Consider the following 288,358-nt stretch of genomic DNA (forward strand, 5'->3'; position numbering starts at 1 on the left):
TTAGGGTCCCAGGCTCATTAAGTAAACCTGCTTTCCATAGCTCCTGTCCCTGTTGGCCCCATCAAACATATCCCCCAATATGGAGCCTGGCCACTAAGATCATATATTAGAATATAATGTGATTCCACTGTTTTATTTCCATGATAAATAATAATGTAGGCAATAAACTTGTTGTCTACTTCTCATTGGCAATGAAGTGTAATACAATGACCTGAGCCCCATATTATAAGTAGGACATGCAATAAAGATCAACGTATGCCTCATATTCTACTCATGGTGTGGATAATACCCCCTTAGCAATGAATTTCACTTGCATTGTAGGTCTACCTACAACACATGAACTGCAGCAGTTCGAGAAGACAGCTTACTAGCACCTTCACAAGGGCAACTAGAGGCAATAAGTACCAGCAGTATCCGTGTCCCATGAGAGCATTAAAGAAAGTTAACTTTGGAGATAACTCAATGATAATGTTCTTTTCATATCAGTACTCAGTAGTGCTTATTTTTGGTATATGTCCAAAGAAAAAATTCAGAATCCACAACATCTTTAAAACACTTGGTTAAGGTATTCCTCTCGTGATGTTCAGGATTATATTATTGTTCACTGGTTCTCTTGCAAATGTTTTGGAAGCAGGTGATTTCATGTTAGTTTACTCCCAATCTCATGGTAAGACACCCAGTCTATGGGTGGCAACAATGAATGCACATGAGCCTAACTTGAAGCAGATGTACTCTGTACAGCTCCGAAGAGCCCTAGTAATTATGCCTGAGTACTATGTAGATGTACTTTTTGCCATCACCCAATAAACATTTTGTTAATGAGGAACATTCTCATCTGTAAAGAGCGAACTCTGGTGTATCCTCCACCATGGATCAATGGACAGGCCATAGACAAAGGAGGATGGGTGGTAGTGAACTACCTCAAACACCCTCAACCACATACTGTCAGACATGCAGGTACTATGAGATGCCAGCCATGACGATCAGGATAAAAGCACAGGCCCCTGTCTGAACAAGGCCACAAGTATGGATCTGGAAGAAAGTGAGGACTGCAGATGCTGGAGATCAGAGCTGAAAAATGTATTGCTGAAAAAGCGCAGCAGGTCAGGTAGCATCCAAGGAGAAGGAGAGTTGACGTTTCGGGCATATGAAGGGCTTATGCCCGAAACATCGAATCTCCTGCTCCTTGGATGCTGCCTGACCTGCTGTGCTTTTCCAGCAACACATTTTTCAGCACAACTATGGATCAACTTCCCTTCAGGTTAGGAAGGAGAGACGTTAACAAGATTTCATGCTACTGATCATTATCCAATAGATCCCTACTGAAATCACACATCCTTCTAAAATGTGCAGTCTAAAAATGTGCAGGTTAGGTAAACTGGTCATGTTAAATTGCCCATAGTGTTAGGTGCATTAGTCAGGGGTAAATGTAGGGAATAGGTCTGGGTGGATTACTCTTCGGATGGTCTTGTTGGGCCAAAGGGCCTGTTCCCACACTGCAGGAAACCTAATCTAACCTTCTCTTTGGATCTTAAGTAATGCCAAGTACAAGATCTGACTCTGATACCCTCTGTCATTAAATATAATTCTGACCCTTAATATGTGGGTTTAGAAGTAAAGAACTGACACTGAAATGAGGTGATGAATCCTAAAGTTGCCTCTGATTCTATTCCCTGATAAGACTCAGGAGAAAGCGGGGGAGAACTTGTAGGGAGGGCAGCAGGGATTTCTGGCTGCAGGAAGGTGGAGGGGGAAAGAGAAGCTAATTCTACAGGTCGACATTATGAATACCTCACCTTGTCATTACCTATATCCTTGAGCAATTATTAATTTTTCCAAATTATCTTCAGCGAAACAACATGAACATTAAATTCACAAACTTACCCGACAGATATTTCACAATATTTTCTGATTTCAGTAACCATGATCTTGTAAATTGTAAGGTAAATTTGGAAACATATTTGCAGTTCAATTAAACAAGGACAAAAATATATCATACCACATCTATGAAGAAATTACTCATATTGTTACAATCCTTAAAATTACTTCGATGCTGCCGAAACTCAGAATTTAATCAAGAATAATTGACATCGATCGTAACATTTAAACTATACACTCAGCCTAAAGTGTAATTTTCATTTTTTATATTTTCTAATTAATATTTTTCAGAGATTTATGAGGTGTATCAAGCAAATTAAATTCTTGCTGAAGGGGATTGAATTTAATTGCATTTAGCCATCACAAGAAAATGGCCTAGTTTTTCCAGCACTGATAGCATTGTACAGCTTAGTCGAGAGTGGAAGTAGCCAGGCTGATGAGTTTAGACCTTAAATGTTGCTAAACTTGGGATGGCATGAAATATTAGGTGATCCTCATTCCTTTTCCCACTACCATGATGTGAGGCCCAAATTAATGGCACCTCGTAGCCGCTGAACCTCTGCCAGTATGTAGTTCAGGGTTATTTGAGGTACTGCATTCCAATTTGCAAAATAAGCAAATGAAATGTGAGAAAAAAAAAACACACATGCACTGGCCAGTTTGGTCTGGAATGCACTGCTTGAATGTGTAGTCGGGATGTATTCAATTGAACCAGGCAAGAGGACCTGAGATGATTACTTGAATTGAAATATAATGTAGGGTTATTTGGAAAGGACAGGGGAATCACATGGAGTTAAGATGCTCATTCAAACTGTTGGTACAAATATGATAGGCCATATGGCCTTCTGAACTGTAGCCAGTCTATGATTGGGTAATAACCACTTCACTGACTCCTAGCTGATGAGGTAAAGGCCATAGTGAGCAAGAGATGGAAATTGCTTTCTTCAGCATCATTCTGTGATGATAGCAGCTGGAGTGTACAGTCAAGGAAGACTTGAGCCCACCAAGAATGTTGACCAAAAATGTAACAAAAAATGTACTTGTGTAACAGCACTCAAAATAACCAGGAATAAGGCAACTGGATCCTCAGTTTCCTGACCCACAGGCCACAATCAGTGAAGATTGGGGACAATATTTCATCCTCACTAACACTCAACACTGGAGCCCCCCAGGGGTGCGTACTCAGCACCCTACTGTACTCACTATATACCCATGACTGCATCACTAAATACCAGACTAATGTCAGTTACAAGTTCGCTGATGACACCACCATAGTTTGTCGATCTCAGATGGTGACGAAACAGGCTACCGAAGGGAGGTGGAAGACCTGGAAAAATGATGTGCTGAGAACAACCTAGCTCTCAATGCCGGTAAAACCAAGGAACTCATTATTGACTTTTGCCGGGATGTTAGTCATGCCCTCCCCCTACACATTAACAGCACAGAGGTGGAACGAGTGGAGAGTGTCAAGCTCCTGGGAGTGGTCATTCACAACAAGCTTTCTTGGACTCTTCATGTGGATGCACTGGTTACAAAGGCCCAACAACATCTCTTCTTCCTCAGGCAACTGAGGAAATTTGGCATGACAGCAAATACCCTTGTCAACTTTTATAGGTGCGCCATTGAGAGCATTCTGTCTGGATGTATCACTACCTGGTCTGGCAACTGTACCATTCAAGATCAGAGATGGTTACAGTGAGTGGTGAACTTGGCCCAGATAATCACAAAGGCCAACCTCCCATCTATAGAATCCATTTACCAGGCCCACTGTCAAGGAAAGGCCGCCAGCATTCTCAGAGATCCATCCCACCTGGCAATGTTTCTCTACAACCTCTACCATTGGGGAGTAGGTACAGAAGTCTGAACACAAGCACCAGCCGGTTTCCAAACAGTTTCTACCCCAATGTTGTTAGAATACTGAATGGACTCACAAACTCCTAACGTTCGCCTGTACCCTTTTTTTGTTTTTGCCACTGTTTACCAGTTATTTACTTATCTCTGCTACTCCACTCTGTGATCTGCCTGCATTGCTTGCAAGACAAAGAATTTCACTGTGCCTCAGTACACATGACAATAAATTCAATTCAATTCAATACAAATTCACTCACAACAGTCACAAACTCAACCCTGGGGCAATCAATTGGAGAAAGGTCATTCCTGTCCCCCTCACCATATCATTTTTCAATTATTCTTTCTCTCTCCGTTACAGGGTTCTGTCAGTCACAGGTTCCCATTCTCCCATCCTTTCTGTACCTCAACAGACAGAAACTTTGACTAGAGGATCAGCAACTGCAGGAGTGAATTGGAGGAGTTAGTCTGAATGGTCCTGGGTCCATCTTGCAGTGCCTGGGTTTCTGCTGGGTGGGGAAGTGAGGCTGCCACATTTGAGTTAATAAAGGATCTGTAAACTTTTTAAAAAAGGAAAAAGCCTTCGATAGGCCTTTAATAATCATCCACATATGAAAAACCATTCCTATGCCTCCTGTGCTATAAATAATTCTGAGCTCAAATTTAACTTCAGTGAAGAATTCAAATTTCCTCATATACTTGGCTTAACAGCAAAAGACAAGGCTATTAATAGTCAAGTGGTAAAGTCAAAGCCTATTTATACCACTGTTAATTTCAATAGCATCAGCAGCCTGAAAGAAATTCCTGTTGAAATGGATGCTGTCCTCTTCAAGTTCCCAACCATGGGCACCTCCCAACACTGAATGACCATGAGGAATAAGAAACCTGACTGGTTTTCTTTCTGTTGCTGTAACAATATAAGCAAAATATTGAAAATGATGGAATTTAGAAACAAACAGGAAGTGCTGCAGAGACTCAGCAGACGGTCTGGCAGCATCCATAGAGAGGGGAACAAAGTGAACATATGAGTCCAATATGACACTTCTTCTGAATTACTAGAGCAGTTGAACAGACTCACTTTGGAAAAGCAGATGATTTTTGAGAAAGAAAATGATGGCAGAAAGCAGGGATTAGCAGGGAGACTAAGGATTTCTCAATATTAAACAACAGGCTTCATTCCATGTAAACAATGTAAATACTTCCTTGTGTAAACTTAAATTCCTTTCATGTTTATAATGACCTAATGCCAGTGGAATAAAGAATCCTGGCTTCGTAATCTTTGTGGCATGCATGTGTTGAAATGTTATGTCACACATATAGGATTTGCCAACAAAATGATTGAGAAAAGATGGAGGCGATGACTGGATGAATATTGGCGTTCTGTTATGGTGTTGGACTTTATATTGGCTTTTTGGTGCAGCAACTATTTACTGTCCATGAAGATTATTGTGAAATGTTGAAGAGACTGTGCACTACACATTGGGACTTACATGGGGAGAACAGCTTACTTCAAATGGTTTGTATCATACGAAATATATTAAAGACATCAAGTTGCAAACCAGATGGCCTGCCAATAGGTTAATAAACACTAATTTCTGATAAATAAAAGCTATCTGTTAAGCACATACTTAAGAGGAGCACAGCTGTACAGAGAGTCAGTACATTAACTTGCAATGATGCTCCTGCTTCTTTGTTTAGCTGATAAAGCTCCTCTGTGTATCTTTGCAATTAGGAATGACCTTTCACAATGCTCTCTTTTAAACTCAGTTGTGCAAGCAGTCTGTTGCTGGGGACATTGACAAATGAAGTCTTCAGGGAATTATTTGCCGTTTTCAATGTTATCTGAAACACTCAGTGCTACACTAAGATTCGACATGCTGCACTTTATTAGTGGCAGAAAGGAAAACAAAAAGCTTCAGAATAAAATTCTATAAAAGAGTCAGTCGCATTATTCGATTCAGAGCAATCAGAATGTTTCTGTTAACTTATCGAAATATAAGACAATTATATGTACTTGGCAAATTTCAACTTTATATTTAAATTCAATGCTAACACAGCTTGATATTTAGATGGCAGTTCTCAACCATTTGAGGAATTTAAATAGTTCTACTATCTGAAATAATTAGGATGATATGAGATAATTAGGACCAGTTTGTTGCAAATTATTTAACAAAACATTGACTTGCATATAAATAACATCTTTCACAAACATGGGAACACTCAAAGCATTTTATTGAGCATTTTTAAATAAAATATCCCAATATGCTATGGCAGAGACATGGGAGCACCACACCCTATAAGCTACACACACTGATCTGATTTGGAACTACACCGAAGTTCCTTCACTGACATTGGACCAACATCTTTGAACTCCCTCCCTAATGGTATTTTGGATCCCATAATGTGGACTGCAGTGGTTCAAGGTGGCAGTTCAGCATCACTTTCTCAAGGGAAACTAGAAACTGATGCCCACATCCCACTCATGAATAAAAACAAATCCATCTGCAGCTAATTCCAAAGAGTATTCTGTGTTTTATGCATTGCCAGACCAATAATTTGTTTCACTTTTTTCATCGTCGGTTAATGACCAATGCAAACTTAATACTGAATAATCCCTGTTTCCTTTCTGATTGGTTACAATGATAACCATGCGGCAATTGCATTTTTGTGGTTAACAGTCTACAAGCAATTCCAACAATCACAGTCCGAAAAAGACGTACAGACTATTCATTACACAACACTGAAAACTGAAGTAAGTGGAAGCGCTTAACATGTGTTACAGAATGTTGAGGTAAGGAAAATGAAATGTTAACATTGAAAAGGTTAAGTGCTAACATAAATCTGAACTCTCTCTTTACTGGCAGTTCAATTAGGCTGAAGGAATCAATGCATATTTTCAGTGCCTTGACTAAACTTAAATCAAGTTCATACCCAACAACTGATCCATTAACAATTGTATTTATATAGGCCTTTGCAATAATGTCTGCCTCTGATCCTACCCCATCTCTACAGTCACTGAAATGCTCAACCACATTTCCGCTACCTCCAGGCTAGAACTTGCCAACATCCTTAACGTTAAGGACTCCTAGATCCAATTTTTTGGCTTTCATCCAGAGTTTTACTCCTTAATGTCTAACTTGGAAAAGTTCTAGTTCTTGCCAAAACTTATGGCTGTCCAAGTCACCAATATATTGATTTCAGAAACCATTTGTCAACAATAGATCTTTCTCTCTCCATTCAGCTGTTACTGCACCCACTAGACCCATCTCCCAACTCGCATCCTCTTCCCTTGCCTTGGATGGTGCTGTATTATGTTGCCCCTTCCATTCCAAAATCAGAACTTAGTCTTCACCCAGCAGAGCCCTGCTGTCTGAAATCCTAAGTCACTGACATCCTGGTTCATCACTTTAAAACTATCTCACTGAACACATCTTTATTTTCCCATCTCATACCTCTTTTTAATTCTTGATTAGTAACTGAACTTCCTCCTTCTCTCTTCCCAAACTATCATGGGTCAGTTCAACAGGTCTCATTTTGGATTTTAATTTATATTCAGTCTCCTGAAAAAGCAACAAGTGTGGGCTATTCTGGCCTGTTCAATTCTACTTACTGATGCTTCATCTAAAGAACGCGTCAGAGACAATCTAACCATGTATGACTCATCCACCCTTTATCGTGATGTTGATGAATGTGTTTTCTGGTCATGAAGAAGGCAATCTATCTTGTCCCTCTGATTAAAGATGCAGTGAACCCTGAGTTTACCAGAGCTGTCCAATCCCTTTTAATTACCAACACTGTAACAGGAAACAGAGAGATAATACGAGCTATACACCTGCTGTGTTGAACATTTTTTATTTTGGGTTTTCGTCAAGGCGTTGCAGAGATTACATTCATTTCTAAGTGTGCAACAGATTTATTTGTAGCATTTACCTTAAAATACCTCTGCAATCACAAAATGTGTATGCCATGCTCATCCCAGCTCAGCTTCAACTTTCCAGTAACATCTCATTTCACATTAGCTCTGAGGCATCAACCAGACTTAAGTAATTGAGCACTGTGAGCATAGATAACTACTGAAAATGTGTTGCTGGTCAAAGCACAGCAGGCCAGGCAGCATCTCAGGAATAGGGAATTCGACGTTTCGAGCATAAGCCCTTTTCCTGATGAAGGGCTTATGCTCGAAACGTCGAATTCCCTATTCCTGAGATGCTGCCTGGCCTGCTGTGCTTTGACCAGCAACACATTTTCAGCATAGATAACTAAACAGGCTTAGAGAATTGAACACAGAAAAATTGAACACAATGAAATACCTTTCATGACCTCGAAGTCTCAAATGCTCTGAAGACAATTTAGTAGTTTTAAGTGTTGTCACAGTTTCAAAGTAAAGTAAGAGTTGCAACCAAATTGCATTGGCCAATAAGCAGAGAAACCCAAGGTTTGCATAAAGATTTGTAGCTCGGGTGCCAGTTACCATAGTTGTGGGTATGTTCGCCAGGCTGGGAGGTTGATTTGCAGACATTTCATCCCTTGTCTATGTGACATCTTCAGTGCTTTGGAGCCTCCGGTAAAGCACTACTGTACTGTGTCTTCTGGGATACCCGAGCAACAAATCTTCTCCCAAACTTTGAACACCTACGGGGGAGAGACGCTAAGACAAGCCAGGAAATGGGAATCCTGTGCCAACCGCCTAAGCACCACATTTATTTGGTTCTGTTCCTGCTGCTTCTAGTTGCCTGTTCCTATTGTTTGTTGTAGTGGTCGGTATATTGGATCCAGGACAACGTGCTTGTTGATAGAGTCTGTGGATGAGTGCTATGCTTCTGGAAATTATCTGGCAGTCCTCTGGCTTGTCCTATGATCGTTGTGTTGTCCCAGTTGAATTTGTGGTCCTTGTCATCTATGTGTAAGGCTACTAGGAACAGCTGGTCGTGGCGAGTTGGTGATCATGGGTATGGAATGCTAGTTGTCTGGCTGTTTGTCCTGTATAGTGTTGCATGCAGTCTCTGTATGGAATCTTATAAACTTCGTTTGTCTTGCATATGATGGGTATTGAGTCTTTTGTCCTGGTGAGGTGCTGTCTGAGCATGGCTGTTGGTTTATGGGCTGTCATGAATCCCAGTGGTCAGATAGATCTGGCTGTTAGTTCAGAGACTTTTTTTTGAAAGGTAGTGTGGCTAGTGAGTTAGGTTGTGGCATGTCCTCATCACGTTGTTTGTCTGCTTGGCATCTGCGGATGAAGACCACTACAATGAACCAACAGAACCAGCAACCGGAGGCAGCAATGGAGTGGTATGGAACCAAATAAATCCCAGAAGACACAGAAGAGCAGTGTTTCACAGGAAGCTCCAAAGTGTTGAAGATTCACCTCGACAGGGGACAAAATGTCTCCAATTAACTTCCCAGTTCAGTGAACATACCCAACTACGGCAAGCAGGGAAACTGTCACCCCAACGTGAGCTAATGCCAAAGGGAACAGGAACAAAGTTTAATCATCTTTTATTGTGACACACTGTAACACATTAATTTTAAAGTTCATGATCTCAAACACTAACCAATACAAATGAAAGTACATCTTGCTATCACTAATTGCTTGAATCACCCTGTGATCACCCTCCTTGGACTGTGGGAGGAAAGTGGAGTATCTGGCAGACACCCACACAAATACCTGGAGAACGTGCAAACTCCACACAATCACCCAAGGTTGGAATCAAACCCAGGTCCTTGGCACTGTGAGGCAGCACTGTGCCACCCCAGCAACCATCAACCATCTGTAGAGAAAGGAACATATATTCACAGATTGAATTCAATGTCCCCCAAAGGCACATTGGAAGCAAAGTACTTGTGATCAGGTGATCAGTTGTGAAGTGGAGATATAATGTATAATTTTGCCTTTTTCTGACTAAGTCCAGATCAGGAAGGCTTGAAGATAGCTTCCCCACAGACAGGTAGTTGAGCTTCTCAAGTGGCTACTTAAGTGTTGCATCCTACCACCAATGACATTCAATATCTTGTTGGATAGCGATAGGTGATTGTAAAGGTAGACCCTCCTTGTTGGTAGCTGTAAGTTCAATGAAGGTACCATTCAGTAGGAATAGAGGGACCTTGGAATAATACAGCCCTCTTCCCTTCCACTCAACACCTCACTTCCCAGCATTAGCGAATGTACCTCACACATTTGCCTTGGATCAGTATCGATCACTGCACGATGAGCCACACTGTAGTGCAGCAGTGGTCACTGCTCCCTCTGGCACTACCAATACTGAAGGGCAGCAGCTTCATATAATTCAGTTGCTCTCTGGTGTAGGAAAACCGCAGGAGAGCCAGAAAGACTGAAGAGAAGTAGCTGACTACTTGATTAGGACTTAATTCCATTGGGCCACTCTGAAAATGGCCATGGTGGAATTGCCATCTATTTTCCAGTGGGTAAATTGGTCCACTACTATTGCCAGAAATTCTATCCTTTATTTTGTTTCCGTGATCTTTCATTGACCTGAAATGTTAACTTTATTTTTCATACTACATATACTGCCAGAGGATTTCCAGCTTTCTCATTGCTATTTTGGAATCCCACATAGAATCATAGAGATGTACAGTTTGGAAACAGACCCTTCGGTCCAACCCATCCATGCCGACCAGATATTTTGCTTTTATGCAAGAGGAGAACTCTCCTGCCTTCCGAAGAACAGTGGGGAAACTTTTACACAAAGAGCAGTTTAGAATTCAGCAGAGTAGACAAAATGTTTGATCGAGGAGGAAGCAGAATATGAGAGGAAACTTGCAAGGAGCATAGAAACTGACTGTAAAAGCTTCTACAAATGTGTGAGCAGAAAAACATCAATGAAGACAAACCTTAGAGTCAGAAATGGAGGGAATGATAATAGAAACAAAGGAACGGCAGAAGAATTGAACACACATTTTGGTTCTATCATCACAAAAGGAGAGTACAAGTAATTTCTCAGAAAGTTTAGGCAGCCAAGAGTCCATTGAGGGAGAGGACGTGATGAAAGTCAGTACTAGTAAAAAAAAATGCACAAGAAATTAATAGGTTAAAGGCTGATAGGATCTGGTAAATTGAATCTCAGAGAACTAAAGGCAGAGGTTCTGGAAATCTTGGGTGCATTGGTCCTGTTCCAAAATTCTATAGACTGTGGAACAATTCCGCCAAATTGGAGTTTGTCAAATGTAGCCCCACCATTTAATAAAAAAGGAAGGAAAGAGTAAAAGAGAATATTTGATCAGTTAGCCCGTCATCATCATTGGGGAAAACACTAGAGACTATTATAAAAGATATGATAACAGAATACTCGGAAAACAGTTGTTGGATTATACAAATCCAGCATAGGTTCATAAAAGTTAAGTCATGCTTAACTAATCTGCTGGAGTACTTAAGGATGTAATTTGATAAGGAAGAATTCATGAATGTGATGGACTTGGACTTCAAGAAGGCTTTTGATAAGGTCACATGTTAGATGCTAGTGGGCAAAATTAAATCACATGGGAATTGGAGTAATATACTCAGTAGGAAACTAAGAGTTAGTTGACTGACCAGAAACAAAGAATGAGAATCTTGGTTCTTTTTCTGGATGAGAGATGGTGTCCAGTTGTGTGCTGTAGGGATCACTGTTTAGGCTCCAGTTATTTACGATATACATACATGACTTAGATGAGAGAACCAAATGCAATTTTTCCCAGTTTGCTGATGACACAAAACTAATTAGGATTGTGAGTTATGAGGAGGATGCGAGGGCACTTTAGCCTGACCTAGGCAAGTTGAGTGTGTGGGCAAACACATGGCAGACGCAATGTAATGTGGCGAAACGTGAAGAGAAAATGAAAGCTTGGTATTATTTCAATGGTGATACACTGGAAAGTGTGGATATTTAAACGGATTTGCTGTCCTTGCAGTTCAGTCAATGAAAGAAGACAGGCAGGTGCAGCAAGCAATTAGGAAGGCAAATGATATTTTGCTCCTCATTGCAAGAAGATTTGAGTTCTGAAGTTTGGATGTCTTTCTGTAATTAAACAGGACCTTAGTAGGACCATACCTGGAGTATTACCCACAGTTTTGGTCTCCCTATTTTAAAAAAAATAAGTATTTCCCATGGATGGAGTTAAGGTTCAATGGGTAAATTGCAGGTGTGGCAGGAATTTTGTGTGAGGAGAAGTCAGTTTGAATAGTGTTTAGTAGAGTGAGAGGGAATCAGATTGAACCATGTAAAATTCTGTAAGGGCTAGACAGACTAAATTCAGGCAGGATATTGCCTTGCTTCGGAGTTCTGGAACCAGAGATCACATTCTCAGGATATGGGGTAGATCACTTAGGACTGAGATGAGGGTTGTCAGCCTGTGGAATTTGCTACACTGAGGTTTGTGGAGGCTGGGTTATAGAACAGATATATTGCAGAGATTGATACCATTTTAGATAGAAGGAGCATCAAGGAATATATGGAGAAAGTGGAAATAAGGCATTGATTGAGGATCAACCATGATCATATTGTTTGGCAGAGCAGGCTGGGGGACTAACTGGCCTACTCCTGCTCTAGTTTCTGAATTTCTGTGTGTCAATCCCTGTCAGAGATTGATGTTTGAACTCCTCATCTGTAGGGTGGTACCTTCCTCAAATCACTTTGTATTGCATAGAGTCATAGTCATAGAGATGTACAGCATGGAAACAAACCCTTCAGTACAACTTGTCCATGCCGACCAGATATCCCAACCCAATCTGGTCCCATCTGCCAGCACCTGGTCCATATCCCTTCAAACCCTTCCTATTCATATATCCATCCAGATGCCTTTTAAATGTTGCAATTATACCAGCCTCCACCAGTTTCTCTGGCAGCTCATTCTGTAGACGTACCACCTTCTGCATGAAAAGGTTGCCCTTTAGGTCTCTTTTATATCTTTCCCCTCTCACCCTAAAGCTATGCCCTCTAGTTCTGCACTTCCCCCACCCCAGGGAAGAGACCTTGTCTATTTATCCTATCCATGCCCCTTATGATTTTATAACCTCTATGAGGTCACCCCTCAACCTCCGACGCTCCAGGGAAAATAGCTACAGCTGATTCAACCTCTCCTTATAGCTGAAATCCTCCAACCCTGGCAACATCCTTGTAAATCTTTTCTGAACCCTTTCAGGTTTCACAACATATTTCTGATAGGAAGGAGACCAGAATTGCACGCAATATTCCAAAAGTGGCCTAACCAACGTCCTGTACAGCTGCAACATGACCTCCCCACTCCTGTACTCAATACTCTGACCAATAAAGGAAAACATACCAAACGCCTTCTTCACGATCCTATCTGCTTGCAATTCCACTTTCAAGGAGCCATGAACCTGCACTCCAAAGTCTCTTTGTTCAGCAACACTTCCCTCGGACCTTACCATTAAATGTATAAATCCTGCTAAGATTTGCTTTCCCAAAATGCAGCACCTCACATTTATTTGAATTAATTTCCATCTGCAACTTCTCAGCCCATTGGCCCATCTGACCAGGATCCCATTGTAATCAGAGGTAACCTTCTTCGTTGTCCACTATACCTCCAATTTTGGTATCACTTCCAAACTTTGCAACTATACCTCCTCTGTGCACATCCAAATCATTTATATAAATGATGAAAAGTAGTGGACCCAGCATTGATCATTGTGGCACTCCACTGGTCACAGGCCTCCAGTCTGAAAAGCAACCCTCCACCATCACCCTCTGTCTTCTACCTTTGAGCCAGTTCTGTATCCAAATGGCTAGTTCTCCCTGTATTCCATGAGATCTAACCTTGCTAACCAGTCTCCCATGGGAACCTTGTTGAACGTCTTACCGAAGTCCATATAGATCACATCTACCTCTCTGCCATCATCAATCCTCTTTGTTACTTCAAAAACTGAATCAAGTTTGTGAGACATGATTTCCCACGCACATGTTGACTATCCCTAATCAGTCCTTGCCTTTCCAAATACATGTACTTCCTGTCCCTCAGGATTCCCTCCAATAACTTGAGCAGCACCGATGTCGGGCTCACTGGTCTATAGTTCCCTGGCTTGTCCTTACCATCCTTCTTAAATAGTGGCACCACGTTAGCCAACCTCCAGTCTTCCGGCACCTCACCTGTGACTATCGATGATGCATATATCTCAGCAAGAGGCCCAGCAATCACTTCCTTCGCTTCCCACAGATTTCTAGGGTACACCTGATCAGGTCCTGGAGATTTATTTATTTCTATGCGTTTCAAGACATCCAGCACTTCCTCCTCTGTAATATGGACATTTTTCAAGATATCACCATCTATTTCCCTACATTCTATATCTTCCATGTCCTTTTCCACAGTAAACACTGATGCAATATGCTCATTTAGTATCTCCCCAATCTCCTGTGGCTCCACACAAAGGTTGCCTTGCTGATTTTTGAGGGGCCCTATTCTCTCCCTAGTTACCCTTAATGTATTTGTAAAAACCCTTTGGATTCTCCTTAACTCTATTTGCTAAAGCTAGCTCACATCCCCGTTTTGCCCTCCTGATTTCCCTCTTAAATATACTCATACTGCCTTTGTACTCTTCTAATAATTCACTCGATCTATCCTATCCATACCTGACATATGCTTCCTTCTTTTTCTTCACCAAACTGTCATTATTTTTAGTCATCCAGCATTCCCTACACCTATCAGCCTTTCCTTTCACCCTAACAGGAATATATTTTCCCTGGATTCTCGTTATATAATTTCTGAAGTCTTCCTATTTTCCACTTGCGCCCAATCAGCTTTTGAAAGTTCTCACCTAATATTGCCAAAATTAGCCTTTCTTCAATTTAGAACTTCAACTTTTAGATCTGGTCTATCTTTTTCCATCACTATTTTAAAACTAATAGAATTATGGTCGCTGGCCCCAAAGTGCTCCCCCATTAACACCTCAGTCACCTGCCCTGCCTTATTTCCCAAGAGTAGGTCAAGTTTTGCATCTTCTCTAGTAGGTACATCCACATATTGAATCAGAAAATTTTATTGTGCACACTTAACAACTTCCTCTCCATCTAAACCCTTAACACTTTGGCCGTCCCAGTCTATGTTTGGAAAGTTAAAATCCCCTACCATAATCACCCTATCATTCTTACAGATAACTGAGATCTCCTCATGTTTCTTAATTTCCCTCTGACTATTCCCTCTGACTATTAGAGGGTCTATAATACAATCCCAATAAGGTGATCATCCCTTTCCTATTTCTCAGTTCCACCCAATAACCTGCCTGAATGTATTTCCGGGAATATCCTCTCTCAGTACAGCTGTAATGCTATCACTTGTAAAAAAAGGCCACTCCTCCTCCTCTCTTGCCTCCTTTTCTATCCTTCTAGCAATTGTATCCTGCGGCATTAAGCTGACAGTCCTGTCCATCCCTGAGCCAAGTTTCTGTAATTGCTATGATATCCCAGTCTCATGTTCCTAACCATGCCCTGAGTTCATCTGCCTTCCCTGTTAGGCCTCTTGCATTGAAATAAATGCAGTTTGATTTATCAGTCCTACCTTGCCCCTGCCTGCCCTGACTGTTTGACTCACTTCTGTTCTCAACTGTGCCAGTCTCAGATTGATCTTTTTCCTCTCTATCTCCCTGGGTCCCACACCCCCACCCTTACCAGTTTAAATCCTCCTGAGCAGCTTGAGCAAATCTCCCTGTCAGTATATGAAGCCACTTCCAACTCAGATGTAATCTGTCCTTCTTGTACAGGTCATGTTTACCCCAGAAGAGATTCCAATGATCCAAAAATGTGAATCCTTGTCCCATATACCGGCTCCTCTGCTCTATCCTTGTATTCCTACCCTCACTAGCTCACAGCACCAGGAGTAATCCAGATATTACTATTCTCGAAGACCTCCTTTTTAAATTGTGGCCTAACTCTCTATATTCTCCCTTTGGAATCTCATCTTTTTCCCTTCCTATGTCATTAGTTCCAGTGTGTACAATGACCTCCTGCTGGCCTCTCTTCCCCTTGAGAACATCCTGCGACATCCTCTCTGAGACATCCTTGATCCTGGCACCAAAGAGGCAAGACACTAGTCTGATTTTTTGCTGCTGGCCACAGAAACATCTGTCTGTCCCTTGGACTAGAAGGCCACTCACATAATTGATCTCTTGGAACCTTCAAATGCAAGTTGCTAAGGTGCTACATTTTGGGAAAGCAAAATCTTAGCAGGACTTATATACTTAATGATAAGGTCCCAGGGAGTGTTGCTGAACAAAGAGACTTTGGAGTGCAGGTTTATAGCTCCTTGAAAATGCAGTCGCAGGTAGATAGGATAGTGAAGAAGGCATTAGGTATGCTTTCCTTTATTGGTCAGAGTATTGAGTACAGGCGTTGGGAGGTCATGTTGCGGCTATACAGGACATTAGTTAGGCCGCTGTTGGAATATTGCGTGCGATTCTAGTCTCCTTCCTATTGGAAAGATGTTGTGAAACTTGAAAGGGTTAAGAAAAGATTTACAAGGATGTTGCCTGGGTTGGAGGATTTGAACTATAGGGAGAGATTGAACAGGCTCGGGCTGTTTTCCTTGGAGCGTCAGAGCTGAGGGGTGACCTTATGGAGATTTACAAAATTATGAGGGGCATGGATAAGGTAAATAGGCAAAGTCTTTTCCCTGGGGTTGGGGAGTCCAGAACTGGAGGGCATAGGTTAAGGATGAGAGGGAAAGATATAAAAGAGACCTAAGGGGCAACCTTTTCACGCAGAGGGTGGCACGTGTGTGGAATGAGCTGACAGAGGAAGTGGTGGAGGATAGTACAATTGCAACATTTAATAGGCATTTGGATGGGTATATGAATAGGAAGGGTTTGGAGGGATATGGGCTGGGTGCTGGCAGATGGGACTAGATTGGGTTGGGATATCTGCTCGGCATGGACAGGTTGGACTGAAGGGTCTGTTTCCATGCTGTACGTCTCTACAACTCTACAACTCTACAACTGACATACCCCTCACTGAGTTATAGCCAGTCCCGATACCAGAAACCTGGCTGTTCATGCTACATCCCCCTAAGAATCCATCACCCCATACAGTTTCAAAAACAGCATACTTGTTTGAAATGGGGATAGCCACAGAAGACTCCTGCACTACCTGCCTACCTCTCTTACCTTTCCTGCAGTTAACCCATCTATGCGACTGAATCTGCAACTTTTCTCTCTTCCTATAACTGCCATCCATCACATCCCTTTACTCTTGTAAATTCCTCATTGACTCTAACTGTCTATCCAACTGATCCATTCGATATGATAGGATTTGCAACCAACAGATTTGCAGATATAATCCTCAGTGAACTCTCCCTGAGCCCCCACAACTGACAAGAAGGGCCTATCACTCTACTAAAGACCATTTTTGCTTCTTTCAATCTACAGGCCCAAAAAATAGCACGGTCTTATTTCTCTACAAAATACTGCTCCTGGCTAACTATGGCTTATATTTTTAAATTCAATCAAGAGACATATCTCAATAAAGCATACAATCAAGAAAGAACCCACTCTACTCACTACTGTGCACTCATTGTAAGGCCTCACTTAAAATATTTACTTATCTGATTCTGTGCTGTGATCTCTCCTAAGTAGGTTTCTCTAAGATTCGTTGTGAATTTCACTGTTTATTAATTTTCCCAGACGCACTCCGATGTCCAACGATACATGAATTCAAACAGCAAAGGCAGTAACTGTGCAGGTTCACTGCTGTGTCAGGGAGCAGTGTAGGCTTCTTTCTTTCTCTCTCTCTCTCTCTCTCTCTCTCAGCACCTATTTGTAGCCATTGTGTGTGCCTGTTCCAAACCAAAACCAGCTTAAACAAGTTCACTTGGGTGCTTGAACTCCTTGTGCAAGCACCAGTCTCCCTTGTCTTGTAAAGGTATTACACTCTGGCAACAAGGTGGGAATGTAGATTACCTAGGTGAAAAAATTTAGTTGGAGAAGTTTCTAGCTGACCATCAGAGGAATCACAAGGTTATTTTTAAATTCGCTTATAACAATCTTAAAGATCCTGTCTTAAAGAAAAAACATTTGGACGCAACTGATAAAATACCTCGGAGTGTCCAGCCTAGTGATATCTAGGGCATCTAGGAGAGTGATTGAGAGTTTCTGGGAACATGGGTAGAGTGGCTGTGGACGTTTTTCACCTCAGATAATATCAGTGGCTGAAAGGGAAAGGCTGATACTTTTAACAGAATCAGGTCCAGAAGTTTATGGAATGCTCAAAAATGTGCTTGATCCCACTGAGCTAAACCATATGTATGTGTCAGGCATTTTGTGTAAATTTAGTTAGTTCTATAGCCCCGACACATTAGAGACTGCAAATAGTAGAAAGAATGTCAATTGCCTTTCAAGTTCAACTTGGCTTTTTCTTTGGTGGTTTATTGTAGCATACCTCATATTGCCAGTTGGACTCTTTCTCAGAAGAGAGTCTTGAATGAGGTTTTCATTGCTGAAGCCACATCTAGCACAGGCTGTAGAAGTGAAACAGTCAGCTGTAGATGATCCGTGATGCAGGTAGAGCAAAATAAAGCTGAAGTGAACGAGACGCTTGAATTGAAAAAAAAAACCATCATTGGTATTTGAAGTGGTTACCGGGCAGAATAGTGAAAATTATGTTGTTCTTGTGTATGGTTGGGTTAAGATGTTTGAAAATGGAAAGGTTAGATTTGTACAAATAGATTGTTTTACCTTCACAAAGGAGGAAATTGGGTGGCACGGTAACTCAGTGGTTAGCACTGCAGCCTCACAACGCCAGGGTCCCGAGTTTAATTCCAGCCTAGGGTGACTGTCTGTGTGGAGTTTGCACATTCTCCCCGTGTCTGCTTGGATTTTCTCTGGATGCTCCAGTTTCCTCCTACAGTCCAAAGATATGCAGGTTAGGTGAATTGGCTGTGTTAAATTGCCCATAGTGTTCAGGGATGTGTACATTAGGTGCCTTATTCAGGAGTAAATATATGGCTGGAAGAATGGGTCTGGGTGGGTTACTGTTCAGAGGCTTGATGTGAACCTGTTGGGCCAAAGGGCCTGTTCCGACTTTGTAGGGATTCTATGAACTTCCATGAAACAAATGAACTAGACGGACTGGATAGTTGGGACACAGATAGACTACATTGAATTCCTCCAAATTCAACATTAGGCTACTTCAGATTCAAGTCAGAATCAGACAGACATGTCAGAGGAAGTCAAAATTTCAACCGAAGCTCAAAGACAAAATCAATCTTTGTTGGAGGAAGGGACTTCTCAGATTCAAGTCGAGAGTGTGGAGCTGGAAAAGCACAGCAGATCAGGCAGCATTCGAGGAGCAGGAGAATCGACGTTTCGGGCATAAGCCCTTCATCAGAAATGGGGCTTTCGACTTTGCTCTCCAGCACCTGCAGACCTCACTTTCTCCTTCTCAGATAAAAGCCCAGATATGAAAGCTGACAATGTGTTGCTGGAAAAGCACAGCAGGTCAGGCAGCATCCAAGGAGCAGGAAAATCGACATTTCGGGCATGAGCCCTTCTTCAGGAAAGAAGCTTCAAGCCCAGATATGCCAAGGTTCTGAAAGTTTGACTCAAGACAACATTCTTTATAAACTGCTCACACACACACAGGTGGATTCTGCAATGGTAATGCTGTTTAAAGTCAAAAACAGACTGATTCTCTCTTATTGGAGATAGACATTGCTTGGCGATTGTGTGATACTGGACATTTATCAGCTCGCGTCACTTTTTTATTCATTCATCAGATGAGGGCATCGCTGGCTCACATTTATTGCCCATCCTAATTGCCCTGAGGGCAGTTACGAGTCAACTACATTGCTGCAGGTCTGGAGTCACATGTAGACCAAAACAGATGAAGATAACAGTTTCCTTCCATAAAGGACACTAGTGAACCAGATGAGCAATCAGCAATGCATTCATCATCATCAGACTCTTAATTCCAGATTTTGTTTCACCATTGACTTTGAAATCCACCATCTGCTGCAGCAAGTTTCAGTCCCAGGTCCCCAGAACTTTACCTGGGTCTCTGAATTACAATCCAGTGTTACCACTAGGCCAACGTCTGAATGTAGTTCAGGGTTTCCTACATTTGAATATAGAACATTGCCCTGAAGAACTCCTGAAGTGATGTCCAGATGCTGAGATAACTGACCTCGAACAATTACAAACATCTCCCTTTCTACTTGGTGTGACTCTAACTAATGAGGAGTTTTCCTCTGAATTCCATTGACTCTGATTTGTTTGGGCTCACTCTTGGTCAAATGTGGCCTTCTCAAATTACTACTGGAATTCAGCTCTTTCTTCTATGTTTAGGCCAGGCTATACTGAAGTCATTGGTTTCCTGATGCAGGGCTTAAGCCAGAAACAATGATTCTCCTATTTCTCGGATGCTGCCTGACCTGCTGTGCTTTTCCAGCACCACACTTTCAGGAGCTGTGTGTCACTGGCATAACCCAAAACTGACCATCATTGAGCTGGTTATTGCTGAGTGAGTTCCACTTAATTGCACCATTAATTACACTTTCCCTAACTTTTCCGATGATTGAGAGTAGAGATATGGAGCTGGAATTAGTCAGGTTGCATTTGTCCATTTTTGTGGACAATTTGTGCCTGGGCAATTTGCCACATTGCTGGGCAGATGCCAGGATTGTAACTGTCCCAGAACAGCTTGGCTACGGGTGTGGTTAGTTCTGAAGCACCAGTCTTCAGTACTACTCTTCAGTACTCTTGTCAGAGTATTGTCAGGGCCCATGAACATTGCAATATCTTGTGCTTGAAGTCATTTCTTGATATCAATCAATTGAATCTAGGCATGCAGGTCCACCAATCACTGAAGGTGGCAGTGCAGGTAGATAAGATAGTAAAAAAGGCCTATGGCATGCTTGCATTCATTGGAAGGGGCTTTGAATATAAGAATAGATAAGTTATACTGCAGCTTTATAGAACTTTAGTTAGGCAACACTTGGAACATGTCATATAGTTCTGATCACCACACTACCAGAAGGATATGGAGGCTTTGGGGAGAGTACAGTAAAGGTTTACCAGGTTGTTGCCTGGTATGGGGAATTTTAGCTATGAAGAAAGGTTGGATAGACTGGGTTTGTTTTCACTCGAACACAAAAGAACGAGGGGTGACCTGATAGAAGTTTATAAGATTGTGAATGGATAGAGTGGACAGTATGAGGTTTTTGCACAGGATGGCAGAGTCAATTACTAGGGGACACAGGTTCAAAGTAAGGGGCGGGAGGAGTTTAAAAAAGATGTGCGAGGCACATTTACCTTGTAAAGGGTGGTGAGTGCCTGGAATGCATTGCTAGAGGAGGTGGTTGTGCAGACACAATAGCAGCATTCAAGAAGCACTGGGATGAATACATGAACAAGAAGGGAATGGAGGGATATGGATCCTGTAAGTGAAGACAGTTTTAGTATGGAAAGGCAAAATGTGTCAGTACAGTCTTGCAGGGCCGAAGGGCCTGTGCCTGTGCAATATTGTTCTTTGGTCTTTGTCCTTGAAGCAAAATGTCCGAAGACTGGCACCTGTGATGCAGGAGAATCTTGGAGGCAACCAAAATGAATCAGCCACTCAGTTCACTTGATCTGAGATAGTTGCAAGTACTTCAGCATTGTCTTTTGCACTGGTGTACTGGGCCCTCTCATCATCAAGGACAGGGATATTTGTTGACCCTCCTCCTATTATTTATTTAATGTCTATGATCATTCATAACTGGAGGTGGCAAGAATGCAAAGCTGAGATCAGGCCTGTCGGTTGTGGGTTCATTTAGCTTTGTTAATTGCATGCTGCTTATGCTGTTTGGCAAACAAGCAATTCTGTGTTGAAGCTGCATCAAGCAGGGATGTACCTAGATCAACAAAATGGATTAAACTATTTTAGTTGGGGAACTGCATGTGCACTGACCCATCTCTTTCATCCTGCAAAGATAACATCGTCTCCTACCTCAACTTTACCTTCCCACACCATGCCATGCCTACTGATTAACTCAATACCCAAAAGTCTATTGATTTCTGTCATACGTTTACTCAACCATGGAATATTCACAGCTCTTTACGGCAGAGAATTCCAAAGATTGATAACCATTTCAAGTGAAAACATTTCTCATTTACCCAGTCTGGAATGGTCCATGCCCTAGTATTAAGCTATGATTCATCATTTTACACCTTGCCAGGGGAAAATGCTCACCTATCCTGTTACTGCACTGCACAGCAGTAAAATCAAGGACAGCAAAGAATTAATGCAGGGTTGGTTGATTTGCAATTTGGAAAATGCAAGTTTAAATGAAGCCATGAAGCAGAAGAGGCTTGAAGGGCCACATGGCCTATCCTTGCTCCTAGTTTCTATGTTTCACTCCTTGAGTCTGCTGCTAGTCACGGAAGCATTTCCTGTAAATTCAGAAAGTAGGTCACAGTTTAATCTCGAGAGACAGAAAGGTCAAGCTACAAGTGTAACAGCTATGCAACAGAATTAAGGGTGAGTGGTGATTACAGCTGGATGGCAGAGTGCTTCCCTAAGCTTTGTTAGAGTAATGCAAAAGCACTGCAGAGGACACATGATCTTTCTTGAAGCTTCGGCAGCAGAGTCTGGATGGTGCAATCACCATGTAAATGCCTGACTAAGGCTGCTGCTGGATTTGTATTCACAATCAGTACAACTTTTGTGTCTGATGTGCTACTGAGTGAAAGAAAGCAAACCTGATTGCTTACAGCCACCAGAATGTCACCAAGATTTGCTGCAGGCTCTCATGGTCTAAATTTGCAACTCTCTGCCTTCCCGAGCTCTGAGTCAGCAGAGAGACAGATGCTGAAACTGCCTTCCCGAACTCTGAGTCAGCAGAGAGACAGATGCAGAGCTGCGTCATTTGCTGCAAAGACACATACACCTACAATTTAATAGTTCACCAGCATAGCTAGGGATGGTACATGTCAGCCCCGACCTAAGATTAAGGGGCATTCCTATTCAAGTACAGTGCAAAGCTGAGTCAGGGAAATTGTGCCATAGGACTTCAGTAAATTAGTCGGAATATGTTTGAAATTGTTATATTTATGCATGTGCTTTGAAAACAATGAAAATCAAGGAATGGAGAGAAATCCTGATGATCACATCATGCATTTTTCACTTCAAATACCCCAGCCTTCAAACAGTGTTAAACCGTACTGTCACTTATTTGCAGATTTGCCAAAGATTCTCTTTTATTGCATTTTTGCTGCAACTTCTCGATCCCTGTCACTTAAGCTTTGACCAAAAGGCCAGGATGGCTTGAACTAAATTTAAAATATTTTGTTTGGACAGGGTTAAGGTGAACATTAAGTACGTTTCATCAAAGGGCAAAGGAGACGCGATCTGACTTTGTCACCATTGAAGACTCTTCTACTTATACACATGAAAGGATTTAGAAAGCTTGCAAGCGACACATCTTAGTCTAACCTGTTTTGTACACCTCAAAAATGGAACATCAATACAACCAGGTCATTCATTTCCATGTTTTACAGGCGTTGTATTGTTTCTTTACCTCGGTCCTACCAAAAAGTAGCAGTCAAATCTGTCATGAGAAAATGGGTCCAAGAAACTATTTTGCAAATACCTTCAGCAAACACGCTGGACTTGCATATGAAAATTAAATAAACCCCCCCCCCCAAGATATTTCAGAAGTGCTTTTGGGACCATGCAACCATTACCAAAGCAGATAACAAAGGTGTGGATGAAGAGATAAGTGCCAATATAGAAAGGTTTACGTTTGGTGGGTTTGAGCATTGTTTGTAGAATTCCTAAGTGCAGGAATTCAATAGGTATAGCTTCTGTCATTAAAAGTCAATCCAGGAAAGTGCAGACTCAGGATAAAGGGAATTAACCATGAAACCATTGTTGATTGTCAGAAAACCCCACCTGGTTTAGTAATCTCCTTTAGGGAAGGAGACTGCCATCCTTACCTGGTCTGGACTACATGCGACACTACACCTACCACAGTGAGGTTGCCTCTTAACTACCCTCTGACATGGGCAATAAATACTGGCCAAGCCAGCAACAGCCTGTGAATGAAGACAAGCAGAAAATTTGGAAAAATCAAAGCCTTGAGCTGGACTGTAGGGTTTAAGGATTCTACAGCTATAGGTTGAAGTGAGTCAGGATTAGAGTGGTGCTGGAAAAGCACAGCAGGTCAGGCAGCATCTGAGGAGCAGGAAAATTGACGTTTTGGACAAAAGCCCTTCAATAGGAATGGTGAAGGGCTCTAGCCCAAAATGTCAATTTTCCTGCTCCTTGGATGCTGCCTGACCTGCTGTACTTTTCCAGCACCACTCTAGTCTTGACTCTAATCTCCAGCATCTGCAGTACCCACTTCTGCCTACGTTGAAGTGAGGCAATGGAGGGTTTTGTTTTAAATCATGATAAAATACTCTAAAATCCTCATTCTGAAGAATGGAAACCCTTGGAGATTAGAAAGAATACTTATGATAAGTGATGATATCTTAGTATGTCATACAATGCAAGTGATGCAGTTTGGATGAACTGGAAGTATTATAATGTGATCTCACGAGTCTGGCAAGGAACGTATTGGAGGAATATGGAGCTACATTGGGGAGACCAGGCGCCTCCTAGCAGAGCGCTTTAGGGAACATCCGGGACACCCGCACCAATCAACCACACCGCCCCTTGGCCCAACATTTCAACTCCCCCTCCCACTCTGCCAAGGACATGGAGGTCCTGGTCCTCCTTCACCGCCGCTCCCTCACCACCAGACGCCTGGAGGAAGAATGCCTCATCTTCTGCCTCAGAACACTTCAACCCCAGGGCATCAATGTGGACTTCAACAGTTTCCTCATTTCCCCTTCCCCCACCTCACCCTAGTTCCAAACTTCCAGCTCAGCACTGTCCCCATGACTTGTCCGGACTTGTCCTACCTGCCTATCTCCTTTTCCACCTATCCACTCCACCCTCTCCTCCCTGACCTATCACCTTCATCCACTCCCCCACTCACCCATTGTACACTATGCTACTTTCTCCCCACCCCAACCTCCTCTAGCTTATCTCTCCACGCTTCAGGCTCACTGCTTTTATTCCTGATGAAGGGCTTTTGCCTGAAACGTCGATTTCGCTGCACTTTGGATGCTGCCTGAACTGCTGTGCTCTTCCAGCACCACTGATCCAGAATCCAGGAATATGGAACTGACAAAGATAGGGATGAGGGTTATGCAGTAATTAGGACACGGTTTGCTGGAGGCAGGCAGCAAAAAAATGGAAACAGAAAATATTCTAAATGCGCAGGTCTGTCAGCCCTCTAGAGAGAGAAGCAGTTAACATTTGACTGGGAGTGATCACCATATCTTTGCTTTACATTTTCTGCATGTGCCTGAGGTTGGCAACTATTATGTCTAGGAATCCTGAATGGACGCACAAAAATGAAATATGCAACCTCCCATTGGCTGTTTCCTAATTGATTGCTGTAAATTTGACCAAATATTTAAAGAAGTCCATGTCAATATTCCCTCCCACTCTGAATGTTTTGAGAACCTGACATAAGAATGTGTATGCAAAATTAACCAACACAACTCCACCTTTAGCTTCAACATCAGACCAAGTCAGATTTGGAAGACAAATTACAGTCTCTGTTTTGAATAAGCTACAGAAACAAGATACATTTTTTTCCAAGAGTTTGGCCTATGGCATATTTGGCAGGATGACAAAAGCTAAAGAGGCATCTCTTAAATAGTAACAAGAGAAAAGCGAACCAATTGTTCAAAATGGCACAACAGTAACATGAAGTTAATATCCTCTTTCTCCTTGAATATGTTTTTTTCTGTGTGCTGCCAAATTGGATGTTTTGCTATGGACAGAGACCCAAAGGAGCCGGGACCATTTTTTGGGACGGAGGCCAGGAATAGCACAGGTGCCAGCTGCGTGGAGGGAGGCTACGGAGCCAATTCCTTACACAGTAGCTTCCAATTGCTGAATAAATTTGCTGGTGATGGAGCTGTACTACTCAAGGCGCTGATTTCTTATTGCTGGAGGTTTCACTAACTCATCCATTCGAGTTTGAAACTCCTCTCTCCTCAGGGAGGAATCCTTTCAAGTTTTTTACATAACTATTACTCTTTTGTGCACACTGGTCTGACGTTTGTGTAGCTCAAGTGGGCAGATTGGAAGGTAAGGGGATGGAGAGGTGTGTGGATGGGATGAGGTCACTGGAAAACTGCTGGCTGGGATGTTGTTTCTGGATTTTGTTAGCAGCAGGAGGGCTTTAAGTAACAATGCGGCACTGCATGTGCAAGGAACTGTAAGTTGAATTTCTGAGCAGGTATTAGCATGGAGATTACTTGAATTTTATGACTTACTTATGATTCAGTCTGTGGTGCATAGAGATCATGCAATATCTGATCCTCACCTTGTCAAAGGTGGTAGCACCAAGCTGATATCTTGCCATATCATTGGGAAAGCAGCTATGGTGAGTGCAGGAGGAGTTCAAGAAGAAGGACAAGGGTATCCTGCTGTCATTGGCCAACTCATAGTAACAGGAAGATAAGGAGCAGGAGTACACCATTTGGCCCTTTGAACTGCTTTACCATTCCTTCACCTGGCACAGGTGATAGTCTACATTAGTGCCACGTTCCCACACTGTTCCCATGGATGGCTTCAATGATGGGTGCAGAGGAGGTGTTGCATTCACTGGCAAGAGTGGGCAAAGGGAGTAATAGCACATTGAAAGGAGAGTGGCAAAGGAAAGGTAACAGAAATAAGGTCCTTATTCAAACTTCAATGTACAGGAGGAGGCGACACCAATGGGCATGGAGCTCATACAGGCAGACTTTGTGCACAGCAGATGTTCAGAGAACGTCAGGCCCCAGTACCATCTGGCAAGTCAGTGAATCTCGATGTGGAAGTGATGCTCAGAAGGACATATCCACTATTGAAGATGTATCTGACTCAAAAACCTATAAAGGCCAGAAGCCCAGTGTCAACAATGTCTCTGGGGGTGTCATCTTTGCGTTATACGTCACGCTGTTCTGTGAGCTAAGAACCAGGGCTTCACTGGACATCCAATGGCCTTGCAGATTACTGTGACACTCTACTTTCATGCACTTGGATCTTTCCAGGGATGTCTTGGGACATTGATGGTGTCTTCCTATCTGGAAGTCAGCCCTTTACTGTAGCAAGAAGATGTACAATGGCTAATTTAGTAAAACTGTGGATTATATGCACTAACAAACTGACTCTGATGCTCAGACAGAGAGAACAATTGGCTTCAGAGCTAAGTCTGGATTTCCCCAGATGAGGTGTCATCAGTTGCACACTTATGGTTGTCAAGGCTACCACAGAGCATACATACAGTGACCTTCATCAACAGGATTTGGAGATTTCAGTGTTGGACTGGGGGGTATAAAGTTAAAAATCACACAACACCAGGTTATAGTCCAACAGGTTTAATTGGAAGCACTAGCTTTTGGAGCACTGCTCCTTCATCAGGTGGTTGTGGTCCAGCGCATCAAAAGCTAGTGCCTCCAAATAAACCTGTTGGATTATAACCTGGTGTTGTGTGATTTCTAACTTCATCAACAGGAAGGGATTCTAACCTAATCGTATTCAACTGATCTGTGAATGAGTCATTGTAGTTGTGAGATCTGAAGCCTCAGTCGGGCTGAGGAGTTGCTGTCTGGAATTAGAGTGCGCTGAAAGTCCCAAACTAGAGGACAGCCACTTCTCAGCCCTTTCCCTTGAAACCCCGGTTTCAAGCATGAGAACCTGATGGAGTCTTGCAACAGTTGTGCTGAACTCATGGACAAAGAGATGGTGTTCAGATTTTTATGTATTTATTGCAAACCTCTTGATTGAGAAAGCTATTTGCTCACCTACAGGGGACCTTTGACGGCACTCCTTGCCTGAATGGCCTTCTCACTGTATGTTTATGGCTGCATGTAGATCATGGTGATTGCGCTATATATTCCCTCCCATTTCACTAAGACCCCAACATCTTGGAGCTCCAAAATACCAAGTGAATTATGCCCTCCAGGAAATTTGTGCTCTGGGGGAGGCTTCACCAAAACCCAGCAACTTTCTGATATTAAAATTTAATAGTAATTTGAATAAATAAATGTGACCATGCGTGTTGTTATTTGATTCTGGGTTGTTCATAAAATGTGATACCCTTCAAATCAGGATACACGTTCAGTTGCAATCTTACCTCGCTACTGGAGAGATTGCACTCTTTAATAGGTCTTTTTAAATTAAGGCCATTGCTTGTGTCTCAAGAAAGCATTGCTGATGAATAGACCAATCTTTATACCTCACAGGAATCAGAGACCAGCCATTGCTATACTCGAATTTATTATAAATGGCTGGCTTGAGGCTATGTGGGGAGCACTTTTGAAAGAGAACTGCTTTTCTAAATCCAAACATATAGGCCAGCCTCACTCCTTCCAGCATAGCAGTGCTTTATAATGTTATAATTTATACCATAAAAACTTAGTATATATTTGGGCACCTGTAGTATCTCCCTCCACCGCGCCCCCCCAACCAGAAGAAAAAGATTCCGTAAGGTAAGGGTTTTTATTTTTTCTCTTTCTTTTCTTTCATATATTTAAATGCATTGTTTGGTTTTAGTTCATATAAAGCTAATGCTTACAATGGCAGGGGCCTCAGACCCGTGGCATGCGCCTCTTGCTCGATGTGGGAGCTCAGGCATGTGGCCGATGTTCCTGACTCTTACACTTGCAAGAAGTGTGTCCGGCTGCAGCTCTTGTTTGACCACATGACGGCTCTGGAGCTGCAGATGGACTCACTGTGGGACATCCGCGATGCTGAGGAGGTCATGGATAGCACGTTTAGTGAACTGGTCACACTGTAAGTTAGAATTGCTGAGGGAGACAGTGAATGGGTGACCAAAAGGCAGAAACAGAGTAGGAAGGTAGAGTAGGTATACCCTGTGGTCATCTCCCTCTGAAACAGGTATACTGTGTTGGATACTGGTGGGGGAGATGGCTCACCAGGGGAGGACAGCTGTTGTCAAGGTCATGGCACTGTGCGGGCACTGCTGTTCAGAAGGGTGAGAAAAAAACTCGTAGAGCATAGTCATAGAGGATTCTATTGTAAGGGGAGTAGATAGGTGGTTCTGTGGCCAAAAACAGGACTCCCGGATGGTATGTTGCCTCCCAGGTGCTCGGGTCAGGGATGTCACCGGTTGGCTGCAGAGCATTCTAAAAGGGGAGGGTGAACAGCCAGTTGTCTTGGTGCATATAGACACCAACTATATAAGTAAAAAATGAGATGAGGTCCTGAAAGCAGAATTCAGGGAACTAGGAGAGAAGTTAAAAAGGAGCACCTCAAAGGTAGTGATCTCAGGATTACTACCAGTGCCAGTGCTAGCCGGCATAGAAATGAAAAAATAGGCAGGATGAACACGTGGCTTGAAGGATAGTGTTGGAGGGAGGGGTCAAGATTTGTTAGACATCGGGACTTGTTCTGGAGACTATTACAAATTGGATGGTCAACACCTGAATCAGACTGGAACTAATGTCCTTTGGGGAGTTTTTGCTACTGCTCTTGGGGAGGTTTTAAACTAATGTGGCAGGGGATTGGGAACGAGAGGAAAGACAAGTAGAGACTAGTAGGAAAGTGGAGACTGTAAGGATCATGAAGTTAGCATTAATAAAGGAAAGAGCAGATGAATGCAAAAGAACTGGTGGCCTGAAGTGCATATACTTTAATGCAAGGAGTACAGTGGGTAAGGCAGATTAACTTAGGGGTTGGATTGGTGCCTGGGAGTGTGATGTTATTGCAATCACAGAGACTTGATTGAAGGAAGGGCATGATTGGCAATTAAATGTTCCAGGATTTAGACGTTTCAGACAGGACAGGGAATGAAGTAAAAGGGGGGCAGGAATTGCATTGCTGGTCAGGGATGATATCACAGCTGTGCTAATGGAGGCTTGAGTAGTGAGGCATTATGGGTGGAGCTGAGAATTGAGAAGAGTGCAGTTACATTGTTGGGGATGTATTACAGGCCTCCCAACTGTGAGCGTGAGGTAGAAGAACAAATAGGTAGACAGATTGTGGAAGTATGTAGAGGCAACAGGTTGGTGATGATGGGAGGTTTTAACTTCCCCAACATTGACTGGGATACACTTAATGTCAGAGGTCTGGATAGGGCAGAATTTGTAAGAAGTGTCCAGGAGAGTTTTCTAGAGCAGTATGTCAATAGTCCGACGAGGGAAGGGGTCATATTGGACCTGGTGTTGGGGAATGAGCCAGGTCAGGTGGTAGAAGTTGCGGTGGGGTATTTCTTTGGGAACAGTGATCACAATTCTGTAAGTTTTAGAAGATTTGTAGACAAAGATGAGAGTGGTCCTAAGGGAAGTGGTACTAAACTGGGCCAAGGCTAATTATATCAGGCAGAAGCTGGGAAATGTGGATTGGACATAGCTATTTGAAGGGAAGTCCACATTTGATATTCAAAGATAGGTTAAAGATAGTGCAGGATAGGCATGTCTCGTTGAAAGCAAAGGAGAGGAAAGGCAAGATTTGTGAACTGTGGATGACAGGAGGAATTGTACGATTAGCCAAGAGGAAAATGGAAATGTACATAAGGTCCAGGCAGTTCAGAACAGAACAGGCCCCGGATGAATATCGGGAGAGTAGGATCAGTTTTACATAAGGAATCAAGCGGGCTAAAAGGGGTCAAGAAATAGCTTTAGCGAACAGAATTAAGGAGCATCCCAAAGTCTTTTATTCTTATATAAGAAGCAAGTGGGTAACTAGAGAATGGACTTGTCCACAAAATGATAAGGAAGGAAGGCTGTGTGTTGAATCTGAGAAAATGGGTGAGATTCTGAATGATTACTTTGCATTAGTGTTCACTGAGGAGAAGGACATGATGAATTTTGAGATTAGAGATAGAAGTTTGATTAGTCTGGATCACATTCATATAAGTAGGGAAGATGTTTTGGGTAGGCTAGAGGTTATTAAGGCAGACAAATCCTCAGGACCGGATGGGATCTATCCCAGGTTGCTGAGGGAGGCAAGAGAGGAAATCGCTGGGGCCCTGACAGATACCTTTGTAGCATCTTTAAATATAGGTGAGGTGCTGGAGGACTGGAAGGTTGCTCATGTTGTCCCCTTGTACAAGAAGGGTAAAAGGGATATTCCAGGTAGCTACAGACCAATGAGTCTGACGTCAGTGGTGGGAAAGTTGCTGGAGAAGGTACTGAGAAATAAAATCTATTATTGCTTGGAAAAGAATCAGTGATGAGCAACATGGTTTTGTGCAGGGAGATCGTGCCTTACCAATTTAATAGAGTTCTTTGAGGAAGTGACCAAGTCGATAGATGAAGGAAAGGCTGTTGATGTCATATACATGGACTTTAGTAAAGCGTTTGATAAGATCCCCATGGTAAACTCATGGAGAAAGTGAAGTCACATGGTATGCAGGGTCTTCTAGCTAGGTGGCTAAAGAACTGGTTGAGCAACAGGAGATAGAGAGTAGTAGTTGAAGGGAGTTTCTCAAAATGGAGAAAGGTGACCAGTGGTGTTGCGCAGGGATTAGTGCCGGGGCCATTATTGTTTATGAGATACATAAATGACCTGGAAGAGGGCACTATTGGTATGATCAGCAAGTTTGCAGATGACACTCATTGGTGGAGTAGCAGAAAGCATAGGGGACTGTAAAAGAATACAGGAGAACATAGACTGGAGAGTTGGACATAGAAGTGGCAGATGAAATTAAATCCAGGCATATGTGAGGTGATGCATTTTGGGAAGTCTTATTCTGGAGAGAATTATACAATAAATGGAAGAACCTTGGGAAAGGTTGATGAGTAGAGTGATCTGGAAGTTCAGGTCCATTGTACCCTGAAAGTTGCTGCACAGGTGGATAAAGTGGTCAAGAAGGCATATGGTATGCTTGCCTTCATCAGATGGGGTATTGATTATAAGAGCTGACAGGTCATGTTAAAATTGTACAAGACATTGGTTTGGCTGCATTTAGAGTACTCTGTACAGTTCTGGTCGCCACATTACCAAAAGGATGTGGATGCTTTGGAGAGGGTGCAGAGAAGGTTTACGAGGATGTTGCCTGGTATGGAAGGTGCTCACAGTGAAGAGAGGTTGAGTAGGTTAGGATTTTTTTCATTGGAAAAAAGGGGATTGAGGGGGACCTGACTGAGGTCTACAAAATCATGAAGGGTATAGACAGGTTGATAGAGATAAGCTTTTTCCCAGAGTGAAGGATTCAATAACAAGAGGTCACGCTTTCAAGGTGAGAGGTGAAAAGTTTAAGGGGGATACATGCGGCAAGTACATTACACAGAGGGTGGTAGGTGTCTGTAACATGTTGCCAGCAGAGGTAGTAGAGGCAGGCACGGTAGATTCATTTACGATGCGTCTGGACAGATGCATGCATAGGTGGGGAGCAGAGGGATACAGATGCTTAGGAATTGGGCAACAGATTTAGGCAGTGGATTTGGATCGAATCAGGCTTGGAAGGCCGAAGGGCCTGTTCCTGGGCTGTAACCTTTCTTTGTTCTTTGTATTACAACTGTAAAAGAAATCCAAACCAAGTCACAAACTTGGCAGTAGCAGCAAATATCTTAGCCACTGTTAGAAAAGAGAAGATAGTACAACATCGGTGGAAACATCAATGTCATGTTGCTTTAAGAGTGATAACATTTTAAGTTGCTCAACATACAGATGAGCTGAAAATGTGTTGCTGGTTAAAGCACAGCAGGTTAGGCAGCATCCAAGGAACAGGAAATTTGACATTTCGGGCCAGAGCCCTTCATCAGGATGAGCCAAGTGCCAGGATGGGACCACATGAATAAAGAACAGAACCATGCTACATGAGAACACCCCTACTAAGGCAAAGGATTTGTCTGGAGATTACATTGCACTGTTTGTATTAATTTAAGTATATATGAACCCATCAGAAGTCATGACATAATGAGAATCCCACAAACCTCATTTGTGCTACAACTGGAACAAAACACATTTTGGTACTGGCTGGCTTGGAATCTGTTTATAGTCTTTTCATGATACGCACTCAGTGATATCTAGCTTCTAAAAATATCAGCCATCATACTACCTAACCACTTTGGCTGTTTAAGTTCACAAGTTGCTGTAATCCTAGGGGCATGACATGTATTTTCTGATGGCATTAATATTTATTGCTGGTCAGGACTTCTTCCTGAATTCGGATCTTCATTTATCTAAAGTGTTTTTGGTTTTAACGGTGGAAAATCTCTTCATCAGACAGGAATATCCAAGGTGATCTACTTTCTGCAGTAGTTTGAGATTTAAAAGTGCGGCATTACAAACACATTTTTGAAGAGAAAATCAGTTTTGTTTCCAAAATAAGAAACATGGTACATGGAGTTTAATTTCTGACAGGTTTCAAAGTTGAGAAGTTCAGACATACTTTTTTAGTGAGCATATAACGAGGGTGACTAAAAAAAATTCCCAAAATAGTGCGATCATCTCCATTCAATTATTCTTGGTTTGGAATGCTCCAGTAACTTCCTTATGTTGCTGTCAGTCAAAATCAAAGCATTTTATTTTTACCTTCCAGAGGAAGATGGCGACGCATAGAGTTTGGACTTATGCTTCTGCAGGCAAGTTTTCAGTATTTTTACAGAATTTTCCATTAATGCTTGAAATGATGCATCTATATATTAGAAAATACATATCAAAGTGAGTTTATTTTATCTGGCAACTAAACATTTCAATTTTTTTGAACTATTGATTCCATTTCTGAACAGAGTATGTAAGTCAATACTGTCGTTGCAATAAAATTTGAAATCAATCCAAAATTATAATACTCTTTATGAAGCATTTTCCTATCTTTTAACATAAAATTAAAGCTTATTTTAAGCAATTAGACTTTTGAGTAGATGACCAGGATGTGTTGGAGAAAAAAGGAGATAAGGAGGTGTTCTTTTCAAATATGTGCTAATATTAAATTGTTGCCATGGTTCCATTATGTTCAATGCATTTATAGTGAAATTTGACAAGGCAACTACAAGGAAGAAATAGTGCCTTGTTCCATGAGCACTAATGTCATGTAATGTTTTAAACTGCTGTATTAGTTGAAGCCCTGAACAAGATGTAACATTTACCAAAAGGACAGAACACGACTTAATTTGTAAATGAAACGGTTTAGTTTAAATGACCTAATCAAACTGATACCATACACTTTGAAAAATACTTATCCCTGTGTTGTGGTCATTTTAATTTTTGTATAGTTAACCTTTAGATCTCAATACTACCTGGGATAGATGATCTTTCTAAAAAACAAAAATAATTTGTGAGAGCTTTAAGTCTTGAATAGCGAGTGGTGAAGGGAGACATGTGGGAAAATTTGCTCTACAGCCTGTGTGTCAGTCTGGTGGTTACATTCCGCCCCTGAGCTATTTGCCCCAAGGCAGGATTGATGTCAACAGAGTTACCCATCGATAAAAGATACATACTCAATTAACTACAATTAAATTCATCTTAAGGTCCATTGTCAGAGGTTTACTGGAGAATTCTAGTCGCGCCAGGGGCACTGATCACCAGGCTAGTTGTTGAGAGTCAGTTTCTGGCAGGAGGCTGGGCAATCAGCAGTTCAAACAGGCTCCGAGGCGTTCTCAACCTGCCTTTATCCATGGTGCCCTCAGGTAGCCTGGTGAAAAGACTCTCCCTCCTCAATGGTAAACTACCATTGTTCCTGAAGACATTTTTAAAGATTTTTAAAATACGTTTGAGAGAGAGTGCCTTAAATTTGAAGCCAGCTATATGTTACTTAACTGAGATGTCAGGCTTCATCTCTTGCAATGCTGGAGGGCCTCATATTTGCTTCAAGAGTCCAGTGACTGTCATGAACTAGACTGCAGGCCTAATCTTTGACCCATAATTGACAAATTCAGGGAATGTCACTGCTGAGTGACTGTTACTCACACAATGCAGGTTTCAGCCCCCATATGACCCTAACATTGTGGTCCTGACCCATCAGGGATAGAAAACTAAGAAAAAAGTATTAAATTTGTACTTAGGTTAGATCAGGTAGAGATTTCTCAGCAGTTCTCTGAGCTTTGACAATAATTATTAGAGATCTGACTGCTATTGTAGCTACAATGCTTACATAGCTGCTCCAGGGTCATGGACTAATACTGTTATTCAGCATGGAAACAGACCCTTCGGTCCAACCAGTCCATTTCAAATATAATCACAAATGTTTCTAGTCAATCGTAACTCCTCGAACAACACCTGTAGAGAATTCAGTGATTGTAATACCATTTAATGTTAAGCAGAGATGGTTTGGTTCTCTCTTTATGAAGATGGTCATTTATTGGCACTTGTATGGTTCAAATGTTACTTGCCACTTTCCAGTCCCAGTTTGAATGTGGTCCAGAATTTGGTGCATATGGACATATACCACTTCAGGTGTGAGGAGCTGTGAATGTTGCCAAATATTGTGCAGTCATAAGTAAATATTCCCACTTCAGACTTTATTGTGGAAGGATAATCATTGACGAAGCAGGTGAAGCAGGTTGAGCCTAGGACTCTACCCTGAAGAACTAATTTATTGATGTCTCTGAACTGAGAGGTTCAACCTCAAATAGACGAATGATAAAGAATAAACTGTTAACTCAGAAGCTAACCTAGTTGGAACAGTCTTACTGTCTATGGGCAATTGATACATGGGCAATTTTCCATACTGGTAGGTGGGTGCCAGAGTTGTACCTACATTGAAACATCCTGGAAAGTGCCCAGTATGCTAAGGAGGACAAAAGTCACTGCCAGCAGCTCCCCCACATCCATGGGAATGGCCGGATAAACCTTAGACTCAGTTACTCTTCAACTATGCAAGTCCTTTCCTGGGCTCATTGTGCACACCCACTCAAAGTGGCTGGACATGTATAGAACACAGGGATGACAAGAGAAAAACTGGGCACATCTTTTGCAATACACAGACTTCAGGTCACAGATATCGGGCCATTGTTTACATAGCAGGGACTTTGGGCATCATATAAAGACAGCTCCATACCATCCATCATCCAATGGTCTGGCAGAAGGAGCAGTCCAATCTTTGATGGCAGGCTTGAAGAAACAGCCTACAGCTTGACTACATACCAAACGGTCCTGATGGCTACTTGATTCAAGGACCACCCCTCTTGCAATTACAGGGATAGCTCCAGCAGAATTGCGAACAGGGAGTAGACTCCATTCCAGGTTAAATCTAACCTTCCTGGACCTGGGGTGAGAGTGAAACAGCATCAGGAACACCAATGCCAAACACAACACTGCTAAATGAGAGAGACAGTTTACTTCAGGGGATGAAGTTTAGTGAAGGAATGGCCCTGAATGGGCAAGAGGTTGGGTCTAGTGATGTATAAAGTTCAGTCGGTGAATAAGCACGTGGACCACGTGAAAGCTGCAAACTTGCAGATGGTACAGGAGCAAAACGTGTCCAGCTCCTCGATTGCCATTCTGACTGTTCCAGAATCCATGGGTTCTCCCTCTCCATTAATCATTAAATGTAACCCCACCCCCACTCCCAGTTCCAGCCCCATAGCAGGTCCTAGCTCCTAGCCCTGCCGTGTTTTCAACATCCCTCCAGACCTCCCCCTCTCTGAGGATGAAAGATCAGGCCTCAGGAGAGGCCTCACTTTCATTCCCCTATGCCCTCAGATTAACAAGTTCAACATGCGGCGAGACATCGAACAATTCTTCCGCCGCCTTTGCCTCCGTGCCTACTTCTTCAACCAAGATTCTCGCCCACCCTCTGACGACCCCTTCTCCCACCTCCAACACAGCCCATCCACCTGGATGCCCCGTGCTGTCCTCTTACCTGCCCTCGATCTCTTCATAGCCAACTGCCGCCGTGACATTAACCGCCTCAACCTCTACACCCCTCTCACCCACTCCAACCTCTCACCCTTGGAACGTGCAGCCCTCCACTCCCTCCACTCCAACCCCAACCTCACCATCAAACCAGCAGACAAGGGAGGCGCGGTAGTAGTTTGGCGCACCGACCTTTACACCGCTGAGGCTACACCTTTACACCTTCCATCCCGACCTCAAATTTACCTGGACTGTCTCAGACTCCTCCCTCCCCTTCCTAGACCTTTCCATTTCTATCTCGGGCGACCAAATCAACACGGACATTTACTATAAACCGACTGACTCCCACAGCTACCTAGACTACACCTCCTCCCACCTTGCCCCCTGTAAAAACGCCATCCCATATTCCCAATTCCTTCGTCTCCGCTGCATCTGCTCCCAGGAGGACCAGTTCCAATACCGTACAGCCCAGATGGCCTCCTTCTTCAAGGACTGCAGTTTCCCCCCAGACGTGATCGACAATGCCCTCCACCGTATCTCCTCCACTTCCCGCTCCTCTGCCCTTGAGCCCCTCCCTCCAACCGCCACCAGGACAGTACCCCACTGGTTCTTACCTACCACCCCACCAACCTCCATATACAGCATATCATCCGCCGTCATTTCTGCCACCTCCAAATGGAGCTGACCACCAGGGATATATTTCCCTCCCCTCCCCTATCAGCGTTCCAAAAAGACCACTCCCTCCATGACTCCCTCGTCAGGTCCACACCCCCCACCAACCCAACCTCCACTCTCGGCACCTTCCCCTGCAATCGTAAAAAATGCAAAACTTGCGCCCACACCTCCTCCCTTACTTCTCTCCAAGGCCCCAAGGGATCCTTCCATATCCGCCACAAATTCACCTGCACCTCCACGCATATCATCTATTGCATCCGCTGCACCTGATGTGGCATCCTCTATATTGGGGAGACAGGCCGCCTACTTGCGGAACATTTCAGAGAACACCTCTGGGACACCCGGACCAACCAACCCAACCACCCCTTGGCTCAACACTTTAACTCCCCCTCCCACTCCACCAAGGACATGCAGGTCCTTGGACTCCTCCATCGCCAGACCATAACAACACGACGGCTAGAGAGGGAGCGCCTCATCTTCCGCCTAGGAACCCTCCAACCACAAGGGATGAACTCAGATTTCTCCAGTTTCCTCATTTCCCCTCCCCCCACCTTGTCTCAGTCAAATCCCTCGAACTCAGCACTGCCTTCCTAACCTGCAATCTTCTTCCTGACATCTCCGCCCCCACCCCACTCCGGCCTATCACCCTCATTTGACCTCCTTCCACCTATCGCATCTCCATCGCCCCTCCCCCAAGTCCCTCCTCCCTACCTTTTATCTTAGCCTGCTGGACACACTTTCCTCATTCTTGAAGAAGGGCTTATGCCCGAAACGTCGAATCTCCTGTTCCTTGGATGCTGCCTGACCTGCTGCGCATTTTCAGCTCTGATCTCCAGCATCTGCAGACTTCACTTTCTCCTCGAATCATTAAAGATACCTTGATATTTGAAATGGACACAGTGGATGTTGCCTACTCGATGCCTTTGCTGCCTGAAGAGGAGAATGAATTTCTTCCGAGATGCTGCAGGTGCAAGAGGCAATTTCTGTGTTATACACCATCTGTATCAGAGGCAGAGTTGGAGGAACCTGACATGGTGCTAAAATGCCCCGGGAGGAGCTACAAAATAAGAAGAGCTGACCTATGTCCTCAGACTGAGAGGGAGGGGGATGGAATGATTGTAACAAAGTTAGCCAGATGGACAATGTAGAATATGAGTTCCCTGATTGGATCAGATTAACAGCCCCAATCAGGGAGCCCTGCCTGACAGATATAAACAGGAGTGTCAGGGGTTCTGTTCACTCTGAGAGTTGACTCTGAGGGCACTGGCTCTGTGTCAAGGACTCTCCATGTGTAAATAAAGGTTGACTTTGTGATGGGATACTGTCCTCTGTGGAAGTCTCTATTTCACAAACTATTGAGCTCTCTCTGGCCTGTACCCATAATTGCAGAACGTGCCTCCTCAGAGCAGGCTATACAGTATAAATCGCAGAGTTTCCATCAGCTACTCACTCCTTGATGTGGGCAGTTCATCCTTTAAGAACATGACATACACTTTTAATGTTTGGATTCGATATGAGTTGCAACTTAGGACTCAATCCAGCTTGTGTGCATGAAAAAGCAACTCTTTCTTTATGTCTGCCATTAAACTCAAGCTGCAACACTACTTCAATAACCTCAAGTCCAAAGCTAAAGCATAATTTACATTTACCATTTATTAATGTTCATTTGTCAATGCAAATACATCCTAATTAAATCCAATTAAATGTGATTCATTTAGTTACACTGCAGGTGGTCTTGTTTCTCAGTTGGTCTTGTTCCTACTGCTTCTGAGCCAAAAGCTCTGAGTTCAAATCCCACTCCTGGACTTGTTGATGCTGGAAGAAAGGATCATTCATAATGTGGTTCAACAGGTAGAGAAGCAATCTACTAATCCTTGCAATGCTTCTTCTAAGAGGAAAAAATAAGTATGTGAACTAATCAACTGCATTAGTAGATCTATCAGACTCCAAGAATATTTTTCCCCTCTGCAATAATATCAACGCAAGTGTGACAAGTTTTGACATGAGAATTAACTGCATTTTCTGTGGTCAGGCTAATTCGCAATGGGAGGCGGAGGGGGTGGATTCAGGAAGTGACAGGGCTTGTGGTACCTGTTTACATCTTAATGGAGAAAGAAATGAAGAGATCAATGAGTATGACAGCCTTACTTTTTATTTTTTATCAAATACCCTTCATAAATTGCACCTACCTTTTTGCCCAAAGAAGCTTCCAGAATCTTTTTATACCTCTGGCAATGCTAAGTACCTGGTTACTGAAACCATAATTTACATATAGTGCTATTGGTATTTTTTGTTCATCACCATCTTGGCTACCATTTAATACCCAGCCCCAACTGTCCAGCAGAAAATTGCTATAAATCCAAAGTCACATGTCAACAAGACCATTTGATGATGACAGACCTCCTTTCCTGAAGGATATCTGTTCTTTTTTAGTGAATTAATAAATAATTAATACATTAATAAGCAACAGATTTAACAGCAAATGACAGTGATCATGCAGTTTATTCCAAGTTTCGTCTGGAGGCTCACTGGTGATGTTACCTAGTATGGTAGTGAAACATCTGAAAATGAACCTTCCAGCTCAGTGAACAAACCTACATCCATTCCAAATTTATGTTGAATTCAAATTTCATTATCTATCATTTGAACTTATGTCCCCAGAACATTAACCTGGGGTTCTGTCGAGTGGCATTATCAGTATGGCACTGCCTTTATGCCAGTACTAAAGCATTCATGCAGAAAGAATTGTGCATGAAGTCACTGCTGAGAGATGGCAAACCCATTTACACAGTGATGCCCATTTCAAATGTCATGGAAGATCATGACAGTGTGTGAGCTGAGCAAAGATTTGCCAGGATGTGTCTCTGCCCAGTTTCTTACTCTCAACAAACAGTATACCAGAGATGAAAATCTCCTTACAACTTAAATTTTTCAAATTATTATGATATGTTATCTAACATGGCACATAGTGCTTCATTTGTGGCTCTTCCTTCTTAGCAGTCAGAGGCTGATGGTGGAATAGAGATCACGTCACTGAAATAACAATCGTAAAGCCTAGGTTAATGCCCTTGATTAATATCCAGTGACGTCCATCACTGCAATTTGTGGAATTTAATTGCAAATTATAGATCTTTTTAAAGCTTGATTTGAAAACTCTAATGGTAACCATGATGATTGAATGGCAGAGTGGACTCGATGGGCCGAATGGCCTGAGTTCAACTCCTATGTCTTCTGGTCTTATAAAATCACCATTCACTGTCAAGAAAACTTATCCAGTCCATTAACGGAAATCTGCCATCCTGTCTCGATTTGGTAGATACGTGACTCCATATCCAGAGCAATGTGGCTCTGAATTGTCGTCGGAAATGGCATCAAAAAACGTCATTCAGTTCAAGGGGAAATAGAGAATGGCAGTAAATGCTGACTTTATCAGTGACACCAACATCCTGTGAGAGAAATGTCTTTATAGTAGACTCCTAATGAAAACAAAAGCATGACTCCAAAACAATTTCAGAAAAGTGTTTGAATTATGTTTGTTTGATTTGTTTGTTTTGCTTTGCAGTACTCCTCGCTACGGTATGTTCCATATTCGCCGATCAGACTGTGAATCCCATTGTAGGAGTTTTATTTCTCCATGTGTTAGAGAGGGGTCACTATCAAGAAGGATTTCGATCCTTCCAGGAAACATATGGTGAGCAAAGCAATTTTACTTAATGTTTCTTTGGTGTCATATTGATGCTCCAAGTTTACCATTGTTGTAGTAATTTCAACTGTGCAGTAATGATGAGCTGAGAGAGAGTGAGAGAGAGATACAGGACTCTAAAAAGAGGTGGTGCAATATTTTGGTTTATACCCAATATGGTATTAAAATTAGTTTGCAAAAAAAACTCTGAGGTCATTTACATATTTTGTAAACTAACCTAACCACAACATGAATGTTGTACTTTCTGCTCTCTCTGGGAAGATCGCTCTGATACTGCAGCCACACAGGCATGTCTGGAGCTCTGTCCCAAATAGGAAGGTTACATTTGAAGCCAGACAGAAAGCAAGCAAGGTAAACAAAGTTCTGCCTGGTTGGAAATGCCAGCCTGAAATTGGAAGCCGCAGTATAAATGCATCCTTTCGGTGTGGTAACTTAGACACACAGATACACAACAAACAGCACTGACAATAAGATTGGGTACAAACAACTGGAGCACAGTTGTTGCATTTGCGAAAATATTTTCAAAGTTTCAATGCTCAATTTTGAAAAAGAATTTTTATAGAGACTCTGTTCTGTAGTAAAAGGACAAGTGTTGTCTTCAGGTCTGAGTCAGTTCTCAATGGTTAAAGACTGACGCAGGTCACATCTGATCGTTCAAGTGTAAATAATGTGCAGTTGTCCAATGTAAGTAGATTTGTGTAACCATGCACAGCAGCAAATGTGAGTCTATTGGGTGGAGACAAGAAGAGATGGGAAATTTGGATAAAGTCAATTTAAATGGAAGAGGGTTATTATAATTCTAAGTCAAAAGATTTAGAAAGCCTTTGGAAAGCCTCAAGGTTATCTTTGCCACGGCTGAAAAAATAGAAGATTAAGATACAGCAGGCTAAGATGAAGACAAAGGGAATCTGAGATGCAAAGTTGAGTCTGAAGACATGTGATCAACTAGCCCAATACATTGTCCGTATTTAAAGGAATGTTGCAATGGTGTTGTTTTGTGGCAAATCCACAGTTTATATTCAGATGGGTCAAAGTTACCAAAACAGATTCAGTGAAGTTTCTGCCTGTAGGTAACTGTCACTTCACTGTTCCTGCCTGTAGTATTCCCATTCTGCTTGCTGACTGTAGACCCTGACACCTTAGGGGCACATGGAGCTCCACTTATTTTTTTAGCATAACTTTATATCATTTGAAGAAATTAGATTTAATTGCCACAAACCTAAGATAAAGGTTATAAGGTAATCATTAACAAATCCAAGTTGGCATTCAGGAGAAATTTCTTTCTTGGGTAGTAAGAAAGTAACATTTGTTCCCAGAAGGAGACACTGAGAAGAATAGCACAGATACGCTTCAGGTGAAATTAGATAAATACAGGAAAGAAACAAATTGAAGGATACGATGAGGTGGGTCGATGCAGAGATGGATGAAGGAGCTCATATGAATCATAAACAATGAATGAAACCATTTAGACTGAAATGTCTATTTCTGTGCTGTACATTCCACATTCTCTTGTACAACACACGATCCTTCTGGCAACAGTAATAGATAAGTATGAATTTAATGTTTTTAAATGATCATTTTTGTTACAGAAGAAGCATCCTTTTGTTAATATGGAGGTAATAGCCTTTCCATCAGTAAAATTGCTATTTACTTCTCAGTTCAATCTCAACTCTCTACTTTAGGTATAATTACCAATACTCCTATCACATTCAGTACGAATCTCGATGACCATCCTGATCGGCCACGGTGGCTTCGCTTTACACAACGGACGGCATACCATGATGGAATGCTCTACGGCACACCGACTTCGGAAGACATTGGACAGAGAATAATTGAAGTACTATATTTCTCTCTATGCACGAGAAACTACCTTAACATTTTTGTAATGTACATAAAATTATCAGTAAAATATTCACAGTCTAAATATGCTGGACTTATAAATAGGCACCCATTTAACATTCTAGGTAAAAACAAGGACTGCAGATGCTGGAAACCAGAGTCTAGATTAGAGTGGTGCTGGAAAAGCACAGCAGGACAGGCAGCATCCAGGGAGCAGGAAAATCAACATTTCGGGCAAAAGCCCTTCATCAGGAATAGAGGCAGGGTCTCTCCACTCTGCAGGCACCCTGCCTCTATTCCGGATGAAGGGCTTTTGCCCGAAACGTCGATTTTCCTGCTCCTCAGATGCTGTCTGACTTGCTGTGCTTTTCCAGCACCACTCTAATCTAGACCCATTTCACATTCTGGCTGTAACAACCAGCTGGGAGGGGGAGAGGTAAAAATCCTTTATTTAATCCCCTTTCAGTTGATCACAACAAACTTTTTCCTTTCTTTTTAGCATGCAGCTATCATACTTCAATTGAAACATAGTTTGTTAGAAAATGAAGGAAGCAATTTCCAAGGTTTACTTGAGTGAAAGAAAGGAGTTTATTACCTGCTGACATTGAGAATTTTTTTTCAAAAGCAATATCAAAAGCACACATATGCACACTTAGTATGTTTCAAAGGGAAATTACCTGGAACAGAGGAGGATAATTAGAGTCCTTGGAGTATTAGATTCTTAATATACAGCTACAGTTGTTTAATATTGACTTGTATTCGCAGGAGTAGCAGAACTTGTACATATTTGAGTTTTCAGTGTATGGTCTTTTCTGAATTTATCACTGGATTCTGCTTTCTGAGATAATGACAGAAATAGGGAGAGAGAGAGAGAAATAAAATATTCAGGCTTCTGCTTACAAATCCATGTTCTTTCTCTTTTGTTAAAAGGCAGGTGGGGCCTTTTAACTATTGACATGAAATTATCACGCACAGGCAAATATAACAGGAGTTGTGAATTTCTTGACATTGATTCCTGTTTTCAGATAAAAATGGTAATTTCAGTGCAGATAGCTAAATTTATTCCATGTAGCTCTCCCAAAGCTTGCCACAACCTGTGATCAGGTGATGACTGTTTAGGTCCATGTTGCATCCTTTTTAAAAACTATTTTAGTCTAGGAAAGGTTTTCAGTCTAAGAATCAGAGAATGGAATTTAAAATTCAATAGTTCACATTTATTACAATTGTAAAGTAGCTCATTTCTAGTGTGTTTTATAGCAAGGATGCAATTACCATAATACTTTAGTGAAATTAAGGATGTTAAACGTTTTTAATCTAAATTAGTTTTTCTATATGCTGTTTTTAAAATTCTATCTAATACATTCGGAATCTTTGTTCACATTGACAGTTTTCTCTTAACTGGTTAAATGTATTTAATATTTAATTATTAGCGACAAAGAAAACAAAATATCAAGCTGGAATTGTAGTTAAAAACAAATTCCTAATTTGTGCTGCATCTTTCATTATTTTAAAGACAAACAGCAATTGTATCAACTACAGAATGGGATCTTTGTCTTGGAAGATAAAGTCACAGAGCTGTATAGCATGGAAACAGGCCCTTTAGTCCAACTCATCCGCACTGACCAAATATCCTAAACTGATATAGTTCCATTTGCTAGCACTTGGCCTATATCCTTCTAAACCCTTCCTTTTCATGTACCATCCAGATGCCTTTCAAATGTTGTAATTAAACCAGCCTCCACCACCTCCTCTGACAGCTTGTTCCATACATGCACTGCCCTCTGTGTGACAAAGTTGCCCCTTCAGTCCCTTTTAAATCTTTTCCCTCTCACCTTAAACCTATGCCCTCTAGTTTTGGACCCTGGGAAAAAGACCTTGTTTGTTCACCTTATCCATGCCCCTCATGATTTTACCAACCTCTATGAGGTCATCCCTCTGCCTCCAATGCTCCAGGGAAAAAGCCCCAGCCTATTCAGCCTCTACCTATAGTTTAAACTCTCCAAATCCAGCAACAACTGTGTAAATCTTTTCTGAATCCTTTAATGGTTAACAACATCCTTCCTATAGCAGGAGGACCAGAATTGAAATTCACTGGAATCAGTCAATGGTGTTAAGGAAACAAATTCAGATTTTGTCTCTACTGTTGCTCAGTAACTAATTCAATTGTGATTTGGAGATGCCGATGTTGGACTGGCGTGTAGCCACTACCACCTGATGAAGGAGCGTCGCTCCGAAAGCTAGTGTGCTTCCAATTAAACCTGTTGGACTATAACCTGCTGTTGTGTGATTTTTAACTTAATTCGATCGTGATCAGGATACATTGAATCAAGGGAAGTTCCTCATTGGTCTAATTCACATTACAACATCTATCATGAGCACTCAACCACATCATGCAATCTGATCAAACTTAATTACTTGATTCATTGTGATGATGTTCACATTTCACTTTAAAAATTCAGATATTCTAGATAGAATCTTATTGGGGCCTGAACAATGTGGACTGTGGCAAAAAATGTAGTAGAATCGCTTGAGAAGTCCAACAGGTCTATGTCGACATCGAGAGCAACTCGCTGCATCTTTTAATTAAGTTGTGGGTGTCAAGGCAAGAATCTCTAAGCAGCAATGAGGTCCTTATTAAGGGGGTTAATTACTAGTTACTGACTTATTAAGTGCACTTCTCATCTCATTAATATCCAGCTTCCATTCTTACTATCCGCTGCGAGAAAAATAGATGCTGAGAATTCTTGACTTGGACATCAGAGCAAATAGCTGGTGAATTCATCACAGTTTGCTCTACAGGACCTGTCCATTGAGCACCAGGCACAAACATCACAGAGCATGCTCCAACAACACTGGTCATATGCACCCAATATCCATGGACACTGACAACCTACATGTGTCAGCTTCTGACAAAACATCTCCGATTCACTTACATTTCTGTACCTCAATGCTGTGATTTGAAGTACAATGGCAACTATCATTGCAATGCCGCAACAACAACATGTTATGTTCAGGAAGACACATCCAGTCAATGAACTGGACCAAGCTGCAAGTATGGCCTGTTCGCTGGCTCTCTCGGCACTCACTCATTTGGAACCTACCTAGAAGCTCGAAACATCCCTGCCTTGCTTTGGATTTTTGTGCTCTGCTGCTCAACCAGACACACCAGGTTCTCAGTACTGCTGTACAACATGCCACTTAGCACAGATCAAAGCCAGGAAACATGTCATAGTTGTCAGCAGTCCTCATTCAGTTCAAGGGAGATAGTCTTCAGTCTGGGGTTACTGGCATGGTAGGTCAAGGGCAGCCTCCGATACCAGTCCAGGGAGTGGGTCAGTCAACTGGTTGGAGCAGTCAGAGGCAGATGTCTCTTCTCAAAAGGGGTGAGGAGCTCAATGTTAGGTAGCCCATCAACTGTCGTGATTAGTTCTGCCCTAATATGATATATTTGCCCCTGGAATAAGACAGAAGCAGGTATTAAGGGTGATGAAAATTGGTGGCACAGTCATTATTTTTCGTGCAGTTGGGGCAGTGATCCAAAAGGTGTGTTTTGCATATACATCAGTGATTAAAAAGACACCTAAAACATGCTATATTAGCAGTCTATCTTAATTTTTCATACTACTACTAATGGGCATGTATTTATTAGGACCTTGTTCATTAGATTCAGCAACTCAAACAGACAAAACAGGCTGTGTTTTGGAAATGCAGGGGAGTTTAAGACACAACTACTGCTTGCATCAGATGTGAATCATGTTCCAAAATAGTGAGCACTGACATCTACAATGGTGGTTCATTTTTCTACTTAGTGCATAAATCAGTGTCAATTTTTGATGGGAATTTGGAGTTTTCAAAGATTGACTTAAAGGCTGACATCAAAAGTACATTGAAATATAAGGATCAGGCAAATCCATATTTCCGCAACAAGCATGAAAATACTGCATAATATACATAATTTCTGAGGTTAATTATTGTTTTGTTTTGATTAGGTAACTGCCTATAACAGAAAAACGTATGAGACAACAATCCAAAACATCATCATTAATGTTGAACAGACATTAGGTGAGAAACTACAACTTTAACCATTGGTTTGAAGTATGAAAGGTTTGATTGGTTTTGAGAAGCAAGTATTTCCTATTATGTGTACACAGTTCTTTTGAGATGTTAGGGGCAAATATTTGAAAATTAATGTTGCTATACAATTGTATATATAATGCATTTGAAATCATGTTGCTACTTTCATTTCTCATCAAAGTTGTGCAAGTGTCTGCCAGGTTTTGTTTGGACAATGAGAATAATCTTTTGAGTACATAGCAGTGTTGTCCTGATTTTCGATCAACTGATGAGTTTCATTACTGTCACCTGATCATAAGTTCAAATGAATGAATAGTATTTATTTACAGTGTTAATTTATTTAGAGGTCCATTTTATTTTGACTTTTAGACATTGTCTAGTATGATGAGCAAAGGAGAATTGCATTTTGAAAAGATAAACAGCCTATTTTTTCATGGAGAAAGTGAGGACTGCAAATGCTGGAGATCAGCATCAAAAAGTGTGGCACTGGAAAAGCACAGCAGGTCAGGCAGCATCTGAGGAGCAGGAGAATCGAAGGGCTTATGCCTGAAATTTCAACTCTTCTGCTTCTCGGATGCTGCTTGACCTGCTATGCTTTTCCTGTGCCATGCTTTTTGACTTTTATTATTTTCATGAACAAGTAAATATCAACCAGCAATACACCTCACTTTGCTTGCATGCCAGCAAGTTTGACATTATGTTTTCCTATCAAGATAGTCCCATCACTCAACATAGAATGATAGATTATATTTGAAGAAAATATAGTGTCATTGATAACATCATGATAGTGGACAACTAATTACCATCTGCAGTAAAAACAGGAAATGGCAGTACACTCTGGAAACAGTCAGATTTAGCAATAGTGACGAAAGTACATTATGGCCATGCCAATATAACACTGTGTTATGGACCAAACCAAACCTTCTCAAAGTATATTAAGCAAATAGTCTAAGCCCTACCATTATCTTATTTTAAAGGTAAGTGTAAGATGTTGTGCCCCAAGTGTAATTTGATTGGTCAAACTGCTCAATGATAAGCAAACCACACTTTATTTTTACAGTTAAAATACAGACAACTTAAAAAGAAAAAGAAAAGAATTGGCTTAACTGTAAGTCCATTGAAATGCTTAACAAAATAATATATAAATATATATTAACTACCACTAATTAACTGTTCCAATATAGTAACACCCTATCGACTCACCCTTTGAAAAGGCAACACAGATTGTCTCATAGGCAATTCTAGCAGCAGAACCCCCCCCCCCCCCAGCATTTAGCTGTCACAAAGAGAGCAAAAGGAGCTTCCACATCTAGTTTCAAGACCCCAGCAACTGCTACTGAAGACTAAAACTAAAAATCTTGGTTCTGTGGGAGGTTGACCCCACCCATTCAGGCTGCCTCAATTGTTCCAACTTCAAAAAATGACCCCAAGGTATCACAAGCTGTTTACTCTACTGGCTCAGCATCTCTCTCTCAACTTTTCTTCTTAAAAAACAATGAAAACAAAATACACCTCTTAAAGCCACAGTATCATCACAATGGCAAAATGCAGAGGTTACCCGGAGACCCTAACTTTACTCTATTTTTTGTGTCCTCCATTGTGATGACTGATACAAAATGTTGGTTCAATTATCTGTTAGTTCCCTATTCCCCAATCTCATCCTCCAAGGGTGACTTTAGCCGTTCTCTTTCTCTTTACATACCCATAGAAGTTCTTGCTGTTTCTATTTATATTACTTGGCCATTTGCTTTTAGAGTGGCCTTTCTCCCTTATCATCAGCATTTTAGTGAGTTTATGCTGCTTCCTAAAAAAATTCCCAATCCTCTGGCCTACCACTAATTTTCCCACTTTGTAAGCTGAAAGGATACTCTTTTTAAGCACCATTTACTCATGGGTGTTTCATCCTTCTCATCAAGTCCTTTTTGACGGGAATACATTTTTCCTGAGCTTTATGAAATATCTGCTTAAATACCTGTTGGCTAGGGGCAGCACAGTGGCTCAGTGGCTAGCACTGCTGCCTCACAGCGCCAGAGACCTGGGTTCAATTCCTTCCTTGGGCAAGTGTCTGTGTGGAGTTTGCACATTCTCTCCGTGTCTGCGTGGGTTTCCTCCGGGTACTCCGGTTTCCTCCCACAATCCAAAGATGTGCAGGTTAGGTGAATTGGCCATGCTAAATTGACTGTAGTGTTAGGTGCATTAGTCAGGGGTGAATGTAGGAGAATGGGTCTGGGTGGGTTGCTCTTCGGAGGGTTGGTGTGGACTTGTTGGGCTGAAGGGCCTGTTTCCACGCTGTAGAGAATCTAATCTAAAAAAAATCTAATCACTGAATCTTCCACTGAGTCAACCTTTTCCTCACATTTCTGTCATTGCCTTTGTTTGAGTCGAGGTCTTTGGTTTAAGACTCAAGTTGCTTTACCACAAACTGAATTTGAAATTCTACTTTGTTGTGATTGAAAACCCCGAGATGATCCTTAACTACGAGATCTCTTATTAATCCTACCTCATTAGATATTACCAGATCTATAATAGCCTGTTCCTGGGAAGGTCTGATCTCCGAGCATATGATACAACAGGATAGAATACAAACAAACCCAATGTTGGTTTTCATTTGTGAGCCTTATATGATGTGTAACATATAATGCAATTTTAAATACAAAATCTATTGATCTTCATTATCTGATTTGTAAGTAATAGACTAGAAATGTAAAGATGCATCGGACAGCTGTGTTTTATTTTGAGATTACTTATGGAAGACGAAGCTGGAAATAATTTCAAATTAAAACCCTAGGTTCCTGTTTTGCAGCTGTAAAATGAATGTCAGTGTTCCAATATAGGGGTTGGTGAAACCCAATAACACGAGCCAAAATTTTAGGGGGCCTGCTGTGCTTTGACCAATGGCTTGGAGTCCATGCCAATGGGCTAGGGCAGAGACTCATGCATTCTGTGGTACACATGTGCGCTTTGTGCCAGGAATGTATTGTCCAATGATATAGATATGAGGTGGCATCATGGTTCCACATGTTAGGATTATATTTTTGGCATGTACATACCCATTCCAGGCCAGCCCTAGACAGCGGTGTTTTGTTTTGAGATTACTTATGGAAGACAAAGCTGGAAAGAACTTCAAATTAAAACCCTAAGTTGCTGTTGGTCACCATTCAGCACCCTTCCACACTTGCTATTTCTTCCCACCACTGCTCTCCATAATTATCCAACTCCCTCCCTGTTTCTCACAAACCCTCGACTCACCCTGTTGTTGTTCCTACACCAGCTCCTTGAGTGTGGAGTCGCAGATAGATAGGACAGTGAAGAAAGCATTTGGTTTGCTTTCTTTTATTGGTCAGAGTATTGAGTACAAGAGTTGGGAGGTCATGTTGCGACTGTAGAGGACTTTGGTTAGGCCATTGTTAGAATATTGCGAGCAATTCTCATCTCCTTCCAATCAGAAGGATGTTGTGAAACTTGAAAGGGTTCAGAAAATATTTACAAGGATGTTATTAGGGTTGGAGGATTTGAGCTATAGAGAGTGGCTAAACAGGCTGGGGCTGTTTTCTCTGGAGCTTTGGAGGCTGAGGGGTGACCTTATAGAGGTTTACAAAATTGAGGCACATGGATAGGGGAAATAGACAGTCTTTTCCCTGGGGTCGGGGAGTCCAGAACTAGAGGGCATAGGTTTAAGGTGAGAGGGGAAAGATATAAAAAGGACCTAAGGGGCAACTTTTTAATGCAGAGGATGGTATGCGTATTGAATGAGCTGCCAGAGGAAGTGGTGCAGGCTGGTACAATTGCAACATTTAAAAGACATTTGGATGGGTATATGAATAGGAAGGGGTTTGGAGGGATATGGGCCGGGTGCTGGCAGGTTGGACTAGATTGGGTTGGGATATCTGGTCGGCATGGACGAGTTGGACCGATGTGTCTGTTTCCATACTATACATCTCTATGACTCTATGACTCTATGCATCGTGGTCAGTGGCCTGAAATACAATTGACATTATGAATGAACTCTCTGGGAATGCTCAGTAGACCACACCCTATTTCTGAATGTATACGGGATGTGAGATCCAATATCAAGTGGACCTTGAAGTCTTATGACCTTTCTTGAACAAACCAATTTCTCGGTCTTCTGGATTAGAGTCATCAGTGAAAGACTGCACATGTTTACCATGGTAACTGATCCCTTCATTCACACTCCTATACTATTTCTTAAGCATCATGAGAATACAATTTTTTCCCAACACTTGTACTGAAGAGAGACCTTTGGGAAAGGATCGGTTTGACATTGTTTCTGTCAGATGTAATACAACAGTTAATGCAGGCAGAACCTATTGCTCTTTGGAAAGCACACAGGGGAACTTTGTTCACATTCAGTAGTCATGTTAAATTGAAGTTTTTTCTTGTACAGGGTTGCAATTTCCATACCAAGTTGAATTCTTTGTGAAAAACAGAAATGTGGAGGAGGTGTTACCATTTGAGGTACAAAAACAATTCAAGGACAGAGTGCAGAGCATTTGGGAATCGAATCATTTGACCATAATCAACATCACTTCTGCATTAGACAGAGGAGGCCGAGTTCCATTGCCTATTGAAGGGAGGAAAGAAGGGTGAGATAATTTATATACATTTCAAAACTTTAATGGCTGAAGTTAATGCAATGTTTGTTCATATTTTCTCATGGATGAAAAGGTATCAAATAATTAATAGGAGCAAGCCTTCCAGCCAATATTGTCAAAATGTGTCCATTTCAAAAGCAACTTAAAAAAGAAACAGATTTTTTAAAAGTTGCATGTTCATTTCTATCGCTGTGCTATCGTGAGTTCTGCTGGAGCTTGCCAGTTATGGCTGTGCAGAGAACTAGTCACCTCATTTGCTGAATCAAGTGTCAGTCGATACCTGGGCATTCAGGTGGATGTTGTGATTGAAATGTTTAAGTTTGCACTAGGAAAGTTAATCCTGCTCCTACAGGCCCCACCAGAAAAGTGATGAAATATGACCTGGACCATTTTGTGAACAGTTGCCAGTGGAACCTTTTCATGCTGCTTTGTCCATTTGTATCTTAAGCTTTCAAACAGTGACCCCCATCCCGATTCATTCTAAGAGTTCAATGAGGGTCCTTCTTGATTCAGATATGTGCTTGTGTTGTCCTTCAAAAAGGAAGACTTGGTCACGTGGCAGTTTGTGTGATTAAAACAAGAATGGAGCATTAAGTGCACCACTCCAATTTTAAAACCCATTTTTAAAACTTCATGCTAAGAATGGTACCATGTAAGATATATCTTCCATCCACTGCCAATGGAAAGGCAGCTGCGAGTTTTTAAAAAACACCATGTAGAGACATAATACAACGCAACATCTTATTAATCATTTCCCTTAAACTAGCAGTCGTGCTCATGAAAGCCAAGGCTGAAGAAGGGCTTATGCCCAAAACGTCGATTCTCCTGCTCCTTTGATGCTGCCTGACCTGCTGCGTTTTTCCAGCAACACATTTTTCAGCTCTGATCTCCAACATCTGCAGTCCTCACTTTCTCCAAGGCTATTCATAGCCATGCAAACAATACGTATTAGTACAAGCACTGCCTCCATTTTAATTACATTTCAATTCTAAAAAAGCCATTGTACTGACTCTGCAACTTTGTTAGTTTCTTTTGTCTAATTTGTTCTAAGATGGAGTAGAAACTAACTTAGTAAGAATCAGGAAAAATCACTCAAATCAATTAACAGTGGAATGTACTACCCTTATAGAGATCTATCATGCAAACCTTCCACATTCTTTCTAGCTTATATTCACATAGCTCCTCAGCTTTTGTCCATATCAACTATTTCATTACCATATTTACAACTAGCTAATTTTTGATTACATCTTATTCTTAAAGACTGACATATAGAGAGCATTATACTGAAGGGCTGCTGTGTATTATTACTTAAGTTCTACATTAAACAAATACTATCCTCAGCAAATATGAACTCCATGTACAGACTTGATCCATCAAAGAATGACAAATTGTATCAAACAAAACTGACAATTCATGTAGCCATATATTATTTTAGATACTAATCCAAGAAATAACTGACTGCAAGCATATCACTTTATTCTCCTTTATCATTAAGAGCTCTGAGTATTTTAGTATTGCATTGAGACCAGCCTTAATTTGTTGTAATTAGAAAGCGTTCACAAGTGGAGAATAGAATCTGCCAGAGAACAGAACTTGCTATGGCAACCACAGCCTAAATGAAGTTGCTGCAGAGAGGAAACAAAAATTCTGTCCATTATGTTATGTTCTTCAAACATCATGCAAATTCATTCAGAATTACAATTGTGCATTGCATTGAGCAAGACCAATGCATACTCAACTGAAGGCTATTAGTGAACAATTTTATCTGCACTTCCACAATAGAGATTGCAGCGGAGAAGATTCCACATTGTATTACATTTCTGATGTGATTTTGTCTCCAGAAGAGTGTTTTACTTGATGCAGCAAAGGTCATGTTCATCTTTGTAACTTAAGAAACCAAGCATGGACAGCCTGGCTTTGAAGAATCCAACAGATACTTATTACAGTTATTTATGATATCAGACATTCTGAAACACTAAAGTCCCTGGATGAACATTAAGCTAATAGGTAGAACAGAAAACCAAGGCTCTGTGCTGTGTACCAAGCTTCTTGTGATCTGAAATAAGGTAGACTCAAGGATCATTATAGCCTTGGGTCACATGCTATGATACAGTGTTGGCATTATGGAGCCTATCTCCTCAAAGTACACTGACACACTGTGTCTTCTAAATGTATTTTGTTTTGAACAGGCCGGACCTTCTCAAAATGCTTCAAAAAGGTAGTATAGACCCTAACTTTTCTCATTGTTGTAAGCAGATGAAAAGTGCACATACCAGGAGTAATGCAGCTGGCCCAACCACTTGGTTTTAAACAAAACAAAATGTATTTATACGTGCACAAAAGAGTGTAGAATAACATAACTCATCTAAAAACCCAATTGACTCTATCACAACTTAATCATGCTGTTCCAAACACGTGCAACATCTCCATAAGCACCTCTTGGAAAAAAAATGGTAAAATCAAACACAGGTTCTTACAGGAGAGATGTCAGAGAGAGAGAGAGAGAGAGGGAGAGAGTGAGAGAGAATCAGCATGGAGCTGTTTCTGTGACTCCAGCAGTTTTTCTGGTTCCCAGCTAAGATTTCATCAGCGGCTGCAAAATAGCCAATGCTAAAACCAAAACAAACCAGAGAAAAGCTGAGCAGGGAGGATGGGCCACTCCCCTTGCATTGTGCAGGTTTTTAAAAAAAACTTGAAAACCTTTTTGTCTGAGGCAGATTCTGTTAGCTATAATCAAATTGGCCCTAAAACCCATCCAAACTAGACACATCAGAACCTCTGCATTTACGACCCCTCTCGAAAAAAAAAACAAGGACAGAATAACCTTGTTAAAGGAGCAGCATCATCATAATGTAGACAAACTGAGAGTAGGGTATATCACAACCAGTATGTCCTGTATGCTGTAAGGCTGCACAGCCACACTAAAGTTCCACCGTGGTTCCGTACACAGCACTTGACATGCCAATGCATTAGGTTCTGGTTTTTGACATTGCTAATGTGAACAGACCTTACAGGCGCATGCACCAAAAAAAAACTGAGATGGAGCATTGATCATTACACCCCATTTTTCCAAAGATAAAAACTTATCCCCAATAGATATATATGGTTGTACATAGGCACCAGTTGATAATTCAATAATTACACAAGTGGGTAAACAGAACTTCCAACTCATTGGGCATCACTGACAATCTCCTCTTTGGAAAAGGCACAACCGTGCCATTTGCTGAGGCACCCTTCCACCAGATTGGTCAATAGATCTTAGCATTGCTCTTGGTACAACGTGAGTTGGAGCCATTTAATCCTGAGGTTCAAGAGCTTTCCAGATCTTTTATGTACCTTTTTGATTGACTGTGGAAAGACCAGATGTGTTAATTTTGCAAAGCTCTGCATTGGCAAGAGCAAGCAAAAATTTTCTATTTCTTTTCTTGACATCATCAATCACTTGATATGTGAAATATTTGTTGTGGTATATGTGTGTCTGTGTGTTAGTTGAATGGTTGGTATTCCCATAAATGTTTCATTAGATGCTCGGTCCATAATTTGCTATCCATGAATTTGCCTTAAACGCCTTGGGCAGTTAAAATATTTTCTATATTCACTCATTTGTGGCACGTGGGCAACATTTATTGCCCATTCCTAGTTGCCCCTGGGAAGATAGTGGTGAGCTGCCTTCTTGAATCGCTGCACTGCGTCTGCTGTAGGTAGACCCACAGTGACTTTTGGGAGGGAATTCCAGGGTTTTAACACAGTGAGAGTGAAGCAACTGTAATATATTTCCAAGTCAGAATGGTGAGTAACTTGTAGAGGAACTTACAGGTGGTGGGGTTCCCATATATCTGCTGCCCTCATGCTTTTGGTTGGAAGTGCTTGTGGGTTTGAAAGGTGCTATTTAAGGATTGTTGGTGAATTTCTGCAGTGCATCTTGTAGTTAGTGCACACTGCTGCTACTGAATGTCAGTGATGGAGAGAATGAATGTTTGTGGGTATGCTGCCATTCAAATGGACAGTGTCAAGCTTCTTCAGTGTTGTTGGAGCTGCACCCATCCAGGTAAGTGGGGAGCTTCCCAAGGGCAACTTAGAATGGGTAATAAATCCTGCTGACATTCCACAAATTAGTGAATACAGAAAAAGTTTTTACTGTCCAAGGTTTTAAAGGCAAATTCATGGATATTAGATTATGGTCTGGGCATCTAATGAAACATTTACAGAATAACAACTGTTCAACTAACGCATGCACATGTGCAACAACAAATATTTCACAGATCAAGTGATAGATGATCCCGGGAAAAGAAATAGAAAAGTTTTGCTTGCCATTGCTATGATATTCCTAACTTGAACCTTGTAGGTGATGGATAGACTTTGGAGAATGAAGAGGTGAGCTACGTGTTGCGGTATTCCCAGCCTCTGACCTGTTCTTGCAGCCACTGTGTTTATGTGGCATGTCCAATGGTAAGCCCTCAGAACCTTGATAGTGGGGGATTCAGTGATGACATCGCCATTGAATGTAAAGTGCAGTAGTTAGATTGTATCTTAAAGGAAATAATCATTGCTTGGCATTTGTGTGGCACAAATGTTGCTTGCCATTTTTAAGTCCAAGCCTGGACATTTTCCAAAACTTGTTGCATTTGAACATGGACTGCTTCAGTATCTGAGGAGTCACAAATGGTGCTGAACATTGTACAATCATCAGCAAGCATCCCCACTTCTGACCATATGATAGAGGGAAGGTCATTGATGAAGGAGCTGACTTTGTATGGCCCACGGATACCATCCTGAGGAAATTCTTGTCAAGACATCCTGGTGCCGAGATGACTGACCTCGAACTACCACAAGCAACCTCTGTATCTCCAGCCAGCAGAGAGTTTTCTCCTTGATTCCTATTGATTCCAGTTTTGCTTGGACTCCTTGATGCCAAACTCAGTCAAATGTGACCTTGATGTCAAGGACTGTCACTCTCATGTCATTTTTTTGTCTGTGTTTGAACCAAGGCTATAATGAAGACAGGATCTGAGTTGCCCTGTCAGAACCCAAACTGGGTGTCAGTGAGTAGGTTATTGCTGAACAGCACTGTCGATGACATCTTCCATCACTTTATTGATGATTGAGAGTAGACTGATAGGCTGATAATTGTGATTGGATTTGTCCTGCTTTTTTTCGTGTGGAACATACTTAGGAACTTTTTCACATTCTCATGTAGATGCAAGTGTTGTAGCTGTACTGGAAGAACTAGGCTAGGAGCATGGCAAGTTCTGGAGCACAAGTATTCAATGCTAGTGTCAGAATGTAGTAGGGGTCTATGGCCTTTTCAGAATCCAGTGCCTCCAACATTTTCTTGATATGTTTTTCTTTACATATTTGAATGCACTTTTGCACTTTTCCAATGGGTAAAGTTAATAGTGATTGTCAGCAATTATACAATGCTAGTCAATGTAACAGTTAATTTAGATTTGCAGATCAGAGCACTATAATTAATAACTGCATTAAAAATGTATCTACATTACAGTACAATTGTGAAGATGGTAAAATACTTACCTGTTACAATGTTCATGACTTCTTAGTAGGTTTTTCCCAGTGTCATGACCTCGTAAACCGCACATGTATATTTTAGTGATTCCAAAATTCACACAAGCATGCAAAATTAGTAGGATGACGGAAATTCAAACTTTCTGTGGTCCTCATAATGGTAACACTGGCTTCAGAAGAGCTGTGTGCATGAGTCACACTCGAGGACCCATCGAGTGGGAAGGCACTGCAGGTTGGAAGTTGCAGCCAGAAATTCTAATCTGTTTTAATTCTCCTGACCTCAGTGCTGCCTCCAACAGGACTCAAACATATGGTCATTTCATTCCAAACAACTTGCTTTTTTAAGATAGTATTATATTATCCCTACAGAGTGGAAGCTGACCATTCCGCCCACACCGACCCTCCAAAGAGCATCCCACCCAGACTCTGTAACCCTGCATTTCCCATGGCTAACCCACCTTGCCCACATATCTTTGGACTGTGGGAGGAAACCAGAGCACCTAGAGGAAGTCCACACAGACATGGGGAGAATGTGCAAAGTCCACACAGACAATCGCTCAGAGGATGGGAACAAACCTGGGTCCCTGGCACTGCAAGGCAGCAATGCTAACCACTGATCCACCGTGACCTCGTCTATTGTAAATGCATTTACAGTGAGGTCTTAATGAGTGGTATTTAATTACTACAAGTTTACAAATGGTAGCTAATTGCCACAAAATTTCATGACCAGTACTGGACAACTTACTGCCGTCAGTAAGAAATTTCTATGGTTATCCATATAACTGAGAGAACACTGCAAATGTTTTTCCTTTGAAGAAAAAGTCACTTTTACTACCAGTAGGTGGCATACATGTAAAGGTACTGTAAATGTATTACACCTTATTAGTGTCGAATTTTATTTTTTTTGAAATACCAATCCAATAAGGCTGCCCAATGAAAAGATCACTCGAGCAACAGAATGAACTGAATTCCTGACCTATTAACCGTAATTGCCCACAACAATGTGGTTTACTCTTAAATACGCTTTGGGTATTTAGAAAGGGTCAATAAATGTTGGCCTTGGATTTATTGAGTGAATTTTTTTTAAAAGTGCTTAAAATGCTCTCAAAGGCACACCCGTACTACTGTAAATTTCTGGTTCTGGGATTCCATGTCAGTTTTGGCGTTGTAGAATCTTAAAATCGGAGGGATCTGATTAACGAGCCAACGAATTGAAACTGATTTTTATCGTCTGATCTGAAAAGGAAACGTTCAAATTTTTAATTTGGCACTCCCATAACATGTCTGCTGGTGGCTGATTGAAGTGTATGGTCGTAAACTCCAAACTCCAAAACTGTTAGTTTTATGCTTGCAGTGCACAAAGGCTAAGTTAGAATTTAAAAAGACGCTGATGTTGCCAGGCTCAACTGAGACAAGCTGAAATTAGAACATTTTGAGCCTGAAGACTGTTGAAAGCTTAAGTGGTTTCACAGCAGGAAAAAACTTGGTGAAAGAAATTTTTGACATTCTGTTTAGTCAGCCTTTTCCTTGCTTCTGGCTGATTGCAACAGTGAAAGATTTTGACACCTCAGTCTCTGCTCTGCTACCGCAATGTGGCTTTCTCAAAAGGTATAGTATTCCTTATCAGCATACTTTTGTGTGACATTAAGATTGTGCAGCCAACCTGAATCCAATGAGGATATTTATGAGGAGATGTAAATTAAAATTGACTGCTGCACTAAAGAGGTAATAATCGACTCTGCTGCATGAAAAGAAATTACAGCCATGTTCTCCTGCCAGATAACTCTGTGCCAGCTATGAAGGGTAGAGGCAGCTGTATGAAGACAATTCATATCTAATATTTTTTGGGCACTTAAAGTTGAAGGATTGTGGAGATGTCTCAATTATTATGCTTAGAGTCAATGTGAAGACAAGTTGGATTTTTTTTTAATGGGGGAGGCAGTGGCCTAGTTGTATTCATAGAACCCCCACAGTGTGGAAACAGGCCATTTGACCCAACAAGTCCACACCGACTCTCCGATGAGTAAAGCACCCAGACCCATCCCCCTACATTTCCCCTGACTAATGCACCAGACCCACGTATCCCTGAACACTAATGGGCAAATTAGCATGGCCAACTCATCTAACTTGCACATCTTTGGACTCTGGGAGGTGACCGGAGCACCTGGAAGAAACCCACGAAGACACGGGGAGAATGTGCAAACTCCACACAAACAGTCACCCTAGGCTGGGATCAAACATGGGTCCTTGGCACTGTGAGGCAACAATGCTAACCACTGAGCCACTATGCCACTCCCATATTATTGACCAGACTGTTAATCCATAGTCTCAGGAAACGTTCTGGGCCCAGATTCAATTCCTGCCACGGAACCTGTTGGAATTTTCATTCCTTTCTTTATTGAATTTAGAGTCTAACGATGACCATTGTCAATAGTTGGAAAAACCCATCTGGTTCACAAATGCCCTTTCGGAAAGAAAACTGCTTTCCTTTCCTGGTCTGGCCTACATGTGACTCCAGACCCGCAACAATGTGGTTGACCCTTGAATATCCTCTGGAAAATTAAGAAGGGGAAATGAATACCGGCCTAGGCAGTGGTGCCTACATCCTATGATTGAACTTTTAAAAATCAGGTACAGCTTAGAAATATACAATTCCAGACAATTGCTAGTTTTGGTTTCATAAACACACTTTGATGAAAGGACCTGATTGTTTTACCACTGTGTTTATGGCTACTCTGCTTGGTCAGAGTTTGCAGTCTTGGAGTTTGGCTTGGATCTTCATTTGGAGAAATCCCCTGCTCAATTTGTTCTTCTGTTTCTGATTGTTCTTTTGAAAGTGCGACTGAAAGAATTGGTCAATGTTGAATTTCTTCAGAAAATTGCACTTTTGGCCAAGACCCCAGAGATAAAGGATGCATGATTGATGATAGCCACGCCTACTGGAACACAGATTGACAGGTCTTAGAGCATCCTATGCCCGACCTTTTTTATTCTTAAAGTATTACAACTATTGGCCAGATAGTCCTTTTCACAAAAAAGTCAGTCTCTGCACAAGAAAGTCATTTCTTTTATTCCTTTATTCCTTTACCTGAAACAAGAGTATGAGTATGTGTGATACATATGTTTGTGTGTATGTTCTGGGTTAGTTAGAGAGGTAAACGCATATAAATAGTATATGTTGACCAATTCTGCAGCTTCATTGATTGGGTTTCATTTTATCATAACCCAATGACTCCTGTGTTTATGTAAGAAATCTGATTGATGTATCTTTTTTATTCTAAGTCTACTATGGAGAAAGCAGCCAGTTGGCCATATTGGGACTTGGGTAAAAGAAAAGCTTTATGTTATGCAGTGACCCTTGGAATAGTGGGACTAAAATGACAGTGCTCCTCTCAGCTTAGTCACTACACCACATTATGCCTTCATGGCACTCACTAATTTCAGGGAGGCACGAGCCATGTTGCAATATCAACAATGAAAACAAATATTTGTCAGGTGACCATTGTATTTTACATGAAAACCGATTCATTCACCAGCTTTTGCATCACAGTGATGGAAGAGCAACATGAAACCATTCATTATCACAGGGTTGGCCTCAGATGCTGCCTGACCTGCTGTGCTTTTCCAGCACCACTCTAATCTTGTCATGACATGAGACCACCAGAATGGCCATTCAAATACCGGCATGGTTTTAAAGTGTTGTGATCTCAGCTGATGGTAATACTGGACAAGTCAAATCTCAAAGTGAAACCTGACTTGAGAGATGTTAAGTTTTATTTTTGCAGTTTGTTAATACATTAAAATAATACATTATATTCCTTCTCACAAAAGTAACACTTTTGCTGGAGGTTATGTCGTCAATGTAGTTTCAATGAACGAATACCGAAGTTTATTATTTACAAAAGGGGAAGACATTACTCTGCAAGATACAACAGCTGACATTAGATTATGACTAATATCTGATATACAGACTCAATCCTTTTTCCCTCAACAACGACCTCGCTGATACTCAAACCTGAGTAAAGAGTCACTTTGTTTCTATTTTCAAATTCCTTGTCAGTCAGTATGGCTGTAATTCAATTCTTTTTAGTAAATTTGTGTTCCTAAAATCCTTAAATAATCTGCTAACACAGCTCACTTACTTCTCATTATGATGTCCTTAAACTCCTTTTCCACTGCTTTCTGTTTCTGGAGACGTTATCTTCCTGAATGAAAGCCACTCAAGACTTATTTTGTTCTGTCTGGTCTTTACTGGAGACAACTAAGTGTATTTGCTAATATTACAAATGTTTTACCTTAGAATGATCTGCCTTTTCCTCTGAAGGAAATCTGCATTAACCTTTTGGATGGTTCTGTGTTTCTGAAATAATCTGTTTCTGTCTTTGACTCCCTGTGTCACATGACACCTTGCTGCTAGGCATTACTTTCTCTCTTCTACCCCTGTTTTCTAAACTGCTGCTCTATTCATCTTGTTAAAAGGTGACATTCAAGTGCGTAAAAACGTGTTTCCAGACAACCCAGTGCTACTCAGCAAGCTAAAGGTGAAATTGAAACTATGCCCTTTCTTTCTTGATATTACCTTCCCTTCTTAATACACAAATTATAGAAATGCAAATTAAACTTTAAGCCATACACTGTTCTGTCCACCTTGGAAACAACTTTTAAAGTAACAATAATACATTATGTACCTTCTCACGAAAGAAACACTTTTGCTCCAGGTTATGAATTTTGCAACATCTCAACCTGTTGCTTTGTGCTTGAATTGAAACATTTCTAGGGAGGTGGATTGATAGTCATTGAAAGGACATAATATGTCGAAGTGCCGTAGACAAGAAAGTTAGTGGTTGGACTTTTGGATTAAATTGAAATACTTAAAATATCTTTACTGTACAAACTTTGATTAAATAAAAACAAGCAATAATGATGAACTGGTTCAATCAACAAGTAAGACCATGGCCTAGAATTTTCTATTGAAAGATAGTCTTTGAAGCAGCATACATAAGAGTTTCACATTAGGGCCATGCAGAAGTAATGACATAGCCAATTCTACAGGCACTACAAGGAAGTTAAAAGTTAAATGGGAAATTCTGGAATCCTCTGAAATAAGCCCCTACTCTGACTTGGAGTCAGAGACTTTAGGTGGTTCTGACTCACTCACGTGAATAGTTAACCAAGAAAAGTGAAAGGAATTAAAACCTGCTTTAACTTTTATCTCCCCCATGGAAATTGAACTCGACCCACCTCACAAACAGCCCTTAACTCCCCCATGGATACAATATTCTCCAACTCTACTGCAATCCTCCAAAAAAATCTGATAACACATACCCAAACAAAATCCCAATTTCAAATGGACTGTCAGATCCAGCCTCTCTCAAAGTTAACCTCAATCTCTCTTGGACCTGACTCACCATGTCAATTCCCAAATACAATGACTCTCCCCCTCCAATATTCCCCAGAGGCAACATTGTGGAAGTGGACCAAGTGCCCTTTGTTACTTGTTACAGTATTGAAACAGCAATAGTTTCCATTAATACCTGCACTGAAGAAAATACCTCAAATGTTCTTATAAATGGAAGTTGTAGACTTTAATCATACTTATCACTTATTGCACAACCTTAGTGACTGACCGCAGAATTTGTAGGTATCATTTTAGTTGACTTCAAAGTTCCCCAGATCCAAAGCTTTTGACAACCTCCATAGAAGATCCTCAATGATTTTCCATTTCACATGCTGTGGGAATACTTAATACCATGTTCTCATTGACATAGTTTAATGTTGCTGGCATGAGAGTATCTGAGTCAGAATATTGGGTTCAAAAAGTAACTGATGGAAGGGTGTTGAATCGTGGGATCGTGGTAGAGGAATATGGACAAGAGCTCATGGAAAACTTTATTCAAATGACTGCTTCATTTTTTACATTACTCAGCCTCCATTTCAACTTTTCACACTGTTGCTGAAGTAGATTTCCAGGACAAAAAAGGCTGCAAACTACAAAATAGGTAGTTAAAAATCACACAACACCAGGTTAATGTCCAACAGGCTTATTTGGAAGAACTAACTTTTGGAGCTTTGCTCCTTCATCAGGTGGTTATGGAGTACATGATCGTAATACACAGAATTTACAACAAATGCTTACAGTGTGATATAACTGAAATTATACACTGAAAAGTACCTTGATTGCTTATTAATTTCTAACAGATGAGAGACTTAACAAATAATCAAGGTATTTTTCAATGCAAAGTTTTAGTTACATCACACTGTAAACACTTGCAATAAATTTTGTGTCTTACACTTGTGTCCTCCATAACCACCTGATGAAGGAGCAGAGCTCCGAAAGTTAGTTCTTCCAAATAAACCTGGTGGACTATAACCTGGTGTTGTGTGATTTTTAACTTTGTACACCCCAGTCCAACACCGGCACCTCCAAATCATGACAAAGTAGGTAAGTGTCACTCCATTCATTAGAATTAACGAGATAGTGATAGAAGCTTATGGCTATCTGATGTCTCACAGGGATACATTGTTAACTTTGCAAATGTATGGCCACCAAACTGGCATGAGCACTGTGCCAACTACACCTCAGACCACTCCACAGCTGTCCAAAGAGTCCCAGAGATGCATAAGTTTCATGCAGATGATTTAATACAAACATTTCTAGCTATATCCAAATACAGTCTCTGAATTTGCTGGACTCTTTTGTTGCTACAGAACTCACTGCAAGGAGAATATATGGATCCTTCCCTATAATAACAAAAATGCCCACAATAATCAAAATGTATTAATATCTTTAAAAATGTTATTTGTTGAAAAGCCGAAAAATCCAACATTGAATTTAATGTTTTGCTAAGAAATATTTCCAGCAGATTTATAATTTCACAATCTCATTGGCATCATGCCGTTTAAAAAAAATATACCGTACTGAAAATTGAGAATAACATGACAACCTTTTTTTATAGTGTGTATGTAAAGGTTGGCTCCAGGATTCCCTTTCCCTCTTGCCTGGAAGAAGAAGCAAGTCCTGATGAACAGTGTGATGATCAACAGGAACCCATCAGCTGTGAAGATGCATTTAGTCCTCATTTTATTATTGACTGGTGTAATATTTTACTGGTAAGTAGGTCTGATTGGTCAAATTGAAAATACATCACAAAACATCTTCCAAAATTCATTGCAGCATTGAAATAAAACTTTCTTCCTTTTAAGTAAAAATTAAAAAGCATTTTAAATCAAAGGATCTACTTTTAATTCAGAAAACCACCGAAAGGAAAACAAAAATAAATATTTCAGCATATCTAGAAGGCCCAGAGTTTGCTGTGAGCAAATGATTGAACTTGTACTTGCCTATGGACATTCCAGAGTGCTGCTGGCAGGACATGGAAATAACACAATAGCCTGGAAAGGGCATCGGGGGCTTATGTAAACAGTCCAAGCAACTGTGGATTTCCTGAACCAAACAGTTTGAAATGTCACAATTGGAATTGTAAATGTAAACAAAACTGAAGGAATATAACCCCATGCATACAAATATTAATTTTCTGTGCCAGAGAGGTTAATTCTCAAAAGTTAAGATATGTCACTCTCTTAAAAGGGTATTCAGTTTGCTAAGGCTGAGGGCTGAACTTAACCTGTATCTATAATAGGGAACTTTATTTATAAATAGGGAACTAATTGGTGAGGTGCTGTTTTTATGCTGTTTACTGAGGAATGATGCAAGTTAGAAAGTAATTTAAATGTCTAACTGTGTATGCACTCACTGGAATTTGCTATGTGGTTTTCCCATGACCGTAAGCGCTGTTATCTTCACTATCCTTTCTACAGGAAAATTGGAATTGGAGATTTTCCTCTCAAGAGCTTTTATTTAGTACCAAGTTTATAAATCCATGATATTTTGTGGTCTCGTTAAATAACTCACGGAAGTCCCACATTGTTCCCCACAGTAAATTGAAGAATGAATATTATTTTATAATGATAGGATTGAAAACATTCAGATTAATTGTACAACAGGAAAATCATCATTTTGGTTCCTGCCATAAATGCCCCTTTCTTGCCGTTCAGCTGTAATAAGTGGCCAAGGGCAGATTATACCATATTGCCTTTAAAGCAATACTTCCTCTGTTGCCATTGTAAATCAATGACATTTAGTTTCATATCAAAGCCTCTTTGATCTACACCGCTGAATTGTTTCAGATGGGTTCTTCATTCAAACTCAGGCTAGACTTCTGGACTAATTTTAAACAGTATGTATTAACTGTCTGTACATGACGACGTTACAGACGAGCCTGCTCTGGGTTGTACAAGTTCTAACCTCCAAGGAGAATACTCTCAAATGACTATTGAGGTCAAAGTCTCATTACAGCTGACCTCAGAGGCTCACCAGCATATTCATTAAACCGTTGCTCTACAATGTCCTATATCTCCAGAATTTTAGACCCCTCTATCAAATGAGACTGTATTCAAGAATGTTAGAGTAAAAGCATAGATGAGTGACAGCTGAAAATGTGTTGCTGGTCAAAGCACAGCAGGCCAGGCAGCATCTCAGGAATAGAGAATTCGACGTTTCGAGCATAAGCCCTCATTCCTGATAAATGTAGGAAATTCAAAAAGCTGACAGCTTGCAGAATCATGTACAGAAGTAAAGTCAGTTTTTTTTTGGTAAATGAATCAATGTGGAATTTCTTTTTTAACTGAGTAGGAGAGGCTGTCCACAGGGAAGGAACATCTGGCAAGTGAGAGGCTTTCAAAAGCATTAGTAGGGAACACTGGATGACGAGAGAAATTGAAACTCTCAAGAGAAAAAAGAAAGCACGTGTCAGGTATAGGGAGCTAGGATCAAGTGAATCCCTTGAGGAGAACAGGGGATGTAGGAGTACACTTATGAGGGAAATCAGGAGGGCAGAAAGGGATATGAGATGGCTTTGGCAGATAACGTGCCAGAGAATCCAAAGAGATTCAACAAGTATATGAAAGGCAAAAGAGTAACTAGGGAGAGATTAACACTCCTTAAAGATTAATGAGGTCATCTATGTGTGGAGCCACAAGAGATGGGTGACATTTGTACATTAAAAAATATTTAGCCGGGTACATGGGGAGGAAATATTTCGAGGGTTATGAATGAAACACAGGTGAATGAGACTAGTACAGTTTAGGAAACCTGGTCAGCATGAGTGAGTTGGGCTGAGGGGTCTGCCTCCATACTGCATATCTTTATGATTCTATGACTGACATATTCAGAACATTAGCTATGAAAAATATGGGGTAAAGATTTTATCCAAAACTAGTGAACAATTTCATATTTAACTAAGGTTATCCAGTTTGAATTAGACTGAAAGTCTTCACTGTACTGCTGGTCAGTGGAATTACACCGTTCAAAGGCTAATTGTAACTCTTTCTATCCAATGTAAATAAGAATAGCAGTAACTTGAAAACTGTACCACTTGCACATTCACCTAAACTCTTGATTCAGGTAGGGTGTGATTTGTAATATGTGATTAAATTCACGGTACAAACAGCTGGAGCATCTGCCATGCAATCTCCACTTGTTATGGGCTAACCAGTAAGGATAATGCTGGTGACCACTTGTAAAAGTGGGTGAGTTATTTCTCCATCTGCAGAGAATTGCAACATGTTACCAGACCTTTCGAAGTATCCACCTGGCCACTTCCTTCTCAAAATACAACACTGCTGATGTGAACTGTCAGCAGCCTGTTCCTGTTGGCTCTTAGTTTAAAGTCTTGTTTTACGCTCCTGACGCTGCAATTCTTCCCTTTGAAATGCAGCTGCATGCCCTTCAATCTTGGCAGCGGTGCCCAGTTTCCTGTCTTGAGACATTCAAGCTGCCTACTGCTTTTCAACAATAATCTGAGTCTGACCAAAACTTGGTTCACTGACAGAGCTAATATATTTCTCTCTTCCCGAAGCCACCAAACACAAATCTCCAATGAGGCACTTCTTACTTGGGACCCTCTCCATAGCACCAATAGGTTATAATTAGACAGCGAAAAAGATTGAAAGGTTACATAAGAGTGTTCTTAAATATAGTACAACACTGAGCCATATAATATGGAATTACAAAAAAATAAAATGACCAAGAGATTGGTCAAAGAGATTCCAGGAAAACAAATTGAGAAAATGGGACAGGGAGATTTAGGGAGGGAACTCAGATTCTTTGTGCTTTTTTTTACTTAAGACAAGCCCTTGATGGAACAGTTAAAATAGAGGATTCTAGACAGCCCAGAATTGGAGAACTGCAGATAGAATACTTAAAACAATCTAGGAATGGAAAAGATTACAGAGTTTTTTAAATTTGAGAATTTTAAAATTGATTAACCAATAATTAACGTGGGCCAGTGTGCACAGTGGTAATCAGTAAATAAAATTTGATGTGACTAAGGATAGAGGAGTGTTGGCTTATCTCAAGTCCATAGAAGGTGCAAGATGGAATGTTGGCTAAGAATACATTGGAATGGTTGACTTTAAAAGCAACAAAGGCATGGAAGATGGTTTCAGCAATAGATAAGCTGAAACCAAGGTAGAGTCAAGTGATGTTACAGAGGAGAAAAATCAGCAGTCTTTGTGATGACAAGGATATGTAGCCCAAAATTCAAGTTGAGTCAAATATGATATGAAGATTTGAACAGATTGGTTCAGCGTCAAGCTTTTACCAAATATTGGAGTTACGTTGATGGCTAAGGTTTAAATTTGTGTCAGGGACTGATGTCAATGGCTTTTGTTCTTCCGAATTTTTAGTTGGAGATAATTCCTGCTCCTCTGTTACTAAATGTTGAATGAGGAGCCTGATAATATAGGGTCTGCAGGGAGGTTGAAAGAAATGTAAGATGGAGCTATTTTGGGGGGCATTTAAGAAAGATGTTGTCAGTTATCTGGAAAATTAATGCTGCATTTCCCATGATGTCAGCAAGGGGTAGCTTGGAAATGAGAATTAGGAGGGACTTAGAATAGATCCTTGGGGAACTCTCAAAGTGATCATTTAAGTCTAAGAAAAAGACTCTACTGAAGGTGATTGTCCGACTATCATTGGTTGGATAAGAATGGAAACAGACAAGCTTAGTTTTGGAAAATTAAACATTCAGTCTCAAAATTCATTTGTCTTTGGTCTTTCCCTTAAGTGGCTCCTGTGCCTTTGTAGCAATGATAAAGGAAAGACCAGTCCAGAACTCTCAGTAAACCTCGATCCCTCCTAATCTATCCTTCATTGATTTAGCCTGCTTTTCCTTACACTTTCGGGTCATGTCAATGCTAGTTTTTCCACATTAAACGCACCACATAAATAAAAGATGATATGCACTGAACTTAATCCAATGCATGTTATTAAAAGGTGCATGAACACATGATATTTCTCTTTCAAATTATATACAACCACTATTTTACAGTGTTCACATCATTTTTCTTCTTTAATCTTTCTCGGAATGTGGGTACTGCTGGCAAAGCCAACATTAGTTGCCCTTGGTAAAAACAATGACTGCAGATGCTGGAAATCAGATTCTGGATCAGTGGTGCTGGAAGAGCACAGCAGTTCGAACTGCTGTGCTCTTCCAGCACCACTGATCCAGAATCTGGTTTCCAGCATCTGCAGTCATTGTTTTTACCTCATTAGTTGCCCTTGCCAATTATCCCTGAATTAAGCAGCTTGTCCAGCTATTTTGGGGGGCATTTAAGAATGATGCACATTGCTGTGGGACTAAAGTTAAGGACACCAGATTTCTTTATCTGAAGGACAATAGTGAACCAGAGGTTCACTGAAGAGGTGAGATTTATAAGTTATACATGATAGGATGAAAGAATTGCACAGTATCAGTATCCCATCAATAAGTCACCCTTTATTTACATGTGCACAGTAAATAAACTCTGACCAGAGTTGAAAAGTGTGGTGCTGGAAAAGCACAGCAGGTCTGGCAGCACCCAAGGAGCAGGAGAGTTGACTTTTTGGGCATTCCTGATGAAGGGCTTATGCCCGAAATGTCAAGTCTCCTGTTCCTTGGATGCTGCCTGACCTGCTGTGCTTTTTCAGTGCCACACTTTTCGACTCTAACTCTCCAGCAGCTGCAGTCCCCACTTTCTCCTGTGGACTCTGACCAGCCAGGCCTAATAGAATGAGGGGATTATAGAGATGGAATTGCAGTGAGGAACCTCCAGGAATGGGTCTCTTGATCAACCAGACAGGGTGCAGATTAAGCTACAGCTGGAATTCAGGCCAGTATGGTGGTAAAATTTCCAGAGTGAAGGCCAATTTCCAGAACATGCAAGAGACATGGAGGAGTTTGGAGAATAAAGTGGTAAACCTACTCTCAGGGAGTAAAAGGCAGCATGCTCCGTATTGATGGTAAAAGAGGGCAGGTTGCAAACTGAAAACAGCAGGGGAGTGCGTATGGTGGGGGACATTTTTAAAATAAACATTTTAAAATATATTTGTGTAATATATTTGTGCAATATATTTAAGGAGAGTAGCATCACACCTATGAACAAAAATCAAATAGTGAGAGCAAAGTTAAAAAATAAAATAACAGGCCCACAGACAATGCTGGCAGCCAAGATCTGGTTTACACATTGACAAAACTTTTGGAAAGTAGAGTTGCTCATAGTACAAGGTAGGCCCTTTTGGAAATGCAAACTGATCTGTTACAGCATAACCTCTGTTGGAAGAATGTAATTGCATAGTGAAAACTTTACACTGGTGATTGTCATACAATGTGGTCATAGGAATTAGTGATGAGAAATATTGACAGGAAGTGTATATAGATGGAAGAGTTTCATTCAGTATATCTCGCATTATGCACACAATATGTATTGAATTGTAAACACAGGCTTCAGTAACCCTTCATATTTTTATTTTGCAGGTGGATAAATCCAAACCTGATATCACTGATGCTGATTTGGTTCCTGGTGATGGTGTCCTTACTGATGGTGGAGAATATAGCCCACCTTCAAATTCCCTTGAAGACAGGGACTACTACTTAGACTATGTGGTGACAATCACTGTTCCTTTAGTGATTGCTCTGATTCTATGCCTCATCCTTACTTATATAATGTGTTGCCGTCGAGAGGGCATGTAAGTTTCATTTCAACAATTTAAGTTTGATATCTCTTGGATTTTTCAGTGATTAGTAGGAAGTTTATTAGTTCATTACATTCTGAAATTTAAGGTTAAACTGCAAGAATTTCCATTTATGTTTGACCTTGCAAGTTCTTGAGATGTGACAAAGCGCTTCACAGGCAATTGCAAATATTTGTTACAATCTTCTTTGCATGTAATCCCTTGGGATCGATTATTATGTGTTGTGAGGTGACTAAGTAGTTCACAAACTCTAACACATGTGGAACAGGGTGGTGTTTCCTGAAGGGAGAGGGTTTTTGGGTGCTCTTTCCACTGTTTGCACTTCTTCTCTGTCTGAGAATGTTGGAAATGCATGAAACAGTTAGCTGCTTCGTGACTGTTTCTTTTCCAAATTGGGCAGGCTTGGGCTAAAGATTTCAAGTCAGTAGGAGGGGGAATTGCATTTGAGGATTGGAAAATATCCTTAAAGTGTTTCCTCTGCCCTGCTGATAACTGCTTGCTGTGACAAAGCTGGGAGTAGATAATGTGTTTTGGAAGACTTGTGTCAGGCTTGTGGACAATGTAGCCCATCCAATACAGCGGATTGACCATAATCAGTACTGGGTGTATTGGTCCAAGAGTGAACACTGACGTTGGAGTGCATCTTCTGCCGGTGGATTTGCAGGATTTTGTGAAGGCACGTCAGGTGATATTTCTCAAGGGATTTGTGGTGACTGCTGTACACTGTCTGGTCTCCAGTACATTTAGTAGGGTTGGTAACACTGCAGCCCTATAGACCATGAGACTGGTGCTGGGTTGAGATCTTTGTTATCAAATGCTTGGTTCTTCAGGTGATCAAAGACTACACTGGCACACTGGAGGCAATGTTGAATTCCACTGTCAATGTCTGCTTTCTCTGAGAGGACCTTCAATTCCAAAGGAATCAATGCACATTGTCCAGTGGCTCACCTTGTATTTTGATGATTGGAAGGAAATGGGGTGTGGCAAAAGCAGGCTGGTAGAACACCTTTGCCTTTTGTCTGCTCACCCTAAGGCCCATTCTCTCATATCCCTTGGTGAATGGATCACTGAGTATTTGGAAGCTGGATTCTGACAGAGCAAACACCACGTGCTGTCTGCATACTGTAGCTCGATGAAAGAGGTTGATCTTGGTTCTGGACTCAAGACCACACAGGTTGAACAATTTCCCACTCATTGTGTAGATTAGCTCCACACCATAGGGAAGCTACATGGATTTGGGGTGGAATGTTGTGGCAGAGAAGATGGAGAAAAGCATTGCTATGATGGTACTGCCTTGTTTGAGCCAGTTTGGATGGTTAATGTATCTAATGATGATCACAGCTCGCATGCATTGTGCAGAAGTAGGCGACAATGATGCATTTCTGCGGGCGATCGAATTTGAGGAGAACATGCCACTGTCCCTTCCAGCTGATAGAGTCACAGTTCTTTGTGAGGTCATAAAAAGACCATGTCTAGAAATTGCTGAATATCTTTGTACTTTTCTTGAATTTGTCTTGCCATGAATATCAGGTCAGTTGTTCCACCTGATGGAAGGATTTCTTGCTGCAACTCTGGAAGGAACTCTTTAGGCACTGGGAGGATTGAGCTGAAATTTTGTAATGACCTTCCCCAATGATACCCTTCTCACATTAGGCTCAAAACATCAACTTTGTTCATTTCTCCACAGATGCTGCCTGACCTGCTGAGTTTCTCTAGCATTTTCTGTTTTCTTTTCCAACCTCATGTCAGGCTATAGAAACGTAAAGGGAAGCAGCTAACTTATGTGCAACATGGTCCCGCAATTAACAACAAGATAACTGAGCAAATCATGGGAAAAATGTTCAATCTGTGGAGGCTGAGGGGTGACCTTATAGAGGTTTACAAAATTATGAGGGGCATGGATAGGGTAAATAGGCAAAGTCTTTTCCCTGGGGTTGGGGAGTCCAGAACTAGAGGGCATAGGTTTAGGGTGAGAGAGGAAAGATATAAAAGAGACCTAAGGGGCAACTTTTTCACACAGAGGGTGGAACGTGTATGGAATGAGCTGCCAGAGGAAGTGGTGGAGGATGGTACAATTGCAACATTTAAGAGGTATTTCGATGGGTATATGAATAGAAAAAGTTTGGAGGGATATGGGCCGGGTGCTGGCAGGTGGGACTAGATTTGGTTGGAATATCTGGTTGGCATGGACGGGTTGGACCGAAGGGTCTGTTTCCATGCTGTACATCTCTATGACTCTATGAGTCTATGTTGCTTGGATGTAAAATAATGTAAGTGTGGCGCTGGAAAGCACAGCCGGTCAGGCGACATCTGAGGAGGAAGACAGTCGATGTTTCGAGCTTAGGCTCTTTCTCAGGAATCTGAAACATCGACTCTCCTGCTCCTCAAATGCTACCTGACTGGCTGTGCTTTTCCAGCTTCGCACTTTTTGACTCTGATCTCCAGCATCTGCAGTCCTCATTTTCTCCTCTCTGTAAAACATTGTAAAACAACCTGACCTTAATTTCCAATGGTGTATGTCAATGTCCTTTATTGATCAGAGCATCGAGTATAGGAGTTGAGAGGTCATGTTGTGGCTGTACAGTACATTGATTAGGCCACTTTTGAAATATAGTGTGCAATTCTGGTCTCCTTCCTATCAGAAGGATGTTACGAAACTTGTAAGTGTTGAGAAAAGATTTACAAGGATGTTGCCAGGGTTGGACAGTTTGAACTATAGGGAGAGGCTGAATAGGCCTGGACTGTTTTCCCTGGAGCATTGGAGGATGAGGGGTGACCTTATAGAGGTTTATAAAATCATGAGGGGCAAGGATAGGGTGAATAGGCAATGTCTTTTCACTGGGAGTAGAGGAGTCCAGAACTAGAGGGCGTAAGGTGAGAGGGAAAGATTTAAATGGAACTCAAGCTGCAATTTTTTCATGGAGAGGGTGGTAAATGTATGCAATGAGCTGCCAGAGGAAGTGGTGGAGGTTGGTACAATTACAACATTTAAGAGGCAACTAGATGGGTATATGAATAGGAAGGGTTTAGAGCGATGTCAACTTTTATAGGTGCGCCATCGAGAGTATTCTGTTTGGATGTGTCACTACCTGAGAAGGCAACTGTTTAAGATTGGAGATGGTTACAGAGAGTGGTAAACTCATCCCGGACAATCACAAAGGCCAACCTCCCATCTATAGAATCCATCTACCAGGTCCTCTGTCAAGGAAAGGCCGCCAAAATTCTCAAAGATCCATCCCACCCTGGCAATGTTTTTCTGCAACCTCTACCATTGGGAGAAGATACAGAAGCCTGAACACACGCACCAGCTGGTTTTGACACAGTTTCACCCTATTGTTGTTAGAATACTGAATGGACTCACAAACTCTTACTTAACATTCGCCTCTACATGTGATTTTGTTTTTGTCGCTGTTTACCTACTATTTACTTATCTATGCAACTTAACTCTGTAATCTGCCTGTATTGCTCACAAGACAAAGCATTTCATTGTGCCTCAGTGCACGTGACCATAAATTCAATTCAACTTCAAATTCAATTCAATTCAAATTCAAATTCAAATTCAGAGAAATGGGCCAAGTGCTGACAAATGGGACTAGATTAGGTTAGGAAAACTGCTTGGCATGGGCGAGTTGAACAAAAGGGTCTCTTTCCATGTTTTTCATCTCTGTGAATCGATGACACCATAGAAGGGTGGCATGTTGAAAGTCGACACTAATCTGTTTAATTTTTGTGTTGAAGTATTGGTGTTGCCCTGTAGATCAAGAGTCAATAGACTATGGTGTAATGCAAAAATTCCAGGGCTTTTTTTTAAAAGTGCTATGGGGTCTGTTAATTGGGTTGGCAGAAGAAGCTTCAGTTTAATTATTTATCTGAAAGTCAATACCATCCATCATTTCAAAGTTTGTGAGAAGATTTGTGGCTCGGGTGCTGAACAGACACATCGACCTAGATAGGACTATCTAGGATATCACCACTATCATAGGACAAGCCAGACAGAGAACAGCCAGAGAATTCCTAGAAGCATGGCATTCATCCCCAAACTCCATCAACAGACACATCGACCTGGACCCCATATACAAACCACTACAGCTGAAACTGACACCCGGAAGCGGCAAGAACAAACCACTATAAATACCGGAAGAAACATCAAAGCAGCGCTTCACACAAGGCTCCAACAGCACTGATGATGTTCCCTAGCCAGGGAACGAAACGTTTGCAGCAAAAACTTCCAGCTCGGCGAGCAGAACCACAACGACCTAGACCCTATATACCGGCCACTGCAGCGGACAGCTACTGACAACCGGAAGCGGCAGATTCAAACCAGTATAAATGCCGGAGGAATCAGCACAGAAGCGCTTCACAGGAGGCTCCCAAGCACTGAAGATGTCACCTAGAAAGGGGACAAAACGTTTGCAAGAAAAACTCCCAGCTCGGCGAACAGAACCACAACACCATCCATCATTCTTACACTTATTGGCACTGAGGTCCCTAACATTATGATCAGTGGTTTAATAGCAAGTTTAAATTACTGGCAATAGTAAGTTATGAGACAGAAAAGTTAATGTTAATTTAAAAATCTCAAGAAACCTCTTCACCTATGGTCATGTTTACAGTTGTAAAATAATAGAGAATTGCATCTTTCTGGAGTTCATTAAGAGATCATAGAAACTGTTACCATTAAAGCAATCACAACAAAATCGAGATACATTATTCAATGATATCTGTGATGCTGTGGATACCAAAAGAAGATCATTTTCAACAAGCAAGATAACTAAAAGAGCTAATAAAGTTTCCACTTGCACCAAGTACCAGAGGATTATCAACAATTATCAAGTAATGTATTAATAATAAAAAGAAACTGGATTTCAAGACCCATTGGTCAAGTAAGATGTTGTAATACTAGAGAAAAGTTTAACATTGTTGTACAACAAGATTATCAAGATAGTCCAAACTCATCCAGATGGCAAATTAGGGTATCCCTGAGTCTTTGTTGGCAGGTTATAAGTAACTACTAAAATGGGAAAGATCTTCAACTGAATTTTATCAGACTACAAAGACTCTCTACTGCCTCGAATACACAAGGAATATATTAATACAATAGTTCATTGCTTCACTATTCATAAGGTTTTACACCTCCTGCAAGATGGTACTTTCTGCTATCGCACTTTCAACTTGGCAGCAAGCTTGCCGATACCGTTGTTTCTATTTTCACTGATTGGTTATTGGCTTCTTCCAAAATTCATTATAGAGCTTGTTACAACTTCATTCATGGCTACTGATGGGGCTGCAAGCATGGAATCCACCTGCAGGAATTATTCCCGAGCAGTGAAATGGAATGATCCTGGAAAGAGAATCCACAATCTGCTTTCCGTTGCCTTGGAGGAATTTTGTTGGAGCCACCTCAATCCTTTAGAAGGTTCAGCACTCAGCGATGAAAAGATACATCAGTTACAAGAAGCCCTTTTTAATAAACTCACTGTGGGGGATACTTAAGAAGAAAGAACAATATTCCTGACAAGGCATTAGCTGGGAATATGCAGACAGTTTTCTTCCAGAAAGTTATGTATTTAAGTGAGGTGATGTTGACTGCAGTTAAAGAACATGAGTTGTTAAGGTCAGGAGTCATGGGCAAGATGTTTGAAGGTAAAGGGACAGCTGGAAAATGGGAATATTGAAAATGAAAAATGGGATAGCGCAAGTCCAGAAGCAGTATACTCCTTATAGCTGAAAGGAAAGGATGGTAGGTGTAAGGAATGCTGGATGACTAGAGAAATTGAGGTTTTGGTTAAGAAAGAGAAGGAAGCATTTGTCAGGTATAAACAGGAGAGATTGAAAGAATCCTTAGGAGAGTATAAAAGCATTAGGAGTATACTTATGAGGGAAATCAGGAGGGCAAAAAGGGGACATGAGATCGCTTTGGAAAGGAGGGTTAAGAAGAATCCAAAGGGATTTTATTAATGCATTAAGGACAAAAATGTAATAAGGGAGAGAATAGGTTCGCTCCAAGATCAGCAAGGCAGCCAATGTGTGGAGCTGCATGAAATGGGGGAGATACTAAATGAGTATTTTTCATCAGTGTTTACTGTGGAGAAGGATATGGAAGATATAGAATGTGGGGAAATAGATGGTGACATCTTGAAAAATGTCCATATTACAGAGGAGGAGGTGCTTCATGTCTTGAAATGCATAAAACTAGATAAATCCTCAGGACCTGATCAGGTGTACCCTAGAACTCTGTGGGAAGCTAGAAAAGTGATTGCTGGACCCCATGCTGAGATATTTGTATCATCGATAGTCACAGGTGAGGTGCTGGAAGACTGGAGGTTGGCTAACATGGTGCCACTGTTTAAGAAAGGTGGTAAGGACAAGCCAGGGAACTATGGACCAATGAGCCTGACATCGGTGCTGGGCAAGTTGTTGGAGGAAATCCTGAGGGACAGAATTTACATGTATTTGAAAAGATAAGGACTGATTAGGGATAGTCAGCAAGACTTTGTGCTTGGGAAATCATGTCTCACGAACTTAATTGAGTTTTTGAAGAAATAACAAAGAGGATTGTTGAGGGCAGAGTGGTAGATATAATCCATATGGACTTCAGTCAGACATTTGACAAGTTTCCTCTTGGGAGACTGGTTGGCAAGGTTAGATCACATGGAATACAGGGAGAACTAGCCATTTGGATACAGACTGGCTTGAAGGTAGAAAACAGAGTGTGGTGATGGAGGGTTCTTTTTCAGACTGGAGGCCTGTGACCAGTGGAGTGCTACAAGGATCGTTGCTGGGTCCGCTGATTTTCATCATCTATATAAATGATTTGGATGTGAACATAGGAGGTATAGATAGTAAGTTTGGGAATGAATCCAAAATTGGAGGTGCAGTGGACAGCAAAGAAAATTACCTCAGAGTACAATGGGATCTTGATCAAATGGGCCAATGGGCTGAGGAGTGGCAGATGGAGTCTAATTTAGATAAATGCAAGGTGCTGCATTTTGGAAAGGCAAATCAGAGCAGGACTTATACACTTAATGTTAGGGTCCTGGTAAGTGTTGCTGAACAAAGAGACCTTGGAGTACAGGTTAATAGTTCCTTTAAAGTGGAGTCGCAGGTAGATAGGATAGTGGAGAAGGTGTCTGGTATGCTTTCCGTTATTGGTCAGAGTATTGAGTATAGGAGTTGGGAGATCATGTTGTGGCTGTACAGGACATTGGTTAGGCCACTTTTGGAATATTGTGTGCAATTCTGGTCTCCTTCCTATCAGAAGGATATTGTGAAATTTGAAAGGATTCAGAAAAGATTTACAAGGATATTGCCAGGGTTGGAGGATTTGAGCTATAGGGAAAAACGGAAGAGGTTAGGTCTGTTTTTCATGGAGTGTTGAAGGCTGAGGAGTGACCTTATAGAGGTTTATAAAATCATGAGGGGCATAGATAGGATAAATAGACAAGATATTTTCTCTGGGATGGGGGAGTCCAGAGCTAATGAGCATAGGTTTAAGGTGAGAGGGAAAAGATGTAAAAGGGACCTAAGGGACGACGTTTTCACACAGAGGGTGGTGCATGTATGGAATGAACTGCCAGAGGAAGTGGTGGAAGCTGGTACAATTACAGTATTTAAAAGGCATCTGGATGGATGTATGAATAGGAAGGGTTTAGAGGGATGTGGGCCAGGTGCTGGCAAATGGAGCTATATTAGGTTCAGAAAACTGATAGGCATGGACGAGTTGGATCGAAGGGTCTGTTTCCATGATGTATATCTCTATGACTCTAAATACATTCTGATTCCAGCTGCACCACTCACATCCTCATTACTAATAGCACTCACAACACGACCCTCCATTTATGACTTTGCATTTCATTTATGTTTCTTGTGCTCTTGCTTGCAGTCATCACTATTACAGCCCTTTATTTGTCACATAGCATGTGCAGATTGTCAGCTGGCAGCTCCAAATATCTCACTATATGTCACTTTCTTGTAGAATGTTGCACACTGTAGAAGGCAATAGGTCTTTACCAGAGGAAGGAGAGCCATTCTACACATTCTCCCCTCTTAAAGAGAGATTCCTGGCCAAATGGGAGTGGCCAGATGATGTGGCTACTGCGAACACTAGAAGACACATTTTACAGGATTTCTTTATACCTAATCCCCTGTGCCTTCTGACTTCTCTCACAAAGTTTGTGTGATAAGGGGCAGCTGCTTCCAACCTCAATCTGCTTCTATCTGTTGTCCCTTGACATGACATATTAATTTATGTATCTCTCTTGCATTTCAATGCTGGGACTGTTGATGGCTCTTAGCCCACAGAGAAAGAAAAGGGCAGCGTTTCCGAAGTTGACCTGACTCTTGCAAGCACCAGCCAGATATTGAAACCTCATGATATCTTGAGGCTAGATTAGAGGACATGGTGTAAGCAGTGATTTAATGGGGCCTGTGTTCACAAGACCTAAGACAAAGGACTAGGACACCACAAACACAGGATGGTGACATTGCAAATTGGTTATGCTGAGAAGCAAACTTTTGAGGTCCAAGGCAAATGAAGAATATTGGTGAACATCCACCAAGAAACGTGGAGTGCACTGTTCAACCTGCCAGATAACTTATAAACCTGCCAGATAACTTACAAACAATATCAGCATGAAAAAGTCCATCTCCAATTGCAATTGTGCTCTCGTTCAAAGCTTGATCTGCAGCCACTCTATCTATACTCATTGAGAGTATTGCATTGTAATACTCACAGAGTTTATGGAAGCTCAGGGGAAAAACCCAGGTCAAATTCCTGAAATTTATACTCAGCCTTCCCTAATCGAGGAATTCCCTGGCTGATAGTTGTATGGAGAGATAATAGATTTTAATGGAGAGACAAACAGGAATAAGTGGTGCCAATGGAAGGAGCAAATCAAGAGGGTCCTCTGGAACAGTGGTAGTATCCCTATCCCTGGACCAAGAGACCTGAGTTCAATTTCCAACTGCTTCAGATGTGTATAATAATATCTCTGAACAGGTTGATTAGGAAAATATGTCAAAAAAAAAGGAAACAAAGATAAAGGAACTATTGCAGTGGCACATGAACATTTCATGTAGCACTGGAAAGAAAATAAACCCTATTAACAGAGCTTCAATCTACTTCTGTACTCAACCAAATACTCAACTGAATGTTATCTTCAAGGTGAATGGATGAATCTCTTTTGAAGTTAAATAAAACCATTTGATTTAAGAGTCTAATGATGATCATGAAGCCATTGTCGATTGTCAGAAAAACCCACTAATGTCCTTAAGGGAAGGAAACTGCCAGCCTTAACTGGTCTGGCCAACACGTGACTCCATATCCACAACAATGTTGTTGACTCTTTACTGCCCTCTGGGAGTTAAGGATGAGCAATAAATGCTGATGTAGGTAGCAACGCCTACATCCTATAAATGAATGTAAAAAAATCAACAAATTAGTCCGTATTCGACCTAGGTGTTATTTGATCAGAATGTTGGTAATTAGCAATGGCTTCTGTTTCAGAATTTTTACATTTATGAATGAACCTTCGACAATTTCCTCTTCCCTTACTGAACAATATTGACTTCCTTTTGTTCATTTGCAGAGCAAAAAGAGACGCAAAGACTTCAGAGTAAGTTGTTTTTTTTATTATAAGTAAATCAGTTCATTAAGTGAAATATGTTGAATGCAGAATAACTGTCTTCATATGCATTAAATAATACAACGTTCTGAAAAATGTGCATCACTATTTCAGTGGTAAGCAGATAGTAAGTAACTAATTTACAGGAGTGTCTCTGAACTGGAATAAAGAAAAAAAAAGGAGTATTTGCCCTGGCAAATTTCATCTCAGCTGTGTGAGAAAACCAGACATCACCTTGTTACAAAGATTGTGCCAGATGTAAGTGAAGGCAAAGTTGGTGAAGAATTCTGACATCAATATTTAAGGGTTTTAGGCAACAGCCAATGCAATCTCTGGGACATCAGGATGATATTTGCTACATGGAGCTGGTGGCTATGGGCAAGGGTATCACTGCATTCAACGTTTCTGCCTCAATCCAGATTATGCAGTAATATTAAAATTAACTTAGTGAGCACTTATAGCTCCATTTCCTCCAATTTATACAAGGAATGTGGCATGATATTCCAATGTCAATGCCATACTGTATTTGAGAAAGCACAGGTGTCAATGATACAGTTTTATGGCCATTTAAGCAACAAGCTACTCTTTTGTTATGTAGGCCATGCTGTCACCTAGTACTAATGGCTCAAGGCTATCTGCTGCACCTTTTAGAATTTATGTTGTTGCATTACTGTTTGCAGACATTAACAAGAAAAATATAAAAAGCTGTGTGCTGATAATCTTGAGTCAGCCATACATTTTGCACTTTCAGGCCGGCAGTAATAAAGTTGCACCATGTGTTCAGATTGCTAACTTGCAAGACATATCGTCAGTTTCTGTATTTGCAAAATCCCTTTGGCTTTCCCTTTAGTATACAGGATGTCCCCCGGAACCATCTCCAAGGAAGGAAAAGCTTGGGGAGAAATTTTCTTCGTATCAGAGAGGGTTCAAATATCTTAAATGGACTGAATTTAGTGTTAAAAGATGTATAGAGTGAGACGTTATAGGAAAGTTGGAACTCCACCAATTCCCTATGAATTCTGTGCGGTGTTGTTAGAACAGACAAGCAGGAGGATCCAGCTGTTGCATTCGGGTGGCAGCCCAGATAGGTTGCCTGCCACAAGTGAGCAGAGGTGACCACCCAGATGAATGCCTGAAGCATAGCAACTCGTGCTTGGTTGCAGTGCCGGAAAGAGTTTAATGATTCAACCAGAGCCATTAAGATAGCACCTCCTTAGCTCCGCATCTCCCACAGGCCCAGCGCTCAAACCTTCCTTCCCCACATTCTTATCAGTCTTCTCTGATCCAAGCGGTGTACCTCTCCAAAGCTTCTGCTGCTTTCTCATGCACGCTCTTTATCAGTTTCAAACCTAGTGCCCATATTATCTGTTGTATCTTCCAATGTGTATTAAAGACATGACTGATTTACTGGTCGGAATACCAGCACTTCCATCTCCCTTCCCACAAAATGTTATTGTACTGGTGTCTGAAATTGTTGATGAGAGATGCTGCTTGCTAAGGGCTGTAATACTGGTCGACTAGCAGCATTATCAGCCTACATGTACCGACCTATAAAGACACCAAGAAGCATGTGATGGAATGCTGGCTCTCAGACAACCTTTTAAACAGGGATTACTTTGCATGCAAAATGTGTTGTATTTGTGTGGCCACGTTGTGTGGTCACATTGTGTGGTCACATTAATCCTATACATTCCAACAAAGGCATTAATGACAAAAAATGAATTGGTATTAGTCCTGAGCTTTGCAGAGATCCCGGATTTCACTTTCTTTTTGTTCATCCACACTGAGTTATAAACAAGAAAACTGAAAGGAACCTTCTCAGTGAGAATCAAGTGTTGTAATCTTGGACCAGAGTTTATTTTGACTCCAGTTCCTTGTTGAATGTACCATCTTGTGATGCCAAGAGCAAAATATTTTACAGATGATGCAAGTAAAATGCCTAGCACGGTGATGACGTGCCTGAATGCAACAGCTGATCATACATAATGCATACAGTTTGTGGGTGTTGCAAAGCTGCATATGTTAATAAGCCAACAGTTTCAGTTGTAAGCTACAACTTGACTAGGTGCTCTGCTGGAGTATCAGTCGACACATAAAGCAATATAAGAGCTGTACAGTCCACTTGTCAAGAATGGAGCACTAGCAGAATTATAGTCAACGCATTGCCAGCTTGAGTTATTTTTCTGGTAAATATGATGTATTTTTCTTGGGAGCTTATTTACTTTGAGCCATATAATTTGTTCCCAACTCCTGTATATGGTACTAGCATTGGCTGTCACCTCCTTTTCTGGGGAGGGCACTCTGGAATGGTAAAAACTTTGTGTGGCTGACGAATTGCTCTGGAAGATAGGAAAAGACATGGTTAATTTGCAAATGGCAATGACCATCAATTAAATCAATAACCTGTTCAATCTGTTCTTACAAATGTTGGTGGAGGGCAAAATGTTGCACAATACTGTGGATAAACTCTCCTGATTTTCACTGAATCTTTTACATCCAGCTGAGCAAGGCCTTCAGGCCCCAGTTTAACAGAGAGGGGGTCAGTTTCAATGCCCTAAATAATATATGCCAGTCTTGCCAACCTTACAGGAACACTAATATCCAGCACTACATTATATATTTTCCACCTCACTCCCCTATGTCCCTATGGAAAGCACTGGGAAGCAGCATTACTGACAGGACTGTGTGCTTGATCAATTTCTCCAACCTTAATTCTTGAACATGCTCTTAGCCCTCGAGAAAATTGGGATCCCTACTTTGCCAGTTACAAGAAGTGCAAATATTCAGTGTTAAATCATTCTGAATGAACTATGAGTTCAAATTTTTATTTTAAAATATGCTTCCTACCTTTTACTCTTTTAGCATTCAACTTGTTCATCACCATTCAATTCAAGACAATGCCTGTGAACTTAGAGATTTGGCTAAAAGCAGGGATGGCATCCGGCCTCTCTCCACTCTCCCTATGTTTAATGCAAGAACGGGGGAAAGAGCACCACCACGTCTGCCTTTCAACTATGACACTTCCCGTGTACCTCTTGTATTAGACCAACAGTAAGTTCAACTCTCCCTTTTGCAAAATTATCATAGTATAAGAAAGAATTGATCAATGAATTGTGAATACTCAGGGACTGTCAACTTTCTGGTGAATGTATTGGACATCTACTGCTTATTTTTGTTTTTATGTTTAGGATGCTATATTTAATGCTTGCTAATTGAATGCTACAACTTCAATTTTGCATCCAAATCAAAAAATGTTTTATCAAATAAACTTTTTTGTTGTAGCTCATTACTCACCTGCAATGCAACTTGGTCTCATGGTAAACAAAGTTGTTAAGATTGTTGCAAGCATGTGCCTGTTTTCCCTATGGCTAGCCATTGTTCAGAGATAGTTACAACAATATTGTTATTCTACAGGGATTTAATTTTTTTTAAATTTCCAGAATGTGTGACATGTAAAAAAATGGGATTGGTATCAGACTGAAATTGCAGAGACCCATAACACCAACAGCAATACTTTGCATTTATATAGCAGCTGTAACACAATAAAATGTCCCAATAAGCTTCAAGGGAACTGACAAAGAGTTAAGTTTTAAGAACTGTTGTAAAGCAGGAAAGAAAGGTAAAGATGGAAAGATTTTGTGAGGAAACTTTGTAGTTTGAAGTATTTGTATCTGAAAGCAGTCACTAATGGTGAACAGATTCAGCGCAACAGAAGAGCCAGAACTGGAAGAAAATGGAGATATAAACTTAAATTGGTCCATGATCACCAAATAAAGATAAATTTTATTTCTTCCAATTTGCACTTAAAAGACAGTTATAAAATGTGATTGCAGCGATGTGAAATAGTCTTGTGTGCATTAAATGTATGTCTACATAGCTCTCAAATTACCCGGGTGATTTTCAGTGCTAAAGACTAAGAATTAACACAGAACATTTAAAGCAAATTATTTTACTAAACTGCATGTCATATTACAATAGTCAAAGAGCTGATGTTTCAGGCAGAAGACTTTATTAAGCAGTAAAAGAAATCCTGTGGCACAATTTTAAAGAGGTTGTGTTGTTCCCATCAATAACTAATTCCCATTTTAGCATCATATTCTGTAATTGGCACTCAAGTATTCATTAAACAGTATACTATCTCTTTGTAGGGCAAGTACCGAATAAAATTGTTTAAAATGTTGAATAATTAAATTCACTTAATTCTGCAGAGAAACTGAAGGGACTGTTTTTCTCTCCTCAATATGACATGAACGTCTTGCACCAGACTGAACTGAAAGTACTAAAATCGTTTGGTCACTTATAACTTGAGTATTACTTATAAAAAAATGTGCTAGTGATTTGTTAGACTTTACATCTCAGTACCTAACAGATAGTATCAAACACTTCGGTTGACAGAGGCTGCGAACTGACTATAACCAACCAGCTTGTGCTTGCAAAACTCAAAATCTAGTGTCCAAAATTCGATGCAATGGTTAGATTAAACAACACTTGCCAAACAACAGAAATTGCTGGAAAAGCTGAACAGGTCTGGTAGCATTTGTGAAAGGTCACCAGACCTGAATTGTTAACTCTGATTACTCTTCACAGATGCTGCCACACCTGCTGAACTTTTCTAGCAATTTCTGTTTTCATTTCTGATTGACAGTACCTGCAATTCTTTTGACTTTTACTTGCCAAGCAATCCCAATTGAGTTTAGAATTGCATGCACAATCAAGTTAAGCTTATCAGTTGGATTCACAGTGTGGATAAATCACACATGGTAGAAGCTATGCATGCATATGCAGGATCCTGTCCTTTGCAAGTGGAAAAAACAATGTCCAGGGATTGCGCCTTTTTCAATTAATCAAAGTTTGGGGGACAGTCATTTCCTGGTGCATTCCTCATGGCTCTGTTTTGATGAATCAAAGTTGATTTGCCTGTTTTGAATTTACTTGGTAGTAACTGTTCCTTATCATGTTTTGCATGGCAAAAACACTACCAATCGATACCCTCTTCTCATGCAGTACAGATGGTTGAGATTTGCTATTCTTGCAATTTTGTCCTGATGAGGACAAGATAAAAAGCTTTTACAGTACAGTCTGTCTTTTTTTAAAAAATTATTATATTGTTTTGGTTATAAACTTATTTGCCATTTTTCTTTAAGTTCTTTCACCCTATTAAACTGACACTTATCTGTTACGCGATGTAAGCCGGAAGGGCTGACTTTATGAATGTAAAATCTGGCAGGTGAGATACACTGACAAAGCTGTGTTTCTAAGACAGACTCCATAACACAGGTTCTAAATTTTATTTATTCTGGAATTTATGCTTTATAGCATATACATTCATGACAACATTATGATAAATTCAAAGTTCATATTTACAAGATTTACAAGTAAAAATATCAATGCAAATGAAAAGATAAAGATAATTATTTTAAAATTCAAGCTACAATTATAGATGTGCTTCAATTATAGTGAATCCTTGAATACCTGTCACATTAACCTTCTCAGCAAAAAGTATAAATTTATTTCTTTCATAACATGAGATCAATAAAAAAGCAACATTTTATACATTATAATCAAATTGTAAAAGGATATGTTAATAAATCTTGCAACATAAATACTTAAAAGAACATTTCCACAGTCCATTTTTGCCAGGTTTTCCTGAGCAGCCATAAGAATGAGTGACTCAACAATTTCAACAATCTTTGAAAATGATCTGAATATAGTTGCAGAACTCCCACATATTTAAAGCCAAACTCACTTCAGGCAGCTGACAGGGACACCCAATGAATTTGTGAACCAATTTGGCCTCCATCTGTTTTTGAGAGGACTTCCCACATAGGATATCCCTTTACAAAACTGGTCAATGGAACAGTGACTTCATGGTCAAAACATAATGAAATGAAAAGGAAATTCTAACCTAGGTTAGCCTGAAGGGTAGCCATAAGTGTTGGATTAAAATAATTTTTCACTATCAGTTATTTGTTGCATACAGGTATTTGCCTAGTTTATTTATCACTAGATTTAGCAGATAAGTATGTATTAATTTGTTAAATTATGCACATTTTAGTTATTTTTCATTTATTCATGTTTGAAAATGTTTTATTTTTCCATAGGGAGCCTCACAGTGACCCCTCTCCAAGGTGAGTTTGCCATCAAGTTGTAAATTAACAAACTCTATGAAATGATATTAAAAGGGTTTAAACATTATTGAACTAGCTAGTAGTTTAAATACAAATTGATTCAGATTTGACCATCTCACGAACATAATAGTAAACTGCTTCTAGCAGATCATTCATACCACCTACAGTTCAATGCATGATACTGCGACAGTAAGTAACTCATCGAACAGCCGTAATGCTTCCTTTATGGAATTTGTCTTTTGCAGAAACCAGCCAAAAACACAACAGCAAAAAACTGGTAAGTGTTTCAGTATCATAAGAATATAATGGTATATAACTTTAAAAAAACAGAAAGATTGCGATATCATTGAAATATTTTATTAATATGGGCATTGGGAATATGGGAACAGAAATAAGCCATTCAGTTGCTTCAGTCTGTGGTACCATTCAATTAAATCATTGCTGTTCTGATTTTAACTAACTTTTTGCATATTCCTTGGTTCCTGATCTGTTAACACCATTACCTAACTAAAGAAAAATTAATCTTCATTTTGACATTTTCCATTGATATATCCTCAACTGCAACTTAAGGAGAGGTCTAGACTTCCCTTACCAGTTTTGTGAGTAGAAGTGCTTTCAGACATGTCCCTGAACTACCTAGTGCTAATTATTGATGTTATGTACAGGTATATGAGAGATGTTCTTTGGGGAGGGAACCTGCAATTGGATCAGACTGCTCTCCACCAACATTGTCAGTGCAGTCTCAATCAATGGGTAGGAATCAGATAGCTTCCCAGTCAGATCTGGAGTCAGGCAGGGCTGCCCTCTCTCTCCTGCCTTGTTTGTGTGCTGCATAGAGCCATTTGCCAAGTCCATCAGGAAGGATGCGAGCCTGAGAGGGGTGACTATTCCTGGCAGCGGAGGCCTGCAGGTCAAGGCCTCCCTGTACATGGATGACATCGCCGGTTTCTGCTCGGATCCGCTGTCTGTGCGCAGACTCATGTGCATATGTGATCAGTTTGAACGGGCCTCGGGGTCCAAGGTAAACTGAGGCAAGAGCGAGGCCATGCTCTTCGGGAACTGGGCTGACCAATCCTCGATCCCCTTCACTGTCAGGACTGACCACCTGAAGGTGCTGAGTATTTGGTTCACGGAGGCTGGGGCGAGTGACAAGTCTTGGGAGGAGCGTATAAGCAAAGTGAGGCAGAAATTGGGTAGATGGAAACTACGGTCACTCTCCATCGCGGGAAAAAAACCTGGTCATCAGGTGTGAGGCACTGTCATTGCTGTTATACGTGGCACAGGTCTGGCCTACTCCCAGAACCTGTGCCGCTGCAGTCACCTGAGCCATCTGCCAATTTATATGGAGGTCAAAGATGAACTGTGTCCGAAGGGACTCGCTGTCCAAAGATCTGGGCAACAGGGGAAAAAAATACACCCAATGCCACCCTCACCCTGATGGCCACCTTTGTGTGTGGCTGCATCAAGCTGTGCATGGATCCCCGGTACACAAACACCAAGTGTCACTACGTACTGAGGTTCTACTTGTCCCCGGTGTTGCGAAGGATGGATGGGCCTGGCCTCGCTGCCACGGAACGCTCCGAGCAGTTGGACCGTTCCGTATTACCTGTCCTTCGTGGAGAAGTTTATGAATAAAAACACCTTTGACCACAAGTCCATCAGGAAGTGGTCAGCACGTAGTGTCCTTGAGACCCTTCGGGAAAAGGAGAGGGCGGATCCTGTCGTGCGTTTCCCTGAGCAGACTGTCAAAGCCATTTGGCAGAATGCCTCATCGCCAGAACTTTCCAACAAGCACCAAGACATGGCTTGGCTGGTGGTGAGAAGGGCTCTGCCTGTGGGATCCTTTATGCATGCCCGGACTCTCAGCCACACCGCACGCTGCCCCAAAGCAGCTGCAGAGGGGTTGAGACTGTCACACACCTCCTTCTGGAATGTGCCTATGCAGAAGAAGTCTGGAGAGGAATGCAATGGTGTTTGTCGAGGTTCATCCCGAGCAGTGCCATGATGCGGGACTCCATGCTCTACGGTCTGTTCCCTGGGATGCACACCGAGATGAACATCAACTGTGCCTGGAGGATCATCAACTCAGTGAAGGACGCTCTCTGGGCGGTCCGAAACCTGTTGATCTTCCAGCTGAAGGAGTTGACCCCAACTGGCACATTCCAAGGTCCAAGACTGCGTGGTGAGGGACGCGCTGAAGCTTGGGACAGCTGGCGCCAAGGCGCAGTGGGGAAAGACCACCGTGTATCATCTGCCTGCCTAAGAAGAACGGGGGCCCACGCAGTCATTTGGGCTCTGCTGACGCCTCAGCTAAATATATGGACATATGATTGATAAACGTACTGACCTATATATAAAAATGATAAATTCTGATCTCTGTATGTAAATGTTTACATATGTATGGCATGACCAACCGTACAGCCCATCAAATTATTTTATGAATAAAATATATTTTTGAAATAAAAAAAAGTTATGTCTCTTGTTCTGACCTACCCAGCTAGATGAAGTAGCTTCCTTGGATAGCACAGTGGCTCAGTGGTTAGTACTGCAGCCTCAAAGCATCAGGGACCTGGGTTTGATTCTTGCCTCAGGACACTGTCTGTGTAGAGTTTGAACATCCTCCCATGTCTGCGTGGGTTTCCTCCAGGTGCTCTGGTTTCCTTCCACAGTCCAAAGATGTGTAGATCAGGTGAATTGGCCATGTTAAATTGCCCATTGTGTTAAGTGCATTAGTCAGGGATAAGTATAGGGTAGGGGAATGGGTCTACATGGATTACTCTTTGGAGGGTCAGTATGGACTTGTTGGGTCAAAGCTCCTGTTTGCATATTGTAGGGAATCTATACTAATCTTTCTATCTTCCCTATGAAATCACATTACCATCTTAAACACTTCAATTCAATCTCCCTGTTAATCTCCTATACTGATCCGGGTATGTTGACAGTGTTCCATTACACTCCTGCTGATGGTGGACAGGTGTTGGGAAATCAGAAGGTGAGTTACTTGGCACAGACTTCCTGGTCTCAGTCTGGTTCTTGTAGCCACAATATTTATGTGGCTAATCTAGTCACTGGTATCCTCCAGGATATTGATGGTAGAGGATTCAGCAATGGTACTGTTGTTAAATGTAAATTACAGAAAAGTCAATTTTATATACACGATGAAGTAAAGGGATGTACCAAATAAAGAGATACAGTAAGGGAAATGATGCCAGAGGGTTATCTCTTGCCTAAATCATTTCATGATTTTCAATTTGGACTATATTTATCTATAAGAGCTTAAGGAACAGTTTTCAGAATTAGATCATTGAATGAATTGTTTGATTTAACAAATACATCTTTATATGGACTTATGTATGTAAGTATCTTTATATGAATGCTGCTTATGCATAAGTGTTGCTTAAACAGAAATGTTACAATAAGCTTAGGTGTATTGAAAGTCAACATACACAGTACTTCTATCTTTCACTAAAGCTTAACTATAATTTAAATCTTCGAAAAATCTCAGTGTCATTATACTTTCACTGTCTGCATTACATAGGTAGGTCCTCATAATGGTCTAGAACAATGTTTCTCAACGGGGGGTGAAGTGCCCCCTGAGGGGTGTTTGCCTTCCTTCGGTGGGCATTGAAGTCAAAGGGGGCAGCGAGGGGGCACTGAATGACTTTGTAGAGAGCTTACCAATCGCTTGGAAGACTGCCATGTCCTTGAATGACTTGCTGTGTGCAGATGGATAACACGAGTCACATAACACGAGTCTGTTATTTTCCCTGCACCCATGGAGGTGGCGCTCTGATTGGTTGTTGCGCTATTATTGATAGTCTTCTCTGTCTTCCCATTTGAATTTGTTTGCAGTTGGCACTGATTCTACTGCCGAGATCAATATCAGCTAACTCGTGTCTCTTCTAGGAAGACGAAACGCAGCTTTTCAACTGTTCTACCGGGTGGCACAATGAATGCACATTACAGCTAATTAGCCAATCAAATTTTGCCACTTATCTGAGCATCTTAAAATTATCGTGATAAAGTAATATTCATGATTCCATCAGGGTATGCGAGCGACAGTGTAAAAATGGCCTCATCGAGTAAGAAAAAGTGCAGGCAGTATGGCATGGACTATTTGCAATATGGCTTTATTCAATCTCCATCTAATAAGTAGTTACCACTGTGCTTGCTCTGTGAACAAAGTTTTTCTAACAAGGCCATGAAGCCTTCCCATCTTATTAAACATTTGGAAAAGAAACACAGTGGCAAAAAGGACAAAGATTTGGCATATTTTCAAACATTAAAGAATGAATTCAATCAGCGACCAACGATTTCCACTGCCCTTTCAAAAATGGGAGCCACAAATGTGGATGGCCTTGTGGCATCATACAACATAGCGAAGCTAATTGCTAAATGTGGTAAATCACATTCCATGGGTGAATCATTGGTGCTTCCAACTATTGCCAAAGTATTATCAACCGGGCTACATCAGGAACCATCAATGACTATCAAGTGTATTTCTCTTAGCAATGATTCCGTGAGAAGATGCGTTAATGAAATGGCCTCAAATGTTGAGGATAAATTATGTCTCCCTTTGATATCAAAAGAAATCGCCTTACAAATTGATGAAAGTACTATATGTGGAAATCAACCTTTACTGTTGGGGGGTGTTGCATGATTTCAAGGATAAGAAGGGGGCGTTGAATGCAGAAAGGTTGACAAACACTGGTCTAGAATATCAAAAGAGATTTTAGGATGGGCATCAGACATGCTCATGCTATTTGAAAAAAAATAGGTTGTTCAGCAAAATTATAGCACATTACAGGAGGTAGTGTATTGATTAAAGATTGTTTAACAGATAGAAAACTGAAAGTAGGAATTCTGGTCTTCCTGCTATAGGAAGGATATTGTGAAACTTGGAAGTGTTCAGAAAAGATTTACAAGGATGTTGCCAGGGTGGAGGGTTTGAGCTAGAGGGAGAGGCTGTATAGGCTGTAGTTATTTTTCTGGAGCATCGGAGGCTGAGGGGTGACCTATGGAAGTTTATGAAATCACGAGGGGCATGGATAGGATAAATAGACAAGGTATTTTCCCTGGGGTGGGGGAGTCAAAAACTAGAGGGCAAAGGTTTAAGATGTGAGAGGATAGATTTAAAAGAGATCTCAGGGGCAACTTCTCCATACAGAGAGTGGTACACGTATGGAAGGAGCTGCCAGAGGAAATGGTGGAGGCTGGTACAATTACAATATTTCAAAGGTATCTGGATGGATACGTGAACAGGAAGAGTCTAGAAGAATTTTGGCCAAATACTGGCAAATGGGACTAGATTTATTTAGGATATTTGGTCTGCATGGACAAGTTGGACTGAAGGGTCTGTTTCTGTGCTGTACATTTCTATGGCACTATGACTCTACATGGGTCATTTTTACATTGGCAGACTGTGGTGAGTGGGTCCCACAAAGATCAGTACTTGGCTCTCAGCTGTTCACAATCTAAATCAATTGTTTAGCTATGGAGACCAAGTATAATATTTACAAAGCTAAGCAGGAAAGTGTGTTGTGAAGAAGATTTAAAACATTTTCAGGAGGATTTTGTCAGGTTTACTGATTGAACAAGAACGTGGCCAATTTTAAAGAGTGAGTACTGAATATTTGGAATTACGTACCCCAGAGGATTGTGGAAGCTCAGCCTTTACTAATATCTAAAGTAGATATTGATATATTTTTGATAATAAATGGCATTAATGGTTATTCGAATAGTGTGCATTAAAGAAATTGATGTGTTTGTTCAGCCATGATCAGATTAAATGGCCAGGCAGGCTCAATGGGCTAAAAAATGGTCTATTCCTGTCACTATGCTCCTACGTAGTAGATATATTTATTATAGGTGCTACTCAATGTCTGCCACATATCTTTATTATTATTATTGAAATATCCCATGATTAAGGATTGAAAAAATATTGATATTATTTTCAACTCTAACAGTAACATTGTCCATATTTTTTTCAAAGACCACACAGATGTTGAAACTTAATGGTGTGTTTCTTTTTAATTAGGTAAATAAAAGGGTAAAGGAAAGGCTGTGGACTGGATCCGTATCACTCCAATGCAAAACATTATGCTTTCCATAATGAAAATGAGAAGGAAGCCATGATGGAAATGCATGTGCACTTAGATTCATGCTATTAATTTCTAATGATCATATATTGTGTGTTCTGTAATGACTGCTGACATTTGCAGTGCTTCATTCTATGTGAGTTCAGTAACTAAATTAAAACAAAGTCACTATTGTTATAAAGAAATTGCAATGCGCAATTTCAGCAAATTAAAATGTTATGAGCATATACCAAAGTATTTATAAGTGGTTTATTTGTATGGAAATATCAGTCCGTATGCTTTTAGCATGATGTTTGAAAGATTATATAATTGTCAAATTACACAATAGCCTGAATAAAGTGATCTACTTACAAGGCAATGTTGCACCAAAATAAAAAGCAAAGATTTATCGGTTTATAGATAGGATCTGAATCTTTATACGGAATGTAATCTAAATATCTTAATCTAAACATTATTTTGTGCAATGTTGGCTCACAGGCTCTTTACGTATTTCATTTCTTTTCTCTAGTTCTTTCCATGCAGAATACATTTTGTGGATTGGGTAGTGGAGCACAATTATCTCCACTGATACAGTGGAACCAAATATCAGATGCCCATGGAGCCCTAGCAGCCAGTCCAATACAACCCATTTTGCACCACTGCGCAAAACAAATGTCACACTAGTATGTCTACAGATAGTCACCTTGTGCTAAGATTACTAGTAGTTTCAAGGATGAAAGATGCAGTGGATGACCCAGTGTAAAATGATTTTCAACAGATTACTGTGAAACAGAAAATAAATTGCAAAATATATTTGTATTTTACATTTGAGATGACGGTCTTAATTTTTATTTTGTATTTTAATTGAATACATAGAAGACTAATTACTTTTTACAATAAGTTGTAATGCATAAGTAGCGCAGATACATCACTGTCAAATATAACAACTTTCTATTATTTGAATTAATTGTTTACACATTTGCTTCAAAAAAATTACTTTCTTAGCCTTGTTCCATGATATATGATGCCACAGCGATATCAGTTCAGCTCTGCATTCTAAGTCAATGAAAAGAGAATACAAATTAAAGATGCATATTTGCCAGTTATTTCAGTGTTCTCCTCATTATTGAGAATAAGTGCTCTGTCTGTTGTTACACTGTATTAAGAATCAGCCTTCATAGAAGACTGTCAATGAAGGACCAGCCTTCTATGAACAATGACTCCTGAATTATCAGGGATGAAGTTCGGTGCCAAAGCCTATAACACATGCAGTGGAGCATTAGCAATTTGAGATGTAACAAATAATGCAAATTATGCAACCTGACCACTGCTCAGTAAAATAGATGCTTTAGAATTTTAGTTTTTCTCCCTTTGTCCAGTCTCTTAACACTCTAAAATTTAGGTGGTCTGATGCATTACGTCAGTTCCACAATTTCCAATTTCTTGACACCAGCCACATCATCTCCCATGAATGTGAATATCCTCTATACCTCCATTCCACATCAGTCCATCCTAAAGATTTTTCATACCTTCCTTGGAAGGAGTCCTTAACAGTTCCCATCCACTACCATCCTCCTTTGCCTAGTTGAGCTCGTTCCAACTTTGAACAATTTCTCCTCTAACTTGCCTCACTTTCTCCATGTAAAGAAGGTATGGCTATTAACACCTGCATGGGTTACATAGAATCCCCACAGTGTGGAAACAGGCTCTTCAGCCCAACAAGTCCTCACCGACTCTCCTAAGAGAAACCCACCCAGACACATTCCCCCTACTCTATATTTACCCCTGACTAATGCATCTAACCTACATATCCCTGAACATTATGGGTAATTTAGCACAGTCAATTCATCTGAACTACACATCTTTGAACTGCGGGAGGAATTCCATGCAGATATTGGGGAGAATGTCTATGTGGAGTTTGCACAGTCACCTGAAGCTGGAATCAAACCCAGCTCTCTAGCATTGTGAGGCAGCAGTGCTGACCACTGAGCCACCACTGAGCCACCCCAACAGTTATGCCTGCCTTGTTGTGGGAAAAGCAGAACATGTTTCAGTCCTACTTGGGCTTCCTCCCTCAAATCTTTCTCCCAACATATCGATTAGTATCAATGCTATTTCCTGTTCTTGCCTGGATTTGGAAAAAATGAATAAATTTTGGTTCCAGCTTAAACCCTTCTTTCATGTTCAACTGGTCGTCCCCAATTCTTTCCTTCACTTTTTTGAAGTCACTGCTTCCATTTCTAGGGTTAGACTGTCCACTAATTGAAGGTATAACACTTGCTCTTTTGTATTCTCCCCCTCATTGTGTAAGGTACCAAACACACCTTCCAGGTAAAATAGTTGTCCTTCTTTCAATCTAGTCTCCTGTATTTGTCACTCACAATGCGGGTTCCTCATCAAACATAGGCTGGGCGATCACTTACTCAGTGTCTCTCCTTTGTTTTCAAAAATAACCTCAATTTTTGGATCACTTACAATTTCTATGTGCCATCTTGCTCTCATGATTACATTTATGTCTCAGGCCTGCTGCAGTGTTCCAGCAAGGTCCAACAGAAGTTGGAGGAACAGTGATTTATTTTCCACTTAAGCAGTTCACAGTCTCAGAACTCAGCATTGAGTTCAACAAATTCAGACCATGAACTCTATCCTCCATGTGTCATGTCTGCATGTGCTTGTTCCCAGCAGAGCTGACCTAATTTCTGCTACTAACATTACCATTAACACAAAGTCTTCAAATATATCATTACTCTGTTACTATTAGTATGCCCTTTGCATTTTGTTCTGGTCAATTTTACCAACTGTTCCACTTGCTCTTCCCCATCTTTCTCAACAGCATAAAATATATCACATTTCCAGCCCCTTTCAGTTCCACAGGAGAGTCATATTAGACTTGGATTTAAAATATGAACTCTGTTTGTCTCTCCATAGACGTTGCCAGACCTATTGAGTTTCTCCATCACTTTGTTTTTCTTTCAGATCTCCAGCACCCCGAGTAGCTTGCTTTAGCTATGTTTACTAGTTGCCCTAGTTTTGTTTTTGTGGTCACCTGTCAATTTTTACAAACGGACACAAATCTTTTGCTGCCCAGAGTCCAAGAAAAATTATTTGCAATGAACAAAAAGCTGATTGGAATATTTTTGTCCCAACTAATGTAGTATTAGCAAATTCTCTGTGTGTTGCAGGGCTAAGTTATGGAAATGAGTTAAATTTGAATCACTAGACAAGGTCAGGTGATGTCTCTGAAGTAGCAGACTTATTTTGTAATTAGCCCAGGCTCATAGGGAACACTCTAACCTCAGATTGTGATTTTAAGTATCACTCCCGGATCTGAAGTACATCTACCTGGATTTTGGTCCTGTCTAAAACTGAGTGAGTGCTGCTATGTCGGAAGTACTTCAAAATAAGGTCCCATCTTCCCTGTCTGGTGATTGCAAATGGTCCCGTGGCAAAATTTTGAAGGACTGCAGAGGAATTGTCCCCATGCATTGGTCAATATTCATTCCTCAGTCAACATCACAAAAAAATGTACCTGCTTAGTATCAATTTTCTCTATTGTGGTAGTTTATAGTGTGCACATTGTCATTCCAAGTCATTACTCTTCAAAAGACATTTAATTGATTGCAAAGCATGTTAGAAGTTGCTGAAGTAACAGAAGTCACTCTAAAAATGCAAGATTTTCTGCTCCTACCTATGAAAATATGAGAGTTCTGAAATTTGTTTCACACAAAGCAGAGTTAGAGTCGTAATGGAACGGTACATCAGCTGCTGCCTGTAATGGTTGGCTGAGCTAATATCGGCTATTTTAATGACACAAGTTTCTACTCTGGAGTTGTGTGTGATGACCTCCTCAGTGAATAAATGTCTCGAATTGTTTGCATGCAAATAAACTGAAAAATTGCACAAATTGAAATAATCACCAGGATGTTAAGTGGTTTTCACCTTTCAATACAGGAAATCCTGCTGTAATACTGTATAACATTTATGTAACGTTTTGCATTTTGAAGTTATACTTGCATATTATCACTGATGTGAGAATTTCATTTTAGACTGGAGGCCTGTGACCAGTGGTGTGCCACAAGGATCACAGATTGATCCACTACTTTTCACCATTTATATAAATGATTTGGATGTAAACACAGGAGGTATACAGAGGACACCAAAATTGGCGGTGTAGTGGACAGCGAAGAAGGTTACCTCAGATTACCACAGGATCTGATCAAATGGGCCAATAGGCTGCAGAGGGGCAGTTGGAGTTTACTTTAGATAAATGTGAGCTGCTGCGTTTTGGAAAAGCAAACTAGAGCAGGACTTATAAACTAAATGGTAAGGTCCTGAACAAAGAGACCTGAGAGTGCAGGTTCCAATATATTTACATACTAATGCACTGAAAGCTGTGTCCCCATTCTAGGTGATTAAAGAATCAACAGCAATCTAGGTTTGTTTAATACATTGCATCATTTGTATGACACTTTGATCTTTTATTATAAATTCTGTGTCCTATGATCCAGCCCCACTAGCGACCTGATGAAGGAGCACCACTCTGAAAGTTTGCACTTCCAAGTAAACCTGTTGGACAATAAACTGCTGTTGTGAGAGTTTTAACCTTGGACCAGTGAGGTTAAGTTGTAGTTTAAAAGAGTCCATTACATTACAGATCAGTGGTTTCAGATCCTTCCCCCTCAAATAGATGCAAAGCAGCCAATCAGCGGTCACCAGCGAGTAACTAATCACTCGACTGCATGGTTCAGGGCCAATCAGGAAACAGCACTGCGACCTCGTGGTCTATATAATGGATGGTCCGCAGCTCCCGCTCTCCATTCGGCCCCTTGTCTCCGGGTGGACTAAACTTTTGGTGCCCGTTACAGTCAACGGGAGGTCACGGTGCACCGGCGGAGTTGCTCCCTGTCAATCTTCCCAAAGTTAAAAAAATCACACGACACCAGGTTATTGTCCAACAAGTTTAACTGGAAGATTCTGGATTGGTTGTCACAACCACCTAATGAAGGAGCAGCGCTCAAAAGCTAGTGCTTCCAATTAAGCCTGTTGGAGTGTAACTCGGAGTCGCGTGATTTTTAATTCTGTGCACCCCAGTCCAACACTGGCATCTCCTAAACCAATCTTAGGGCGTTTTAGCTATGACTGTGCTTCACTCCCAACAGGGCATTCACGTTTAAAGTAAACTGCGTTTGCCTTCGGCTCCCGTCAACGACTCACTGAAGTAAAACTGACAATAGCTTCGCAGTTGGCGCAGCGCCCGTTTCAAGACCAATTTCTTCAACTCACTGACTTTGCTACTTTTAATTTCACACAGTGGCTGAAACCTCCCTCACCCTTCCCTACATTTTATCACCATGGTCTGCTTCAATTGAAAGTTCAGCCTGAGCCCCATTCCAGAATAGTTGGCAATCCTGCTTCCCTGCACCCACCTGTTTTGCTCAAGATTTGATTTTTTTTCCCCCTGTCCTTGCAGCCACCGTAAAAGTTTACCCTGCACCCTGCCAATCCCCATTCTGTTCATGTCGGGAAACATTCATCAGCCTGAAGAAGGTTTTTGTTGTTTCTGTGCGTTTACGGTAATAGACTGGCCCCTAATTTCAATGTAAATCTACAATTGCCTTAAATAGCTGACAATGACATAGTCCGGAACAAAACCACCACAATAACGTCGAAAATAGAAACCAGATTCTATTGTGCATTGGCATTAAGCACATTCACCAAATTTTCCAATTTTCTTAATTCCGAATTCACAGAATTTCATTTCAGAACTGTATGAAGTTTAGAAATGTAATTAAGTCACAAAGTCTGATGGACTCATCCCAAGCTGCGCTTCGTTTCTTTAAACAGTTTAAAAAATAAACAACAAGCACCCTACCCAACAAACTCGCTCTCGTTCTTAATTAGGAAATGACCGCACCGATTAGTTTAAATGTTCAAACTACCTCAGGGTTTGATTTCCTTCGCTCATGCACAAGGAAGTGAAACAATGTACATTTCCAAAAGCGGTTTTCAAACTAAAATTGGATTGAAAATGCGAGAGGAAAAAGGTGTCCCATGACAAAATCAAATCAAATCCGGATTGCGCCGCTAACGATCACGGCGCAGAGATACGGAAATGCTTAACATCGAGAAACTAAACCAATCCGATTCAAATTAGGCGAAGTTTGTGTTCTCCCGAGGCTCCTCTCCAAGTTCAGATCCTGCTGCAGGAGAAATGCAAGTGTCGAATAGGGTCACTGTGAAAAACAGCACGCGGTTCTAAAGCCGTTCGCAACTTTTTTTTTGTAAATTTATACAGAACGGCCCGTGGGCAGTCTTTGCAAATCACAGTGACGTAGCAGATGTGTGACCAGAATTGCTACACTTCTGACTTTTCACAAACTTTCCTCACCCTGAAATCAGCGAAGTTTCACAAAACTAAGGCTTCGGCTGTTTGTCGCAGTGAATTTGAGAAACGGGCAATGTTGAATTCGCTGCCGCGTTAAAGAGGTCAAAAGTCACTCGACATCAGGTTATAGTCCAACAGGTTTATTTGAAATCGTTTCTTCCAAATAAACCTGTTGGACTCGAACCTAGTGTCGTGTGACTTTTGACCTTGTCCACCCCTGTGCAATAGCTGCATCGCCACATCTTGGCTTTGAGGAGAAGCCGGAGTTGTGTTCATAGCGAAGTTAGTGTTTGTTCAGTTCTTCAACACTGTTGTAAAGAACGGGTTTTGCAGAAACCCGCGAGCGAACCCACTCAATATTTAAAAACAAAAAACCCCTCTAAAACTAGAGAAAAAAAAACCCACAAGGACTACCGGAAATCCGAAACAAACAAAAAACCCACAAATTGCTGGAAAAGTTCGACAGCATCTGTGGAGAGAAATCAAAGTGAACGTTTCGGGTCCAGCCGAAAATTATTTTCTATTTAAAAGAATGGCGGAGTGGACTTGATGGGCCGAATGGCCTTACTTCTACTCCTATGTCTTATGGTCTAAACTAAAAATCCTTCTTGCGAAGTTAACGGTACCTCCAAAAGTAAAAGCGCCAAGGTATAAATGGAAAACGTAACTCCTCCGATTCGCATTTGTCCAAACTCACCAATTTTGTTTTAAGCTGCTCTCCCCTCCTGGCGTTAGGACGGCTCTGAGCCACGGCGAAACGCAGAAGGTCACAGGTCCATTAGTGGGAGGCAGCTCATTTGAAGGTTCAGCTCGGACATCCTCCTAGCGTTGTTCCCTCGCCTCCTCTAAATGTCACAAACATTTATTCAACTCTAGAATTCATTCGCATCCATCGCTCTGTTTCGAGGTCTGTTCCACGCTTTGGTTTTCACTTGTGCGAGCAAACATTTCCTGACAGCACCGTTTTGAAGTTTGAATGTGCCCCCCGGTTCTCTGCACGCACCCTTAAAAAAAAGCCTGCTTCTTAAAAAAAATACCCTGAGCAATTTTATTCTTTCAGATCCCGGCTGGAGTTTCTGAAGCCCCTTTCTCATATTTCCCAGCTCCTCGTTGCAATGTTTTCAGCTCTGAAACGTTTTTTTTGTTTGTTATCTGGTGGCCCCAATGTTAACGTTTGACGATAGAATTGAATTATTCCCTGCTCGATTGTAAGGTCCACTGTTTAATTATCCAACCCCTCACTACACAAGCATTTCCTGTTAGTAAACATAGTCAAAAGGATAAAAGTACTGAGTAAACGTAATTGATCAAATGCCATATCGTTGAACACTGCTGATTTCAACGCTCATACTTACTTGTTGAAATAAGCCGTCAACTTCTGTCCTGATCATTTTAAAGAATTTAACATCCAAGCTATTGTCATGCGGACGACTTAAAATTAACATTCTTTGCAAGTTAGCAAAAAGAGAAATGTTTTCAGTCATAAATATAGGGTTTGCTACCGTTTTAGTTTTGCCTTGCCATCATTTCCATAAATGAACACTTATGGCTGTACGTTATCCTGTAAAATGTCAAAGTTGCCATAGTCCAATAAGCGGCACTCTCACTAGAGGCACAGCTGACAGTGAATTTAACCTAAGGGTCACTGTACCTCAGGCAAGGGGGAAAAGGCATGACCTCAGCTGCTATGGGGATTGAACTCAGACCAAAGGCACCTCTCTTTGTCGCAAATCAATGGCCCAGCCCACTGAGCTCGTTTGCTTCCTCCCTATTTGCTATTTACAAGTAGGAGGGGTCTAGAAAGAAAGGTCTTAGCTTTAACGTACGAAATGGCAGATTTAAATCAGAAATGAGAAGAAATTCATCCTCCCCAATGGTCGTGAATGTGTAGAATTCACTAGCTCCGAATGTGGTGGATGCTGGGACATTGTAAATTTAAGGAGGATATGGGCAGGTTTTGAATTCATTATGGGTTGATGAATGATGGAGAGCGGGCAGAGAAGTGGAGTTGAGGCTGAGGTGAGATCGGTCATGGTCGTATCGAATGGACGGAGTTGCTCGAGGCGCTGGATTGCCTACTCCTGCTCCATGGACTTACCCATCGTTATCTCACAAACTTTCCTCACCATGAAAATCAGTGGCACATGAAACAGTGAACCACGTGCATAAACGTTGATTTTCTCAGGCAAATTTTATGACTGTTTTGATTGTCACTTCAGGCTGAGTCCTATTTCCCCGTTTTTTTTTCTTTCGATTTCCTCTCTTTTCATGAGAACATGATACAGAAGCTGAACTAGGCAATTTAGCCTTTCTAAGCGGAAATGTGTTGCTGGAAAAGCGCAGCAGGTCAGGCAGCATCCAAGGAATAGGAGATTCGACGTTTCGGGCATAAGCCCTTCTTCAGGAATATGTCAAGCCCTGAACAAAGGCTTATGCCCGAAACGTCGAATCTCCTGTTCCTTGGATGCTGCCTGACCTGCTGCGCTTTTCCAGCAACACATTTTCAGCTCTGATCTCCAGCATCTGCAGACCTCACTTTCTCTTCGAAGAATTTAGCCTTTCAAACCTGTCTCACCACTTAATGAACATTTGATCTTCTACTGCAATTCCATTTACTTTCATTATCCATACCATCAACCTTTATATTAAATAATAAGCATTTACATTCTACATCCTCCACTTCACCAAGACTGCATGCATCACATCATTCTAGAGTCATTTGGACACAAATAGCCATTCAGCCCATGGATTCTGTGCTGGTTCTAGCAGAATAGTCCAGTCATGCCTGCCCTTCTCCAGTGCACTTAAGTGTCCCACTAATATCTCTTTGAAATCAATCATCTCTTGATAATACCCACTTGTTGCATAAAATTCTTCCTCAAATCCCCTTTCATCTCTTGCCAAAACCTTAAAACTGTGTCTTCATGTTCTTGAGCCATCCATTTAATGGGAGCAATTCTTCCTTGTCTTTCTTAACTGACCTTGACATAACTCTTTATACATTTACTAACTCCACCTTCAATCTCCTTTTTATTCATAGAGAGCAACTCAACTTCTCCAATCCACCCTTCAAGCTAAAACCATTTTGGCCTTGAATTATTCTAGTAAATCTGCTCTTTAGCATGTTCTGGCCTCTGACATCCTTCCCAAAGTGTAGTAACCAGAACTGCATACAACCCTCTAACTTTAGACTAACCAGAATTATAGAAAGATTCAGTATATTTTCCATGATTTTGGATTCAAGGCCTTTATTTGTGAAGCTCAAGATCTTGTGTTTTGCTAACCACTCTCTCAATATAAGTTACCACCTTGCAAGATCCATGTGAATAAACCTCCAAGTCTCAGTCCTTGAATAGTCTTTAAATCTGTGCTATTTTGTCTATTGAGCCACTCCATATTCATCCTGTGAAATGCATCATTGTATTCTCTGTGTAAATTCTATCTGCCACTCTGCTGATCTGTTTATGTCTTGTTGTGTTCAGTTTGCATTGTCCCCATTGTCTGTCTACCCCCTCACAAGTTTTTTATTAATGCATTTTGAAATTTTACTCTGTATCTTTATGTCCAAGTCATTTATATATATCACAAAGAAACAGCATACAAGCATTAACTCATTCACCACCCTAGCCTGCCTTCCTCCAGTGTAAAAAAAATTATCATCACTCTAGCTTATATCTCTAAGCCACATTTTATCCAAGCTACTACTCACCTTTCTATTTCATGTATTTTAGTTTTAAACATCTTCAGTTCCTTTATCAATGAGCTCAGAAGTGGGAAGTTCACTGATCATTGCACAGTTTTCAATTCCATTTGCTTCTTTTCAGAAACTGATGCAATAGCTGCTTATATACTTCAAGCTGTGGATATCATTCAGGCTTGTTTCAATTATTTGTTCATTGGATGTGGGCATCAATCACTGGGACAGATTTTATTTCCTATTCCTAATTGCCTAGAGGACAGTTAAGACTCAGCCAGATTACTGTGGATCTTGAGTCACGTATAGACCAGACCAGGTAAGAATGGCTGATTTCCTTCATTAGTGAACCTAATGGGTTATCAAGACAGTTAATAATAGTTACACAGTTGCCATTTGCTTCACATTCACACCAAAGTAGTGTTAGGCAATTATTATCTTCAGCAAGAGAGTCTAACCATCTACCTTTGACATCTCAAGGGATTACCATTGTTAAAGCCTTCCTAATTGAACCCTGGAAATTACCCTTGACCAGGAACTGATCCCAGCTGGCCATATGAATACTGTGGATACTAGAGTGTACCAAAGGTAGAGAATTCTGTTTGCAAGTAACTCACCTCCAATCTCCCAAATGTCTAGGCACCATGTGTAAGGCTCGGGCCAGGAAAGTGATGGAATATTTTCCACTTGCCTGTATGAGTGCAGTTCCAACAACTCTCAATAATTTTAACACCATCTGGGTCAAAGCAGTCCAATCATTTGGCACACCATCCACCATTCACTTCTGCCACCACTGGGGCACAGTGCACTGTGCGTAAGATGCACTACTATTTGATAGCATTCTTTGAAAGCACATTTTAAACACATGACCTTCACCATAGAAGGACATGGGCTTGGGAACATCACCACCCACAAGTATCCTCCAATGCACACACCATCCTGATTTCACAGAGTCCCTTCCATGTGGAAGCAGGCCATTCAGCCCATTGAATCCACATCAATCCTCCATAGACAACTCCACCCAGACACACCCCCATCCCTGTAACCCTGCATTTCCCATGGCTAATCCTCCTAGCATGCACATTCCTGAACACTGGGCAATTTAGCATTGCCAATCCACCTAACATACACATCTTTGGATTGTGAGAGAAAACTGGAGCACCCGGAGGAAAAGCATACAAACATAGGGAGAATGTGCAAAGTCCACATAGAAGTCACCCGACAGTGGAATCGAACCCAGGTGCCACTGTGAGGCAGCAATGCTAACCACTGAGCCAACATGCCACCCCATTTGAAATTTTCAATTGATGGTTGAAAATCCTGGAACAGCTCCCAAACAGTATTGTCAATTGATCTACGACACTCAAACTCTCTCAGTTTAAGGCAATAGTTCACCACCAATTCTTAAGGGTAATTAGGGATGGGTGACAGGTTCTGACCTAACAGTGTGCTCACATTGCATGAATGAAAGTTAAAGAATTCTGACAGCCATGACTTCAGTGCCTAGACCTTTAGCTCTGGATAACCCTCTCTGTTTCTTTCTATTTTCGTGTCTTCCATTAACAGCCCACTTAAAAACCTAACCCTCTGACTAGGTTTTGGCCACCTCCGAATGTCACCAAGATCTGTTTTTTGCTTTATGGTGAATTGGAGAAGCCGTTGAAGATCTTTTATTACATTGAAGATAGTATAAAAATATAAATGGTCGTGACAGCTTGCTTAGTGGTTGACTTATCAGCAAATCTGGCTGGACCACATAATGTGCTGAGGGATCCTCTATACTTTGGCAAAATTTTCACCAGTCGAAAACCACCCTGTCATGCAAAGGTTCTCTTCTCCACTAAGCACCTTCTTAAAATCATTGCCCTGGTATTTTTACCTTCAGTAAAGCCTGACATACCTTCTGTTTCTCATGTAGCACTGTCCATCAGTGACATTATCTGAAAATATGTTGGGTTGCGCACACACTCTATACTGATCATGTTAAGCTGTACCTCACCAATACTTCTCCTAACTCCTTTACAGCCTCTATTGATGTGCCACTTATTCAACATCCAGAATTGGATGAACTGAAAATTGAATTTTCTTCAATTACAATTTGCAAGCCAAAGGCATTGTCTTTGGTTCCCACTACAAATTGCATTCCCTTGCAGTTATTCCGCCACTTCCTCTCACCACTGAGACTGAACAGATCATTTGCAATTTTGGCATTCAGTTTTACCTTAAATTAAGTTTGACATTTAATCCCCTTCAATAGAAGACTACCTCAAAGTTTGTGAGAAGATTTGTAGCTCGGGTGCTCATTGTTGTGGTTCTGTTCGCCGAGCTGGGAGTTTTTGTTGCAAATGTCTCATCCCCTTTCTATCTATCAACAGACACATCGAACTAGACTCTATATACCGACCACTGCAGCGGACAGCAACTGACAACCGGAAGCGGCAGATTCAAACCAGTATAAATGCTGGAGGAATCAGCACAGAAGTGCTTCACAGGAGGCTCCCAAGCACTGAAGATGTCACCTAGAAAGGGGACAAAACGTTTGCAACAAAAACTCCCAGCTCGGCGAACAGAACCACAACAACAAGACTACCTCCATAACATCACCTCCTTCCTCCTTTGCTTCAGCTTATCTGCTTCTGGAACCATCAGTCATGCTTTTGCTATTTTCATACTTGGCTATTGCAGTGTTATCTTTCTTCATCATGCCATCTCTGTGAGCTTACCAAAAGCTGCCTGCAACCTAATTCAGACTAAATTCCCCACACATCTCCTCCATGTTTGGTGATTTGCTTTGGCATCTATTCGGACAGTGCCTCAATGTTAAAATTCTAAACAGTTTAATCAAATTATTCCTCAGTTATGTGGTTCCCCATTTCCCTAACATTCCCCAGTTTTACAGCACTCTGGGATATCTTTATTGATCTAATTCTGGTCTGCACTTCCATGTTTATATTCACTTTACCAGTTTTGCCTTTAGTTGTTGTATAATTCTCTTTCAGAACTCTTCCATTCTTCTATATGGCCTCCTTTAACATTTTCCTTAAAACATTTGCTCGCTTACTCCAGAACAGGCATGATGTCAAATACTGTTTGCTAATTGACTGTATGAAACATCCTAAGGATGTTTAAGTCTATTCAAGGTAGAAGCTGGGTTAAAATGGTTAATGGCATCAGTATGACTACTTCAAGCATGACAATAACCATTACCTCAGAAGCAAAATACTACAGATCCAAATTGAATATAGAAAGTGTTGGAAGTACTCAACAGCTGAGGCTGCATCTGTGGAGAGATACAGAATTAACATTTCAGTTCAAAAAGCTTTCATCAGAAAGATTCTGAGGAAAGTAAACATAATGGTAAGTCAAAAAGCTCAACCCAGAGTCAACAGGTATCCTGATAATGACACTCCATCTTTAACAGCATCATTACCAGTTTATGATTTCTTTAATTTACCGGACTAATGTTTCAAAGTATATTGAGTTGTAGTATTTACAGGAGATCACGGCTCATCAACCATAATAGACGCTTATGGCTTATAAGTAATAGATGGTGGGAACAAGGGTTAATAAAAATGATCAATCCACAGTAAAACAATTGGAATAAAGATGGCAGCAAATACATATTGTATTAATGAAAATGTGAGTTTGTGCAAAGATTTGAAAAAATTGATTCCTATTTTTTGGTAGTGCCACTTATTCACTTGCTCAAAGAATTGCAAACATTTACATGACTACTTATCTATTAATAAAAGTAATCTCAGTCTGTGAGAACTATGTTAGATTCAGGACCTAAATCAATCAGATACAATATGGTCTGCAGAAGAAATGGGTGACTACTTCTAAAGAAATAAGTTGTCCATTGGCTTATGGGTTAAAGATTTCATTTATCACTCGAACTGCTTTGTCTGGTGGAAATCTACAGACTAAAGACCAGTTTAAAGGAAACTGAAGTGCTATATCAGCTAGCACCCCAAGAAGAATATAGACCACCAAGCTTCATCATTAATGGAACCAAGTTGATCTGGACCAATTTATCTATTTGTGGAATGCCATCTCATTTGATGTCACTGTGGACAAAGAAGTAGACAATTGACTTTCTAAAGCATTCAACACATTTGTGAGACTTTACAAGAAGTTTGGAGCAACCACAGCCTTAGATCACAAGCTAAACTCAATGTACAAAGCCATAGTTACCTCACTACACTTCTGTAAGGGTGCTGAGACATGAGTCTTGTACAGATGCCATGTAAGCCATCTCGAACACTTCCGAGACTCATCTTCGCAGCATCCTCAAGATCCACTAGAAAGATCATATCACAAACATTGAAGTTCTAGAAATTCCAGTATCAACAGCATTGAGGCCATCCTCTTGCAAAAGCAACTGTTTTTTGAGGATTACTTGCCTGAATGGATGACTGTTATTTGTCCAACACTATGTTGCATGGAGAGCTGACTACTGGCAAATAGAACAGAGGAGTACCAAACAAAAGTTTCAAGGACGTTCTGTAAACATCCTTGTCTGTGCGTCACATCAACTATTGCCAGTGGGAAGCATAGAAATGTCTTGTGACACTACCTCAGGAGAGCTGTACCATTGATACTGAGCAAACAGCCAGCATGATTAAAAAAAAGTATAGATCCAATTGCCCCCAGCATCAACTGTACCTGCACTTGCATCCATTGTGGAAGCATCTGCTGATCACTGATAGGCCTGACTAGCTACTTGCAACCCTTCATAAAATCTTTGTCCATAAGAAATATCAAGAGAGATCAGAATCAAGTAGGAGATGTAACAGAAGTGTCAATGTCTGCAACCATGAAGGAGGTAATAATAGGAGAGGCAGCTGCTCCACTGTGAAACTAGAAGTGAAGATCAGAATGAGTAGGAAACTCTGATGTGAGCAATCAACATGTGTGTTTCAAGTAATCTTTCCACAATTTAAAAGTATCGTATTTTGAATATAAGGCAGCAAACTAGTGTTAAAGCAGGAGGGCTAACGCTTGATTTTCTAAAACAACTTTAGTACAATCAATGGCGAGTTCTCAAAGGACAATATTCGATGGATTTGGATGGTAAAATAGAAAGGTATTAGCCAGTTAACAGTGAACCAGCCTTGCCTCAGTTAAAACATTAAATGGCTGAGTGATGTGAGAGACAGACAAGGCAAAGAGGATTTTACAGTTTAGGATTGTTGGCAATAAAAGCCCACTACATTGTTATGTGAGGATATAATTCTGTGTTTCTCGTGGATATGGGTGCTGTAAGCCCCCAAGTTAACAGAAATTTATAATGTTTGCTCTGGGGAAGCATGGAATTGCAGTCATAATTCCAGCACCTTTTACATGCAAATCAATGCCAACCATTGGTACAAGTTTTACAGTCTCTTTTCTAAACCTGTGGGAACAAAGAGCAAGATTGTTTACAAAATGGGGAGGTGGTACCTCGACAAAAAGAAAGGTATTTAACCTTTCTTTTATTTATCCATTCCCACCACATTGCTGACTCTTGTGAATGGTCATCTGGACCTGTCAAGAATCTGAGTTCTCCCAAATATAGGATTTGGCAATTTAACTTGGTGTCATTCTTGGAGTGTGGCTTTCTAAAAGTTTCTACTTTTAATGTTCTTTAAAGTGCTGACATTTTCAATGTTATTTGTCATTCATTTAACATCAGTGAGGCAGAAAGATGCCTCATCTAAATGAAACGAGTGACTCATTTAAAAATAGTAATCAGAGTTAAGTGAATCAACTATTGAGTGAAGAATACATATTTACGAATATTTCTTGGATCATTTAACATGCTTTATTTCAGCATTCAAAATAATTAAAAACATCTCAAATTATTATACATATACAAAATAGGTACATATCCATGTACTTGCCCCAGAAACTTCTGCCTCTTTTTTTCCCTCTAAAGTAGAAAAAAAAGGTGTATTGCCAAAAAGAAAAGCACAAAAAGGGCATTGAGATGATGAAACAGGAATGGCAAGGGAGAAAGGGATCCACATGCTTAACTTTGAAAAAAGACAGGTAGTTTGTGATGTTTCATTTGCACATAAAAGATTTAACCTACTGTATAGACAGACACTTCTAAATAGCACCGCATTTGGAAGAGAAATTCACTGTATTCCTAGAAAGGGAGTAATGTTTCTTAGCACCAGTCAAAGGTTCTTCAAGTTTATTGTGCTGTGCTGCACCACTTTAAGAGCCTAAGCATAAATAGCACCTTTCTTCTTATATATATTTTTTCTTATAGCTGTGTAACCTATCCCGGCACTTTGATTCACTGTGGCTTGTTAATACATTAGGTAACATTTTGTGTGAGGTAGCCCTATAAGTTTTGAACTGGAAGATGTGAGGATTTTTATCTTCTGCACTACAAAATAGCAAAGAACAGATGCTTTCTCACCACATGTAGAAGGACAATAACAAGCTTTTGACATTTTTTCAAATTTATTTTGCCACCTGAAAATGGTACATACAATCTTTCAGTTTTTTCTCTGCAGTGGTATATGGCAAAATGTCACCTGCAGTGATCTCTTAACTCCAGGGGAAGGTTTACACCTGACAAGTACTTTTTTCCTGTTGCCATAGAAACAGAGAACATAAAAAAGTGTCCTTGTAGTTGTCCCACCCGTCTTCAGGCCCGAAGTTTAAGCAAGTGGACCGTGGCTGTCGAATGAATTAGAATTCAATGCATAGAAAGTTTAGAGATGACTGCAAGTAAATTTCAAGTCCGTTTTACAAGAAGCAGACTGGGCCAATGTCAACACCAAATTCTTGATCAGCGCCACCAACATCCATAGGTGCAATGTCAATAATAGGCAGTCGTGATGTTTTCATCGTTTTGTATTCGAAGACTGTCCTGCCCCATTCGCCAGTATGTCTCTGTTGGTTAAAAAAACAAGAGTCATTACTAACTTGTGATAATGGGTGGAGTATCTAAGTCCTAATGTATCAAGTCCAATTATTTTCATTTTTATCACCTGTACAGACTGTTTATAATCCTTTCAATTTTGCTCAATGAAGTATCTTGACTCATTTTGTTTGCACGTCTCTAAGCATTAAAAATTCCAAACGCTGAGTGCACAAGTTGCTTGGTAAGGTGCATTAGATCTTACTAATTCTATTGGCTGTCTATTGTTAATGAACAAGATCAAAATGTGCTCAGAGATCCTGTATTTCCATTTTCTAAATGATAACGAAAAGACCTATTGCATTTCAAACTTACCGTGCAACCATCCTCAGAAACGGTGTATGTGAATCGACTGTTGCCTTCTGCTCTGATTTCAATTTCGTTGGAACCTTGGAGCAATACAGCCTTCTTCAGGTTACCAGCTTCCTCGTCCATGTAGGCAATGCTATTCTTACAGTGGTATGTGATGTTCTGGGTTGCCTCAGAGGACATCAAGCGCAGGAAGGTAATTTGGATTGCAACATCTCCAGCAAGGACACCATCATCACCACCATAGCCAAACTATAAAGAAAACAAATATAAGGTCAGGTTATTCTTAAAAGTTATTAATTGAAGATGGTTGACATGCAGTTTTGAAGCACTCTTCTGCTTTATTTATGCTGCCAATTGCATCATAAATAAAACATAATTAGACACAATAAATTTTAGCAGATAATCATTTGTGTTTTCTTTTGCGAATATACCTGGAAGCCACCATCCATGTTCTCGCCGAACCAGACATGCTTCTTCTCCTTTGGATTCTTGGTTGTGTACCAGTTCTTTTGTGGGATTGTCTGTGGGCTTGAGTAGACACAGGTCTCACCAGTTTCCATGTTACAGTATACACGGATAGCATCCAGAGTGCAGCCTTGGTTAGGATCAATCCAATAATCGCCTATGGAATAAATGGTAAAGATCATCAGTGTTCCATTCTTGCTTCATCAAGTTTGGCTTCAGTCAATTTGTATCGCATTTCATAATCTTTTTAGTGACATAATTCTGAACTTTTTATACTGGTATGTTTTGCTTTCATGAAACTTGTGTATGGCTATGATAGTCCCGACATGCAATGTTTTGTCTGGTTAATTTCAGCATTGGTTCTGTACAATATGGATATTTATTTTAAGTATTTAAACTCACCGCTCTTCCAATCTGGGTGGCACATCTTCAGGTCACGGCAGGTACGGGCTGGGTTCTTTCTGGTGCCTTCAGGGCTGCGGATGTTCTCAATCTGCTGGGTCAGGGATTTCAGAGTGGTGTCAATTTGAATGTCACGGTCTGCGACAGCCCCGGCATCATCAGCTCTGAAATAACGGAGTGGATCTGGGCCTTTGTCGGGTTGTGGTGCAGCGAATTGGAAGTCGAATCCTCCAGAAGATGGACCAGGTGGGCCAGGGATACCAGGAGGTCCAGGTGGGCCCTGGAAGGTGAACACAATTGTAGTTAAGTAAGGCTACATAGAAGCAGGTGAAGTTCATTCTAATTTGCAAACACAACAGCATCAGGAGAGACGTTACTTACAGCAGGACCCATGTCACCGTTACGACCACGAGGACCAGGTGGACCAATAGGACCAGGGAGACCACTAATACCATCTTTGCCAGGAGAACCAGAGGGACCAGCAGGACCCTGGTGGGAAGGAAAACACATTAACAAATGGTGCCAATGTAGTTTTATTAAAATATTCATGCAATTTGCCTAAAATTAAACGAAAGTTTAATCACTTAATTAAAGTGATTAGAAATCATGCTACACATTCCAAGTCATTCCTGTTTTCTTTAGAAATTGTTTCTTCTATTAAAACAATGTTTAAAGACTATATTATATATTAAAATACTGATGGACTTGAAAAGTGACATTGCTTTTATACAAATGAAGAATATACTTACACGTGGGCCAGCAGCACCTGAAGGACCAGCAGGACCTTGCTCACCAGGAGGACCCTGTGGGATTGCAGAAAATATTTCAATATGGGAAATACATAACAGGAAAGAACAATTTTAGACAGGGAATGGAGCTAAAGTTCTGAGATAAAAATGGATTACTTACAGGAGGACCAGGCAGACCTTGAATACCAGGGAAACCTCTGTGGCCTTTGATACCTCTTGAACCAGACTCACCAGCTTCACCTCTATCACCACGGGCACCAACTGCACCCTGAAGTGAAGTGAAAAGGAACTTATTTTAGTTGCTCATATTTTGTGTTTCACTCTTTACAATGTTGGAAAGCTACCAAATGTTCACTTTACTATTGCTAAAATTTCCTCTCTCAAGTTAACTAACACCATCTCTTGCAATTACATTTACACAGTTTGGTTTAGCGAATTTATTTTGGTGTTTTTGTTGATCAGTAATGAAGAAACCAAAATAGCTTAACTATTGATTATATCTAAATTGTATATCACCCAATTCATGTAAATATGCCAGTGTTTGCTGAGAATTTGTCAACAACTCTGAAAAGATGAGTGGTTATCTATTCAGCAAGCATAATTTTAAATAGCAGAGTTTACTTACCACAGGACCACGGGGACCCATTGGACCAGCAGGACCAGCAGGACCAGCAGCACCCTGAAGGTTAGAAAGAAACCCAGAGGTAAATATAATTTTCAAATTAATACATTAAAACTACATCATTGAAATCAGTATGTCTTAAATAATTCAAATTTTCAGTTTTGACTCTTTCAGAGACAAAATACTTTTACTCCATTAGCTACATTCATTCGGAATTAACAATGGAACGTGAACAAATGACTACATGCAATCTGCAGTTGTTCACTTTGGAAGCTAGGTTTTAACCTGACATTAAATGATAATTAACTGCATGATCTTTTAATCTGAATAAATATCTAATGTTGCAGGGCTGTACATTTAAAGAATTTGTCCAGAGTGCAAAATGCTGATAATTTTATGTATCCGTATGAAAATATTTTGAAAAAAGCATAATTACTGGTTCACCACGATCACCATTCTTGCCAGCAGGGCCAACTGGGCCAGGGGCACCAGGGGCACCAGGAGCACCGGGAGGACCAGATGGACCGGACTCACCACGATCACCCTACACAGGAATAACAGATTTGTTATAACACAATCAGCACAATCCAAAAGAAAGGTACTCAAACAATTAAATAATACTGGTGAACTTGAAATAGAGAAAAACTAACCTTAGGACCAGGAGCACCATCACGACCAGGAGCACCTTCAGCACCAGGGGCACCCTGAAAACAAGTACAATATAAATCTCAATATTTGATATTAAAATGCATCGGTTTCATTCTTTTCACCAACAATGTATTTGCACACAAATACAGATGTTGGTGCAAGAGATTTTACTTCACACACATTTTGAAGTTATTATTGACCCAAGCATACATAATGAGCTTGGACACAACTGGAGAAGGAAAACAGGATAAACTTCCTCTTAAGAAATCTTATGGCAACAGAAGAGAGCTTGACTTTTACTATTCAGTTGGCATGATTCATTTGATGTGACTGTGAAACAAAAATCACCTAACACCAATACTAAACTTGTAGAGATATCGCAGCAACCAGCAACTATTCAGTCTGGGCTTTACACCATGTGTTCAGAAGAATTTATCCCACCACATGCATGTAGACTGATGGAAACACAGCCTCAAAATGTACTTTAAGTCGTTCAGGGAGTTGGATTTGTGGAAGTATCAGAATAATTGACTTCAGGGTGAATTATTGCAAAGATGAAAATTTGGAATTTGCTAATTTATGCATCAATATAGTTAATTTTCATTGGACAGTTATTACCTGAAAGGTAAATGGGTAAATACATGGTAAATGAACGAAGGATCTGCATATACAAGTACACCAGTTAGAGTTAATTGCAGGTTAGCAAGGCCATAAAAAGCAGACTATTTCTTGAGGCATAGAAATAAGCAGGAGAGGTGTTATCTAAATCTGTATCAAACCATAGTTTAGAGTCGTAAAAAAGGATAGAGGCACAGGAGATGGTGCAGAGAAGATGTTCAAGGGTGATGCCAGAAATATCTGGCAAAAATATCAGGAAAGATTAAAGTGGAGCATGGATCCATGTTTTTGACATTTGTAAAGGTTTTGATAAAATGGATCCAGAAAGAATGTTTCCTTTTAGATGATATGTGGAAAAGGCATCAGTTAACACAGTCACCAAGAAGTCTAGAAGGAATATAGAACTTGTAAGCATAGGCAGTGATTGAAGCAAAGAGTATAGATTCATTTATGACAAGGAAAACAAGAATAGCAGATACAAGAAAGAAAGAAAAGAAAGCTATGATAATAAAGGAAGAAGACTGGGGAGAGGCTTGACAGAAGCCTATATGCTTTTATGGACTATTTGGATCAAATGAATTGTGTCCAGTGTATTTTCTTTGGTTCAGAAGAATTATGTGCTCAATTCTATTGATAAATGTGGTATGTCATCCTATTTGTGTTATGTGCTCTGATTGAAATGCTTTGCTCTGTTTCAGCTGGTGAAAGAAAGGTGATAAATTTTGAACAGAAGAGCTAATGTGTTTATATAATAATGCTTGGGGACAACAATGAGAAATCAATTGAAAAATCAAAACTTGAAGAAATGAAATTATTAACATCCTTACTTCACGACCAGATTCACCAGGTGGGCCAGCGATACCAGGAGGACCCATTGGGCCTGGGGGACCACGGTCACCAGGTGCACCAACTGGACCTTGTTTTCCAGGCTCACCCTAAACGACAGAGAAATAGTTTTTGCTTTGTGAGCATACGGACTTTGACCAAGAAACGATCGAACTTCATGGTTATAATGATAACACGACAAATCAAAGAGAATAAATGTGTTTTTTTTTATCAGAAGAACATCTTGATCTAGAGTCTGTTCATAAGCATTTATAAAGACAGCTAATTATCTTTAAATAAAACAAGTGCATTCTGTTAATTCCATGATAGAGTTTTCTGATAGCTCAGAAGCTTAGAAAAGATGTGGAATGTTGTATTCTGGTTGTATACTGCACATGAAGCATTGAAGAAAACCGATATTGTTCTGCAACTTACAGGTTTGCCTGGGAGACCCATGTTACCACGATCTCCTCTTTGTCCAGTCAAACCAACTACACCACGGGTTCCAGTAAGACCTTGAGGTCCAGGGATACCGGCTGGACCCTATGAGAAAAAGATGTACATAAAAGTTATAAAAGAACAGAAACAAATTGGTTTTATTTGTTCTAATAGACAGTTTGTCAAAACTATTCCTATTTAAAATCAGTCACTATTGGTTCATAAGGTAAGCATCTGAAACACTGAAGCCCCATTTCATGTTTTATTCAATAATATACAAAGATTAAGTACACTAGCTTTGGAAAATTTTTCCTGCCAAATTGGCAACAGTAGAGTGGAACAGCTTACAGTGGTTGACCCTTAGACTTCAATTGTTTGTCAGGAGGAGAAATGTGTCTTTGGAAGTGGGGCAAAATGTATGGTCACCCGTTATGCATGCCATCTGATAGTATGCATCACCATACAAATGAAAAACATGAATTTCACCATTACATATTTTGGTATGTTGCAGGTGTGGCTTAATATGTTTATTTACAAATCATCGTGTAAAAACAAGTAATTGAACTTCATCCTTATTGCAAGAGTAAAGTTCTCAATGTCTTTTGAAAATTGCACATTAGTTCATTGCTAAAAATGATTTTCTTAATTTCAAGTCTGTGTGTTTTAAGCCAAGCAAACTTACAGGTGGACCATCAGAGCCAGGAGAACCTTTCTCGCCAGGGGGACCAGGAAGACCAATAGCACCAGGTTCACCAGGGCGACCAACAGGACCAGTTTCACCACGAACACCTTTGGCACCTTCTTTTCCAGCTGGGCCAGATGGGCCAGGAGGACCAGCATTTCCCTACAAATGAATGCAGCAGTTAAAATGTGTATGTTCAAAAGCAATAATGATAGTAAAGAAACAGTTCAGAAAATGTCCTTACATTACCAACCAATATTGCTTATATTTTGCAATGATGTTAAAAGTTTGTCCAATATTGCATTCATATGTAAACAGCAAAGTCTGTATCCTACTGTCTCATGATTTTGAATATATTAACAAATAAACTGAATAAAACATTTTAAAATATTTTTAAAATGGTACTTACGCTTGGGCCAGGTGGACCAACTCTACCAGCAGCACCAGGGAAACCAGTGGCACCCTAAAACAAGATAGCAAATAGTTATAAGAATTAATTTTTTGCCTAAATTAATCAGGTTTGGATAGACATTTTCAGAATTATACGAAAATTCTTCTAGTAATTAATGATATGGAAGAAACAGCAATGAGTTTAAATAGCTCACCTATAAAATGGCTTTTGGCATATGTAAAATTCACTGTCTGCCATGTTTTGGCTCTGAGCTGACACCTCTGAATCAAGCTCAGTTGTCCCATTGCCACAGTCACAAACCCATGAAAGATATGAGTCTGTGGCCCAGAATTTCTGGTCAGCAGTTAAGCAAAGGTACTTGCCACTGACCTCGAGGAAAAATGTTCACAAAGATCCACCAATCTTTGTAGCATATCTTTTCCCTTTCCAGTCAGCAGTTTAAGTCCGATGCCATGTCGGAGGAATGCATGGGCCTACAACATGGACATCACCACGTAGGTAAGCTTCAACCTCATTGTTGCATTCACAGGTGGTAAAACAGGATGTTAAAAGCAATCTTCCTAGAACAACATTTATTTAAGGAAATGTGGAATTTCTATTATCACAGATAAATTTAATTTCCATCAATATTACTTCAGTTGTTCAGAGTTAGGGTGCCTGGATACAACTGTAAAGTTAGTATGCCAATAAAAACCCAGATAAGGTGTAACCTTTTGAAGGTTTTTACAGTAAGGCCAACAAAAGAATACAAATTCTCGTCAATTGCTGTGTGTGTGAATGGGTGTGTGTGGGTGGGGGGTGGGGTGGGGTGAAGTAAAATACTCAATAGTGCATCCTCTGGGGATGTGTGCAATGAATGTTTGGAATTCTGTTAACCTATTCATGTGGCAATTCCAAATGTTACAGTCAGTTTTTTCAATGGACTAATGACAATGAACACATCACTGCTGTTTAATCAAGGGAAATATATCACAATGGATAGGATAAAGAAACTGAATTTTGTGATCCCTGGATTCCAAAATGAACAAAGTACCAAATTTCAACACAGTAGCCTAAAAGAGGATTTCAGTCATTAGTCTGAAATAATTCAAAACATGAACTTACAGGTGGACCAGCAGGACCACGAGCACCTTTAGCACCAGGGGCACCAGTAGGACCCTGCGGAATTAGAAAAAAAAAGAAGTGGCTTTATATTAGGCGCTGACTTACATTAAAATGTGTCAGAAAATACAGTTCACTTTATAAGGTAAAAATCCAATTTTAGCTGAGAAAATCTTTGGTGCTTTTTTAATGGTTACTTACAGGAGGACCAGCAATTCCAACTGCACCAACAGGACCAGCAGGACCAGGATCACCCTTTGCTCCAGTATCACCAGGTTCACCTTTAGCACCAGGTTGACCATCTGCACCCTATTAAGAAAAGAAAGACTTAAATATTTTCAGCTAGGCAACACTGATGCTGTGCAAATTCCAATGTATATTGTCACCATGCTCTATGGGCAAGAAACAATATTATTAACAACAGTTGCTACAATCATTATGAGGTAGGGTAACAAAATTAATTTTACATGCCGAGCAAATGCTTAAATACCCAACATTAATTTTTCAAATTTACATGAAGGCCATTTGTACATGAATTTTCTGATAAACTCTATCAGCGAGCCTTATTTATTAATAAGTCATGATTTTTAATATGAAAAACATTCACAATACTTACAGGAGGACCAGCGAAACCAGCAGGACCAGGAGAACCAGGTTCACCACGTTCGCCCTAAACAGCAGAATAAAAGATCAGAGGCATCCATTACCGTCAATGAAAAATCCTTAGTTTTTGAGAAATGTCAAAAATATTGAATACTGTAAGAATTGAAAGATACAAAAGTGCTTTATGATGGATCTGACAGGCAGCTGGCAGTGGCTGTGATGCCATGCTTCCAGTTTTGCAGCTCACACCAGTTGCATGTTAGACCGACCAATAGCACAGGAGTCTTCACAAATGCATTTAATGTCCTGTATGGTTTCTTAAAATATTAATTACTCACAGTAGCACCGCGAGCACCAGCAGGACCTGAAGGACCAGGAGGACCAGCTTCACCCTACAAACAATATATATATAAAATATTATTACAACAAACAAAAACATAACATGAAAGTTTGGAATTAATATAATGCATTTAAAACTGTGATTTGGCTGTCCTTCATGAAAAGTTGTTTTGTTTTGTAAGTTATTGATTTTGAGAAAGGAATATGAGTTCTCAGGTGTTTACTGATGTTATTTCATGCATTGATTTTGCATGTACTTCACAGGTTATGCTATGTTGAGGATGCATGGTGCGTTTGATTCAGTTTATAGATCTGTTCAAAGCATTTTATCAAGGAAGTAACAAGAACCAGTGAAAACCATACCTTCTCACCAGGAGCTCCAGCATGTCCAGGTGGGCCAATTGCGCCAGTCATGCCCTAAGAAAATGATTGCATCTTGCAATTAGAACATAGAACGATACAGCACAGAACAGGCCCTTGGGCCCTCAATGTTGCGCTGACCTGTGAACTACTCTCAACTCGTCCCCCTACACTATCCCAAAATCATCCATGTGCTTATCTAAGGATTGTTTAAATCTCCCTAGTATCACAAAAACTGGTATTGTACTGAAACATAGAAGGATATGTTAATATGACCAATGTAAAATCTAACCATTTAAAAATAGAAGACATTAATTGAACTTGTGCTTCCAGTAGGAAAATATTTTCAATAGGAGTACAGGTAGGAGACAGGGCTGTCATATGACAGAATCAGTTCTCCAGCCTGAAATTCCATTGATCACAGTATCCTGCTAAGAGCGCTGGTCCAGGAATTTACCCAAAGCTTTCGAACTTACAGCAATGACCATGATCAGAACATTTAGAAAACAATTTGACTACTTACTCTCATTCCATCTTTGCCAGGAGCACCATCACTTCCCTTTGGACCTGCCTCACCCTTTGAAGAGAAAGAGAAGTCAAGGAAAGTTATTTTTCATCGCCTAAGTAAAAATGGCTAATAACAACTAACATCTTCAGAATATACAGTCGTTCAACACTTCAGTCAAAGCTAAAAGAATATTGCAAGATAACTGTGCAGTGTATACTCACTCTTCCACCCTTGGGACCAGGAAGACCACTAACACCAACAGCACCAGGCATACCCTGCAGACCAGGAGGACCCTGACCACCAGGAGCACCAACAGGACCAGCATCACCCTGAAAGGAATAAACAAGAGCTAATATTATGAGGTTATATGTGGCAAAAAGACTGTCTAAAGCCAAATGAATACTTCCAGAGTTACAATGAATGTCTTTTATATTTACTGAAACATTGTTACAATAATGTCTGGTGCACATGTTAAAGCAATGAGCAGCTCTGGAGGCTTCTCAACAGGTCATCTGAATGAGAAGTCTATGCCTCAATATATTGCTTACTTTTAAAAGGGCAATGGAATTTGAAAATATAAAGGTGTTATTCCACACACTCTCTTGTCTCTTGGGCAGCTCTCCTTGTGCTACTTCCATTTTACATGTGTGTCACGCTCAGGTATGAAGTTTAAGCTGATGAGGTTTATATGCCATTATGTTGGGTGGCTCAGTGGTTAGCATTGCTGCTCCACAGCACCAGGGACCCAGGCCCACCCAAAACTTGGGTGACTGTCTGTGTGGAGTTTGCACGTTCTTCCTATATCTGCGTGGCTTTCTGTGGGGTTCTCCGGTTTCCTCCCACAGACCAAAGATGTGCAAGTTTGGTGGGCTGGCCAAACTAAATCCCGTTGTCGTGTGCAGGCTAAGTTAATTAACCAATTGTAAATGCGGAGTTATGGTTACAGGGTGGGTCTGGGTAGGATGCTCTTCAGAGGGTTAGTGCAGACTCAATAGGCCAAAATGGCCTCTTCCTGCAGAAATTGTAGGGATTCTGTTGACAAAGCTATGCATCATAGTGCCATCCACTTCATATGTGCATGTACCCTCGTGTAATTAACTCCAATTCTTGCTGCATCCCTGTCCAGGCTAGAATACCAAATATATCCTAAAGTTCCAACTGCATCTCTGCTTGATCTCTGTATTGTCCATCCACAACCCAAGAATACAGACCTAATCCCAACCTTATAGCCAAGAACTGATGTATGCTTCACCCATCAGTTTAAAAGTCATGTGTACTTATTTCTAACTTCCTAAGTGTCTATCTCCATTCCATATATTTTCCAAAGAGCTTGCTACCTGAGAATTGCATTTGAATCCCATACCCCTCGTATACGTGCATACACAGCATTCACCTAGCCTAACCTCGGCAAGTGATCTTCTGTATGATGACGCATCTAGCACTATATTCCACTTCAAAACAAATTTGTAGAGGCAAACTAAGGCTGGTTTGAGATGAAGAAGCATCTGCAAGAGTAAACTTCATTTCTGGAATTGCAAGTATCATAAATTAATGTTTTTGATGTAGAAACCCCTTATTTAATGCCTTTAGTAAGTATGAAATCATTTTAGTCCTGATTCAAGGTCATTTCCTGTATGTTTTTGTGTGAAGATTTACCTTAGGGCCATCATTACCAGGAGCGCCAGGAGAACCACGAACACCTGGAGGGCCAGCGGCACCAGGAGGACCACGTTCACCATGGAAACCTTTTTCACCCTAAAGAAAATCACATTGTACCATTAGAAAATCAGACTGCACCAATTGAAAATTGCACAGAGTCAAATTCTGGGGCTGGATTTTTTTTTGGGTTTGCTTTTAATCAAAATTTCAATTATAAACTTACTCTTGAGCCAGGAGCACCGGGAGCACCAACATCACCAGGCAAGCCCTATTGTACAAAAATAAACAGTATTTAAAATCCGCAAAGGTCTCAGACAAGCCTTCACTACAGAACTTTCATAGTACTGCTTTTCCCTTCTCTTTTAAAATTGTCACATCATTTCTCCTTTATTGCCATCCAACCAAACAAATAATGTTCCATGACAAGACTGTCTACAAGACTTTCACTATGTGTATTTTTAATGACTAATTTAATCTACTCTAGAAAAACCTTCTCCTATTTAGAGTTTCCACAAATACAATGCCTTGTTTTCCTCTAATTAACTTTAATTTGCTATTCAGCAATCTAAGAAGCAAAATTAGAGAATCAGTCATTGGAGTGGGTAGTAATGCCACCTTCACAAAGATTTAGGACATTCAGTATTACATTCACATTAAACTAATACAATTCCTGTTTATAATCAAAGAGTGACTAAATCAGATAATGCTAAATATCTGGGAGTCATGGTAATCGATAATGCTGAATCAACTTCATAACTTATCAAAGATTATTTATTTGTCCATCTGTGGATGTACTTATTTCAAATAACATTGAAATCCTATTATGCTTGCAATCTTGCAATCTATGGTTGGGTCCTGATATATACACACCTGTTCGCCAGGTTTGCCAGCTTCACCAGCAGCACCGGGAGGACCTGGGAGACCCTGTGAAGGCACAATTGTGATAATGCGTATTAATAAAGTAGTAATGAAAGACCAAATCAGTGGTGCATTTTATGTTGGAAAGTTCTGAAGAGTATTGATGTTTTTATACCTGGAAGCCAGGAGGACCTGCGGGTCCCTGTTCACCTCTATCACCAGATGGACCCTGTTTGAAGAAAATAAATAAAGATTTAAGTCTTGATTTTGAATACTACATATTTCTTTCATTTTTACAATATATACTAACTATGGATTAACACGACTGATATCCAGTCCATCATGCATCCAATTCCTCATGTTATATACAAACATTAAAAATATTAATATAAAAAGTCACTGTACAACATATTTGTTAATATCTGGTTTTGTATAAATTTACAAAAGACAAAAGAGAATGGACACAATATTTTTATTTGCAGTGCTCACTTTAGCCAATCAATCTACAATGTAATGTTGGGGTTGCTTCATTTATTTTCCCTTATTGACTAGATTGTTACTTACAGCAGGACCAGCAGGACCAGGAGCACCAACTTCACCATCTTTGCCAGCAGGACCCTACAGGAGAACATAATTAAATGACACCCATTAGTGATAATCATCCAATTCAAATGCTACTCATTGAGTTTGCAATTCAGATTATTAAACATTATTAAAGGCTATGTTGAATCTGTAATATTATGAGATTGAGCAATTTGTATTACAACTTGTATTAAATTAATGAATGATAAGAATCATTAAAATATCAGTACAAGTATAATGGGAGTTAAGAGTAAGCAACATACTTACCACTGCGCCAACAGGACCAGCAATTCCTCTCTCACCAGATTTGCCAGGCTCACCCTATAGAATGCAATATATGAGTAATTACGGGCTCATGTGATTCATGTAAACTGGAGACCTTTTTAAGATAACATCTTGATAAACTGGATCTTATTAATTCATAAGGTTACATGTTGTTTGTTTCTAAAAAAAGCTTTGAACTAGGACTTTAATGTAGTAACAAAATTATCAAAACAAATCAATCCAGAAATACTGTATGTGATATCAGCCAGCTAAAAGCACCTAGATCTCATACAAAGAGCTCTATCCGCTAACAAAGGAGCTGAACTATTAAAACCTCTGCGGCCTTAAGTTGCAAAGTTAGCATTATGTCATTTACTACTGCACCTACCCATTCATTTCTAACTCTAAGCTGAAACTGAGATTAGTGTGATTACATTAAGGCATATATTAGTATGTTTTACAAAAACATATTTACTAAACAGAAGTTCATTTTTGTCCAAATTCTCACACTTTGGGCACTCGATGCTATCACACACTTTAATGGATGCTGGCTCTCATTATAATACATGCTTTGTGGTGTTTGATTTTGTTACTTACAGCAGCACCCTTAGGACCAGGGAAACCCATCACACCAGGCTGACCTCTTACACCAGCAGGACCAGGTGGACCAGGACGACCATCTTGACCAGCAGGACCCTGTTAGATTAATGTAGACTATCAAATATGGATAATTTGTAGGGTTGCCATAAACCTACACTTAAGAGGCTTTTACAGATTTTTTTGCTACGTTTGTTTAATACACAAGTAGTACAGTGCAAATTAAAATACAGAGCCATGCTTTCTTTAAGAGTTTCAAATCTGTTCACTCTTTATAATGACAGCCTGGTACATATCTGGTGAACAACTTTCAGCAAATATTCTAAAATATTTTCCTCAAGGAAATAAATACTTACAGGAGGACCAGGCTTTCCATCAGCACCTGGGCTGCCAGGGCTACCAGTCAGACCCTAAAATAATTTAAAAAAAGAATTAATATAGTGTGTAACAAATTCTTCAGAAATATTCTAATAATTTTTGCAGAATGAATTGCAGTTAGATAAGCAGTTAGATTGCACGCTATACTGCACTACAAGAAATCATAAAGGAAAATTACAGTGTTATTTGTATGTAAGCTGAGAAGAGCATTTTTCATGACATCAATAATGGAAGCCTGAACAAATAGCCAATAAAGAATACCGTCTCTATATATGAATAATCACAAAAGTTCTGTTAGAATGTATTTAGTAAAAACACTCTCAGAATCGCTTCATACTTTCCAAACTAAAGGAGACAATTGCTTTGTGATGTTTTACACTGAATTATATCAGGGATCAATCAGTGTCTTTATCACGTTTGATTTTCTGTGTTTGAATCAAGTATTTCATATAATTTAAAGATAAGTTAAATTTTGCCTCTTCTTTCAGCCTATTTTAAAAATTATACAAGATGTCTTAAGTTACTGTAAGAAAAGATATATTGTCTTCTGAGACAAGATATAGAACCAGATTTTCTTCAATTTGCTCATTTTAGCATAAGCTTAAAACAGGTAACAAATCAAAGGTAAAGTTTTGCATCTGGGTTTTAGTTATGAGTAATGAGGAAAGGAACTGTGTCCCTTTTTGAAGTATGGACATACCATCTTGCCATAAGCACTGCATAATGTATATGTCTTGTGAATATGTTGTTTGCATTTTTGGAATAATAGCTTTTGTAGTTCTCTATTGTGACAGATTTTTTAAAAATGTTGCTGAAGTGTTGGTCTGCTACCCTATCCTTGTCAAATACTCACTCTTGCACCGGGGAGACCAGCCTCACCAGGTCGGCCAGGTTCACCAGTGGCACCCTTGGGACCAAGAGGTCCTGGAGAACCACGCTCTCCTTGAATGCCCTGCAACAGGAAAGAAACAGAAACTGAGCAACTTGGAAGAATTTACAGATGATATAGTTCCTATAACAATGAACAGAATAGAAGAGCTTCAAAAGAATTTCCATACCTTGGGACCGATTGGACCATCTGAACCAGGGAAACCACGCAATCCAGGGCCACCCTGCAATGGAGAGAAAGTTAAGGGAACAAGATTATGCATCACCGCTGCTGCCTTAGAGTTTTTTGACATATTGGCTTACCAATTTAATATTACTCATAAAAATAGCATTTCTAACTTACACGTTCACCAGTGCTGCCAGGAAGACCCTGAATGCCAGGCTCACCACGGGCACCTCTCTTTCCTTCCTCACCAGCAGGGCCAGGGGGACCTTGGGGACCAGCAACACCCTAGAAAATATCAAAGTTACAATCAGTGACCATTCAATGGGGCAATTCACTCTTGTTGCATAGAGTGGTATTGGACAGTTGATCATATTTCCTATTACATTAAAACAAGTGAAACTGCTGAGTTCAAGTAATTGCTTAAAGTTTACGACAAATACTTACAGGTTCACCTTTTGCACCAGGTTCACCCTTGGAACCAGGGGCGCCAGCTTCACCCTAAAGGGACAAACAAATGCTATTAAACATCAGAAGTCAATTATGAATCAAGCTTCTTTTACAAAAAGTGATTTGGATCTTTCTGAAATCTTAGTGCTGAAATTTTACAGAGGCTTCATTGGTGTTCTGCTGTATGTCCAGTGGGACATCACCAGAGCCATTAAGAGAACAGTGAAAATTGCTGTTGGTATAATCTCCACAGATGTTTTACAGCTTTGATGTGAGAAGTACAGTGGGAGATCAATTGAATTCCATGGAAGGTCAGCTGTTTGATATTGTTTAATGTGGAGAGACCAGCTAGACTGCAGATAAAGTAAGAGCTAGGTTTCATTTTTTTAGTTAAAATATCTGCTTTTATGTACATACATGTGTTCGTATTGATGAATAGACTATGGCCAGTATTATTTTAAAATATTATATCAATGCAGCACAGCCATTTAGTTTTCTATGACTTGGATTGTACATCTTGGCTTTCATGTTAAGCTTTAGCACAACCCAGTTTTGGGCTGCTGAAGAAAATTTTCATCAGGCGCTTGTTTTCAAAATGAACACTTTATGTTTTGAGTGACAAGACCATAGTCTGAGTGACAAGTTCATGGTCTAATGTCCGAGAGCTCATGTGAATTGTAAAACACCCATTAAATCCAATCTCCCGCCTAATAGTGGGTCCATTTTACAGAAAACTGACTCAACTTTGGAAAAGAGGTCAAATCCTCAACAGGTAGGACAAACAGTAAGATAAAAGCTCACAGAAGAGAAATAAGAAATATTATGAAAGTTAATAGGGTAGAATGGAATAGGGATAAAGATGAAATACAAACCAAGTCACTGAAACTTTTCCTTTTATTTCAAACTGCTTTACTGACTTGGGGATATATCATTCTATGACTAATTATACAACTAACTTGAAGTCTGGAGAAAATACAAGTACATTCAAAGCTTCATTTGGTAGCATTTGTCACTTAAGATCTTGATGTAATGGCTGGTTCATGAATAGTCTAGACCCACTAACATTTGAAAGACTATTCTAATCTCCCTCTCAATGCAGTGGATGATGAGAAACAAGAAGATCCTGTGAATCTAGCAGCCACTTACCGTGTTACCCTTAGGACCAGTAGGTCCGACAGCACCTTGTGGGCCACTTGGTCCTCGTGGACCAGGGAAGCCAGGAGCACCAGAAATACCAGGAGCACCCTAGAACATAAACGGTCATAATATCACTCAGTGCAATCAGCATTTACCAGAAAATCCTAGTTCATCAAAGTAAGTCAGGAAGTGAATTGAATTATTTACTCACAGCTGCACCTTTGGCTCCAGGTTGACCATCAGTACCAGCAAGGCCCTAATGATGAATAAAAGAAAATATTAATGACATCAGTGTTTGAGAAAGCCAAGGCACATGTCAACATGAGTGACAGTCGTTTGAATTTTCAAACAGGTAGAATTAACTTATGTAGTCCAATTCAAGACAAGCAACACATGCCTGACTTGCCAGAAATGTTAACATCCCATTGAAGAATACCCCTAACCCCAACCTGATTTCCATCCTCCCAGCCACAAATACTTACAGGAGCGCCAGTTGGGCCAGCAGGTCCAGGGTTGCCAGGTTCACCACGAGCACCAGCAGGACCATCAGCACCACGACCACCAGCAGGACCAGCTTCACCCTAAAGGAAAATCAATCGATGAATTCTAACTGAACAAATTGCTTCATTTGTCTTTTGTGCTAGAATTCTAATGCAGCACAGAGAATGTCAGGTAGAAGTGACTAGGGCCTTTTCAAAGGACTGGCATTCCATCATTTCACTGGATTTAATTGAGTGGATGCCACGAGCATTTTGTTTGAGTCAGTAAAGCATATCATGATACGTCCCAGAAGTGAAGCATGTCTGACAACTTGAGTGTTGCAAAGTTAAATAATTCAGATCTGGGATTACAATCTGGGTGAAGACTGATGTTTTTCCAGACAGTGTTTGGTGTTCCCTTGAGGCTTTTCAGTTTGAACTAGATGAAGTGGCATCCTAGCATGTGCCCATCAAGCTGGCATCTCACCACACACTGATGACCAACTGTAATATCCATAATGGACAGAAATGCTTAAAATAGGAAAACATTGGATACTTAATAAGTTAAATCATTGAAAATAAATAATGGAACAATTATTCTTCAATTTCTACACTGTAAACTAAAATGGTATTTCACTCTAATTGGGCTAGGCCACAGAACACCAAAGGGGCTAAATGACCTATTGCCATGTTCCTAACTGCCATGTAATTCTCATAATCTTTATGTTATAAAAGTTTTAAAATTAATGCTTTGCAATATGCATGTGAACCTCATTTCAAGTTATTGCTCTTTTGTTTACTTCCTCTTGGTATCAGATATTAATCTATGAATACTCCAGGGGAAATCTTACACACTGTTCCCACCCTCGCCTTGACTGCCTCCATTTTGAAACTCAGACTGTAGTTCTCTTCAGAGGTACACCTTTGTTCTGATTCAGAATGAAAATGTTCAGGACTTAATGTCTGCCTTGGCATGAATAAAAGTCACTCCGTTCTCCTTAAGAGAATAGTTGAGAAGAGTTCACGAATATGTGTACTGTCAATGCACCACTAAGTGCAACTGAGAAACAGTCAACAGTATTCTTCTCACAGAAAAATTCCTTGGGGAAAAAAGTTAGGTATGTCTTTTCAATCCTAACTAGCAGCACAATGAGGAAGAATGTTGCCTGCAACCTTTATTCTCTAGGGACAGTTAGTGGAGTCATAGATAACTGTGTTCTCACACTAGAGAGATACACTGAAATCACCTGGATTAGGTACTGCAGCAATATTTTAAGGCATGAACAATTTGCACTGTATGTATGAGCCAAGTTGAAGCTAAAATTGTACTACAGAAGGAGCTTCCTCATTCATTTCTCTCCATTCAGAGTTATGCTTGCTCAGGTGACATCATGAAGAACATTACTTGTATTAGGGCACAGCTATAATTTTAATTGACAAAACTGTAGCATATAAATCATACCTTGGCACCAGGAGCACCAGGGAATCCAGGGGGACCAGCTGGACCAACAGGGCCCTGAAAGATAAGTATTTAGAACATGTTACATTCGGAAAAAGGGAAAACATAATCTGTAAATCTCATATAGAGTAATCAGTTGACACAAAGTACTTACAGGTGGGCCAGCAGCACCAGCAGCACCATCGTTACCACGAGCACCCTGCAATTGTTAAAGGAAGAGTTCATTGTTACCCAGTGGCAAAATGAGTCAAACAATAAATATCCAAGTAAACATCAAATAAGTTCTTAAAGCAGCAAATCGGATAGGTTTTCTAATTAGTTTATAAATATAATTTTGTACTTACAGCAGGACCAGGGGCACCAGGTCGACCTCGTTCACCAGGTTGACCACGAAGACCCTGTTCAAAGTAAAACATGTTACTTCTATTCATCATTATAACTGTAAAACCATATGGCATCATAGTTTTGCTTGCCAATGCTTGTGTGTAAACATATTGTACTATCTATCTACAAAAGGTAACAAATTTTGTTTAAAAGGTAGGCCCACCAATTTATAGGTGATTCCCTCTACCTTGGGCCTTATTGTCAACAGATCAGAGCAATGCCTAACAAAATGTATCTGTATGTGTATTTCCAGTTATTTAAGGTTTTCAATTAAGAATCTGCAGAAATATCAGTTGTAGGTTTTCCCATTTTTTTTTAGATTAGATTACTTACAGTGTGGAAACAGGCCCTTCAGCCCAACAAGTCCACACCAACCCGCCGAAGCGCAACCCACCCATACCCCTACATTTACCCCCTTTTACCTAACACTACGGGCAATTTATCCTGGCCAATTCACCTGACCCGCATATCTTTGGACTGTGGGAGGAAACCAGAGCACCCGGAGGAAACCCACGCAGACACAGGGAGAACATGCAAACTCCACACAGTTAGTCGCCTGAGTCGGGAATTGAACCCGGGTCTCCAGGCGCTGTGAGGCAGCAGTGCTAACCACTGTACCACCGTGCCGCCCATGAAGTGGTGTTCTCTGTTTTATCTTGATATCTACATTTTTCACATAATTCATGAACTGAAGAATGTGTAGATAGTAACAGCAAACTGTTTTCCTAAGCAATATTAATATCAGTGTCATTTAGGCCTAGTGTGTTTTGTTCTTACAGCTGAGTTATGGTTATCAAACAAATGGACTGTGTATGATAAATTTACTTCTCCTGTATAGTAAGTTCTCACTGAACTATTTTTTTCAGGTTAATTTGCTTACCATTGCACCGGGGCTGCCATTTTCACCAGGAGCACCAGCTTCACCCTTTTAAAAGTAAAATGGAAGTCACAGTTAGAACACTGAGCTATTATTGCTCATATAATTATTGTGCACAACAGAAGAGAAAGTATTATTACAAAATTTGTCAATGGAACATGGAGGCATTACCTTAGGGCCAGCAGGTCCAGGATCACCCTTAGCACCATCCATACCATTGTAACCCTGTACAAAAAGGGAAAAGTTATGAGAAATAAGGCTCTACTAAACCAAACAAAAATTCAAAACAAAAAACATCTCTTTGAATTTAAATTACTGTACAAACTCAATCAGTGTTATTCACAGAAACTATCATTGTTGGCATACTAACGTATCATATTTGACTAAACTACAACTCACTCTGTGTCCTTTGATTCCTGGCAGTCCGGGAGTTCCAGGGAAACCACGAGCACCCTAAAATATAACAAACGATTGGTTAAAATATGGGAAATAGCTGAAAAGCTGTTTTGCACTTGCAAAGAATTATGTAAGGTGGATTCATTCATGCATTTTTGAAATTGAGGCAATGTATTTGAATGTTGACAATTTCAGAATGCACCCTTCCTCTTGGGCTGTAATCTGTGGCTTTTGTTTAGTAACTAACCACATGACAGAGAAGAAACTGACATACTAGGTGTCAGGCATGTTGCAATATCCTTATCAAGAAGTGTTGGTAGAAAATCCTTTACCTGAGGACCAGGGGCACCACGGTCACCAGGGCGACCAGGCTTGCCACTTTCACCCTATGGAAGAAAAGACAAAGGTCAGCCATTTGTAAACGGTCAATTATCTTGAATAAGGCACAAATATGCTCCTGAAATGCACATTTATGAATTTAGTTCTAATCAGTATGTTTCAAGGACTGGTTTTAAAATGTTATGCTATTAATTATCATACACTTTCAATATAAATTCAGTTTGGCAGAATTGATTGGACTCAATGGTTAAAAACAGATTCGTGAAATTAAAGCTGAATGTAACAAGCAATTCTGTCCAAAAACAGAAAGCAAGTAGCCAACTGTTGCATATTATTGTACTAAGTGAAGTTATAGACCATTTGATGCTACTTACATCATCACCATTCTTTCCAGGAGGGCCAGGAGGACCACGTGGACCCATTGGACCCTAAAATGTTTAAAATGCAAGGTCATAATATTAAGACATGGTAAACACAAGGAACTGGTATCTTGCAGTTCACTATTCTAAATAGCTAAGTTTCAATCTGTTAGTGAAACTGTGAGCGGGTATCACAATGCTTTCATACCCAGCATTTGTAAACTATCTTCACAAAGTGTCAATGGTTTTAAAAATGTCCCACCTTGTGGGAAATTATTTTGAAAATTGGAAATCATAAGTTTCTAAAACAAATTTAACATGAATCAACATGATGATCTGAACTGCAGTGACTTTTATTTTACTGAATACTTACAGGTGCACCTGGTTCACCAGGTTCTCCTTGGTGTCCCTGGAATCCTTGAGGACCCTAAAGATTAAAAAAACATAGCGCACATTTTAACCATCATGGTCTTTCCATGTATTCGGAATCTATATTACATTCCAATTAAAGTTCTGCACTCCTTCTTCACAACTGAAAATGATTAACATTTTATATTTTAAATATGTATTAATTCCATTGATATTTAGCTTTTTTTATTCAGTAGTCAATGATCAACTGGTATTTTAGGAAAAGGCATTTGCATACTTACGGGTGTACCAGGTGGGCCGGGAGCTCCTCTGGGACCCATTGGACCCTAGGATACAAACATGGTTCATTAGTAAAAAGGCACAGTCTTATGGATCTTTGCAACTTGTTTTTTAACCTTACATTGGAAATAAAAGTATGATGATATGTCAAAATTCATTACATCAAAAACTAAATTCTAATCTGTATCCTCAAGCCAATGACTCTACTCTTTCCTGATCTTACGTTAACAGTTTTATTGCTCTAAACCATTCATTGTTACAGACTTTCTTCCTGCTAGGTCAAAGTTAATTGTACATTACGCCACTCTCAGGTGGTCACATGTAACTTACTTAATTTGGGAGTGTCAAACTGACATAAAACATTATAACTTTCACAGGGCCATTGTTGCATCTTCTATGTATTGTAAGGAAAAGGGAAAGATGGGCTCATACCATAGGTCCGGGCATTGGAATACCACCAGATGTTTTCTCACTAAAGCCACTCATCTGAGGGAGGAAGTTCTGGAAGAAAACAAAGTGATTTTAGATGCCTGTGGCCTGTGAGATGTATTGAAAATTATTAGACCCATTGCACTTTGTATTTCATTAGGTAAGTATTGAAGGCCACTTACTCCGCCAAGGCCAGATGTTCCAGGTGGACCAGGTGGACCAGGGGGGCCATCACGACCTGGAGATCCTGGGATTCCATCTCTTCCTGGTAAACCTGGAAGTCCCTAAAAATGCAAAAAAATGTTCAGTGTTACAGATGAAAATATTGTGTATATCACTTCACTTTAGTTGCAATCATAGCCCCAGCAACATTTTTAGCTATTATCATCTCTTCAGTTGTCACTTCCTGTTTACCATCATTTCCTGTCTCTAAAGCCTCTCCATCATTGGCAAAGGATTCCAATTCATTTTAATACAACCCCATAAGAATAATACCAGCAATTAATTGTGAATGATTATAATACATTTAACTTCAAGCCCTCTGTATTTTAATAGTTATTTTTACATATAGTGTCTATGAATAGTTGCTCTTTTGTCTTTCAGTTATCCTTTTGGACATTTTGTAGCTTTTTAAAAAGTTATGTCATAATTAAGGACCTTACAACTTGGAGGCAATAATGGCACATTTGTTTCAATAAGATAGTAACAATCAACTTACTCTATCACCTTTAGGACCAGGTTCTCCCTTGGGGCCTTGAGGTCCCTGAAAAAAAGGTATTGTATTATAATTAGATTTGCAAAAAAAAGTAAAGTTAATAAATTTATTGTAAATTTAAGGTTTTTTTGACCTGTAAATAAAAAAAATTCCTATTTACCTGAATACCAGGGCCAGAGGAATACTGGAAAAAAAAGACAATTAATTGAGTTAGTATTTGGATATATGTTACAAGTAGCTGTGCAAATATGTCATTGTCATATTCGTGAAGTAAAACATGATGTACTTACTGTTTCTCCGCCATCTGCTGTAAGAGAATTAAAAAAAATTAATCCACATACACATTTTTCTCAAATAACATAGCATTGTAATTATTGTTCAGAAATGGCAGATAATTTATTTACTGTGCATATGTTTTGAGGGAGGAGAGAATGACAGAAAATAACTTTTAAGATTCCTTCCTGTTTTAGCTCTACTTGAGGCTGTGACATGTTCATTGAATCGTTCAATGATGTCATAGTTAAAATTTATTTTTTTTTAAAAAGGAAACCCAAAGTGCTTAAACAAAACTTTTTTTTCAGATCAAACGATTCAGAAAACGACAACAATATGGGGGTTGCTTTATCAAAGGCACTCACTTAAAATTAAAAGTGGCTTATTTATATTTATTCTGACTGTGTTTATTGTAATTTTCTCCTTACATAACCCGATAATCTCCACTGTCACTTTCACCATAAAATGACAAATCGTTTCTTAACAAACTATAAATGTTGACTCACTAGTATGTAACCATTACTGTTTTGAATTGAATTCATCCAAACTCTCAAAGGCAATGTGCATTTTGGCACTAGTTACAATCACGTTGAGAATTGTCCATTTGGATGGATACTTCCTCCCAATTCCAATTGCTGCCTAGTGCCTACTATTGCTACCTTTTCCTCAGCTGCTTTGCTGTTGATAATTGAATTTGGTAGCGTTGCGCGAGAATCTAACATAAATCGCTGGACGTGGGCTCAAGGACGACCTTTAGCCCCTTGAAATAATTGACCTAGGCGCTTGCAAGAGGGACCAGAGCAAACACTTACGTTCTTGGCTGGGGCAGACGGGGCAGCATTCTCCAGGGCGGATTTCAGCATCGGGGCAGTCGCTAGTTTCCTCGCAGATTATGTCGTCACAAAGGACCCGGCCACTGTCACAGACGCAAATCTGACAGGGCTGGGGTTTCCAGATGTCCTTGTCTTCGTACTGATTTCCATCCTTGTAGCAGCTCGATCCGCTATCTGAGAATTAATTGGGATATAATATAAAACCAGGTGATACCGAGCGCCCTCTAATGCGCAGAAAGGCAAAAAGGTGACAAATGCCCCAAATTCAAAGGGACTAGAAAATTCATGCAGATTCATGTTTATCTATTTATTTTGTGCCACAAACAGCAAAAGGCGGAACTGATAACGCTATTCCTCTATATTTAAAGCAAAACATGCATTTTGATATTTGTGACATTAAACACAAGACTTGCCTAGTTTCAAAAATGCACCCTTTATTTAGCTCTTTATTTTCAAGGGACTTCCTTTACTTTACACTGATATTATTTAACGGAACACGTTGCTTTGAGTGTTAAAAGCTTTCAAGCCAAGAATATCAGGTGAAAGATTCAACAGATGGCGTTCAAGCTCCACCTCAGATTTTCTGACCAGTGTCAAATTGGCACTGCAGGCAGGAGGCTGGAAGAACACAGCAAGTCAGTCAGCATCAGGAGGTGCAGAAGTCGCTGTTTCGGGTATAACCGTTTTTTTCACTGCAGCCAGCAGTGAACTGCACAAAAATGCACCCGACTCAAACAAGGTATTTTAGTCAATTGTGCTGTAATTTTATTTAAAACACGTTAGTGCAGAATTGTTATGTGGTGCTGGAGTAAATCAGAGCTAAAGTGGATTTCTGAAGTAGAATCATATTGGACTCGAAACTTTAACTCTGTCTCTCTCTCCACAAATGCTACCAGACTAGCTGAGTTTTGTTTTGCCAGCACTGAGTTTTTGTAAAATTAGAACATGATTGTCTTGGAAAAAAATGCTTTTTCAATAGCTACAATTTTACATGTTGTCTAGAGATGGCGCTATTGAGCCATAGCACTGGACTGCTCGCAACTTGTCTGGGTTTCAATATGATATCCCAACATCTGGATTGTCTCTACTCCGAACACTAACTTTGTTTTTCTGAAACAACTTAATTTCTTGGCTTAAACTGTAAATACGCAAATTTTCAGAATTGGAACGATTTCGATTTTCTTTAAAGCTATCTTATGCCAGTAATTCAATTGTACCTGCAAACTAAATTTCTAACTAGGTAAAATCACTAAAAATCAAATCTAGATTTTACCCCTTAATGTATTTTACTCGCTTTAATGATGTTCTAAGTGTATTTTAATTCACGCTGCTGTCTGTTCTCCTTCTCCTTGACACTATTTTCCATTTGGAACCAATTCATTCGAAATTCGCCACAAAGGATCTGTTCCAAAGTGACACACCCACTACCAAATGCAGCTGCTTTCAACCAGTTATCTGGAAAATACTCCTTCACTTCCAACTAAAATGGTCTTTGTTCTGAATGCCTTTCTTAAACAGGGTGGATACAACAATTCTGCAGGTTGGCGTAGAAGTTAGACAGTCCGACAGCCAAGTAATACACAAATGTGGTTTCTTTTAATGCACCCCATCCCCTAGGGATCGAAAAAGCTATTCCATAAAAGGAAATTCGTTGCAGTAAACTATTTCAAATCGTTTACATAGTTCAAAACAAAACTCAACAAGCGTTCGGAAAACTCCAAACATTACCATCTGAAACTAACAACATCAGGGGAATATTGCCTGACTTTTTTTTGAATCTGCAATCCTGCAAGTCAATTTCACCTTACAGCTTTCTGTGGGCAAACTTTCAATGCAATTCAAAGTTGTGCATCCCTCTCCTGTTAATTGTCGATCGTCGCGTTCGCCTCTTTAGCGGGCGGTAGACGGGAGACTTTTCAAACCGTTTCTTCAGCGTGAAACAAGGAAAACGAGAAAGCAACACTTACTGTCATCGTCCGCTTGACATCTTCCCACCACTAACGTTGCTGCTAGTAACAGCAAAGTCCGCGTATCCACAAAGCTGAACATGTCTAAATATTAGACATGTAGACTCTTTGGGGTAAAAAGGGGAAACTTTCTTTAGCGTCCGGACATACAATGGTTCTGGTGTGTAATTCCAAGCTTCAGCACCGTGCCCCAGCAGAAACTTCCTACTGTTCCGTTTGCCGATCGCCTGTCCTTTTATGTGTGCCATGGCTTTGGAGGTGTGAACCGTTGCCGCCCATCTCCAGGCAGACAACACCCCCCACTCCCCACCACCACCCCACCCCAACCCAGTCTCCTCCTCCGGTTGGAAACCAGCGAAGTCCCCGCCTGCGGGAGGATCCAATTGTCCTTGACCATCCACCACCATGTACATAGATACCTTCCTCCAATCGGGATGGAACGAGGGAATTCTGGACGGCTGGTCTGAGCCGCCATGTGGCTGTTGGACTCACACTTGCACTCCACCCCCACCCCCTCACCCCCCCCCCCCCCAACCCCGATGCAAGACCCATTTAATTTGATGAACCATAATTTTTTTTTCGAAAACATATTCTTCTTCAGGCAAAGGCACATCATTTCTCAAAGGCATTTTTTTTTAAGTTGGCTACATTTCAGAGGCTGTTCGGAGTAGAGAGACACGTTGAAGCATGACTCGGTCAAAGAGGGGCTGGAAAACTCTCAAGCAAAGGAACGGCTTCGCTCTCCCTAACCCAGCATACACGTAATCACTTTTATTGATACGCCAACTCATCAGTTTTTTTCCAACAAAAAAAGTTGTGAAGCAACACAATTTGACTGAAGAAACCTCCAAGAAACCAGAGTTTTTTTTATAAAAAAGACCCAAATCCAAACGTTTAGATGGGAACTGATTTAAATACAGAAATAAGTCAAATTGTCAATGTTTTCTGCATCTTAGTCCCCGTTACAGAATCACCCGTCGCCTGATGTGAACCTAACAGGGAGATTACTCTGTATTCATGGGAATGCACGGGCATTTTTGATCAGCAGCATTAGAATCGAAATATATAAACCCCAAAGCTCATCAACCTGAAGGGTTTTGACAACGGCATTATTCCCTGATCGGAACTCGATTGGTTTGAACTTGAAACATTCGCGCCTTGTTAGGATTGCATGTGTTTTTGTTTTGTTTGCAACAATTTGATTGTTACTGTATAAACAGCACCTGTGAGGATGATGGATTTTGTTTTCTCTTGCTAGCCTCAGTACTCTCATCTCCATAAGGATGTCTTGGTGTGGGGGTTGGGGAAGTGATATGTGGCACAGAGACTGGGAAATAACATCGAAATCAACGTGTCGCCGAATCATCCTGCTCCGAGTATTTAATGATTTGGGATGTGGCGCTTGATCGAAATCTGTCGTGTATTGTAATCCCTTTGAGAAGCAGCAATGAATGTTTCAGTCAGTCGTTCAAACTCTAACAATTCAGCTTCCTATTCTTAGCCGTTTAAAGAATAATTCCATAAAGTAACCACCAATTCGTTTCAGAACAAACTAACGGCTAAAGGGAACTCCCAGAGCTGAACATGCTAAATTCTTCCCCAGTCAGGATAACCCTTTTCTCATAACGTGGCGGGTATTATAGAACCTAAAGTTCAGGTCACGGGCGGTGTATTAATGTGTTTTGTTCAGCTCACTTTCTGATCGTTTGGTGAATTGACGATGCGCCTGAAAACGGTTTTGCAAAGCCCGCAGTGGACGTGGTAACGACGCTAGTCTGCAGTTAAGATCACCAAGAGGCAACAGTTGAGCAAAGTTCCCTATCGGCTGCATGTTTTCCAGCGCTAAACCATGAACGGAGCACTCCAAGACGGGGTAGGGGTTGGGGGAGAAGAGGTTTGGCAGGATTTAGAGGGTGCATTGCTTCAGATGTAATAATAGCTGAGAATAATTGGGATTTCACGTTAAAAAAAATCACAGCTGCTGTGTTCACCTTCCACTTCGTTTTAATACATTGCGCATTTTAACACGTTTTGAGAGTTGGGTCCATCTTGGCTGATGATTGGGCTTCAATTTAGCGATTGGTGCAAAACGCAAGGATACTGGTCCCGAAGTGGTCTCTCTCTCTCGCTCTGCCTGAACTGACAGTTCCCCCAAGCACAACTATTGCCTGATGCCTCTGAGCTCGACCTCAGGAGACTCCTATCAGCTTCCCCTTACGTAACAGTGGAAGAATTGTTGGTGGCGCGGAACTGTTTTGTTTTACTTGGAGACCTCTGAGGGAGAAGGTTCTACAGGTGGTGTTGGTGTGGGCGGGGGGTCAAACTCCCGTTTGCATAAATCGCAGGTGAAGACCTAATACAGTTGAGGAGGGCTCGGTGCACTCATACAAACCAGGCGGAATCAAAAAAGAAACACCAGTCAGCGTCGGTCATCTAAACCAAATCAAAAAGATGAGCTATATATATATATATATACACATACATACACACATACATGCATATATATATATATATGTGTGTGTGTGTTTCCCTGTTGAAGCTGTAGTATTGACTCAAACTATCCCAAAAAATAATGTTCTCCCAAACTGCACAATGATTTCTCTCTCTGATACCGAGTAGACAGTTCAACATCTGGGATGCGTTAAACTCGCTTACATCAACACTATTCCAGTTACAGATGGGATGTATTAGTTAACATGTTTTTTGGATCCGAAAGAAGAGGGCAATAATGTCAGTTGCAATGGCGTTATGATATTCACTATAATAATGTGCGCACAAAATAGTTAAAGATTCCGATTACAATCATTGTACTGTTTTGGCAAAATTAAAATCAACGTTGTTTCTTAAATTGTTTTGGTGCAAGTACCAATTTCCCATCGAACGAGCTCACAAACCCGATCGGTGCCTGCAGTGTCTACGTGGTGCTCTTTAGAGAAGTAGGTGCGGTGTGGGGGAGGCTAGCTTTCTTGTAGAGGAATCACACTCATTACATTTCCCCTTCCCAGACCCTCGTTTCACAATGCATAAGTCAAAGCGAAAATTACACCAAACGCTGCTGTAAAACATCAACTTGCTTGTATTTCTCAACTTTAAAAGAAAGCAGAAATACTCTCAGCATTTATGAGCCGAGCCACCAATCTGCTTCTTCCATCTTAGCACAAATGTTAGAGATTTGCCATTTCGGTAGTGACCCTAACTCTAAGCCAGGGACAGCCAGGTTCAGACCTGCACCAGACGTGTGTCTTATCATCTCTGAGCAACTTGATTACAAAATATCTTGGAGTGGATTCTGTGATTTAGACCAGTCAGGTTAACTTCGGTGGTGGGGGTGTGGGGGAAGGGGGAGGGGGGATGGAATTCCACAAACAATCGTTTGGCATCAACATGGAACAAAACAGTGGATTGTTTAACAAGTGTCAGCACAGACTTACTCAGAAAAATCGAATTGAACAAGCTGGAGATTTATGAAGAGGTAACGGGGCAGTATTACAGTGGACTACTTGGGCTTCTAAAGAGCATTGGATACAATGCACACAACAATCTTGTGAGGAAAGTTATAGGTCATGGGATAAAAGGAACAGTAGCATTATTACCTGAGAGATAGGAGAGAGGGAATAATTGTGGGTATTTTTCAGGCTGGAAAAAAATTTGTAGTGGAGTTCCTCGGGGGTCAGAACTGGGACCTTTGCTTTTCCTGATATCCAAAGGATCTAGATTTTACGTCCAGGGGACAATTTCAATGTTTGCTGATGATACAAAGTTTGGGAGAATTGTAAACTGTGAGGAGGACAGTGTAGCACTCCAAAGGAACATTGATATATTGGAGGAGATGAGCTCACAAACCCTGTGGTGCCTGCAGTGTCTACGTGGTGCTCTTGGATAAATAGGTGCAGTGTAAGGGAGGCCAGCTTTCTTATAGAGGAATCACACTCATTACATTTTCCCCTCCCGTATCCTCATTTCACAATGCATTAGTCAAACTGGAAGGTGGTCGATGAAGTTCAATGTGTAGAAGTGTGAAGTGATACACTCTGGTACAAACAGCACAGAAGAAAATGAAGGGAACTATTCTCAATGGTGTGCAGGACCATAAAGATTTGGATATATATGTACTTCAGTTATTAAAGATGACAGAGTAGGGTCAGATTAAGCATATAGTACTATCAGTTTCATAAATAGAGAACTGAGTGGCATGTATGGATGGACAATAATGAACTTACAAGGGATGCTGGCTAGCCATCAGCTAGAATATTGTGTACATTTCTGGGCTACACACCGTAGGAAGGATGTGAATGCTTTGGAGACATTGCAGGAGATGTTCATGAAAATAACTCCATGGATACACCAAGAGGAATGCATGGAGAAGGTGGGATTATTTCCCTTGGAGAGAAGGCTAAGAGGAGATTGGATAGAAATTTTCAAAATCATGAGGTTTCCAGACAGAGTGAGTCAGGAGAAATTGTTTCCCACATGTAAATAGATCAAAAACCAAAGGATGCAGTTTTAAAGTGTTTGCAAGAAAAACAAATATGAGGTGAGAAAACCCTTCTCACATGGTGAGTGATTAGAATGTGGAATGTACTACCTGAGAGTGCGGGGAAGACTGCAGAAACTGGGGATCGAGATTGTGGTGCTGGAAAAGCACAGTAGGTCAGGCAACATCCGAGGAGCGGAAGAATTGATGTTTCAGGCATAAGCCCTTCATCAGAAATGATTCCTGATGAAGGGCTTATGTCCAAAATGCCGATTTTTCTGCTCCTCAGATGCTGTCTAACCTGCTGTGCTTTTCCAGCACCACACTCGTGACTCTGGTGGAGGTAGGTTCAATTGAGGCATTCAGGGGAACATTCTTTCCAATTAAATAACCATCCAATGTGCTGGGCAATGGCACAAAGAAAAAAAATGCACAGAGGATTGTGCAGACATGATGACTGAATGGCTTCCTTCTGCACTGAAACAACTCTGTGATTCAATGGAACATATCTTTGACCATGACTTTACATTTAAAGGTTCGTCCTCTCCAAGTACCATTAGCAAGTTGGATTTGATTGACAAATCATTATCTTAACTAATAGGAAGTGAAGTGTCATAACTCTCAATTGGGTCTGGAATTCTTCCTGAGTTCTCTGTCCAAGAGCAGGTCTGACCCATTATGTTACAATCTTCACCAGGAGTAAGGCAGGGAGGAGGGTCCTAAATCCAGAGTCGCTGTGGCAACATTAATTTTTGGTTTGTTGGGAAATGTTAGTAAAAACTCCAATACCTTTCCTTCATATGACTGACAAAGAATTTCTCTTGCTTTTCCAGCCTGCTGTTTGTGTATGCAGAATGCAACCTTTTTGATTGTGTTATGAGTGCTTCAAATCCTGCAGTGAGACTTGGATCCAGGGCTTTTGGTTCAGAAGTAAGGTACATCTACATTAAAAGCTGGAGGTTGGTGCATACTATTGAAATACAACAGAGCACTCAGCCTTCAGCACCTTTCTACCATTCAATTACATTGCGGCTAATCTGTTCCTCAACTCTATTCAAGAACATAAATAGAAAGCGCAGGAATATTTTGTGTGTGTTTTATTTCCGCAATGCATTGGGGAAGGATTATACAGAAGCCAGTTTTTGTCATTCTTTTTCTAGTCACTGAGTATGAAACTATAGGCATATATTCTTGAAGTGAGTCCTGAAGAAGGGGTCATGCCCGAAATGTCGATTCTCCTGCTCCTTGGATGCTGCCTGACCTGCTGTGCTTTTCCAGCAACACATTTTCAGCTCTGATCTCCAACATCTGCAGTCCTCACTTTCTCCTATAAGCATATATTGCCTAGTTCAACCACATGACTGATTATTTATTGATATCTCTTTATATGCATTTAAATGAACTTCCATTGAATATTATCCCCATACACATAATTAAATACAAGTGATATACAATTAATAGTGTGAACCATCAAACCTGCTCTGCTGTTGAGTAAGATCATTGTTGAGCTTGTTCATCAAGTGCACATTTCAGCCCTATCTTCACACCCTTTGATTTTCTTAATGCCCTAAAGCCTATTAATCTCTGTCTTGTAAATACTTATTGATGATCATCTATGGTTGTGAATTTTAAAGATGTTAAACCTCCTCAGTGCTGATCTTTCTGCTTATCTCAATTCGAAATGACTACTTATCCTGAGACTATTATCCCCAGTTCCGCTCCCTACAAGTTCTCAATGTCTGTATTATTAAGCTTTCTATGAGCTTCATATGTTTTAAAGAGATCATCTTTCATTATTGTAAACTCAAGACTGCAGAGGCCCACTTGGTACAATCCCTCCTCATTGGATAGCCACCTCATTCTAAAAATCAATTGAGTTATCGTTGGTTTCACTTCCCTCTAAGGCAAGTTTATCAAAAGCTAACATTATACATCATATTCCAGGTCTGGTCACAGTGATGCATTGTAATTACAGAGGTGAAAAATGTGTTGATGGAAAAGCGCAGCAGGTCAGGCAGCATCAAAGGAGCAGGAGAATTGACGTTTCGGGCATAAGCCCTTCTTCAGGAATGAGGAAGGTGTGCCAAGCAGGCTAAGATAAAAGGTAGGAAGGAGGGACTTGGGGGAGGGGCATTGGGAATGCGATAAGTGGAAGGAGGTTAAGGTGAGGGTGATAGGCCGGAGTGGGAGTGGGGGCGGAGAAGTCGGGAAGAAGATTGCAGGTCAAGAAGGCGGTGCTGAGTCTGAGACTTGGGACTGAGATAAAGTGGCGGGAGGAGAAATGAGGAAGCTGGAGAAATCTGCATTCATCCCTTGTGGTTGGAGGGTTCCTAGGCGGAAGATGAGGCGCTCTTCCTCCAGGCGTCGCATTGCCATGGTCTAGCGATGGAGGAGGCCAAGGACCTGCATGTCCTTGGCAGAGTGGGAGGGGGAGTTAAAGTATTCCGCCACGGGGCGGTTGGGTTGGTTGGTGTGGATGTCCCAGAGATGTTCTCTGAAATGTTACATCCTTCGTCATTTCCATCACCTCCAAACAGACCCCATCACCAAGGATATATTTCCCTTCCCTCCCCTATCAGCGTTCCGGAAAGACCACTCCCTCCGCGACTCCCTTTTCAGATCCACACCTCCCACCAACTCAACCTCCACTCCCGGCACCTTCCCCTGCAACCGCAAGAAATGCAAAACTTGCGCCCACACCTCCCCCCCCCCCACTTCCCTCCAAGGCCCCAAGGGATCCTTCCATATCCGTCACAAATTCATCTGCACCTCCACACACATCATTTACTGCATCCGCTGCACCCGATGTGGCCTCCTCTACATTGAGGAGACCGACCGCCTACTTGCGGAACATTTCAGAGAACACCTCTGGGACACCTGCACCAACAACCCAACCACGCCGTGGCTCAACACTTTAACGTCCCCTCCCACTCCGCCAAGGACATGCAGGTCCTTGGCCTCCTCCATCGCCGGACCATGGCAACATGACACCTGGAGGAAGAGGGCCTCATCTTCCGCCTAGGAACCCTTCAACTACATGGGATGAATGCAGATTTCTCCAGCTTTCTCATTTCCCCTCCTCCCACCTTATCTCAGTCCCAACCCTCAGACTCAGCACCGCCTTCTTGACCTGCAATCTTCTTCCCGACCTCTCCGCCCCCACTCCCTCTCCGGCCTATCACCCTCACCTTGACCTCCTTCCACCTATAGCATTCCCAACACCCCTCCCCCAAGTCCCTCCTCCCTACCTTTTATCTTAGCCTGCTTGGCACACCTTCCTCATTCCTGAAGTAGGGCTTATGCCCGAAACGTCGATTCTCCTGCTCCTTGGATGCTGCCTGACCTGCTGCGCTTTTCCAGCAGCACATTTTTCACCTCTGATCTCCAGCATCTACAGTCCTCACTTTCTCCTGTAATTACAGAGGGACTTCCAACTCTTACATTTCTACTTCATTATAAAAAAGATGAAAATCATTTGTCTAACTGTTTGCAATACCTACATAAGAGCTAACCATGATTCATATACAAGGATTCCTAAATCCCCGAGTGCCTCCTATCATCTCACTGATCAAAATAATTCCGTTTTCCATGTTTCCAACCAAAGCTGAATAACTTCACACTTCCTTACAACTCCATTTCTGCTCTTTGGTCCAATTATTTCACTAATCCTATTCCTTTGCATTCTCTTTACAGCATCTTCACTGCCCAGCTTTGTATTAGCAGTGAACCTGGATATATTACACTTGGTCCCTCTATCTAAGTTATTGATATTGATTGTAAATAACTGAGGTTCAAACACTAACCATTGTTGCTTTTCACTTGTTTCACCCTGTGAACTTAAAAATTACCCATTTATTCTAACACTTGTTTCTGTTTGTTAGTTAATCTTGAAGCCATGCTAACATATTACCCACAAGGAAATCTTGTAGAACACCCTCTCTGTGTCACTTCGTCAAATGTATCTTGAGAATTCGAAGATGTTATTTGCAATGATTCCTCATCATTTAGGTACACCCTTGAATAATTATCAAACACAAGTTCTCTTTCATAAAATGTTGTTGAGACTGCCTAATCATATTACAATTTCTGATATGCCTAATGATCATATCCTTAGTAAGAGATTTCAGTGTTACACTATAATGTCAGGCAATTATTGCCTGCTCTGTTCTATACTGGGAGAGATGGGAGTGCTAGAGGATTGTCTAAAGGTTTTACTGATGTTGGAAAATTCTTTTTTGCACAAAAGGTAGCAGAAGTTTGAAACACTCTCCCCAAATGACAATTAATCCAGGATTAATTCTCAAAATTCTTAAATTTGAGTTTGGGATTTTTGTTAACTGAAGGTATTCAGTGACATGGGCAAATTTGGGCTTATGAAGTTAGATCATAGATCTCATTGCATGCTGGAGTAGGCTTGAAGGATTTGTCCCTAACATGAAATATTTCTTTAAATTCTTACCATTGATTATAGAACCTGTTTTGAGGAAAGATCACTGGGCCTGAAATGTTAACTCTGATTTCTCTGCACAGTTGCTGCCAGACATGCCGAATCTTTCCAGCAATTTCTGTTTTTGTACCATTGATAACTTACTGTCATATTTTTTCAACTACCATGTCAAACTATCTCAGCTAACTTATCACTCTCAAATTTACGTTACGATCCACATTTCAAAATTGACCAAATCATGCTCAAATCTAAAATGAAATTCTTGCATGTTATCTATACAGTTCCACATTTACTATTATTTACTAATTCATATTAGATTTAAAATAATGTGTTTCCTTGTTGGTTTCTAGACAATTATTTCGAGAGAACTGTCTTGAATGTATTCAATTCACCCATCCCCCAAGGTCTCTTTGCCAGTTTAGGTTACCATGTCTATTGAAAGATCAACGCCTGCCATTATTATGATATTGTTACCTTCTTACATGATTCTTTAATCTCCTGATTTATACTCTGTTCATTGCTATTAATCTGATGAGGAGGCCTGCAAGCAACTTCCATAAGTGTTTCCTGCTTCTGATTAGTTTGTGGCTGTCACTATTTATTCTCTATCCTGGTCTTTCAGGCTAAGATCCTTCAAACCAACTGCTTTTATCTCATAATTACATAAGAACAAAAGAAATAGGAATAGGAGTAGGCCGTTGGGTCCCTCACCATTGTGCCTCACCATTCATCAAGATCTTGTTTGCTCTGCTCCAGGTCTAAACTCTTCTTTCATGCCTACTCATCATAGCCCTCAACTCCTCGATACTACAAAAGTGTATTGCATTTAAACACTTCAGTGATTTAGATTCCACAACTCTCTCTGGTGTGGAGAATTCCAGACATTTCACTTCATTTCTGGGAGAAATTCATTTACATCTCAGTTTTCCATGTGTGTTCCCCTCCTCTGTAATTACGTCCCCTAGTTTGAGATCCTCCCACTTGTAGAAATATCTTCTCAACATGTTGCGCCGTAACCCCACTGCCCTGCCAGGATCTTAGATATTTGAAAAAGGTTGTTCTTCATTCTTCTAAGAATTAATGATAAAGGCTCTTCATCCCAGGAATCAGCCTAATGAATCCGTTTTGAACTGTCTCCCATGCTAATACACTCATTCACAAATATTGGGAGCAAAACTGTACATGTGACTCCAGTTTCAGTTTTACCAACACCGTGTACAAGTCTTCTCTGTTTTTAAACACCAACCCTCTGCAACACAATCCAATATTTCATCTGTTGTCTTAATTACTTGCTGCATCCACATGCTTCTGTTTGTGTTTTCATCCAGAAGAACATCCAAATCCCTCTGTGCTGCATTTTTTGGAATCTTTTTCCATTTAGATAATAGTCTGCCTTTTGATTTTTTCTATCTAGGTGCATGACCTTCCACTTGTCTACAATAAATTCCACCTGCTAAGCTTTTCCCCATTCACTCAAGCTATTGTTATCACCATGTGGACTCCTCGTGTCCCCAGTACAACTTACCTTCTGAAATACTTTTGTATCAGTGGAAAATTTTGATATTTTACTCTCTACCCCCTTGTCCAAGTCACTAATGTAGATAATAAATAACTGTGGCTCTGGGACTGATCCTCATGGCTCTTCACTAGTTAAGTCTTCCAGTCTGAAGAAGATACATTATTCCCAACACTCCGTCTTCTATGCACTAACCAACCCTCAATCAATACTCACACATTACATCGAATACTGTGAGCTCATGTCTTGTGCATTAAGCTTTTATGAAGCTCCTTATTGAATGTCCTCTGGAAATCTAAATATACCACATCTCCGGTCTAATTTCTGCTGCACTCTTCCACATATTTTTTCTACACATGGTAGTCACACTTTGATTATTATTGAAGTACTTTAATGTAAGGCTACAGCACCTGGTTTTCGGCTTTGCCTACATTTTACAAAGATCAGGTAACTTGGAGCATTTCATTCTCAACCTTGTCAACTTGCAACCATGTTTCATTGATGACTGTGAAAGCAAACCTTGTAACTTTTATTTGTGCTATTTGTTTCTTTATTTATTGTGAGAAGTTTACACATTCAGGTTGTCTTCAATTGTAAGTTATTCAGGTTTTCATTGATATGTCCAGAGTTTCTAGATTACCATTTTTAAACGATTTGTTCCTTCCTAACACAATGACTTGGAGGTGCTGGTGTTGGACAAAGTTAAAAATCACACAACACTAGGTTATAGTCCAAAAGGTCTATTTGGAAGCATTAGTTTTGGAAGCTTTAAAAGCTAGTGCTTCCAAATAAACTTGTGGGACTATAACCTGGTGTTGTGTGATTTTTAACTTCCTAACACAAGTTGCTGAATTTTACCCAAATTACTATATTCTACAGCTTTGACTTTTCAGACATTACTTTTATTCAATCTTTCCTTCCCTTTGTATTACTTTGAAAGAATGTCACTTCCCGAGTTACATAATTCAGGACAACATTTGTCCCATCTCAATTTAAGAAGAGTCCATCCTGTTAAAACAGATCCCTCTTCAGCTCCTGTAGTGTTGCGAATGCCCCATGAGTTAAATACACAAAACACCTTATTCCAATCATTTTTTGACACAACTATTTAAATCCTGAATCTGTTTGCTTTACTTCACTCAGACTATCGCCCAGAGATTGTTAATTTTACAGTGCTTCTTTAAACATGCACCTCACACTTTAAAGTTCCTCAGTAAAAATCTATTGAGCTCTACATTCCTTGATACATTTTCCTGACAAAAATCAATCAATGTTGATCTTAAAAGCTTTCATTCTCTTAACATTTGGGGCATAGGATTCCAAATAACTGCTACTCTGATGTGAAAATGTCTCCTGATTTCACTTCTAAATGATCTGGCTCCAATGTTAAGTTAATGTCTCCTCGTTCTGGTTTTCTCTTTAAGGAGAAATAGCTTCTATGCTTCTATCCATTTGAATATTGTGATGTGGTCACCCTGAAATCCTTTATTTTTGAGGTAGGTAGGGAAATTGCTGTGAACTAAAATTTGTAAATGGCTGGTGTCTTGTTTTGCAACAAAGACAACTCAAGATATTTTCTGAAGAATGACTTATGCCCGAAACGTCGAATCTCCTGTTCCTTGGATGCTGCCTGACCTGCTGCGCTTTTCCAGCAACGCATTTTCAGCTCAAGATATTTTCCCCAATTAACGTTAGGAGTGTCTACTAATTGGTTCTTTCACTTTAGTTAACAATCAAATTTATCATTGCATTTTCTTACAGCTCACGGTTTAGTGTTACAACTCAGTTAGTGGACTAAACTTTCCTGTGCTATTATTTTGTTTTTCTTTACCTTTCCTTTACTTTAGTTAAAGATAAAGAATTATTGTGATGAAATGATGGCTTTAAGAGGTGTATTTTATCTTTTATTTAATGAAGAAGGTTGAGACAGAGGCACTGAATGGAACTTAGGTTGGGACAATAGAAGCAGCCTGAATGGATGGGGTCAAGCTCCCACAGAATCAGGATTTTTAGTTTAGCTTTCAGCAGTTGCTGGGGTTTGAAGCTGGATATGGAAGCTCCTATTCCTCACTCTGTTATAGCCAAAAGCTGGGGTTCTCTTCTTGCTGTAAGAATTGCATGTGAGACCATCTACTTTACTAATTTTACCTTTGTCAAGGTTGTGTTCAAATGATGTCGCTATGTTGGAACATTTCATTAATGGGAGCTAAATATATTATTTTGTTATACTTTTTGATAAAGTTACAGTTAAGCCAATTATTTTAGTTTTATTTTGTCTGTATTTTAATTGTAGTGTCAAAATAAAATGTATTTTGCTTAACATTGAGTAGTTTGACGAATCAAATTGCATCTGGAACACGATGCCTTACGCTTATTTTTAAAATTAAAAAGTGGGGGTTTAGGCTAGCTTCTTAGTATATTTAGAGGGGGTTTGGTTTGGCCCTTACACATTATTTTATTGCAAACAAAATATATTCAAATAAAGACTATCATCAAAATGTTTATTACGTAAATATATCCAACTGTCCTCATTTAAACAAACACGCCTACAAATTTACCAAATCCAAACTGGGAAAAAAACAACTCTCTAGAGTGTTATATTAAGTAAGATTTGGCCAAGTTACAATTAGTTCAGGGTAACAGACTTATTCACTCATTGTCCTAAATGCCTGTTTTCGTCTGAAGTCACTTTCCACACAAGCAGTGGTCTCATCCTGGATCAGTAATGGCTGCTGAATTCTCCTTTTCTAGAGACTGTGACATAGGTTCAAACATCTCCTTTAAGAATCTTCCACTTGCAGTGATGAAGCCTTCAGCTGAGTATTGAACCGACAAACTTTGCTGGAAACGGTCTCAGAGAAAGAAAAGACAAAACATGTTGACATCCAAGCAGTTTGTTCATTATTAATACAATTACATTGCAAAATGGTCTCACATAAAGTTAAAAAATACATATACTTGTATTCATTCAATTATATTATAAACTAATATTTTACATAACACATCTGCATAACAATAGGAAACCCTATCAGTGAAAATAATTTTGCCAATGGGAAATGTATAAATTGTCAACTGAGTCTCACTAACTCCATGTATTCTTGGTTTCTCAAGTGGCAATAACTAGTTTAGAATATGTGAGAGTTTTATTAGATGACATAGTGTAAATCAAACACAGACCCTCATGTGTTCTTGAATTTGGATGTTTTAGCACCTTTGTTTTAAATGGAAGTACTGCTGAATGCACAGAGTTTCAATTAATATGATGAAGAATGTACACCAATTAAATCAGATGATAATAGAACAGGACTAATGCAATGCATAATGAGAAATGCATTCACAAGATCTGCAGCAGGGTGTTAACTAAAGCATTGTTATATTTCATGAAGAGAGTCTCATACGTTTTCTTCCTTCCATCTTTGCATGGGGAACAGTTGTCGAACTCAATAATTTGCCGATTATAAATGTGCTGAAAATGTGTTGCTGGAAAAGCGCAGCAGGTCAGGCAGCATCCTGTTCCTTGGATGCTGCCTGATCTGCTGCGCTTTTCCAGCAACAAATTTTCAGCTCTGATCTCCAGCATCTACAGTCCTCACTTTCTCCTCGATGATTATAAATGTGCCAAAGTATCTGATGGATCCTAAAGCTTAACCAGCACTTCCATCTCATTTCTGCTGGTCTGGATTCTGGTTACTTCCCTCTTTCAGCACGTATCTTTTGTCACTTGTTGAGTCCAAATCACCCAATGCCACGTCCACAAAATCATTACTCTAATTATTTCAGTATCTTAAAATGTAGCCCTTATATTCATTAGTAATAGTAGTTCGAAAAAAGTGTTGGTTTTCTGCAGGCTTTTTGTCAAACTGACAAACTGATCTTTGAATGATATTTACAATGATATTCAGAAGAGATTTTTGTTCGAGAAATTTACACTGCCTTGAAGTGTGTATATGGTGTGTCTTCAATTCAGTCTTTGCCTGTGAATTATTCTGCAAATAAAGTATGGCAATTGTGTGTTTTATTTGATGGTTGCTATGTCAATATAACTTTAAGAGCTATGCCCATGATATTATCATTATATTTGACATGAGAATATATGGATTCATACTCCATCTTACTTCGGATCACTCTACTGGAAGCACGCTCTACTGCATGAAGCCTATGTAGTGTACCTGAGGACTGTAATGTTTTTACAAAAATGCTATTTGCAACAAATGTTTGTTGAATTCTTCAATACCAGGTTACCCACACCATTCTCTTTTGTTACTGGAAATAACATAAATATTGCTACATCAGGTAAAAAAAAAGACTGTTGGAGGCTAACTCACACAGGTCACAAAATCATGAGATTTGAGAATGCTTCCCCCTTCAGCATCCTTTAAGACCTCAGCCAAACATCGCCAAAGTAGCTCAGCGGTTAACAGTGCTGCCACACTGTACTAGGGACCCAGTTCCACCTTTGGGTGATTGGCTGTGTGGAGTTTATACATTCTCCTTGTGTCTGTGTGTGTTTCCTCTGGGTGCTCGAATTTCCTCCACAGTCCAAAGATGTGCAGGTTAGGTGGATTGCCAATGCTAATTTGCCCAAAGTGTCGAGGAATATGCAGTCTATGTGGATTAGCCATGGGAAATGCAGAGTTATAGGGGTAGTGTAGGGGGTGTAGGTCTGCATGGGATGCTCTTCAGAGGATCATTGTGGACTCAATGGACTGAATGGTCTGTTTGCATACTGTAGAGATTCCGTGATTCAAAAATGGCATTGAGTTTAACTGCCCAGCCTAGCACAACTTGGATAGAGGACATGATTTGGAGGTGTCCATGTTGGACTGGGGTGGATAAAGGTAAAAGTCACACAACACCAGGTTATAGTCCAACAGGAAGCATCAGCTTTCGAAGCACTGCCCCTTCATCTATCTGATGATTTTTAACTTGGAATGGAGGAGATATGTTAACAAAAAGGATGTCACTTATCTATTCTGATCGTGTTACTTTTCTGCCACATGTTCGCCTGAATATGGGCAAATGAGCACAACATTCACAGGAAGCAAGTGGGCATTTATTGCATATGTGTAGATGCATCCAAGGGAGCAATCTGTAATTCCCATTGAAGGCCTTGAGGGAAAGCAGTGTTGGCTTTCCTGACAGGTTAACAGGTCAGCCATCAGATTGAGGGCCTGAAGAGAGTTAAAATTTCTTTGTGGGAAAGGGAGGTGAGGTGCTAAAGGTAGCCTTGGGTCTTCCTTCCTCAGAGCACTTCCTCACAATAGTAGGCTATGAGCCATCCTTTCCCAGTCAAGATCAGATGCAATCATCTATTGTAGCCAGTGTCTTCTTCAAATTGAGACCAGCGCCTCCCCACTCTACTGATAACGGTAGATTCTATCTTTCGTCAGCAGACATGACCCGAACATGATCCCTGGATTCAGTACCTTCGCACCTCCTACTGCATCTTCCTGCTACTCGAGTCCAATTCCTGCCAGCTGCCCAGGTCATCAAACTGGCTGAATGTTAGACCAAATTCTGGAATATTTATTCAGTGAAGTCTTGCCATTATAGTCTCCGCTTCTTTGACCTTTTCTGTTCTGTCACCACCTTGACCTCCACCGAACCAAGAGTGATGTTGTTCAAGGAGCACAAACAAAGATCAAATCTAAAGAGAATGTTAACTCTGAGCAGGGGGTATCAGAAAATTTCTTGAGGAGAATATGGAAGGATAGTTTAAACAGAACTCTGTAAATGCAAGCAAGTCTGTAGTAAAAGAGTTTGATGGAATCATTTTCAAGCATGATTGAGAGCCATGAAAGTTAATGTTTTATTGCAGATGTCAAGGTTTGGAAAGTGACTAAGTAGATGGAGAAGATTATTGATGTGGGAAAACAACAACACAAGTCAATGTAGAAAGGAAATCCTATAAAAGGAACATCAGGAACCAGGTGGAAAGGTTTAGTTACAGTTAATTTGAGGGCATGAATATCAGCATTCATTCTTATTCCTGTTGCTGAGAGTTGTTTGAGAGCTCTTCACTGTCTAAAGCATTTGGCAAGAAGTATCCCCTTAGGGTCAAAGTTGTTAATTTTTCGATTGGAAGGGAAACAGAGCAGCTAACAAACTCAAAATCTGCAAAGGAGATCAAAGGAGAGCTACTGGTATCCGACAATAAAAATACTAAGGAGTAAATAGGAAGGACAATATTAATATAAATCAGAAAATAGCAATGTAGTGCGGAGGCAGTTTATTTGAGAAACATGTCAGTGACAGGCAAGACAGTAAAAACAACTTGATTACCTTAGAAAACCTACTGGACTAAAATCACAGAATTGTAAAGATAGGAAAGGAAGCAATTTGGCCCATCATGCCACAACCAGCTCTCTGAGCATTTTGGCTTGTACCAAACCAATGCTTTTTCTCCTGTACTCAGTACCTATTTAAATAATCATCCAATGATCTTTTCAATGCCTCAATTGAACCTGCCTCCACCACATTTCCAGGCAGTGCATTTCAAAGCTAGACCACTTGCAGTGTGAAAAAGTATTTTTTCCTGACCTTGCATTTGCTTCTTTTGCAAAACACTTTAAATCTGTAGCCTGTGGTTTGTGATCCATTTGCAAGCAGGAACAGATGTCTCTCTGCTCAAGTATATCATGATTTTGTAAACTTCTATCAAATCATCCTTCAGCCTTTGCTTCTGCAAGGAAAACAATCCCAACTTCTTAAATCTATTGTGGAATCGTTCTCAGAAACCTCTTCTGCTCTCTTTCCAACACATTCACATCTTCCTGAAGTGTGGTGCACTAAACTGGACACAATACACCAGCTGAGCTCTTAATGCTGCCCTATAGAGATTTAGCATCATCTTCCTGTTCTTGTGCTCCATGCCACGATTAATGAAGCCTAGAATTCTATTTGCTTTATTAAATGCTCTCCCTACCTGTCCTGACACCTTTAATAACTTATATACCCACACACCTAGGTCTCTGTGCTCCTGCTCATCTCTATGTTACTTTGCTTCTCCATTTTCTGAAGATTACCACTTCATATTTCTCAGTATTAGACGTCACCTGCCATCTATCCAGCCACTCCAGAAACTTGCAAATGCCATTGTCCTCCACAATTTATAATTCTCCCAAATTTTGTGTGATTGCAAACTTTGAAATTTACACATTAAGAACTAGATTGTTTATATGTAGCAAGAAAATCAAAGGTCCCAATACCAATCCTGAAAAACAGTCATTATTAATCACCCTCTATGTTCTATCACTCAACCAATTTATATATTATTACATATTATTACAATCGCTTTTATTCCAAAACCTATCACTTTCCTTATAAGGTAGTTGTGTCGTGCTGTATCAATCCTCTAGCTGTCCATGTACATCACATCAATCACATTGCCTTTGTTAACCCTCTCCACTACATTTTCAAGATACTGCAGAATGTTACTTGAACCCCTAAATTTCCCTTAATAAATCTATGCTGATCTTTCTGAATTAAACAACATTTTTCCATGTGACTGTTAATTCTATCCCAAATAATTGTGTCTAGGTACCAAACTGTCAGGCATCAGCCCTTTCAGGAAGTGAAGATTGATCTTCAGGATTCTGATGTTTTCAACTCTGGAGAGAAATAAATCTGGAGGTTAAAATACATGTTTTATAACATTTGCTTTTCCCCTTTGAACATTTTTCTTTCCCAAATATTAAAATATTGAGTTGGGGGGTGGGGGGGTGGGGGGTGGGAATATATGCTGTGTGGCAGCAGCAAAGCTTTATCCAATTGAATAATCAATCTTTTAGCATTTCAAATGCCATAGGAAAACACAAGGAAGGGATATATTGACCGACTAGTGGTTGGAACACGGGGGCAAGTCATGGAATGAAATGTTTCAAGACTACATTTATTCACAGCCCTGTTCTGGACAAAGGTTGTTGAAACATCTGGCACAAAAAAGAAGGAAAAGGGTGAAACATCATGCAGTTCACCATCACCACTTTAAAGACAATTAGGGGTTGGCAAAAAAAACGCTTGCTCAGACAGCTAAGCCCACATCCTGTAAATACATTCTTTTTCAAAGAAAGATAATAACAAAATAACTGGTAAAAGAAATTAAAAAAAAACGTGCAAGGAATAGGAAATGGCAGGAAAATAAAATTCATTAATACAATTCTTTATCAAGATGAAGATAGTCATACTTCTAAGGACTAAGAAGTAGAGGAGTTACTAAATCATTATGCTGTGACTGTGTGAAATGGGGATGGATGTCTGAGTGAAGGGTACGGTCTCAGAGAAAGAGCAAGCTGCAATTCTTGTGATATAATCTTGGGCATTGGAGAATGGTGTGAGAAGCCAAAGGGTCAATGATGATTTCATCCCATCAAATGAGTGCAGAAGAATTCAATTAGCAGTGTTTGTCCAACTTTAGTGTATTTATAGCAAAAGCTCAATGAATTGGAAGGTTGCAAATGCCTGTTTTTTTTAAAAAAGGGGCATGATGTGATCCTTCAAAGTGATATTCTCTGAGCCTTATCTTGATAGTTAGGAGATAGTTGAAAATGTTGATGATGGATAATAAGAAAGATCTGGAAGTTAAGCTTCCATGAATGAGAGAGTATGAATTTGACCAATTTACTGAATTCTTTTCCAAATGTTACAGATCTTGCAAAGAAGTATGAGACAGTGGATAATGGCCATCTGAATTTTAGGGAGAAATTTAGGAAGACACTGTGTTTTTAAGCAAGGTTTGTCGCAAGGTGCAGGTTCATGGGACAGATGGCAAATTGTTAGGCTGTCTCCATGCATGGCTGGAACATGTCAGAATTGAAAACCGAGGAGAATTACTGGGGCTGTTGCGATTACAAACGACCCAAAGTATTTAGTTTTGTAGATGACACTAAACTGGATGAATCTTATATAACTGGGTGAAATGTGATGGCTATCAAACAATAAGTGATAATATGCTGTGTGTTAATGGCTGTGGTCTGGGAGATGGAATTCAGACAAGTACGTAGACTTTGCAGTGACAATAGTTTAAATAGGATATGAATGAGGTGACAGCAAGAAGGGATCTAACCCCACAACTGGGTATTGCATTCAATTTTGATCTCCAAGCTACAGAAGAAATGTAGACTTACCTGAGAGCCCAAGAGGATACTTTGGAGACTACATACAAAAGATTGATTATCAAGGAACAATGGTCTAACCTTGGATTTTTTTTTCTCTGGAAAGGAGTGGAAAAGGTTTTTCATGGAGCTTCATTTTACAAATTTTTAACCAGCAGGTTAACCCAGATGACAACATACTGCATGCAATTTTCTCCGTCTCACTCATGATACATCAGTATTTACTCTATAAATTCTCTTTAGGACTTGAAGATTTCTAAAAAAACAAATGTCCCCTTAAATATCTCTGCATAAAAAAAAGAAATCCCAACTTCTTTGGTCCATGTATGGAACTAAAGTCTCTATCCCTGTTACCATTCAGATAAATCCTCTTTGCAAACTCTGCAAGATCTTGTCATTCTTCATAAACTCACTTGAACCCCATATAGGATTTACTTGAGACTATGAAAGGGAGTAGATACTTCATGTTTTTCAAATTTATTTCTTCTCAGGATAGTGTGTGACATTGGAATTTATTGCTGAAAGGCTCTGGAGGGAAGGGACAGTCAATTGCATTGATGTATGATTGCTTCTGTAGTTTGAGGCATGAATTTAAAGTCCTGACTCCCCAGATAGATCAGCACTCCTTCCTGACTTATTCATGAAAATGCTTCCTAATTTTTAAAAGGCCTATTAAATCTCCTTTCCTGGTGGAGGTCTTGTTTCAGAGAAGCATTACTGCCTCTATATTGGAAGCTTAGGCTCAATTCTCACTCCAGGACTCAATGACCAATGAGGGGTTCTCATAATCTGGTCAAACAGATTGAAAACTGACCTGCAGCATCCTTCCAACACGTGCTGATGTCAAGAATAAGGGAATTTCTGGTCAGTCACATGATGGAAAAAAAAATTGGAGCCCTAACCATCACTATTCATTGGGTCTAGATTATAAGGTGCATGTTGCCACTGCAATCTGAGGTCAGTTGACTGGGTATTTGCCATTGTTCAGATTTGTGCCAACAGTAGTTTTTAAATCCTCGTTCCTGTCAAGCCTGTCTCCCTGCCCTACCTCTGGTGAAAGTCATGGCACTGTGTGTTGGAAGGTCTATGGGCAGAGACGTGGAAAAGATCATTGTTTTTTACAGTAAGCACATGTTGGCCAAGTCAGTTTAGATCAGCAGATTTCCTTCCCTAAAGAGTATTACTGAATTAGTTATTTTAAAAGTATGGTTCAACAACTTCATAGCTACCTTCACTGATTTCATTTAGTTCGAGGTTGTGGAAGTTGATTCCAAACTCTCAAGCTGCAGTTTGAACTTCCATTCTTTGGATAATGAAACCAAGCATCTGGATCATTAGTCTAAACACAAGATGCTGATAAACTGAATAATCTGTGAGTCCAGATTGATCATTTCATGATAGTGTGAATGGAACTAAATAAAGTTCCAGAATGACTAACAGTATTGTAAAGATAGTAACAAAAACAGGATTTCTGCCATCCTCTCTAGGTAGTAGCAAGAAGGTTTGAAAAGACTGAAAAAAAAATCAGATTCTTGACCTTGAGCAAAAAATGCAAGATTTTTACCCACGTATTTTAAGGGTTTAGGGCTTAGCAATCTTATTAATGAACGATGACTACCTTATTTCAGTGCATTCACATCTCATTATTTGCTAACCTAGCCTCATTTCTATATGGGTCCAAATTCTACTTCCATTCCCTGAGAAACCAGATGGTTCCTGACATGAAACTCAGAGTGGCTACTTGGTGACTTTGGCTCCCCAGATCTTCAGACAACTCAACCACTACGTCCCCATAAGCTCTATGGACACCATCCCTCTCCATCCTTTGTTGATGCAAATGAGCTTCAGTAAGTCACCTGCCTCACTGTATCATCATGGCTGCTATCAGGCCAACTCATATACATCACTGAGGCCCTTCAGGACTTCACTTTAGCGGTCAGAGCCACTTATTCCTTGCATGATTCTGCAGAGCATTTTGACTGCAGGGGCACACATTAATCTCACGTGTCTACACAAGATGTATCTTATGGGTCTCAGTTTACCTTCTTAGTGCTTACTCACTTTGGCTTACTTGCTGCAAGCCTCTTTGATAGAGATAAAATGGTGGCACTAATCCTTGTGGATTGCATAAGATTCTTAAATGCATTCCACTATGATAGCCCAGATGGTCTGCATTTGGTGGTGTGGCTTCCTTTGTTGATCAGGAGGAGAAAGATCTGGCCTCTTTATCACAAACCCACTGCCCAACTCCTCAAGGTCTTTGTACACAAAAACAGAAACCTAACTTGTATTTCTGAGCCATTTCCTCAGAGATAATGCTAGAATGCCAGAGTGTGTGAAGCATGCCCTGGCATGCAGTGTTAAGTATGGTGGTATATTGTTAAAGTGTGCAGTATAGCACCAGGAGCATGAACGTCCCAGCAGTGGCAAACACTTCTACAATTTCTGCTGTATGATTCAATGCAATGAGCACCAAGGGGCTCTAATTATGCACTAATGAGATGATTGGAGAAGGTTGTGCGAGCAAGGTCAGTGTATGCCATGGCAGACCAATCGCAATGTATTTCACTTGAAAATACAAGTTGCTAACAAATGGGAAAATTCAGCCCTTAGAGGTCAAGAGTAAAGAATTAATATTGAATGTGTACAAAACATTGGTTTAGCTAGGTTTATGAAAGTTTGTAGCTCAGGTTGAGGTTTAGGGTGTAGGTTTGCTCGCTGAGCTGTAGGTTTGATATCCAGACATTTCATTACCTGGTTAGGTAACATCATCAGTGGCAACTTCCAAGTGAGGTGAAGCTGTTACCTCCTGCTTTCTATTTACATCTTTCTCCTGGATGGGGTTCCTGGGGTTTGTGGTGACTGGTTTAGTTAGAGTTAGTGAACTTTTGGTTGCCACATTATAGACAATGAAAATCATGAGTGTATTAAGCAAAGACTCTCCATAATAATGTCAGAGCTGGGAAACTGCATGAAGACTTGAGATATTGAGACCAGTTTCATTACCATAAAAGAACTATAAGTAGGTTTAATATGTTTTTAAATGATGAAGTATTTTGATAGAATAACTGTGGAGTCAGTATCGCCAAAATAGCTCCTGAAACATTGAACCAATCTCTGTCCTATCATGTCCATGGTCAATAAAATACTAGACTTATTCTAAACTTCAAAAGCCCTTACTTCCCAAACTCTTAAGAGGAGGATTATGAAATATTGATTGGGTCTATGCAATTCTAATGCATTCACATTTTTTTGAAAAATTTGTCAGACTGTGAGCATGAATTTAATAATATTTCAAAGTTAAAAATTGCACAACACCAGGTTATAGTCCAACAGCTTTTGGGCAGCATGGTGGCACAGTGGTTAGCGCGACTACCTCACAGCGCCAGAGACCTGGGTTCAAATCCCGCCTCACGTGACTGACATTGTGGCGTTTGCATATTCTCCCCGTGTCTGCGTGGGTTTCGTCCGGGTGCTCCGTTTTCCTCCCACAGTCCAAAAATGTGCAGGTTAGGTGAATTGGCCATGCTAAATTGCCCGTAGTGTTAGGTGAAGGGGTAAATATATGGGTGGGTTGTGCTTCGGCGGGTTGGTGTGGACTTGTTGGTCTGAAGGGCCTGTTTCCACACTGTAAGTAATCTAATCTAGCTTTACTTGGAAGCACTAGCGCTCTGAAAGCTAGTGCTTCTAAGTAAACCTGTTGGACTATAACCTGGTGTTGTGTGACTTTTAACTTTGTACACCCCAGTCCAACACTAGCACCTCCAAATCAATAATATTTCATGCTTTGCTAACCCTGTTTAAGTGAATATATAATAAAATATTATTTTTGTTCCTAAAAATTCCAATGATGATTAATTTGCATTTAATTTTGTGTTTGCATAAAAAGAACCTGATCACCAGTTCTTGTGAAGCTATGAAACAATTTGTCTACATGTTCCAGCAAAATCTTTGTAGGATAGGGTTAACTTACAGTTGGATTTTGCTCTGCAGTCTCTTTGCACATTCCTGAAACTTGACATCTACGTGGCACTCCATAAATAAAAACCATATGGAGCTAGCTCGGTTCACTGGATCCTTTAGCATTCACTTAAAAAATTCAACTGTAAGCATGAGCAACTCCAAAATAATTAAATAAATCACACAACAGTCCCATTCTGGAAGCGGTTAATGCATGATATGTGGCAAAGATGATACCATAATCTAAAAGTACGGCTGCCCTTTTGTGAACCACTAAATAATCATTTGCTGGCATGGCACACACACTCAGTAAAGATCAAGCAATGAATGCATAGGGGCAGTCTAATATTGCAGTGGGGACCTGAACAATTTGGTTATTTCGGCATGCAAGGGATTTAGCCCCTTTTTTGTGCCTCAACTAGAGGGTTAGATAGCTTTGAAAATATTGGCTCCACTAGCTCAGAGGAGCAAGCCAGATCTCCACAGCCAAATAGGAGGTCTTGCTAAGCAGACCCTGCTAAGGCACTACCTGCAAGCTAATTTGTAAAAATGTCTGGAGAAGGAGGATAGTCCATCTGGACCTCCCATTCAAATAAAGCAATCTGCTCTGTCCCTATTCATATCATCTCTTTCTTTTAGGCATGTGGAAGTGATGGTCCTTCTTGCAAATAGGAATCTAGTCATTAGGAATGAGGAACTCTTAGTATTGATGTACGTGGTGCAGATTTGACCTATAACCCACTCCTGCTCGTTGGCAGTCACTAGAGTTCTCTTCTGCCTTATCACGAAACCAAAAATGGACTGTTACACCAGAAATATGATGAGCAAAGTCCTGGATAAGGGAAAGAAATAGACCCAATATCATCCTCATCCCTGATGGTCATCTTTGAGTAACGGCATCAAGCTGTGCATACACCCTTGACATGCAAACTTTAAGTGTCGCTCTGTGCTGTGATTCTATCTCAAATAGAGGCCTGGCTTTCTTGCTATAGGAATGCTGCATTCAGTCAAGCCATGCACCATCTGTCCAAGTTGGAACATTTGAACGATTGTGCCAAATATCTACTTTTTGACAACAAGTGCTTCAGACAATGGATCATGCATAACATCATCGATGCCCTGCAGGAAAAAGAAATGGTGGATGCTGTCAGAAACCTTGCTGAGACTGTCAAATGCAGCACACATCATTTTCTTTCATGCATCAATGTTCTAACTCTCAAAAAGGCTTGCCTGGTGGTGAGAAAGGTTAACACAACAGATTCTCACATCTCTATAAACTGCCTTTGAGTTGGCAGTGACAGGAAAGAGACTGTCATTCTTCTAGTTCTGGACTGTGGCCTTTTATAGAAGAGTTCTGGAAAGAGATGCATAAGTTTTTTCTTAACATTCATCCTAATCAGCTCTATGGCACAGGACTCTGTGCTCTGCGAGGCATTCACAAGAGGTGCAGACTGTGACAGTTACCAACAGTTGCTGGAGGACCACTTGCTTGGCAAAAGATCTTCTTTAGTTTGTCCACAAATTGTTGGCTGTCCTATGCAAAGAGACAGTGATGATTTGAATTTTGCAGCCTAGGCCTAGGCCTAGGGTGGCAGGAAGATTGTGCTAGCATCGCAAACGAGAAAAGGACATTGACTAAAGCCTTAACATACCATGGTATACCAACAACCTTTTATTCAGCACCAAATAATCATCTCATATTCCAGTATTACTGGCAGGACTCACACTCTCATTAAAAATAAAGATCAATTTGTCGAACCCCTTGGCTGTATGCACCAATGTTTGACTTAGTGAATATAGTCTTAAATGGTGGGTGAGGTAGCTCATGTACTTTTCTGAAAGGAGTTGATCTTTACTGCATTTTACATAATGTCAAATTTGTAATGTTATGAATAATGTATAGTTTTGAAAGAAACATATCCTCTGCACCCATAATGCCACAGTTACCTTTTTCTGGCTAATTATCACTGTAATGAATCAATGGCCTAATTCACCCATCAGCTGGTGTCTGTTTTATGACTTGTTAGAAATGGGGTCCCAAGTCATTCAAATGCAGGAGTCATTTGCTGCAGCCTCATAAGTGGACGGTTTGAATTTCTAGATGCTAATGTACAGTAAAATCTGACTAAATGGGCTACCTAAGAGTTGACTTTCAGTATATTAGAAACTACTATTGTAGTGAAATGTAGCACTTTGGAAAGGTTGACTACAATTATAACATGTTTACCCATCGCCCGCTTCCTGGAAACTACAGTTGGCATTTATCATTGCTTGTGTGAACCAGATTCATAATACCTACTTCATAAATTGTTGGATGATTAGTTCAAGTGTGCAACAGAAGTATGCATGATATATATTTTGAAATGGCACCTCAAAATAGTGAGTTAATAATGTTTCAATCAGAAACTCTGATTCTATTTCAGAAACGGAAACAGAAAATGTTGAAAATACTCGTCTAGATGACGAGCATCTGCATCAGTATCTGTGATCCTTCATCAGAATGGTTGACTATATTCCATTTGACTAATGCAGTGGTATACATATATACTTATATTTCATATTTTATTATTCAATGGGCCTGTGATCTTGATTCCTTACTATGTTCTCAGTCATAGTGGGCCTTGGGGAATGACACTTGAAGAATTTGCAAAGCAATGTCTCCTTTACATTGTGTAGCAGCCACATATCGATCAATATGCAGTGACTGTTATTAAAGTCAAGGAGTAATCATTTGTATTGGAAAACCTGATTCTACTCTAAAATAAAATGTCTCTTTTATTATGGGCCAAAAGAATTAAATATAGGATTGTTTGCATTGCTACTGTAGTTAATGTACGTTTGAAACACTGATAGAATGGCAAAATGCTGCAACAAATAAACCACTAAAGTTTTTTACCTACTCCTGAGTTTCTGCTGAGCTAGCTGATTTCAGGTGGAGCCGTGATACGGAGCTAATAATTGGTCCTTGTATCCCAGGGTGGGAAACAGAGAAACAAATTAATAATGTGGTTTTCCAAGTTGAGATTGCCATTTTGTGACTATTGCTGGAAATATCCAGTGTACAGCAATCAAGGGAAAAGAGAATTACTTGTCTTTGCTGTGATTTTTCCAACAAAATAGTGCTCTGCTAACATGCATATGGAGGCTCGCAGATGAACAATGATTCAGATTTTGTAGTTGTATCAACCACAAAAATATGTGACATTATTGCTCTGTGAAACCGATGTCTGGTCTCTGAGTATGTGAAAATGAACATGAAGAATTGGGATTGTCTGAACCTCAACAGAGCTTTTCTAAGTTGAAAATCTTGGAAATCAGTTGAGATAAATGTTCATTTTTCTCACTCTGTGGACTCACGCATCGTGGAATAAGATGTACCTTAGCAATGCACTGACCTATAATTATCGATCGCATTCTTTCTGACACTGAAATTTTTATTAGTGGGATATGAAATTTTTCATGATGATTAAAAAATATATAGGTTCTTATTTTATCCAAATCTATGATCTTATAATATTTTAGCTCTTATCCAATTGCTTTACTATGCCCCAATCTATGTTTTATTTTCTGTAAGGTAATTAAAAAGTGAGGGTTGATTCATGCCCCTTACATCCTAGTTTGTCGTCTGAGAGAATTCTTCAGTGTGGTCGGTTACTTAGCTGACTTGATGACATCACTGTAACTAGAGGTCAGGGATCTCCTGGAGCTGACACAAGAATTGAAATTAATATAAGGAATTTAAATTCCATGCTAGATAGATCACAAAGTGTTTGTGAGCAGGTCCTTTGTGGTTAGCAATAGTGTCATCATTTTGTTGTTAATGGCAAAGTCCAGGTCATGGACTCTTGATTAAGTCACAAGACAGATCAGATCATTTACATAAATATACTTGCGGATAAAGTAAGCATTTTCAGAGAAAAGTTTTAAATGTCTTTAAAGAGATCATTGTATTTAAGAGCAATGGATATCAAATGGGTATATTTATCTTCTGACATATAAAACAGCATGGAGGAACTGACAGTCAGTTTCAATTCTCCCCTACCATGAAAACCACAACCATTGCTCATTCCATGTACAATAGTGGGAATACTACAACTTATTTTCATTAGTCATTGAACATCAACATTTTAAGCATAAATCAATTCAGCTGTAGACTAAACACTCCACTGCATCAGTTTGAGCTCTTTTTTGTGTGGAAAGAAAATGAGAAGTAAAAACAGAGTAGAAGAAGAGACCAACAGTTAACATCAAAGGGAATACAAATGACTCCCATAAGCATATAAAGAACAAAGAGCTAGGAAGAGTGAGCCCAGTTAAGGATCTACACAAGGAGGCTCCAAGTTTGATTCTGATATTGAACGAATATTTTTCATCTGAACTTACCAAGGAAGAAAATGCTGCCAAAGTCAGAGTGGCTCAGTGGTTAGCACTGCTGCCTCACAGTGCCTGGGTTCGATTCCAGCCTCGGGCGACTGTCTGTGTAAAATTTGCTCTAGGTGCTCTGGTTTATTTCCACAAACCAAAGATGTACAGGTTCATTGAATTGGCCATGTTAAACTGCCCATAGCGTTCAGGGATGTGTAGGTAAGGTGCATTAGTCAGGGGTAAATGTAGAGTAATAGGTAAATAGGTCTGGGTGGGATACTCTTTGGAGGGTTGGTATGGACTTGCTGGGCCGAAGGGACTGTTTCCATACTGTAGGGATTTTATGAAAGTGCAGGTCATGGAGATGATGCATGTTTCTTTTACAGAGTGAGTATTTAGGGTATGGAATGCACAGTTTGGAAATGCGATGGAGGCAGGTTCAACTGTGGCATTTAACACTGGAATTGGATGGATTTTTGGATAGTAATGGTGCACTGAGGGGAAAAAAAACAGGAGACTAGTATGAGATAATAGAGCTGCTGCAGGCACAATGGACTGTTTGGCTTGCTTCGACATCATAATAATTTGATGATTCTGTAATGGAATCATTGGACACAAAAACTAACATTTTCCCATGTTGCAAGTAAATGGATGGCTTTCTGGATCAAAGTGAATCCATGAAGGCCTGACAGATTCACTTGAGACTACCTTGACTCAACAAGTCACTGGATCAGTGAAGTTACAAGGGAGAGACAGGACTGATTTCCTCTGTTTGAATAATTCTATCAGCTGCAGGGGATAACTTCCTTTCATCCCCCAGTATTTGCCTGATTTCATCTTTCAGAGCCAGAAAAATGCTCCCTGATGAAAATGTTAATACTGCTACCTGCTTAGTTAACATCAACCAGGCATGAGATGAAACATACTGTGTCTGTTCATCATCAGTGAACATAGTCTGGTCTTACAGCATACCATCATATCATCAGATGTCTAACTCAACTAATAGTGCCTTATTCCAGCCTGGGCTTTCTTCCTTCAAACTGTCATGAAAACAAGATTCTTTCAGGCTGATTTTCTCCTGAAACTTGAAGTATAGTCAATTGCCTTTGGCAGGAGGATCTAGAAATCTTTCCTCATGCTCTGACTAAGAGTAACAGAATATTTTGAATAGGTGGATGGGCAATGTTTATTGAGTGACACTGTGATAGATAGATATGATATTATAGTATGATAGGATTTTGTGTTTGTGGAATTGCTCAGATGAGATGAAAAGAGGTAATATGGGATATGGATACCTGCAAGTTCATTTCCTACAAGGGATAATGATGTGGGAAGACAGAACAGAGGGATTTTGTAGTTGGCCAACTGTTTATGTACTTGGGTGCATGATTAAACTCACCTTTCCTGACCAGATTAGATCATTGACCGTCTTCTGATGCTATCCTGTAGCATGGCCCCATGGTCTTGCTAACCTTTTCTGAAATCACTGGACATGGTTCTTGTACTCTAAGACATCCTTCTTCCTCTTATTAGCAGTGAAAAAAATCTGTCCATGGGCCCTTACAGAGGGCAGCATCTTCTCTAATGAGGCACTAGTAAAAACATGGTACAAAACATATTGGGCAGAATGATGTGAGCAGTACGGTGAGACCTATATTTTGCTGAGTTTCCTGCATCAGCGAGTTACCAATTAAGGGGCAATTCTGTTATGACCATTTCTACTCTATTGTGGACAGATTTCCTCATGGTTAATAGAGAGGCTGGTATTAAGGCAGATGAAAGTGGAAGGCACAGCTGTTATCTTTGATGCGGGTGGGGAGATGTCCTGAGTGAGGCAGTGTGGAAACTGACAGGGTACTGAAGTGGGTGTCAGTGAATGAGTGAAGGAAGATGTTGCAGGCAATAGTAACATTGGTAGCTTTGGATTAAGATAAGAACTTACGCTGGTGGAGTGGAGAACGATATTGATCTTCTTTCTACACTGTTGACAGATCTGAGTGACAACTTCTGTCCAGGCTGGCACAACCTGGTATTGGACCTCCACTGCCAGACATTGGGATTTGGGGAACAGGACATCTTAACTCTGTGCTACCTTAATCAGAATGCAAAATGCTCCACTGTCTGCCATGTCTGCAGCAAATGTCAGGAACAGCGCAGAAGGCAGCCTCAGACTGACAGTGTTTTTCTGGATGCACAGTGGGTTTTTAAAATGGTGCAGGGGTGCAAGGGATACCAGTCTTTTCGTAAATATCAGCTAAGTAGTGAATTGTTCCAGGAACAGTGGGCTTTAAGATAGGGATAGAATCAAATGTAAGGAGCATCCGAAGGTGGGGCAGGTATTAATGAAGCTTGTTTTGGGAAGATACAGTGAGAAAACCCACTGAGCCTCAACACAACAATCCTTTCAAAAAACCTGTTGCAACTCACATTTAGCAAACGAAACATAAGATTCAGCCTTATGAGTCCTTTGTTGCGGTTTCGGGCTCTGTCAGTACCAAATCCTTCAACTTTTATCCTAACAGATTTCTTTCAACAGAAATAGATGAATGGGAACCACCATCCACTCACCCCAGTTGGTTAGGACATCCGGAGGTCTTATGTAACTGCAACAACAGGGTTAAAAAACTACAAAGGTGAAAACTTTCTGTTTCTGCAAACCTAAGAGCTCCCTGTGCCAATAAGTCAAGCAGTTATAAAGCAGCCAGCCCACTAATAGAGTGATGTGATTTTTGGTGAGTGCCTGCTTTGTTGTCTTCCCCTTAGATTATAATGTCCTGAAGCTTGCAGCTTGTTTAGTCCTCTGATTTTATATGCTATTCTACACAGAATGTGGGCACTGCATGAAAGGTTTCTTACATCAAGTTGGATGTTTATTCATAAAAATGTATTGCTGTTATGCTGATTATTTATGCAGCTTTTTCACCTTCTGTACTTGTCTTGTTAGAAGTTCAATGCACTAAGTCATGCTCTTCAATCATGAACTACAACAGCTGATCTCCTAGCAATGCTGAATGGATATGTCAAAGGGGAGTTCAATGAAAATGATGTCCTGGGAAAAGGCAGAGAAAATGTGGGCAGCACGGTGGCACAGTGGTTAGCACTGCTGCCTCACAGCTCCAGAGACCCAGGTTCAATTCCCGCCTCAGGCGACTGACTGTGTGGAGTTTGCACATTCTCCCCGTGTCTGCGTGGGTTTCCTCCGGGTGCTCCGGTTTCCTCCCACAGTCCAAAGATGTGCGGGTCAGGTGAATTGGCCATGCTAAATTGCCCGTAGGTAAGGGGTAAATGTAGGGGTATGGGTGGGTTGCGCTTCGGCGGGTCGGTGTGGACTTGTTGGGCCGAAGGGCCTGTTTCCACACTGTAAGTAATCTAATCTAAAAGACATCTAGCATGATCTGAAATATGTTGCTTGATTGAGTGGTGTATACATCTTTCATGATAACTTTCAAAAAGAAATGGGTAAATATATGAAGAGGGAAAATAAATGTAGGGCCGTGGGGAAATGGAGAATGAATGGCATTGCTTTCTCAAAGAGCCAGCACAGATATGATTGATCTTCTGTGCTGTAAATCGCTTAATTGAATGGACTGAATATCAAAATAACACACCTGCCAGTTAAAGGAGACTTCTTCTAATGCTACTGGAGCCCACTACATGATGAAAGCACCTGAAGATTTCTGGAATCGCAATCGTCAACTACTTAATTGCAATAAATTAGTAATTATTTGAACAATCTGCTTAGAGCAGTAACAGGGAACAGTCATGGTCTATGAATAGGTTGCCACTTCTGGACCCAGTCTGCAGCCCAATTTCTTAGTCACTTAGACAACCTTCTATTTCCTGTAACCATATACCTGCCTATAAATGATTACTGAAATCATGAAGCTTTCGACAAGTAAAAACCATCCTTGTCAATGTTTGCATCTAATTTTATGTGAAAGGGTGCATATTTTGGATGTATTTTTGATTTGCATGAAAAAAGGTAAAAAAGAATAGTTTACACAGTGCACTTCTGAAAATTGTGTTGCTGTAATTAGAGTTATTATCAAGAAAAGTGGCTATATGAAAATAGACTGGCCAGCTCTTTGTCGGGGTGTTGTTTAGTTAACTTCATGAAATGGTAGACTTCTATTTAACGTGTAATTTTGCACAGCAATGATACTATACATTTAAGAGGCAATTTAGACTGTAGCTTCATATAGTATGATGATACACTAAAACCTACACTCAATCTAGACAAACATTTCCCTACAATATCCTTCACCATTTATTTTCCATTGTTTCTGCCTGATCAAAAGTATATCAGAAAACTTTAGGCTGTTTAGATATAGGAAATTTGGAATTATGTTTGTCATAATGGAAAAGCAAAAGTGAAAAAAAGACAAAAGCAGCAGTTAATCTGACATTGACAGTTGGAACTCAAAGCAACTCTGAATGGCTGCAAGTGGACTCTATAGCCATGCACCAGTCTCTACTCAAGAAATATATCAGGTCCTGTTGCACAATAAACAAATGCGTGATCACATAGTTCACAGGCCTCTGGCTTGCATGTCCAGTTTCTATAATTAAAAGTGAACTATTAGATCCAAGCAAATAGTAAATGTTGAATCTTGATAATTATGTTAAGAGTTTTCTACACCTTTGTCACGAATCTTAAATCATCAACTTATTCTATTACTTAAAAACAACTATTATAGTCAGGAACATGAAGTTATGCCTTCTGGAGTGTCTCACAACTATTAAAAAATCTAGCAAAGTTGTATGCTAATTGTAAGTTTATTAAGCAAAGCTATTCCTTTTAACAATACTGGTTATTGCAGGGAGGTTGTCATCTCAATCTGAAGCCTGAATGAACAGGCAATGGCAACAAGATAAAGCTCCAGCACCTAGAATTCAAATAATCCAAATGATTGTTTTCCTCGTATCACCCCGCATCTGGACAATTTTCCATGACAAATTACTTTTTACTGTAAAATGAAGATGTGCATTTCATTTTACATTCCTTTTGAAGTGGAACAAGAATTCAATTAAACTGCTTCTTGTTTGTTCAGTAACTTTCTTAAGTAAAGGCAAATACTGTTTGCTTCTATTGTCAGGAGTTAAACACTTACTGGAGCAATTCACAAGTTGGGCAGAGGTGGTTTGAATCCTTTTATTTAAATGATAGAGCAATATGTGTATCATTTCAGTGTGTTTGACAGAAGAGTTTAAACAGTTTTTCAGTCAGTTTTATTGAAGGCACATCAAATCTGTGTGTGAGTTTATTTGCAACAGTGTGGTTCATAAGTCTGCAACACACTGTTCAGTCCATTACTTTTATTATAATTCTAAAATATTCTGGGTGATAGTTTACACTTAAACCTCTGTAATCATGATAGAGATTCCAAAGATATTTCACAAATGTGTGCACATCCCTTGATCTTAATCCATAACTTCAATTCTAGTAAACTGAAAATTAGAATTGACTCTCAGTGTTGAACCCTGGATCAGCACTGTGTTACACGTAGGCAAGTCTGCAGTCATAACTTATCTGGCACTTTAGCTGGAAAGAATGTAATAGATCTTAAAGTCGCAATAACAGGGTCCTGTGAGGGTTAAATTAAAAAAAAAGGCGAGGAATTGAACCTGCCTTGGATGTGCCAATTTATGCTTTCAACAGAGGTGGAATTGAATGGCAGATGACCAAACTCATCTGAAATAGTTTAATAAATAGAATACTATCATTATTAAGCTGCCTTTTCCCTATTTTTCCTTACCTATGACTGACTGCTGTCTGCCTCAAGGAGGTTTCTGCAAACTCTTTTACTGACATTATTGTAGATGATACTGTTCTCTGTAAGTATATCTGTCATTGGGTCAGACTATTCCTTCCTTCTTTCACAGCCCCTTGCATAAGACTGCTAATGTTACTGCTACACCGTGATATTCATTGCCATTGACTCTCATGTCCATTCTCATGGTATTATAACTTTGACAGAGTTTCTATTTTTAACTGCAGGAAGCTGGGTTTCCCTGGCTTCAGGAAAGAGGTGGTAGGAACATCCCTTTTATGTGGTAAATGTCTTTACATCTCTACTTCTGACCTCAGAGGAACAGGAGGGCTTTGTCCAGGCTATGCTGTTTCCTGTGATCTGGCTACTCCCTGTCTTTATCATTGGATCATCAGTGGATTCTTTATTCCAGAATTTTGTTTTAATGGAATTCATAACTGACTGTCTAAGAAGGCAGGATTTGAACCCAGCTCCTCAGGACATTAGCTGTGATTCTGAATTATTGAGGAATAATACCACTAGACCATCTTTGAATCTGTGCACTTTGGTTCTTGCTCTCCTGATGAATGGGAACAGTTCCACCCAGGTCTGTTTGTCCACGTCCCTCATGATGTTGAAATTTTCAATCATATCTCCTCTTAGTCTTCTCCTTTCCAAGGAAAACAGCGCCAGCTTCTCCAGTCTATCTTTATAACTGAAGCATCTCATCCTTGGAACCATTCTGACCAAAGTAAACCTCTTCTGCTCAAGAATGTACTGTGAAACTATTTAAGTAAAATACAAGCTACATAGATATATCTATGCATGTTTAAAGAAAAACTTGGGATGACATAAAATGAATTCCATTATACCATATATATCTCAAATTCTGTGCTACGGTTATATTTGCTTTCTTTTTTACAATATTATGCTAGTTTGGTCATAAACCACATGTTTATACATATAATGACAAATTAACCTCCATGAGTATCAAAGACAGATCAACTGGAATCTTATAGGCGTTGTAAACAGCTTCGCTCCCTTTGGTCATTTATTTCTAATCCTGTTGTGTTAGTTGCTGCAAACTATTGTATTTTTTAATATAGAGCAACTTCAAAATTATTCAGATTAAAATTATTGAATGAATACATTTACCTTCAACTCACCAACTAGTGTCCATCATTTTAATCCAGAGACTAATTCTTTTATTGTAACTGAATCAAGTCTGCACTAAAAAAATCAACAAAGGATATCATTCAAAGTTATGATCTATTCACTTGCTAACAGTATCTACAACAATTTCAAGTTTAGTGACACCTCTAATAATTAATAACAAAAATGCTCAACTGATTAAGAGCCCTGAAGGCGCAAGTAATTGAAACAATTTAGTACAGTGTAATAAAATGTGGAAAAACTCTTTGAATTTCTAATTACCAGTATAATTTGTTTCCGAAGTACTGTCACTTTGTATTAATAACCCTTCTGTCAATGAACATACCCATTTCTGAATAAGTATGAACAATAACAAACCACTTTTAGATAATGTAGGATTGACAGATTTAAGTTTCCAGATACTTCAAAGCCAGCCCAATACTTAGTAGCCTCTCAATAAAGGCTGTGCTATACTCATATTAGGAAGCAGAGTTAAATGGCAATAATAACATTGGGAAATTAGTTTGTGAAGTCCTCATTTAGCATGGCGATATTTCAAATGGCTCTTATTTAGGAGACTATATCTTAGACATAGGTTTTTAACTCTTGTCTTCAGTAACTGCATATTAGATACAGTGTTACATATAGACAATAGTCAATAGACAATAGGTGCAGGAGTAGGCCATTCAGCTCTTCAAGCCTGCACCGCCATTCAATATGATCATGGCTGATCATTCCTAATTAGTAACCTCTTCCTGCCTTATCTCCATAATCCTTGATTCCACTAACTTTGAGAGCTCTATCCAACTCTTTCTTAAATGAATCCAGAGACTGGGCCTCCACTGCCCTCTGGGGCAGAGCATTCCACACAGCCACCACTCTCTAGGTGAAGAAGTTTCTCCTCATCTCTGTCCTAAATGGTCTACCCCGTATTTTTAAGCCGTGTCCTCTGGTTCAACACTCACTCATCAGCGGAAACATGTTTCCTGCTGCCAGAGTGTCCAATCCTTTCATAATCTTATATGTCTCAATCAGATCCCCTCTCAGTCTTCTAAACTCAAGGGTATACAAGCCCAGTCGCTTCAGTCTTTCAGTGTAAGGTAGTCCCGCCATTCCAGGAATTGACCTCGTGAACCTACGCTGCACTCCTTCAATAGCCAGAATGTCTTTCCTCAAATTTGGAGACCAGAACTGCACACAGTACTCCAGGTGTGGTCTCACCAGGGCCCTGTACAGCTGCAGAAGCACCTCTTTGCTTCTATATTCAATTCCTCTTGTTATGAAGGCCAGCATGCTATTAGCACCTTATAAATATATAAAGCACCTTCTAAATACTAAAAGACCTCTTACCATCTTTTAGTATATTTAGAGATGGTCGCTTCACAGGATGGTGTGGGCCATTTCACCAAGTGGAACAGTCACAGGTTGGGACAGCCTTCATGTCCCATAGCTGATTGACATCTTTAAGTGGACAATCGATGCTGATTAAGGGCCTCATCCCACTAATGCTAGTCTTCATTCTGCAAAAGCAAACTGTTTTGAGGTTGTTTGGAGATTTCCAAGAGGAAATAGGGCCCGAGTTCAAAAGCAAACAGCTCAGGAATTTTCAAGCTGTAGGAGCATCTGGAGATGATTTGGGGCGATATCATGGTGGGTTTTGAAAAGAAAGATAAGAATTTCATGATGGGAAGATGCTTCAAAATGACTCAGTACCTGACTGTGGGTCTCAGAATTAGGAATGGAGTTGGGGGCTATGGGGGATATGTATAGAGAGACAGCTCAAGTGTTTACTGCCAATAAACCCTCAGTCTGCCTTGTATGATCCACTCCCAGTCACCTTCCTGATGCCAGCAGTCACCTGGGATTGGAGTTATTTGGCAATCCTGGTCTGTTGACAGGCTCATTATGATTGGACCTTTCCTTCCCTGCTGCCAAGTGCATCTTCCATTCTCTGATTGGCCAGTAACTCTTGGGCAGGCGGGTGGGGATTGTGGGGTAGGGAGGGGGTGATGGGGATGGGGTGCTTGCAGTTTGGCAGGGTGCTGTGGTGGGGGGTGCCTGTATTTCTGCTTTGGGGTGATCCTTGATCGTATGAAAGACCTGAGACTACCCAGTTCAGAGCCTGATTGACAGACAGGGGCAACCAAGAGGTCACTATCCAGTTGGTGTACACAGCCTTCAACCCCCACATTCATTTCTAATCGATGACTCCAGTCTTTCCAATATTTAACAGGAGGAAATCTTTGCTCATTCAGTACCAAATTTCACACAAACTTTTGGACAGTTTAGAGACAGAAGAGAGATTTAGAGAAGTAGTGCTGAACTATAACTGGATGCCATCAATGTACATGTGGAAGTTGAAGCCATATTTTTGGAAGACATAGTTGAGTGGCAAGATGTAGTTGAGAAGTTGGAGGTGTTCAAGGATAGGTCCTTCGGGATAACAGAGGTAACAGTGTGGGAGGAGGAAGATAAGCTGCTGCAGGTGACCCTCTGGCTCCAATTGGATAAATAAGAATGGAACAGGTGCTGTGATCTTATCTAGCTGAACCATACTGGAGAAGTATTAGGGAAGGATGATGTGGTTAACCGGGTTAAATGCTTCTCACAAATTCAGAAGGATGGGGCACAATAGTTTACCATGTTTGAAGTTACATGGAGTGTCAATGTGACTTTGAATTAACCCATCTTAGTGTGGTGTCAAGTACAGAAACTTGATAAGAGGGATTCAATACTCAACTGAGGGAAAGGTGGGCAGTGTTCACATTGTTCTAACCATGCGTCAGAACTTATGGTACTGTGGACATATTTTGCACATAATTCTAAAATTCGAAAGAGGGCCATTATAACCAAAAATGGCTTCAGATGTAAATGAACTGGCTGTCTAGAGGGAAAGAGAGAAAGAGAGAGCACGGGAGAGACCGATGAAATGTAAAGTCTAAAGTCAAAGAAATGTCAACTTTGATTCCGTGTGATGACCATAATAATGAGGGGCAGAGGTTTCTGTGTTCAGTAGCAAGCCATATCTTGCAGATTATGTCCCAAACTGTTGATGCATTTTATGTTTCTTACCTTTACACAACGATTGAGGTTAAAAAGTCACTTTCAACTCTGCTGTAGTGGACTAGTGGGACTGAAAACATTTATTGGTACTAGACAAAGTTTGAGGATTAGCATGCTGTGATGGTAACAGTAGAAGAAGATCCTCTGTTTGTCTTTGTGTTGTTTCTCTCATTTCTGTTCTACAAAGAGAAGGAATCAGGAGAAAGGAACTTCAATCAGCCTACCACTCCAATACTTCCAAAAATCAACTGGCCAACTATCAATGTCGATGTCACCAGTAACCACAACATTCAGCATTTGTTTTTTCTGAGCAAGGGGTGGATGGTGGCTCAGCGGTTAGCACTGCCTCACAGCACCAGGGACAAGTTTGATTCAGCCTTCAGTGACGTCCATGTGGAGTTTACACATTCTCCCTGTCTGCATAGATTGCTTCCAGGTGCTCTGGTTTTCTCCCACAGTCCAAAAATGTCCAGGTTAGATGGAGTGTTTGTGATAAATTCTCCATAGTGTCCAGGGATGTGCAGGCTAGGTGATTTAGCCATAGGAAAATGCAAGGTTCCAAGGACAGGGTCGGGGTTGAATCTGGGGTGGGATGCACTCTGGAGGGTCAAAATGGGCTGAATGGCCTGCTTCGACACAGCAAGCTTCCATAATTCTATGAGTGATTCGGAGAAGAATCCATATATCTTGTATTAATTTTTGTTTTTACCCATCCCTTGAGAGGAATTTTATTCCTTGAGAGGAGTCTGAGAGATATGAGCTGTAGTGAGATTTATGACAGAATCAGGTGAGATGCCCATAGCTTCCATCGTTTATGCTTTAGCTGAGCACTGTAGTGAGTTCTCACTAGGCTATGACAAATTAGCAATTAAGGCAAGGTGTGGGTTGTAACTTACTAAATGCCTTATTGACACTGTAACTCAAATTTTCAGCTTCCAGAGAATCCTCAACATTGAAGTCAGAGCAGGGACCTCATGGCTTCAGCTCACTAGCCCAATCCCAAGTACATCAATGTTGGATACCAGGTACCAATATCTTAGGGCAGACTCCGTGAGCATTGGCTACACAAACCCACATTCACAGATGTTGGAATCCAAAATGCCAGCCTCTAAGAGCTTCAAGGCACATCTCTGATTCACTTGCAGAATACTTCAGCACTTCAACACTACACCTTGGGATACACCAGCAGCTCCCATTGTAAACATCATGCAAAGATACTGTGCACACAGGGATACACATCCGGCTCATGGACTGGTCCAAACTGCGTCTCTGGACTGAAATAAAACAAAGAACTGCAGATGCTGGAAAACCGAAACAAAAACAGAAATTGCTTTGAGAAGCTCAGTTCTGAAGAGGGATCACTGGGACCAAAACATTAAGTCTGTTTTCTTTGTACAGATGCTGCCAGACCTACTGAAATTCTCCAGTAATTTCAGTTTTTGCATCTCTGGAATCTTCACTTGCAGTTTTCGTGCTCATTCACCTACCTGGATACTCAAATCATCTCCGCCAGGAATTGCATGGCCTTGCCATTTTGCACTTTGCCCCCTCAGTTAGACATACTTATTTCACTTCTGCCTTGCCTCACCATTCAGCACAGGTGTAAAGTCAGGAAGCTTGACATAGTCAGCAGTCTTCTGTCAGGTCAAGGGGGATAGCTTATACACAGGGGGTTCTGATGTAGGTCAAGTGCAACCTCCCATACTAGTCCAGGGGTTGGACACAGTCAAATGTCAGGGAGGAGTAAGTGAAGACTGCAGATGCTGGAAATCAAAGTGAAAAAGTGTCATGCTGGAAAGGAACAACTGGTCAGGCAGCAACAGAGGAGCAGGAGAGTCGACATTTCAAGCATAAGCTGATGAAGAACTTACGCTTGAATTGTCAACTCTCCTGCTCCTCAGATGCTTCCTGACTGATTGTGCTTTTCGTATCACACTTTTTGACAGTCAAATATCAGGTACTCATCCTGACATTGTTTGCTTTACTGTGGGCTGTTTTCCTCCTAGGATGGGAGATAAGCAAGTATTAAGGGAGATAAAGTTGATGGCACAGCTGTTATAGTTGGTGCAGATAGGGAGTGTGTCCTGAGTGAGTGATTATGCAACCCAGAGGGCATTCAGGGTTGGTACTGTTGAGAAGTGAGTGGGGTGAGCAGCGGTGTGTGAGAATGAGTGAGGGATAACATTGCAGGAAATAATGAGAATGCTCCCAAATTATCCTTGGCTGGAGATAGGCACAATAGGAGAGAGAGTGAGGTATCAGAGAGAAGATGATGGCACTTATGTAGCAGAGTAGCGAAGGTCATTGACCTTCTCCTTAGAGTGCTGTGCGTTCTTCTAGAAGTGAGATTGCACTGACCCATGCATAATCTCAGAACAGGCTGGGCATGGCGTCCATTACTGGTCTCAGAGGAAGACAACATCCCATGTCTGCATCACCCCATCCAGCAGGATCTCTAATCACTTGCCCTCACAAGGGGTATCATGCTTTCCCTGTCTGCCATTTCTGGAACAAATGCCAGTAACTGTGCAAGGCAGCTCTACACTGGTACTCACCTGAGTGTATAATGGCTTTTAACAATGGTGTAAGCGCAACACACGCCCGGCCTTCCTGCTGATATTGTTGTGGGATTGGTGCATGGTAAGATGGGGATGGATTTGGATGTGAAAGATGAGGTAGGTACTTAATAAGGCTTGTTTGTTAAGGTGGGGCGAGTAATCTCGCTTGGCCTTGAGGTGAGAATCTCTCCAAAACTCTCAGTGCAGCAAGCATTTAGCCAAAAGTACATAAGATTTAGCCCATAATTTCTAATCTGTGTGCATATATGTGGTGCTATTAATTCTCCTTATCTTTAATGATTAATGAACATACTCCTTTTTTAACTGAAGAAAACCTGGTTAAACTTGTCATTTTAAATCACAAGTTAATTTGGGTTTGGGAGAAAATTGTCCCCAAATGAATGGATCATGTTGATTTTGTTGCACTTTACAAAGAGAGTGAGTAATTAAAGAAGAGGTGTTAAGATTTGAAAGAGCAAGAGACAGAACGTAAAGCCAAAAAAATATTAACAATATCAGCTAACCTTGGATAAGGAAAGGAAACTGGATTGTCAACAACTAGTGGCCATGGGAGAGAGGGAACAAGTCAGGGCCTAGAAATCAAGATGAACTTGGAAAGAAAATGAGGAGAGATAGCAAACTAGAGATGAATATGCATTTGGATCTAGTGTGGGGGTTTCCTTAGAGGAACTTTAACTCGATGGGTTCAGGGAAGGGTATGAAACAATAGACACAGCCAGAGCCGCAATATCTTGTATTTATATAGTGCCTTCAACTTAGTAAAACAGCCTAAGGCACTTGACGAGAGTGTTATAAAACTGAAGTTGGCACTGAGCCAGGTAAGAGGTGGGATTTTAAGGAATACTGTAAAGGAGAAAAGAAAAAGACAGAGGCAGACTGATTAGGGAGGTGAACAGTCAAGCATGCACCCGGGACAGGCATTTTGTGGCTGTGGAACAGAAACTGTGGCAGAGAGTAAAGGCAGTGTATTTTCAGTCTTTGCAATATTTTGTATGAGACAGGATCTTTTCATCCAGACTGGATGCCAATTTAGACACAATATAGGTGTCATTGTTGGTGAGGTAGAGCTTGGGTGTCATCAACATATTTGTGGAAACTGAGGCTCCTATCAGCAATGTCACCAAGGAATAGGGTGTAGATAAGAAATTGGAAGGGCCCAGGAGTGGGTTGAATTACAATTACAATTGTGTAAATGTAAAGTTGAAACCATTTTTCATTAACATAACCTGGATTATAAACTGAACACAGGATATCCAAAGCATATTAAATATAATATTAAAAATTAATGCTCATTATGACATTATATTCACAGGAATCCATTTAGATATTTGAGGGCTGTACCTGACAAACCCGTCATCGCAAATATGATATTTTAATCACCTCTGAACTTTGTGATTGATAAAACTTCTGTCTCAAGATTAATCAAAACCTTTTGCCCAGCTAGTATTTTTAAATATGTGATTGTTGAAAGCGGAATTGGTGCCCAGTAGTCAAAGAGTTAATTGAATTCTTGCACATGTGAAATAACAGTTTTTATTAATTCAGTATGCAGTGACTTCCAAGTCAGTCCACCCAGTCAGTCTTTTGTACTGCCCAGTTTTTTTTGGATAAAATGAATGCAGATTAAATGGTTTGCAATGCTTTTAGGTTCTCTGCTTAAGTTTGGGAAGAAAAGTTCATTCTGGACATAATTATGTTAATTTAATCAAGTTAGATGCAAATTAATGAAGAAGTTGACAATGCTACATCTTGGTCAAAAATGACCTTACTGACTGGTGAAAGCCAACATTCATTATCATTTTTAAGTTGTTTTATTTTTCATGGTTAAACGGGGAAAAACTAACTAGCAGAATTTAAGAGTGTTACTGAATAAATCACAAGGCATTTTTAGAAGATTTTGCAAAGCCTTATGCAAAACGTTGTACCTCTGTCTGATTCTGCATATGCTGGCATTGTGCATTCTCTGAGCTTCGCAGTGATCGATCTGCATCCAGCTGTAACATATCACTCGACTATGATCTGCCAAGACTTTTTCTAATTTAGCCATCCTTTTTTTGTCCAGAAGTATTTTGTTCCTCCTGCACATATGTGATTAATCTGTTCTTCATTAAGCAGTGAAAAAAATGAAATGAACTCATCCTAAAGACTAGCACAAGATTTCTGCATATACTGTAAGAATTATGAATAGTATTAATCTTATTCTTTCTTGGGTGCTTCTGCAGAGAAAATCACCAATTGTTCTATTTAAGTTCAACAAGTAATTTCGTGGCACTGTAAGGATGGTCCATATGTTACTTCAACAATTTTGTGGCTAAGTTTTAAGAAGGCAATGATCTGTAAGCTAAATTGTATAGTTCTCATAGGGGTGTTGGCTAACTTAATAGTAGTGACTGGGATCATGTTCAGCCTTGTGTCTGGCATTTCTTTAGCACATAAATCAAATAGATCACAAGTTCCTGTAGATGAGGTCCAGCATGGAGTAACTGTTTTAGCAGACTCAACTTTTAATTGCACTTCTTTTTTAAAAAGGAAGAGATTAAGAATTCAGCAGCAGGATAGTGTACACCTTCGGATTTCAAAACTGCCTTTGCTCTAACTGTTCATATTTATCTTGGTTTGATGACAATATTAAAGGATTTAAAGCAAATTATAAAATCATTTACTTTAGCCTTCAGCTACGTATGGGGCTAGTTGGAGTCCTATGGTATGTTTTTTAAAGCGTATTGGTGCACACTGAATGCCTGAAGGATTTCAGGCAGAGCGTAATCACAGAGAAGATATTGACGATTATAACATGTGGCAAAGTCTCTGTTCAACCTCTTTCAGTGGATAAACTGTCTGCATATTGAGTTTTTGTTACAATTCTGAATGATTTGAAGAGCAGCATCAGCATAAATCATTAAAAATTTGGAAGTGTGTCATTTTTCACCAATTAGTTAGAATGTCTGTGGTCAGAAATGTACAAAATGCATTTTAAAATAACCTAATGTGTTTTGGAGTGGATTCTTTTGGGAGAAATTCATACCCATTTCTTCAGAATTCTTCACAAGTCAAATAGGGAGAACGTAGAAATTTCAATTTTATGCCTTCTCCATCGGCTGTGTGTACGAATTGAGGATGCTTTGTTTCTAATCAGGTTCAGTGTGTTCTGAGATGGCTGATAAGGCCAGTGTGCAATGCAAACTCTGCCACAGGAAGGGCAGGTGATGCTTGAAGCATTGGTAGATGGAGTTGTTTGGGGGTTTGTGCCATCCCTCCAACGGCTTAACCTTGGCTCTGTGTGTTCCCAAAGAGACCTCTTGGTTTGTTTGGTGCCTTCCCAGATGAACCTTTTCCATTTTTGTTAGTCTACACCCAGGGATGTCTCTGAGCTGGCATGAGAAGTTTTATTTCCTCAGGTGTGCTTTGAGGACATCCTTAAAGCATATCTACTGTCCTTCTGGGAGTTTCCTGTTGCAACTGACTGTAAAACTCCGAGTTTGAGGTGGATTGGCTTCACATCAGCTGAGGCTTGATCCCACTGCTCAAGGGGCCCTCTTTTAGCTAGGCTGGGCAGATGCTTAAAAAAGTAGTTTAGAAAAATATTTTCATTACAACAGCCTGAGGAGCCAGGAAATACAGGGAATGTTCATCCAAATTCATTGGAATCATAATTCCCGCCCCCTCCCCACACTCACTGCAATCCAGCCTTTATTTTTTTCTGTCTGAATTCAGCTTAGTTAACTCAGAACAGTGTGAGGACTGAACCTGAGACCTTCTTGGTCGGCTCACTATTTTGTCATTCCTTAAAAACATTGAACCAGTACAGGAGCTGTTTGAAAATTAGCACAGAGATCTGAATTTCATCTGTCCTTCAAGCAGAAACATCAGCATCAATGGAAATCTTGTGAAAAAAAATCAAATAATCTCACAATATTTTAAGGAATATTTGAAGGATATTGCATTCATATCATTAGTTGCATAACAATCCCTCTAAACGTATCCCTTCAATAATGTAAATGCCACAGACTTATATTTAGCAGCAAAACTTTAAAGAGGAATTAATTTGACCCACTTTCTCTTGGGTTGCTCATAATCTGGCTGCCTCTCCTCATTACACCTTCATCTTCATCCAAAATTACATGAGAATATTTTCCATGGCTATTATTACTGTTGCTTTGCTACTTTCAGACAGAAGAACATAGGATCATAGGAACAGGAGTCGGCCATTCAGCCTGTTACACCGTTCAATGAGATTATGGTGGATATGTGGCCTAACTTTGGCCTATGTCCCTCAATTTGTTTGTTTAAAAAACGTATCTATCTCCGATATAAAATTAACAACTGACCTGGCATCTGCTGCCATTTGTGGAGTGGAGGAGAGTCATGAAAATCTGCCACCCACAATGTGTAGACTTCCTAACATTTCTCCTGTACAGTCTGGCTCTCAATCTCAGACTGTGACCCATAGTTCTAGAATCTACGGTCAATAGAAATAATTTATCTTTACCTACCCTGCCTTTTCCTGTCAATATTTCCTACAATTAGATCACCCCTTAACCTCTTTAATCCATGTAAGTATGATGTGCTGCACTTTAGGAGATTGAATGTTAAGGAAAAGTATACAGTTAATGGCAGGACCCTGAACAGCATTGATGCATAGAGGAATCTTGGGGCTCAAGTCCACTGCTCTCTGAAAGTGGCCATGTTATAGATAAGGTGGTAAAGAAAGTGTATGAAATGCTTGTCTTTATTGCTTGGTGAATTGAGTACAAGAGTCAGGATGAAAGCTTTATAAGACTTCAGTTAGGCCACACTTAGAATATTGTGTTCCAGTCTGGTTACCATATTACAGGAAGGATGTGGAGGTTTTGGAGAGGGTACAGAAGAGGTTTACCAGGATGCTGCCTGGATTAGAGGGCATGAGCTATAAGGAGAGGCTAGAAAAACTCAGGTTGTTTTCTCTGGAGCAGCAGGAGCTGAAGGGAGACTTGATAGAAGTTGATGAAATTATGAGATGCACAGATAGGGTTGGTGTTCAGAATCATTTTCTGAGAGATGAAATATCTAAAACTACGGTGCTTGCATTTTTGGTGAGAGGTGGAAAGTTCAAAGGAGATATGAAGGGCAAGGTTTTTACACAGAATGGTCGGAGTTTGGAATGTACTGCCAGGGTGGTGGTGGTGGAAGCAGGTATGATTGGCTCATTTATGACACTTTAGATAAGCACATTAATATGCCAGGAATGGAGGGATCTAGACCAAGGGCAGGCAGAAGGGATTACTTTAATTTGCCACAACATTGTAGGCTGAAGGGCCTGTTCCTGTGCTATAGAGTTCCATCTTCTACGTTCTGAACAACTCCAGATTGTCTGTGATGAGATAAGGAAACATTTCTTCACCCAGAGTGTTGTGAACTTGTGGAATTCTCTACAATAGAAGGTGGTTGAGCTCAAAACAGTGAATGTTTTCAAGAAGAAGTTAGATATAGCTCTTAGAGCTAAGATAATCAAAGACAATGCGGAGAAATCAGGAATAGGCTGCGTTAGAATCATAGAAACCCTGCGGTGCGGAAACAGGCCATTTGGCCCTGCATGTTCACACTGACCCTCCTAGGAGTAACCCACCCAGACCCAGTCCCTTACTCTATTTCTCAACATTTACCCCTAACTAATGAACCTAACCTACACATCCTTGAATACTATGAGCAATTGTAGCGTGGCCAAATCACCTAACCTGAACATCATTAGATTGTGGGAGGAAACCCACACAGACATAGACGGAATGTGCAAGCTTCACACAGTCACCTGAGGCTGGAATCGAACCCGCATCCCTGGCACTGTATGGCAACTGTGCTAACCACTGATCTGCTGTGCCACCCCTGTTTGATCATGTGATTGTATTGAGTGGCAGAGCAGGCTTGATTATTTATATATTTTATATATTGTGTTTTTTTCTTTAAAATTCATTCATGGGATGAGGGCATCACTGGCCAAACAGCATTCATTGCTCATTCCAAATTGCCCAGAGGGCAGTTAAGAATCTACCACATTGCTGTGGGTCAGGAGTCATGCTGAGACCAGATCAGCAGTTTCCGTCCCTAAAGCACATTAGTGAACCAGATGGGTTTTCCCCACAACAACAGTGGATTCACCATCATAATTAGATTTTTAATTCCAGATTTTACTGAGTTCAAGTTTAAATTCAATCATCCCAGGGAAGAATTTGAACCTGGGTCCCAACAACATTACCAAGGCTCTGCATTAACAATCCTGCAATAATACCACTAGGCCATTGGCTCCCTATTGTCACTGTTGTGGGATTTAACTCTCTGCGCACACCCAAATCTGCCTCACCTTGACAGGAAAAAAAACACAGCCAATGTTTTTTCTGAAGGAAATCTGGAATCAATTGTTCTCCTGTATTATTGGGGCCACTGAGATGAAATCTTCACATGGCCAGTTCAAACACCTTATGGACTAAAACTTGGATCTTCCTGATTCCTGGAACTCACTTCCTTATTGGACACTGTATTTAGTTCTCATGTAAATCAACAACAATCATAAGCATTTGCCAATTGCAAGTAGAACAAATAAGGAAGCAGAGGGGCAGATAGGTGAGTAGACTTTCACTGAGGTTAGAGGTCTTCTTATAAAGTTTCATATTCTCCACTTGGATTCAGTAATTACCCTACCCTGACCTACAGTATCTCTCACATGTGACTTCAACCCTATCTAACCATGTACCATTCCTGGAACAACTCGTCACTTAGCAGATATCCCAGAATTTACTGGCATTCCTTGGGCATGTGCCATCTTTAAAAGGCTGTTGTAGACTGAACAAGCTCTTTCAGTCAGTCTGGACCTGTCCCACATGGATATCAACATTTCCCTGGATATCTATGGGGAGATGCCCAGGTGGGACTGCCTCCGCCCTCTGTCCCAGCAGTGGGGAACACAACAGCAGAGCAGATCAGCCTGGTCCAAGATTGTCATTCTGGTAAAAAAAAACCTGCTAGTTGGAGGAATGCCCAAGGAAAACTGTCAATGTCCATCTCCACGCTGCTAACGTATGCACCATCATCTTCTCTCCAATACCACTCGCTCACTCTATCTCCACTACTGCACTCACCTCTCACCAAGACTCATTGTCTACCAATCTCCTGATTGTCTAAAATATCTTCTCTCATCAATCTAAATTCCAACACCACTAACATGGCCAGGACCGGCATCAGATACAGCCCTTAACTTTCTGAGCCAGCATCACCTGAGCAGAAGCAATAACCCTTGACTTGACTGAGCTCACTGGTAATCATGACTAATCACCCAGCTTTGTGCCAATCTTTGTCACAATGACATGGCAAGGCAGCAGTACTATGAGTCTGATGTGTCTGGCTGAGTGGACAAGGTGCAAAAAGGCAAAGCAATACAAGTCAGTGATGCTGTGAGCATTGAGACAGGCTCAGAGTGAGTGAGCATTAAAACGGTGAGTCTGGTTCAATCCATTACCTGAGTTCACATACCAGAATGCATAGTATCCTCACCGTAACATTACAATGGCAGTTGTCAGTGCAGTGTTGCATTGCTGAAGGATCCTGTAATTGGATCAGAAATGTGCCAAGAGGGGCTGTGGAAGCTGTCACATGTCAGATGACAATGCCGTAGATGTGGGTGAGTGTGGCCAGTGCCCATGGAAGGCTCCCACAGATTCTGGTGCCTAGTTTCTAAGATGGGCATTGCTTGGAGAAAGTGAAGAGCTGAATTTGCCTTGCATTCATATTGGTTTCCATGAAGCATTTTCCTGACATCTCATTTATTCCTGATGAAGGGCTTTTGCCCGAAACATCGACTTTGCTGCTCGTTGGATGCTGCCTGAACTGCTGTGCTCTTCCAGCACCACTGATCCAGAATCTCATTTATTGGACAAGTTTGGTGACATGGGAGGCTGAATACTAATGTGTCAAGTTGAGCTGTTAACAAGGTGTTTAAAACATGTGAATCTCAGTCTATTGGCATCTTGCCTCTGCCCAGTGAGAATCTCTGCACATTGCTTGTGAAAACAATAAAGATGGTGTGGGTTGCTCCAAGATATCAATTTGGCTCTCAATATCCTTGTCGCCCAATTCTACCGCACATTTGGCTACAGCCCATGTTGCTCAGCCTCCTGGGAGGTTCTGCCCAGAGTCCATATTTCAAGTCTTTTGTCATCTTAAACTCAAGTTACTGGGCTGAATCTTACAGATTTTTCTGCAAAGTGCAGTTGCATGGAGTTTTTTGGGACTTTTCTCACTATCAAACGAAATTAAATTCTCATAATTTCCTCCCAAACTTGACAACTTACTCACCACATTGGCACCCCTTTATCTATTCTAGCCCTATCTTACTATACACCATTCTTAGAACAACTCGTCACTCAGTGGATATCTGCTGAAAGATCAGCATCCCTGGTATTTTTGCCATCTTTACAAGGTCTCTGGGCACGTGGACAAGCACTGGCATTTGAAAGCTCCCTGCTCAGTAACAGATACACTGAAAGATGTCAGAGAAGAGGGAGATGGCACTGCAATTTGTCACTGCCTTTAAATTTGGGTTCATGGAGCATGGAGTTTTCCCATCTCTGTACACCTGACTCCTGCTCCTCGGATGCTGCCTGACCTGCTGTGCTTTTCCAGCACCACTTTAATTTAGGCTCTGGTTTCCAGCATCTGCAGTCCTTGTTTTTACCTTAAGAATGAAAATCCAAGCTGAAGAACAATTGATAACCTCCCAATGTTAATGTCAATGATAAGAGATTCCAAATATTTAGTTCATCTGAATCTCAGAAAATGGTCAACTGCTTGACTGAAATCAAAATATCAATAGTTTTCAATCACAAATGATAAATAAAAATAACAACCAACGTGGGAATCTAGACTTGGCTTTCAGAAATTGCTTATTCTTTCCTTTAAAAAAATAGCTTTGTGTATTGTCAGATCATACCAAGAGGCTATTTCAGATTATGTTAACAGAACTGCCAAAATACTCTGTGAAATAACATTTCATGGATAGCTTTGTAGTAGTTTACAAATGACTAACAGGAGTGAAAACTTTAGATCAAATGATTGTTTTCTTTTATAAATTAATTTTCAAAAGGTTCTTAGTTTGAAATCTGGGAAAATCTCTATCAATTATGTTAGTAATAGTTGGCCATTTTCCTGGGTGTGGCTGCGAGTAGCTGAAAATTACAATCTTTCCAAGGAATACTGGTTGATATATAATGCACACAAGGAAATTGATTTCTGTCAAAGATATTTCTTGTTAGAAGACAGTTAGCTTGTTTTATTTGCTCTGCTTCATTCACTTACTGAATTCTTCCCAGATCTGAATTTGCTTTCCCACAGCCCTGAGAGAGTGCACCCATGCTGAAAATGTGTTGCTGGTTAAAGCACAGCAGGTTAGGCAGCATCCAAGGAATAGGAAATTCAACATTTCGGGCATAAGCCCTTCATTCCTGATGAAGGGCTTATGCCCGAAACGTCGAATTCCCTATTCCTTGGATGCTGCCTAACCTGCTGTGCTTGAACCAGCAACACATTTTCAGCTGTGATCTCCAGCATCTGCAGACCTCATTTTTTACCCGAAGAGTGCACCCATGCCAAACCTTATGATTACTGGTTAATTTTCACCACATCATCAAGGACTATCTTATCCATTTGTTGCATCTTTGTCTCACAAAGCAAGGTTTTGGCTCTTTGCATGAGTCTATCAATGTGGTATCAAGGCTACTGGTATTGAAAGCCTTTTCCATATTCTGTTTTATTCCTGAGGATATCACATCTCCTTTAATTTTTCAATGTTCATGTGGGTGAGGTATGTAAACTTTAAATTACCCACACAGACCTTCCCCCATTCCACTATTAAGACAAAAAGTGGGTGGCTCAGGATTGGGCTTCAGATTTTAAACCTGTTAATTTCCCACCTGATTTAAACCCTTCTGTGTTTTGGGGCTAAAATTACCCTCCTCTACTACTGTCATGGATCATCTATTTTAAACCAGATGTCTCTTTATCATCTGAAGGTGGGAGAGTATAGGATGTATGTTGGCTTGGATGCTGGCCAAGTTAAAGAATATAAACATCATCCCTTTCCCAAATATGGAAAATCTCATCTCTCTACATAGAAAGCCAGATTCTGTTCTGCTGTTAAAAAATATTACTAGGCTCACCTTTGTAAAATAATAAAAAGAAGATTGAGACTCGGAATTGGGATCTCGTGGTTACAACTGAGCATCTATTTGAACCTGCAGAAGTCAGTTTCAATTATTTTATACCAAGAGCTTCAGTCTTGTAACTCAGTGGTTAGCACCACTGCCTCACAGCACTTTAGGAATGGGCCTGGGTGGGTTTCTCTTCAGAGGGTCGGTGTGGACTTGTTGGACCGAAGGGCCTGTTTCCTTACTGTAGGAATGTAATCTAATCTTCAAATTAAATACTTGCCCAGAAAGAAACAAATACTTTGCTTTTCCAACTTTTCATCATAACACTATTTAATGTTTACATAAAGGACTTTATTTTAATATGCTATAGAATAAATCTGAAATTTTCCACATGCAGCCTACTGCTTTACTTTTTCCTTTAGTGTGGTTGGGAGGAGGGTAGGAAGAATTAACAGGTCCAGACTTGTTTTGCATCTCTAAGCTAATGCAGATGTTCAGTCACAAAAGAAGACAAGGAAGCTGTAATGATAACTCACAGCATGTTTTGTTAAAAGGCCACCTTTCAGGTGTAATGCAAAGCTGTCATTATATTATTCTTGAACAATCTATGTTGCCTAATGCATATGTTGTCTTAAAAGAAAGGAAAGCTGTGGAAATAATTTCTGAAATTTTCTGACTTTTAATTGTCTATTATGAAGAAAGGTATAAAAACAGGTTCTTCTACCCACTTGTAACAGACTACAAAATAAAATCCAAAATCAATATGGCTAAATCAAATAAACCTTGGTGTAGAAGTGAAATACGCAAATGTTGGAAATTCTCAGCGGGTCATTTATGAAGTGAATTGTATAGAATCCTGGGGAGGCAAATGTGTCTCAGCTACTGGCTGGAGAGCTGGTGAGAACCTCATGGTGCCTTTTTTTGGGAATGCTGCCACATCTTGTGCCATTTAAAAATGTAGCAAAAGCGATCTTCTCTTACGATCCAGGAGCCCTGAGGTTGAAGTTCTGTTCACCATCAGCTACTGGTCTAACAGCATTTCTGTACTCAGCTATGTCACCAGCCAAGTGGTCCTCCTGTTCACACCCAGCCAAGACTTCAGACTGAGGAAGGACCTAGACTGTGGGAAAAGGAGGTTAGCTGCTAGGGTGGAAGTTGGGTGTGTATTTATCTGTTGGTGTCATGGTTCTCAATCAAAACCCCATTCCCAATACTGCATCTATCAATGAGGCATTGAGTGCCTTTGAAGAAAGGACCACACTCAGGATCCCACAAGTAAACTCATCAGTGCTTGTTTGTTATGGTCCTTTCATGGTGAGACTTCCCTTGCCACTGGGTGAACATCAGCAATGATAGGATGAGGACTTTAAGTGGCCATTAATTCCTTAAGAGTGACCTCAGACTCACTTAAGAGTCTTATTTGTGCTGGAAGACAGTCCATGTACCTTCCTGACATAAACTTAAATGGACATGAGGCTGGAAAGTGATGAAGTCTTCTTCAATCACTGTCCAGCTGGTTAAGTGCACCCTGACCAACAAACTCACAATGGGGGAGGGCACAAGGTTCTCTTTTAGATTGTGATGATGTTTCAACAGAAGTGAGTTTAGTATTATGCTGCAGAATCCTCATGTGTTGATCCCTAGCTCCCAGCAGTGCGACTACACAATGTATTAACGGCTCTGTTGAAATAGTAAAAGAGGGATTTTGGATCAAGAAGCTAACTGTGCATGCTAGTATCCTATATCAGGAACCTCGTACATATTCATTTCAGTCCAACTCCTGCAATTTGGTTTGTAGACCTTGTCGTAGAATGCTATCTGCCATGGTGTTCCCTCCTGGCAAACAAGACCAAAACTAACTGGCAAATATACAGAATAAAATAAAACAAATGCAAACTTACCTGTAAGCTGGTACTTGAAGGGATGAATATAAGCAATAATCCAGTTAATGTAATATATAGTGCAAGCAAATACAGATCGCTAGAGAACACTTCCCTTAAACAACAAGTAGTATATTACAAGACCAATGAGGGATCTAAAAATGAAGAGGGGAGTTTTGAATTCAATTTACTGATGTGCAAGCAATCAACTTGATAAGGAAACAACTGGTTTGTACATTTGTTGCATTCATATACTAAATCGATAAGCAAATGACTGAGGTTAATTGATTATTAATGGACTGGGTAGAAATAAAGGTGCAACAAGAGGTTCTTATGGGACAGTGATAGTGTCCCCTCTCTGAGTCAGAAAAACCAGGTTCAAAGGTCACCTGATTTGGAAGTGGGTTACAAAATGTCTGAACCATTTAATTAAAAATATCTAAAGATGGAATAGGTTGGACTGTTGTGTGGAAGAAGTTGAAAAGTGTGGTACTGGAAAGGCACAGCAGCTCAGGCAGCACCCAAGGAGCAGGAGATTCAACGTTTCAGGCAAAACCCATCATCTTTCCTGATGATGGGCTTATGTCTGAAATGTCGACTCTCCTGCTCCTTGGATGCTGCCTGAGCTGCTGAGCTTTTCCAGCACCACACTTTTCCATGCTGATCTCCAGCATCTGCAGTCCTCACTTCATCCTAGTGTGAAAGGAGATGTAAGACTGGGTAGTTAATAAACTATTCACAGAGAAAGGTGACTTGATTTCTGTCACACTGACTAGCTAAGATCCAAATTGATACATTGGACTTGCCATAGGACATAATTCATAGATTTCTGTAGTAACTGAAGGTTTTTGTAGAATACTTGTCAGTGAGGAGAGCATTTAAAAAATCAATTCTCAAAGCAATGAAGATAGAGATGAAAATTTAAGCAGCCAATGTTATGAGATAAATTGGAAGTAAAAATTGCTCCATGTTTCCAGGGATGGCATTAGTTGTCTAATTGTGAATGAAAAATAAAACACATTATGCATCATCCAATTAGCATCAGTGGGTAATGAGGGGAGATTCGAATAGTCTAGCTTCAGCTTTCTGATTTTAATCTGACCCATTCAGGACTGAATGTTTCAAGATATTTTAAGGGGGTAATCTCAATTAGCACACCCTCAGTGTGGTTCAGTCACCATCCACTGGGAGAAGTGTGAAGAGTCTCCAGGGCTGTTTCCATTGCCTTCGTTTATTTGTTCTAAGGAAGTATCTCTTCTCTGCACAGCATCCCTTTGATGATACAAGTTGAATCAAAAATGCAGAATATTGAAAACGTGTCAATTTCATACTGTATTGTAGCATGGCATTTCGATGTAAAAGTACACTGCATCAGCCCAACACCTCATTATCATTTCTGGGCATACCTTCTTTTGTTTATAAAACTGGCTGATTGCTCATGCTATTGCTCAAGGAATTAGTAACTGTGCTGTTACTGTGTGCTTGAGTGTGCTACTTAGGTAGGAAGTGTACATTCAAAACAAAGGATCGGGGTAAAAGGTTAAGAGATTGCCCCAAAAACTATGAAACATGCATCAAAATAACTTAGCAGTATTTTATTTATTTAGGTACATTGATATACCACTCCTCCATTACATAATAAATAACTCTGCAAGTATTCCGAGACAGAGAGCTCCGTACATTTACTGAACATTTGTTTAGAGTGTGGGATTTTATATAAAACTTTTAAAAGGTGCACTAATTTGCATCTATTCTTCTTCCCACATAACCAGCTATATCAGACATTTGCAAAACTGATATTTATTAGTAACAATTTTTGATATTTAGCAAAAATAATACATTATTTTTAATATTAGCAAAAATAATATCTATTAATTTAATTTAATATATCTAAAGGAATTTGCTCAAATAAGCTAGTTTAAGCAGAACTTTATTTTAAAGTGAACAATGTCTGCGTTCCAAAACTTGCTGCTTTTTGATTGAATATTTGGTTTGAGTTATGAAATAAGAAATGTGCAGCTGCTATAACCATTTAAAATGCAAATAGAAATTTAAAGGAACTCTTTTGAGTTGTTCTCCACACAGCCAGCCTCTCCTCTGGCTGCTCTCCAATGTAACTCTTATTGCAGAAGATCTCTTCAGGAGCACTTAAATTTTCTCTGAATGATCTTAAAGATACCCCAGAGAAAGCTGATCAACTTCTCTTTCACTTTTGAAATGTTGATACTTCTGTTAAAAATGATTTCCCATGTGAGTTTTTATCTGTAACTAAGTTTCAGGCATTTTGTGTATTTTATTTTCAAATGCTAAAATTTAAGATTCCAATTAATTTTATGTTGTGAAACATGTATTCCTATTACTCTCTTTTTAAGAAAATCTTTATCTTTCATAAGTAACAAGGGTACTTAAGCTTTGATATCCCCTTTTCCAATCAGTTTATGCCATGGTACTATCAAGGTTACTATGTTATTTGCTGAGACTACGGTACATAATTTCAGTGTCTTCTTCATTTCCAGGTGGTGGCTAAATTATTCAAAGGAGCTTCTTTTGCCAGCTCAGTTTCAGACAGTTCTAGCTGCAAAATGTGTGCTTTTAGAGTCTCAGTTGTTATAGTTCTGTCAAACCGGTGTTACCTAATTTTAGATTGACATTCTTTTTAAAAAGAATGAATTAAATAATAGAAGGACAATTGAATGTCACAGATATTTACCTTTTAGATGTGCGTTTCAAATGCTTTTGATGGGAATAATCTAATTGACGTTTCAAAATTGAGCACTAACTTGATGATCTGCCTCAAAAGGCAGGTTGGACTTTGTCACAGACTTCACAACAAAACATGCAACCAAATGAGAAATCCAAGCTTGACTGTGACAGATCAAGGTCTACACAACATTCTTTCAGGGCATGACCTCCTAGTGAGAATGATGGGTGGGCACTTGATGTTGCTGACTCAGACTGAGAGCTGGCAGTTTCAGAGGGCAGTTGCAGTGAGAGAGGTGGACATAGACTCATACAGTCAGAGAGATGTACAGCACAGAAACAGACCCTTATGTCATAGGTTTAGAGTGAGAAGGGCAAGATTTAAAAGGGACCTAAAGGGCAATCTTTTCATGCAAAGGGTGCGTATGGAATGAGCTGCCAGAGGAAGTGGTGGAGTCTGGTACAATTACAGCATTTAAAAGACATCTGGATGGGTATATGAATAGGAAGAACTTGAAAGGATATGGATCATTAGCTGGCAGATGGGACTAGATTAAGTTAGGACAACTGGTCAGCATGGGCGAGTTGGACTTAATGCAGGGTAACAGCGATGAGGGCACTCAAAATGGTGGCACTGTCACTTGGTCATACAGCAGCAGACAAATAACTAAAATATTGGGGGTGGTAGGCTCCAAAGAGTTTCATAAAAAAGAAAATACTTCACTTTTATTGATGTGTACTGATTGTTGTATTTTTTTTATTTTTTCGTGGAATGTGAACATTACCCGCAAGACCTGATAGCACTTTAACTGGGATTAGGTATGATTTAATCAGATTGCTTTTGGTCTGAAGTCTCATGGAGTTCAGACTAGGTAAGAATGGCAGATTCAAGATTAGAGTGGTGCTGGAAAAGCACAGCAGGTCAAGCAGCATCCAAGGGCCAGGAAGATCTCCGGGACACCCGAACCAATCAACCCCACTGCCCCGTGGCTGAACATTTCAATTCCCCTCCTTACCCCCCCCCCCAACTCTGCCGAGGACATGCAGGTCCTGGACCTCCTCCACCACCACTCCCTCACCACCCGACCCCTGGAGGAAGAATGCTTATCTTCCACCTTGGAACACTTCAAACCCAAGGTGTCAACGTGGACTTCACCAGCTTCCTCATTTCCCCTCCCCCCGCCTTACCCCAGTTCCAAGCTTCCAACTCAACACCATCCAGATGACCTGTCCCACCTGTCAATCTTCCTTCCCATCTGTCCGTTCCACCCTCCTCTCTGACCTATCACCTTTACCCCTTCCTCCATCCACCTATTGCACTTTCAACTATCTCCTCCCCAGCCCACCCCATTCCATTTGTCTCCCCAACCCCAAGGCTTCTGATGAAGAGCTCCTGTCACAAACATTGATTTTCCTGCTTATGCTGCCTAACTTGCTGTGCTTTTCCAGCACCACTCTAATCTTGACTCAAATCTCCAGCATTAGCAGTCCTCACTTTCGCCAGGAATGACAGGTTACTGAAACTAGCTTTCAATTCCAGATTTATTCATTGAACATAAATTCCATCACAGAAGAAGAACCTCTTGGCTGGATTGAGCAGAGCTACATTTGTGGTTTTCATACCTACATTTTGTTTAGAGAATGTGTTGCTCCCAGCTCTGATAACCCTCCTGGTTGCTGGCTGCAGGGTGACCTCTGTTGAAGTGAAAATCTCCAGAGATGGTGAGGGAATAATCTTGTCTGACTGACAGAATGCCTATGAGGTTGTAAAATTACTCCTGATGGCAGCTTTCAGAAGGATAATTGTCTGCTCATCTCTGTGGAGTGGGACGGTGATCTAATTTCCACAGCACTGTGGGGAAAGCTCCATGGTGGCATGAATGCATTGCCATGATGGACTGGCATGGCTCCATTTTCTCATCCTACCTCTGTCTGCTGTCTTTAACTGTACCATCACCATGCCAGGAAAGTTCATCTCACTGAGGGATCGAGGCAATGGACACACCAGATCAATTCTATGGATACCTCTCAGATGAAATTGAGGGAGGGACATGCAATGAGCTCTGGACCAAATTCATAAAAGATCTCTTCATTATATCACTGCTTGGTTGCAAGACATAATTTATTATCCACCCTGCCATATCAATTTGATGAGAATCCATGGACGGACATTTAAAAAATCTTTCTCAAGTAATGGGTTAAGATTCCATACACATCCACTTAAACTTTCATCATGGCTTTGGTGAAAGATCAAAAGAAATTCTATAGAAATGACAAAAACACAAGATTCGGAAGATTTCAAGGGAAGTTCAATGCCTACATTTCCTACACAACAATGTATTCAGTTCAGGTAGAATTTGGTGCTATTTTGTGTTGGATCATAATGAAAATCAATGCAGAGGCCAAGCAGGTAACAATTTTGGCAGCAACTTTTAATGAATTGTGCATTTGCAGCCAAATAATAAAGTATTTTCAGATGTGTGGCTCATGACGTTTTATTATTTTTGGAGCTAGTAATATCTCATTGTTGTATCTGATTCGATTCTTTGATTTTTTTTGTCATTTTAATAACGATTCCTTTTTCACTGTCCCTGTGCTCTGTGGGATGGGAAGGGATGTCAAAAAGATCAGTGAAATCCTGTCAAATGCTTTTGGTTTTGAGCTGAAGAGGATTCTGCTTTTCAAGACCACACTTAGCTGAATTCATGCCAATTGCATAATCTTCTGTTTGGTTTCCTAGGCCAATAAAAATTTCAGTCAGTGCCAAGGTTGACTCAATGGCTCCAGTTTGCCCACCTCAGTTTTGGTAGCTACATAACAGCTGTTGAAACTGAATTTATTTTTTCCCTCTGACTTTCCTCAGCTTGTTCTAGCCTCTCTGTTGAGGCCACCTTTCTCTGGAAGAGATTGCAGGAAACCTGGGACCAGATTTTTGCCAGCTGCATGCCCAATTAAGCTGCTAAGAAAACTGGCATAATTTCCATTCAGACTTGGGAGCTCCCTGTAGGACTGGCATGAGGAGGGCACGTGTATAACAAATGAGTCTTACTGCTGAAGATGGTGGGTGATGAAAACTAATTTATTAGATTTCCTGCATCCACATGCCTGTTACCTTTGCTAAAATGATTTAAAAAAACACAGGAAAATTGTCTTCGTTTTAATTTTATCCCTTTGGGAAATGAACTGGCATGTATTCAGCTCCTCCATGGCATAGTCTGGTTAAAATTAGACACTTTCTGCCTAGAACTGCAAGCACAATATCATAGCCTAGCCTACATATGCTCCACTGGCTCATCAGCTGTGTTATTTGTTTGCAATGTCACTAGGTTTAAAATCATATCCACACACTGCAGAAGATGCAGCATTACAAAAATTCACCACTAGTCAATTGGTATCTTAAAAGAGAATTGATGGTTTAAGGCTTCAGTCATTCACCAGGATTGTTTTGATCAAGTGGCCACTTGGGAATTTCTGTCCTGTATCGCTGATGGAAATGTGACCCACTGGAACTGGCATAACCGACAGTCAACTGCCACAGACTCTGAAACCTTACCAGAGTTGGGCTAGGATTCATCTATCCTGAATACACCAGATCATACAGTCATAGAATCATAGAGATGTACAGCACAGAAACAGACCCTTCTGTCCAATTCCTCCATGCCGACCAGATATTCCAACTCAATCTAATCCCGCCTGCCAGCACCTGGCCCATATCCCTCCAAATCTTTCCTATGCATATACCCATCCAGATGCCTTTTAAATGTTGCAATTGTACTATCCATACATGAACCTTGTTACCTGTGGCCTTCCTGTGGATTCTGCTCCAAGGTACTTCTCTATCTGCCATGAAGGACTATACAATCAGACTGGATGAGTCATTGGGAAACAATGGAGTCTGGAATCTTGTGTGTACCCAGATCCGTGGATGGTAAATCAATGAATAACGAAGGAGGAGATTATCCCTAACATAATTCCCACTTGCACTTGGAGGGTTAATCAGCCTCACAGTTGGGTTGATGGTGGGTTGAGGAATGCTTGGGGGCAGTAGTTGTAATTATTAGAATTGCCTTCTGCTCCAGGAAGTGACAGAAAATGAAAATGAAGTAACCTGATTTCTTGCCTGTATCTGCCATTACTATCAGTAAAATAGCAGGTAAAAGCCAAGGCAATTTGTGCCTGTAACATTAATACATCCTTCGCTTGATTAATACCGTCTGATATGATGTGCACTTCTGCTTCCATTTTCATTTGTGAACATTTTTTATTTTATTTCTACATTACGTACAATTGTTGTTGGAGTTAAGTACTAGTCCCGATAATTGATATACAGGTAATGAATGTTTTGACTTAAGTTGCTGCTTGAAAATTATTAGGATTCCAAACCAGTCATTGGTCTAAAATTGTGTATCTGGAAACAACTTCCAGCTCCTTTACATTTGTTGCAATTCATCTTGTCAATAAGGTCTTCATAATCGCAAGAAAGATTTCCATTTATATTGTGCCTTTTGTCAGGGCAGAGAGTCTCAAAGTGCTTCACAACCAACGAAGTATTTTTGAGGCATGGATCTTTCTTCCAACTCAGACAGAACAGTTGCCAATTAATGTTCAGCAAGCTTCACAAGCAACAATGTCTTAATGATCAAAGAGAATCTAGTCTTTAATATTGCTGAGTGAGGGATGCATTTTGGCCAGGGAAATGTCCCTTACTCTTCTTCAAATCAATGCCATGGAATCTCTTGGATCCACTCAAGAGTGCAGATGTTTCTTCAGTTTAATATCTCAGGTATGTAATAGACAGTGGAGGGTCTTCCTGGTGGCAAGGACCCTGAGCATGGAGGTGCCAAGGTACTGGTGGTTGCTGCTGGTACCACAACCATCTGAATCCTCTGGATTCTGGGCTACTACCCAAATGTGAAAAACAGTAAAGAGGTGGTAATATTTGAAAAAAGTCACAAGTCAGAGCAGTATGTGCCATTTGCAAGTTTTACTGGTTCTGAGGGTAAGTGATGGAAGGAGATGAGTGTTTTGAGTCAAAAGCTTTGGCAGTAAGGGCATTGCGTGTTAAGGATGGAATGACCTTCCATAGGACCCCTCTTCCTGATGACTCGATTAGGCACTGATTGCTTTTAGACGGGTTACTTCACTCCCCAAACCTTCCATGCACGGAATTCCTTCTTGTGCCCTCATATGGGGAGCCCCCTTCTGCTAAGGTGATGGTGAGATGAGTATGCACCAATTTCCCACTTAAGAATCTCAGTTGGGGTTGGATGGGAAGAATGGTTATGGGTCTTCTTGCCACTGGCTGAAGCAGGGTGGAGGCTGGAAGGTGGCACAGTTTCAACTGAAAAAAATACTCCATCTTCAACATGATATCCTGCCCCTGGTGTGGGACTTGACCCTACAAGAATACTAGGCGAAAGTGAGGACTGTGTATGCTGGAGATCAGAGTCAAGATTAGAGTGGTGCTGGAAAAGCACAGCAGGTCAGGCAGTATCCGAGGAGCAGGAAAAGCGGGGAAGGACGTTTGCCCAAAACATCAGCACTCCTACAAGAATACTACTCACTGAGCCACAAACTGACTAAACAAATTAATAAATGGAACAATTATTTATTTTACATAATTTATATTTTGTATGATCAAAGATGGAAACATTATTTAGGTAGGCTTAACAATGAATACTTATTCACAATTTGAAGATTTGAAGAGCTGGTGACCTCCTGGGAATGTCACCGAATGGATAATTCAGAGGGACATGGATTGAAATCCAACAATGGTGGATGGTAGAATTTGAGTTCAGTTTGAATTTGCTGCAGATTAGGTTCAATGTCTGAGTCAGCACCTGTCACAAAAAGTATTGAAATGGTCACTTAACAAAGTCACCAAGAAACCACCCAAGGAGCTGAGGAAGACTCAGACACAGAACGATTTGACCTATGTGTCCGGATGCTGATGCACGTCTATGCTTCCACCTCAGTTCTGTCCGAGGCCATGAATGTCATGAACCCCTTTGTCATCGACATCTTTGAGTGCATCAAGGCTTCTCCCGGATTCAATACGACAAGAGTCAGACCATCTCGGCCAGAGCACTGTTTGCTTTATGCTGCCAGGAGATCTGGACAAACATGCCGTCTATGAAGGTATGAAAGCAGTCATCAAATTCACCAGCTCTGCTTAGGTCAACCGAGATAAAAAAAAATTAGATCAAGGTTTGGAAGCTAGCCTAAAGAATGATGAACCAATCTTCAATTATTGTAGAATCCCATCTGGTTCATTAATGCACTTTAGGGAAGGGAACTGCCATCCTTACCTGGAGAGGTCTACATGTGACTCCAAGATCTACAGCAATGTGGTTGACTCTTAACTTCCCCTTGAAACGGCCTAGAAAACAACACAGGTCAAAGGCAACTAAGGATGGGCAACAAATGCTGCTCTTGCAAGTGATGCATGGCTGAAGAAAGAATAAAAGGAAACAAAATGGTTCTGATCAAAATGAAAAATAAATTAAACAATGCAGCTACTAAATTGTGTTGAAGGAGAGAATACAGTGGAACTTTTAAATATCCGTATGGTTCTGCACAAATCCATAATTTCCAGGCTTTGTCTTCAGTTGAAGGCTGCTATTAAATTGTAAAAATTACCCTTAAACTTAGCACTAAGCAGGTCTGATTGTGTCATGGATAGTTATTATAAAATTAGGAACACGTAAACAATTCTGTAACGCTCCATCCCTATTCTCCCTCTTTATGCTGATTTAATGGTTAGTTATCATGCATAGACAGGAATAATTTCACTATAATTTTTTTAACCTCACTGTCTCTCTTTAGTTTCACTGACATTTTCTCAAAATATACTATAACCCTATAATCTATTTAAACATATAACATTTAGTTAAGGTCTTTTTTTTAAAATCCTTACGATGTATTTTAAACATTATAGTGTTGAACTCAAAATTCTTTTGTATTCGCATAGACATGGCCATTTGCACAAACATAGCAGCTATTATTGAAATTTTGGTTGATTAAGGTCTCAATTTTGCTAAATTCGTATGTGGCATTGCAGGTCGTTCTGTTATAATGCACGTTTTGTCAAGGCAAATTCACTGTAACCGGAATGATGAATTGTGGATGCAGTTTCTAAAGTGTGAACTTTTAAAATGTGTGTTGGCTGTAATGCGATTGCAGTGTCAACATTGTTTCAAAAGTGTGATTTTTCTATAACATGGGATTGCAGAAGAATGCAACTTTGTGTTGTTGAAGAACCTAATTTATTTTGCTATTATTGCGATTTTATTTTGTGATTTTACCAGGGAGTGGAAAGAAGCTAAATGGTGACAATCCCGGACGTGGAAGTCAGACCGGGTATCTGGCAGTACCAGCTCATCACTTGCTCCTCTGGATCTGAAGCTTAGCCAATATTCCCCAACACCTAGGGCATTGATAGTGATCACCTGAAAGCCTCACCCTCATTCACACACATTGGCATTGAATATGCACCAACCTCATAATGAACTATCACTGACTCATTTGTAATACAGTTTACCGCTTCAATACTGCATATTGGAGCACACTGATACCTTTCATTGCAAGCCAAGAACAGGTAGCACTCCCATGCAACAATTTAGTGTGCGTCTCAGGGAACTTACTCACTTAGCGCTAACTTGCAAGGTAGATTGAATCTCTACTTTGTCTTGCCTTTTGCACTTTGCTGCCTCAATCAGAATTTACAGGCTTACAGTATTTCTGTCTTGCCTTGCCTTGCCTTTTAGTGCAGTCACAGATCAAGGCAGCTTGTCATGGTTGCCAGCAGTTATCCATCCAAGGAGTGGACATGTTGCTGCATGGCATCTTGCTATGTCAATCTTACACTTCTAACATGTGCCAGCAGCGTGTACAGCAAACACACTGCATATCCTTCAACCAAATGGCCATATCTCAAAAGGGACTTGTCTTGGTAAAGTCAAGGGAGATAGGAGTCAGTCAGGGTGTCTTGCCACGCTCAAACAAGGGCATAATCTGATCTCAGTCCAATGAGTTTGGATGTAGTCAGTTGGCCTCTTGCTGCTGTCAAGATGAGGGTTTCTGATATTGTCACGGTCTGTGGTTTGAGTGTCTGGTTACTCATCAGTCAGGGCTATTGTTCCAAGATTTCAAGAGAGTGGGCCATGATCAGTCTTGAATGTCTATTCATGAAAGTCAAGGAGGGATTATCAAGAGCTACTGTTGTTATGGGAAAGTTGGGGATTGCAGGGACCATGCTAAGATGCAGAGAAGACAGTCATTGTGATAGAGGGTAAGTCAACATATAAGGATGAGCGATGATAATACGTTGGAGGGCATGGATAACTGTGGGAGGTAGGAATCATTAATGGTCAGTGCAAGCCGATCTTCAGCACAGGTCAGTGTATCATGATGGTTGTCATAACAAACTTGGGACTTAGGGTAATGTTGGGGATGAAGGCTCAAATGAAAGAGCTCCATTGTTATTTGTTCATGCGATGTGGCCATCGCTGGCTAGGCCAGCATTTATTGCCCATTCCTACTTGCCCTTGAGAAGGTGGTGGTGAGCTGCTTTCTTGAACCATTGCAGTCTAAGGAGTGTAGGTAAACCCACAATGCCCTTAAGGAGGTAGTTTCAGGATTTTAACCCAATTACAGTGAAGGAACAGCAATATCTTTCCTAGCCAGGCTGGTGAGTGACTTGGAGGGGAACTTGCAGGGGATGGTGTTCCCAAACATCTGTTGCCCTTGTCCTTTTAGATGGAAGTGGCCTAGGTCTAGAAGGTGCTTTCTAAGTAACCTTGGTGAATTTCTGCAGTTCACCTTGTAAATTGTATATTCTACGACCATTAAGCACTGCTGGTCATGGGAGTGAATGTTTGCGGATGTGTTGCCAATCAAGTCGGCTACTTTGCCCTGGATGGTGTCAAGCTCCTTGATTGTTGATGGAGCTGCACCCATCCTGACAAGGGGTAGGGGTGGTGGTGAAATTTGGTATTCAATTGCATTCCTGACTTGTGCTTTTTTGATGTATTGAATGTTAAGAGATGATGGTTAGATTCTCTCTTGTTCGAGATAGTCATTGCTTGGCATTTGTGTGGTGTAAATGTTACTTGCCAATTTGAGCCCAAGCCTGGATATTCCAAATCTTGTTGCCTTTGACCATGGACTGTTGCATTATCTGAGGAGTCATGAATGGTGCTGAAAATTGTGCACTCATCAACGAACACCCCCATTTCTGATGCTATGATGGAGGGAACATCATTGATGAAGCAGCTGTAGATGACCACACCTAGAACACTACTGTGAAGAACTCCTGCAGAGATTTCCTGGAACTGAGATGACTAGCCTCCAACACTTACAAGCATTTTTCTTTATGCCAGGAATGATTCTAACCGGTGGATAGATTTCTCCTGATTGTCATTGACTCTGGTATTGCTGGAGCTTCTTATTGCCACATTTGGACTGGAGTTGCATGGGAGTATGCAGAAGAATGTGGCAACAGAACTGATGTGTTGCCAGGGAGTGAGAGGGTTCAGAAAAGATTTACAAGGATGTTGCTAGGTTTCAAGGATTTGAGCTATAGGGAGAGGCTGAACAGGATGGAGCTGTTTTCCCTGGAGTGTCGGAGGCTGAGGAGTGACCTTATAGAGGTTTACAAAATTATGAGGGGCATAGATAGGATAAATAGACAAAGTCTTTTCCCTGGGATCGGGGAGTCCAGAACTAGAGGGCATAGGTTTAGGGTGAGAGGGGAAAGATATAAGAGACCTAAGGGGCAATTTTTTCACGCAGAGGGTGGTACTTGTATGGAATTAGCTGCCAGAGGATGTGGTGGAGGCTGGTACAATTGCAATATTTAAGAGGCATTTGGATGGGTATATGAATAGGAAGGGTTTGGAGGGATATGGGCCAGGTGCAGCCAGGTGGGACTAGATTGGGTTGGGATATCTGGTCGGCGTGGACAGGTTGGACCTAAGTGTCTGTTTTTGTGCTGTACATCTCTGTGACTCTCTGACGCTAAATATGAAGGTTTGAGGAAGCATCACCTAAATTAACAGACTGCAAGGGCAATATGCATTGTCTTTCATTTTAAACCAAATTTAAAATGTGTTATTGGAATGGAAAATCACTGCCACCACTCCCAGAGTGGGTGGAGTGAGTGGTTTTGTCTGTCTGAGGACATGGGTTCTACTTCTGAGTGATGTGAGTCCCTTCAAATGGCAATTGCTATAATCAGGCAATTACGCAGTACAGTTTAAGGTATCTGTCATCAATGATTTCGGCACGTGAAACACATGCATTGATCAACTGTGTGGGTTACAAATTGATGATTGCAAATTGACTATAGACATCTCTGTGAAGCAAATGTAATCATGGATGATCTTAAAAGTGTCACAATTCACAAAAACAATTCAAGATCTCATGGGTTGCAAAATAATGTAGGGCTGATTTACTCTCAACTTGAGCTGTAACTATTTGTGAATATATGCTTAAATGCAATGGTGCCCTTTTTAGGTGACATAGGAGGCTTGTGGGTGCTGGTGAGGACAATGTTTCAGTAATCACATCACATTTATAATCTCCCACTGTACATGAGCAGCATGGCTGTGCAGTATTCATTGGAATAAAGTCCAATGTTATGTCAAGCGTTCATGTACAGGCACTTCATGGCTCTCTTTGTCAGAGTGCTCCACGTCATTCTGTATTGAGGACAATCTAACACCATAATTTCTATGTGATGCCAACGCTGAATGTTCACATAATTAGGGACATGTCTGTTTCTCATATTCCACACAGAGGTTTATTGGAACCATGGCCAATTGATCCAGCCACAATAGGGATTCTCGAAACAAGGGCCAGAGTGCAATGCAGGCACAGAAGAATTGAGGAGTACTTGAAGTTCCAATGAAACCAGAAAGAGCAGCAGCATCCAGTAGATGTCAAACAGCCTCCACATGAAGAAATCATAGCTAAAGGTCCCTTAAAGATCTGTAGAAGTCACTGGAAGTTCAGAGTATCGTGTTCTTAATGCCATTTTTTTTCCAGATGAATGAGGCACAATGCTACTGCAGATGGAGGATGTTCTGGGACACAATGTCAGAACTGTCTCATCTGCTGAAGCTGGAGCTGCAGGCTGAAGGGGTGGCTGGCCATCCTAACCTGGTGGACATCAAAGTGATAGCTGCACTACATCTTCTTGCAAATGTCAAGGATCTAATCGGGGACTAATGTGAGATCTCTCAATCCTGAACCCACAAATGTATCAAGATTTTTAGTGGTGCACTTTTCTCTAGATCAGCCCATCCCATCCTGTTTCCTTGTGACATGTGCTGCACCTTGGGCAGGAGAGTTTGCCAACATAGCTGGCATCCCCCAATTGTTATTGATTGTATGCATACAGGGCACCATTTTGTAATGTAGCAGACTTCATCAATAGAAGAGGAGTTCAATGAATCTGCCATCAGCTGCAACACATTTTAGAGGTTTACACAAATATCCTGGAAGCTACCATGACACCTATTTTCTGGAAAACTCTCAACTTACTGCTTCATTTGAAGGGCTATGTGTTTTGCAAAGATGATTACTGGAGGCTCCAAGGACTACCCTCTGCGACCAAGTTTGATTGAGGCTAATGGATACCGTGCGGGCAATTCTTCAACTGGGACCAACATGGAGCAGATGGAAAGCTTCCTGAAGGTGAGGTTCTAATGTTTGGATTGATCTGGCAGGGAGGGAGTGGCCTTGCAGTACACTACAGATACAGGATACCAGAGTGTAATCCGAGCATGTTGTGCTATGTACAACTGGAGCAGAAAACAGTAGATATGATGAATATGGAAGAGCTGGGAAAGTAGCTGCATTCTGAACAAGATGGTGTTGAGCAGGAGGAACACCACCTTCAGCATGCTAAAGTGGTGCAACATTGGATGTAACAAGCCAGACAGAACATAGAGTGACACCTTGCAATAAATATGTGATCATCATTCATTGACTGTAGTTTTATTTTCCCCATGACAAGCAGCCCCTGTTTGGTCTCAGAAGCAAATGCAGCCTTTTCATTTTTTTGTTCTTAACTTTTATTGAACAAAGGAAAAGTGAATAATATCAACAGTTTTAAGGCTTTTTAACATGTGATGCTCCCTCAATGAACAATGTTAATCTTAGTGCTTTACTGAATGATAGAGAAAGAGTAGCACTTTGGTAGTTAGGGTTTTAACATGGTATCGCACTAAGGATATGTATCCTCTGCAGCTTCATTCTTGTACCTATGACATATTAGTTAATATGACATTTGATCAGCCAAGTGATAATGTAAAGAGGCCATACATTTACAAACATAATCTTTGCTATGAGCTGTTATCTGTGCTACCGATCTGACCTCAAATTTTGTTGTTGTTATCCTCCACTACAGATACTGTGAGAGGCTACTCCTGGCTGGCATTGTTTGGCCTGTTGAACATGTTGGGCTTTAGATATTGTGCCAGTGTCACAAATTGTGAATGGTGCTAGCTAGCACATACGTCTGCCTTTGGGGAGTGCACGATGGTGTGACCGTGATGCCATGATACATGTGTAACGAGGTGAGCTGAAGTGAATTGTGTGAAATAGCTTGCTAGAGCTCTCTGACAGAAACACTGCATGAAACTTCCCCAAACTGACGCTCAGCTCTATGGGCAAATTAAGCCTGAAGGACCAAATTTCTTCTTCGTGAGCTTTGGGATTTTTTCGTGAGATAAAGCACAACCATGTTGCAAATGAGGAGCTTGTCAGTGGGATACAGAAAAAGTTGAAATATACCATCAGCACCAGATGTAGAGGTCAAGATCATTGATAATAACTGGTGAATTAATTGGCTGCAGTTTACCACAAACAGAAAATAACAAATCTCAGGATAACTGATGTAGTCTTATTTAGTTACCACCCTAAATATGGCATGTTCCCTCTCTTCCAGAGCACAGTATTTGAAAACTAAGCCTAAACATTGTGCAATGTGTATATTACTTAAAAACAGGCTAACCTACACATGGCACCAACAACCTGGATTTACATGAAAACTTTTGGCATCATAAAATTTCCATTAGGTTCCTTACTTCTTTGCTTTCAAATGAAATGTGATGTGTCACATAAGGAGATATTATGACAGGTCTTGAAGGAGAGAGGTGGTGAGGAACTTCCTGAAGGAGGGGCAAGAATTCAGAAGACACAGAGGAGTCAATTTAGATTTTTTTTTCCCTCATTGTAGAACTGAATGAAGAACCTCACAATGCTTCCATGCAAGGAATTGGCTGTCACTGAACAGGATTATGTTTTCTTCAAAGGTCAAATACAGATCTGAAAGAATATCTGCCCTCACTCACACATTGAGTGAACAATGTTAACTTCCTAACATTTAACATCGCTAATGACATTTTGGTTGCCCCTTGCATCTGTTCTGCTCAGTTGTACGTGAGGCATAAAGTGGTTGCTGTGCTTACCAAACCATCACTTATTTACCCATTGCAACATGATATCTCCCAGAGCTGTGCAGAAGAGAAAATGAAATAACATGTTCATGCACAGGCGTCAGATAATTTTGAACGAAAGACAGGAAGTTTAGACAGATTTGAGGAAAAGCTATTCCACCCAGAGGGTGATGTAGGTCTGGAATGCTCTCCTGGGAGGGTAGTTGAGGACAGAAACCTCAGAACCTTGAAAAACTACTTGCATGAGCATGTGAAGTGTCATGACATTCAAGGCTCTGGGCTTGGTGTGGGAAAGTGGGACAAGTATATTTTTGACATTACAGACTCAATGGGCTGAAGTATCTTTTTCTGTACTTTATGATTCTATGATTCTATATTGTATTTACAAATAATTTCACATCTGGTGTTACACCAGCATCAAACTTGAGAAAAAGTTGGGCTGTTGTCAATTAAGTTTTGAGTAAGTTTTGATGCTTTCTTAAATGGGTTGCCCATGTCGTATTTCTGCACATTATGTTGCTGAGTACTTTGTTAAAATAGATGTTGACCAGAAATATCATTAGCTTAATTTACCAGCTTGATGTGATCTGAAATAAACTTTTTTTTCCATAATAGGAATTTTTTAAAACCCTTTTCTATAAAGGTCCTTTTGAAGTTGCTGGAACATCTGTTGCTAGGTAGATACCGCTTCTTAATTAAATCATGCAGCCTTATAATAATTACACATTAAAGTCACAACATGTAGTTTACAAACATCTGCAACACAGAAACTGAAGCGATAGTAAATGGCCACTGTGTATTTTTTTTACAGCCTAATTTAACAAGGTGTATTGTACCTGAGTTGCGATTTTTTCTGCCTTTGAACTAGCATTGAAGGTTTGTATGCTTTTAGTCTAACAAGAAAGTTTCCAAAAATATAACCCTACTGTACAGGGCTGGCAATCAGCATGTTGCAAATATTATCATAAAAAGGCCATCTGTGATACATAAGGCCTGGTTTCAACACCAAAGAATGCAGCCAGTGGGAAACAAAGAAAAAAGTGAGGGAGACAAGCTGTAGCTAGTCTGTGGGGCAACCATAACCCGGTTTGAAGTGAACAAATACAATTAGTACTATACAAGAAAAAAAACTTCAGATGTAACTCAGTGTTAGATAACACTGCTTTATCAGTAACACAAGAATAAGTTTGAAAGCTTAAAGATAAGTTGACATATATTCCTATTGAAACAAAAACAGAAGTTGCTGGAGAAATGCAGCAGGTCTGTCAGAATCTGTTTTGAAGAAGAGTCACAGGACTCAAAACGTTAACTCTGCTTTCTGTCCACAGATGCTGCCAAACTGCTGCATTTCTCCAGCAAGTTCTGCTTTCATTTCAGATCTCCAGCATCTGCAGCTATGTATTACTTCCCGTTCTGTCCCCTACAAACTTGGGAGATGGTCACATTTGCTGAGAGATGCTGGCAATCAGATAACATAGAACATAGAACATTACAGTGCAGTACAGGTCCTCCTGCCCTCGATGTTGCACTTACCTGTGATACCAATCTGAAGCCCATCTAACCTACGCTATTCCATATGCTTGTCAAATGATGATTTAAATGTACTTAAAGTTGGTGAACCTACTACTGTTGCAGGCAAAGCATTCCATACCCTTACTACTCTCTGAGTAAAGAAACTACCTCTGACATCTGTCCTATATCTATCACCCCTCAATTTAAAGCTATGCCCCTCATGCTCACCGTCACTATACTTGGAAAAAGGCTCTCCCTGTCCACCCTATCTAACCCTCTGATTATCTTATGTGTCTCTATTAAGTCACCTCTCAACCTTCTTCTCTCTAACGAAAACAGCCTCAAGTCCCTCAGCCTTTCCTTGTAAGACCTTCCCTCTATACCAGGCAACATCCTAGTAAATCTCCTCTGCACCCTTTCCAAAGCTTCCACAAATTCTTATACTGCAGTGACCAGAACTGTACACAATACTCCAAATGCGGCCGCACCAGAGTTTTGTACAGCTGTAGCATAACCTCATGGTTCTGGAACTCGATCCCTCTATTAATAAAAGCTAAAACGCTGTATGTCTCCTTAACAACCCTGTCAACCTGGGTGGCAACTTTCAAGAATTTGAGTACCTGGACACCGAGATCTCTCTGCTCATCTACACTACCAAGAATCGTACCATTAGCCCAGTACTTTGCATCCCGGTTACTCCAACCAAAGTGAATCACCTCACACTTGTCCACATTAAACTCCATTTGCCACCTCCCAGCCCAGCTCTGCAGCTTACCTATGTCTCTCCGTAACCTACAACATCCTTCGTCACTATCCACAACTTCACCAACATTAGTGTCGTCTGCAAATTTACTAACCCACCCTTCTACACCCTCATCCAGGTCGTTTATAAAAATGACGAACAACAGTGGACCCAACACCGACCCTTGCGGTACACCACTAGTAACTGGACTCCAGGGTGAACATTTCCCATCAACCACCAACCTCTATCTTCTTTCAGCAAGCCAATTACTCATCCAAACTGCTATATCTCCCACAATCCCATTCCTCCGCATTTTGTACAATAGCCTACTGTGGGGAACCTTATCGAACGCCTTGCTGAAATCCATATACATCACATCAACCGGTTTACTCTCATCTACCTGTTTGGTCACCTTCTCAAAGAACTCAATAAGGTTTGTGAGGCACAGCCTACCTTCACAAAACCATGCTGACTATCACTAATCAAATTATTTTTTTCTAGACGATAATAAATCCTATCTCTTATAACCTTTTCCAACACTTTACCAACAACTGAAGTAAGGCTCACTAGTCTATAATTATCAGCGTTGACTCTACTCCCCTTTTGAACAGGGGAACCACATTTGCTATCCTCTAGTCTTCTGGCACTATTCCTGTAGACAATGACGATTTAAAGATCAATGTCAAAGGCTCGGCAATCTCCTCCCTGGCTTCCCAGAGGATCCTAGGATAAATCCCATCCAGCCCTGGGAACTTATCTATTTTCACACTCTGCAGGATTTCTAATACCTCTTCCTTGTGAACTTCAATCACACCTAGTCTAGTAGCCTGTATCTCAGTATTCTCCCCGACAACATGCAGCGTGTCACTTAAAAAGAACAGGCCTCAAGCAGACTTTCATCCAGAAAGTTGTGGCTTAATATGGTGGCAGGGATTACTTGATTATTGGAGAAGCCGCACATCAATTTAGCAATGGGAAAACCTCTTGCAATTAACTTGGAAGCAGGAAGTGGCAAAGGCAAGAAATGTGCTCGCTCATGGTGCGATGTCAATTGTGTTGATGAATGAGTCAATGGACATCAATTATCCATGTATTCATTGGAATTTAGTGCTGAATTCAGGATTAAATGGGAGTTGCATGGCTTTTCAGTGTTCCTTCAAGATCTACTTTTGGATTTGCCAGCAGTCTGCTGGGAATGGGGAGGGCAGAATTGTCCTTCAATACCTCAATGCTGGGTGATGGCCTTGAACGCAAGACATTGGAGGACTGTGGCACTGAAGACCATTGCTCTGTTCTTACTTCCATTCCACCAACATACCCATCCATGATGCCACTCCTTCATTCCCCATCCAACCCTTACATCCTATGCCCATGGATCCATCAACAATCCCTGATAAGGTACTTCAAGCATCACTGAGTTCCTCACACTCACCACATCTAGTGGCACTGCCAGCAATGGAGAGCTATCTACAGCTCTGGAAGTGCAGGATATCTGCCCCAGGATCCTAAGTACCAGAGGATGTAACCAAAGCTGGTTAGTTAAGTGCTGGGGCCCTTGAGGGATTGACTTGAGGTTGTCAGTATTTCTTCAACCTGTGGGAAAGAGCTGGCTTCACCTTGTTAAATCCAATCTCCCATGTCTCATTCTGTTGAAAAAAGAGGATGTTTGATCTTCTAATGAAATGCACTAAAGTGCTATTGATAACCAAGTGTTGCAAATTAGAACATTCAAAGATCCAGGGTTATATGAGAAATGCACTAAAACTTGGGACGGTAACTGAAAAGGTCAGATGCAGAATAACCACTGCCTGATAGTACACTGAAACACTGTAAGCACCATAGAATATTTGACATGAAACATAAATGAGCATTGTAAGTATAACCTGCATTGACAAATGCAATGCTAGTTCGTATATGTTGTATTAAAATAAACTGATCCGTGTTGTATTTTATGCAATGTCATTTTGAAATATTACCTAACGTACTTATACAGATGGTATGCATAAAGTACATTTTTGAAAAATGAGTAGTGACGGAACAACCAAATGGAAATTTGCATCTCACTTAAAGTTTGAAATAAAGAAACTTGGTTCAATCTTTGCAAAATAATTTTATTCATTTCCATTTTTTAAAGTTTTTAATGTAGTTCATATTTTCCTTTTACTTATGAAATATAAAACTGACAGAACTAGATACTAGACTTTTCTTTTCTATTCATTGCATTTTCCAAGCTTTATAATAAAGGAACTTTTCTGGTGGATAAGACAGAATTTCTTGCATGCTAACACAAACTTAAAAAAACCCCTCAACCTCAGAGCCCCTTCAGTTTGTTAAGTGATATTCAGTAAATATGGAAAGCTCCAACTCATAGTCAATTCTGAATCAAGCAAAATACATGATGGGCCAGAAAAATTGTTTTACCTTGTTTTGTTTTGCATGCAGGAGCCACAATTCACAACCAGTCCATGTTTGTTGACATGGAAGAAACACAGAGAAACATAGAAGGTCTAGTAGCATATGTGGAGACAGAAAAACAGAAGTTCGAGTCTAGTCTGACCCTTCTTTTACAGAATTTCAGTTTCTCCAGCATTCTCTGTGTTTTATTTCAGATTTCCAGAATCTGCAGCATTTTGCCCTTGTTGACACGGAGGTTGTCTTGAGTTGGCACCTTATTCTCGTGATGATTACATGGGATCGAGCTCCTGTCTTGGAACTGGTTGCCCACCTGGCTGGATCATAAGTGGGTCCTAACATTACATGATGAAAGCATGATTCCAGCTGGATATTCAGCTTTGAAAGATAGACATTCCCTCTTGAAGGGAAGTTGCACAATTGAACTGAAAGCTAACAACCTTTAATTTAAAGCTTTAATTCAATAACCTAAAACTCATGGTCAAGATCAGTGAGTGGATTTTGCATCATCCCTCAGGGCCTACTGGTGTCCAGAGGGAAGGCCTTGACTGATGGTCAAGGTTACATGCTGGATTTTCAAGTGTAAACTTAGTCATTGGAACAGTAGTCCATTAAATGTGGAGCTGGAAAGTACAGCAGGTCAGGCAGCATCAGAGGAGCAGGAGCGCGATGTTTTGGGTTGGGACCCTTCACCAGGACCATCATGATGAAGAGTCCTGACCTGAAACATTGACTTTCCTGCTCCTTCGATGCTGCCTGACCTGTTGTGCATTTCCAGCTCCACGTTTTTATCAACTCTGACTTTCAGCATCTGTAGTCCTTACCATCTCCAAGTTGTTGGAACAGGAGTCAGTGTGTGCAATTTCATGGTGGTGGTGGGGGACGGTGGCTGGGGGTGGTGATGCGAGAAGGGGGAAGAAGCATATTGAGCAAAATCTCCATGACCATGTTCCCTGTCTCTAACTTTCCTTATATGGTCCAACTCCACTTCCCTGCAAGCAAGGAGCTGGAGAGCACTTTGCTGCTTTTCACTGAGGCACTGAACTGCCAAGGCAAAACTTGCTTCCACCATATTTAAACTGGCAGACTAGCATTAATCAGGACTGGCATAGATTCTGAATAATTCATGGATGTGGCCATTGTTTGTGTGGAAATAGACAAAAGTTTATAATGTCATGGAACTCATGTTGAGATTGGCTATTCTATTCCAGAAAACCAATTGGTGAAGGAGAGAACTGGAGCCAATCTTTTCAGACTTCTCTATCTATTTACCATAGGTGTCAATGTTTGAACTGATGTTCAAAGCCTCAAAAGTAGACATCAAGTCATTGCTACATATAAAGGTGGATCACTGGCATGTTTGTGGCTGGTCACCATCATTGCCATGTGTGGGCATTTCAAAAACTCCTGTACACCATGGCAACACAGCCTTATATCACCTTCTTGATTCCTTGTGTCCACTCATGAGGTATCATTAAATAAACTATCCACTTATGGAGGCAAAATTTGAGGTTGGCTACTAATATGAATATGGCTGAAAGTGGAGAACTGAAGTCTACACCAACAATATGTAAAAACACGATGCCTGTGTCCAAAAAACTGGAGTTGCCTTAGCTGCAATTTACAAGAGTTACGCTCTACACCAGATACAGCCCAACTGAACAATTACAGTTTTAATTTGCACCTATTTGTAGAAGCTCAAGTAAATCCCCAGTTAATGCCCACCATCTCTTTACATGCAATCAAACTTAATGAATATATAGATATCACGGACTCTTCGTATTTCTCTTGAGTCATACATAAGGCATCTTTGAATTCTGGTAGACCTGCTGCAGAATAGCCTTGTAGATCAATAGCCCCCTAGGTTCAGCAACCACACCCAGGCTAATACAACTTGAATATTGTGCACTCTCTGACAGAGACTCACCCTGCCCTCCCTGCTGCCCCATCTCAATTTCCTGCTCCTGCCATACGTGTTATGTGGGACAGCATGTGAAAATCCAACTACCTGTTTACAGGCCCCAAAAAGGTATGCACATGAGTTAGTGGGATGTGTGTAAGTGCTGTAAGCTGCAGGGCTATTGGCTGTGTGCAGGAAGATGGATTTAGAAAGAGCATCCAGGTGTCTTTGGGTCAGCATGAACAAACTGAAATGAATGGCATTTTCTGTGCTGTAACATTTCTATAGTATGGTCCTGGATATAACTAAGCTAATGATGGAGTTTCCTCAGTCATTTGATTAGTCTTCCTCTTCCTTTTACATCAGTTCCCGAGTGACACAATCAGGACCTATGGGAGATGCAAGGCATGAATTAAATCTGACAAGTTGCAAGGTTTCATCATTAACATTATGCACAGAGTCAAGTTTCAGTATTTGTTGACACTTGTCAATATGAATGAGTGTTGTGTGCCATGTAGCTGTGTGATATTTGATGCTGTCACCCGTTGATTGTCACCTATTGGCCAATCTCCACATGACTGCATTTGAGACTCCGCTGATGCACAGAATCCTGTCCTTCTCAGTGGTTAGGTTTATTGTAATGGGTGCACCATTCTGTACCTCTTCTTGGTGTTCTGCAAATTCTTGTATTGCAAGAAGAGAAGGAAAGTTTTGAAATGTTTAGGGGATGGAAGGACATAATATGTGAAGAGTGACTGGGATGTAAGATGGCAATAAGGTTAGCTTGAGTGTTAGTTTGGATACGGAGATGAGAAGCTGTCTCAACAGTTGAATAGATGGAGCTGAGAAATATGTTACTCTTGGGAGGGCTTTGCAAAAAAAGCTTGGCAAAATCAAATGTTGGCATAAGAATAATGATAGCTTTGTGCTTTCCCTGCACTGATGAGGTCCTTGGAACTTTTGTGGCACCGACTTCATAAACAGTGCACTACCTACTTGCTACTCTCCTTTAGAGCCACTTCCAGTCAGCATTGCTTCACTTACATGGCAGGCTCCTTCCTCCTGGCAGCTGGAAACAAGATTTCCCTGCAGGTATTTATAGCCGTCACAACTTATTCGATATCTGGACTGGCAGTCATCTTTCACTGCTTCACTGGAGTTGCTATCTCTCTCTCTTGCCATTACAGATTGGCAGCACTTTGTTCCTTGCCAAGACCCTTTTAAAAACATTAAGAGTCACATACTGGTCATAGTCGCACCGACCCACTTCAATGGTTTCCAATATCTGGAAAAGAGATGCTCATGACTGCCTCACTTAGAGCCAGAGAATAATCTACTCTTTCAACTTGTGGGTTCACAATACATTGTTGGCTTCCTATGCTTGAAAGGTCCAAATACTAACATTCAGCCTGTATAAGCTTTTATATATTAATAGGAATGTTATATTTAGGAAAGAACTGAAGCAGCGTGCGCAGTGTGCACTGCATTCTCCAACATTATCCAACCTTTGTACTTGTCTAGCAGTTTTGTCGAACTTTCATATAATTATAGCTTCATATAATTATTAAATTACTCTTTTAATTATTCTCATAAATCTTATTCTCATAACCTATCTTTAAAATAAAAACTTTTTATTACTTGATGGTCCATGTTGTATATTAAATTGCATGTTGTGCCACCTCTATTTCTGGCTTCGATTTGCAAAGTTTTCGGTTTGTGCACAGTGTTTATTTTAGTGCTCACATCCATTGTATATAGAGAAGTGTTATGTTAATGGATAATGAAGTAGATTTTGACTTGTTGCCATAGGGAAACATACATCATCGTGTCTAAGCAGCTCTTCTTACTTCTTTTATTGTCAATGCCTTCAAAATGGCCTCAGTAGTATTATTACCGTTCTGTTAATCCAGAAACCCAGGCAATATTCTAAGGATCTGGTTTGAATCATACCATTGCAAATGGTGGTATTTGAATTCAATACAAAATTTCTGGAATTAAGAGTCCATATGATGACCATGAACCAATTGTCAGGAAGAATCCAACTGTTCACTATTGCCCTTTAGGGAAGGAAAATGCCATCTACATGTGACTGCAGATTCACAGCAATGTGGTTCACTCTTAAGTGTCATCTGAACAATTAGGGGTCAGCAATAAATGCTGGCCTAACCAGTGATGACCTCATCCCATGAATGAAAAAGAATCTCCATGCAAGTATATAAAATATTCATGTGCAGTTAGGAGAAATTCATTCCACATAATAACCAAACTCAATAACATTCTGATGATTTCTGAGCTTAGGTTAATTCCTGTGTCTGCTTGTGTAATGATTTCACAGAATCCCTTACAGTGTGGAAACAGGCCCTTCGGCCGAACAAGAGAAAGTGAGGACTGCAGATGCTGGAGATCAAAGTCGAAAGTGGAAAAGCACAGCTGGTCAGGCAGCATCCAAATTGACGTTTTGGGCATAAGCCCTTCATCAAGAACACCAATTCTCCTGCTCCTCTTTTCCAGCACCACACTCTCGACTTTGACCCCACAAGTCCACACCGGCCCATTGAAGAGTAATCCACCCAGACCCATTTCCCTACATTTACCCCTGACTATTGTACCTAACCTACACATCCTGAGCACTATGGGCAATTTAACACAGCCAATTCACCTAATCTGCACATCTTTGGACTGTGGGAGGAAGCTGACGCAGACACAGGGAGAATGTGCAAACTCCACACAGACAGTCACCCAAGGCTGGTTTCAAACCCAGATCCTTAGCACTGTGAGGCAGCAGTGCTAACCACTGAGCCACCATTCCACCTCAAATAATTTTGCTTTTAAGTCAAGTAATAAGTAGAAATGAGTTCAAATATGGAGTTTGAATAATAGTAACCAATCCATGAGAAAGATTTCAAGATTTAAATTTATATTCAACTCCATAATTTCTACTTGTATGTTCATCTTTTTGGATTCCCTTGAAATATTGTAGCATTGTTGAGCCTGACTCGAAGCACTGTACAGTGGGTAACTTTCAAGCTGTCATCGTCCCTGTAGCAGCCAAGGTGCAAGTGATACAATAAACAGCCGAAAGCAAAACCGTGGCTGCTGTCAAAAGAGAACAAGTGTAATCCTTGTTGGAATGTCTGGATCTGTCACACATTAAGGTGACTGGTCAGCTTAATCATGCTCAAATTGTTAGCCCCTTTCTCAGGCATTCTCTGCAAAAATCGGAGAAGAGTATAAACACCTTGATCACAGGGGCAGATTCATCAGCGAATCATGTTAAACATAACAAGCTACCACATTTTGCAGTATCTAGGAAAGGCTCCTCACTTAAAAGAATCTAATAATATAAAGACAAACCAAAGGATGAAAAGCGTTCACTCATTATGTGGCAAAGTTGTCCTCCTTACTGAGGTAGTTGTTGATTTTCTGATAGCTTTATCAGGTTGTTTATTCTGTTGTATGCTGCAATGGTTCTCAATGGGTCAATATTCATATTATACTGGCTCCATCCATTCTCCTGATGTCACACAGCGTGTGGGTGGAGATAAGGAGATCTATTGCAGCATTTGAAAGGGGGAACTTTCCGTACCAGCTCCCTAAGGTCCAGCAATTATGTCAGACCAAATGTACTTCTATGTATTCTGTCAATCAGTAAATTTCCTGTTTCTAAGAATAGATGATAAAGGTGAATGCACTATTTCCAAGTTGGTGAATGACACATAAGTAAGGGCAAATGGTGAGGATCTGACAAGGTGTCTATGGAGGGATATAGACAAGTGACTTTGGAGGCAAAAACTTGGCAGATGGAATATGATGTGGGAAAATGTGGGGTTATGCACTTTGGCAGGAATAATAGAAGATTAGAATATTATTTTAATGGGAAAGAAAACTGCAGAAAGCTGCAACTCAGAGGGTTTCAGGGGTCTTTGTGCATAAATCAGAGAAAGTTAGCATATAAGTTCATTGGGTAATAGAGAAGGTAAATGGAATGTTGGCCTTTATCTCATAGGGAATCGAATATAAAATAGGGAATGAAAATCGAAAGAACTGTAATTCAGAAACAAAAGCAGAAATTGCTGGAGAAGCTCAGCCATCCTGGCAGCATCTGTAAAAAGAAATCAGAGTTAATGATTCCAGTCTGGTGACACTTCCTCAGAACAGTTCTGAGGAAAGGTCCCCAGACCAGAAACATTAACTTTGGCTTCTCTTCACAGATGCTGCCAGGTTTGCTGAGCTTTTCCAGCAATTTCTGCTTTTGTTGTTGATAAAAACATTTAGCATCATAGCATCATGTGTCTGAAATCCATGCACTGTGCACACGCGTGGGGTGCAAGTGCTAGTCACAGGCAGCTTGCCCACTAATTTGGTTTTCTTTCTCATGGACATTTGAGGCCAACTTGTAGCCTTGACTTCCAAAACCGCAAGTCAATGCTGTAAATGGTGCCAGTATGCAGATTGCTGTGTGTCGACCCTCAGCGTGGATACATGCACGCACAGCCACGTAGCTTACAGGGAACATTGGTCTCAAGTAATGTTTATATTGTCATTGGTCCTTGCAGATTGGAACTAGATGCCTTTGTGAAACTGATTTAATCACAAATAAAAGGGGCAGCTCGAGGTCACATCGACAGAGGTAATGCAGGATATCCTGGGTACACAAGAGTACAGAACCAACTCCAACGATTGACTAGCTGAGTTTCCGAAATGGTGGTGAGAAGAAACGTAGACCACAGTGAGTAGAAATCAGGCTAGTATTGGATGAAAGCGGTGACATAGGATGTGGTGTGCAGTTAATGAGGCGAGTTTGGGAGGGTCATGCAAAGAAACATCCTAATCCTCAGGGAAGGAAACCTTCTGACAAAAAGAACACTTTGTCAAAATATAAGACTATCCAGTCTCTGGCCCCCAACTCCATTGCTTTCTGTGCCAGAGAGTTCCAAAGTCACACAACGCTCTGAGAGAAAGAAAAATCTCTATTACAGAAATCACTCATTTTAAAACTCATCCACAAGAGGAACAATCTATTCTAAGTTGTTAACACATTTCAGGATCAGTCCCCATTCACTTTTCCAAACTTCAATGGGAACAAGCCTTGCCTGACCTAAGACAACCTGCTCATTTAAAGTATCAGTTCAATAAATGTCATCCAAACTGCTTCCAATGAATTTAAACCTTCCTTAAATAAAGAGACCAAAACGGAACACAGAAATTTAGTCTTATTAATGCCCTGTATTACTAAAGAATAAACTTTTACTTTTATGTTCAATTCCTCTCATAATAAAGGATTCCATTCGCCTTCTGGCTGTGCCTGCATTGTAACCTTTCATGACTCATGCAGTACTTATCCATCTACACTTTGGAATTCTGCAATTTTCCATTCAAGTAATATTCTGTTGTTTAATGCTTCTTGCTAATGTGAACAACTTCATATTTTCCCACATTCAGTTCATTTGCCATCTTTTCAGACAACTTATTTATATTTGTCTGCAAAAATCTTTCTGTCTACTTCGCAACATATTTTCCCATCTGCTTTTGTGCAATTTTCAAATGCCTTTGCTGCTCTTATCACTGAGAAGATGACAATTTAACTTGTCTTTGCCCTCATTTAGATTTTAGTTAGAGAGACTTCTCCAGGAGCCAGTCTCCAATCAAGACTTTTCTTTCTTTTAGATTCTAGGAACAGATTTTCTGCAATTTTTGCTTTTTGATCAGATTTCCAGTTGTTTCAGTTTATCTCTTTTATAATGCAATCACATTAGACTCACAGAAACCCTTTTTGTGCATTTGAGAAAATAAGGAGGAGAGTAGACTGTCTTTACTTTGATAGTGTCATATCTTGTAAGGAAAACAATCCTGTTGACCATAAACTAAACAGTTACTTTTATTTTCTCACCATGCTGTATGGAAATCTAGATGACTACATACTGCACGTAAGGTTGAGCTGTGTATTTTAACAAACTATGTGTATACAACAGAGACATGACGTGAGATGCTACATCTGGCCCAAAAGTACAAGTCACACAAATTCAAGTTTCTTGATGAACTTAATGTCTAGGCCGAGTCTTCCTTCCATTTCTTAATTCAGTTCTATGACCTGGACATGATACATTTCAAAGATTTTTCTCATCTCAGTGCATTTAATTCAAAGTGCCAGCGTGTGCATTCCTCCACTATTATATCAATAGCAGCTTCAGACTGGGAGGGCAGTATTATCTGAATAGGAGGTGGAGCAGAACTTGCAAATACTGCAAAGCAGCTGTAATAACTGACTTTTGTAGATGGCTCACAACATGAAATGTTACTAATGCACAATGACGTTGGGGTCCTACTGCCTTGTCCTCACCTATCCTATTCCTAATGGAAATGGTTGACCCCTCCTACACTCACAAACCTGATTGGTCAATCATTAGCAATTGCCTGCTTTTTTTCTCTCTTAAGTAGATTAGATGCAGAGCTTGTCCATTAGCAGCTTATTGACTGACTAAACAGCAAAAAAGAACAACACATAGTCAAGTTCATTTCTTTCTCTTTAACACATCAATTGAACTTGTCTGAGTTTACAGTGGATAGTAGGTTGACTGGTGGAATCTTTTCAGAGTAACTTCCAAGGCTAACAGCAACTCCGTGATAATACCAGAATAACATTACCTTTCCATATTGTGCAGTAAAAAATTAACCATAATTATTGTTCAACAGTTAGATGGAAATGCAGACAGTTTATAAGTGGATAGATGGAGGTTATTGTATGAAGTGGATATATGTTGAAAAGTGTGGTGCTAGAAAAGCACAGCAGGCCAGGCAGCATCCGAGGAGCAGGAGAATCGACGTTTCGGGCATAAGCCCTTCTTCAGAAGGGCTTCCTGAAGAAGGGCTTATGCCCGAAACGTCGATTCTCCTGCTCCTGGGATGCTGCCTGGCCTGCTGTGCTTTTCTAGCACCACACTTTTCAACTCTGGTCTCCAGCATCTGCAATCCTCACTTTTTCCTGAAATGGATATACGTCTGCTGCTGGTGACAATGAACATTTTAAGAATTATAGTAGTATTTTTTTCTGGAAATTTTAAAATAACTGTGAATGTGTAGCAGTATCTGCCATTGAGTGTGTTATTAATAATAGGTAGCTCTACTTAAATGTGGATATATACACACTGCTTTGGATATTTTGACAAAGGGAGATCCCTTAAAATAACTGATGAAGTTTAATTGAAGCAACAACAGTTACCACTCCAGATCTGTTAAATTATAAAAATATACAGAGTAGGAAATATATAGCTGTGGTTCTGATTCCAACCAGACAGACCATGTTTAGACTCCTTGGCTCCTGCCTGGCTGGAACTGGAAGAAGGCATGCCAGAGCCTTATATTTCTTAATGTCCTGCCTGAACCTTGGAGGGAGATTGCCAGAGCTCACAGAGAAACAAGAAGAGGAAAGCAGGAAACCCTGCGGAATATTCCACGCTGCAAAGAGAACAGGAGAGAGTTTTCACCCATTAAACATTTAAAATAACATCAAAGAGATTTGCAAAATATTCAGGCTTAATACAAAACTTCAGGCCACGCTGGGTGGGAATGTTGTCAATGTCAGTAAGTTGTCAAAGTCAGAACAGGGAATCAACAAGTTGAATTGACCCCTTAGCCCACATTCTTTGTGCCATTATTACCTACAACAAATTAGTCCCATGCCTGTTCTTTCCTCACAGTCTGAGGTCTTGTTCCCTTATGAAAGTTACTATTGAATCTGCTCCCACTCATCTCTTACCAGTGCACTGACAGTCAGAGAGCTGTACAACACGAAAACAGACTCTTGGGTCCAATTCATCCATACTGACCAGATATCCTATATAAATCTGGCCCCATTTGCCAACATTTGGCTCACATCCCTCCAAACCCTTCCTATTCATATACCCATCCAGACGTCATTTAAGTGTTGTAACTGTACCCACCTCCACCACTTCGATATGCACACTACTCTCTACATGAAAATGATGCCCCTTAGATCCATTTTAAATATTTCCCCTCTCACCATAAACCAAAGTCCTTTAGTTTTGGACTTCCCCTGTTCTGAGGAAAAAACCTCAGCTATTTATCCTATTTATGCCCCTCATGATTTTATAAACGTCTATAACCTCAGCCCTCATCTTCCGATGCTCCAGGGAAAATAGCCCCAGCCTGTTTGAGCTCCCCCTAGAGCTAGAACCCTCCAACCCTGGCAACATCCTTGTAAATCTTTTCTGAATTTTTTTCTGTAGCTGGAAAATGAGAATTGAATACAGTATTCCAATAATGGCCGAAACAATGTCCTCTACAGTCGCAACATGACCTCCCAACACTTATGTTCAATTCACTGACCAAAATGGGCAAGTGTATCAAAGGCCTTCTTCTCTATCCTGTTCGGCTGTGACTCCAATTTCAAGAAACTATGAACCTCCACTCCAAGGCCTCTTTGTTCAACAACACTCCGCAGGACCTTACCATTAAGTGTATAAGTCCTGCCCTGATTTGCCTTTCCAAAATGCAGCACCTCGCATTTATCTAAATTAAACTTCATCTGGAACTCCTCACCCCATTGGCCCATCTGATCAAGGTCCCATTGCATTCTGAGGTAACCTTCTTCACTGTCCACTATGCCTCCAATTTTGGTGTTATCTTTTTTAATTATCGTATCTTGCTGAGTAAAGCATTGTCACCTCATCTCTTCAGATTTTTTTTAATCAATTATTTTAAAGCTGTGTCCAAGACTATAGAGAGATCCAAAGTTTGAAATCTCTTGTGGCTAACGATAGGTTGCACATTGCATCTGTTTTCTGCAGCAATTGGTTGTCGGTTTGAACAGGCTGCTGACTTGAGCATCTGCCTCATTCTCTTCCAGGGTGATATTGAGAATGGCTCTTGCAAGGCAATGTTAAGAAGTGTGCATTTCATGCATGTATCCCTAAAACCCTAAAACCTAACAGCTGTATGTGCATAAGGTCACAACAGCTTTTTTTCAGGAATGGCTTTCCAAATTTGGAAGCATCCAGACTCTTCCAGACTAATATTCACCCAAAACCCAAAACACCTCACTCCGGCATTCAACTGCAAGTATGGTATTATCTCAATTTCAACATTGATATTGACACATGTAGGAGTCCTAATACCATTTTAGATTGAGATGCTTGGGATTCTGGCAATAAAACTGCCTTGATCAATATGGTGGCATATATAGCTTAGATGTGTAATGAGCAAAAATGAGTGTCTTGGTACTGTTTATTTCTGTTCACTTTTAACAATTACACCACCGATTTTCAGCCTGTACATTTGAAAGTTGCATTAACTGGTGTTGGTTGGGTTCTGTTATGCTTGCATTCTGGCAGGGTACTGGAAGTTTGGCTTCAACTTTGGCTGGAAAAGGATATATTGCAAACATGTACATTTTAATCAGAGTATTAAGTTCACCAACTATGATTTCTGATCTCAAATTGCTAAAAAATGGCTATTACATATTATTTTGATCTGGATGCTTGACCAGTCTGTGGACAGGGACATGACTCACCCTAATGACACATGAAGAGGAGGTGAATAAATTGATAGGAACTGCGCATGGGCAATAAGTAGTGGTTCTAAAAAAATGGATTAAGAATCCACACAGGCTTAATGGGTCAAAAGACCTGTTCCTGTGCTGTATTGAATTGTACTGTATTGTATAATGTTTTTGAAACAGTACTCAGGATTATGGAAATTTTACACTCAATGTAACTTATGCTTAAAATTCCTTGATCTCTTTGACCAATTTCTGACAAATAGCAGAACCTCTCGGTCAATGTTTCAATTCTGGTTTTCCAGCAATGAAACCGTTGCTGATTGTATTAAAGTCATTCTTCTCTATAACAAACAGAAGGCCAAGACTTAAGCAAAGTCTTTTGTACACACAGTTGGTCACTTAACATAACCCCATGGGTTAAAGCTTGTTTTGACCAGTATAAGAATGAGTCCTCCACATCCGGATCATCATTGTCGCCTTTCTGTTTGTTCTGTTTGAGTCCTCAGATTCAGTCTTTGCTGGTAGCAGTATTCCAACAGAATAGAGACAGTTCCTTTGAGTTTGCCCCAGGTTTGCAGGGGTGGCCAAAGCAAACAAGTGATTTCTTTTTTCTCCTCAGGTAGCCAGCAATCCTCAAAGAGAAAGGTGACCACTCAACCTATTAATCCCAAGACTCACTTATCATTTCAATTAAGGCCTTTTCATAGTTTGTTAGACTGAAGCAACAAGTTACAGATTATCACTGAGGAGAATTCTGATTGGATTTGGCCTTCTCCTTTCACAAATGTTAGAAGTTTAGTTGAGGCGGTTGAGATCTTATGCTGAGAGTGTGGTACTCGAAAAACACAGCAATTCAGGCAGTACCCGAGGAGCAGGAGAGTCAACATTTCAGGCATAAGCCCTTCATCAAGAATTATGTCCGAAAGGTCAATTCTCCTGCTCCTCGTATGCTGCCTGACCTGCTGTGCTTTTCAAGCACCACAGTCTCAACAGTGATCTCCAGCCTCTGCAGTCCTCACTTTCCCCTGAGAGCTTCTGCTGCAGAACAATAAGGATGTACAGGATCCCCAAGATCACCTGGATTTCTTCCCACTGCTGAACATTTAGAGTATAACATTTCAAAATATCAAAAGGATGGGTATTAAAATATGTCATTTGCTGCCATTGGGATTGTTGAACTTAAGTTCAGACAATCAATGTTCAGAAGATCACAACTGGGTCTACTTTGACACCAAAACCCTTGTGGTTTCTTATTTTTAACGCAAAACAGAGTAAACATTTTTAGACAGATTACATTTTTTTGCTGTAATTTTCTTAATTGTGCAAATTTGAAATGAGCCCGATTTTATTTCATACACTGTTGGCTACATTGTTCACATCTTCTCCCATGATGAAAAGTAAATCTTAACAAAATTAGCATCTAGGGGTGCAGAATGGAGAGAAACAGCATTCTAAGCACATCATGGCCACATCCTGTCAAGTATGTAAACATAATATCTGCAGCATTAGATTCAGAGGAATAACTTTTTTCTTTACGCATGTAACAGAATTATAGGATGGATAATCTTGGCGTGACATCTGTGAGCCTGTTAATTCTCTGTAACAAATAACACCAGCCGCCTGGATTTTAACTTGGAAATCAATTATATACAGTGAAGCGGAGATGCTGATCTGAAGCTGGGAACCTAGTTTCCTGAGTATGATGCAGAACCTAAATACAGTACTGCAGGATTAAAATTAAAAAAAAAACCTTCTCTGTGTGATTCCCACCCACAGGTAACCAGTTGAGAGCTTGTTTCACAGGACCAAAGCCATGGTGAGATTTTATGATGATCAGCAGCATCCTTTTCTCAAAGAGTTGATAGGGAATGAGCACATGGTGATTGGGTCTGGCGGTGGGTCAGTGTTTGAACAGCAATCAGACAAATGACATGGCAACATTTAGTGGGGGCATGTTGGTCACTGGCAAATTGTTGGACATGGGAGAAACATTTATGCTTCCCCTGACCCACCCATGTTCGTCCTTGCTCATAGACAGTTTTGTGCAGGAACTTATGCAAAATCTTTAAATATTTGGCTCACTTAACCTGTGAAATTTCCAGAGGCATGGGCAATTTAAATGCCTATGCTTCAAAATAGAATAACTGTTGAAATCAAGGCAGAGAGTCCAATTACAATATCTCATTTAATATTAAAATCTCCGACCTGCTATGTCCAAGTGGATTGTTTGCCTGTTCTCCCTCCCAGCACAAGAAAGAGTTGGCTTGAAGAGGGTCTTGATTGCTGTTTTAGGTTTTCATAGGGTTAGTCCAACTTGGAAACCCTTTAAAGTGGCAGTAGGACTGGATTCCTAGATTCTCATCTCCATTCCCATTTCCAGCAATTTTAGCCAGGCTGTGAAACCAGTTCCATTGTGGTGATAGATGTTTTTATTCTTTTCCCCAAAAATTTGAATGGGGTCGGGTCCCTCCTATAACTAGCCATGTTTAACGTTCTGTTAGAGAAGCCTGGGCCATAGAGGAAACCAAGTATCAGATATGGAACGCAAAAAGAAAAACAATTGTCAGCTGGAATTCTTCCATTGACAGGCTTTAAAATTGACAAGAGGAGAAGAAGAATGGCAAGGGGTAATGATGCTCATTTGCAGAGCCAGTGTGTGCACGATGAACTGAATGGTCTCATTCTATACCATAACCACTCTGTGATTCTGTAAAATACAAAATAAAAACTGCTATTTTAGTTTACATTGTTAGTTGCTCTTTTGTAAGTTACGTGGATTTTTGATGAGATGATTAGTTATAGAGCTCTGACCTGAACAGGTAAGTTAGCCAATACTTTCATTAGCATTGCTAAAATGTTGTGATGTTTTGCAGATCTTTCTCTACACCAGAAGTGCTCCAAAACATATGAAAATATTAATTGCAATATTTACTGTAGTGATTTAAGTGATGTAAATACCCAGACTACTTCTAAATTGAAAACAAACAGCAAGGAGCTTCCCTAAATATACTACCTACCTCTTCCATGATAATCCAGCCCTTCCCATGTGAAATGACTCAAACTCATCTTACGTTGTGAGTTAGCAATCAGGACAGTATATACAGATTGGGATTGAAAGCTCGTTCAAATGCCATACCTCACTGGATTTTTTTAAACACTCGACTAAGGAACTAAGAAACATTCTGAACCAAAGTGGACTTGCTCTAAATCGTGCTCATTATTTATAAAACATTAAAGGGAATTCAACATTTGCAACATTTCAAACTGGTTCCAGTTTTTTGCATCAAATTACAAGGCTGCTGAAGATAAACATGGAAAATAGGCCTCTCCACCAGAATGAGCATGAGCTCACTGGTTGCTCTGTTGACTGGGAGTGAACACATTGTGGTTTTAAGGCCTGACCCTACTCTTGGAGTTTATAATTTAAATTATGAATTGACCACAGCACTGGGAGAATGTTACTCCATGCTGTTTTGCATCTACAGCCTCTGCTGTCCTCCTTTGTTCTTATATATGTTGATATGGTTTTCTTTAAAGAGGAACTGGGGAATGCACACTGTTCTGACTCCAAATAGTCATGACTTTTATCTTGTCATTTATCATCTCTACTTTTATGGGATCATGCCATGCATTGATTGTTAGCCAAATTTCCTAACGTTTCAAATGTACATCACTGGCTTTAAAGTACTTTAGTTGGAGCAAGAGAAATTGGTCACCTCTGTGCATGTACCAAGTTCAGTATTTTAATGTCTTCTGCAAATTCACCAGCAGTCCTTAAATCTCTGATATTGGCCTACAGATTACACATTATCTAATTTTCCTGATAAATCAATTGCTCCGGGGTATGTACATGATAACAAAGTTGAGATATTGCCCTCATCTGCTCCATATTTTAGAGGTGGGGTATTTTATATATTACTGCAATATTAAAAATACCTTGATTGTTTGTTAAGTCTCTCAAGGTATTTTTCAATGTATAATTTCAGTTATGTCACACTGTAAACTTTTCCTATAAATTCTGTGTCTTACAACTGTGTACTCCACAACCACCTGATGAAGGAGCAGCGCTCCAAAAGCTGTGCTTCCAACTAAACCTGTTGGACTATAACCTGGTGTTGTGTGATTTTTAACTTTGTACACCCCAGTCCAACACTGGCATCTCCAAATCAGGATAAAACAGACAGCTTGATTGGTACCACATCCACAAATATTTAGTCCCTCTCCAAACAATACTTGGTAGCAACAGTGGGTAACATGTACAGGATGCATTGCAGAAGTTCACCAAGTCTCATTGGCCATCATCTCTTCCAAAACCATGACCACTACCACCTGGAAGGACAGGGCAGCAGATACATGGGAACCCCACCATCTGAAGTTCCCCTGCAAGATACTCATCATCCAGACTTGGAAATACATTGCTATTCCTTCAGTGATACTGAGTCAAAATACTGGAACTCTCTCCCTAATGGAGGGTTTTCCCAAACCAAATAGATTGCTGTGACTCAATTAGGCAGCTCAGCAAAACCATCTCCAGGGCAATTAGAGCTGGGTAATAAACATTGACCCAGCCAGTGATTCCCACCCCCCCTAAATGAACAAATATTGAAAATCATAAAGTTGTGGGTTCAAGGCCTATACCAGGGACTTGAAACCCACAAATCTCAGTTGACAGACCAGTGATGAGAGAGGGCTATGTTGTTCAAGGTGCGATCGTACAAGTGCGATATTAACCTGAGGTTCTGTTTGCTTTTAAGGTGGACATAACAGATCCCTTGGCACTATCTCAGAGAAGAGAACAGGAGTTATTCTCGGTGCTCCAGCCGATATTTATTGCTCAGTCAGCATCACAAAAAACTGACCATTCACAAAACTGTTGTTTGTGAGAATGTACTGTGTATAAATTGGTTGCACTATTGTGCCACAAGACCCCCTGTATTTGGGGTAAGAAATATTAAAGTGAGGCGTCAACTTTAAAATTGGCTTCACATCAATGATTCTGTCAGTGAACTCTTGCTCAAATTTAAAGTCTGACTTGCAGCAGTTAATATGAGTTTGGTTTGTGCCTTTAAGGTTATTGCTCAGGTAGTGCATATGAAAACTGACCCGTACACACTATTCCTGAGTCCAAGATTATGTTATTGGATGTTTTGGCTCAGGCCTGGTTGTAGTTCAGGGAAGAAGATACTGGTCGGGGATCAGTTAATATTATAGATCACAATTAACCTTCATACCTTTGACACCTTCAAATACTAGAGAAATAAATAAGATACAACTTTGAAAAATATTTTGGTGAACCTTCCAGGATGTTGCTCATGACTACAAGAGGAATATCATTGGTTAAGCCACTGTTGGAATATTGCATGCAATTCTGGTCTCCTTCCTGTCGGAAGGATGTTTTGAAACTTGAAAGGGTTCCGAAAAGATTTACAAGGGTGTTGCCAGAGTTGGAGGATTTGAGCTATAGGGTGAGGCTGAATAGGTTAGGGTGTTTTCCCTGGAGAATCGGAGGCTGAGGGGTGACCTTATAGATTTTTATAAAGTCATGAGGGGCATGGATAGGGTAAAGAGACAAGGTCTTTTCCCTGTGCTGGGGGAGGCCAGAACTAGAGGGCATAGGTTTAGGTTGAGACGGAAATGATGCAAAAGAGACCTAAGGGGCAACATTTTCACACAGAGGGTGGAGCACGTGTGGAATGGGATGCCAGAGGCAGTGGTGGAGGCTAGTACAATTGCAACATTTAAAAGGCATCTGGATGGGTATTTGAATAGGAAGGGTTTGGAGGGATACGTGCCGGGTGCTGGCAGGTGGGACGATATTGGGTTGGGATATCTGGTTGGCGTGGAAGGGTTGGACCAAAAGGTCTGTTTCCGTGCTGTATATCTCTATGATTCTATTGAGGCTCAGTTTTCACGCAGTGATCCAAAACTGACTCACTGACACAAAAGATCGGGGAGATTTCTGCACAAATTCCATTTCGCCTCTATCAAGTTTGATAGTTGATGTATCACACAAGAAGCTGAGCACATAAATCATAGAGGCAAAGACTGAAAAACCCGAGGTTGAATTAATCATCACTGAGAATTCTTGCTAGTTGTATTTCTAAGCCTTTGAGTATTTCCAACATTTAAATCTACTATTTTTAATGATATGAACATTGTTAGATATGTTCCAAAAGCTTTTAAATGGAACTTTTTCGGTCACTAACTGATGGTCTTCTGTGACATGCTTCTGAACTTTGAAAACATCATTTTCAGTAATTTCAAATCAAGGTTGTCACAGGTGGCAGATTAACATGAATTTGAAAAGTTTTTTATTGGTAATACCCATTTTAGTTGCATTATTCAAACTGTAACAAGTTATAACTTTTAAATATGTCAAGGAATACCAACTAAAGTAAAGTTTTGAAAAAAATATCACATTAACAAGCCCAGTTGCACAGATTTATAATGGATTCTGTGTTTGTTGATACACAAATGGCCTGGAGTAGAAATACAGGGAAAATAAACTCTTCAAAACTAGCTCTGTTTTTGCTGCATCTTGAACACAGTTCACCTCTTGTACACAAAGCTGAACCTTTATCCTATATACCTTTACTATACATTTTTGCTGTTGAATTATAGTTGGGGTAGGGGAGAGGGGGAAAAGTGTTGATGATAACCTAAGTCTCTTTTTAGTTTAATAACACTGAATCAGTTATCTTGAAGGTTAACTGCTGTTCACATTGATGTTTTGTTCGCAACGTGTGTATAAATATCACTTCAGAACATACAGAGTTTGTGGGTATAAAATGAGGGAATGCATGACAAAGGGCTGTTTTTTTCTACTTTTCAATTGTGTTTGTCAATGTAGCACAGAGAAATGCAGAAAAATGTTTTATCCAGGAAGCATCAAATTCAGGACAAGCTTGCCAATTGGCTTCATGGCAGAAGACAGAGATGGTTGTGGAGAGTTGTTTTATGGACTAGAGGCCTGTGACAAGTGATGTTCCACAAAGATCGGTACTGGGACCACTTTATTATAATTTATAGAAATGACTTAGATGAGAATACAGAAAGCATTGCTAGTAATATTGTGAATAACACCAAAACTGATTGTATACTGGACAGTGAAGAGTGTTATGCAAGATTACAAAATGATTTTAATCATTTGGGTCAATGGGCTGAAGAGTGGCAGATTGAGTTTAATTTGGGATTGCATTTTGGTAAAACAAGCAAGGGCAGGACTTACAGAATGAAACATAGGATTTTGGGTAGTTTTATAGAACAGACAGACATAGGAGTTCAGGTACATAAATTTTTGAAGTTTGCATCACACATATTGGGTGGTTAAGAAAGTGTTTAACATGCTTGCCTTCATTGCTCAGATCTTTGAGTATAGGAGTTGGGACATTATGTTGAGGTTGTACAAGCCGTTGGTGAGGTCTCTTCAGGAGTAGTATGTCCAGTTCTGGTCACCTATTATAAGAAGGATATTATTAAACTGGAGAGATTTCAGAAGAGATTTAACAGGATGTTGCCAAGAATGGAAGGTTTGAGTTATAAGGAGAGGCTGGATGGGCTGGAAATTTTTGCACTCGAGCTTAGTAGGTTGAGGGGTGACTTTATAGAAGTTTATAAAATCATGAGAGGTACAGGTAAGGTGAATGACAGGTGTCTTTTCACAATGGTGAGAGACTTCAAAACTAGGGGCCATATTTTTAAGGTGAGAGGAGAAAGATTTAAAAAATACATGAGGAATAATTTTTTTTTACAGAGAGTGGTTTGTGTGTGGAATGAACTTCCAGAGGAAGTGGAAGTGTGGGTACCACAACAACATTTAAAAGATATTTATATAAGTACATTAATAAGAAATGTTTGGAGGGGTATGGATCAAGTGCAGGCAAGTGGAAGAGTTGAGTTCGGCTTATGGTGGATTGGACCGAAGGGTCTGTTTTCGTGCTGTATAACTCTTTGACTCTGTAAGCACCGGGAAAAATTTTATACATAAAAAAAATCCTTGAAAGAACTGCAGATCCTGGAAATTGGAAACTAAACAGAAATTGCTGGAAAATCTCAGCAGGTCTGGCAGCAACTATGGAGAGAGAAACAGAGTTACTGTTTCAGATTCAGAGACTCTTCTTCAAGATTTTATACACATTAGATGAGCAATATAGGCAATATAGCAATTTTCCCAATATCACTCATGATCACTCGAAAATCACCCACAAGTCTAACACAAAATATACCACAGCCTGAATGAAAGTTGAAATCATATTTTTTAACAAAATAAAAGTAAGTTTAACACAGTACACTTAAAAAATGCAAGAAAGCTGCTCCCTGTACAATACCTCTCACAGAAAGCTGTTCTGTCGGCAGCTGACATTGGAGCATGGGCAGTACAGTACGGAGACTGGCGCTGACATTGCGCATGTGCTGAATGGCACAAAGACCGGCGCTGACTTTCCACATTCTGGTCTCCTTCCTATGGGAAAAATATTGTGAAACTTGAAAGCGTTGAGAATAGATTTACAAGGATGTTGCCAGGGTTGGAGGATTTGAGCTATAGGGAGAGGCTGAACAGGCTAAGGCTGTTTTCCCTGGAGCGTCGGAGGCTGAGGGGTGACCTTATAGAGGTTTACAAAATTATGACAGGCATGGATAGGATAAATAGACAAAGTCTTTACCCTGAGGTCGGGGAGTCCAGAACAAGAGGGCATAGGTTTAGGATGAGAGGGGAAAGATATAAAAGAGACCTAAGGGGCAATGTTTTCACGCAGAGGATGGTATGTGTTTGGAATGAGCTGCCAGAGAAAGTGGTGGAAGTTGGTACAATTGCAATATTTAATTGGCATTTGGATAAGTATATGAATAGGAAGGGTTTGCAGGGATATGGCCTGGGTGCTGGCAGGTGGGACTAGATTGGGTTGGGCTATCTAGTCAGCATGGACGGGTTGAACGAAAGAGTCTGTTTTCATGCTGTACATCTCTATGACTTTATGTCGGCAAATGACAATAATTTAATATTACAATGTATTTAGTAATACATTTAGTGTTCCAGTAAAGCCGACATCATCAGAAATTCAAGACAGTCACCTGGCTTGTAAACAGATTCCATTCTGGAATCTGGTCACCAGTCGATTCCTGCACAAGTTGGCATATAATGCTGGACAAGGTACAGTACCTGTTCATAAGTACAGGAAGTGTTTCTATACCGGATTTTTAAAATTGCAACCATACGTGGGATGGTGCTCATCAATACAAGCCTTTATAAGTCAGGTGTTTCTAAATTGGAGACCCCTTGTATATCTCGCCAAAAGAGAAGAAACCAGAAAACATATAAATACTCCAAAATGAATGCATTGGTTATCCTGGACACCCACGTTGAACTATACAAGATGAACTGGACCAGTCTATCACATTTGCCATTTTACTGCTTTTATTAATTTCTTGGCTGTTCAGTTTCCAGCCTAATTCATTGGCATATCCAATATGTCGATCTCTAACTCACTGTTATGACATGAAACATTGATTGCTACCTTTCTTGTTTCTGGGTCTGGATTATTTTGCAGGTGCTAAATGTGCACCCAATTCAATTCTCAGAAAAATAGAAAACAGTTACTAAAAAAACTGAATATTAAACATTTTTAAATGATATCTCTACAACCACAATAAAAAAAAACACTTAGCCCTATCTGATGATTCACTGATGTTGATCATTCTTTCCTTTTTCCTTGATTAATCTACCTTAAGATCAATGGCTGTTTAAATTCTGTCTGGTAAGCCAGTCAGTCTCTATCTGTTGTAAGTAAGCCTTTATTTTTCACTCCAGTGCTAATAAATATCGATCAAAAGGTGTCGGCTGTTTTGCTGCCACATGTTTCTTCTATTCTCTTGGATATCTGCCTCACAAGCTCATTTCAAACTCTTTCTCTTTGGTTTTATCAGTTCACTATCTCAGTTTCTGTGAACTTTCTCATATTCAGTCTTGATCTTGTGTTCTTTTTATTGTAGTTGCCCTTTGAATCCAGTCCTAAGATGTGGTGCAAACTGATTTTCTTCTAAAAATACAACATAATGTTTATTTCTCACTCTCTGAGTGCAATCTTCCCATTTAAGGAAGGTGGCTGGAAAGATAAAAAAATTGGACTGATTGGCTGGAGAGCTACTCCTTGTCCCCTCAGTAATTAAGCTCTGGGTGAGAAACTCAATGATAACCCTCTCAACGAACACCAATCAAGGCCTTTATGTGGTCAGTTATCAGCTGCATAAACGCCTCACACACTACCAGCCAGATGATCTGCCTTCCCAGAAATGTGGCTGTATTCCCAAAGGAGACACCAGAATGACTTGTCTCCTGGATTGTGTGGGACCTCCATTTGCCCCAGATCCCGACTCTGGATCTCCAGAGAGGTTCTTCAGATCCCTGAGGCTGCTTATCTCTGATTGGTTAGCAACCTCAGGTGGGACATGACTTCAGTAACAAAGCCTCTGATTTGTCAAGCTATTCACTGAGTCATGACTTCAAAATCTAATGAGTGTTCGATCCTGATTGGAGTAGTAAGTTCCATGCTTTGTTATTTTAGTTGCTCTTCTACCATCAATTCAACATGTATTTTATTGCATTCTCCGGCTGTCATATCTTCACAAGTCTCCTCGGCCCGTATAACATCACTTCAGATAACAACCAAAGAGTAAACCAACAACAAGTAAAATCTCTTGTAATCTCCAAGTGTATGTTAGTGAATAAAATACGAACTGCTCTCCTGATGAGACAATAAAGCTTCATGTGCTTTGTTTTAATTAATAATTTGCGAATTGCCTTACATTCTCAGAAGCTAAAACTTACTAACCTGATTGGTTGTATGATTGTTTTTCCATTACGTTAATTACTAATTAATTATTTGTTTATTATTTGTTAATTATGGGGAAAAACACAGGGATTGGCTCATTTTTCATCTGTAAAAAAAATCTTACAGCTCCATAAGTTCAATTCTTTCTTTTTCAGATCTGCAAACCATTATTCGAAGATTATGAATGCAACACGGGAAAATAGACTAGATTGGGGAATTGTCCAGTTTGTTCGGGGTTTGGGGGAAGTGTGCAAAGACTTTTCAATTCTTTCAGGGATGAAGGGTGTTGGAGAGAAAGTGTTAGTGCTGGTGGCTTAGGCTGTTTGGAGAGGGCAAGTCAGATTGTCAGGTCTATCAGGGTTATGTTTGGTGGAATTGGGCTGGGTCCTTTGGGAGGAGTGGGGGATCTCCTGTAAGGGGTCAGGGATAGTGTGTCAATGGTGAGTTGGGAATCAGTTTAATAATTATAAAAGTGCTTGAGTAATTCATAGAGTCATAGAATCATAGACATGCACAGCACAGAAACAGACCCCTCAATCCAACTCGTCCATGCCAACCAGATATCCGAGCCTAATCTAGTCCCATTTGCTAGCACTTGGCCCATATCCCTCCAAACCCTTCCTATTCATCCACCCATTCAGATGCCTTTTAAATGTTGCAAATGTACTAGCCTCCACCACTTCCTCCATACACGTACCACCCTCTGCATGAAAAAGTTTCCCCATAGGTCTCTTTTATATCTTTCCCTCTCACCCTAAACCTATGCCCTCTAGTTCTGGACTCACCCACTCCAGGAAAAAGACTTTGTCTATTTACCTGATCCATGTCCCTCATGATTTTATAAATCTCTGTAAAGTCACCACTCAGCCTCCGACACTCCGGGAAAAAAGCCCTTGCTTATTCAATCTCTCCCTATAGCTCAAATTCTCCAACCCTGGCAACATCCTTGTAAATCTTTTCTCAACATTTTTAAGTTTCACAACATCTTTTCGATAGGAAGGAGACCAGAATTGCACACAATATTCCAACAGTGGCTTAAGCAATGTCCTGTACAGCTGCAACATGACTTCCCAACTCCTGTACTCAATACTCTGACCAATAAAAGAAAGCATACCAAATACCTTCTTCACTATCCTATCTACCTGTGACTCCACTTTCAAGGAGCTATGAACCAGCACTCCAAGGTCTCTTTGTTCAGCAACACTCCCTAGGACCTTACCATTAAATGTCCTGCTAAGATTTGCTTTCCCAAAATGCAATACTTCACATTTATCAAAATTAAACTCCATTCTTCACTCCTCAGTCCATTGGCCCATCTGATCAAGATCCCTTGTATTCTGAGGTAACCTTCTTCACTGTCCGCTACACCTCCAATTTTTGTGTCATCTGCAAACTTACTAATTATACCTCATCTGTGCACATCCAAATAATTTACATAAATGACAAAAAGAGTAGTGGACCCAGCACCGATCCTTGTGGCACTTCACTGGTCACAGGCCTCCAGTCTGAAAAACAACCCTCCACCACTACCCTGTGTCTTCTACCTTCAAGCCAGTTCTGTATCCAAATGGCTAGTTCTCCCTGTATTTCATGAGATCTAACCTTGCTAACCAGTCTCCCAAGGGGAACCTTGTAGAATGCCTTCCTGAAGATCATATAGATCACGTCCACCCTCTGCCCTCATCAATCTTCTTTGTTACTTCTTCAAAAAACTCAACTGAGTTTGTGAGATATGATTTCCCACGCACAAACCATTGTTGACTATCCTTAATCTGTCCTTGCTTTTCCAAATACTTGTAAACCCTGTCCCTAAGGATTCCGTCCAACAACTTGCCTACCACTGATGTCAGGCTCACTGGTCTTTAGCTCCCTGGCTTGTCCTTACCATCTTTCTTAAATAGTGGTACCACATTAGCCAATCTCCAGTCTTCCGGCACCTCACCTGTGACTATCAATTACACAAATATATCAGCAAGGGGCCCAACAGTCACTTCGCTAGCTTCCCACAGAGTTCTGGGGTACACTTGATCAGGTCCTGAGGATTTATCCACCTTATTGCATTTTAGGATATCCAGCAATTCCTCCTCTGTAATATGGACATTTTTCAAGATGTCATCATTTAGTTCCCTCCATTCTATATCTTCCATATCCTTCCCCTCAGTAAACACTGATGCAAAATATTCGTTTAGTACCTCCTGCAGCTCCACACAAAGGCTGTCTTGCTGATCTTTGTGGGGCCCTATTCTCTCCCTAGTTACCCTTTTGTCCTTAATGTATTTGTAAAAACCCTTTGGATTCTCCTTAGCTCTATTTGCCAAAGCTATCTCATGTCCCCTTCATGCCCTCCTGATTTCCCTCTTAAGTATACTCCTTTTGCCTTTACACTCTTCTAAGGTTTCACTCGATCTACCCTGTCCATGCCTGACATATGCTTCCTTCTTTTTCTTAACCAAACTCTCAATTTCTCTAGTCATCCAGCATTCCCTACACCTACCAGCCTTTTCTTTCACATAAACAGAAATATATTGTCTCTGGACTCTCGTTACCTCATTTCTGATGGCTTCCCATTTTCTAGCTGTCCCTTTACATGCAAACATCTGTCCCCAGTCAGCTTTTGAAAGTTCTTGCCTAATACCATCAAAATTGGCCTTTGTCCAATTTAGAACTTTAACTTTTAGATCTGGTCTATCCTTTTCCATCACTATCTTAAAACTAGTAGAATTATGGTCGCTGGCTCCAAAGTGCTCCCCCAGTGATACCTCAGTCACCTGCCCTGCCTTATTTCCCAAGAGTAGGTCAAGTTTTGCACTTTCTGTAATATGTACATCCACATCCTGAATCAGAAAATTTTCTTGTACACACTTAACAAATTCCTGATTGTAGGTTTGCTCGCTGAGTTGGAAGTTTCATTTCCAGACATTTTGTCACCCCAGTAGATAACACCTTTAGTGGGCCTCAGGCGAAGCATTGTTGATAATTTCTGCTTTCTATTTATGTGTTAGGCTTTCTTTGGGTTGGTGATGTCATTTCCTGTTGTGATGTCACTTCCAGTTCTTTTCTCAGGGGTTGGTAGATAGGGTTTAACTTGATGTGTTTGTTGATAGAGTTCCGGTTGGAATGCCATGCTTCTAGGAATTCTCGTGTGTGTCTTTGTTTGGTTTGTCCTAGGATGGATGTGTTGTCCCAGTTGAAGTGGTGTCCTTCCTCATCCATATGTAAGAATAGTAGCAAGAGAGGGTCATGTCTTCTTGTGTCTAGTTGGTGTTCATGTATCCTGGTGGCTAGTTTTCTGCCTGTTTGTCCAATGTAGTGTTTGTTACAGCTCTTGTGCAGTATTTTCTAAATGACATTAGTTTTGCTTGTTGTCTGTATAGGGTCTTTCAAGTTCATTAGCTGCTGTGTTTGGGTATTGGTGGGTTTGTGGGCTACCATGATGCCAAGGGGTCTGAGTAGTAACAAATTCCTCTCCATCTAAACCCTTAATACCATGACAGTCACAGTCTACGTTTGGAAAGTTAAAATCTCCTACCCTAACCACCCTATTATTCTTACAGGTAACTGAAATCTCCTTGCAGATTTGTTTCTCAATTTCCTGCTGACTATTGGGGGTCAATAATACAATTCCAATAATGTGATCATTCCTTTCTTATTTTTCATTTCCACCCAAGTAGTTTCCCTAGATGTATTCCCAGGAATCTCCTCCCTCAGTACAGCTGTAACACTATACCTTATCAAAAAGCCATTCCCCCATCTCTTTTGCCTCTCTTTCTATCCTTCCTGTAGCATTTGTATCCTGGAACATTAAGCTGCCAGCCCTGAACATCTCTGAGCCACACTTCTTTAATTGCTGTGATATCCCATCCCATGTTCCTAACCATGCCCTGAATTCATCCGCCTTCCCTTTTAGGCCTCTTGCGTTGAAATAAATGCATTTTAATTTGTCAGTCCTTCCTTGTTCTATGCTTTGTTCCTGCCTGCCCTGTTTGACTCTCTTCTTCTCTCAACTGTACCAGTCTTAGACTGATCCCTTTCCTCACTATCTCCCTGGGTCCCTCTCCCCTCCCCCCACCCCCCTCACCTTACTCATTTAAATCCTCCCGAGCAGCTTCAACTAATCTCCCTTCCAATTCAGGTGCAGTCCATCCTTCTTCTACAGGTCACTTCTATCCTAGAAGAGATTCCAATGATCTAAAAATGTGAATCATTCTCCCATACATTAGCTCCTCAGCCATGCAATCATCTGCTCCATCCTCCCACTCCTACCCTAGCATCGTTAATCCCCTAACTTTTCCTGAGTAGCAATTAAGTTTAAATGAATCAGAACCCTCTGAATTCTTCAATTTTAATGGACTTTTTTGGGGGTTCCAGGCAAAGAGAAAATTGCCCATCAGAAACTTCAACTTTCTGTCTAATTCCCAGGGAGTCAACTATGTCAGAGATTCTATATGGTTCCATGATGCAACTCCAGGCTGCACATCTTCAATGACTTTTTTGGAGTTGGAATATCTGGGCCATAGTTTAATCAGTTCTAATAATTCTATATACTTACATTTCTAAACATTATACTTCAAGGATTTTCACGAGAAGTGAAAATGTTTGATGATGAAACGTGCATATGAAAACTGTCCCTTTTAATAACATTTTGTAAATTAATTGAAAATATTTACTTTTGTTTCTTTTACATGCAATTAGTTAGTTGTGAGAACACCTCAAATTGCCTGGGTGCTAATTTACATCCTGGATTTCAAAACTGTTTTTTTCTGAATGCATCTTACACTTTCCTTGTTCCCACTGAAGGCCAGAAAACAAAATAATGAGTGTACAAAAAAAATCTTTTCAGTTTCCAACAATTCCAATTCTTTCCAGTTTCATAGTCTCCTTCATCCAGTTGTGGTGTGTTTATATGTACGTTAAGAGTTTTGAGCTGACATAGGAGGGTGTGCACTTTATAAGAGGAAGGTTAAAGATTAGATAATGATCAGAATTTAACCAAACAGAAACAGAGTACATAGCATAAACATATTGTTTGTAAAGGCAATGCAATGAACAAAATGAGGATATGTCTGAAAATGATATGTCATTCTATGGAAAATCATTTTAATTCAAGGCAATGTGAAGGCTGTTTACACTTGCAAATAATTTGTTTGATGTTTACAATGTTTTTTCTGACAATCTGCATAATCGTATTTAACAAAGTGAACAAATTGTTCAAAGCATTGAATGAGGTTTTGAATTCTAATACGTACTTCTCAATACTTGTCTCATCAAATTTTGTCTCATCAATGTTCAACTGAGTTGTCTTTTTGCACAATGCCCTCATTATGTGCTTCAAGTGAGAGAGAGAAAGAATTAGACACACAATGATGTGACAATGTGAAGTTACCTACACGACATTCTGCCATAACACTGTTCCATTAATGCAAATTCACTCTAGCACAATTGACAAATTAGGGACCCTAAAGAATGAACTTTTAAAACGGGTGTTGGCTGCAACGCGATTACATGGCAAACACTTTAAGTGCTGTTTCTGAAGTGCAATGTTTCTGTAACACAGGGTTACACAAGAATGCAACCATCCCGTTATAGAAGAACTACCTGTATTTGTAAAGCAGTTAAAAATGTTACAAGGTCAATACATAATAAAGGACGAGTCAAAATGTGCAGTGCTGGAAAAGCACGGCCAGTCAGACAGCATCTGAGGAACAGGAGAGTTGATGTTTCGAGCATGAGCTCTTCATCAGGAATGTTGGAGGGGGGGGGTTGGTGCAGGGGGATCCAAGGGGACTGAGAAATAAATAGGAGGGGGTGGAGCTGTGGAAAAGTAGCTCATAATGGAATCGGTGGATGAAGGTGGGGATGTAATGAAATAGGTCGTAATGGAGGGTGAAGTGGATAGGTGGAAAGGAAAATGGACAGGTATTCAGTTCAAGAAGGCAGTGCCAAGTTGGAGGGTTGGATCTGGGATAAGGTGGGTGGAGGGGAGATGAGGAAACTATTGAAATCGACATTGATTCCATGTTGTTGGAGGGTCCCAAGGCGGAAGATAAGATGTTCTTCCTCCAAGCATTGAGTGGCCAGGATTTGGAGCTGGAGGAGATCCAGGACTTGCATGTCCTTGGTGGAACAGGAGGTGGAGTTGAAATGTTTGGCCACAGGGCAGTGGGGTTGTTCAGTGTATGCATCCCAGAGGTGTTCTCTGAAACGTTCCGCAAATTGGTGTCCTACCTCCCCAATGTAGAGGAGACCATATTGAGAGCAATGGACACAGTAGATGAGGTTTTGGAGGTGCAGGAAAATCTCTGCCGGATGTGGAAGTATCCTTTGGGGCTTTGGAAGGAAGTGAGGGAGGAGGTGTGGGTGCAGACTTTACACTTCTTGCGATGGCAAGGGATGCCGCTGGGAGTGGAGGGTGGGTTGATGGGGGGATGGATATCACGAGGAAGTCATGGAGGGAATGGTCTCTGCAGAATGTTGAAGGGTGTGGGGAGGGAAATATATCTCTAGTGGTAGGGTCTGACTGTAGGTGGCAGAAGTGGCAGAGGATGATCCGATGTATCTGGATGTTGGTGGTTTGGAAGGTGAAGGCCGGGGTGGGATTCTGTCCTTGTTGCAGTTAGTGGGGTGGGGTTCAAACGCGGAGGTGCGGAAATGGAGGAGAAGTGCTGGAGGGCTTGTCGATCACGTTGAGGGTGGGGGGAAACACGGATATTGAAGTAGGAGGCTATCTGGGATGTTCTACAGTGAAATTTGTCTTTCTGGAGAGGCAGAGGCAGAGGCAGAGGCAGAGGAATTGGGAGTAAGGAGGCAGGGTGGGAGGAAGTGTAGACCAGTTAACTGTGGGAAATATGATAAAAGCCACCAGATGTGTGGATATTCCTGGGAAACTCACATTACAGGGATTCACTTTATGGAATGAGACACATATCTTTTCTTTGTCTGGATCTGGACTATACCCTTTGCTTAAATTCTCCTCTTTGCCTGGGTTTCATGTTGACTCAATATCATATAATATTGGAACTGTGATAGCAAACACGTTAGCAGTTGAATGTCAGAAAGATTATTGCTTTACACACAAATTACAAATATTTCTTTGTAATGTTGGCCATCATCAATTACAAAGCAGTTGTGAATACTTGAGGGCACTTTTCATTTGTGAGAACTAGACTGTAATTATTCAGGTCTTTTTCTGTTTCCTGTTCTCAGTCAAAACTGCAGACTCAAATTTCATACTTTGTTTTCCTGCTGAATTTTGGTGTAGATTTTCTTCATTTTTCTCGAACAATGGAGAAATTAATCAGCAATATCTTTCCTCACATAAATGTCTAGAAATGCGTTTTCTGACAGGACCAGTTAACTAGGGTAAGAGTGAAAAGGACAAAAATGTACAGTACTGTTTTTTTAACAGACATGCACAACCTCAGTTTTCATGAAGGAAAATGTGACCCTCGGTCTATGCTCCATAGGAAAGACAAAACGATTACACAGACTTCCAAAATAAGTTGTTTCCTCAAATTATGGATACTTCTGTTACTATTTCAGTGGCAATTTAAGTTAATGATGTTTTTCGTTCCATGTTTAACCTCTTTGGGTTATCAAGGCAATAATATGCAGACTGTTTTTTTCTTCAGTCCAAGAAAGTGGCCAGACATTCAAATTAAGCATTTGATGCAAACCAGTCTCTCGATTTTCCATCTCAACATAACTGCATGCCCTAGAAGTGAGAATTATTTTTCTTTCTTTGGAATAGGTTTGTGTTGCTTTATAAATTTGCTATTGAAATTGTATTTTATTCTTGAAGAAAGAGCTTAAAGTCATACCTTAAGTTAGGAATGGGGATAAATACAACAATAACTGTTGGGTTAATAACTGAATAATTAATCAATTAAAAATATATTACATTCGTCTATATCAGTAAATTTAGTTAGATACTGTACAGACAGGATTGTCACATTAAGGAGTATTTTCCACCATCTGTAACTTGAGTTTAAACGTTTTACTGCTGAAACCAGACGCGTGCATACCAAAAAGACAGCTTTGACCTGAGCTCTCAGACTACAGTGAAAACAAAAACACCCCAGGGTTTTTAACTAAGAGAAATACGTGGAAAAAGTTACTAAATTCTGACCAACTGCAGATAAAGTACTCATTCGAACAAAGTCAGTCTGCACCACTCTCTCCCACGTCTTCAGATTGTATTAAAAGGAAAGAGAAAACTAGTGCAGCCACTACAGCAAAAGAAAATTACTATTCAATGCTTTCATGTTTTTAGCTGTTCTCAAGGAAATTTTGCAACACCAAATTCACGCTCCATTGCTGTGAATGTGCAGTTTGATTCCAGTGCCAAGGTTGTGAGTAGGACTCACTCCATAGCGATGACTCATAACAATGGAATACTATGGAAAAGAAAACAAAATCTGAAATGTGAATCACTGACACGTCTGCAGTAAAAGCATACATTCTCTCCTAAAAACATGGCAGAAAGCTGCCTTATTCACAGAACTACAATGCTAGGATAAGAAAGTTACCATGCATGAATGACTTTTGTTATAGTGATTGTAGAAGTCACCAAATGCCTATGTTTTGAAGATGAACTATATTTACTGCAGTGCGAGGAAGACAGTTTTAGGAAGTGGCTTACATATGTAAGTGAAATATTGAATTAAGGCACATAAAACCTGGAGGAATTGTAAGCTAACATAAAGATAAGAGTCAATTATAAGGCTAACTTAACCAAGATAATACAAAATGTGATAGGTAATCAGAAGGAAGGTGGAATGTGTTTTGGCCACTGGATCTCACATTGTAATATGTTTTTGTAACTTGAATAAAGTAACTGTTTTCAATGTTGTTCTGGATCATTTAATAGTGCTTTTATACTGCTCAATTTGGTTCGACACTTTTCCATTTGTGACAGAACCATTTTCATGAACACAGACTTTGCCTTCAGTTGATTCCTGTTCACTCATTAGGTGTATTTGTAAGGAAAAGCTGTGATTAACAGGGAAGTAACTCCATTGCAATTGGGTAAAGCATGCTCTGGGGCTGGTGTGGCAAAGGTGAGAGGACAATGGATTTCCTAAAAAATAAAAAAAAACCTTTTCAAAACTTGAAGCATCAAAATGAAGCTCTCAGAAGCACCCAAGTGAAGCACCCTAAGAATCTTGTAAAGCCATTGACAAACTTCCAATGCAATCAGCACACTGTGTTTTGGAACAAAAAGCAGTAAAAAAGCATAGCAAGAAAATTAATGACGAGTAAGTTCTGAATTTATTAATATTTTGATCTATTTGCCAGGGTGGCACGGTGGCTCAGTGGTTAGCACTGCTGCCTCACAGCGCCAGGGACCTGGGATCAATTCCTGCCTCAGGCAACTGTCTGTGTGGAATTTGCACATTCTCTGCGTTGGTTTCCCCTGGATTTCCTCCCACAGTCACAAAGATAAGCAGGTTAGGTGAATTGACCATGCTAAATTGCCTGTAGTGTTAGGTGGATTAGTCAGGTAAGTGAGTTGGGTGGGTTACTCTTTGGACAGTCGGTGTGGACTTGTTGGGCCGAAGGGCCGGTTTCCACACTAAAAAAAAGCATATAAATGAATGTAACCATAAAACAGTAAACGTAACACCAAGATATACAAAAAAATCAATCTTTAAAAGCAATAGGAGCTACAAAAATGATGACTATAAACACATCGAGATCTACAGAATATTTCAATTCGAATCCCAAAAGTTCTTCATTGGATATGTGACTCTCATTACTTGATTAAATTGTGCTGACTATGTTATCTTATGCAGCATCTGTTGATGATGTGGTTGGGCTTAACTAACTCATTATAAGCAGTCCATTGCCTCCTTGCAATGATAATACATAACTATTTGGTCAACTCAACTCTTCGACCTACTCCGACTCATCTCTTTGACCTCCTCCTGCTTCAGCGTCACCTTGACTTCTTCCTGTTCACTACTACCTCAAGCTCCTCCTTTTCTTCCGGCCTCTCAATCTTTTCTGTCTGATCCTCTGCTACTTTGACAACCAGTTCCTTGCTTTTTTCTCTTGTTCCTTCATCTTCACTGATCTGTTTCGCTTATGCTCAACCTCCTCGTTTCAACCTGGATCTCTGCCACTGCTGCACCATTCTCCTCCAGTCCAGCCCCTCTCCTTCACTGTCTTGACATCTTCCTCACATGCTGTAACTCCTCCAATTCTGGACCTCCTCATTGATAACTTCCTCATTGTCTGTGACCGTGTACTGCTTAACTTTGACCTAATCCTGCTCTCCATCTTCCAAGCCCTTTCCATTGTTTCAACCTTGATCTGCAGCCTCCTGTCATATCCCTCCTTAGCTGCTCAATTCACCTGTGTTTCCACCTCCTCCAGACCAGGGTAACTATCTTACGCTTAAAGTAGAGAATGCTTCATAGAGGAGTGGAGATGAGGGCATGCAGAGACTCTGATCGACATGGACAACTGTGATTCTTGCATTCAAGAAAAAGAGAAGTCCAATTTTCTGCTTAAGGTTTCGATGGCCAGAAGAGAATCTCATTAGTGGGCAGTGAGGGGGCCATTTTCCTGCATTAACATCTCATTATTAATCTCTTACATTAATAGGCAGGTTGCTATTTTCCCATGTTTACTGGAGAGAAACTAGATGGTGCCAATTTGAGAGTCAGAGGGGAAACCTGGTGAATTGCCAGCTTGTGTTCCACATATCCATCTTGACCAGCTATAGCCTACTCTCAAGACACACTCCATAGGCAGTGACCACCTCTACCCTCTGTCCGTGGAGGTGGGATCAGCAAAGCAGTGCCCTCACTATTACATCATGGCACAGCACAGATTACATTACAATAAAGTTCAGTACTTCACTTGAAAGCTGCATCTTAGGGCATTTAGTTTGCTTTCTTCGCGCTTGATGACTTTATGTTTCTTTGGATGCTCAACGTCTCTGATTTGTGGTTTAGTGTAAGCAGGAAACCAAGCAGCCTGCTACATTTGCCAGCCATGAACTATCAAAGGGGTGTAATTATGTTGCTCTATCACTGTGCTACGTCAATGTCACATCTACTGTATGTGACTCCAGTCTACACTGGAAACATGCTATATGTGTCTCCGGCAATTAATCATGTCTGATACTGCTGCAAATGTGTTGCTGGTCAAAGCACAGCAGGTTAGGCAGCATCTCAGGAATAGAGAATTCGACGTTTCGAGCATAAGCCTTTAATCATGTCTGATAGTCAGTGGTGAGTTATCCTTAGTCCAGTCAAGAAAGAGAATGGTCAGTCCTCAGTGAAGAAAGGTAGTGAAGTGTTCTAAGTGAGTGAGTGGGAAACACAGAGGGCAGGAATGTTTATAGTTTGGAGGGTTGGGGTGATGACACCATTAAGTGTGCAACATTGAGAGGAGCAGAGAATGGGTCTTGGTGGGAGGTAGGTGAAATGGCAGAATTAAGATGAGTGTGAGGTAGCAGATGGTGGCACTTGTTATTGCAGACTGAAGAAGGTAATTAATCTTCAAGTGGTGCTGCTGCATCTTCCTCTGGACAATTGACAATACATTGACCCAGGAAGTTTCTTCAGAGCGGCTGGCAATGCTTGAAATGATGCACAGCATTTAAACCAACGCTGTTGATATCATTCTACATACACAACCAGCCATCCAGTCAACTGAGCTAAATCGACCACAAGTTGGTTAGCCATACATTGCCCAGTGGGTGCAGCAATATCTGCAAGTTACCATGTGTCAATCCAATGCTAAAGAATAATAATGAAATAAATAAAATACCAATTCCATGGTTTAAGAACACGAAGTAATCTTTTTATTCATTTTATTGGTTTTGTAATGCACGTTATTTGAAATGTATTATGTTCCCAATTAACTCTCAAGAGCCAATATGCATTTCAACACTTGCAGATTACAAAGGAAAAGCAAGGTGTATATGTTTGCAGGATCACTAATGTAAACAATACGCTGCCTATTAAATAATCTACACAACACATAATGTATACATTGAGACCAAGAAAAACATCCAAGATAAAATACAGCTGATGTTAACTGATATGTGGCACTTAGTCAAGTTTTGTTCTGGCTTCTCTTTGTTTAGGTCCTGAGCACTGAAGGGAAATCAAATGGTGCTAATTTCAAATTCTTGGAGAGTGCTGTGATGTTTCATTCAATGGTGACTGGTGACAAGTTGCTCAAACCTGGAATGCCACATTATATCAACTTAATTGCACTTCAATGCAATTGATATCAACTGATTTTAGTGTAAACTAGATCAAATAAGATATTTGTGAGATAACCTGAGTGATTTTTTTTCAAAGTGAATGAAAGCATTTAAAAATAAATTGTCAGAAATGTCAAAGGATGTAAAAACATATCTGATAGGATTACATTTGCATTTTACCAGTTTGAAGCTGTATTCTCTTGTCATATTTGTTTAATTTAATTTAGTTAAGCTCTTCTCCTACTCAGCTTCATGGAAAAGTTAGTCAATATGGAGTCGATGGGCTGAAAGGCCCCTTCCGTACTCTATGATTCTGTATGGAACTAGGTATCTTCACTTCACAGAACAGGCTGTCGTGGAGTCTGCTGCAATTGCAAACTGAGTCTTGTACCAGCATATGATCTTCGAGTAAAAAATGAGGTCTGCAGATGCTGGAGATCACAGCTGCAAATGTGTTGCTGGTCAAAGCACAGCAGGTTAGGCAGCATCTCAGGAATAGAGAATTCGACGTTTCGAGCATAAGCCCTTCACCTGATGAAGGGCTTATGCTCGAAACGTCGAATTCTCTATTCCTGAGATGCTGCCTAACCTGCTGTGCTTTGACCAGCAACACATTTGCACCAGCATATGATCAGCAATGTCATTGTCTATCAAGGTCATTTGGGACCTCAACTATTATACAGCAGTTTCCTGCCCGGGGCAGGGATGAGGGACCTCAGTTATGAGGATAGATTGAAGAAGCAGAGACTGTTCTACTCAGAGAGAACAAGGATAGGAGGAGATCTGATAGAAGTTTCAAAAATCATGAGTCAATGACATCTCTTTGTTAGCCATGTCAAGAAGGTTATCATTACTTACTGCCAATTTCCTGTGGGTTTTCTCATTCTCTTGCATTTTATTTATAGACAAATAACCACCCAAAGCCCTCTTGAATGTCTTATTTGAAATTGTTCCCACCACATTTCCAGCCAGTGCATTCCAAACCCTTAATTCCATTTGAGTAAAAAAGGTTTATCCTCCCTTTACCCATACTTTTTTTGCAAATAATTTTAAATCTATGCCCTTTTTTCCTAAAGTCACAGAGTTATCGACATAGAGTCATGCAGCATGGAAACAGACCAGTCCAAGCCGATCATAATCCCAAAATAAACATCCCACCTGCCTGCTCCCGACACATATGCTCCTTTTATGAGTTTCTTCACATCTAATTTATCCAGCTTGCTCATGATTTTGGAAACTTCTATCAGCTTTTCTCTGAGCCTTCTTCTCTCCAAGGAGAACAGTCCCAATTTCTTCCATCTATCCTCATAACTGAAATTCTTCATCCCTAAAGCTGCCTTATAAACTGCTTCTGCAGTCTGACCAAAGCGTTGACATCGTTTCTGTGAGGTGAAACCAGAAGAGTACTCAACACACCACCAGAGGTCTAACAAGTGTCCTATAATAGTTCGACATCACCATTAGACTGTGCCAGACCTCCGTGCCAGGTTGTTATTTACCGAAAGGCTGTTGGACAATGAGTGAGGTCCCCAGCAGTCATGCCTTGGAAGTTCAATAAGGAACGTGAAAACAGCTGCTGAGTTGGAATACAATGAGATCCAGGCTGTCACCAGAAACATCAGCAAACAGCTGGCATGTGCTACTGCTGCCTGGACCGTTTGTGAGACATTTTGTAATACAGCCCCAGGTGGGTCTGCGCTCATCTTCTACTCCCTAGGCAAAAGTGAGGATTGCAAATGCTGGAGATTAGAGTCGAGAGTGTGGTGCTGGAAAAGCACAGCAGGTCAGGCAGCATCCGAGGAGCAGGAAAATCGATGTTTCGGGCAAAAACCCTTCATCAGGTATGCCCGAAATGATCACTCAGGTGTGCTGTTGGAGCAGGAAGAGGAGTTGCATGAAAATGGCCAGAGCAGGAACAACATTAACACAATTGTCTTAGCTGCCTGAATTCTCGGAGAGCAGCTCATTGAAGAATACTTTGCATGTAACATCCCTCCCATCCTGAATACACAGTGAAAATCCTGGAACTCACTGCACTGTGAATGTTTGTTATCTCAGGACACAGCAGTTCAAAAAGGTAGCTTACCACCATCTTCTCCAGGACAATTAGGGATGGACAATAAATGATGGCCCAACTGGTAATGGATTCATCCAGAGAACTAATAATAACTATAGTCCTGAAATCCTTGCCACCATTTTAAATATTAGCACCATCACCTTGCCTTGCTTTAGCCTCACCTTTTCGATCTTCCTTTCACTTAGCACACCACATTCAAAACAGAATCCAAATTGAACATAACACATAACCAGGGTCACCATAGTCTATTAGATGACTTGTCAGTAAAGGAGTCAATTAAGTTTGTTTGACTAAATCTTACTCTACTGAATCAATATTAACAATTATATTCAATTTATTGCTGTATAATTTTGCTCTCGATTTGACTATTTAAATAAAATGGAAATGGAAGAAACGGTCTGTAGTTGTCTGAGTAGGGCGGCACGGTGGCACAGTGGTTAGCACTGCTGCCTCACAGCGCCTGTAGACCCGGGTTCAATTCCCGACTCAGGCGACTGACTGTGTGGAGTTTGCACGTTCTCCCCGTGTCTGCGTGGGTTTCCTCCGGGTGCTCTGGTTTCCTCCCACAGTCCAAAGATGTGCGGGTCAGGTGAATTGGCCAAGCTAAATTGCCCGTAGTGTTAGGTAAGGGGTAAATGTAGGGGTATGGGTGGGTTGCGCTTCGGCGGGTCGGTGTGGACTTGTTGGGCCGAAGGGCCTGTTTCCACACTGTAAGTCTAATCTAATCTAAATTTTATGCTAATTATTAAAAACAGAACAGCGCCTAAGTTGATTTCCATTCTAATCATAACTCCCCAGCATTTACTAGCTATAAAGTAATGATTCTCATGCATTTATTTCCTTCCTCATTTCTTTCAGTACTCTGGGCACCATTAAATTTAACCCTGAGGATTCATTTATCCTCGCAGTTTGTGTAAATCTTTGAACAAGAACTTGTTCCTTTAAGATGTCAAGTTCCTAATGAGGGTAGACAGTTCCAGAGATTTGGATTTTGAGATAGCCTTCTAGTTTAACATAAAAATCGCTGTGGCGCAAGTGTACTCTTTAAATGCCTTTTAAAGAACAGTGAATGAAAAACATTGGAGTCCATTAAGGAAGTAATTCAAACACATTTAACAAGAAGGAAATGCTTCCATTCAAATAGTGCATTTCACAACCACAGGAAGTCTCAAAACACTCTACAAGCAATGAAGTATTCATGTAGTATGGTCACCGTTGTAATGAAACCAACACGCAGCAAATATCCACAGCAGCAATGTGAATAACGTTCATGTAATCTGTTTTATGATGTTGATTCAAGGATAAATATTGATCAGAACACTGGGGACAACGCACCTGGACATTTTTGTCATCATGCTATGGGATCTTCCATGTGCACCTGAGGTGACAGATGAAGCTTTGGTTTAACACTTCCTTTGAAAGCTGACATCTCTGGTAGTGTGGGACTCTGTACTGAACTGGAGCGTCATTCTTGATTACTGTGCTCAGGACCTGGAGTGAACCTTGTGTCTACATCCATGGAAACACAGTCATTTGATTTGCTTGTGAAAGTAACATGCTTATTAAAAATAAAATGACCTAATTTTAACTGAATAAAGCATGCTTTGGGATGGTTATGGTAAAAGTTAGTGGGCTAGAGATAGGCCGATGGTCCTGTTTCTCTTTGGAAATGTTGAGATTGTTTTTTAACTGGTCCTTTTCGTTTTGGATTGTTGTGCTTGAGCCTTAGACTGGAAGTTGATCCTGAATGCTAGTGACTAACACAATAATTTGATTTGCATGTGAAAGTAGCATCCCTATTAAAAGTAGAATGACTTAATTTTAACTGAATAACTAGTGGTCTAGCCATCATAAATGGACACTGAAGTCTTGAATATGGTGGAAGGAAGGTTCACAGTCGCTATGAGTTGGAATTACTCAGCATCTTGCTGCAGGCAGACAAAACCTGCCTTTAGTGAACTTTATCAACTGTCTCTCTTCCCCAGTCTACTTCCTGCAATCAAGCTACCATAATGCTTTGGTTCCCCACACCATCTTTGAACCTTTGACAATCACAGTCTCCCCACTCAAATTAAGCCTGTTTCCCTTTAACAATCTCATGATACGATGGGCTGAACTTTAAATGCTCTTTGCCAGAGAGCTGGAAATGTCATTAGGTCTCCACACTCACAGGTTTCACTGAACTCAGACTTGAGCCCTCTGTTAGAGACCCAGACAGGTGTAGGGATTCTTTCTAGATTTCCTAGACCTATAAACTTAGGGTGACACAGGTTGAGAAAACCAAATGCAAGAAATATTGCGTAATACTTTGGATGTCAACTCTGTTCATTCTTAAAGTTAATTCAGTAGAAAGCCAGAAATAATAAGCAAATTTATTATAGTTGCTCAATATTATTTCATACATTTTTAATACATTAAAGAACAGATTAGCTAAAATTGCTTTTAACCAATAGTACAAAGAAAAAAATGTTGGCAGAAACAGAGTCTGCAGTGAAACTCAGAAGTCCTGTTTCTTTCTGTCCCATCCTAAATCCTGATTAATCTGGTGATGTTTCATGATAATAGATTCCACACATGTTAATTAAAGCATCCATCCCACAACATGTTTCCTCTATTTGATTACCACACAAAGGTGAGTCTCCCTACAGCACATGGACTGCAGCGGTTCAAGAAGACAGCTCACCACCACTTTCTCAATGACAACATGGGTGGCAATAAATGCTGGCCATATAGCAACACCCATGTCCCATGAGTGAATAAAAGAAATGGAGGGCACCGGGTGATCCTTGGAATCTCTGCCCCAGACAATGGGAGGTTGCACCGAGTCTATCAGATGGAGAGTGATGATCAGTGAGGGATACAGCATTGTGGTTTATGAGGATCCTCTTCAGAAGAACAGCACTTAAATGTTCTGCAGACCTGCTGTGTCAGCCAAAACAATTCAGACAGGGCTTGTCAACTTTGATCAGTCAAACTGAGTTGCATGAAGTCATCTTTTGCTAACCGTCACTGTTTTACACTAGTGAACCTGGCATCCCGTGTGTAATCTCAATTGAATGGTTTGATTTTTCTCTGTGGTTCATGCTGTTTAATAAAAATTAAGGTTATAAACTGAAGGAAGATATCGCAGCATGCAATGCTCTCTAATTCGATCATGACAGAGTTTTATGTTAGTATTGGTGCTATAGCAAGGATAGCTATTGAGCAGACAGGGTTCAATCATCAAAGAGGGTGCTGTGGTGGTACAATGATTAACGGTGCTGCTTCCCAATGCTAGGGATCTGGGTTCAATTCCAATTTTCGGTCACTGTCTGTGTGGAGTTTCCATGTTCTCCTCATGACAGATGGAGTTTAATTCAGATAAATGCGAGATGGTGCATTTTGGGAAAGCAAACCTTAGCAGGACTTATAGACTTAATGGTAAGGTCCTAGGGAGTGTTGCTGAACAAAGAGACCTTGGACTGCAGGTTCATAGCTCCTTTAAAGTGGAGTTGCAGGTAGATATGATAGTGAAGAAGGCATTTGGTATGCTTTCCTTTATTGGTCAGAGTATTGAGTACAGGAGTTGGGAGGTCATGTTGCGGCTGTACAGGACATTGGTTAGGCCAGTGTTGGAATATTGCATGCAATTCTGGTCTCCTTCCTATAGGAAAGATGTAGTGAAACTTGAAAGGGTTGAGAAAAGATTTACAAGGATGTTGCCAGGGTTGGAGGACCTGAGCTGCAGGGAGAGGCTGAACAGGCTGGGACTGTTTTCCCTGGAGCATCAGAGGCTGAGGGGTGACCTTATAGAGGTTTACAAAATTATGAGGGGCATGCAAAGGATAAATAGACAAAGTCTTTTTCCCTGGAGTCGGGGAGTCCAGAACAAGATGGCATAGGTTTAGGGTGAGAGGGGAAAGATATAAAAGAGACTTAAGGGGCAACTTTTTCAAGTAAAGGGTGGTATGTGTATGGAATGAGCTGCCAGAGGAAGTGGTAAAATTGCAACATTTAAGAGGCATTTGGATGGGTATATGAATAGGAAGGGTTTGGAGGGATATGGGCCAGGTGCTGGCAGGTGGGACTGGATTGGGTTGGGATATATGGTCGGCATGGACAGGTTGGACCGAAGAGTCTGTTTCCATGCTGTACATCTCTGTGACTCTATGACTCTATGTTGGCATTGGTTTCTTCCCATAGTCCAAGAATGAGTGGAATGGCCATGCTAAAGTTCCTTGGGGATGTATAGGCTAGGAGGAGAAAGTGAGGACTGCAGATGCTGGAGATCAGAGCTGAAAATGTGTTGCTGGAAAAGCGCAGCAGGTCAGGCAGCATCCAAAGAGCAGGAGAATCGATGTTTCAGGCATGAGCCCTTCTTCAGGAATGAGGGAATTGGCTAGAAGGATTAACCATGTAAAATCTGGGGTTAGGATGGGTCTGGTTGATGATGGGCTGAATAGCCTCTATTTGAACTGTAGGAGTTCTATTATCATGTGCACTATGGCCAGCTAACCGCTATACCTTCAGTCTTGTAGTTACAACTGCAATGACAGTTGCTCACGCAGCTGATGATAAAAACTGAACATTTCCTGACATTTGTGGCAATGCCTTTACAATTAGGTTTTACCCATTCCACCCACATGCTGTCGTATATTCTTACATTACTTTTCCCTCCCACCACATTGAGGTTCCATCCTGAGTTCTGCAACTGCACGAGACAGAAGCTGCCCTATAGTGGAGCCTGTTGGCTTTGGATGTTTGGTTGGGCTTTTAAGGTCTAAGGCCCAGACTCACAAAATGTGTTCTGCCCAGATACAGGGTCATTCTCTTCATTTCAGGGCTGGAGATTGCAGGCAGATTTGTTCTGAAGCACCTCTGGAAAGTCCCGAGAGGAGACCTCCGAGGTGCCTGTGTGTGGTTCCTCTGCTGACTGAGTGCCTACGGGCTCCATCTTATCTTATTGTGAGGTAGAGGCATAGACTGATATCTGGATCCCTTATATTCTATTTTCTTGCTGTTGGAGCTACAGGTCAATGGTTATAGTGATGAAGGGTGGGTCTCTGTGTATATTCAGCAGACACTGGTCCTGGCTTTTCATGCTAGTGCCAACATATCCCTGAAGGCAGCAGAGACTCACAAGTCAGAGACAGCATGGTACAAATATTGTTGGTGGACTCCTCCAGCCTTTGAATCAATTTGCTCAGTGCCTCAGACAAACCTGCTCCAGTGTCTGCTGTGCATTTGGTTGACGTTATTGATGGCTGACGCTGTGGATTCCTTCAATGTCTGGTGCTGAGCAGGTGCCCACTCTCCAGCGTCCTCTGAGAGCTAGCACTGGCTAGCTTCCTTCCTTGGCCAATTGCATGGCACGGAGGTGCTGACCGGAAAGAACCAACTGACGTCCGCTAGCTGAGCTAGTGGGGAGTGCCGGAGAGTGCTTTGTCTCTACTTCCTCAGGAGGCTCTGTGACTTCATCATCAGAGGTGGAGGAGAAAATGATATCCTGAGGGATCTGCTGTTTTCATTACACCAAATGTATGGGCATCACTAGTGTCTGCAGAAGAGAAGAAAGAGTTACAAATAGGGGTAGAAGATTTGGGGGCATGTTAAAACTTTCACAGTGGTGGTAATGGCAGAGCAGTGCAACATTTGACAGTGAATCTCACTTCACTGGTGTGATGTGGAAGCCATGCCATCACCATGTGTGCAGTCCTTGTCATCTGCTAAGACCTGGAATTTCTCTTCAAACGCAGTGAGGAGACATAAGTCATAGAGTTATACAACATGGGAACAGACCCTTCAGTCCATTGAGTTTATGCAAACCATGTTCCCAAACTAAACAAGTCCCATCTACCTGTGTTTAGCCCATACTCCTCCAAACCTTACTTAGCCATGTATTTGTCCAAATGTCTTTTAATTGTTGTAACTGTGCTTACATCTACCACTTCCTCCGACATTCATTCCACACATAAACCACTCTTTGCGTAGAAAAGGTACCTCTCATATCCTTTTAAAATCTTTCTCCTCTCTAAGCAGGCAGCACGGTGGCTCAGTGGTTAGCTCTGCTGCCCCACAGCTCTAGGGTCCCAGATTCGATTCCAGCCTTGGGCGTCTGTCTGTGTAGAGTTTGCACATTCTCGCTGTGTCTGTGTGGGTTTCCGCCAGGTACTCCGGTTTCTTCCCGCAGTCTAAAGATGTGCAGGTCAGGTGAATTGGATATGCTGAATTGCCCATAGTGTTAGGTGCATTAGTCAGAGGGAAATGGATCTGGTTGGGTTACACTTAGGAGCGTTGGTGTGGAGTTGTTGGGCTGAAGGGCCTGTTACCACACTGTAGGGAATCCAGTCTAAGATATACTTCCTAGTTTTGAACTCCCTCACCCCTGCTTTTTACCTTATCCACTCTCCTCATGATTTTATAAACCTTGATAATTTCACCCCTCAACCTCCTATCCTCCACAGAACAAATCCCAGCCTATCCTGCTTATTTTTATAACTCCAACCCTCCATTCATGGCAATGTCCTGGTGAATCTTCTCTGAACCCTCTCCGATTAAATAATATCCTTCCCAGAACATGGTGACCAAAACTGCATACAATACCCCAGGAGAGGCCTCACCAACATCCTATACAACTCAGCTGCATGTCCCAACTCCTGTACACAGAAGTCTGAGCAATGAAGGCAAGCATGCTAAATGCCTTCTTAATCTCTCGCTCTACCCAGGACACAAATTTCAAAGAGCTATGTACCTGATCCTCGAGCTCTCTGTTCTATAACACTACCTAGGGCTTTGCCACATCAATTGTTTATGTCCTGCCCTGGTTTATTTTATCAAAATGCAATACCTTGCGGTTATCCAAATTAAACTCCAAATACTACTCTTTAGCTCATTGACCCAATTGATCAAGATCTCGTTGCCATTTTAGATAACCTTCTTCACTGTCCATTATACCACAAATTTTGGTGCCATCTGCAAACTTACTAACCATGCCTCCTATATTCTCGTGCAAATTGATGTGAGGCAGCCCAGCACCCATCTTGGCTCTCTCTGCTCTGTTGTGGGATAGTTTATCCTGGAGTGGGAGAAAGGAGTGTATGAGTGAGATGGGAATGGCTTGCATAGTTGTTGGTGCTGGTGCAAATGGGGCGATATATGGTGGGATGTCCAGAGTGCGTAAGTAGGTATCACAGAGGGCATGCAGAGTTAGTCCCACTGGATATAGGGTGTGGGGTGGGGGAATGAATGGGAGCAAGTGAGGGAAAATGCTGAACATGAGCATTGGTGGGAGGTGGGTGCATTAGCAGTGTTAGGTCATGTGAGATAGCAAAAAGAGGATGGTTACATTATCCTCATGGAGTATGGGAAACCATTAACTTGCCTGTGGTAGCATTGGCCATTCCTCTAGCTATGGAATTGACCTGGGCCGCAACCGCTGATCAGACTGGCAAGGTCTAGTACCTAGGAGAAAGTGAGGACTGCAGATGCTGGAGATCAGAGCTGAAAATGTGTTGCTGGAAAAGCGCAGCAGGTCAGTCAGCATCCAAAAAGCAGGAGAATTGATGTTTCGGGCATGAGCCTGAAGAAGGGCTCCTGAAGAAGGGCTCATGCCCGAAACATTGATTCTCCTGCTCTTTGGATGTTGCCTGACCTGCTGCGCTTTTCCAGCAACACATTTTCAGGTCCAGTACCTACCATTGGCGGGTACTTCTGCCATTGTTGTGCACAAGTTAGGATGATGATGGTACCATTGATTTGCATTACATATATAAAGAGGTTAGCAGCAGGAAAATGTGTGAAAAAAAACCTGTTTGGATTATGGATAGAAACCCTCAATGAAACTCCATGGAAATTCTTGGTAAAGATCATCCAAACGTTTTTTTGGGCATTCATTTTGCATAAACATAACAAAGCTCTGATTTGTTTGTGAACACAGAATTATACTGACAACTTGAGCAGCCAAGAATGTGTCCCTCCTGCTCACTACCATTGAGTGTCACATGTATGGTATCCAAGTATCTGAAGTTCTTCCATTTTCTGTCATGGCAACGAATGAAAAGGTTTTTGGGAACTTCAGAGCCTCTCATCTTTTGTTCAGTTGCACAACCCTACAGCTAGGTTAGGATTGAAAATTCAAATGTTCCCATTTGTTTGCATTTCATGGATTCAATGCAAAAGAGAGAAAAGAAAAATCCTAAAATGTGGCACGCCACTTGAACTTAGAAGAGCATGGTCTATTTGATTAGCATGCAAGTCCAGTTTCTGTACCAATTGCATTTGCGGTCTTTGTGGGAGAAAGGGAGGACTGCAGATGCTGGAGATCAGAGTAAAACGTGTGGTGCTGGAAAAGCACAGCGGTCAGGCAGCATCCGAGGAGCAGGAGCGTTTCGAGCATAAGCTCCTCAACAGGAATGTGGGGCGGGGGGAATGCCCAAGCAGTCTGAGAGATAAATGGGAAGGGTTGGAGCTGGGGGGATGGTAGCTGGGAATGCAATAATTGGAAGAAAGAGGTAGCGGGGGGGGGGTGATGGCAATAGGTCAGAGTTGGAAGGGAGATAGACAGGAGGTCAGTGTCAAGTTGGAGGGTTGGATCTGGGATAAAGTGTGGAGACAGGGGCAGGTGGGGAAACTGGTGAAACCAGCATTGAGTCCGTGTGGTTGGAGGGTCCAAAGACGGAAGATGAGGCATCCTTCCTCCAGTCATCGGGTGGCTAAGATTTGGTGGTGGTGGAGGCCCAGGACTTGCATGTCCGTGGCCGAATGTGAGGAAGATTTAAAGTATTCGGCCACAGGACAATGGGGTTGTTTAGTGCGTGTGTCCCAGAGATGTTCTCTGAGATGTTCCGCAAGTTGACATCCTGTCTCCATAATGTAGAGGAGACTACATAGAGAGCAACAGACACAGCAGATGAAGTGTTTGGAGGTGCAGGAAAATCTCTGCCCGCTGTGGGAGGTCATTGTGACTGATGGCAAACATTAATGTCAATTTGTCTTTGAATCATTAAAACCGTGAGATGGTTAAATTATTTAAAATTTCACAAGGTCTTTTCAGTTATAATTTTCACAAGGGATAGTGAGTTGAGAGTGTGGTGCTGGAAAAGCAAAGCCAGTCAGGCAGCATCTGAGCAGCAGGAGAATCAATGTTTCAGGCATCAGGAATAGAGAGCCTATGCTCGAAACGCTGATTCTCCTGCTCCTTGGATGCTGCCTGACTGGTTGTGCTTTTCCAGCACCACACCCTTTGACTCTGATCTCCAGCATCTACATTCTTCATTTTCTCCACAAAGGATAATGAGTAAAGATTGCATTACCACCAAGTCAGGATTTCAACATGATAGTGAAATAGAAGTTATTATAACATTCACGTTACGCACTCATTTAAATTGGGCATTTCCATTGAATTCCTATAGGGTGGGGGCGGGCCTTTCAGCCCATCAAATCCACAATGACCCTCTGAAAGGCATCCCATAACACCCCTTAAATCCTTACATTTCCCATAGCTATCCCACCTAATCCGCACATCTTTAGACTATGGAATGAAACTCACACAGACACACAGAGAATGTGCAAGCTCTACGTAACCAGGTGTCCAAGGGTGGAATTGAACCCAGGTCCCTGACTCCATGTGCCAGCAGAGCTAACCACTGAGCCACCATGACAGCAGCGTTGCGTCTAGACAATAAAAATGCAAAGGACTATTTTAATATTTGCAGTGCATATGAACTAAAAGCGTATAAAGTGTTAAGTGTAAACAACTACGGACAATTTAAGAGCCAAATGTATGTGGAATTGTGTCAAATTGTTCTTCCTTGCTATGTGTCATTTTAGATATAGAATCTAACTACAGTCTTCTGCTGTAGTTAAAAATCTGTCTCTTTTCATGGAATTTGGACTAAAGATACGACCCAAAGAGTACTGTTATAAAAAGAAATTCTGTGGGTAAAGTATCAGTATTTCCAGAAATGTTCTATTGGTTTTTTTTCTACTCTTTGTAGACTTCTATTAACTTCATTCTTCATACCACAGAACAGGGTGGGGATGTACTGTGGTAAATTACTCATCTGTCTGGTGTTCCATATTCAAATCAATGTGCATGTAAATGCTTTACTTTTCATCATTGTGTTATAGACTTTACCTCTTTTTCAGTCCCATTTAGTTCATGGGGTGAGACAGTCTGGGAAAGTTGTCTTGAAGTATACTATATATATTAATCTTTCTCCCATGTTGGATGGTTGGAAGCTTGCAATAAAGTCACTCTAATTTGCTTCATTTTGAGTCACCAATAAATCTGGCAAGGAGTTTTGTCTTCCAGTCTGGGAGCAAACTTGTTAAATATCCAGAGTGAAACATATTAATTTCATTTATTGTCATAAACTGAAAGGAAAGGAAGTGGAGACTTGTTTCAGTTTAATGTGACTGACTTACAATTCTGACTATTTTCAGAAGCCACACGACACCAGATCATAATCCAACAGATTTATTTAAAATCACAAGCTTTCAAAGTGCTGCCTCTTCATCAGGGGAAGTGCAGAGAGACACATAGGCTCAGGATTTATAGCAGACAGATCAAAGGATCGTACAAGTGGTGTGAGTGGAGTGTCAATAGTTGATTAATAAGTGGATGTAGGTTTGCTCGCTGAGCTAGAAGATTCATTTTCAAACGTTTCATCACTATACTAGGTAACATCTTCAGTGAGCCTCTGGCCGAAGCACTGCTGGTGTTTCCTGCATTCCAGTAGAATAGAAAGCAGGAAATACCAGCAGTGCTTCGCCTGGAGGCTCACTGAAGATGTTACCTTGTATGGTGAGGAAACATCTGAAAATGAACCTTCCAGCTCAGCATGTAAACCTACATCCAGAACCTCAACTTGAGCTACAAATCTTCTCAAAACTTGATTAATAAGGCTCTGCAGGTGATCCAAAGTGTTAGATGGTGTGAGTAGAGTGCCAACAGTTAAATAGCAAGTGAAGGGGATGACCTATAGTTCAATTAATTGAGGCAGAGAGATAATTACAAAATACTTTTATCTCTCTACCTTAATTAATTGGATTCTAGGCCATCCCCTTCACTTGTTATTCAACTGTTGACACTCCACTCACACCATTTGTATGATCTTTTGATCTGTCTGATGTAAATTCTGTGCCTCCCTGCACTTTACCTGATGAAGGGGCAGTGCTTCAAAAGCTTATGATTTCAAATAAACCTGTTGGACTCTAACTTGTTAGACTATAACCTGGTGGCATGTGACTTCTGACCTTGTTGACCCCAGTACAACACCAGCACTTCAATTCTGACTATTGTTATTGGATCCAGATGGATAGCTGCTGTTTCTGTTCATAGGCAGGAATGATCACTTTGTTTACCTTGTCTGTAAATATGACTCTTTGATCCATGACCAGCTCTGTGAATAACAGCATGTTGACATGTACAGTTCTCGTTTCTAACATGGGAACTTATACAGACTTTGAGAGTCTGGTTGGAAGCCTTCAAGAAAACAAAAATCCACACTGTTGAAAGATCTAAACCAACAGTTCTAAAGTGCACAGGAGGTCCGGTAGAAACTCCTGACTAATTTTTAAAACTCAGGTTAATACTGAACTGGTAGTAGAATCATAACAATGTCAGGATGTCTTCTTTTGAGGGAGAAGTGGGAGAATAGATTTCACCCCATAATCTTGTTGGCTTACAATGCAATTTTTGAATTAGTGAAAAGCTTCTACCTGAAATTCAGAACCTGACTGCTCTAGTTGGTGATCTGCAATGTTATTAAGAGGCAGCATGGCGGCTCAGTGGTTAGCATTATTGTCGCACAATACCAGGGATCCGGGTTTGATTCCTGTCTCAGGCAACTGTCTGTGTGGAGTTTGCACATTCTCCCCAAGTCTGTGCTTCAGTTTCCTCCCACTCTCCAAAGATGTGCAGGTCAGGTGAGTTGACTATGCTAAATTACCCATAGTATTCAGGGATGTGTAGGTTAGGTGTATTAGTCAGGAGGAAATGTCGATTAATAGGGTAGGGGAATGGGTCTGGGTGGGATAGTCTTCGGAGAGTCGGTGTGGATTTGCTGGGTTGAAGGCCTGTTTCCGCACTGTAGGAATTCTAATAACTTTTAACATTGATCGGTGTTGTTTATATGTCACTGATATATCTATTTGATTGCCTTCACCATTTTCACTTCATCTCTAAGATGAGATAATTAAACATGTTCTATTTATATGTATCAGCACCTCTTCTAGTAAGAAAATGATTATATGCACAGCTGATCACTGAAAAGACTAAAGATAGTGTCCTGATAGCTCAATTGCAAGTGAAAGTGAGAATTGGGCGGCTCAGAGAAAGAAACTCCAAGCAAAGAACTCCTTTGAAACTCTGTTGTGCACAGACAATTGAAAAGAACATGATTTTAATCGAATTAATAGCATTTGGAACTAAAATTTCCTCCTTTGTCAATTGGACAAGGTCGTTCTTTGTTTCCTTAAAGTTTTTTTTGTGGTTATTTTGTAAAACTTGTTCAATTCTGTATACATTTCATATCCAGTCTTCAAATGAAGGAGATCTATCTTCTTTACCCATTCCCATTGACATTTGACTCTAGATCTTTAATACTCTGCATCTCTGTTCTCTGCCCTTTGAAAGAAATGATCAGTTGAATATGAATGGACAATAAATTCTGGTCTTGCCAGCACCACTAGAAGAAAAATGTTTATATGTTTGGTGTAAAACTTTAAGATTATGTTATTTGGAAACATCAGTTTTTCATGCTATAATCTACATAATATTGTTAACACTACCCTTAGAATAATGCATACAGTTTTTTTGTGTCCTTGCTTAAGGAAAGATCTACCTTGATGAAGGTATGGAATTATGATGAAAGATTGAAACGATTGAGCCTATACTCATCTGAGATTAGAAAAATGGGAGCTGATGGGGTAGTAGTAAGGTTACTGGGCTAGTAATACTGAGAGCTGGGGTAATAATCCATTGAACCACATGTTCAAAGCTCACCATGATGCCTGATATAATTAAAGAATCTGGAATTAAAAGCTAGTCTAATGGTGACCATGAAACCATTGTTGTTTGTCATATGAAAACATTTGGTTCATTAAAGTCATAAAAGACAGAAATCAGCCATCCTCAGTCCTACAATTGACACCAGAGCCACAATCATGTGGTTGACTCTTAACTGGTGCCTCAAATGGTCTGGCAAGCCATTGAGTCCAATTACAATGAGGGAAGGTCAAGGGATGTTGACTTAACAAATGATGCCACATGCCATAAAAAAAGACTTGAAGTAAAATTCCACCGATTCAAAGATTTCGAGCATTTTGCAAGAGATTTCCCACCCAAGGGGTTTTTTTTGGTACTACCAGGATTTTACTATCAAAAGAATTAAAGAGAGACAGACATTTTTTAAAAATGACTTCCTGTACAGCTCTGGCAAATTGTTTTGAGAGATTTAAATTATTTACTGCTGAACTTCATTAAGACTTCAGAGTTATGTTCATCTTTTGGGAAACATACAATGGATTCTTTTCAAATGTATGCAAATGTGTTTTATTCCATATTTAAGGAATATTTCCAATCAGGTACTGTACTTGAATGTTTAGTTTATTCAATAAATAGAAATTTGCAGCATTTTAAATGAAATACCACTTATTTCCAATGTCTTTGGCCTTCCTCTATAAGGTGATGTTATTTGAATTTCTGATGTTTATGAAATGTTTTGACTTGCTGGTGTTTTGAATGTGTGGTGCATTCTTATTTCAGTAAGAGTACAGCTTCATGCAGTTGGGGTAAAGATCATGGAACGTTATGGTGGAGGAGTCAGAGTTGACTAATGTTAATTGCTGAGTATCCTCAGTACCAACTGTGCAGTCTTCTGGTCTTGCAACACCATTGTTTCAGAGACAAGGTAACCAGCTCTTTGTGGGAAGTCTATTGGACTCATTGCTGACCTGCAGCTACTTACCCAGGTAACTGGTAACACTGCAGCAATTTACCAAGATTCATTATTAATTTGTATGGCCTCTATTGCTGCCTGCAGTCTCTATAACTTTTGTTTGACAGGACCAGGACTTATCTGTACTGAAGCAAAGGGAACACGAAACCCACTTCCATGGACCTGTTGTCAAAGTCATGATTGTTGTCTATATTATTGCTTTCATGTTATATTGGTTCCATCCATTCGACTCATGTCATACATAGAATCACAGTATGATTATGATGCAGAAAGAGACCTTTCAACTCTTTCTGTCTATACTGGCACACTATGCATTTTAATTTAGTGCCAATCTCCTGCCTTTTCTCTATCATTCTATAAATGATTTCTATTTAACTAAGGAATTATATCCTAGTTTTCAGATGGAGTAAATAAATCTATACCAGCTCCCTAAGGTCCTACTAATTACTCCTGACCATAATTAGTCTTGCATTTATTGCTATCATGTAATATATCTTTGTTCTGTGAAAACAGTACTTCTTCTGCAAATACTCCATAATGGTGTATCCTCTATACAGATCCAAGACAAAGCAACGACAAAGGAGGATCAGTGACAGCAAATTACGTTTGACAATCTTTCCCATGACCATGTACTGGTAAAGATGGCAAATGTAACAAGTTGCTTGCAATGGTCATTTGGAAAAATTCAAGAAGCATAACTGAAATTTACAAACATAGGATCATATGAATTAGGAACAGGAGTAAGGCATTTAGCCTGTAGAACCAGTTCTTCATCTCAATAACATCATGACTGATCTGATTGTGGCCTCAACTCCACTTTCCTGCCTACTCCCAGTGCCCTTTGACTCTCTTGTTAGTCAAGAACCTACCTACCTCGGCTTTGAAAATAGTCAATGATCCTGATTTCACCACTCTTTGTGGAAGAGGATTCTAAAGACCTCACAACCCATGAAGAGAAAACACTTCTCCTCATCTCTCTGTTAAATAGGAGATCTCGTATTCTTAAATGGTAGCCTCTAGATCTGAGCTGTTTCACAAGGGAACATCCTTTTATCAGCCACCAGTCAGGTCCACTCAGGATTTTACATAATTCAATAAAATCACATCTTATTATTCTGAACTCTAGAAGATACAGGCCCAAACTGTCTAACCTTACCTCATAACATAAACTCCCTCACCCCAGGAGTTAGTCGAGTGAGGGTTGTTTGCACCGATTCCAATGTAATTATTAAACAAAGTGACCCAAACTGTACAGACTACTCTACTTGTGTCAACAATGCCCTATGCAATTGTAGTAAAACACCTCAAAGTTTGTATTCCATTCCTCTTATAATAATTGACAATAGAATATTTGCCTTCCTAATCACGTTGTACCTACATACTAACCTCTTGTCATTTATGTACCAGGCCACAAAGATTCTTTGGTACATCAGAGTTCTGCAAACTTTCTCAATTTTAAATAATATGCTAGTCTTCTATTCTTCCTTCCTAGTTGGACAAGGTCATACTTCCCCACACTGTTTTCCATCTGCCATGTTTGATTTTGTCCATTCACTTTACATACTTATATCCCTTTCAGGTTCCTGATTGCCTCTTCACAAATTCATACCTATCTTTGTGTCATCAGACAATTTAGCAACTACTAAGAAATGAAGAAACAAATGTAAATTCAGGGAGAATGGTGGAAGGCTGGTAAATTATTTCAGTTGGTACACCTCATAATCTGATGTACAAAAAACCCAGACTGAGAAAGGTAAGCTCATAATATCACCAGTGATAGATACTTCCAGAGAATATAAATCTACACATATGGTAGAATCCCTATCTCTGAGTGAGAAGGTCCAAGTTCAAGATAGACCTGCCCCAGACATGTGTCATAACATGCCTGAACAGTTTGATTTAAATAACTATCAACCTATAAGTTGTCAGATAACGATGCTGAAGAACCAGCCTTCAGCTATGTCAAGAGAAAGATACCAGGGTTGATGCAATGAAACAGCAATTAATGAATGCACAGCACACAGTGAGGAAGATATACAAGAGCTGGGGAGTGACCACATGAATTCACAGAGAGAAGGAGATGTTCCACATATGGTTCAAATTGCAAAACACACATGGAAAACCCAGTCATTGGGAAGTAGTTCTAAGAGAACCTTCCCATCCTGCTGCCAATTGAGCCCCTTAAGTGGTAATAAATGGCCAATGAAGAGCCTCATTTTGTGGCTGCTGGTGTTTAAAATGAGAGTTGGGGATCTCACAGTTTGGAAAGACCGATAAGCAAACATTGATAGGGTTGCTGCTGGATGCTCGGAAGGGGGGCCTCATTACAAAGCACTCGTTGCCCCATTGACTGTCCTGGCATCTGGAATGGCAGCATAGAAAACCACTCTGATGCCCTTGCTGTCAATTCTCAACCATCCACAAGACCCCCATCCCACCATGATATCCCTCAGAAATCTTGGGCATTCAAGACCCCCATCCCACCATCACTGCCCTCAGTGATATTGGGCATTGACAAGTGCATTTCCAGCAGCTGCTACCACTCTTCCAAAGGTACTGATGAACAATTGTGTCAAGATTAGAGTGGTGCTGGAAAAGCATAGCAGGTCAGGCAACATCCGATGAGCAGGAAAATCGACGTTTCAGGCAAAAGCCCTTAATCAGGAATGGATGATGGACAGGATGGATCAGCTGATGAACAATATACAGTGCTGGCCACTGTTTGGCTGAGTCCTCTTGGGGGACAGGATTTCTCCTCCTTTGGTATTCCATATCAGGGAAGGCCTGTTACTGCCTCACTCATGCCTGATTGTCAATTAATTCAGGCCTTCACAAAAAAAAGGCAATGTGGGCCCTTTTACCAAATCTTCATTCAATGGGTGAAGCTATAGTAACCTTAGTGACATTCCCACCATAAGATGCAGAATCATGACAGAGAGCTTAAGGAGAAGTGTTGCCAGGCCAAAGTCCAATTGCAATGGCTTTTTTAGCTCAGAAGATGAGACTCGACATGTTATCATTGATTTGATATAGAAACAAAGAAAGTTGGTGATTGAAACAATTGCATTAATAAATAGAGGCATCACTGAACTTTATTTAAAGAAAGAGAAATATCAGATTGCTATATTATTCCAGTATGATTTAGGGACCATATGTTATGCATGCATAATTAACCAGCGTGCCACATGACTTGATATTGCACTACACTCTGTTAAAAATCACACAACAGCAGGTTATGGCCCAACAGGTTTAATTGGAAGCACTAGCTTTCAGAGTGCTGCTTCTTTATCAAGTGGTTGTGGAGTATCCACCTGGGGAAGGAGAGATGCTCCGAAAGCTAGTGCTTCCAACAAAACCTGTTGGGCTATAACCTGGTGTTGGGTTATTTTTAACTTTGTCCACCTCTGTCCAACACCGGCATCTCCAAAACAGCACTACATTCTGGGTAGTGAACTTATGAAGATGAACCAATCTGCAACACATCTTTTGATTTGAGAGAAATGGTATATGTAATTAACAGCTTTCAGCTAATAGTTAGACTACATCATTAATGATGTATAGTGTGTTCGAAAACATGGGACTAAGATCTTATGGAAGAAAGTTCAAGTGAAGGCTAATCTCAGCATATTTCAGTAGTCAATGAACATAGTTAATAAATGAGCATCAGATTGCACAAGTGTGGTGTCCATTTCTTGCCTGTTTAAGGCTCCCAAAAGCTGTGCATAAAGTTAGAAGATAGTGACAATGGTGGTGTGTGGTGTGAGAGCTAGCCATTTGCAAGTGATCCTAGATGATGCTCATAAAGGCAGGGAACTAATAAGCCTTTGGCCTGGTGCAGCACACTTGAGAGAAGTGTTCACAACAGTGCAACATGAAGAGGGGAGGTCTTGCGGTGCCATGGTAATGCTCCTCTTTGTGGATCATAAGCCTCAGAGTTGTGATGGCGTCTGAAATTGGATGAGAACATGGTCACAGAGGTTGACGATGAATCTGGAGATCTTTCCACTATGACACAAATGCACACACACACTCAAAATCAAACACACACATACACACACACACACACACACACACACACCCAAACTCTCACTCAAACACACATGCATACTCACAGTCTCACATACATTCTCATACACACTCACACATTCACACTGGCTCAAACACACACATAAATACGTATTCACACACACACATACAGGCACATATATCACATACTTTGGATGATATTACTTTAATCAGCTACATTTCAAAATTGCCTTGGCACTTGCGTATTTCAAAGTACCACAGCCTGCATTTAAAAAGGCTCAAAATGGTTAACTGTCATGTAGATAATATCTTCATACATCAAATGAACACTTTGGAAGGTACCCAATGGAAGGCTCTGTACATGAGAGTTCTCCCACTTCCCCTCAGGGATCAGGCGTAGGGGATGTTGCAAGCAGCAGTCCGTTACAATGCAGATTGCAGTGGTTCGCAGACTCCCAGCCCAGCCATTTATTTTGTGGCACTGTGGAGTCCATGGACCATGTACATATGGGTTGTGGGCATTCGCACTCCATTGAAAAACATCTCTTCTGTTTTTGCTGCATGCTCCTGATCTTTGGGCACCGGGTATGGAGAGGTGCAGGCAGATCTGAGGAGTTCCTCATGGTTCCGCTCCTGAGCCTGGCCAGGCTGGTAATAAACAGTTCCAGGAAATGGGTCATGGAAGTTTGCCTACCTGTCTTCCATGGTTATGTTCAAGTTTACAAGTCCTTGGAGAGGGAACATGAAATGTATACCAATGTGCTCAATGCCTTTAGGGACAGGTGGGCCTCATAGGGGATGGAGTGCTTTATTTCCCCCTACAACTCTAGTCTCCTTTCTCTCCCTAACACCCCCACCCCTTACCTTTTGAAATAAGTATCGCCCTTACCAGGGTTTGCTTGTTAATGTTTCACTAGATACATAGATGCTTTCCTGGTGGTGGAAAATATAGAATAAATGCACAATGGTGTCTTTTTTACTGGGCCACTAAAATAAAAAAGAAAAAAAGAGAAAGAAAATAAACTAAGCAGCAACAAAAATAAGGGCATGATTTCACTGACTAATCTGTCTCTCTGTAGTTATTTTCCAGTAAATGAAACATTTCTGTTTCAAAACTTTAGACCGATGAGATCTTCACTAAACCGCTGACTAGCCATCAAAATAATATTTCAGCCATCTTTATAATCAGAACTATTTTATGACTCAGATCATGGTAGCCAAGGTTTGCTTTTTTATTACAATTGATGAAGCATTGTTGTATGAATTATCCCACAGTAATGCAACTCCCCTGCAGTTGTGAGCCGAGCTTTTGCCATTGGATATTACAAGAATGTCCATTAATCAAAAAAAAATGCGAATGTGTCCACTTCACATTATCTTTTCGGTTTTAAAGGAGTTACAAGCAGAAATAGAAGTGAAATTTTAAAGAGGACACATATGCCAAAAGGTAATTATTTTAAGAGAAACAGAGAGCACTTAGAGTCATAGCAATGTACAGCATGGAAACAGACCCTTCAGTCCAACTTGTCTATGCCGACCAGATATCTTAACCTTACCTAGTCCCATTTGCCAGCACTTTGCCCATATCTTTCGAAACTCTTCCTATTCATATCTCCCATCCAGATGCCTTTTAAATGCTGTAATTGTACCAGCCTCCACCACTTTCTCTGGCAACTCATTCCATACACGCATCACTCTCTGCATGAGAAAATTGTTCCCTTTTATAACTTTTCCCACTCACCCCTAAACCTATGCCCTCTAGTTCTGGGCTCCTCCACTCTGGGATTGGGGTGTGAAGGGATGGGGGAAGGTGGTGGGGGAAGACCTTGTCTATTTATCCTATTCATGTCCCTCATGGTTTTATAGACCTCAATAAGGCCACCCCTCAGCCTCCGATGCTCCAGGGAAAACAGCCCCAGCCTATTCAATCTCTCCCTGTAGCTCAAACCCTCCAACACCTTTGTAAAACTTTTCTGAATCCTTTCAGGTTTCGCATAGTCCTTCCAATTTTAGTTGGTGTTTCATTCCATAAACTTGCCAATAAATTCTGTTTTGTTTAAAACCAATTGCAATCCTCCTGCATTACACCTGCTTAAAACAACCAGCAAAGTTAGGGTCTTGCATGTTCTTATTACTCCGATAAAATAATCAAATGTTAATCCATACTGTATCCCCCGATGTATCCTAAAACAGCAAGATCTGGGCATTTGTGCAGCATTGTATTGACCATCACATAAAGAAAAATCGGATAAAAGCAAGCTTTTTAAAATTTACATAAAACTTTACATTTTGTCTATAAACAATTTTGTTAATTTTATTTGATTTATTGAACTTAATAGCAATAAATAATTTGGAAAAGTGTTATGTTTTGAAACAATGTCTTTGTTGGTACCAAGGTGTACCATTCCCACCTCACAGGGTCTGGGTCTTGCTTCATTTTTTTTTCAGAAAGCCTGAATTATAGATGAGCATCCAGGGCATAGGAAGGATCATAGAATAATAGAATCCCTACAGTGTGGAAACAGGCCATTGGGCCTAATTAGTCTACACCTACCCTCTGAAGATTAGCCCACCCAGACCCATTCCCCTACCCTAGATTTACCCCTGACTAATATACCCAACCTCTGCATCCCTGAACAATATGGGCAATTTAGCTTGGCCAAGTGGTGGCATGGTGGCTCAGTGGTTAGTGCTGATGCCTCACAGCATCAAGGTCCCAGGTTCGGATCCAGTTTCAGGTGACTGTCTGTGTGAAGTTTGCACGCTCTCTTCGTGTCTACGTGGGTTTCCTCCCAAAGTCCAAAGATGTGCAGGTTAGGTGAATTGGCCATGCTAAGTTGCCCATAATGTTAGCTGCATTAGTCAATGGGCAATGGGTCTGGGTGGGTTACTCTTCAGTGGGTCAGTGTGGACTGGTTGGGTAGTTGAAGGGGCTGTTTCCACACTGTAGGGAATCTAATCTAATCTAACCACTGAGCCATCGTGCCACCAAGAAGTTTAAAGAAGAAAGGCAAGAGGCAATTGTACAATAATACCAACTCCATGTGTGCTGCACCAGATAGCACTGGTAGTGGGCCTGACAAGGGGCTAGTGGAGAGAGAGAGAGAGAGAGAGAGAGAGAGAGAGACTTGAAAGTTCACTTGCCTTGAACAAATGAAAACTCCCAAGCCAAGTTGATATAGGACACAGTTAATAAAAAAAAGAATGACAATGGATTAATTATGCTCTGTCCATATTCAGTTCTGTGGCTCAGAACATTTTACTATACTATAATGTCAGATACTTATGGAGAGACCCCTGCAGATGTTAGCTGACCAACTAAACAACAATTTGTCATGTGTAAGTTAATAACTTCAAAGATGGGAGGCTGGAACCTGATGTCATTCTACACTCTAGCACTTTCCGGGAGGGGTATTTTAATAAAAATGAGGATTGATTGTTTTCTAATTCTTCAGTCCAGTGTCTCTCAGTGAAACTGTAGGATCTCAACCACCATTTTGGCTCTGAAACACAACAAAGTCCCTGTAAAATTTGAAATAAACTATCAGAGTTGTGACTCTATTCTGTTGTTCTTAATTTGAAGACAGACGTACAGCAAGTAGAATCATAGGAAACTGACAAAAAAAAACTTAGGAATGGCAGCCAAAATCATTATTTGGATCATGCACTAAAGTTGATTAACTCAATTGATGACGCCCAAAACCTTTTTTAAAAATCAAAGATCTTTGTGTGGGTTGTATTTTTAACTGCATAATACACGTTCTATGTTCTACAGATTTTAGGACACTTATTTACTTAATATTATGATTGTCAACACAATACTGCACAAATGTCCAGAAATTGCTGTTTTAGGATACATGGATACGGTATGAATTAACATTTTGATTGTTTTACTGGAGTAATAAGAATCTGTATATTCTGTCTGTTTATTTTAAGATCAGTATCTTTTCGGAAATGTATCTTTTAAATTTCTTTTCTATCTCTGTTTGCAACTCATTTAACCCTAAAAGATAATTTGATATGGAACGAAATAACAAGTTTAATAAGTAATTTTTTTTATGTGTAACTGCAATCCATTTCAATGGGGTAAGGTTGTCTTTCCTCAACTTTTTTGAGCAGACTCATAAAAAGGCATTTATTTACTAAGCAAATGAACAGTGTTTGAAGCTAGGGTCAATGTTAAGCAGAATACTTTCCACTTTTAAAATTAATTGTGAGTGCAGTCATTTGGTTTAGCTAGGCCATGAGACAGGCATGGTGCCAAGTCTCCTCTACTTTGAAGCAGCTAGCTCCAGAAAAGCAGCTCCTACTGCACTGTTGCCAACTTTGAGATTCTTATCAAGGACAATGTGCAATTTGTAAAGGAGCACATGGCCATTTGGAACTGGATCCAAATTGCTCAGCCTCATTGTAGATAAAGGCTTACAGTTTGTTAGAAGAGGAGACTTTCATCCACTTCATCTAGGCTGAGTTTAATTCCAGGTTTTCAGTGTGACTAGGCAGTGTTCTAATATACTGCCTGCCTAGTCCCTTAACGCTCATCAATGTTTCAGCTTTACAGTATAACTAAGAGAGGAAATGATTAAAAAATATTGCTGCAAGTACTATACTTGCTTACACTGATTTACAAGCAAAGAATTTATGTTAAGACTTATATAAAACCTGAGCTAGAGCACACATGGAAAATTGGGAGCAGTTTTAGTCTTCATACACGGTGGCACAGTGGTTAGCACTGCTGCCTCACAACGCCAGGGACCTGGGTTCAATTCCCGCCTCAGGTGACTGACTGTGTGGAGTTTGCACGTTCTCCCTGTGTCTGCGTGGGTTTCCTCCGGGTGCTCTGGTTTCCTCCCACAGTCCAAAGATGTGCGGGTCAGGTGAATTGGTCATGCTAAATTGCCCGTAGTGTTAGGTGGGGGGTATATGTAGGGGTATGGGTGGGTTGCGCTTCGGCGGGTCGGTGTGGACTTGTTGGGCCGAAGGGCCTGTTTCCACACTGTAAGTAAACTAATCTAAAAAAAAATTATACAATCAAACAGAGGCATTAGATGTCTCTGATCGTGTTTTTGTTTCTCGTGTTTTTGGGATCCTTAAGGGGAAGGGGGAGCAGCCCCAAGTTGTGGTCCACATAGGCACCAATGACATAGGTAGGAAGAGAGGTGGGGATTTAAGGGATTTAAATTCAGGGAGCTAGGATGGATGCTTAGAGCTAGGATGAATAGATGGGGAAGGAAACTGCAGGGGATGGGGAGGGAGGCTGCAGGAGATGGGGAAGGAAACTGCAGAGGATGGGTACATTAGAAATGTGGAACTTATTCAACGAAGAGCTCCTGTGTGTCCTAGATACGTATGTACCTGTCAGGCAGGTAGGAAGCTGTAGAGCGCGGGAGCCGTGGTTTACGACGGAAGTAGAATCTCTGGTCAAGAGGAAGAAGAAGGCTTATATTAGGATGATATGTGAAGGCTCAGTTAAGGCGCTTGAGGGTTACAAGGTAGCCAGGAAAGACCTAAAGAGAGGGATCAGAAGAGCCAGGAGGAGACATGGGAATTTGTTGGCGGATAGGATCAGGGTAAACCCTAAAGCTTTCTATAGATATTCAAGGAATAAAAGAATGACGAGAGTAAGATTAGGGCCAATCAAGGATAGTGGTGGGAAATTGTATGTGGAGTCAGAGGAGATAGGGGGAGCACTAAATGAATATTTTTCAACAGTATTCACTCCAGAAAACAACAATGTTGTCGGGGAGAATACTGAGATACAGGCTACTAGACTAGGTGGGATTGAGGTTCACAAGGAGGAGGTATTAGAAACCCTGCAGAGTGTGAAAATAGATAAGTTCCCAGGGTCAGATGGGATTTATCCTAGGATCCTCTGGGAAGCCAGGGAGGAGATTGCCGAGCCTTTGGCATTGATCTTTAAATCGTCATTGTCTACAGGAATCGTGCCAGAAGACTGGAGGATAGCAAATGTGGTTCCCCTGTTCAAGAAGGGGAGTAGTGACAACCCTGGTAATTATAGACCAGTGAGCCTTACTTCAGTTGTTGGTAAAGTGTTGGAAAAGGTTATAAGAGATAGGATTTATAATCATCGAGAAAAGAATAATTTGATTAGTGATATTTAGCATGATTTTGTGAAGGGTGGGTCATGCCTCACAAACCTTATTGAGTTCTTTGAGAAGGTGACCAAACAGGTAGATGAGAGTAAACTGGTTGATGTGGTGTATATGGATTTCAGCAAGGCGTTCGATAAGGTTCCCCACAGTAGGGTGTTGTACTAAATGCGGAGGAATGGGATTGTGGGAGATATAGTAATTTGGATGAGTAATTGGCTTGCTGAAAGAAGATAGAGGTTGGTGGTTGATGGGAAATGTTCATCCTGGAGTCCAGTTACTAGTGGTGTACCGCAAGGGTCGGTGTTGGGTCCACTGCTGTTCGTCATTTTTATAAACAACCTGGATGAGTGTGTAGAAGGGTGGGTTAGTAAATTTGCAGATGGCACTCAGGTCGGTGGAGTTGCAGATAGTGACTAAGGATGTTGTAGGTTACAAAAAGACATAAATAAGCTGCAGAGCTGGGCTGAGAGCTGGCAAATGGAGTTTAATGCGGACAAGTGTGAGGTGATTCACTTTGGTCGGAGTAACAGGAATACAAAGTACTGGGCTAATGGTAAGATTCTTGGTAGTGTAGGTGAGCAGAGAGATCTCGGTGTCCATGTATACAAATCCTTGAAAGTTGCCACCCAGGTTGACAGGGTTGTTAAGAAGGCATACAGTGTTTTAGCTTTTATTAATAGAGGGATCGAGTTCTGGAACCATGAGGTTATGCTGCAGTTATACAAAACTCTGGTGCGGCCGAACTTGGAGTATTGTGTACAGTTCTGGTCACCGCATTATAAAAAGGATGTGGAAGCTTTGGAAAGGATGCAGAGGAGATTTACTAGGATGTTGCCTGGTATGGAGGGCAGGTCTTATGAGGAAAGGCTGAGGGACTTAAGGTTGTTTTCGTTAGGGAGAAGAAGGTTGAGGGGTGACTTAATAGAGACATATAAGATAATCAAAGGGTTAGATAGGGTGGCCTTTTCCCAAGTACAGTGACAGCAAGCACGAGGGGGCATAGCTTTAAATTAAGGGGTGATACATATACGACAGATGTCAGAAGTAGTTTCTTTACTCAGAGAGTAGTCAGGTTATGGAATGCTTTGCCTGCAACAGTAGTAGATTCGCCAACTTTAAGTACATTTAAGTCGTTATTGGACAAACATATGGGCAAGTACATGGAATAGTGTAGGTTAGATGGGCTTCAGATTGGTATGACAGGTCGGCATATCAGCGAGGGCCGAAGAGCCTGTACTGCACTGTAATTTTCTATGTTCTATATAAAAGAACATCCAATCAAGAAAGTTTGCTTAGATGCCAGACTGATAGGTTATCAGGCAAGACTGAATGGTTTGAGCTTGTTTTTGATAGAAAAGAGAAGGCAGAAAGAGAACCCAAATGACAAGGCGATGAAAGAGGGCTTGATAGACAGGAGTGAGAGGAGCATCCAAAATATTGCTTATCTTCCTATAGAAAGGCTTTCATCAGGAAAAGTGACACAAAATCTTAACTGAATTAGAAAAGTCAGAGGATGGGTGACCAGGAGAGCTTTGGAAGTCAAATCTGGAGATAAGGCTTGAGTGTGTGTTGGCAGCAGATGAGGCAGGGTCAAGGTTGGCGATACTCTGGTGATAGACGTGGGTGATCTTAGACATGGTACCAACATGTGGTGGAACCTCATCTCATGGTCAGATAGAACACCAATGATGTGAACTGGCTCAGCTTTAGACATTTCTTCTGACTGGATGGAATCAATTAATAGAAAATGGAATATTTGACAGGAATGGAAGACAATGGCTTTGGTCTCCCCAATATTTAATTGAAGGAAACTTCTGTCATCCAGTACTGGATGCTAGACCAGCAGTGCCACAAAGGAAGATGGTGTAGGGACTGAGAGCAATGAAAGTGAAATAGGATTGGGTGTTGTCATTTGCACATGTAAAAACTAACATTGTGTTTTAAGATAATCTTACTGAGAGATAGCATGTAAATGAGAAGTAAAGGTTGGATATTTGAAGTACTCTACTGATAATGGTTCATTAAAGGGGAGATAAGCTTTTATAGTACTTACAACAAAACCAGAAATTGATGGAGAAATTGCTGTGTTGAAGAAGGATCACTGGAACCAAATGTTAGACTCAGTTTTCTCTCCAAAGATGCTATCAGACCTGCTAAGCTTCTCCAGCAATTTCAGAATTTGCTTCTGGTTTCCAGCATCTGTGGTTCTTTTTTTCAGTTATAGGTGCTTCTCTGGATCTGAATTGATAGCTCAGAGTGAAAGCTGGTGAAGCTAATGCAAGTCACTTGGTTGATTGAAGAACATTATTTGGAAAAGGATGGCACTGTCAACTGTTTTAAATTATTAAAGGCAGGGCAAGAAATGTGCATGGATATAGTTTGAACAAAAACTAAAACAACTGTGGATGCTGTAAATCAGGGACAAAATAGAAATTGCTGGAAAACTCAGCAGGTCTGGCACATCTGTGACAAGCTATCAGAGTTAACATTTTGAGTCAAGTGACCCTTCCTCAGGGCTAAAGGTTACCATGGTCACATAGAAAATGTTTCAGTGATATACCAACAAATTTAATATGCTCCTCCTCTTTTGAAATCATTGTTTTCTTGATCAAGTATGGTTCCATAGTAATCCTTTTGGAAACCAAGACCGATTTCTCTCTCTGATCCATCACCAATTATCTGTGCGCTTTGATGGCAACACTGTGAGAGTGGACTACCTCAGCTAAGCCCACTCCCATCTTTATCCAATACCAACATGCATTCCCAATTATTATTGGTGATCTGAATGATTAATTAGTCAATGGGTAAGCTCAATGAGCCACTAAAGCAGCAAAGTTATATTTTGAAACCGAACCAAGAGTCTTTTCTAAGAGTTTCTAAGATAGAAACAAAGATTGTAGATTTTAATTTGCTGAACTATAGACTGCACAGCATGTTTATTTAAATGCCCTGGAGAGATGGTCATTTGGAACATTTTAAGGAAGAATATTTGCTAGCACGTTGCAGCATTAGGGATTAATACTTATTAAAGCTGAAAATGTGTTGCTGGTTAAAGCACAGCAGGTTAGGCAGCATCCAAGGAATAGGAAATTCGACATTTCGGGCATAAGCCCTTCATCAGGAATAAGGGATGCATCACCAGAGATCAGTGGAGATGCAATGTGAGGGAAGAAGGTTCTGCTGGAGGTTTGCTGAAGATTTTACACTGAATGGTAATGTCCTGGAGAATGTTAGCAAACAAAAAGACCTTGGGTTGCAGGTTCATACTCCATGAAAGTGGATTCTCAGGTAGACAAGGTAGTGAACAAAGTGTTTGGCATGCTTACCTTCATTGGTCAATACATTAAATATAGGGGTTGGGAGATCATGTTGTGGCTGTACAGGACATTGATGATGCCACTTTTGGAATACTACAATAAATTCTGGTCTCCTTGCTGTCGGAAAGATGTTGCGAAACTTTGAATAGTTCAAAGTTAAAAATCACACAAAGCCAGGTTATAGTCCAACAGGTTTATTTGGAAGCTCTAGCTTTTGGAGCACTGCTCTGTCATCAGGTGGTTGTGGAGGTTAAGATCATGATCACGGAATTTATAGCCAAAGGAGTCCAGTGTCATGGAGATTTGATCCAGTCAACAATCTTAGATTAAAACTTTCATCTTTTATAATGGGATGTGATGGTTTCTGTTCTTTGATATGTACCTCCCCGAACTTCTTTTAAATTAGATTCTCAAGATAGTTCAGCTTTTTAAAAACCTGATTTTTAACTTTGTCCTCCTCAGTCCAACACTGGCACCTCCAAGTCGTTGAAAGAGTTCAGAACAGATCTACAAGGATATTGCCAGTGTTGGAGGGTTTGAGCTATAAAGAGAGGCTAAATACGCTGGGGCTATTATCTGTGGATTGTCAGAGGCTGAAGGGTGACGTTATGGAGGTTTATAAAATCATGGGGAGCATGGATAGGGTGCAGAGTGAAAATCTTTTCCCTCAGGTTGGGAAGTCCAAAATGAGAGGGCATAGGTTTGAGGGGAGGGTGGAAAAATATCAAAGGGATCTAAGGGGCAATGTTTTCATGCAGAGGGTAGTGTGTGTATGGAATGAGCTGCCAGATGAGATGGTGGAAACTGGTACAATTGCAACATTTAAAAGGCATCTGAATGGATGTATGAATAGGAAGGATTGAGAGGAATATGGGCCAAATAATGGCAAATGGGACTAGATTGATTTAGAATATCTGGTCGACGTGGACAAGATGGACAAAGGGGTCTGTTTCCGTGCTGTACATCTCTATGACTCTATAATAATCACTGTAAAGTCAATGTAAATGCTCATTTGCTTGCACCACCATGGTTTCCAGACCCTCCTATCTCAGGCACCAGAGTCCTGTCATACTCTTAATACATACAACAGTATAATCTCCTCTTTACAATGAGCAAAGTTATAAAATATTTGCAATGGGACAGTTGTATTCATTGTCTCTGGCTACAAGGCTGGACATCATATAGGCATAATCTGGGTTTAAGTACTGACATGGATACTTGGGTAAAGATTAAATTGATTGGATAAAAGTTTTTTATATTCTGAACAGACTGGTCAGCCTGATATCGGTGATGGGCAAGTTGTTGGAGGGAATCCTGAGGGATAGAATATACATGTATTTGCAAAGGTTAGGACTGATTTGGGATAGTCAACATAGCTTTGTACATGGGAAATCATGTCTCACTGACTTGCTTAAGTTTTTTGAAGAAGTAACAAAGAGGTTTTTTTTTAATTCATTTGTGGGACTTGGGCATTCCTGGCTGGCCAGCATTGATAGTCCATCCCTATTTGCCCTTGAGAAGGTGGTGGTGAGCTGCCTTCTTGAATCACTACAGACCACTTGCTGTGAGTTAACCCACAATGCTGGTTGGGAGGGAACTCCAGGATTTTGACCCAATGACTGTGAAGGAATGGCGGCATATTTCCAAGTCAGGGCAGTGAGTGACTTGGAGGGGAAATTGCAGGTGGTGGTGTTCCCAAGTACCTGCTGCCCTTGTCCTTCTAAATAGAAGTGGTTGTGGGTCTGGAAAGTGCTGTCAAAGAATCTTTGGTGAATTTCTACAGTGCATCTGGATTGTACACACTGAGCGCCAGTGGTGGAGGAATTGGATGTTTATAGATGTGGTGTCAATCAAGCGGGTTACTTTGTCCTGGAGGGTGTCAAGCCTTTTGAGTGTTGTTGGAGCTGCACCCATCCAGGCAAATGGGGAGTATTCTATCACTCTCCTGACATGTGTCTTGTCGATGGTGAACAGACTTTGGGAGTGAGTTACTTACCACAGTATCTCTCGTCTCTGACCTGATCTTGTAGACACTGTTTATGTGGTGAGTCCAGTTGACTTTCTGGTCAATGGTAACCCCAAGGACTTTGACAGTGGGAGATTCAGTGATGGTAATACCATTGACAGTCGAGGAGCGGTGGATTGATGAGGATAGAGAGGTGGATGTGATCTATATGGACTTCAGTAACGCATTCAACAAAGTTCTTCATGTTAGACTGCTTAGCAAGGTTAGATCTTAATGGAATGCAGGGAGAACTAGCCATTTGGATACAGAACTGGCTTGAAGATAATAGTGGAGGGTTGTTTTTCAGACTGGGGGCCTGTGACCAGTAGTACGCCATAAGGATCAGTGCTGAGGTCCACTTCTTTTCATCATTTATGTAAATGATTTGGACGTGAACATTGGAGGTATAGTTAGTAGGTTTGCAGATGACACCAAAATTGGAGATGTAGTGGACAGCGAAGAAGGTTAACTCAGATTACAATGGGATGTTGATCAGATGGGCCAATGGGCTGAGGAGTGGCAAATGGAGTTTAATTTAGATAAATGTGTGGTGCTGCATTTTGGGAAAGCAAATCTTAGAAGGACTTATACACTTAATGGTGAGGTCCTCTGGAGTGTTGCTGAACAAAGACACCTTGGGGTGCAGGTTCATAGTACCTTGAAAGTGGAGTCGCAGGTAGATACGATAGTGAAGAAGGCTTTTGGTATACCTTCCTTTATTGGTCAGAGTATTGAGTACTGGAGTTGGGAGGTCATGTTGCGGCTGTACAGGACATTGGTTAGGCCATTTTTGGAATATTGTGTGCAACTCTGGTCTCTCTCCTTTCTGAAGGATATTGTGAAACTTGAAAGGATTCAGAAAAGATTTCTAAGGATGTTGTCAGGTTTGGAGAGTTTGAGCTATAAGGAAAGGCGGAATAGGCTGAGGCTGTTTTCCCTGGAGCATCGGAGACTGAGTGATCACTTTATAGACGTTTCTAAAATCATGAGGGGCATGGAAAAGATAAATAAATAATGTCTTTCCCCTAGACTGGGAGGGTATCCCAGAACTAGAGGGCATTGGTTTAAGGCGAGAGGGGAAATATATAAAGGGACAACTTCTTCACGCTGAGAGTGGTGTGTGTATGGAATGAGCTGCCAGAGGAAGTGGTGGATACTGGTACAATTACAACATTTAAAAGGCATCTGGATGGATCCATGAATAGGAAGGTTTTAAAGGAAAATGGCTAAATGCTGGCATGTGGGACTAGATTAATTTTGGATATCTGGTCGGCATGGATAAGTTGGACCAAAGGGTCTGTTTCTGTGCTGTGCATCTCTATGACTCTATTTGAACAAAGAGAAAGAAGCATTGATTTCAGGGTCCTCTCTAAGCCATTTATGAGTACGAAGAGAGTAATCTTGCACCTTTATGATTGTATTTAAGGTTGAAGAATATATAAAGTTAATGAAGTTTATTCATTTTGTGAAAGCAGTTCTTAATTCTTTCTTATTGTGACTGGCTCAGTTCTGTCCAAAAAGTGAAAAGGCCTTCTAAAGGGAAGAATCCAGTGTAAATCCAAGATCAATATTTCACACTGCGAAAGTCTGTCAACCAAACTCCAAGGTGGAATCTTTTTGCTCATTGTAGCAGGATCTGTCATTTTCTGTCAGTCAGAAAAAAGGAATCTCAGTTTCCAAGTCCCGTTAAACAGATAGGCACTTCTGTTGGTCAGTCTAGGGAGGCCTGTTACTCAACATGCAGAATAATTAGAATGTACAGAGGAACCTCGATTATCCAAAAGACACTGGCGGGGAGTATTTTGCTTGGTTAATCGAATTCCGGTTAATCGAATATCAGATAGCATAGTTTAGCTGAGCATTGGGACCTTGCATTGTTGCTGGATAATACAATGCTGGATAATTGAGGTTCCTTTGTATAGGTCCCTCTGGTCCATGCCGTCACCTTAAGATCACCAGCAATCGCTCCATAATTCAACTGTAAAAGGCAGATCGCAACCAAGGAAGAGAAAGTACATGTGTTATGCCACAGATCCACCTCTCAGCAGTTCTGTACAAATATACTTAGACAGCCTTCAAAGTTTGAACTTTTTGGAGTATTATTTTGACATAGTTGAGCCAACAAAGCTTTTGTACATTGAGATTAAGTACATTTATTCATAAGACATTTCTGTGAATCAACATATGTGGTTCAACAACTTTGACAACAAAACAGATAGCTGAAAAATGTGTTGCTGGAAAAGCGCAGCAGGTCAGGCAGCATCAAAGGAGCAGGAGAATCGACATTTCGGGCATGAGCCCTTCTTCAGGAATGAGGAGGCTGTGCCAAGCAGGCTAAGATAAAAGGTAGGGAGGAGGGACTTGGGGGAGGGGCGTTGGGAATGCAAAAGGTGGAAGGAGGTCAAGGTGAGGGTGATAGGCCGGAGAGGGGTTGGGGGCAGAGAGGTCGGAAAGAAGATTCAGGTCAAGAAGGCGGTGCTGAGTCCGAGGGTTGGGACTGAGATAAGGTGGGGGGAGGAGAAATGAAGAAGCTGGAGAAATCTGCATACGTCCCTTGTGGTTGGAGTGTTCCTAAGTGGAAAATGAGGCGCTCTTCCTCCAGGCGTCATGTTGCCATGGTCTGGCGATGGAGGAGGCCAAGGACCTGCAGGTCCTTGGCAGAGTGGGAGGGGGAGTTAAAGTGTTAAGCCACGGGGTGGTTGGGTTGGTTGGTGTGGGTGTCCAAGAGGTGTTCTCTGAAACGTTCTGCAAGTAGGTGGCCTGTATCCCCAGTGTATAGGAGGCCACATCGGGTGTAGTGGATGCAGTAGATGATGTGTGTGGAGGTGCAGGTGAATTTGTGATGGATATGGAAGGATCCCTTGAGGCCTTGGAGGGAAGTGAGGGGGGAGGTGTGGGCGCAAGTTTTGCATTTCTTGCGGTTGCAGGGAAAGGTGCCGGGAGTGGAGGTTGGGCTGGTGGGGGGTGTGGACCTGACGAGGGAGTCATAGAGGGAGTGGTCTTTCTGGAATGCTAATAGGGAAGGGGAGGGAAATACATTCTTGGTGGTGGGGTCTGTTTGGAGGTGGCGGAAATGACGGTGGATGATACGATGTATTTGGAGGTTGGTGAGGTGATAGGTGAGGACCAGTTGGGTTCTGTCCTGGTGGTGATTGGAGGGGTGGGGTTCAAGGGTGGAGGAGCGGGAAGTGGAGGAGATGCGGTGGAGAGCATCGTCAACCATGTCTGAGGGGAAATTGCGCCTCCACATACATCATTTCCTGCATCTGCTGCATCCGATGTGGCCTCCTATACACTGGGGAGACAGGCCGCCTACTTGTGGAATGTTTCAGAGAACACCTCTGGGACACCCGCACCAACTAGCCCCGTGGTTGAACACTTTAACTCTCCCTCCCACTCCGCCAAGGGCATGCAGGTCCTTGGCCTCCTCCATCGCCAGACCATGGCAACATGACGCCTGGAGGAAGAGCGCCTCATCTTCCACTTAGGAACACTCCAACCACAAGGGACGTATGCAGATTTCTCCAGCTTCTTCATTTCTCCTCCCCCCACCTTTTCTCAGTCCCAACCCTCGGACTCAGCACTGCCTTCTTGACCTGCAATCTTCTTCCCGACCTCTCCGCCCCCAACCCCTCTCCGGCCTATCACCCTTACCTTAACGTCCTTCCACCTTTTGCATTCCCAACGCCCCTTCCCCAAGTCCCTCCTCCCTTCCTTTTATCTTAGCCTGTTTGGCACACCCTCCTCATTCCTGAAGAAGGGCTTATGCCCAAAACGTCGATTCTCCTGCTCCTTTGATGTTGCCTGACCTGCTGTGCTTTTCCAGCAACACATTTTTCAGCTCTGATCTCCAGCATCTGCAGTCCTCGCTTTCTCCTAACGAAACAAATAGGGAAGTCAAAAGAACCTTGAGTTAAATGTGCCTTAACATATATAAATTTTTGTTGCTTAAAGGTTTTGCTTCAGTAATTACTCTCCTCTCTGTGAACTTTACTGGATCTGTTACTCTTCCCTTGGGAGTCTGAGGAATTTCGTGTGAAAGGAACTGCAGACAGTGTGAGTCATAGTTCATAACTCCTTCAATCTTATTAGATAAGTTTGCTCTGAGTCTCAATCTAAATAAGTAAGTTGGCTTACTTTTAAAATTTAAATATATATTATAAAGCAACTTTTTACAAGTTGACTTGTACTATTTTGGCAAATTATTTATTAATATACCTTTTTGTGAATCCTTCAGTAAAGACAGTCCCTTTATTCACCCTCAAGCACTGCAGTTATCCAACAGATAACATAACCTATGGTTCATATCACATTCCACAGCCTGTTGATAGATCTCCTTAAAGTGGATAAGACAACTAGATCGAGAAATTGTTCTTATTAGTGCTGGGTTTTTATTTGCGTATGACAAGTGTCTTTATTCTAATCTCTGGTACATGCACAGTCTTATGCAGTGATTTGTGCTGGCTGTTATGAGTGAAGCTGTTCGTGTACAAACAGTGAACATCTTCCAGATGCACATGGAGAAGGCAGCTCATTATGTCAATTGTGTGCAAAGCAGATTTGATTCTGGAGGTGCTGTTTTGGAACTTAGTACTCAACAGAAGAAAGTTTGCAGGGAGTAATTCAATTTACCAGAGCCTGGACCTCATCAAAGAACAATGGGCTAAAAAATTTTAGTCTTGTTTTCATGGCACTGGGGTCATAGTTTCTAAGGTGATGCAAACAGCACCAAATTTTGTGCTTCCTGTTCACAGCAATGATTGCTACATCCAGCCTCGCATTGCTATTGGCAAGGAGGTGACCCAAGTGCATGCATAGCTGCCATTAGTTACAGATAAGCTGCATTTCTCAAAAGCAACCTAGAAAAAATAAGGGGATGTACATTCTCACTGTGGTTGTTGGTTGAACTGTAACCAGGAAAAGAATGCATATCATTGGAGCAACAGGCCAGAGAGTGTGCTCCCACAGTCCCAGGCAGGGCGCTGGAAGCCTTAGCTCATGACGTGGAAAGAAGATGGACAGTCATTTAGCTCAGAGGGTCCAGGAGATCCTCGTGGATAATTTATGAAGAGAATGAGAGCAAATAACCATGGAATTAATTCCAAGGAATCTGGTCCTGAGGACTCGGCTATAAATATTTTCATTGAGTCCTCACTGGAAGAAACAATGGTGTTATGATAATTTCACTGGATTAGTATTCCAAAGAACCAAGCTAATGCTTTGGGGACATGGGTTCAAATCTAATAATGGTGCCTATTTGAATTACAAAGTTAGATTAATAAATTCTGGAAATAAAAACTAATCTCAGTGATTGTGACCATGTGATATCATCAATTGTCATTCAAACGTATCTGGTTCAGGAGCCCCTTTTAAAAAAGGAAATCTGCTGTTCTTACCAGCTCTTCAGCAAAGTGTTAATCACTCTCCAAAATGTTGTAATGCTCCATGCACAGAGTCAATGCAGACCCCATACATCCAGGATATAGTGATGGAATTATGCAGGATGCTGGCGTGGGATTTGAGGGCTGCAGGAGTGAGAGACTATTGTCTCCCAGTAACTGTGAAGCTGTTCTGAACCTCAAAGTGACTGGCTCCTTTCAGGATATAATGGGTGATCTGTGTGGGATCTCTCGATTGTGCACCCACAAATGCATCAGTGTAGCGACCAAAGCCATTTGTGCAAGATCAGATTGGTTAATTCTGTTTGGTTATGATGATGTCAGTGCTGCTGCCTGGACAGCAGCAGTCAAGACCATAACTGGCTTCCTGCAAGTCCAGGGTGTAATTAATAGAACGCATGTGGCACTGAGAAGACTATGTCACCAATCTGCAGAATTCATCAATAAGAAGGGGTTCTATGCAATGAATGTCCAGGTAATCTGTCATCAATGTTATCACTTCCTGAAGGTGTGTGCCCATTACCCTGGTGACTGCCATCTTACATCGTGTAGCACACTCATGGGGTGTTTGAGAGACCAAGTGCCTGACAAGGCTAGTTACTGGGGGACAAGGATTACTCACAGTGACTATGCTTGATGATATCATTGTATAATCCCCAAATGGTACAATGACTCAGTGGTTAGCGCTGCTGCCTCACAGCGCCGTGAACCCAGGTTTGATTCTACCCTCGGCTGACTGTCTGTATGGGTTTTGCACATTCTCCCTGTGTCTGCGTGTGTTTCCTTTGGGTTCTCTGGTTTTGTCCCACAGTCCAAAGACGATGCAGGTTAGGTTGTGCTAATTTGTCCCCTGTATGCAGGGATTTGTAGACTAGGAGGGTTCGCTATGGGAAATATAGAGTTACAGAGATAGGGTTTGGTGATGGGAATAGCTGGGATGCTATTCAGAGGGTAGGAGTGGATTCGATGCGCTGAATGGGCTGCTTCCATGCTGCAGTTCTATATGATTCTATGACTAATGTGAGGCAAAGATTTAATTTTGCTCATGTTGCAAACAGGGGTATGACAGAGCAGACAATTAGGCTGCTGAAGATGAGGTTCCAATATTTACCCAGTCAGGGGGTGAGGGTTGTCTTTCACAAAGATGCAGACAGAGTGCACTGCATCATCCAGCTGTACAGTGCTTTACATAATTGTAGTAAGGAATGAAGTGATGTGATGGATGCTGCGCAAAGGGGAAAGGGAGAGGAGAACAAGGGCACTGGAGAGGAAAAAAACTGACTTTGTTCCTGGGAGAGGTCAGCTGAGTTGGGTGCTCCAAGCCAAATGGGACCTGATTGACATCGGATTCCTGTCAATGTGAGCTGGTGCAGCACACCAGGATGAAATGTAAAAGCGTCAATGGCTATGATGCCAGCATTTGGTTTGCATTGTGGGGGCGAAATGCAGGCTGTTCGTTTTCTCTCGTGTTTGCTTTTGCTGGAAGTAAATGAAAGTCTATCTTTGGAATTGTTTGATTGTTTTGTTCTATGCGATGTTCTCCTACTGGACAATGTTGAGATGTGAGTCTGCAGTGGGCATTGTGGACAGAATTGTGGTGACTCAAAGAAGGCGTTTACATGGAACGTAGCTACAGACAAATGAAATGTGAGGCCTGCTGGGAAAGGTCAAAAGGCCAGACTGATCTGCGAGAGAGCGAGTGCCTCTGATGGCACATGGAAGCCTCTTAAGGACTTCTTGTTCAACAGTAATCTGCTACTGGGTTGATCACCTTGCCTCTTGTTTCAGTAGCTGAAATAAACCTGCAATCGAGACAGAGTTGGCTACTCAAGAGCCTGAATAGCACCAAAGGCAGAATGACTGCATGACCTCTCTTGCCCATGGTAACATAGGAGACAGGTCTGGGATGGGCAAAAAGGCAGTGGGAAGGCCAACTATTAACATTATGACCCCCAGATTCGATTCTACCCTCAGGCAACTGTCTGTGCAGGGTTTGCATATTGTCCCTGTGTCTGTGTGAGTTTCCTCTGGGTGTTCTGGTTTCATCTCACAGTCCAAAGATGATGCAAGTTAGGTCATGCTAAATTGCCACAGTAACTAGAGATAGTAGGCTAGGGATGACCCATGGGAAATGCAGGGTTGCAGAGATAGGGTAGGGTCTGGGTCTGGGTGGGATGCTCTCAGGCAGGTCAATGTGGACTTGATGAGCTGAATGGCCTGCTTCCACACTGTAAGGATTTTATGATTCTATGGCTGACAGAACAAAACAATTAGGCAATTCCAAAGATACATTTGCATATTTTGTCACTCGGCAGGGATGTAAATCAACCAACAGAATGCATCAGTTGTTATAGAAATGTACAACACAGAAACAGACCCTTTGATCCACCTCATCCATGCTGACCAACTATCCCAAATTAATCTAGCTCCATTTGCTAGCATTTGGTCTGTATCCCTCTAAACCATTCTAAACTTGATGGATGAAGTAGGCACATAGAGAGCTGCAGAAGTTTACAACAGTCAGAGTTGTGTTGTGAAAATCTGCCAGTGATGGAGTTCGATCCTGATTTGTATTCATATTTTATTCCACAACCACTCTACATAAAGGCACAGTATAAAACACGATGTGGGAGATCTTCTCATGACTAGTATCTGAGGTGCCTCCAAAATGGGTGGTCTTCATATAAAAGATGTAGAAACAGAAGCATCAGGGTCCATTTGCCATGTAAAGATTCAATAAAGCCTTCGTAGTACCGCACCTTCACCTTGACCACTGCCTCATCCTTCGCCTTTTATGCTTCAGCCTGGAGGCATTCTTCTTCCGCCACTTTGCTCTCATGTCAATGAGGATCTCACAACCTCAGAACCAAAAGCCCTGACCTGTAAGCTCAAATAGACATTGTAATATTGCCCTCAGGTCAGAATGCTATGATTTCGTTTAACGGAAACATTGGAATTTTTTGTCAATAATATGTGGCTAACCTATCAGTGCACAGTCCTTTTAGGTCCTTGAAAATGATGAGCAGTTGTTTAATTGCTAAAACTGAGATAAATTAAACCAATGAAACATGGGAAAAAGTCAGTAAGAATGGGAGAAGACTAGCATTGATGTGGCAGCTAATTTTGTCACAATTAGCTGCAGTATATCATGCACAATTTAGCATGCAGTGACTTTGTGATGATTTGAGAAAAATTTTGTGCACTGTACAAGCACAGAATGTGATGTGTAAGCTTTAGTTGGTCAGGATGATATATTCATTGGGCATAGCCTCAGAACTTATGGTTCTTGCATAGACCCTAGAAACATAGTTTGATGAAGTCATTACATGCGATGTTCCAGGATAAAGTGTTTTGTCTCATCTTCTGTCATCACTGTGCAATAGATTCAGCGCAGTATCAGACAGTCAGCCTTGTATCACAGTCAGTATAACATGACAAAGCATGGAATACAGATCATGTAAAAGCCTGATATCTTATAACAATGTATATGGTTACTATTGTTTATAAACTTCAATAGATCTGTTTGAACAAGAACCCAGTCTTCATGACATGTTACGTGGCCTAATATATAGGGAAGGACTCTGACCATATCACACTGGCAATATAGTTTGGCTAAAGAAAACACTTCCCCCTTATGTCGGAACTGTAAAACCTACTTTTATTGTTCGAAAACAATGGCAATATTTTCAGTTTCAGTCATTGGTATATCTATTGTTGATAAATGTTGTATCATCTCAGTCTAAGCCTTCACGTCCAATGCATTAAACTTCTTGACAATATTCCCTCTCTTGTATTCTCCATTAATTTCAGATATTAAATAGGAACATGAATAGGCTACTATTTGTAATAAATCTGCCCTACATTTATTGAACCCTACTTCAAAAGACAATTTCTTGGAAAGAATTGAAGTTGGATTAGTTCGACTCAACTTTATATGATCATGTAATCTATAGGTGAGAAACATTTAGTCTTATCCAATGTCTACACAGGTACACTCATGACAAACCTATCTAACAAAAGCAAAATACTGCAAATGCTGTTAATCTGCTGGAGGATGTGCTGGAGATACCCTGCAGATTTGGCAGCCATTGAGGAGCGAGAAAAAATGTTAAAGGTTCACGTCCGATATGAAACTTTTTCAGAACTGAAGAAAAGTCATATTCAACTACATGGTTACTCTCTATGTGGAGTTTTCACGTTCTCCCCGTGTCTGTGTGGGTTTCCTCCGGGTGCTCCAGTTTCCTCCCACTGTCCAAAGATGTGCAGGATAGGTGAATTGGCCATGCTAAATTGTCCATAGTGTTCAGAGTTGTGTAGGTTAGGTGCATTAGTCAGGAGTAAATATCAGCTAAAAGGGGAGAGGAATGGGTCTGGGTGGATTACTTTTCTGAGGGCGAGTGTGGATTGTTGGGCTGAAGAGCCTGTTTCCACACTGTGGGGACTCTATGATTCTAAGCTTGAAATGTTAACTGTATTTCTCTGTCTACAAGTGCTGTCCAATCTGCTGAGCTTTTTATGACACACCTGGATCTGGATATTAGTAATTATGCCCAACTAGATAATGTTTTAGCTATTGCAATCATGCAATAAACTACCTTATTGCACAAGATAATGTCTTTTCTTGTTCAGACTATCACAGTCTATCCCCTGCCACTGATTAAGGACAACAGGTAATAGACAAAGTATATTAGACAGAAATTGCTGGAGAAACTCAGCAAGTCTGGCAGCATCTGTAAGGAGAAAGCAGTATGAATGCTCTTAGTTCTGTGAGTTCTGTCACATCCTCCAGTGTTTAGAGAAATGAGAGGCAGTCTTATAGAAACGTATGAGATTCTTGATAGAGTAGATGCTGAGAGTCAGTTCCTCCAGCTGACTGCAGTCTCCAGACAAAGAAACAATAAGTTAGAATTGAAGTGGGAAGGAATTGTTCACTCAATGGTCAATGAATCTTTGGAATCCTCTGCCACAAAGGGTTGTGGATGCTGTTGCTGACTAGACTTAAAGTGGGAGACAGAATTTTCCTGTGTCAGGAAGAATGGACAGCAAAGTGAAGTTACATCCTAATTAATTTAAAGAAGAAATATATTGAACTTATTTTAACATTGTTTCAAGTTATTCAGAACAAGATACTAAAATAGAGAGCTACTCCCTATTTCTGTACAACAAAATCAAATTGGTAACAACAGAGTTTTTATTTGTAGCTTTAAGGGGTTGAAATATTAACTGGAATAAAGCCTGTTTCCAATATCTCACAGTAAGAAGCTTGAAATGTTGCCTGCAGGTGAGACTGAAATACATAGATTGAGGCCCATTTTCAATGTTAAGTGTAAAAAAAAGCCATTCATTGTAGATTATGGCCCAATGTTTGCATGTTGGAAAAGCAGCCAAAAGGTAACTGTAAACAAAACCATCCCTGAAATATTGACTGATGATAATTTTAAAACAAATAAACTTGCAAATTAAGAGATCAATAAAGAAACTCTGCTCAGGACCAACAATTGAACAGTTTATTTCAATATGGACAAACGTATGACTCTGTGCCCAGGTCTTTTGGAACAGACCTCGTCAAATTTTTTCATGTCAGTTTCTGTATCCAAAAGGTCAGAGTCGTGTGAGGATGATACCAAAATTCTGGGGATACATGTATCAGGACAGGATTGCCAAGCTTGGTCATTTTCTCTTGAAACAAGAAGGCAGTGGGTTGATCAGATGAAAAATGTTGATAGAATGAAATTTTTTATATAGTGGATACACAAAGAATACTAAAATAACTCCATAGAGGCTGGTATCCTGTCACCAAGTCACCTTTTATTTACATGTGGCGAATCCTTGACGCGGATCCAGCTCCCTCAGAGCCAGCTCTCAGAGTGAACAAGATGTCTGACACTCCTGTTCTTATCTGTCAGCCAGGGCTCCATAACTGGACCAGGTTAACAGCTCTGATGAGGGAGCTCATATTCTGTGAGGTCCATCTGGCTGATCTTGTTGCGATTACTATAAGTATTGATGTAGAGTCGAACTAGAGGCCAACTCAAGGGATTTCAGACATAACCTTCTCACCAAGAGACTCGTGTGAATATGAAACTTGGGGATGGTTGAACTGAATAGCACTGATTAACAGAGAAAGCTGGAAAACCTTCAAAAGCAAAAGGAATAAATGGTTACAATTATAGATTTGGATCAGAATAGATGTGAGAACAGAGCAAAAAACACTGGTATGGAATAGTTGGGCCTAAAGACCTGTTTCTTTGCTGTTAACTCTAGAGAAAGAAGTGGAAATGTTTTTTTTGCAATGGAACCCCAGAGTTTTTATTGATCAGCATGCTGCGATGCCATTCTTCAACATGATAGTCCTCAAGTCTATAATCAATCCCATTTGTGTTGCATTTTATCAATAACATATCAGACTAACTCAGCAGTCTCACTGCTTTGAATTTTGTGAAGAACATAATAAATATCTGATCAAATTTGTCTTCTCCTCGAATATGCTGTGATCATTTAATTTTAACCTGTTTCTAATTAAATCACTTACTGTTAGTTTTTAAAAGTGTGATTATCTGAAACTGTTGCATTATTAAAACATAATTATGAAGAAATTTGGGCATTGCATGTTTTGTCGAGCCTATATTTACACGTACAGAGGCACCTCAATTATCCGGCATTTGATTAACTGAACTGTGGATCATCTGAACACGATTGCAAGGTCTCGATGCATGGCTATGTATGTTATCTGGCATTGATTACCCGGCATTCGATTAACCGAACAAAATACACCCCACCTGTGTCCTTTGGATGATCGAGGTTTCTCTGTATTATTAACAAGGGCATAAATGCAAGGAATTTTATAATTTATGCAAATGTTTTGTTAAATTTTATTGACAATATGCAAATTTTAAGGCATTTTAGAGGCATGTTAAGGTCCAAAAGGCTTAAGCTATATAGTTACAGTGCAAAATAAAACCCTGTTTAATATAACAAAACTCAACATCAGAAATTTAACCCATCAATATATATGGTGTGGCAATGCTTCTCCTTTGACCAGGTTATGTTGTCCTTGGCATTTTTTTCAGAGTGGTCGTAAAAGACACAGACTTCGAAAAGTTTAAGTTGAAGGGTATTAGGGCCAGCTTGATTATAGCTAACAGATACTACCTTAGGCAACAAGCTTTCAAGTTATTGAAAAAGCACTTGTGCAATGAAAGGAGTTCTCCCAGCTCTCCCTGGTTCGGTTTGGTTTTTAGCAGTAGTGCTATGAAGCTTCTGGATCCAAAGAAGCAGGTCCAAGCTGGTACTCAATCTCTAAGTTCTGTCCTATCAGACCCTGGGTTTGATTTTACCTTTTGTGCCAAGGGGGTGTTTATACAAATATTGGGAGCAACATCATTAAATTGGGATCATCTGTTGGGTTTTCAGATAGGTTAAGTTATTAGGTAATCTGTTCTCTTTTGTTTGTGTTTCATTCAATAATTTTGCAAATAAATTCTGTTTTGTTTAAAACTAAGTGGGTTGACCAGCTGATTCTCTCCTGGCATATCCGCATTGCACATGCTTAAAACAACTAGCAATGTTTTGAGGGGGCCTGGTAAGGATAATGACATGCCCATGTATTTACTTCATCTTAGAAGTACTGGTGAGTCATGAACTACAGGATTTTAACTTTCAAGGTGTTTTTTACACAGATCAAAACTTTTATTTGAAAACAGATAAGTCTGCCAATTTAGAAGTTCCACTTACTTCAAATCAGATAGCAATCTACTATCAACAGTAAATGTATCAATAAGGTGAATACAAGAATTTCACTGTCATTTGGTGAACTTCAGCTCTGGATGGTTGTCATGAAGAAAATGAAAACACAGTTAACATGAAACTGATACCATTGCATGGGATCTTGTATCTGAATGTTATACTTGGATCAGGATTTCTTTCTCAAAATGACTGAATGGGAAGTGGTTCAGTGCACTGGAATTCTGAGCTTAGCTCAGAACTGTGCTTTACCTCAGGTTTATTCTAAGCCAGATATAGCTATTAGGAAATGTGTGGTAATAAAGGTAAACTTTGAACGCTAGGAAGCAGAATGACTTATTGGATTTACTCATTGGTATTTATAAAATTAAAGTGTACTAAATAACTATTGGAGCATTTCAAATGATAAAAAATAATGAATCTTGCTGCCAATTTGATTGGCATTCACTCTCTAATTCAAATTCAGAACAGTGTGGTTCAGAATACAAGACTTATTTCACTTATGAGATCATCAATGGGTTATTCTAACTAATTTGTTAATATATCATTAGGAGGAACACACCAATGATTATGAGGTTACTGCTCATCTGGAAAACAATCTTGACTCATTAGCATACGATTGTCTGTTAAGCTTTTCATCTGTTAGAATACAGTGAAAGTTTAACTTTGTTCATGTGTAAAAGTTACATTCTCGGGTTAGCTGCTAACAATGGTGATAGCTATCACTGTATTTTAACAGATGAAAGGCTTAACAGACAATCAATTTTTCAATGTATAATTTCAGTTACATCACACTGCAAATTTTTGCTATAAATTCTGTGTTACGATCAAGCCCTCCACAATCACCTGATGAAGGAGCGTCGCTTCGAAAGCTAGTGTGCTTCCAATTAAACCTGTTGGACTATAACCTGGTGTTGTGTGATTTTTTTCTGAGATAGGGGGACTAAAACTACTCATATTATTCTAAGTGCGGTTGAACAAGTACCTTCTATATTTCAGCAAGGTTTCCCCCCTTTCATCCTCTGTTTCTGAAATAAAGGCCAATACTCCAATTGCCTTCCCTGTTAATTTCTGAGTTTGACTGCTTGAATTTTGTGATATATGGATGAGAACTCGCATCCCAATACCGTTCAACTTTCTGTAATCTTTCTCCACTTAAATAACATTCAACTAGATCCTTCCAGCGACAGTGCATAACCTCACATTTACCCACATTATGTTCCATCTGCCAAGTTTTTGCCCACTCACTTTGGAAATATTTCTCTGTAGAAGCTTTGTGCCAACTTCACCACTTGCTATCCTATATATTTTTGTGTCAGATACAAATTTGGTAGAAGCACCTTCACTTCCCTCTTCCAAGTCATTAATAAATATTGTAAATAACTGTGGCTCCTGCACTGATCCCTGTGGCACTCCACTAGTTACAGGATGCTATCTCGAAAATGCCTCTCCTATCGCAACTCCCTAACCTCCATTAGTTAGCCCATCTTCTAACAATGTTAATATACTACCTCCAACACCATAGGATCTTATTTTATTGAGCACCTTTTGGAGATACTAAAAATTCTAGTTTCCCTTTCTCCATCTTGCTTGTTTCCTTCTCAAATTTCAGCTTTTTTTTCAGACATGATTTTCCATTTTTGAAGCTATATAGACTCTGCTTGATTACATTTTGTATTCCTAGATGTTCTGCTGTTACATCTTTTCTTAATTTTTAAAAGAATTAGTTTGTGGGATGTGGATCTCACTGGCTGACTGGCCAACGCTTGTTATTCATCCCTTGAGAAGGTGATGGTGAACTGCCATCTTGAACCACCTCAGTCCACCTGTTGTGGGTTGGCCCACAATGCCCTTCAGGAGGGCATTCCAGGATTTTGACCCAGCCACAGTGAAGGAATGACGATATATTTCAAAGTCAGGATGGTG

General features: G+C 40.6%; 2 protein-coding genes and 1 long non-coding RNA gene across 9 annotated transcripts; 1 reads left to right on the forward strand and 2 right to left on the reverse strand.

Moving 5' to 3' along the window:
- The first annotated feature begins 6,409 nt into the window (after window positions 1-6,409).
- LOC132831040 (epsilon-sarcoglycan-like) lies at window positions 6,410-92,920 on the forward strand. 5 transcript variants are annotated; one of them, XM_060849088.1, is made up of 13 exons: window positions 6,410-6,478; window positions 33,253-33,295; window positions 40,744-40,872; window positions 42,567-42,721; window positions 46,713-46,785; window positions 51,203-51,401; window positions 63,890-64,043; window positions 69,788-69,999; window positions 79,593-79,619; window positions 82,491-82,679; window positions 85,730-85,756; window positions 86,002-86,033; window positions 91,794-92,920. In XM_060849088.1, exons 2-13 carry the CDS (start codon window positions 33,259-33,261, stop codon window positions 91,799-91,801), a joined length of 1,242 nt encoding a protein of 413 aa, XP_060705071.1. In that variant the 5' UTR covers window positions 6,410-6,478; window positions 33,253-33,258; the 3' UTR covers window positions 91,802-92,920. The 5 variants fall into 5 exon arrangements, with proteins under 5 accessions (XP_060705071.1, XP_060705070.1, XP_060705074.1 ...); XM_060849087.1 differs by having other exon boundaries at window positions 6,457-6,517; XM_060849091.1 differs by having other exon boundaries at window positions 6,460-6,478; window positions 42,598-42,721.
- On the reverse strand, window positions 92,669-99,936 carry LOC132831041 (uncharacterized). Of its 2 annotated transcripts, XR_009646470.1 has the most exons (4): window positions 99,574-99,936; window positions 98,916-99,063; window positions 97,773-98,033; window positions 92,669-92,889 (listed from the first exon to the last, which is right to left on the reverse strand). It is a non-coding gene; the product is annotated as an uncharacterized LOC132831041 (long non-coding RNA). The 2 variants fall into 2 exon arrangements; XR_009646469.1 differs by lacking the exon at window positions 99,574-99,936 and having other exon boundaries at window positions 98,916-99,440.
- Window positions 99,937-108,346: 8,410 nt separating this feature from the next.
- Window positions 108,347-134,258, reverse strand: LOC132830996 (collagen alpha-1(I) chain-like). 2 transcript variants are annotated; one of them, XM_060849003.1, is made up of 53 exons: window positions 134,047-134,258; window positions 132,059-132,253; window positions 131,264-131,280; window positions 131,134-131,157; window positions 130,977-131,021; window positions 130,441-130,542; window positions 130,262-130,330; window positions 129,832-129,876; window positions 129,555-129,608; window positions 129,197-129,250; window positions 128,816-128,869; window positions 128,487-128,540; window positions 128,259-128,312; window positions 128,091-128,135; window positions 127,171-127,224; window positions 126,981-127,025; window positions 126,830-126,883; window positions 125,371-125,469; window positions 125,100-125,144; window positions 124,898-124,996; window positions 123,749-123,802; window positions 123,482-123,589; window positions 123,309-123,362; window positions 123,104-123,202; window positions 122,229-122,282; window positions 121,873-121,971; window positions 121,279-121,332; window positions 120,994-121,047; window positions 120,605-120,658; window positions 120,442-120,495; window positions 119,795-119,839; window positions 119,569-119,667; window positions 118,134-118,241; window positions 117,928-117,981; window positions 117,408-117,461; window positions 117,044-117,097; window positions 116,719-116,772; window positions 116,304-116,411; window positions 116,106-116,159; window positions 114,999-115,052; window positions 114,590-114,751; window positions 113,905-114,012; window positions 113,472-113,579; window positions 112,029-112,082; window positions 111,815-111,922; window positions 111,382-111,435; window positions 110,917-111,024; window positions 110,757-110,810; window positions 110,389-110,496; window positions 110,008-110,287; window positions 109,572-109,762; window positions 109,144-109,389; window positions 108,347-108,800 (listed from the first exon to the last, which is right to left on the reverse strand). In XM_060849003.1, the coding sequence occupies exons 1-53, from the start codon at window positions 134,126-134,128 to the stop codon at window positions 108,654-108,656; spliced, it is 4,386 nt and encodes a 1,461-aa protein (XP_060704986.1). In that variant the 5' UTR covers window positions 134,129-134,258; the 3' UTR covers window positions 108,347-108,653. The 2 variants fall into 2 exon arrangements, with proteins under 2 accessions (XP_060704986.1, XP_060704987.1); XM_060849004.1 differs by lacking the exons at window positions 126,830-126,883; window positions 126,981-127,025 and having other exon boundaries at window positions 125,371-125,423; window positions 127,170-127,224.
- Window positions 134,259-288,358: the final 154,100 nt, after the last annotated feature.

This window comes from Hemiscyllium ocellatum, chromosome 32 (genome assembly GCF_020745735.1).
Source record: "Hemiscyllium ocellatum isolate sHemOce1 chromosome 32, sHemOce1.pat.X.cur, whole genome shotgun sequence".
In the NCBI taxonomy this organism is placed as follows: domain Eukaryota; kingdom Metazoa; phylum Chordata; class Chondrichthyes; order Orectolobiformes; family Hemiscylliidae; genus Hemiscyllium; species Hemiscyllium ocellatum.

Coding starts and splice junctions, on each gene's coding strand:
- LOC132831040 (XM_060849088.1), top strand. CDS start 33,259: ATGGCGACGCATAGAGTTTGGACTTATGCTTCTGCAG. Junction 42,722..46,712: donor TTGGACAGAGAATAATTGAA/GTACTATATTTC, acceptor TGTTTTGATTAG/GTAACTGCCTATAACAGAAA. Junction 51,402..63,889: donor ATTGAAGGGAGGAAAGAAGG/GTGAGATAATTT, acceptor CTTTTTTTATAG/TGTGTATGTAAAGGTTGGCT.
- LOC132830996 (XM_060849003.1), bottom strand. CDS start 134,128: ATGTTCAGCTTTGTGGATACGCGGACTTTGCTGTTACTAGCAGCAACG. Junction 128,870..129,196: donor CTGGAAAGAATGGTGATGAT/GTAAGTAGCATC, acceptor TTTCTTCCATAG/GGTGAAAGTGGCAAGCCTGG. Junction 116,773..117,043: donor CTGGTGCTCGCGGTGCTACT/GTGAGTAATTAA, acceptor TCTGCTGTTTAG/GGCGAACGTGGTGAACCTGG.